The sequence below is a fragment of the Scyliorhinus canicula genome, chromosome 16 (genome assembly GCF_902713615.1).
Source record: "Scyliorhinus canicula chromosome 16, sScyCan1.1, whole genome shotgun sequence".
In the NCBI taxonomy this organism is placed as follows: Eukaryota; Metazoa; Chordata; class Chondrichthyes; order Carcharhiniformes; family Scyliorhinidae; genus Scyliorhinus; species Scyliorhinus canicula.
This window is the reverse complement of record NC_052161.1, coordinates 37,430,618-37,650,390: the sequence shown is the minus strand read 5'-3', so window position 1 is coordinate 37,650,390 and position 219,773 is coordinate 37,430,618. Positions and strand designations below refer to the sequence as shown.

General features: G+C 45.8%; 2 protein-coding genes across 6 annotated transcripts; one reads left to right on the top strand and one right to left on the bottom strand.

Annotated features, from left to right (window-relative positions):
* Positions 1 to 62,553: 62,553 nt before the first annotated feature.
* On the bottom strand, positions 62,554 to 63,961 carry LOC119979721 (serine/arginine-rich splicing factor 10-like). Its single transcript, XM_038822292.1, has 2 exons — positions 63,798 to 63,961; positions 62,554 to 63,480 (listed from the first exon to the last, which is right to left on the bottom strand). The coding sequence occupies exons 1-2, from the start codon at positions 63,924 to 63,926 to the stop codon at positions 62,989 to 62,991; spliced, it is 621 nt and encodes a 206-aa protein (XP_038678220.1). The 5' UTR covers positions 63,927 to 63,961; the 3' UTR covers positions 62,554 to 62,988.
* A 4,620-nt stretch (positions 63,962 to 68,581) lies between these two features.
* On the top strand, positions 68,582 to 218,377 carry fam53b (family with sequence similarity 53 member B). Of its 5 annotated transcripts, none has more exons than XM_038821487.1 (5): positions 68,582 to 68,654; positions 118,362 to 118,574; positions 125,480 to 125,534; positions 146,342 to 147,108; positions 215,750 to 218,377. In XM_038821487.1, exons 2-5 carry the CDS (start codon positions 118,497 to 118,499, stop codon positions 216,107 to 216,109), a joined length of 1,260 nt encoding a protein of 419 aa, XP_038677415.1. In that variant the 5' UTR covers positions 68,582 to 68,654; positions 118,362 to 118,496; the 3' UTR covers positions 216,110 to 218,377. The 5 variants fall into 5 exon arrangements, with proteins under 5 accessions (XP_038677415.1, XP_038677414.1, XP_038677416.1 ...); XM_038821486.1 differs by lacking the exon at positions 68,582 to 68,654 and adding an exon at positions 68,741 to 69,042; XM_038821488.1 differs by lacking the exon at positions 68,582 to 68,654 and adding an exon at positions 116,697 to 116,714.
* Positions 218,378 to 219,773: the final 1,396 nt, after the last annotated feature.

Below are 219,773 nucleotides of genomic sequence, written 5' to 3'. Positions count from 1 at the left end.
TGTCACAAGTGGGAAATCCCACAAGGCTCCTGGGCGATTCGCAGTACCCAACATGTGCCACATAGGCTCAGTTCCCAACGCGTACCGCACATGCGCAGTTCCCAATGTTCCACTCATAGAATGTGCAGATCCCAACACGCACATGCGTAGTTCCCAACGTTCCGCTCATAGAATGTGCAGCTCCCAACACGCACCGCACATGCGTAGTTCCCAACGTTCCGCTCATAGAATGCGCAGTTCCCAACGCGCAGATGCGCAGTAGATTCCGAAATCCGATACACACTCGGTCCCAAGCATTCCAGAAAAGGGATTTTAAACCGCACGTATTAGTGATCTGCAACAAGAGCAATGTGAATTATTGCCCCTCCACCCTCCCTCATGTTCAGAGCCAGCTTTGTGGTGAAATTAGCCTTGAGCTGAAGCAAGAAACAGTTGATTGTGAATTGCACCTATTTTACACCCTTCTGGTTTTTTATATTGCCTTCAACGGAAGAGAGGTGCAAAACGGACTGTCAATTTGCTATTGACTATTTTGTGTGACTGCCAAAGCTTACACATTGTCTTGGAGAAAAGAATCAAATCTAATTGCAGCTGGTAATTGGGATTCTGGTTCCATTTTCTCCTTGTAGCCCTTGTGTATGAGGCTAATATTGGCCCATCTGCTACCGCCTCATCTGAGATCAAATCATACCGACTGGTTGGCATGGCTCATTGCCATGAGAATGGACAAATTTACACCCTGAACCATCAGAAGAATTCAGTTCACCCTTTTTCGTGGAACCATACGCAATCAATGAGCACACAATGAGTCTGAAAGCAATAATTCAAATGAGTGATTCTGATACTTACCTGATAGATATTTGTCCTGTTATACTGTTTTCAGAAGATCACAAATTTTATTTAGTGTGTTTTCACCATTTGACCTCAGGAAGCATTATGTAAAAGAGCAAGTGGGATAACTTCAAACAGATCTAGCAACTCGAGACTGGGCATCCATGAGGCGCCACAATCCTGCCACATCCAGTTGTGAATGGACAATTAAACAACTCACTGGAGGAGGAGGCTCCACAAATTTTCCCAATCCTCAAAGATAGAGGAGCCCAGCACAATCTTCGGCCAGAGGTGCCTAGTGGATGATCTATCTCGGCTTCCTCTGGAAGTCCCCAGCATCACAGATGTCAGTGTTCAGCCTAAAGGAGGTTCAGGTGGTGGAGTTCCCAGGTATCTGCTACTCTTGTCCTTGATGGTAGTGGTCATGGGTTTGGAAGGTGCTGCCTAAGGTACCTTGGTGAGTTCCTGCAGTGCAACTTGTAGATGGCACACACGGCTGCCACTGTTCGTCGGTGATGGAGGGATCGAATGTTTGTGGAAGGGGTAGCAATTAACGGGGCTGCTTTGTCCTGGATGGTGTCGAGCCTCTTGAGCGTTGTTGGAGGTTCTCACGATCCTGACTTGGAAATATATCACAGTTCCTTTACTGTCGCTGGGTCAAAATCCTGGAACTCCCTCTAACAGCACTGAGGGTGCACGTACACCTTAGGGATTGCAGCGGTTGAAGAAGGTAGCTCACCACCACCTTCTCCAGGGCAACTAGAAATGCTCTCCGAACCGGTGACACCCATATCCTGCAAATTAATTTTAAAAGTAACATTTGAAAAATGGTCTCATCCCGTCTTTCCTCTTTAACTCCATCAGCATAACCCTGTAATCCTTTCTTCCTCATATATTTATCCAGTTTTCCTTAATGCATCTTTAATATTCATCTCAGCTACTCAATGTGATAACAATTTCCACATCCTTACCACTCACTGGATAAAGTAGTTTCTTCTGATTTCCTATTTGATTTCCTGGTGACTATTTTTGTTCGTTTCTAGTTTTTCTCTGTTGAAATAGTTTGAGTAAGAGTGCTAGCCTGCTTGAATAGCACCATCCACAACCTTAAACATTCACTCCTTCCGCCACTGACACGCAGTGGTACCAGTATGTACCATCTACAAGAAGCACTGCCGCAACTCACCAAGCACCTCCCAAACCCATGACCTCTACCACCTAGAAGGTCAAGGTCAGCAGGTACCTGGAAACACCACCACCTGAAATTTCCCCTCAAAGCCACTCACCATCCTGACTTGGAAATATATTGTCGTTCCTTCACTGTCGCTTGGCCAAAATCCTGGAACTCCCTAACAGCATTGCAGGTGTACTTACACCACATGGACTGCAGCAGTTCAAGAAGTTAGCTCACCACCAAGGGCAATTAGGGATGGATAACAAATGCTTGCCTAACCAATGACACTCATATCCCATGAAAGAAAAACAATGTACTCTCCTTTGAAGATAGTCTGAGAAAATAGTTAAATGAGTATTAATCCAGAAATCTGTTGAAGTCCAAAGCATTTTTATTAAAACAACTTGCTCCCTGGCTAACTACTCACCCGTTCTTGAGGAAAATCCTTGACAGTATGACGAAGCATATTTGTGCATTGAAGTTTAAAGTCTTCGGAATCTTTTCCTTAAGCACATAACAACAGGAATGTCATTCGGATTTTGAGTCTTGGAAAATGTCTTCTGGAAATCTCCACCGTAAGTGAACTCAAAAAATTCAATTACTTTCACTCTGTGTCTTTGATCAACTGATAATTGCTCAAATGTTCAGCCCCTTAAATGTACACACCAAGGAATGTCCCTTAAAAGCAAATTACTGCGGATGCTGGAATCTGAAACCAAAGGGAAAATGCTGGAAAATCTCAGCAGGTCTGGCAGCATCTGTAGGGAGAGAAAAGAGCTAACGTTTCGAGTCATCTGGACTTGAAACTTTAGCCCTTTTCTCTCCCCTACAATTATTGCCCCTTGTTGCAGTGAAAAGATTATTTGTTGCTTTTCAGTTCTTTTCTAATGGAGGTTTCTACAAGTGGTGTCACTTTACATTGCATATATTTCTGCACCTTGGAGACCAGTTTTGCTCTTAGATTGTGTCAATGTTACCTCCCAGTTAGAGACCTTAATCAAAGTTGGAAAGTTGCTCACTGCATATTATTCTCCAACCGATTGAACATTTAGAAGTCCTGTATAAAACTTAGCCAAAATTCTTAGGACTCAAATTCACAGGCATTCACAATCATTGAATGTTCAAACACTTTGTTCTGCCAATTGAGGATATTTTTGAAAAACACTGCTTTCACCTTTTTAAAGAATTTTTAAGTTTTGAGGCTTTTTTAGAATGATTAATGAGATCTGTTGTATTCTCGTGTCTGCAAAACTATCAAGTGAACAGTAGGTGGTGGTGTATGCCATACAGATCAGTCACCCAGAACATCCATCAAAAATATATGTTCAGCCAACTTCTCTGGATTGGTTTTTCTTTGTCTCAAGTAACTATGTAACACTTCCTTTTAAGTTCTGCCTTTTTCCACTTGCAAATATTTGAATTTTGCTCATTAAAACACAGAAATAAAGTACCAGATTTTGAGAGTTAAATGAACCAGATTTGACTCAGTCACCAGTTTGGCAATTTTCTATTGATGAAATGGCAAATATTCAATAAATTTCCAACTTACTGAATATCTAGTAGGAACTTGAAGGAAGAAACCATGATTACCAACGGAGATCTGATGTGAAAGCCAACAACTTGCATTTTTATCATGCTTCTTTGATACAGAGACCTCAAAATATTTCACAGCGTGCAGGGCAACATGCAAAAGAGGGAGCAAAGGGTTATGAGTGAGGAGAAAGTACAGTTTTAAGGATCATTTTGAAGGTGAGAAGGGAGCAATAAGGCAATGTGCTGAATCAGGGTGTCTTGTGAATGCAGCCCAATGCACCACACAAGCTTGTCACCCTCCCATTGATTCTGTCTACATCTCCCGCTGCCTCAGGAAGGCAGGCAGCATTGTCAGAGACCCCTCACCCCCAGACTTTGACCTCTTCCAAACCTTTCCATCAGGCAGAAGATACAGAAGTCTGAAGACCCGCACATCCAGACATAGGTAATGTGTTGGGCAGGCTGGGTCGATGTGGACTGCACTTGATGCAGTGTAGACAGAGACAGACATCCAACACTTGATAAGATAAAACACGATTTTATTTAATGTCTTAATTACTATACATGTTCAACTGTGGGTTGACACTATGTTGACTTGACTGGAGACCTAGTACTAGCCTGACCAGACTTACTAGCTACCGCATGGTGTTTGCACTAGCTAGCTCACAAACTCTGACTGTCTCAGTGGCTGGGTCCAGAGAGAGTGGGAAATCTAGTGCCCTCTGGCTTTATAGTGGTAGTGTCCTGTCTGGTGATTGGCTGCTCTGTTCTGTGTGCTTACTGGTCATCCTGTGTGTCAATTACTGCCTGTCTGCACTCCATTATATACATAGATGTATATTATGACATCTCCCCTTTTTTTTAGATAATAAATATTAAGGTGCGTGTTTATGTGTATATGCGCATGACTATAGACAGAATGTGCTAAAATGAACTTGTATACATAGGAAGGTGTCGGTAGTGCAGATATAGGGCAGATGAAACGGTAAAACGATAATTACAGAGGTCAAAACGATGAGGTAACAAGATGTACAAACGTTCAGTCAGTAAATTTAGTCTTTGTGGCGGGCGATGAATTCTGGTTGATCGCCACAAGGGTGGATTAGGGGCCGCCTGCACTTGGATAGGCGGGACCACCACCAATGCGGTGGTCGCAGGGGTCGGCAGGATTGCTGGTAGATCGGTGGCCTCTTGGTAGGGCACTTCCGGAGGAAGCATCATGTGTGGCGGGGCATCTCAGTCAGGTGGCGGGCGTGGAACTCTACGCAGTGCCCTTCTGTTGCATCGTAGGAAGAAACCATCAGCCATGTGGATGAGGGCAGCACGGTGGCGCAGTGGGTTAGCACTGCTGCCTCATGGCGCCGAGGTCCCAGGATCGATCCCAGCTCTGGGTCACTGTCTGTGTGGAGTTTGCACATTCTTCCCGTGTTTGCGTGGGTTTCGCCCCCACAACCCAAAGATGTGCAGGGTAGGTGGATTGGCCACACTAAATTGCCCCTTAATTGGAAAAAATGAATTGGGTACTCTAAATTTATTTAAAAAAAAATTTTTTTTAAAAGCCATGCGGATGAGAAACGATCACGGGGCCACTTGCTTGACCATCACAGCTGTAGCTGACCAGCTGCCGTCATGCAACTGTACACGAACACGATCAGTTGGGACCAACTCGGGGAGATCCATGGCATGAGCGTCGTATGCTGATTTCTGTTGGGCCCGAAACTGCTGCATCTTTTGGTCAAGGTCTGGAGCATGGATGGCTGGAACCGTAGTTCGCAGAGTGCGATTCATGAGATCTGCGCTGGAGACAACCCAGTGGACAGCGGGGTTGCTCTGTATGCCAGCAGGGCCAGGTTGAAGTCGGAGCCTGAGTCTGCAGCCTTGCATAGCAATCTCTTAACAATATGGATCTCTTTTTCGGCCTTCCCGTTTGGGGGCTGGAGGTCACGTGACGGACGTTGTATAAGCGTGCAAAATCAGACCATTCCTGGCTGTAAAAACAGGGACCGTTGTCACTCATCACCGTGAGCGGTATCCCATGCCTGGCGAACATTTCTTTGCAGGCTTTAATCACTGCCTTCGACGTGAGGTCGGACAGTTTCACCACTTCGGGGTAACTGGAGAAGTAATCGACCAGGAGGACATAGTCACACCCCTTGGCGTGGAAAAGGTCGACACCGACTTTGGACCATGGGGAGGTCACTATCTCATGTTGCTGCAAAGTTTCTTTGGGTTGAGCTGGCTGAAATTTCTGACATGTAGGGCAGTTGAGGACCGTGTTGGCAACGTCCTGGCTGATGCCCGGCCAATAGACTGCCTCCCGAGCTCTGCAAGGCATTTCTCGACCCCCAGGTGACCCCCATGGAGTTGGTCGAGCACCATAGCTCGCATGCTCTGAGGAATCATGATCCTGTCGAGCTTCATGAGGATGCCGTCCACCACCGTCAGGTCGTCCTTGACGTTGTAAAACTGGGGACATTGTCCCTTCTGCCAGCCATTTGTAGGGTGCTGCCTCACTTGCTGTAGCAGAGGGTCCTTGGCCGTTTCCTCACGAATTTGGATGACCCTCTCATCAGAGGCCGGAAGGTTGGAGGCACACAATTGCACCTGTGCGTCGATTTGGCACACAAAGTCCGTTTGTTCACACGGTGTGGCAATAGACCTGGAAAGGGCATCTGCAACAATGAGTTCTTTGCCTGGCGTGTAGGCAAGTTCAAAATCATAGCGGCGTAGCTTGAGAAGGATTCGCCGTAATCGAGGCATCATGTCATTTAAATCCTTCTGGATTATGTGGACTAGTGGCCTGTGGTCCGCCTCTACAGTGAATTTTGGGAGGCCATAAACATAGTCGTGAAACTTGTCGATTCCCGTTAGGAGGCCCCGGCATTCCTTCTCGATCTGAGCGTACCGTTGCTCAGTGGGCGTCATGGCTCTGGAGGCATACGCAACTGGAGCCCAGGATGAGGAGTCATCCCGTTGGAGGAGCACCGTCCCAATACCGTCCTGGCTCGCGTCAGTGGAAATCATGGTCTCCTTGGTTGGGTCGAAGAACGCCAGAACCGGGGCTATGGTGAGCTTTGCCCTCAGCTCACGCCATTCTTTTTCATGAGCGGGCAGCCACTGGAATTCTGTCAACTTTTTGACGAGTTGGCGGAGGGCTATGGTGTGGGACGCCATGTTGGGAATGAACTGCCCGAGGAAGTTGACCATCCCTAGAAAGCGGAGGAGCGCCTTCTTGTCCTCTGGGGTCTTCACGGCGTTGATCGCCGAAACCTTGTCAGCATCTGGCCGCATGCCTTGCTGTGAGATGTGGTCACCAAGGAATTTGATGTCTGATTGATTGAACGAGCATGGCTCTGTTGAGCTGGAGACCATGCTCATGGATTCTGTGGAATACCTGCTTGAGGCGAGCAATGTGTTCTTGGGGAGTTGTGGACCAGATTATGACATCGTCAACATACTCTCGCACCCCCTCGATACTTTCTATCACCTGTTCCATGATGCGGTGGAATACCTCTGAGGCAGAGATGATGCCAAAAGGCATCCGGTTGTAGCAGTAGCGACCGAACGGGGTGTTGTATGTGCACAGCTTGTGACTGGATGCGTCCAGCTGTATTTGCCAGAACCCCTTGGAGGCGCCCAGCTTCATAAAGAATTTGGCATGAGCCATCTCGCTGGTCAACTCTCTCGTTTTGGTATCGGGTAATGCTCCCGCATGATGTTGCGGTTTAGATCCTTGGGGTCGATGCAGATCCGAAGCTCCCCTGACGGCTTCTTGACGCAGACCATGGAGCTGACCCAGTCCGTGGATTCTGTGACCTTTGATATGATGCCCTGGTCCTGGAGGTCCTGTAATTGCTGCTTGAGGCGATCCTTGAGGGGTGTCGGCACCCGACGTGGTGCGTGAATTACAGGGGTGGCGAACGGTTTGAGCAGGATTTTGTATCGGTATGGGAGCGTGCCCATTCCGTCGAACACGCTGTGGTACTGCGTGATGATGTCATCAATTTCAACCTGGAAGTTTTCATCAGGTGAGGCCGTCGCCTGTGAGGATGACATGGTGTGGACTCGCTGAACCAGGTTCAGGAGTTTGCAGGCCCGAGCACCGAGCAGGGATGCTCTGTCAGGTCCTACAGTCTCAAACCGCAGCGTCGCTTTAATTGACTTATTGGACACTCCGAGTTGGCACGAGCCACTGGCAGCTATGGCATTGCCATTGTAGTCAAGGAGCTGGCATGCTGGTGGAAGAATGCTTGGTCTGACGCAGATGGTGTCGAGATCAGATTTCGAGATGAGGTTCGCCGATGAGCCGGTGTACAGTTTGAACCGGATGCGGGCCTTGCTAACTGTGAGGACAGCACACCACTCATCGTCGGGATCCACGCTGAGGATCAGGAGGTGCTTCACTATCTTGGAGAAAGGCAGCGCATGCATCGTAATGATGCCCACCCGGTATGGGGATTTGAGGCACTCAGCATCAGGATGTGTTGGGCTATCAGGGTCGGAATTTGGCATGCCCTGCTGTATTGAACGGACGCTTCTGCGCCGTGGCTGGGTTCGCTGGCTGCTGGGCAGTGGAGCAGATCTGCAAAGGGCTGCGTAGTGGCCAAGCTTGCCACACTGTAGACACCGTCGTGATTTTGCCGGACATTACCGCTTTAAATGGGCGGAGCCATAATTCAGACACGTCATGACACTGTCAGTGCGTTCCGTGCGCCATCGCCCATGCGCAGTGCGGTCGAACGACCTATGCATCTGTGCAGTATGGTCGTCTGTCTCGCCGTCCCCTCGGTCGTGGCGCGCATGCGCAGGGGCCCGGGGAAAGCGCCCGAAATGGCCACTCTCATCGATACTTAGGCCCTGCATTTGTGCGATGGCCTGTACCCGTTCCGCCTCGTGGGAGGTTAGCTTTGCAGTTTCTGCTGCCCTGATGTGGGAGTACCGATTGTTAGCATGTTCGTGGAGAACGCATGTTTCGATGGTGATGGTGAGGGTGAGCTGCTTGACTTTCAGGAGCTGCTGGCGAAGGGAATCGGAATGGACCCCGAAAACGATCTGATCCCGGATCATGGAATCAGTTGTCGAGTCATAGTTACATGACTGCGCGAGGATGCGGAGATGGGTCAAAAAGGATTAAAAAGGTTCATCCTTACCCTGAAGCCTCTGCTGGAAAATGTATCGTTCAAAGCTCTCATTCACCTCAATTTCGCAGTGGCTGTCGAACTTCAGCATGACTGTTTTAAATTACGTCTTGTCTTCGCCTTCAGCGAATGTAAGAGAGTTGTAGATGTGGATGGCGTGGACCCCGGCTGTGGTGAGGAATAGTGCGATCTTCCTGGCGTCCGATGCGGCCTCGAGGTCGGTGGCTTCGAGATAGAGTTGGAACTTTTGTTTGAAGATCTTCAAATTTGCACTGAGGTTGCCGGCGATGCGGAGCTGCGGAGGAGGGCGGATGTTTTCCATGTCACTGGATGGCTGTTTGCTGGTCAACGCTGATTCACTCAAGGTACGTCTGCCAAATTTCAGCATCACTCACTGGTACCATGATGTGTTCGGCAGGCTGGGTCGATGTGGACTGCACTTGATGCAGTGTAGCGAGAGACAAACCTCCAATACTTGATAAGATGCAACACGATTTTATTTAACGTCGTAATTACTATACATGTTCAACTGTGGGTTGACACTATGCTGACTTGACTGGAGATCTAGTACTAGCCTGACCAGACTACTAATGGTGTTTGCACTGGCTAGCTCACAAACTCTGATTGTCCCAGTGGCTGGGTCCCGAGATAGAGCGGGAAACCTAGTGCCCTCTGGCTTTATAGCGGTAGTGTCCTGTCTGGTGATTGGCTGCTCTGTTCTGTGTGCTTACTGGTCATCCTGTGTGTCAATCACTGCCTGTCTGCATTCCATGATATACATAGATGTATATTATGACAATAGGAACAGCTTCTTCCCCACAACTACTCCTCAATGACCCTTCTCGGACTGATCTGTTCCCTGTAAGAACACTATTCACGACGTTCTATGCTGCTCTCCAATTACTATTTGTTGATGTACCATATGTCAATGTACTCTGTCGATTATTCTTTTGTCTACTGTTCCCTTGACTGCAGAAAAATACTTTTCACCGTACTTCGGTACATGTGACAATAAATATCAATCAATCAATCATTGATGTTAATAAGTGGCAAATGAGAAGTCCGACAGTGGAAGAAATGCAGAGGATGCTCATAAAGAGACAGGTGGGAGACAACATGAGTTAAGGAGAACATGATTTGAAGGGGAGGGTAATAAATCATAGAATCTCATAATGGCGAAGGAGGGGCCATTCAGGCCAATCATGCCTGTGCCAGCTCTTGGCTGGGATAGAATTCAAACAGATTAGCAACTCAAGACTGGGCATCCATGAGACACAGTGGGCTATCAGCAGCAGCAGAATTGTATTCAACCATAATCTGCAGCCTCATGGCCCATATTCCCCACTCTACCATTACCATCAAGCCAGGGATTCAATGAAGAGTATAGGGGAGCATGCCAGGAGCACCATCAGGCATACCGAACAATGAGGTGTCGACCTGGTGAAGCTACAACTCAGGACTACTTGTGTGCCAAACAGTATAAGCTGCAAGTAATAGACAGAGCTAAGCGATTCCACAACGAACGCATCAGAACTAAGCTCTGTAGTTCTGCCACATCCAGCCGAGAATGATGGTGGACAATTAAACAATTCACTGAAAGAGGAGGCTCCATAAATATTCCCATCCTCAATGATGGAGGAGCCCAGCACATACGTGTAAAAGACATGGCTGAGGCATTTGCAACAACCTTAAGCCCGAAGTGCCGAATGGATGATCCATCTCGGTCTCCTCCAGAGGTCCCCAGCATCATAGACGTCAGTCTTCAGCCAATATGATTCACTCCGCGTGCTATCAAGAAACAACTGAAGGCACTGGATACTGCAAAGCCTATGGGCCCTGACAATATCCCGGCAATAGTACTGAAGACTTGTGCTCCAGAACTTTCTGCATCCCTAGCCAAGCTGTTCCAGTACAGCTACAACACTGGCATCTACCCGGCAATGTAGAAAATTGCCCAGGTGTGGAAACAGGACAAATCCAACCCAGCCAATTATCACCCTATCAGTCTACTCTCCATCATCAGCAAAGTGATGGTAGGATTCATCAACAGTGCTATTAAGCAGCACTTGCTCAGCAATAACCTGCTCACAGATGCTCAGTTTGGGTTCGCCAGGGTCACTCAGCTCCTGACATCATTACAGCCTTGGTTCAAACATGGACAAAAGAGCTGAATGCCACAGGTGAAGTGAGAGTGGCTGCTATTGATATGAAGGCAGCATTTGATTGAGTATGGCATCAAGGGGCCCTAGTTAAACTGGAATCAATGGAAATCAGGGGGAAAACTCTCTGCTGGTTGGAGTCATACCTGGTAAAAAGGAAGATGGTTGTGATGGTTGGAAGTTAATCATCTCAACTCCAAGACATCACTGCAGGAGTTCCTCAGCTGCTTCATCAATGACCTCCCGTCCATCATAAGGTCAGAAGTGGGGATGTTTGCAGATGACTGCACAATGTTCAGCACCATTCGTGACTCCTTAGATTAGATTAGCCAATTATTTTTTCCAATTAAGGGGCAATTTAGCGTGGCCAATCCACCTACTCTGCACATTTTTGGGTTGTGGGGGCGAAACCCACGCAGACACGGGGAGAACGTGCAAACTCCACACGGACAGTGACCCAGAGCCGGGATCGAACCTGGGACCTCAGCGCCGTGAGGCGGTTGTGCTAACCACTAGGCCACCGTGCTGCCCTGTGACTCCTTAGATAATGAAGCAGTCCATGTCCAAATGCAGCAAGACCTGGACTATATCCAGGTTTGGGATGATAAGTGGCAAGTTACATTCGTGCCAAACAAGTGTCAGGCAATGACCATCTCCTACAAGAGAGAATCTAACCACCGCCCCTTGACAACCATCGCTGAATCCTCCACAATCAACATCCTGGAGGTTACCATTGATCGGTAACTGAACTGGACTAGCCACGTTAATGTGGTTATCAGGGCAGGTCAAAGACTAGGACTCCTACGGTGAGTAACTCACCTCCTGACAACCCCCCCCCCCCAACCCCCCCAAAGCCTGTCCATCATCTACTTTATTTTAAAATAAATTTAGAGTACCCAATTTTTTTTTTCCAATTAAGGGGCAATTTAGCGTGGCCAACCCACCTACCCTGCACATTTTTGGGTTGTGGGGGCGAAACCCATGCAAAGATGGGGAGAATGTGCAAACTCCACATGGACAGTAACCTAGAGCTGGGATCGAACCTGGGACCTCGGCGCTGTGAGGCAGCAGGGCTAACCAACTACGCCACCGTGCTACACCTAGTTCCATCATCTACAAGGCAAAAGTCCAGAGTGTAATGTAACACTCTCTACTTGCTTGGATGAGTGCGGCTCCAACAACACTCATGAAGCTCAACACCATCACACCAGGACAAAGCTTAATTGCTCCCCCTTCCACAACCATTCAAACTCTCCACCACCGACGATCAGTGGCAGCCATGTGTACCATCTATAAGATGCACTGCAGTAACTCAGCAAAGTTCCTTAGACAGCACCTTCCAATCCTGCGACCATTACCATCTGGAAGGACAAGAGCAGCAGATACCTGGGAACCCCACCACCTGGAGGTTCCCCTCCAAGTCACTCACCGCCCTGACTTGGAAATATATTGCCGCTCCTTCACAATCACTGGAGCAACATCCTGGAACTTCCTCCCTAACAGCACAGTGGGTGTTCCTACACCTCAAGGACTGCAGCGGTTCAAGAAGGCAACTCACCACCACCTTCTGAAGGGCAACTGGGGATGGGCAATAAATGCTGGCCTAACCAGCGACGCCCACATCCCGTAAATTATTTTTAAAAAAAATTAGTCCCTCTATTCTTTCCCTGCAGTACTACAAATTATTCCTTTTCAAGTATATGACCAAATCCCCTTTGTATGTTATTATTAAATTTGCTTCCATCATCTTTTCAGGAAGTTCAATGGAATATTAAAATAGAGTGGTCTTTCTGCCCCCAGGAAGATGCTCAAGGCTTTGAAAAGGGAGCGACACCCAGGATGGAGAGGAAGTTAAAGAGATTAACTCCAGTGGAACTGTTTAACAAAAAGAAATCAGAGTTAATTAGGGTGATTACTAGGGAAAATCTGGCATCGGTTTTGCACAAAGGAGGTTTAGGTTTGAGAGGGTCTGTAAGTTTTTCCAGGGACAATGTATTGTGCACACACGTATAGGAGCTCATCTGGGAATTGGGCAAGACAGTAAAGTGAGCTTGCAATCATTTGTTGGGGAGGATCAAAAGCATGAGAGCATAATGATTGGGAGTGAAGTTTGGCAATGCAGAAGAGCTTACTGCTGGGTTTGGGTCACTTTGCAATCACATTGGAAATGGAAGCCATGGAATTCAAGACATTAAACAGAGGTTGCAACACTAACATCAAACAGCAATGTTTAAGGGCAGGAGTTGGTCAAAGAAGCAGTGCCTGGAGCAGGAAATAGTTCAGACAGGCAGGAGTCATGATCAGACAGGAAGTCAGAGACCAGTTTGTGGCCTGCATGAAGATCACAGAATAAAATACAAAGGTCAGTAAAATAATCCAGCATAATAATGTGAAGTAGAGAGTATGGGATATGTTACTCTTGATTACTTAATTTAATTTTGTTATCCTTGCTACAAGTCTCAGTGTCACACAGAACAGTGCCATCAACCTGTATGTAATTAGAGTTTCCTGACTAAGTTTACCATCCACACCTAATATGGCCAGATGTACTGGAATTGATTTCCTTGCATGGTATGTTTCTTGTCCTTCTCAGATTATAGTCTGTCTGCAATATATCTATAAATTTGTAATTTTAATTTTGTTTGAAATCCATTTCCACTATGTGCAAGACACTGCAATTGGCAATAGTGAAGTTAACAGCATTAGAAAATCAGAAAAAGCAAGGCTATCTTGAAGAATGCATTGTGGATGTGAAATTTCCTGGTGGTACAATGAGGGTTCTTGAAATGTGCAGTTTACTGAATAACCTTTCACCCATATTAATCATGTCACTATTGATGTTCAATAGCCTTTTACATATGAATCACCACACCTCCAATTGCAATTTCCTGGTTTTATTATTTTCAAAAATGTTTGACCTTTCTGTTTTCTAAACATACCATTTATGTTATACCAAAATGACTCGGTAACTTGTTCACAATACTATGTTATTTTTGGCGCCTGCTCGTTATCCTCATTTTCTACTGTGGTAAAAATGACAATTTAGAAGCTGTGATTTGTGAAGTAGTATGTTTTCAATTATTTCTGTATAGGGCTGTAAACAGGCTAATATATGGAAATGGGTAGCCCTGGGGTGAAGATTGAGGTACAAGGAAATTCTTTCACTTGCTACTGCTGCTTTGTAGTGAAGAGTTCTGTAGCAATGTACAAGCTAAGTGTACCTTATTTTAGATGGTGCCAAGCCACCTAAATTCCATCCCATTTTTCTGGTTAACTGCTGCTATCTCTACATATTATCCAATCGTGTAATTTTTCTTTGTCCTCTCATCTCAAAAAACTCATAAACCCATAATATCTACCATCTGCACTCAACTTTGCTGCCCATGGCCCAGAGACTTGGACTGAAAGTCTTTTCAAACCCTTCAAAGGCCCCATTGTTCTCTTTTTTCATTATTAAAAAAAAATCTTTATTGTCACAAGTAGGCTTGCATTAACACTGAAATGAAGTTACTATGAAAAGCCCTCGTCACCACATTCCGGCGCCTGTTTGGGTACACTGAAGGAGAATTCAGAATGTCCAAATTACCTAACAGCACGTCTTTCGAGACTTGTGGGAGGAAGCCGGAGCACCTGGAGGAAACCCGCACAGACACGGGGAGAACGTGCAGACTTCGCACAGACAGTGACCCAAGCCGGGAATCGAACCTGGGACTCTGGCGCTGTGAAGCAACAGTGCTAACCACTGTGCTGCTGTTATATTCCGCAGCGATGCATTCTAACTTCTATTCTGTTTCCTCTGGACTAGTCCTTGTCTCGTGCATGCTCTGCTTGATTACTGCCTGATCTTTAGTCATTGTGGAAGTGATTCAGCGGACTCAAGTTAAAGTCTGCTGCACCCCGCTATTCAACGGCACTTTGCTGTTTATTTTGGGCCTCAGTGAGGAACTCCCTGTCAAGGCCACAATTTAAGTTATTTCACTACTCGCGGATTGGGGCTCCATTTTTAAAGGCAGACCTGATCTTTCGACCCCTCCCCCCCCACTTCACCCAACTTATCTCTTCCGGGATCCTCGAACCCCTCCCCTCACCCCAACTCTTATGGTCAAGACACCCCCCCCCCCCCCCCCGGTCTGACCCCTAAGGGGCAACCTGTCACCTAGGCACCTTGGCACTGGCATCTTAGCAATGCGCTTGCCAGCCTAGCAGTGCCACCCAGACACCCTGGCAGTGCCAGGGTGACACTGGTTAGGATGGCAATGCCAAGGTGCCAGGATGGCAGTGCCAAGATGCCCAGGTGCCAGGAGAAGTGTCAGGGTGCCACCCTGCCCAGTGCCTGGCTACCTGGGCCTTAACTTGCCCTTGAGACCCCCGAGAGCCACCATGACTGGTTCTCAACTTTATGAACCATTACCAAATAGCGCCCGTTTGAGGCCTCACTGGTGAGACCGGCACATCCCGGGCCCTGAGTGAATTGGTCAAGCACAGGTTTAAGGGAGCCTAATAGCTCATTTAAATATGCGCACCTGGATCTCACCCAGTGAGAGATCCAGATTGCGACATGTTGGAAGATTCCGTTGAATGTCTTGTGACGTTTCAGGTGTTGCGAATCTTGATGCAGGCCTCTCGTGAGATTCAACGTTCTCGTCCTGGCACCAAGTTGGCCGCGATGAGGCTGCTGAACCTCTACCCTCTGAACCTTTCTTTCAAAATCTCTTTACTTTGCTACATGTCTTTTGAATCTCAAAACTTTCCTTCGTGCCTTTAATCTGCAACTCCTCAAATTCTTTTAATTCCCTTCTCATCCATTTAAAAAAAATAATTCATGAGCTGTGGGTGTCACTGGCAACACCATATTTATTGGGTGAGATTTACTGAGCAACCCACCGCATGTTTCATCATTGGCCGGTGATGGGATTTTCTGGTCCCCGCCATTGTCAATAGGGTTTCCCGTTGAATGAGCCCCTCGCCACTGGGAAACCAGCGACGGGAATGCAATGTCAGCGGGTCCGGAAGATCCAGCTGAATAGCTGGAAAACCATTGGCAATTCCCAATTACCTTTGAGAAGGTGGCAGTGAGCTGTCTTCTTGAACCACAGCAGGTCATGTGGTATAGACACAGTGCTGTTTGGGATAGAGTTCCAGCATTTTGACCCAGCAACAGTGAAGGAATGGTGATGTAGTTCCAAGTCAGGATAGCGTGTGGCTTGGAAATTTGGCGTTGTTTCTGCTCCCTTGTACCTGCTGACCTTGCCCTTCGCAGTGGTAGAGTTTATGGGTTTGGAAGATTATATCGAAGGAGCCTTGGCGAGTTTCCACAGTGCATCTTGTAGATGGTGTACACTACAAACATAGTGTGGTTGTGATGGAGAGCGTGAATATTTAGGGTGGTGGGTGCGGTGCCAATCAAGTTGTCTCATTTGTGCTGGAAGGTCTTGAGTTTCTTCAGTGTTGTTGGAGTATGCCATCAATTTCCTGATTTGTGCTTTGTGGATGGTGGACAGGCTTTCCAGAATTAGGAAGTGAGTTACTCGCTGCAGAATTCCCGGACTTTAACTTGCGCTTGCAGCCACAGTATTTACGTGGCTGTCCCATTTCTGATCAATGGTGATGCCCAGGATGTTGATGTGATGGCGAATTCGGTGATGGAAATGCCATTGAATGTCAAGGGAAGATTTATATTCTCTCTTGTTGGAGATGGTCATTTTATAGATTCATAGAATCCCTACGGTGCAGAAGGAGGCCATTCTGCCCATCAAGTCTGCACTGATCCTCTGAAAGAGCACCCTACCTAGGCCCATGCCCCCACCGTATCCCGATAACCCAGTAACCCCACCTAAACTTTTTAGACATTCAGTCATGCTCCACCAGAAAATTAGGTTTTAACATAACCCAATCCATCTTTGGATTTTGGGAGGAACTGGAACACCTAGAGAAAATCTACGCTGACATGGGAAGAACGTACAAGCTCCACACAATCACCCAAGACTACCAAGATTATAATTGAACCTGGATCCCTGGTGTTGTGAGGCAGTAGTGCCAACCACTGTGCCACCATGCCACCCTGGCATTTTTGTGGAGCAATTGTTACTTGCCACTTATCAACCCAAGCCTGAATGTTGTCCAGGTCCTGTGAATGGTGCTGAACATTGTGCAGTTATCAGCCAAAACCCCCACTTCTGATCTTATGGTGGAATGAAGGTCATTGATGATGGAGTTGAAGATGGCTGGGCCCAGAACATTGCCCTGAGGCATTCCTGCAGTAACGTCCTGGGGTTGAGATGATTGGACTCCAATAACCACAACAATCTTCCTTTGGAACAGGTATGACTCCAACCAGTGGAGAGATTTCCCCCCTATTCCCATTAACTTCAATTTTATTAGGGTTCCTTGATGTCACATTTGATTAAATGTTGCCTTGATGTCAAAGCGGTCGCTCGCACCTCTTGAGTTTAGGTCTTTTGTCCATGTTTGGATCAATGCTGTAATGAGGTTAGGAGCTGAGTGGCCCTGGTGAAACCCAAATTGAGCATCAGTGAGTAGGTTGCTGGTAAATGCTACTTGATAGCACTTTTGATAAAACCTTCCATTACTTTTCTGATTGGTAAGAGTAGGGCCAGTCAAGGACAGTAGTGGGAAGTTGTGCGTAGAGTCCGAGGAGATAGGAGAGGTGCTAAATGAGTATTTTTCATCAGTATTCACACAGGAAAAAGACAAAGTTGTCGAGGAGAAAACTGAGATACAGGCTACTGGACTAGAAGGGCTTGAGGTTCATAAGGAGGAGGTGTTAGCGATTCTGGAAAGTGTGAAAATAGATAAGTCCCCTGGGCCGGATGGGATTTATCCTAGGATTCTCTGGGAAGCTAGGGAGGAGATTGCTGAGCCTTTGGCTTTGATCTTTAAGTCATCTTTGTCTACAGGAATAGTGCCAGAGGACTGGAGGATAGCAAATGTTGTCCCCTTGTACAAGAAGGGGAGTAGAGATAACCCCGGTAACTATAGACCAGTGAGCCTTACTTCTGTTGTGGGAAAAGTCTTGGAAAGGTTTATAAGAGATAGGATGTATAATCATCTGGAAAGGAATAATTTGATTAGAGATAGTCAACGTGGTTTTGTGAAGGGTAGGTCGTGCCTCACAAACCTCATTGAGTTCTTCGAGAAGGTGACCAAACAGGTGGATGAGGGTAAAGCAGTTGATGTGATGTATATGGATTTTAGTAAAGCGTTTGATAAGGTTCCCCACGGTAGGCTATTGCAGAAAATACAGAGGCATGGGATTCAGGGTGATTTAGCAGTTTGGATCAGAAATTGGCTAGCTGATAGAAGACACAGAGTGGTGGTTGATGGGAAATGCTCTGACTGGTGTCCAGTTACTAGTGGTGTGCCACAAGGATCTGTTTTGGGGCCGTTGCTGTTTGTCATTTTTATAAATGACCTGGAGGAGGGCGTAGAAGGATGGGTGAGTAAATTTGCAGATGACATTAAAGTCGGTGGAGTTGTGGACAGTGCAGAAGGATGTTACAAGTTACAGAGGGACATAGATAAGCTGCAGAGCTGGGCTGACAGGTGGCAAATAGAGTTTAATGCAGAAAAGTGTGAGGTGATTCATTTTGGAAGGAATAACAGGAAGGCAGAGTACTGGGCTAATGGTAAGATTCTTGGCAGTGTGGACGAGCAGAGAGATCTCGGTGTCCATGTCCATAGATCCCTGAAAGTTGCCACCCAGGTTGAGAGGGTTGTTAAGAAGGCGTGCGGTGTGTTAGCTTTTATTGGTAGAGGAATTGAGTTTCGGAGCCATGAGGTCATGTTGCAGTTGTACAAAACTCTGGTGCGGCCGCATTTGGAGTATTGTGTGCAGTTCTGGTCGCCACATTATAGGAAGGATGTGGAAGCATTGGAAAGGGTACAGAGGAGATTTACAAGAATGTTGCCTGGTATGGAGGGAAGATCATATGAGGAAAAGCTGAAAGACTTGAGGCTGTTTTCATTAGAGAGAAGAAGGTTAAGAGTGGACTTAATTGAGGCATACAAGATGATCAGAGGATTAGATAGGGTGGACATCGAGAGCCTTTTTCCTCGGATGGTGATGTCCAGCACGAGGGGACATAGCTTTAAATTGAGGGGAGATAGATATAGGACAGATGTCAGAGGTAGGTTCTTTACTCAGAGAGTAGTAAGGGCGTGGAATGCCCTGCCTGCAACAGTAGTGGACTCGCCAACACTAAACGCATTCAAATGGTCATTGGATAGGCATATGGATGATAAGGGAATTGTGTAGAGGGACTTTAGAAGGGTATCACAGGACGGTGCAATATCGTGGGCTGAAGGGCCTGTACTGCGCTGTAATGTTCTATGTTCTATGAGAGTAGATTGATGGGGTGTGGTGGTCATTGGCGGGTTGGATTTATACTAGTTTTATGGACAGGATAAACCCGGGCAATTTTACACATTGCCAGATAGACATCAGTGTTGGAGTTGCACTGGAACAGCTTGGCTAGCTCTGGAACACAAGCCTTCAGCCAACTGCTCAATCACAGCCTAAATATAGGTTTATGTTACTGGAACTGCAATGAGACTCAGGTTTGTAACTTAAGATGTAGATATCCCTCATATTTCTTCCTTTGTACTGGATGAAGAATGTATAAATACTTGGATATAAATAAGACATACTGTGCCATTAAAAATGGTACATACATTGAAATTAATCTGTCCTAACTTTTTAGGGTGGATTTATTCCATGTCTATGAGGCAATAGAACACTGCTATTCAATGTATTTGAATGGGGAATCAATATGCGAGATGTCATTTGTATAAGGCTTCTGGAGGAGGAAAGCATCCCCAGTAGCAGCTTCTGGATTTCCTTGGCTCGGATACTGGACCGAAACCCCAACGTTTTAGTTTATTTGTAAGACTGTGCAAAAAAAATGATTCGCTCCAGCTGTGATTGCATGAAGAAATCGGGCTTTGGTATTTTTAAAACAAAACTTTATTATGAGTACAAAATTAAACTCTTTAACTTCACACACAAAAGTAACAGCTACTACTACTCAATTTCCCATTAAACAACAAGAAAATAAACATAGAGCTCTCAATCTATCTCACTGTGGGAGAATTGTAGACTCAGTGTCAAGCAGATCAGAATTCAACTCCTCTTTCCAAAGTTTCTCCACAAATCTCTGCTTCTCTAAAGCTTTTCAAAGTGTCTGTCTGCTTCCCCAGCAATAATCTCATGTCCCCAAGCTAAAAAACAAATGATCACTACAGGCTGCAAAGCACATTAGCTCACCAGGGACCTTCCCAATCAAATCACAGTTCTTTAGACCAGACTGTAAAACATATTCCTTTGTCAATTTCACTGTCTGACTGCTAAAAGCACCCAAGCCCTGCAAAAGCAGAATTATTTTTAAACAAACATGACCTCTGCAGTCAAACGCACTCTACCCCCAAGCTTTAACCCTTAAATTGCCCAATGTTTAGCATCCAATATTCCTAAAGTCTTCCAGTCATCACACTATGCATGTTGAATCTCTGTCTCACCGCCACATAAATAATGTTCTTGCTGTTAATCTCACTGTTATTTCTACCGCAAAGACCGATCTAATGCATTTGGCTGATTACATAATTTCTCTGGACTTTCCAATAATTGTCGCCGCAGATATATGATCTCCTGTGCAAATTCTATCATTAAATCAAGCACTTTGACAAAAAAATCTGACCATGACTATGACAGGCCAAGAAGAAATTCAGCTTGTGGATTTGATCAACATGTTCAAACTAAATTTGGATAAAGAGCAGTAGTTTTGCAGTGAGAACATTGCAATTCTTAAAAAGGTTGATGCTTGTTTAACAGCACAAGAAGTGTTTGCAAAGCTTGTAATGTCCAGTATTGGTTTGGCGGAGAAAAAATCCTCATGCCCTAGATTTTTAGAAACTGAAGGCCATTCATGCTGGGATTGGATCATTATTAAACATGTAATATAATTAGATCCGATGTAGTAATCCAGGAGACATAAAGGGGAAGATTGAAACTGATTTATTCGGAACTCAAAAGTAAAGGCACACCCGTGGCAAAGAACACAAGTGTCCCAGCCTGGGACCAATGGGACTCCCGGCCTAGGACGGCCTCCGCCTGTTATCATGGGAACTTGTACACCACGAACCCCATGAGGAGATCGATGGAGATCTGGCCTGTGATTTGGAGGACTTGGACCCATGGGGAACCGTCTCCAAAATTGTGGTTTGATTCACTGGGCACTATTGTTGGTGGCAGATGAGTACTCCTTCGGGTCCTGCTGGGGAACACACACAGTCAATCCTCTATGCCCGCATTATGCGGCTCGAGTTTCCCAAATTGTGGCATTCCTAGTATCCCTTTTGTATGATTGCTTATCAGGGTTGTTGTATTTTATTTAAGCAGGGCTGTCCAGAATCCCTTTCTTGCTCCTCATCCCCAGTGTCGTAATCCAGGCGACACGAACATGAAGGTTTAAACAGATTTACTCTGAATGCCGCACCCACGGCATTGTGTCCCAGTGTCCCAGCCAGAACTAACAGGACTCCCGGTCCGGGTTGGCGTCGGCATTTATAGGGTTCGGTAATGAGTCCCACTGGGTAGTCCTCTGCCCGTTACCATGGAAACTCAGACTGCATGAACCCCATGGGGAGATCAATAAGTGACTTCTCCATGGTGCTCGTGAAGGTTATCACACCCACAGAAAAAAAAATTGCTTTTATGTTTGCGCCAGCTTATTATCAAGAAACTTTATGGCCATTCCATACCAGGACCATCTAAATCACACTTATGAGTGAAACAAACATTCAAAACTTAGAAAAGTCGCTTCTCTGTTATTTTGTTGTTTTGGTTTAGTGAGGAACGTTGACCAGGAAGCTAGGAGGATTCCTTGTTCCTCAAATAGCATGTGGAATCCTTAATGTTCACCTGAACAACTGGGACCTTAATGTTTCATCTAAAATGCAGTAGCGTCAACAATGCAGCATTGCACCAGTACTGCACTAAATGACAGCATGGATGATGTGCTCAAACCCTACATGGAGATGAAGCCACAATCTTCTGAACCAGAGGCAAGAGTAGAACCAACTGAATCAAACTGATGATCGTACTCCCTTCAAAGGCAATGTTATAATAGTTCAGAAATCTGGCTGTCTCATCATTTCTCCACAAGTTCTTGATTAAGTAGTACCACCAAAATAATCAACCCTTAAGTCAGATATTCACGTTTGTTTTTTTATTTTATTAAAAAATTTTTTTTAGAGTACCTAATTCATTTCTTCCAATTAAGGGGCAATTTAGCGTGTTCAATCCACCTACCCTGCATATCTTTGGGTTGTGGGGGCAAAACCCAGGCAAACACGGGGAGAATGTGTGAACTCCACACAGACAGTGACACAGAGCCGGGATCGAACCTAGGGCCACGGCGCCGTGAGGCTGCAGTGCTACCACTGCGCCACCGTGCTGCCCTAGATGTTCATGTTTATACCAGAAGCACAAGGCTTCATCTCAGTATCAAATAGCAACCTGGCTCAGTTGACACTCTTCGCATATCTGAGTCAGAAGGCTTTGGATTTAAGCCCCAGTTTATGAAATAAGCATGTAATCTAGATTGGTGATTGAGTGTAGTGCTGATGGAGTTATTGTATTGTTGGAGGTGGTGTTCTTTTAATAAAAGGCTAAACTGGGGCCGTCCCTTCCCACTCTTCAGCCGAATGAATGCAAAAGATCCAGTGACACATTTTGAAGGACACTTTCTTCCATCCTTTGAATGAACATTCATCCATGAACAAAAATAAATACCAAAATGAAATGGATTGAGCACCCATTTTATTTGCTGTTTGCAGGATTCTGCACTTCCGAAATAATTCATTGGCTGTGAAACACTTTCAGAAAGTCCTGATGAAATGCTTTGCAACTGTAAGATCTTTACGTCAGTCTGTGGGGAATGTGGACAGTAAAGAGTCACTCACCTTTCTTCACTTTCCCTTAAAATGCTGTCTCTCAGACTGTTATTGCTTGAAGCTCCATTGTTTGTATGCTGTTTACAATCGATTGAACTAGGAAATGTGTGACCTGGGTCTGACAAGAAAGGTTCTAGAGAATCTAACCGCAGCTTCTATGTTGGAAAAATCTGATTCGCTTATCGTTGATTCACTTAAAGTTGCACTTTTCAAGAACGTAACTACAATGTTAAGTGAACAATTATAAATTAAGCAATTATGCTCTATTCCTAAAAGTAGTTTGTATTCCCAGCAAACTCTAAGGTCAAATTTGTAGCAAATTTGTCGACAGTACAGCTGACTCTAGTGCACCCCTATGCTTGTAGGAGTTTCCGAGGAATACTATAATTCGAGAAGCATTTTAAACATCTTAAAATACAAACCAGCCTTCTAATTCAGCACAAACAAAATGGTAGAGTTTTATAAGCAAATCTTTCTAATAAAGACTATTTTGTTGAACCTCATAAGTTTCTAATAATGAAATTGAATGACAGATATTGCTATTTTCCTGCTACTGATTACATCCTATAGTCATTAAATGCCTGAAACATTTAAACAGAAAAAAAGAGGCAATTAGTGTCTTGTGCATGCGGAAATTAAAAGTGTAATTGCTAAATTGAAATTATCTGAAATTGTATTTCATGCTTAGTTATTCCGGAAGTTTCCAAATAAAAGCAGAACTGGAGAACCATTTTGAGTTGCATTTTTTTGTTAAAGTAAATGTGACTCAATTGTGATAACTTGAGAAATCATTCACAATCATAGTTCCAATGCTTTCAGGAACCATTGTGCACTTTGGAAATGAGGAATATGTATTTGTCATAATTGTATTAATACAGAGTTGAGTAATGTTGTTTGGAGAGGGTTCAAAGACACATACAGATGTGACTGACTGATAAGATTTCATACATAAATGTCCCAGCGAATGCTTTGGCAAAAGCAGGCCACTATGAAATCTCATTAAGTTAATACTCCTTCTGGCACCCACACTCTGTTTACTGCAAAAGTACATCATGCATTGCAGGGTGTCGTGAGAGGATGTACCAAATTAGCGATATGAGTAATGCAGCGCTTTTTTCAGTGCTTTACTGTGCTCTGATTGTTTTCTAGAGAGCAGTTGACTCAGTCTAACCAGTTCAGTTTGATGTATTGTGTGCTTCTTTCAATCAATACATTTAACTCTATTGCCCACAGATGCTTTTACTTTCTCCCTCCTTTTGATCAGTCTTTCCAGGTATTCCAGAGGCTGGGCAAATAGTTGGCTCCTGGACATCTTTTAGTTCTGCTCTAAACTAGTAACTGTGATCATTGTTTTTCTAATATTTCCGCACCTTGTGGAGAAATTCCTCGCTCCTCTTGACTACTCCCACAGTCCCAGTACCAAAACTAGATCCTCAGCAGTGTGGGTGTTACAAAAAAACAATCCCTTGTTACTTATAGAGCTGTACTTTGCTGCTTCAATACAAGGAACCAGAATCTGGCTGATTGATTAGTTCAGCTTCCTGAATTAAGTGCAGGAATGGAATGCAATTGTATGCATAGTTACATTATAGACAACCTATTTTTCAGATTGTAATCATTAAGTATGAGCCTAAGGCCTAAACAAGGCACACCGGTTTCCTTGTATTCATTTAAAGGACTTCTGTTCCAGTGATTTGTAACAATCCGGTTAGTTGGGCCATTTGAGATATCAGTCTGTGGCCCTGTTGTGAATCACGGAGACACAGGTGAGGGCCCCAGGCCCGGGGCTTACAAGCATGGCCAATAGCAGAACCAACCAGTTTTTGACGGTAATGACAAAAGAGCTCAAATCTCGAAGGACAGGCTGAGAATCCTTCAGGAAGAGGATTTACGGATACATAAGGAAGGAAACGTCTGGTGGCGCATGTAAGGAGCAATCGTGTACAAGATAGCTTGAGCCAGTGCACTTTTTTTTTGGCCTTTTATGCTCAATTTCGGGAAGAAGTTCAGTGAATAAAATCTACTTTCTTTCAGACATAAGTTTCCTGACCAGTAAAATGTCTAAAAGGCTGGGGTAAGAAACCAGCAGACGGAAATTTGTCGACTGCTCCAGTATTGGCGGACGCTCCGATAACGGGGGACATGCTTGCCAACGTGCTAGCGGCAGAGTTCAATAAGCAATTTGAAAAGCAGTGGACACCAGTGTTGGAGGGTCTCCAAAGGTCGATCAAGGGGGCTCTGGGTCCTATCAGATCAAAATTGAAGAAGACCTCCGAGACAGTGAAGGAGCATGGCGAGGTGTTAGAGGGTGGGAAAGGCGTTGACGAGACACAGTGAGCAAATTGTCTCATTGGAGGCTGAGATCGTCATGGTGGCTGGTGAGAATAAGGCGCTGAGAGCAAAAGTCGATGACCTTGAGAATCGATTGAGGAGGCAGATCCTCATAGTCGTGGGGTTTCCAGAGGTGTGGAAGGCCTGACTCCCACCGCGTACTTTTCCCAGATGTTTGGCAAGATGGTTGGGGAGGGTGGACTCGAGTCCCCTCCGGAGCTGGACATGGCTCATAGTACACTCCAGCAGAAGCCCCAACCGAACAAACCACCATGGGCAGTCATCATTCAGTTTCATAGCTTTTCCACGACATAGCCGAGGATGGCAAGTCGGGTTGTGCGGAAAACGCATTTCTCCTTGTTAGAACTAAGGTTGAGGGCTTGGGCGGTTTGGAGAAACTTCTGAAGGTTGGCGTTGTGGTCCTGCTGGCCGTGGCCGCAGATGGTGACGTTGTCTAAGTACTAGTCCACCATTCGGTCCATCGTTCTTTGGAAGACCAAGACCCCGTTGGTGATGCCAAAGGGGACCTGGAGGAAGTGAAGAGGTGGCCGTCTGCCTCAAAAGCCGTGTAGTGGCGGTCCTCCGGGCGGATTGGGAGCTGGTGGTACGCGGACTTCAGATCCACCGTGGAGGACACCCGTTGTGTGCAATCTGATTAACCATGTCCGCTATCCGGCGGAGAGGGTACGCATCGAGGTGCATGTACCGGTTTATGGTTTGGCTGTAGTCTACAACCATCCGATTCTTTCCCCCGGTCCTGATGACCACCACCTGAGGTCTGCAGGGACTATTACTGGCCTCGATGATCCCTTCCCGCAAGAGTCGCCGGACCTCGGACTTGATAAAAGTCCTGTCCTGGTTACTGTACCTCCTGCTCCTGGTGGTGACAGGTTTACAGTCAGCGTTGAGATTTGCGAAGAGTGGGGGGAGGGTCGACCTTCAGTATCACGAGGCTACAAACGATGAGAGGGGGTAGGGGCCCGCCAAACTTTAGGGTCAGACTCCTGAGGTTGCGCTGGAAGTCCAGTTCCAACAAAAGAGGAGCACAGAGATCGGGGAGTACATATAGTTTAAAGTTTGCATATTCGACGTCCTGTATCACGAGGTTCGCGACAGTGTACCTCTGGCTCTGCACTGAGTGCGATTTGGAAGCAAGGGAGATTGTTTGAAATGCGGGGGAGATTTAGAGAGAGCAGCGCCTTACCGTGTCTGGGTGTATGAAGCTATCCGTGTTCCCGGAGTCAAACAGGCAAAGTGTTTCGTGTCCATTGACCCGGATGGTCATCATGGAGTTCCGGAGGTGCTTTGGGCGTGACTGGTCGAGGGTGACCACGCCAAATTGCGGGTAGCTGGCGTGGTCAGAGGTGGTGGGGTGGTCCCAAGATGGCGGCCCCTGTCGGTCCCACGTGTCGAGCAGCGATCACGATGGCGGCCAAGATGGCGGCCCCCATGAGTCACACATGTTGTGTAGAGTCGGAGATGGCCGCCCCCACGGACAACACAAGGCTGGTGACGCGTCCAAATGGGGCGGAGCCGGCAGGCACGCCGCCACGCTGCGGGGTCTGCGGGCCTGTGAGTCTGAGAGTCTGGCCTGTGATTTGGAGGACTTGGACCTGGCCAGGCAAACTTTGGCAAAGTGTCCTTTCTTGCCGCAGTCACTATAGTTCGCGTTCCGAACCGGGCAATGCTGCCTGAGGTGCTGGTGCTGGCCGTAGAAATAGCAGGGTAGCCCCCTCCGGGTTGGGCGGGCAGCCACGCGGCACAGGCCTGGGGCACTCTCTGGTCGGGTATCCACGAGGGGGTCACCTGGTCGGAGGGGAAAGCGTTGAGGCTCTGAAACGCTACTTCTAGGGAGGTGACTAGTTTTACAGTTTCTTCTAGGTCGAGGGCGCCCTTCTCGAGCAGGCGCTATCTGACATAGTTGGACAGGACTCCAGCCACATAGGCATCCCAGATGGCGAGTTCCATGTGTTGTGAGGCCGTGACGGCCTTGTAGTTGCAGCTTCGCGCGAGTACTTTCAGGTCGCGTAGGTACTCCTCCAGCGATTCCCCGGGGCGTTGGCGGCGAGTGGTGAGGAGATGCCGCGCGAACACTTTGTTGACCGGCCTCACGTATTGCTGCTGCAGGATCGCGACCGTGTCTGCATATGTGGTCGCTTCCTCGATTTGCACGGAGATTCGATGGCTCACCCGGGCATGGAGGAGGCTCAGCTTCTGTTTGTCGGTGACGGAGGGCGAGGAGGAGGAGGTGGCGAGGTCTGCCTCGAAACATCAAAGCCAGTGCGAAAAAATCCCTTTGGCTTCAGCGGCCTGTGGGTCGAGTTCCAGTCGGTCAGGTTTGAGGGCTGCTTCCATCGCGATGTTGTAGTTGTCGATTAAATTGGTGCGACTATCAATTCACACGAGACGGAGAGGTGAAGTGAACTGTCGTTTAATCAGCTGGAACTGTGCCTGCCTGCGACTGCTCTACACTGACAGCCGCCTGCAGGGCAGCAGCTCTATATACCTCCACGCAAGGGGCCGGAGCCCACAAGGGCACCAAAATGATACAAAGCAGTGTAATACAATACAATGGTACATAAGTGGAGCCCACAATGCAATACAGTGGTGAACAGCTGTCATAATACATTCACCACAATGGTCTTTGCCCCAGTTAAAGTTAATGCCGTTTTGAGGCATTTTATAAGAATTCTTACAGGTCAAAGCCCCAGTCTCCACCATGGATGAAATAATATAGCTACTGGCTTCTTGTCAGGGTACATGTTGAATCTGGAGAAGAGCGATCACTTTCCAGTTTAACCCCTGGGAAAGGCAGCCAATCTGGATCTGTTACCTTTTCACCTGGCCAGATTGAGCTTCCGTTATTTGGGTATATGGGTGGCCAATGACTGGGCCCTGCTCCATAAATTGAACTACGCTAGTCTGGTGAGCAAGGTTAAATCCAATTTGCAAAAGTGTGATAACCTTCCACTATCCTTAGTGGGCAGGGTCTTGACTATCAAAATGAATATCCTCCCGAGAGTTTTATTTATTTTTCAGTGTCTCCCCACTTTTCTCCCCAAATCCTTTTTTGTTAGGGTCAATAAGTTGGTCGCTTTCTTTATATGGGTGGGTAAGACCCCAAGAATTCGGGGGACAGATAGGGGTCTAGCATAGCCCAATTTGCTTTTTTAATATTGGGCAGCCAATATTGAGAAATATTGGGGTAGTTCAGTGAGTGCCATATGGGGGCGGATGGAGGAGAGTTTTTGCAGGGGCTCTAGTATTGGTAACAGCCTCGCTGCCGTTTTGTCGGCGAGGTATTCTTCGAATCTGGTGGTTGTGCACTCTCTAAGGACATGGAAGCAATTTAGGCAGCATTTCGGGCTTAGATCCATGTCATTGTTGGCTCCTATCTGTGATAACCATCTATTTGTGCCGTCAAAACTAACGCGACATTTAGGCCGTTGGGGAGACAGGTCTTGAGAGATTTGGGGATTTAGTCATGGAGTGACGGTTTGAGAGCCTGGAGGAACTGTTGCTTAAGTTTCGACTCACTGGAATGGATTTATTCAGATATTTCCTGATTCATATTTTTTTGCGAAACCTTTCCGTCATTTCCCATGGAACCACCATCCTCCCTGATGAGGAGGATTATTTCTCCAGCAGGGTCTGGTAGGGGAAGTATTTCAGGTATATATGGACAGACCGGGTCAGTGAAGTTGGCCTCGATGGATGGGGTGAAGGTGAAATGAGAGGGGGAGCTGGGTCCTATTTTGGTTGAGAAAGTGTGGAGTGAAGCCCTTCATGGGGATGTCTCCTTCTGTGCACGGTGCGGCGCTAACAATTGCACACAAAGACTCGAGACATGTATAATTGAGGCTTTATTGCTGTGTGATGCTATTCCTCCGGCGGCAGCTGTAGAATAGGATCTCAGTGACTCACACGCATATTTATACACAGGCTCCCTGTGGGCGGAGCTAGCCGGCAGGGGCTTACCGGATGAACCTGTATTTCAGGTTCAGCCATACATCCCCCTACTGCAAGTACACATATCTACAGTGGTTATATCACCACACACGGCTCAACCTGATGCAGCTTAAGGTGATACATGGGGCTCACCTAATAAGGCTGGGATGAGTGGTTTCTTTCTGGGGGAAGAAAATAAGTCTGAAATGTGTTCTCGCGAGGCTGGCTAATCACATTCCTACGTTCTGGCCCTATACCCCCCCTCACTGTCTGCAGCCTTGCGTCCCTCAAAGTGGATCCCCCCTCCTTGTTTGCTAATCTCACCCCCGATTGCAAACCCGTCATGACCCGGAGCAGACGGTACAGCGCCCAGGACCGGACCTTCATCAGGTCCGAGGTCCATAGGTTGCTGAAGGAAGGGGTCATCGAGGGCAGCAACAGTCCCTGGTGAGCCCAAGTGCTGGTGGTCCGGACTGGGGAGAAAAACCGGATGGTCATCGACTACAGCCAGACCATCAACCGGTTTACGCAACTGGACGCGTATCCTCTCCCCCATATTTCCGCCATGGTAAACGAGATTGCGAAATACAAAGTCTTCTCCACGGTGGACCTCAAGTCCGCCTATCACCAGCTCCCCATCCGCGCGAGTGACCGCAAGTACACTGCGTTCGAGGCAGATGGGCGCCTCTACCACTTCCTCAGGGTTCCATTCGGTGTCACAAATGGGGTCTCGTCTTCCAACGGGAGATGGACCGAATGGTCGACAAGTACGGATTACGGGCTACCTTCCCGTATCTCGATAATGTCACCATCTGCGGCCGCGACCAGCAGGACCATGACACCAACCTCCGAAAATTCCTCCAAACCGCAAAACTCCTTAACCTAACTTACAATAAGGATAAGTGCGTGTTTAGCACCGACCGTCTAGCCATCCTCGGCTACGTAGTGCGTAACGGAGTGATAGGCCCCGACCTCGAACACATGTGCCCCCTGATGGAACTCCCTCTCACCAATACCCTCAAATCCCTTAAACGCTGCCTGGGTTTCTTCGCTTACTACGCCCAATGGGTTCCCAATTACGCCGACAAGGCCCGTCCCCTCATTCAGTCCACGACTTTCCCGCCGTCGACAGAGGCCTGCCAGGCCTTTAGCTGCATCAAAGCGGACATCGCAAAGGCCACGATGCGCGCCATCGACGAGTCCCTCCCCTTCCAGGTCGAGAGCGACGCATCAGAAGTAGCTCTGGCGGCCACCCTGAACCAAGCAGGCAGACCCGTGGCCTTCTTCTCCAGAACCCTCCAGGCTTCCGAACTCCGCCACTCCTCTGTGGAAAAGGAAGCCCAGGCCATAGTCGAAGCTATTTGGCCGGCAGGAAGTTTACCCTCCTCACAGACCAACGGTCAGTAGCCTTCATGTTCGATAATGCACAGAGGGGCAAGATTAAGAACGAACAAGATCTTGCGGTGGTGGATCGATTTGTCCACGTACAACTACGATATCTTGTATCGTCCTGGGAAGCTCAATGAGCCTCCTGATGCCCTGTCCCGCGGTACCTGCGCCAGTGCGCAGATAGGCCGCCTCCGCTCCCTCCACGTGAACCTCTGCCATCCAGGGGTGACCCTTTTCTATAATTTCATAAAGACCCGCAACCTGCCCTACTCCATCGAGGAAGTCAGGACAGTAACCTGTGACTGCCACATCTGCGCAGAGTGCAAACCGCACTTCTACCGCCCCGAGCGCACGCATCTGATCAAAGCATCCCGCCCCTTCAAACTTCTCAGCATAGACTTCAAGGGGCCCCTTCCCTCTAACAACCTCAACTTTTACTTCCTGACGGTGATCGACGAATACTCCCGCTTCCACTTCGCCATATCCTGCCCTGACATGACCACACCGACCATCATTAAGGCCCTCCTCTCCATCTTCTCCCTGTTTGGCTACCCCGCGTACATACACAGCAATCGGGGGTCCTCCTTTATGAGCGACGAGCTGCGTCAATTCCTGCTCAACAGGGGCATTGCCTCTAGCAGGACGACCAGCTATAACCCCCGGGGTAACGGACAGGTTGAGCGGGAGAATGGTACCATCTGGAAGACCACACTACTGGCCCTCCGGTCCAGAGATCTCCCTATTTCCCGATGGCAAGAGGTTATCCCCGATGCCCTACATTCTATCCGCTCCCTCCTCTGTACTACAACTAATCAAACACCTCATGAACGTCTTCTTGTTTTCCCCAGGAAGTCCTCCTCCGGATCCCCTCTCCCGACGTGGCTGGCCGCCCCCGGACCCATCTTGCTCCGGAAGCATGTGCGGGTGCACAAGTCCGACCCGTTGGTGGAACAAGTCCAGTTACTCCACGCTAACCCGCAGTATGCGTACGTGGAGTACCCCGACGGTCGGCAGGACACGGTCTCCCTCCGGGACCTGGCACCCGCCGGCGTGCGGCCTTCCCCCCTTCACCACAGACCCCCCCCTGCCACTTATCCCCCAGCGCCCCACCCATGCCACCCCTTCCCCATCCATGGCGTCTCCACCACCAGCTCGGGGTACGGAGACAGTTCAAGGACCATCGCTCCCGGAGTCCAGGACATAGCTGAACCACCACCATCGGCTGAACCAACGTCACCAACTCCCCTGCGGCGGTCTGCCAGGACGTCACGGGCAACGAAAAGGCTGATCGAGTCCATTTAACTTCGACACCACCATGGACCTTGTATGGACACTATGTAATGTTGCTAAGTGTCTGGGCCAGTGGGAAGCCAAGGATGCATTTTTCTTTTCTCTCCTCACTACTCATACCACCAGTTCTCCCCCTGCCCAGCTCTCGTTGACACCCCCCCCCCCCCCCCCCCCCCCCCCGGCTTCTTTCTCCGCAAGGGGTGAATGTGGTGGTATGATTAGCATAGCTGCCTGCCATTGGTGCAGAACACTGGCTTACCATTGGCCCTGGTCGGTCATGTGCCTCTCGACCGGTTGGTTGAGACCAGTCATGTGACGGCTCCCCGATTGGTCGAGAGGCTGAGTTAAATATATAAATTATAAATATAAGTTATAAATACCCAGTGCTCCCGGCGGTTGTCCTTCTACTGTAATCGACCGCAGGGCTAACACCTAGTAGATTAAAGCCATACTTTTGTTCAGCACCTCGTCTCGCGTTCAATTGATGGTACATCAATCATGATGCAATTTCAGTGACAAAATAATGATTCACGTGACCAATCGTGAGACTCTGTATTAATACTTTATGAAGAGCCTACAGTCCATCAAATTTAAAAGACTGTTTTAGGGGCAGTTTTCTGTTAATTTAATTTCAGTAAAAACGGGAATGCATATCCCTAAATTGTATATAGACTACTAGTTCAAAGGCGGAGGAGCCTCCTCTGCCTGGGTGAACTGCTTAACTAGCATTAGCGACAAAGGGGGTGAAATTGGGCTTCAGCAGCAGCAGCACAATGCTGGAGACAGCAAATTGGCAGCCATTTTACACCCTGTCAAAGGTCAGCCTCATCCCCAAAGGTCAGCCTGATTTTAAAAACAGTTCATTTTAAACATCTGACCATGAGAAAGTGAATCATTTTTTGGAACTGCTGACAAACTGGGGTACAAGTTAGTACTATTTGTACGAGAGCCCATTGTTTCAAAGGGTATGAATATTAGTTACATCAGGAAGACCGGCTGTCAGGCAGTTGAGATGTTGTTGAAATCTATTTGCCACTGACAAATTTGATCTTCCTTTGTCTCAGTCGAACTTCAAAGGGCAGATAAAATACCAGCTTCTATGGGGTTACAGCACTCCCTCAGGCAGTTAGAAAAGCTGCAGAAACATTCCCCGAAAATCTGCTTTCACATAAAAGGCTTTTCTTCATATGTGAGCTGCAGGTTTTGAGAATTGTTTAAAGCTCCTGACTTTATTATATTGAAATGGATTTCAAGAGCAGTCAAGAAATCAAATCTAATTTTATCTGCTATTCTTTGCACCTGCTTTCATTAATTTTACTTAATACATCTGATTCATTGTTTGTACCTGAGATGTTACAGTCAGGGTGTTATTTGATTACCAATCAGAAAGACGAGGGGAGCATATGGAATTATTTCCAGTGAATATATTGACAGTACCGAATAACAATCCATACACATTCCTGGCACACGTTACAGTATGCTTCATGTATAAAACAACATTTCAGTTGATGGGAAGTATGGGCTTACCTGTTGAAATGGTCCTTTGTAATGGCCTTGAAAAAAAGTATCTGGAAAAAAAGGTATCATAAAAACATAGAAAATGGAAGCAGGAGGAAGCCATTCGGCCCTTTGAGCCTGCTCCGCCATTCATTATGATCATGGCTGATCATCAAGCTCGATACCCTGATCCCGCCTTCCTTCCTTTGAGCCCTTTAACCCCAAGAGCTATAGCTAATTCCTTCTTGAAATTACACAATGTTTTGGCCTCAACTACTTTCTGTGGTAGCGAATTCCACAGATTCCTCACTCTCTGGGTGAAAAAATTCCTTCTCACCTCAGTCCTAAAAGATTTAACCCTTATTCTCAAACTATGACCCCTAGTTCTGGGCTCCCCCACCATCGGGAACATTCTTTCTGAGTCTGAACATAGCAGTCATGTCGGACGCCTGAATCACACACTGGATTTGAACTGTATATGTATAGTTGTATCATATTTCTTTATTCCAAACAACTCATAATCAGAATGTAATCAGATCCTTTTATCCGTGGTTAAATGCCTCTTATATTGTCCCATGTTTATGACCTTGTCTGAAGGTAGAGGATGTAACTCTTCCATGTACATGGCATAAGTTATTAGATACAGGCCAATCACTAACTGGTTAAAATACAGAGTTTATAAATTATATCCTCTTCATGTACAATTATGCATAGTTATATGTGACGCAACATTAATCACAAATAGGGATATGAACACCTGGCCACACATAATTAAAACGTGTTAATTGGTTTTAATGGGCTGAGCATTGTGAGCTTGTGCCTGATTTTGTAATAAGTCCTTTTGCTTTACCAAGCTCTTAGAATGAGATATTGAAAAGGGAAATCTGTCCAGCAGCAAGGTAGCATTGTTTTTTTTTTTAAAATAATTTTTATTGAATTTTTCAAAATACAAACATTTTAACCCCCCCTACATTTACATTTCAATTATAACAAAACAAAGTCAAACCCCCCTACTTAACAAGAAAAAGAAAAAAAAAAAAAAAAAAAATCCCCCCCCCCCTACCCGCGCGTCCCCCCCCCCCCCCCCCCCCCCCCCCGCCGGCGAACCGACAGTCAGACCAACTTATCATTTCTAGCAGCGTCCTCGGGCAGGCCTTGCCCGTGCCACCGCCGCTACCGTACTTCCTTCGTCGTTGTCCCCCCTCCCCCCCCCCCTCCCCCCCCTCCCGCCCTCCCCTCCCCTCCCGGGTTGCTGCTGTCATGGCCTCAGTTTCTATCTCTGATCCAAGAGGTCTAGGAAGGGTTGCCATCGCCTGGAAAACCCCTGCACCGACCCTCTCAGGGCGAATTTGATCCTTTCCAGTTGGATGAAGTTTGCCATGTCGTTTAACCAGGTGTTAACACTCGGAGGCCTTTCGTCCCTCCACTGAATCAGGATCCTCCTCCGAGCCACCAAGGACGCAAAGGCTAATATTCCAGCCTCCCTCGCCTCCTGTACCCCCGGTTCCACCCCAACCCCGAAGATCGCAAGTCCCCATCCTGGCTTGACCCTGGACCCCACCACTCTCGACACCGTCCCTGCCACCCCCTTCCAGAACTCCTCCAGTGCCGGACATGCCCAAAACATATGTGCATGATTCGCAGGGCTTCCCGAACATCTAATACACCTGTCTTCACCCCCGAAAAACCGACTCATCCTTGTCCCCGTCATGTGGGCTCTATGCAGTACCTTAAATTGAATGAGACTTAGTCTCGCACATGACGACGACGAGTTGACCCTCTCCAGGGCGTCTGCCCATGTCCCGTCCTCTATCTGTTCCCCCAGCTCTAACTCCCACTTATCTTTCAGCTCCTCTACTGGTACCTCCTCCACCTCCTGCATAATCTTATAGATGTCCGAGATCTTCCCCTCCCCGACCCAGACCCCTGATAGCACCCTATCACTCACCCCCCTGTCGGGGAGCGCGGGGAACCCCGCTACCTGTCGTCTGGCAAATGCCTTCACTTGGAGGTACCTGAACGTGTTCCCCGGGGGGAGCCCAAATTTCTCCTCCAGCTCTCCCAGGCTCGCAAACCTCCCCTCTATAAACAAGTCCCTCAGTTGTCTAATACCCGCCCTCTGCCAGCTCTGGAATCCCCCTCCTGTGTTTCCCGGCGCAAATCTGTGGTTCCCTCTAGTGGTGCCCCTATCAGACCTCCCACTTCCCCCCTGTGTCGCCTCCACTGCCCCCAGATCTTGAGGGTGGCCGCCACCACCGGGCTCGTGGTATACCTCGTGGGAGGGAGCGGCCATGGTGCCGTTACCAGTGCCCCTAAGCTTATGTTGCCGCAGGACGCCCTCTCCATGCGCTTCCAGGCTGCCCCCTCCCCTTCCATCATCCACTTTCGTACCATCGATGTATTTGCCGCCCAGTAATATCCTGAAAGGTTGGGTAACGCCAGCCCTCCACTATCCCTACTCCGCTCCAAAAAGACCCTTCTAACTCTCGGGGTGCCATGTGCCCACACATACCCCATGATACTACTCGTTACCTTCTTGAAAAAGGCCCTGGGGAGGAAGATGGGCAGACACTGGAACAAAAACAAGAACCTCGGGAGGACCGTCATTTTAACTGACTGCACCCTCCCTGCCAGCGACAGCGGCACCATGTCCCACCTCTTAAACTCCTCCTCCATCTGCTCCACCAGTCTGGAAAAGTTCAACTTGTGTAGGGTCCCCCAGTTCTTTGCCACCTGCACCCCCAAATACCTAAAACTTTTAACTGCTCTTTTGAAGGGGAGCCTCCCAATTCCCTCCCCTTGGTCTCCCGGGTGTATTACAAAGACCTCACTTTTCCCCAGATTTAATTTATATCCCGAAAAGTCCCCGAACTCCGCTAGTATCCCCATTACCTCCGGCATTCCCCCCTCCGGGTCTGCCACATACAACAACAAATCATCCGCATAGAGCGAGACCCGATGTTCCTCCCCTCCCCTTGTCAGTCCTCTCCACCCCCCTGAACCCCTCAGTGCCATCGCCAACGGCTCAATCGCTAATGCAAAGAGTAAGGGAGATAGGGGACATCCCTGCCTAGTACCTCGATGGAGCCCAAAATATTCTGACCTCCTCCCGTTTGTTACCACACTTGCCATCGGAGCTGAATAGAGCAGTTTTACCCACTTGATAAATCCCTCCCCAAACCCAAACCTTTCCAACGTCTCCCACAAGTATTCCCACTCCACCCTGTCAAATGCCTTCTCCGCGTCCAGCGCTACCACTATCTCCGCCTCCCCTTCCACTGCTGGCATCATAATCACATTTAACAATCTCCGGACATTTGTGTTAAGTTGGCGTCCCTTCACGAACCCCGTCTGGTCTTCATGGACTACCCCTGGCACACAGTCCTCTATCCTGGTTGCCAGGACCTTTGCTAACAGCTTGGCATCTACATTTAAGAGGGAGATAGGCCTGTAGGACCCGCACTGGACCGGGTCCTTGTCCCGCTTCAAAATCAAGGAGATCAGGGCCTGCGACATTGTTGGAGGCAGAACCCCCCCCTCGCGCGCCTCATTGAAGGCTCGCACCAGCACTGGACCCACCAAGTCCACAAATTTCCTGTAAAACTCCACCGGGAACCCATCCGGCCCCGGCGCCTTCCCCGCCTGCATCTGGCCTATCCCTTTAATTAGCTCCTGCAGCTCTATCGGCGCCCCCAACCCTTCCACCAGCTCCTCCTGTACCTTTGGGAACCCCAATTTGTCGAGAAAGTTCTTCATTCCCCCTCTCCTCTTCGGCGGTTCAGACCTATACAATTCCCTATAGAAGTCCCTAAAGACCCTATTCACCTCTTGCCCCTTCTGCACTACATCCCCACCCCTCTCTCTCACTCCCCCAATCTCTCTGGCTGCATCTCGCTTACGAAGCTGGTGCGCCAGCATCCTGCTCGCCTTTTCCCCGTACTCATACGCCGCACCCTGCGCCCTTCTCCACTGCATTTCCGCCTTCCTAGTGGTCAGTAGGTCGAACCTGGCCTGCAAGCTACGCCGCTCCCTTAATAGCCCCTCCTCTGGCGCCGCCGCATATTTCCTATCTACTTCTAGGAGCTCCCCCACCAGCCTCTCCCTTTCCTGCCTCTCCTTCCTCTCTCTGTGTGCCCTTATGGAGATCAGCTCTCCTCTAATCACTGCTTTCAAGGCCTCCCAGACCGTCCCCACCTGCACCTCACCTGTGTCATTCGTACCCAGATAGTTCTCAATGCCCGTTCTCACCCTTCTGCACACCTCTTCGTCCGCCAACAGCCCTACATCCAGGCGCCACAACGGGCGTTGGTCCCGCGCCTCCCCCATGTCCACGTCCACCCAATGTGGTGCATGGTCCGATATCGCAATGGCCGAGTACTCCGTGTCCTGCACTCTCGGTATCAGCCCCCTGTTCAATACGAAAAAAATCGATCCTAGAGTACACTCTGTGGACGTGGGAGAAAAAAGAATACTCCCTCGCCCTAGGCCTACCAAATCTCCATGGGTCTACCCCTCCCATCTGCTCCATGAACCCCCTTAACACCTCTGCCGCTGCCGGCCTCCTATTCGTCCTGGAACTCGATCTATCCAGCCCAGGGTCTAACACCGTATTAAAGTCCCCTCCCATGATCAGGCCCCCTGCCTCCAGTCCCGGGATGAGGCCCAGCAGGCGCCTCATAAAACCCGCGTCGTCCCAGTTCGGGGCATACACATTTACCAGTACCACACTCTCTCCCTGCAGCCTACCCCTCACCATCACGTACCTGCCCTCCTTGTCTGCCACCACCTCTGCCGCCACAAACGACACTCTCTTTCCCACCAAAATCGCCACCCCCCCCGGTTCTTGATATCCAAGCCTGAGTGGAACACCTGTCCCACCCACCCCCTTCTCAGGCGGACCTGATCTGCTACCCTCAAATGAGTCTCCTGCAGCATTGCTACAATCAGCCTTCAGTCCCTTCAGGTGTGAGAAGACCCTTGATCTTTTGACCGGCCCATTCAGCCCCCTTACGTTCCACGTGATCAATCGGGTCGCAGAGCGACCCTCCCTACTCCCTGTCGATTAGCCATGTCTTGTCCCTTGCTCGCCCCGGGTCATCCCTTCTTTTCTGACCCGCTTCCCATAGCGATGGCCCCCCCCCCCACCCCCCCCGGCTCTCCCCTTCTCGTCCCTGGTCTTTCTAGCAGAAACCCGGTGTCCCCCCCCAGTCCCCCCCCCCTTCCCCCCCCCCCCCCCCCCCCCCCCCTGGCTAGGACCCCTCCTAGCCGCGATGTACCCCACATCGTACTCCCGAGAGTCAGCTGGTCTCCGCTGACCCGGCTGCTCCTGCCACATTCCGACTCCTCCCGGTTCACCCCATCTGCGCCCGTGAAAGATCCCCTTAAAACCCCCGAGAAAGACCCGCATAGTCAACCCGCTCCCCCCCGTCCCGTCTCCCCAACTTAACGATATAAATACAAATACCCAATGGCAACTAAATACATAAATACTTAACTACATACTTAAATAACAAAATAATTAACTAACTATCAACTAACAGTGTGCCCAACCATCACCCTCCATCAAACAGTATAAATAACCGCAGATAACCATAACCCGAAAAGAAAAAAAAGAACAAAAAACCCCCCCAAGCACCCAAAGAAAAAGGGTAAGAGGGGTAAATAACTAAGGGAAATTGGAAACGGGAAAAAACACCCCATAAGAAGCCAACGACCCACAATAGAGATTTCAACAGTACAAATATACAGAAACACCCAACAACTCGAAACCTTCAAAATATTCAGAAAAGTCAACCGTTCGAGAAAAAACACCCCAAACACTCCACGAAACTGTTACCCAGTTCCGACCTGGCCTGAAAAAGAAAAGGGCCACTTGCACAATCCAGAGTCCCCCGGCGGCTACGACCGCCGGTGCTCCCAGGTTTTAGTTCGTGTCCAACTTTTCCTCTTGTACAAAGGTCCAGGCCTCCTCTGGGGACTCGAAATAATGATGTTGGTCCTTGTAGGTGACCCACAAGCGCGCCGGTTGCAACATTCCAAATTTGATCTTTTTCGCATGTAGCACCGCCTTTGTCCGGTTGTACCGGGCCCGCCGCTTTGCCACCTCCGCACTCCAGTCCTGGTACACCCTTACCGTCGAGTTCTGCCACTTGCTGCTTTTCTCCCTTTTAGCCCACCTCAGGACTTTCTCTCGATCACTTAGCCGCTGGAACCGCACCAGCACCGCCCTCGGGGGCTCGTTTGCCCTAGGCCTCCTGGCCATGACCCGGTATGCCTCTTCCAATTCCAGGGGCGCCGGACCGGCCCCTTCCCCCATCAGGGAGCTCAACATCTCCGCCACATATCCCGGGAGATCCGACCCCTCCAGGCCTTCTTCCAGGCCCAGGATCCTCAAATTTTTCCTCCTCATCCGAGTGTCCAGCTCCTCGAAGCGGCTCTGCCACTTCATGTGGAGTGCCTCGTGCACCTCCACCTTTGCCCCGATGACTGTGGCCTCCTCCTCCCTCGCGGCCATCTCCTGCTGCAGATCTTTAATCGACGCCTCTTGGATCGCCTGGGCTCCCACCAACCTGGTGGCCGTCGCGTTCATGGACTCTAAGAGTTCCACTTTCATCTCCGTGAAAAAACGGAGGAGAGCGGCCTGCTGCTCCTCCGCCCATTTCTTCCACTCCTCCGGTGCACCGCCGGCCGCCATTTTGATTTTCTTCCCCCGCTTTTTTTGGGGAGCTGCTGCCGTTTTTCTTGCCGCTCCACTCCGGGTACCGACCATAAAATCGGTCTAGTTCTCCTCAGGGGACCTTCCCCCACCGGGATTCGTTTTTTCAGCGCCGTTGGGGCCCTCCAATTGGCCCAAAAACACCTTTGTTGCAGGAGCTTCCAAATGTGCGGCTTAGCTAGTCATAGCCGCAACCGGAAGTCCAAGGTAGCATTGTTAATGAAACAAGACAAGGTTTACGTATTCTGGGTGTCACTTGAACACCAGACTTGTTTGCATGTAAGAGTTATGTGTTAGACAAATGCTGTAATCATACTTTCCCCGGGAGCTCAGCAAGCGTTTACAATAATGAGTTCAACTAAACAGACCAGGAAGGTCACAGGTTCGATTTCTGTCATGTTCCATTAGCTACTTGTAGCGGCACTGGTAGTTGGGCAGCTACATGGATCAAGTCCCAGGGTTAGGGGAAGAACAGTCAACCGAGGTTTCTGACTGCTGATTATTATCTGCTGCTCTATCCTACATGGTCACAAGTAGATTTTGGGTGAGGCAGAATCGGGCTCAGCAGTGATGTCTGCCCCCCCCCCCCCCCCCCCCCCTCCCATTCCCCTGCTTAAATAGGCTCAAAATACTTTGTCATCAAATTATAGAATGCTAGAGGCCACCTGGCCCATTGTACCTATACTGGCTCTTTGAGGCTGCTATCTAATTATTTACCCCCACACGTCTGCAGAATCCCTAGAGTGCATAGAATGCGCAAAGGGGAACTTAAAAAGGAAATTAGGAGAGCAAAAGGGGGAATGAAAGAATATTGGCAGGTAAAATAAAAGAAAATCCTATGTTATTTTACAGGTATATTAAGGGTAAAAAGATAACTAGGGAAAGAGTAGGGCCCATTAAGGACCACAGTGGAGGGGGAGGGGGGTAGGCATGGCAGTGAAAAATAGGGGCGGGGAATCTAAGGTAATGGTAGCTAGGGGTTAGGGAGGGGGGAGGACGCTGGGTGTGTTACTATGGGGTTTTTGAATGTGTTGGGCCGCTCTGTTATTTAGAATGTTAATATGTTGAAATGTTAAAATTATAAAATGCCTCAATAAAATGATTACTAAAAAAAAAAGGACCACAGTGGGAATTTTTGTGTGGAGCCAGAGGACGTAGGTAGGGTCCTAAAAGAAGACTTTTTTGTCTCGGTGCTCACTAGTGAGAGGGACGATGTGGGTGTAGAAATCTGGGAAAAAGACTGCGATAAAATTAAATAAATTAACATAGACAGAGAGGAGGGTCTGAGTGGTCTCGCAGGCTTATAAGTAGCTAAATCTTCAGGGCCGGAGGAAATGTATCCCAGGCTGTTGAGTGAGGCAAGGGAGGAAATAGCAGGGGTGTTGGGAATAATTTTCAATTCCACTCTGGCCACAAGGGAGGTGCTGGAGAATAGCCAATGTGGTACCATTATTCAAGAAACTACAGTCAGTCTAACCTCAGTGGTGGGGAACCTATTGGAAGCAATTCTGAGAGACAGAATTCATTTGCATTTGCATTTGGAGAGGTAGGGATTAATCAAAAACAGTCAACGTGGTTCTGTTAAGGGGAGTTCATGTCTGACCAACTTGATTGAATTTTTTCGAAGAGGTGACAGGTGTGTATTTGAAGGCAATGCATTTGACGTAGTCTAATTGGACTTCAGCAAACCTTTTGATAAGGTCCCATGATAGCGAAGATAAGAGCCCATTAGATCCAAAGAAATTTGCCAAATAGGACCTTGAATTGGCTGAGTGGCAGGAAGCGGAGGGTGAGAGTCGAGGGGTGTTTTTCTGACTGGAAGCTTGTGTCCATTGGTGTCCCACATGGATCAGTGCTGGGGCCCTTGCTGTTTGTGGTTTTAAAACATTATTTAAACTTGAATGTAGGTGGGTTGATCAGTAAATTCACGGATGATATGAAAATTGGTGGGGTGTTAGATAGTGAAGAAGGTAGCCTTAGATTACAGGAGGATATAGACAGGTGGGTCAGATGGACTGATCAATGACAAATAGAATTCAATCTGGTTTAGTGTGAAGTGATGAACTTGGGCAGGACAAACAAGGCAAGGCAATAACATGATGAATGACAGGACCCTGGGAAGCACTAAGCATCAGAAGGACCTTGCTGCACATGCACACTGGTCCCTTATCAAAAGCCTTGCTGAAGCCCAAGTACACTACGTCAAATGCATTGGCCTCATCTACACAACTGGTCACCTCTTCGAAAATTCGATCAAGTTGGTGAGACATGGCAGGAGTAACTATGACTCTCCTAAGAGTCTGGTTTCTGCGGCTGTGGGAATCTGTCCACAATCTATACCTCCCCGCTGGTCTCGCTAGGAAGGTCACCAGTTTGGACATTGAGTGGTGGCAGCTAAGGTGACTAGCCAATAAACGAATAGTGGGGGTGGGTAACCATGTTTCATTAGCTTGCTACTATCCGATGATACGTCCAGCCATTAGGGTGTACTCCGCAAGCTGGAGGTTGTGTAATAGCCTCCTCCTTCGACTGCCTCAGTGCTGTTGGAACATTTTTACTGATTTGTGATCATCTTGGGGCGCTAGACTTTAGAGAGTCATACATAGCCTTGTCCCGCAGGGATGATATTCACCACGTGCTGGCATGGGTATGCTTATTCAGAACACGGCTGGTCGAGAATTGCCAAACATTAACCCCATTTGCCTACATTCATTCAAAGCAACTACGTACAGGATAGCATTAAAGCAAGAAACATTTGACTCCCGAATGTCTGTTTTGGGATGCTACCACCTGACTGCGGGCTAAGAGACCTTGACCCTCATGAATGATCCAAGCGGAAGTTGAGAATATCAAACTATCGCCAGCAGTAAGCACAGTACCGGTGACGGATGTCAACACCACTTCCAATTTTTTGTGGTTCACGGTAGCATGGTGGTTAGCATCAATGCTTCACAGCTCCAGGGTCCCAGGTTCGATTCCCGGCTGGGTCACTGTCTGTGTGGAGTCTGCACGTCCTCCCCGTGTGTGCGTGGGTTTCCTCCGGGTGCTCCGGTTTCCTCCCACAGTCCAAAGATGTGCGGGTTAGGTGGATTGGCCATGCTAAATTGCCCGTAGTGTAAGGTTAATGGGGGGATTGTTGGGTTACGGGTATACGGGTTACGTGGGTTTAGGTAGGGTGATCATTGCTCGGCACAACATCGAGGGCCGAAGGGCCTGTTCTGTGCTGTACTGTTCTATGTTCTATGTTCTATGTTGGTGACATGGACATTGAGAAGGTTCAGGGGAACCTGGAGACTTTACTAAAGCTGACAATCGATTGTCTGAGCCCAATAGGGATGGGTAAAGACAAATCACAAGTAACCTACTCCCGGGTCGCGTGAGTAGGGTATTGCTTACTGATTTATGTGGCTGTTCTGTGGTTGTTTATCATTGCTGTTGTATACTTCTGGTTAGCACTGCTGCCTCACAGCTCCAGGGTCCCAGGTTCGATTCTGACCTTGGATGATTGCTGTGTGGAGTTTGAACGTTCTCCCCATGTCTGCGTGGGTTTCCATCGTGTGCTCCGGTTTCCTCCCACAGTCCAAAGATGTGCAGGTTAGGTGAATTGGTCGTGCTAAATTGCCCCTGCGTGTCCAAAGGTTAGGTGGGGTTACAGGGATGGGGAACGAGAGTGGGTCTGGGTGGGTGCTCTTTGGGAGGGTTGGTGCCGACCCGATGGACCATATGACCTCCTTCTGCACTGTAGGTATTCTATGATTCTATCAAATGATTATAATAACAATGGGTAAACGCCTCGTGGCTATCAAACACAACTAACCTAACTGGCTCTGTTCTTGGTGTGTGACATCCTGTTGGGTGACCCTGTGGAACTTTAGGCCTTGCTGTAAGATTTCAAGATTATCCCCAGGTCTGCCTGTACAGTCCACCCAGTTAAGACTTATCACAGAAGGTAGGGATTCATGTTGATGTGCGATGTAAAAACTTGAAATAGGCAATCCAGCATGAATGTAATAGCAGTGCAATTGGATAAAGTGGTTAAGAAGGCATATGGTGTACTTGCCTTTATTAACTGAGGCATAGAATTTAAGAGCAGGGAGGTTTTCTGGAACTGTATAAAACGTTGGTCAGGCCACAGCTAGAGTATATAATAATAACGTTTATTGTCACAAGTAGGCTTGAATGAAGTTACTGTGAAAAGCCCCTAGTCGCCACGTTCCGGTGCCTGTTCGGGGAGGCTGGTACGGGAATTGAACCGTGCTGCTGGCCTGCCTTGGTCTGCTTTCAAAGCTAGTGATTTAGCCCAGTGTGCTAAACCAGTATCAGGTGCAATTCTGAGTTTCCACATTATAGGAGGGGTGTGACAGCACTGGAAAGGGTGCAGAGGAGATTTACCAGGATGTTGCCTGAACTGGAGAGTTTTAGTAATGAAGAGAGATTGGATAGACTGGGGTTTGTCTTCCTTAGAGCAGACTGAGGGGGGGATATGATTGAGATGTATAAAATTATGAGAGGCATAGATAGAGTAGACAGGAAGGAACTTTCCCTCTTGGTGGAGGGATCAATGCCCAGGGACATAGATTTAAGGTAAAGGTATCAAAACAATGGTGGTTTTTGACCGGCGCAGATGCGATGGTCTGAAGGGTCTTTTCTGTGCTGTAGATCCCTATGACTCTTTGACTCTATTTATCAAATTCTCTTTAGAACTTTTCTTATTGAATCTGCTTCTATCACGTTGTCAATGCATTCTAGATCAAAACAACTTACTGTTAAAACATTCTCCTCCTCATCCTGCCTCTGACTCTTTTGCCAATTACCTTATATCTGTACGTCTGCATAATTACTCCATCAAAACCTTTCTTTATTGTTAACACCTTTATTTAAATCTTGCTTTAACCTTCTTTCACCAAGAACACCCTGGCATTTCTAAAACTTACAACAGGACTGAAGTCCTGCATCCCTGGTACCATTCTTGTAAACCATTGCTGCAGCACACTCTCCAAGGCATTGAAGACCTTTCTAAGGTGCCCAGAATTTTATTTTTAATTATTATTTAATGGGATGTGGGTGTCACTGTTGTTGCCCATCCCTAATTGTCCTTGACCTGATAACGAAATGGATGGTGGGTGCGGGATCAGTTTGGGAGCGGATGGAGGCTGCTTCGTGCAGGGGCACTAGCTTAGCAGCCCTGGTCACGGCGCCTCTGCCGCTTCCGCCGGCACGGTACTCTACCAGCCCAATAGTGGTGGCGACTCTTCAGATCTGGCGCCAGTGGAGGAGGCATGTAGGGGAGGTAAGACCAATCTGCGGCAACCACCACTTTGCCCCGGGGAACATGGACGGGGGGTATCGACTGTGGAGGAGGGCGGGGATTGTGAGGATGGGGGATCTGTTCCTGGAGGGGAGCATTCCGAGCATGAGGACGCTAGATGAGAAGTTTGGGCTGGCGAGAGGGAACGACTTTAGATACTTGCAGGTGAGGGATTTTGTACGCAGACTGGTGCCGTCCTTCCCACGTCTCCAGCCGAAGGGGAGGCAGGACAGGGTAGTTTCTAGGAGAGAGGTGGGAGAGGGTAGAGTTTCAGACGTCGACAAGGAGCTAATGAGAGCTGAGGATATGCAGACCAAGGACCTGAAGCTTAAGTGGGAGGAGGAGCTCGGGGAGGGGAGCTGGAGGATGGTATTTGGGCAGAAGCCCTGAGCAGAGTAAACACGACCAAAACATGCGCCAGGCTCAGCCTGATCCAGTTTAAGGTCGTGCACCGGGCCCACATGACGGTGGCCCAGATGAGCAGATTCTTCAGGCTGTTGGACAAGTGTGCTCGATGCGCCGGAGGGCCGGCTAACCATGTACACATGTTCTGGTCGTGCCCTAAACTCAGGGGATATTGGCAGGGATTTGCAGATATCATGTCCCGGGTATTGAAAACTGGGGTGGTAATGAGCCCGGAGGTGGCAATCTTTGGGGTTTCGGAGGACCTGGGAGTCCAGGAAGAGAGCGAGGCCGACGTTCTGGCCTTTGCTTTCCTGGTAGCCCGGTGACGTATACTGTTAGCATGGAGGGACTCAAAGCCCCCGAGGGCTGACGTATGGCTATCGGACATGGCGAGCTTTCTTGGCCTAGAGAAAGTCAAATTCGCCTTGAGAGGTTCGCTACTCGGGTTACCCGAAGGTGGCAGCCATTTATTGACTTCTTCGCAAAGGAGTAAGCGTCAGCAGGGTCCGGGGGGGGGGGGGGGGGGGGGGGGGGCGCAAGGGTAGAGTAGAGTAGAGTAGGGGGATATTGAGGCAGATCTGTGTGTGAACGGAGCCGTGGTTTGCACTATGTTTATTTTGTAATTTGTGTCTTGACTTATTTTCTTTCGTACTGTATATTGAAGGATAGGGTGGCAGGGTTTCATTGCTGGTTAAAGAGGAAATTAACACAATACTGAGGAAGGATATTACCTCTGATTATATGGAATCTGTAAGGTTGAGAAACAACAAGAGGAAAAAATATTAGTGGCTGTTGTACATAGACCCCCAAACTATAATGATGATGTTGGGAATGGCATTAAACAGGATAAGGAACTCTCATAATTATGGGTGACTTTAATCTGCATATAGATTCGGAAAATCAAATTAGTAATAATATCACAGAGGAGGAATTCCAGGAGTGTAAAAGGGATGGTTTTCTAGACCAATATATTGAGGAACCAGCTAGAGAATAGTCCATGCTAGACTGGGTATTGTGTAATGAGAAGCAAATAATTGGAAATCTAATTGTGCAAGCTCCCTTGGGGATGAGCGACCATAAGGTGTAGAATTTTTAATCAAGATGGAGTGTGACGTAGTTGATTCTGAAACTAGGGTCAAGAATCTTAATAAAGGTGTGAGGCACGAGTTGGCTATGATAGATCGTGGAACGTTGCTGAAAGGAATGTCAGTGGATAGGCACATGGGTGAACTGCAATAATTGTTTATTCCTGTCCGGCTCAAAAAAAAAAGGAAAATGTGGCCAAACCCATGGCTTGCAAGGGAAATTAGACACAGTGTTAGATCGAAGGAAAATAAATACTTTTTCGCCAGGAAAAACCACAGGCCCGAGGATTGGGAGTACTTTAGAATTCAGCAAAGTAGGACAAAGGGATGTATTAAGAAGGGGAAAATAGACTATGAGGGTAAGCTTGCAGGGAACATAAAACTGACCATAAAAGTTTCTGTAGGTATATGAAGAGAAAAAGATTGGTGAAGACAAATGTAGGTCCCTTACATTCCCCTTACAGGAGAATTTATAATAGGGAACAAAGAAATAGATTTGTTTTTTGTCACGTGTACCGAGGTACAGTGAAAAGTATTTTTCTGCAAGCAGCTCAAACAAATCATTTAGTACATAAAGAGAAAATAAAATAAGAATAAAATACACAATAGGGCAACACAGGTACACAATGTAAATACATAGACACCGGCATCACGTGAAGTATACAGGAGTGTAGCACTAGTCAGGCCAGTCCACAAGAAGTTTGTTTAGGAGTCTGGTAACAGCGGGGACGAAGCTGCTTTTGAATCTGTTTGTGCATGTTCTCAGATTTTTCTATCTCCTGCCTGATGGAAGAAGTTGGAAGAGTGAGTAAACCGGGTGGGAGGGATCTTTGATTATGCTGCCTGCTTTCCCCAGGCAGCGGGAAGTGTAGATAAAGTCAGTGGATGGGAGGCAGGTTCGGGTGATGGATTGGGCTGTGTTCACGACTCTCTGTAGTTTCTTGCAGTATTGGGCTGAGCAGTTGCCGTATCAGGCTGTGATGCAGCCAGATAGAATGCTTTCTATGGTGCATCTGTAAAAGTTGGTAAGAGCTAATGTGGACATATCAAATTTTCTTAGTTTCCTGAGGAAGTATAGGCGCTGTTGTGCTTTCTTGGTGGTAGCGTCGACGTGGGTGGACCAGGACAGGTTTTTGGTGATGTGCTCCCCTAGGAATTTGAAGCTGTCAACCATCTCCACCTTGGTCCCGTTGATGCTGATAATACTTTAAACAATACTTTGCTTCTTGAAGTCAATGACCAGCTGTTTAGTTTTGCTGAGGGATAGATTGTTGTCGTTACACCATTCCATTAGGTTCTCTCTCTCCGTCCTGTATTCTGACTCATCGTTATTCGAAAACCGGCCCACTACGGTCGTGTCATCAGCAAACTTGTAGATGGAGTTGGGACCAAATTTTACCACACAGCCGTGTGTGTACAGGGGGGGGGGGCTTGTTTAGCAGTGGGGGGCAGGGGGGGGGGTTGTTTAGCAGAAATGTTGAAGAATGCAGGGTTTGGTGAGAGGGAGGAAGTGAAGGAAATCAGTAATAGTAGGAAAATGGTGTTGGGGAAATTGATGGGATTGAAAGTCAATAAATTCCTGGGTCTGATAATCTACATCCCAGAGTACATAAAGAATTAGCCTTAATAATAGTGGATGCACTGATGGTCATCTTCCAAGATTTTGTAGGCCCTGGAATAGTTCCTACAGATTGGAGGGTAGCTAATTTAAAAAGGGAGTTAGAGAGAAAACAAGGAACCACTAAGCCCGATGTTGTAGTGGGGAAATGCTAGAGTCCATTATAAAAGATTTAATCGCAGAGGACTTGGAAAACAGTGGCAGGATCGGTCAGATTCAGCAAGGATTTACAAAAGGGAATTCATGCTTGAGAAATCTACTGGGATTCTTTGAGGATGTAACTAGTAGAGTTGACGAGGGGGAGCCAGTGGATATGGTTTATTTGGACCTTCAGAAGGCTTTCAACAAAGTCCCACATCAGAGATTAGCGTGTGAAATTAAAGCACATGGGATTGGAGTAGTGTATTGAGATGGATAGTAAGCTGGTTGGCAGACAGGAAACATGGAGTAGGAATAAACAGTTCTTTTTTCCCCAAATGGCAGGCAATGACTAGTGGGGCACCACAGGGATCAGTGCTAAGACCTCAGCTATTCACAATATATGTTAATGATTTAGATGAGGGAACTAAATGTAATATCTCCAAATTTGCAGATAACGCAAGGTTGGGTGGGAGGATAAGCTTTGAGAGTGATGCAGAGATGCTTCAGTGTGATTTGGACAAGTTGAGTCAGTGGGCAATAGGATGGCAGATGCAGTATATCGTGGATAAATTTGAGGTTATCCACTTTGGTAGCAAAACAGGAAGGTAGATTATTATGTGGATGGCTAGAGATTGAGAGAGGGGAATGTGCAATGAGATCTGGGTGCCCTTTACACCAGAAAGTAAGCAGCAGGTGCAGCAGGCGATAAAGAAGGCAAATAGTATGCTGGCCTTCACAGCAAGAGGATTCGAGTACAGGAACAAAGATGTCTTGCTGCAGTAGTACAGGACCTTGATGAGACCACACCTGGAATATTGTGTGCCATTTTGGTCTCCTTATCTGAGGAACAATGTTCTTGCTATAGAGGGAGTACAGCAAAGGTTCCTGAGATGGTGGGACTGAGGTACGAGGAGAGATTGAGGCGGTTAGGATTATATTTGCTGGAATTCAGAAGAATGAGAGAGGGATGCACAGGAACCTCTAAAATTCTAAAAAACCTATTCATTGACTACAGCTCCACCTTCAACACCATAATCCCAGCCAAACTCAAAGCTCGAAAACCTAGGACTTGGCTCCTTGCTCTGCAACTGGATCCTCGACTTTCTGACCCATAGACTACAATCAGTAAGGATAAACAATGATGGTCCTCAATATCGGGGTCCCGTAAGGCTGTGCACTTAGCCCCCTGCTGTACTCCATATGAATGTGTGGCAAAATTTAGCTCCAACTCCATCTACATGTTTGCTGATGACACAACTGATAGTCGGATCATGAACAATGATGAGTCAGAGGTCAGGAGGGAGATAGAAAACCTAGTGGAGTGGTGTAATGATAACAATCTCTCCCTCAATGTCAGCAAAACTAAAGAGCTGGTCATTGACTTCAGGAAGCAAAGTATTGTACACACCCCTGTCTGCATCAATGGCTCCGAGGTGGAGATGGTTGACAGCTTCAAATTCCTAGGTGTGCATTCACTAATAATCTGCCCTGGTCCACCCACGTCGATTTGTTTATTTGTTTAAACTACGACCAAGAAAGCACAACAGCGCCTATACTTCCTCAAGAAACTAAGGAAATTCGGCGTGCCCACATTGACTCTTACCAACCTTTAAAGATGCACCATAGAAAGCACCCTATCTTTCTGCATCACAGTCTGGTATGGCAACTATCTGGCCAAAGATCATAAGAAGCTACAGAGAGTCATGAACACAGCCCAGTCCATTACGCCAACCCGCCTCCCATCCACTGACTCTGACTACACCTCCTGCTGCCTTGAGAAAGCGGGCAGCATAAGCAAAGACCCCTCCCACCCGGCTTATTCACTCTTCCAACTTCTTCCATCGGGTAGGAGATACAAAAGTCTGAGAACACGCACTAACAGATTCAAAAACAGCTTCTTCTCCGCTGTTACCAGACTCCTAAATGACCCTCACGTGGACTGATCTGATCTCTTCACACATCTTCTCTGCCGAGTAGTACTACACTCCAGATGCTTCACCCAATGCCTGTGTCTATACATGTACATTATGTATTATTGATGTATGCCCTATGTTTTTTTTCATGTATGGAATGATCTGCCTGAACTCTACGTAGAACAATAGTTTTCACTGTACCTCGGTACACGTGACACTAAACAAATCCAAAATTCCAACAGGACTAGGCCGGGTAGATGCAGGAAGGGTGTTCCCGATGGTGGGGACGTCTGCAACCAAACCAGAGGTCATGAGCTGGACAATTTAGGATTCAGGAAGGAGTTAGATATAGCAATTGGTGTGAAAGGGATAAAAGGGTATGGGGGAAGAGATCAAAGGATATGGGGGGAAAGCGGGGAAAAGTTACTGAGTTGGATGACCATTCATGATGATATTGAATGGCGGAGTAGGGGCGAAAGGCAGAATGGCTCCTATTTTCGATATTTTGATGTTCTCAAATCCTCATGATCACTCTCTTCGAGGTGTTCCTGCACTGGTCAGGTTGCACCTCTTAAAAGGAAAAAGACAGATGCAAGATTGTTTTGGCGGGGGTGGGGTGGGGAGGGGGGGTGGGGGGGGGGGGGGGCGGTGGTCAGGGGTCGTTGTGTGGAAGTGAGAGGTGGTTGCTTACACCATTTGCTCAATGAGGACTTCAAGTCAAATAATCACTGACTTCAAACAACCCTGGCATCGGTTATAGTTGATCTTTTGCAGAGATCCAGAACCTCTGAACCAAATGACATTTGTCCAACTTGGCCACGAATGTTGAAATGGAGATTTTGCACACCAAAAACTATCAGTGAAAAACCTAACATCAGACCACTAGGGAACAAAGACCACGAGTGCACACTAACACTAAGGCAGACATTTAATTGATCGCTGATTCAGAGAGGAGGAAATTGGCATTGACGCCATTAAATTGCTAATTATTTGCAGAAAAGAATGTGGAAAAGAAACTTCAGATTTTTAAACCAATTTATTTTCAGAAAGATTTATGATGAAACAGCAGCTGAAACAACTTTAAAGTAAACTTCAGACCATAGTATTGGAAGGTTGATTCCAAAATGGATTGCAAACAGGAAATGAAGTACCTTTGAAATGTTTTATTTACTACTAATGGCAAAAGATTAGTGAAACTAAGGAAGAGACTACAAAAGGAAAACATGAACTTCTGGGAGACCTTAAAGAACTTGAAAAGAGTTTTTTGATTAAAAGCTATTAGCTTGTTAGAGATACTTTCATAGATAGCCGCAGCAAGGATTAGACTTGCCCAGATACCTCGCCAGCTATCAATACCCTGCATTTTGTATTTTTATTGCACTACATTATAATAATCATAAGTGAAAACACATTTGTGCTATTGATGTTATCAAATAAACCATCCATATTTGGCTGAGAGGGGCAACAAGTCATGAGCAGAGAGTTTTCTACCTCATGGTCATCCAGAAGTCATTTGAATTGTCACAATTTCTTCCATACTCTTCTGGTGTGCCTTTAGCTGCCTATGAAGTGTTGAGTCGTTTCTCCTGGGAACAGCATTGAAAGGAAGTTATCTGAGCTTGATGATCATTCAACTCCTCTTGGTTTTTCAGTTTTTTGCCACCAAACAGCAGAACAAATTGAGCTTTATCTTGCAATGAGGAATTCAAATCACTCCGGAATATTCATCCACATTCAAATTGGGAACATGAATTCTCTTTGAGCCGATGGCATCAAATGACTTTGTGTAGTGCGGGAATATATTGGATCGCTCCCACGGTGCTCTTCAATATCTTTGGAATATATGTGAATCACATGATCTGTTTTCTCATTAAGTTATTACAAGCAAAGTGAGTCAGACTGATGTTGGCTTGGAAAGGCTAGATTGAGCATCACCAGTTTAAAATGTTATTTCCTTCTGTTCACAAATATGTATAATCACACTCGTATATTTTGCTCCATGACATGCTTGATAAAAATCAATGAGTGTTAAATAAGTCGAGATGAAAACAAGAAAGGATGACATTGATGTATGTGAAGAAAAAGGACACAAATGCAAAATTTTGAAAGGGTAAGAAATAGAATTGTAGAACTACGTGTGTCAAATCTCACTTCAGGATTTGATGGTCATAGTTGGTGTGTTTTTAACGCGGCCAAACAGGTTGATTATCAGCCTGTAACTCCTTCCAATACACATGGCAGACAGTAAGAGTGGGAGAGTTTCCTTGGCAGCCACACTGCAGAGGGCAATGGAAAACTACTGCAGTATTTTGCCAAGTATAATCATAGACCAATCCAATGGAAATCCATGGTTGTCAACACCTTCTTAAGGCATGGTACCTGAAGGTAAACAAAAGTTAAATTGGAAGAAAGGGCTGAAACTCAGGGCAGCACGTAGTTAGCACTGCTGCCTCACAGCGCTGCGGACCTGGGTTCGGTCACGGCTCTGGGTCACTGTCCATATGGAGTTTGCACATTCTCCCTGTGTCTGCATCCCCACAACCCTAGAAGATGTGCAGAGTAGGTGAAGTTGCTCCTGAATTGGAAAAAAAAGAATTGGATACTCTAAATGTATTTTTAAAAAAGGGGCTGAAACTAAATACATTTCTGGTAGAGGATGACACCCACAAAAAACTATAGTGGAGCTACTTATATCTGCACTTCTCAACATTAGCCACATAAGCTTGTAAAAATAATTCTTTAACATTTTTGAAGCTAGAATACATCATTTCCTGTATGAACCCCCCCCCCCCCCCCCCCCCAATATTTAATTGTACTATCTAACAGAACAGAAATATGAGTTGCATTCACATTATAATATATTCAGGAGTCCCGAGAATGTTAAACAACTAAGGTTTATTCGGCAAACTAAAGTCAAGGCCACAGTCAATTTCATTTCATTTACAGTGGATAAGTCCCAAATGAGATTACCGATCATGCTGGTCGCAATCCAGGCCAGCTTTTAAGTACCTGATTCACAAGCCCCAGCTTCTAGGCTTTCCGCCCATCAACGGGTGAGCTCATATTCCACAAACCCCACGGGGAGATCAATTGGGCCATCCCCGTGGGTCTCATGAGGGTTATTCCACACATGTTGTAGTAGTCAGTTAGAAATTGGTTGAACTGCTGCCCGGGCTGCAGGTGTTGTCTACTCTTTCTTTTCATTTTCAGAATGTGAGCATTACTGTCAATATCAGCATTTATTTACCATCTCTAATTATCCTTGAGAAAAAGTCACTGGTCTTTCTTTAGTGGTCAATGTTGAAGGTATTCCCACAATTCCAAGGGAGGGAGTTCCAGGATTGTACCCAGCAACAATAAAGTCAGGATAGTATGTGGCTTGGGAGGCAAAATTGGAGGTCGTGATGTTCCTGTGTGCCTTGTCCTTCCAGCTGGTAGATTTGAAAGTTGCTTCTGAAAAACTCTTGGCGAGCTACTACAGCACGTCAATAGATCATACACAAAATAGCCATGGTGCATAAACGGTGAATGTTTCAGCTAATGTATTAGGTACCGAGCAAACAGACTCCTTTTATCCTGGTAAGTGTTATCTTTTGGAGCATTATAGCAGTTGGACCCATGCAAGCAAGTGGAGAGTCACACTCCTGACTTGTTTCTTGTAGATGGTGGAGATTTGAGCAGCTTGGATATAAGCCACTTGTTGCAGATGCTGCAATAGCCATGACATTTATGTAGCCAGTCCAGTCAAGTTTCTTGTCAATGGTGGCACCCCGGATATTAATGGTGATGGATTTGATGATGTTAATGCCATTGAATGCCAAGAGGATGCGGCGGGATTCTCCTTTGTTGGAAGTGAGCATTCTTTAGTGCTTGTGTGGTGCAAAAGTCACTTGCCACCTATCATTCAGGTACTGGATGTTGACCATATCTAGCTGTATGCAGACATGGACTCCTTCCTTACCTGAGGAATTGTGAATGGGGCTGAAGATTGTGCAGTCATCAGCAAAAAAAGCCCACTTCCAAACTTATAACAGAATTAAGGTCACTGATAAATTAGCTGAAGACAGGGTGTGGGTCACTTGGGACTCTCTTTCTAACTAACTCCTGCAACAATGTCCTGGGACCGGTGGGGAAGGGAGATGATTGGCCACCAACAGCCACAATCATAGGGAGATTCTTAGTTCAGTTAGCTAGATCCTGGTGTGTGGTTCAGAATAATGTCAACAGCTCTGGTTCAGTTCTTTTACCGGGACCTGCATTCTCATCTGTCCTTTGGTTGATGTGGAGTAGTGCCTCTCAAGCTATATAACCAATGGCCTCTCTCTAATAGAGCAGCCTTCAGTCCTTTGTAGGCTATAGCTAATTAACTAACCAAGACCATCTCCCTTTGTATCAGGAATAATTTCAGCATCTAGAGAACTTTCCCGATCCTTGTTGACTTCAATAGTCATAGGGCTCCGTGGTCGAATGATTGGTGTTTTGATGTCAAACTCTAACCTGACCCTCGAAATTTAAATCTTGTGTCTTTGGTTGGTGGGGTGGGGTGGGGGGACAGAAATCTTGTGGTGCAGCGGGAGAGTTGCAGACAGTAAGAGTGGGAGAGTTTCCCGATCAACTAGACTTCGGAGGTCAATGGCAAACCACTGCAGTACTTTGCCAAGTATAGTGATGGCCTAATTCAATGGAAGCCTACGGTCACCGATGTCCTTTTAGGGCATGGTACAATAAGGAGGAGAAGGCCTATGTTTGGTAAGGTGCATTAAGATTTAGAACTCAGTGGTATGGCAGAACCAAAACAGAGCATTGATAAGAGGTTACCAGTGAATAAGTGCCCATTTGATAGCGCAGTTGATGACATCTTCCAATATTTGGCCAAGTTCAATGTGCCTTGCCTTTTGTTTACAGGACGTAACTTGTGAAATTAACCACATTGTTGGGTAGATGCCAGTATTATAGCTGTACTGAAACAGCTTGGCTAGGTACCAACTAGTACTGGCGCACATATCTTCAGCACTGCACCCAGGATTTCCCCGGGCGCATAAGCCTTGCTGTGTCGGCTGTTCCTTGATGACGCATGGAGTGAACTAAATTGGCTGGAGACAGGCAGCAGTAGGGACCTTGAGAAAAAGCTGAGGAGGTTTATTTAGTCTAACTTCTAACCTTAAGTCGAAGCTTGTGCAATCTGATTGAAAAAATGCTTTTTACTAATAATAATGTTTGCTAAAATCAATGTGGGAAACGATTTTTGGACACTGATAGCAGTCTTAAGATATTAGTTTCCGAAGCGATCTTGTATTTCTAAGTTGCGTTTAAAACCAAATCGGAATTGTAAATGGAGTTTCTCGACATGAGTAGCTGTTGTACACACAAAAAACACCCCAATTGAATTGGGAAAATAACATTGGATACCGTGCATTGATTTTGTCAATTGATTTTGGCAAACAATTATTCCATTTGGGAGCAGCCTTTGAAATGCAGGTTGGGAATTAGGAATGGACATTGCATTGCAGCATCAATACTATTTGATGGTACTTTTGACAGATTGTACAATTGCTACAGTGCAGACCTTTATGTATGTACCTAGTGTCAAAGAATTGTAGATAATCTACAAACATTGAAATATTTGACTGACATAGGTATGTGTAAAATAGGAAGTAAATGATTGTACTGAAATTTATCATATACATTAATGGCTGAACTGATGATGTGTCATATTTTTAATAATAGCTACTAGTGCCACAGATGAGAACCAGCAGAAACTCAAGAGAACAAGCAAGAATAGAGTAAGAACCCACTGATGCTTCATACATACCAACATGCAAATGAGGATCAGAAGTAGGCCATTCAGTCCCTTGACACTGAACTATTTGATCCAAATGTGGCTTCTACTCTCCTTAACTATACTTTTGATTCTCTTGTCAATCAGGAATCTATCGAACTCAGCCTTAAAAATATTCAATTACTCTACCTCCACCGCTCTCTGGGGAAGAGAATTCCTCAGATTAATGACTCTCTGAGAGGAAATAAATTCCCACCATCTCTATCTTAAATGGGAGATTCCTTAATTTCGAACCGTGTCCTGTAGTTCTTATCTCTCCCATAAGAGGAAACATTCTCTCAGCATCCAACCTGTAAGCTCCCCTCAGGATCTTAACTTTCAGTAAGATCTTCTCTCATTCTTCTAAGCTCCAACGGATACAAGCCAAAGTCCAATCTTTCCTCATAAGGTAAGTCCTTCATCCCAGGGGTCAGTTGAGTGAACCTCCTCTGAACTGCTTCTAATGCAATTATCGCCTCATTTAAGTAAGGACACCAAAAATGTACACAGTATTCCAAATGTGGTCTCACCAATTCTCTGTACAACTGTAGCAACACTGCCGCACTTTTGCATTCCATTCTCCATGCAATAAACAAATTTAGCAACTACATATTGGCCCCTTCATCCAAGTTATTTATACAGATTGTAAATAGTTGAGGTCCCAGCAAAGATCCCTGTGGCATTCCACTAGTTTCAGCTTGCCAACCTGAAAATAACCTATTTATCTCTACTTCATGAGCTCTTGGCACCAATTACTAAAGCTTCCAGCTATGTTGTATAGTACTAATGGAAACTTTAAAAAATGATATTTGCAATGTTTAAAGAAGGTAAAAGGCTTGAAACATATAACTTTCCATGAAGCTGTTGCAGATAAGAACATCATCACCATTTGAAACATTAATCATTTTTACTCTCAGTTACAACAGAGGTACACTGTGAAATTCTAATCAGAGAAGGAGACCATTTGGCCCATTGAGTCTGCACTGACCCTCTGAAAGAGCACCCTACCTAGGTGCACTCTCTGCCCTATCTCCTTAACCTCATTATCCCACCTAACCTGTACATCTTTGGACTCTAAGGGGCAATTTACCATGGCCAATCCACCTAATCTGCACATCTTTGGACAGTGAGAGGAAACCGAAGCACCCGGAGGAAACCCATGTAGACACAGGGAGAATGTGCAAACTCCACACACACAGTCACCAAAGGCCAGAATTGAACCGGGTCCCTGGAGCTGTGAGGCAGCAGTACTAACCATTGTGCCACCAAGCCGCCCCTTCCAGATTTAATAGTTGCATCTAAAATGATTCAATTGATCATCGCCTCCATAATACTGCTCCAAGAGCATTTCCTTTGACATTATACCAATGGGCTGAAGACCTATCGACACAATCCAGGACAAAGTAGCCCACTTGATTGGCATCCGATGAACCACTCCAACATCCACTCCTGATGCTCAATGGCAGCAGTGTGTACATTTCTACAAGATGCATTGCAGCAACTCACCAAGACTCCTTCAGCAGAACCTTCCAAACCCTCTACCACGTAGAAAGATGGGCAGCAGATACATGAAAACACCAGCAAGTTCCCTCAAAGCCACACGCCATCCTGACTTGGAAATATATCGCCGTTCCTTCACTGTCGCTGGATCAAAATCCTGGAACTCCCTCCCTAACATCACTGTTGGTGTACCTCCAACACATTCTTTCATGAAATAATTATAAAATAAGTAAATTATTATTATTTTTTTAATAAACAATTTTATTGAGGTAGTTTTTGGCTTTGTAAACAGTTACAGACATCAACAGAAAGAAAGCAAAAAGGCAGAAATGTGCAAACATCCACGTACATTCAATACTTCAGTCGTAACATACTGCACAAGCCCGCTCCTCTCCCACCGGTACTACCCGCCATTTTATCCCTCCTACTCTACTTTACTCTACCCCCCCTCCCCCCGCTGACGCTCACTCTCCCACAAATAAGTCAATAAATGGTTGCCACCTCCGGGCGAACCCCCGTACAGATCCCCTCAAGGCGAACTTAATTTTTTCCATACCCAGGAAACTCGACATGTTCGCAAGCCACAACTCAGTCTTCGGGGGCTTTGAGTCCCTCCACGCCAATAGTATTCGGCGCCAGGCTATCAGGGAAGCAAAGGCCAAAACATCGGCCTCTTTCTCCCTCTGGACTCCCGGGTCTTCCGAAACCCCAAAAATTGCCACCCCCCCGACCAGGCTGATCACCTGGAACGTCAAGGGACTGAATGGGCTGGTTAAGAGGGCGCGGGTGTTCGCGCACTTGCGGGCTCTGAGGGCGGACGTAATTATGTTGCAGGAGACACATCTGAAAGTGTCTGACCAGACCAGGCTAAGGAAGGGCTGGATTAGCCAGGTCTTCCACTCAGACTTGGACTCGAAGTCCAGGGAGGTGGCAATCATGATGAACAAGCGGGTGCAATTTGAGGCGGAGGGCATAGCCGCAGACAGGGGGGGCAGATACCCACAACCCACCCCCCCCCCCTCCCCCCCACCACGCCGGTCAGCCATAGCCTTTCTCGGGCCGGCCCCCGACCCGTGCGTCGCGCCATTCCTGGCCTGCCCGTTGGCTGCCTCCACCCTCGACCTCTTTCCAGTTCCCATTTCAAGTCCCTCCCACGTCAGCAGAATAACCCCCCCCCCCGTAACCACATCCCCCGATACCCCCACCCCTGCCATCCACGGGCTGTGATCTCTCTCCCCCCCCCCCCCACCTGACTCCCTTGACTAGCCAATCTGCTAGCCCGGTGACTCAACACTCCGGCGTCTCATTCCCATTGTTTCCCCGTCCTCCTCCCCACTCCCCGGCACCCCATCCCCCTCTCCAACCCACTGGAGCAAGCCGGCTCCAGTGTCCTCCGCGAGCTGCACAAAAAGTATAAATCCGCCCAAAAAGGAAAAAACAGAAAAAAGAGGAAAAAACAAAAAAATGAGAAAAAAACACCCCAAACCAATGTCCATGAACAAAGGAAAGAGTCCCAAATGTTCCGCTTGGCACCTTTGACCCAGCAAACCGTTGAACAGTAGTCCAGGCCCATTCGGCGTACCTTCCCACGGTAATCCTCGGGCCCTAATTCGCGTCCGTGGGGCCTCTCTTCGGGACCAGCCCCTGATCCCTCGCAAAATCCATCGCTTCTTCAGGCAGGCTCGGAGAGGTAGTGGTGTTGACCCTGGTGCGTGACCCATAGGCGAGCCGGGAACAGCAGACCAAACTTCACGTGCTTCTTGAACAGCACCTCCTTGACATTCTTAAAGGCTGCTCGCCGCCGAGCCACCTCCTGGCTTAGGTCCTGATAAATGCGGAGAACACTGTTGTTCCACGTGCTGCTCCTGGCGCTCTTTGCCCACCGCAGCACCCGCTCCTTGTCCATGAACCTGTGGAACCTAATCACCATCGGGCGGGGGGGGGGGGGGGGGGGGGGGTCTGCCCGGCCGCCCCTGCCTCGCCTGCACTCTGTGTGCCCCCTCCAGCTCCGGAGGTCGCGGAAAGGCTTCGGCCCCCACCAGCTGCATCAATAGGTCTGCTACAAACGCTGTGGCATCAGCTCCCTCAGCCCCCTCCGGGAGGCCGACCATCCTCAGGTTGTTCCTGCGGGCTCTATTCTCCAGCTCCTCCACTCTGTCCAGCAGTCTTCTCTGCCGCTCCTTCGGCCCGTCAACGTCTAGCGCCACAACCTTCTGCGCATCCGCCTGCTCCTCCACCGCCTCTCCCAGCTCCTTAACTTTAACATCTTGTGCATCCAGCTTCTGGTTCAGCTGATCCACCGCTTTCTGGATTGGGTCCAAGCTGTCCCGCTTCAGTGTTTCAAAACTGGACTTCATTACCTGGAGCATGTTATCCAGCGCCTGCTGGATTGCTGAGTCCAGGGTCCATGTGTCCGCCATCTTAGGTCCCAGGTAAGTTTCTTCAGGTCCTTGCCTCTGTCCCTTTTTCTCTTTTTTCTTCTGCCTTCTGGACTCCCGCTGTTCCTTGTGCCGCAGCCTGCTCCTCGGCACTTTCGCTGCCGCCTTCCTACAGGTCCGTGGTCCGGCTATCGCGGGGAATCAGCCCCTAAACGACCGCCCGAGTGAGAGCCCGCCGAATGTGCGGCTCACTCAGGCATCGCCGCCACCGGAAGTCCCCAGCCCGTCAACTTCTAACGCCGCAATCGTCTACGCATCCGCCTGCTCCTCCATTGCCTCTCCCAGCTCCTTAACTTTTACCTCTTGAGCATCCAGCCTCTGATTCAGCTGATCTACTGCCTTCTGAAGTGGGTCCAAGTTGTCCCGCTTCAGCAACTCAAAACTGTTTTTCATCTCCTGGAGCATGAAAGGTCCGTGTGTCCGCCATCTTAAGTTCCAGGTCAGCTTCCTCTGCTCCTTGCCTCTGTCCCTTTCTCTCTCTCTTCCTCTGCTTCCTGGACTCCCACGGTTCCATAGATTGCAGCCCGCTCTCCAGCACTTTCGCGGCCGCTTTTTTGCCGCTCCGTGGTCCCGCTATCGCGGGGAATCAGCCCTAAAGCCCCGCCGGAGTGAGAGCCCGCTGAATGTGCGGCTCACTAAAACATCGCCGCCACCGGAAGTCCAGTAAATTATTTTTTAATCAGCATTTTTTAATAGATTTTTAATTTCGAGAAATAATATTGTAAAAATCCCAGTTGGTGTTACTAGATTTTCATTCTGGAATCTTGCTCAAAAGGTCGTAACTTTAACGTTTTTTGAAAACGTGGAAGAACAGAGTCACAGGGCTACTGTTTTAACAACAAGAAAAACATATTTATTAAAGATGAAAAGCTTAATTATGATACAATACTCTTTACTCCTCCTTAACGTCACAAATGTGTACAGTTTTCAAAGATAACACTCCACTCAGAAACCAAATGGCCGATGCCACTCAACTGATCTTCCCCGGATTTCTCTCACAATTGCTCCAGGCAGTTTCCAAACTCTGCTCCCAAAAAGAATGCTTTAAAATCTTCTTTCAAACAATGTTTCCTAGTATCTGCTTCAGGTTTTCCACTTATCCTTTCTAACAAAGCCTCTGCTTCACTTTTTTTTTTTTTTTTTTTTTTTTTTCATTATACAGCACAGATTTATTTACAAGTATGAAGTTACAGTCAGCTGTCATGAACAAAAAGGATGAACACAACATCCACATTGGACTCAAAAACCTAGATGAAATATAGTAATTGATAACCTGTGCTCAGTTTGCAAGAGGGTTTATTTGCACAGCACATCATAAACTGAATTCTAGGAAGTTATGAAAAGCATACCCTGTATTTGTCGTCTTCTCAAGCTTTCAGAGCAAGTATAGAATCTTTTCACTTCTTTTGAGTCACGGCAAGAAACAAACTGGACTTTAAAACCAAGACACACTGAACCTGTCCTGGCTCAAGCAGTGGGCCAGACATAAAACTGGCAAGAATTAAAAAATTATAACCATTTCTTTAAGCATATAACCCTCATGAGATCCAAACGCAGTCGATTAAGTCATTCACATCAGATTACATAAAACCTTTCCCAGTTCTGCTTGTCCAAATTCACAAGATGAATGGCTAAATATGACCTCACTAGGGCCCCCATGTTCTTAATCTTCTGAATATACTATTACTTGATACCATAGAGCAACAAAGATTAGAATGATCAATACTTGATTTAAAATGTCACATTTTACTAATCATGCGAAGACCTAGACAACTTAGCATTTTAAAGCTTAAATTGATAACATTTCTACTGTAGATGAACTTTTACAAACAGCTTTTATTAAAAAGACTTGGTATAAAAATCCCTTTTTCTTTTTACAAGCTTCTACATGAAAGAAAAAAGTTTGATCACAATACCTCTCTGCTGTTTTGGAAAAAAATCCAATTCCTCCATCAGATACCAGTTCCTGCATTTGTCTTACAATAAAAATTGCAGATAGTTATCTAATGGCATTGGCAAATTATACCTTTACAGCCAAGAACGAAAAGAAATATTCATGCAAAATACACAAATCAATACTACAGGAAGCATGCCAGACTACTGCATTGCATAAACACACACATGAACAAAACTAAGATTGTGGGCAACATATTGCCAATACTTTTGATTGTGCTTAAGGTGACCAGTTGGGTAAAATAACGAGAATTTCTGTAAATTGATTCCCCAAGCAACGTGTTTCAGGCAATTATTTGAATTATGTAAAACCCCACACTGAAGTTATGTTAATACAGCACTGCATTGATGACATATTCTTTGTTAACAGTAACTTTTACAAATTTTGAATTCACACAGTTTTGATTTGTACCAGCAGCTTTATTAATCCATCAGAATATCAAACTGGGAAAACAATTTAGTATATTTTTGGACAATCAGTATAGAGGGCACTGTTTTATAAAAAAATTACTAACAGTAACATAGCCGTGGATCAAATATACTTTTCTGAATTTGCCTAAAAACAATAGTGAACAAGTTGTCTTTCAATGAACCCAATGAGTAACATTAATGTTAATGGCACTTTGAACCTTATTAACTGGTCAGTTGTAGTTACTGCATCATTCTGTTTAAAATCATGGTTGAAATCTTTCAAGCACCATCAACAAATTAGTCTTGCACACTAAGTTTTCCTGTAGTCATAACACAGTACCCACCTCTTAACAACTACAAGACCCCAAAAAACAAAAAGAAAAAGCACAAATGGAAGCTGCAAGTTGATGACCATCCATTGCTTCAGTCCTCATGGTGACTATCAGATTTGTGGCCACTTAGTGATCTGGATTTCGATCTAGACCTGGATCTTGAATGGCTGCATGACCTTGATTGCGACCGTGTCTTAGAATCCTTTCTGGATGCAGATTTTGATCTGGATCTAGACCTGGATCTAGATCTTGACCTGGATCTAGATCTGGAATAAGAACGATGGCGACGCCTGTGCTTTTTAGGGCTGTCAGACCGCCTGTGACTTCGATCATAAGAACGACTCCGTGATCTCCTCCTGTCATAACTTCGACTCCTGGACCTCCTCCGCCTATCATAGTCATCATAACGGTCATATCGTGGTGAACTTCGTGACGATCTTCGTTCCTTTGATTTCATCTGCCCAGGTGTTTTTCGATCACCTTGAGCAAACTGGATCTCAATTTGACGACCACACACCCATTTCCGGTCGAGGTTGTGGAGTGCATCTTCTGCATCACGAACATCTTCAAACATGCTAAGCTGTTAAGGGGGCTTTTCACTTTCACAGGTTTCGAACAAATCCTACAATCTTAAATTTGGCTGTAAACTTGACCTTGCACCGTCAGCTTGACCTTTAACTCTTTAAGTGCTTGCCAGAAGGACTTGACATGAGGCGCTGGCCCAAATAAGACACTTGGCTTTGACTTTGACAAAACAACCTTTTTTCCAATTGCAGACAAATCGAAGCCTTGACTTTTTCCCTCTTCAAGCTTTAATCTTTTTCACCCTCCCTCTCTTTTCTTCAAGCCTGATCCTTAAGAGGTCTTTGGCTTGTCTGCTTGTCTTATGCTTGGATTCTATCTAAAAGGCTCTTTCATACTTTCTTTGTGGGTTCGCCAGTTACAGCGGATTGCTTTAAATTTTCTGGTGCAATCCCCGACATTCCTGACGAAGAGGGAGCTGTTCGGCGGACGAGCATACCGAGACATGGCGGCGACTGCACCGAGAGAAAGAGGCGGGCAACGGCGCCCCTGCTTCACTTTTTAACAATGAATCCAGCAAGGGTTTCATCTCTCCTTTCTGGCTTTCTTTATCTTGAATGGCAACATGCATATAAAATTCTACATAAACTCAGGTACTCAGTCCTCAAAAGAATATTATTGCTTCACACATGGAAATAAGGACACCAAACCTTACAATTGCTTCAGATAATGTCTGTGTCGAGTTTGCACATTCTCCCCATGTTTACATGAGTTTCCTCTGGGAGCTCTGATTTCCTCCCACAGTCCAATGATGTTCAGGTTAGGTGGGTTGGCCATTCTAAATTGTCCTTTATTGCCCAAAGGTTAGGTGGGGTTATTGGGTTACAGGGATAGGGTGGGGGAATGGGCCTTTGTAGGGTGCTCTTTTGAAGGGTTAGTGTCGATTTGATGGCCTCCTTCTGCGCTGGAGTTTCTATGATTTCTATATGTGGCTTGTCTGTAGCCAATCTCATCATCTCTTCTCTTACCAGGTCTGACTTTGATTTTCATGAACCGTTTTCTGTTATCATGGCAGTTCCTCTGTGTTCTTTTTAACTCAATATGCCTGGAGCTTCTTTTATATTCCGTTTTCTAGAACTAACTATCGTTTAGTTCCCCTGGGGCTTGCTTTCGTGCACCTTACTCCATTGTATGGCATTTCTGCTTCTAACAGAGCTGTGAGAGCTGCTTCCACTCTCACTACCTAGCTCCAATTGCAGTAAATCCTGCTAAAACTAAGCTCAAGAAACATTCCCACCCTAAAGGTGCCCCTGGTTGCTAAGCAACAGCTCATAATTTCTCCAACATCAGGTTTACTTTTCATGCCACAAATTCTCTCAGCACAATAGGAACACAGATTGAACTGAAACCTATTCCTCCACACATGTTAAACACCTTTGTCTAATATGAATCTAACTATAGGTTTACCCTTCCTTACAAACACTAAATTAAACTCACTGAAAACTATGATATTTAATAATGCAGATCTGGATCACTTAAAACTGTGCCCACTTTCCTGAGAATATGACAGTGAGGCTAGGAATATATTTCATGAAGGCTATGAGCTCAAAAAGCCAACACTGATCCTGGTGAATGATATGTATTCTATTGACTTGTCACATAAACATAAAAGTTCTAAAGGGAGGTGGATGTATAGTTATTAATGTTTCTTAACTTCCCTTGTTACAACATCACAAAGTGTTGTAGCACCATGAAGTTCCACTCTGATTATATAAATAGGGAGTGCTGTCCCACAGTTTATATGAGTGAACATTCATAGTGTCACATCAGGTGTATCATGCAGAATAGCTTCTTGCTTTATATACCAGTTATCAAGAATGAATCATATAAAAGAGGTGACTAAAAGTAAACTATAAATTACATTTATCTCTCTTGATAGGGAAGGAATGACGATATGGTTCCAAGTCAGCATGGGTGTGTGGCTTGGAGGGGAACATGGTGATGTTCTCATACATCTGCTGCCCTTGTCCTTCTAGATGATAGGGGTCATGGGTTTGGAATGTGTTGTTCAAGGAGCCTTGGTGAGCTTCTGCAATACATCTTGTAGATGGTATACACTGCTGACACGATGCGACCGCAGTGGAGAGAATGAATGTTTGAGGTGATGGATGGTATGTCAATCAAGTGATCTGCTTTGTCTTGGATTATGTCAATAAGTCTCAGCCCACTAGTGCAATATCTGAGTAACAAAGGAAATGCTCGTGGAGCAGTATTATGGAGGCATTATGGAGGCAATGATCAATTGAAGCATTTTATATGCAACTAACTAAATCTGGAAGGAGTAATAATTTCACCCTGCACCTTTGTGATTACTTAGAGCAAAAATGATTAATACTTCAGCTGGTGGTAACGTCCTTGGCTGACACGATGAGCATGGACTAGTAAAAGGCAACAACCAAGGAATTACATATCTTTAGGTCACCAAATCTTTAAATTAAAAGTATAGATGAGAAAAAAATAAGAGTTTCATTCTCTTAAACTGAACATGAAATCAATAAAATCACAAAAACATCTGTAGCAGATGAAAATCTGTAATGGGGGAGTTGTATTAGAACCTGTTTAACAAGAACCTCGAACAACAAAGAAACAAAATACAAACACCACAAATTAGGACATTAAAAAGCTGCTAATGTACTTGTTGATGGAAAGGAATCTCAGAGTATTTTGAAAAGAGCCAAGAACAGGGCTGTACTTAACCATGTGAGTTAATATGCTCACTGGAGGGAAGGACACAGAATTACTAGTTTATATTATTAGACTGCATTCTTAATTTTTCTCTGTTTGAAGTAATTCATAAGAATATTATAAACTTTCAGTTAACTAAAGTACATAGATTTAGCTGGCCAATTATCACATCCTAAATGTGTATTATATTAGATCAATTATTCTATATATCTTGAATGAACAATGAAGCAAATCAACTGCATACATCAAATATTCACTCACATTAATCTGGACAAACGCAGGGTGCAATTGATCTTCTGATAAGCCTATGATCAATGGAAGTCATCAGTGGGATAAATGGGCATTGTTGCTCTGAAAATAACGAGGAAAGCCTTTATTCATTGTCTATGTGTGAATGATATTAATGGTTTCAGAAAGTGTCACTAGATTTTAAAAACATAAATCACCTGAAACCATTGAGCTGAAAACACTATTTGTGATACTTCTAAACCGTATCACTGCTCGAAACTATGATTTTTTTCTTTGCAAGTTGCTGTTTGAAGTAACAATACGATTGAGCTTTCCAACCCTATAGAAAAACAGGTTGAGTATTATTTATTTGAAATGCTTGGAGCCGAGAGAGTCTCGGATTCTGGAATTTTTCGAATTTTGGTATACCTGTCTGGGTAAAGTTGTGAAACGTCGCATAGCTAGATCTCGGGCGAACACCGTTATTTTTTAAACTAGAAACATGATTTCGGCGCTCGAAATAAAGTGCAATTTCAGAGCTTTCGAATTTCGAATAAGGGATGCTCAATCTGTAGAAACATGCATCAGTGGCTCACGTGGTAACTGCACTGTCCAAGCTATATGAATCTGGAAGTGCTGGTTGTGACCCCTTTATTTGCACTAAGTTACTGATATCAGCTTGTTGGGGGGCCATAGGAGAACTAATAATGACCCCAGTACACCAGGGGTAAAAGAAGGTAAAGTTATTGGGATGCCAATCCTTATTGCTATCAAATGACCCTCTTCCAAAGTCTGGGAGACAGGATCAAGTGCAGTTGTAATCCAACCCTCAGCCCGATAGCCAATTGTTTACCTTTATACAAGGCCATTAGTTAGTTGGGCAAAGTACAAACAAAGCTTCTGGTGCCTGTCGAACAGTCCCTGAGAAAGTCAATCCATGGATATGGGCAAGTGCGACATTTTCTTTATTTCATGGCACTCCACAAAGATAAGTTCTACTGATTGAATTAAGTAAGTCTGATCATGATTGCCGTTCTGAAGGATCTACAGAAGAGCTCCATTTGTAACAGCTATCATTCACACGCTCCGCGTTAACAATTGTGGTCCTTCCTTATGCTCCTGACTTTTCTTTGCAGTCAATATTTCCCATTCTGTCCTCTATTGCCGTTCCTCTCCGTGGTCCACGTCATGGTCCTCTTGGTTCGATGTCTCGCATTCTCAATGCATATGCTAGCTTCTCATCCCATCATTACAAATCTGGCCATTTCACCGCCTCCCTGTAAGTGGCAGTCTTCAGTTCCCCTGGTTATACAGCTTGATCTAGCCTGTCTGCCTTTAAAAGTTTCCTCAACATTTTGAACGCTTTTGGTCACCTCTTCCAGATAGTCTAAAAACAATGCACACAGAATAGTACAACATGAAGAACTCAAATGAAAGGGGGCATTTTTAGCATTCTCATTGTGGCAGTCGTGGTCACTTCTAAAGCCCAGTTGAGGACAGAAATCAAACCTGGGGCCAATTCCCTCTTCTGTATAGTTCAGCAACACATCTTTGTGGCGAATTACCCTCGCCTTCGGGTCAGCATTCAACAGAATTAAATTAAATTATCAAACGTGACGTTTTATTCTATTCCTTTCTAAGTGTGTTGTTTCTGAGCAGAAGAATACATGCTGGGGTTGGGCTTCATAACTGTCACGTCTATACTCTAATAGAAAAGAAATCCACACTGCAACGTAAACATGTAGCTGTTTCATTCGGCTGCCGAGTCCCCCATGCAGCTAAATGTCCCCCTTTTAAAAGCCAATTCTCCTGATTGTAGCACAAGGAAATTGTTCTCACTTGGGTCACTGCGCCACCTAGCATGATCATCGCGACAGCACCAAATATTCAGTCTGAGTCCAAGTCTGGGGGGGAGGGTTCTATCAGGAATGGAATCATTTTTATAAAGCTGACATTTCACGTACTTCTAAAAACAACGTTCGTACTTTGCACATGGTTGGTCAGGCCGACAACATCTTTTCCCTCCCCTTAAAAGAAAAACAACAGAATCCCAACAATACAGACTGTCCAGGAAGTGACAAGGCTACTTCCCTTTGCAATTTCAGCTGATTACTTGTAGTGAGTGGACGGTTCCACATCAGGAGGAAGAGAGGGGGGGGGGGGGGGGGGGGCGGAGTTCAGAGAGGAGCGGAGGAGAGGTCGGAGCCGGGGGAAGACTGCGGATTGCGTGGCGGCAGAGAGCAAGTGAGAGGTTTATCCCAGGTATTTGCCATCAGAGAGGGGAGGAGGGGGCAAGACAAGGGGGGCTGGGGTGGGTAGTTCCTCCCCCCCTCTGGCTCGTCGAGTGGAGCGTGCGGTTGCATATTGTTACAATGTGGAGCGTCCAGCTCCTGATCCTGAGTTAGTGACAGCGCCCAGGCAGCCCAGGGCAGCCAGGAGCAGTGTGAATTAGCAGCAGAAACCTCCCCGCTGGAGCCAACACGTCTTTAACATCGCATCACCACAACGAATTGTGAGAGAGAGAAAAAAATACACACTCAAAGGAGCTGAAATCCTAATCTGAAGAAATAACGTTGGAGTAATATATATATATAAATATAAACAGATCCAGCACGTCGCATCCTCTTCACCCTGAAGGATGGGTGATCTTGTGGGTATTATTTTCATGTGACTGTACAATAGTTTCATATCCAGCCCGTGTCAAAAGTAAAATTTAAATAAATATATCTGAGAACGAGCAAAGGGCTCACCTATATTTTATAATGCCGCGAACCTATTGTTCAATAGTTTAACTTCCGATTTATGTTTCTAAGCAATCCTGTCGCGGAGTTTGAGGGAGGGGGTGGGAAGTCTGTTTATCTGCTGGGATTTATTCTGAGTGGGAGTCTCGGATTTGCTTGGAGTGTCTGCTTTTGGGGGCTGCTCGATTCCTTTGTAGCCCGTTTAGTGGATTTTTTTTTGCCAGCGCGCTGCTGGTTGCACATGGCGAGGGCTCGATCGATCCACAGGTCTGCCCTTTAACTGGGTCGCCAAAGGAAAGGCGACCCTCCCCCCGCTGGACGCCAAGTGGTTTGGGAACCAACCTGTCAGTTATCCCGGGGACCTTTCCTCCCGCTATTAGTCTCTCGCTGTCACGTTTGCACTGTCACGATTGTGTTAAAGGGAAACTCCTTAAAGTTTGATTTTGTTTGCTGGGGTGAGGGGAAGGTGAAACCAGGTTTGCAGTCACGGTGATGGAAGCAAGAATAGCGTCTACCAAGCAGTTATATAGATCATTCTTGTGCCATATTCAATTCATTCCCTATCTGGGTGTACATAGATCAGCATTACTTTGCGCTATAAAAATACAGTTTAAAGTCATTATAACTATGCAGACAATTTTATACATCTATGCTTTGCATGGGTAGCTTTTACAAGCGTATAAAATGTAGACTTTGCCAGATTTACTGATGTTCTGAAATTTTTTTGAAGAGTTGATTGGGTTACTTGATGTCATGAGACAAAGTACAAATTATGCTCCTTTTAAACTGTGTTGACAAATGAAAGCATGACTTGGTGCCAAGATCAGATACTGTAATATATTCCTCCCTGTACAGGCTAGTATCACAATACGCAACTGTTTCTAGTTGGGAGGATGGAATGTGTAACGTATTTTGAGGTTTGAGATTGGTGTCACAGAGAGAGGCTCTGTACAGTAAGTACATTTGGACGCCTTTGTGAAGGCAGCTGGCAGCAGTGTGTTTGTGTGTGTGTGCAGAGGGGAGACTTTGTAACGCATTGTTTCTAATATGAGATGTACTCTCTTGTCACTCACCACTTACAGAACATTTGTTAAAGTTCCACTTTCTACTTTTCTAGATTCTCCATATTTTTCAATGTCTGACATATTCCAATGAAAAGCATTATGCCATGACCTGTTAGCTTAGCACTTGTTTCCTATTAGGATTTGCAAAAAAATGAAAAATATTAAAAATGTCTATAGAGCAAGCAGATATAATTGGGTATCGTTATTCCCAGAGATGATCCACGCTGAAAGTACTGTTTAAAAAGTCTAACTTTTTGTAAGTTTAAGGAGAGGGCTGGGGAATATATAATTCAACAATTAGATCTTGAAATTCATTATCCAAGGATGATGAAACTTTTACCTGTGAGTTCTTCACTCTATAACAATATTCCCATTTGGATAAATCTGACTTGTGTGTGTCGACAGCACATTTTGTGTCTTCTTCATGTCCCAAGCTCTATAGCCAATGGATTACTTTTAAAATAGATGGATCACTGTTGTTTTGTGGGCAAACATTTTTGGCAGTATTGGTTAAGGAATGTTGGCCAGGAGATGAGGTGAACCGCCTTCTTTGATTGGAAAAAAATGTTGCTTAACATCTCATAGCACCAGCAACATTCTGGCCAGCCTTCCTTCTGCACTATACTGACGCATAAACTAGATTATAGGCTCAAATATTTGAATGGGGCCTGTACCCAGAACATCTGAGTCAGGAGCTAGAGTGCTATCGACTGAGTAACCTGATACATTACTTTGTCGGATAGTACCAAACCTCAGTTAATTTCTAGCAGCAAGAACCTTCATTTATATCCATCCAAACTTGGCTCTCTCTGTGTTCACTGCAATTCTGTGCACCGCTGTCATTCCTCCGTCTGTCCAGTTTCTGATGTTGTCCAAGCTGATTTATTCCTTCCTGGTGTTTCATCTTAGATTGTTCCCAGTGCCAATCGCTCACACTGACATTTCTAGTGGTCGTACTTACTCAATTTCTGCTTCCATCCCTTCAGCTAAAAGCCCTTGAGATGCTGGAACTCCGATTTTTGTTTTCTGCAGTCAACTTCATTTATATAGCACCTTTTTCATTTAGTAAAACACTCCAAGATTCTTCAAGAAATAGTTTTTTAAAAATAACTTGCATTTGTGTAGTACCTTTCATGACCTCTGATTGTGCCAACCTGCTTCACAGATGGTGAAACATTTTTGAAGTTTAACCAATTGCATAACAATGTAACCAGTTGCACATAGGGAAGTGCCCTGACCATCAATGGGATAAATGACCAGATAATCTGTTTTTTTAGTGATGTTGTTTAAGGGATGGATATTGGTCAGGACACAGGGAAAACTAACCTATTTGTCTTTGAGCAGTAAGAAGTCTTACAATACCAGGTTAAAGTCCAACAGGTTTGTTTCGAATCACTAGCTTTCAGAGAATTGCTCCGTCCTCAGGTGAATGAAAAGGTGGGTTCCAGAAACATGTATATAGACAAAGTCAAAAATGCAATACGATACTTTGAATGCGAGTCTTTGCAGGTATTAAGTCTACAGGTCCAGACGGAGCTACTGGAGAGAGCGATAATCACAGGTTAAAGAGGTGTGAATTGTCTCAAGCCAGGACAGTATGTAGGATTTCGCAAGCCCAGGTCAGATGATGGGGGGTGAATGTAATGCAAATGAATCCAAGGTCCCGGTTGAGGCCATACTCATGTGTGCAGAACTTGGCTATAAGTTTCTGCTCTGCGATTCTGCGTTGTCGCGCGTCCTGAAGGCCACCTTGGAGAACACTTACCCGAGGATCAGAGGCTGAATGCCCTTGACTGCAGAAGTGTTCCCCGACTGGAAGGGAACATTCCTGCCTGGCGATTGTCGTGCGATGTCCATTCATCCATTGTCGCAGCATCTGCATGGTCTCGCCAATGTCCCACCAATTAACCTGGTGATGTAAGACTTCTTACTGTACTCGCCCCAGTCCAATGCTGGCATGTCCACATCTTTGAATAGTGGCAAGGAATCTTTTCTGCCTACCTGAGAAAGCAGAGAGCACCTCGGTTTAGCTTCTCATCTAAAGAAGGTGGCATGGTGTCACAGTGGTTAGCACTGCTACCTCACAGCACCAGAGATCTGGGCACAATTCCAGACTTGGGTCACTGTCTGTGTGAAGTTTGCACATTCTCCCCATGTCTGCGTGGGTTTCCTCTGGGTGCTCCGGTTTCCTCCCACAGTCCAAAGATGCGCGGGTTAAGGGGATTGGCCATGCTAAACTGTCCCTTAATTTCCAGGGATGTGTAGGTTACGATATGGGATTACGGGGATAGGGCGGGGCGGGCACTCGTAAATGGGCAGAGTACTCATTCGAAGACTCGATTGGCCTCCTTCTGCCCTGTAGGGATTCTATGGATTCTAAGGCACCTCCATCAGTGCAGAAGAATAGAATAGAATCCCTACAGTGCAGAAAGAGGCCATTCAGCCTCTCGGGTCTGCACCAACTCTTTGAAAGAGCACCCTGATCAGGCTCCCGCACTATACCTGCAACCCCATAACCCCACTTAACCCGCACATCCCTGGATACTTAGGGCAATTTAGCATGGCCCGTCCACCTAACTTGCACACCGTTGCCCTGTGAGAGGAATCCGGAGTACCCGAGGAAACCCAAGTTGACACGGGGAGAATGTGCAAGCTCCACCCAGACATTCACCCAAGGCTGGAATTGAACCTGGTGCTGTGAGGCAGCAGTGCTAACCACTGTGCCATTATGCCGCCCCTGTGCAGGTTGTTGTCCTCACAGTTCAGCCTGCATATTTTTTTTTGGAACAATAAGAAGTATTAACTCAAAGTGAAGTACAACTATTGTGTAATGGAACCAGTAGCTGAGTCTACTTTAGCTAGTAGTGTGATTGTGCTAGTTCAGTTTACACATAGGAGAATGGGGTTGGCTTGGATGATGAACAAAATTTAAATGAGAGAGAGCATTGTCAGAATTGCTTTTATTTCATAATGCATCAGTTGACAATGTTCACATGTCACTTTTTTGCTACAAATCATAGAACATGACAGCGCTGTAATGCATATTTGCATAACTTTTACATATCTCAAGGGAATTCCCGAAATATTGAGTTGTAGCTCCCCCACTTGCTGGAGAATTATGGAAATCTGTTGAAAGTTGCCTTGAAAGATGCAAATATTTTTGAATTACTAACTTTAAAAGCTGTTGGCATTGGGACTGTGTGTGTTCTTTTGGTTGCTGAAAGGAATTTAGTCATGCTTTTCACACCTTATTTAGTATGTCATTGACAATGACTATGTCAAGTCATCGATAAATTGGTAATGTAAGCAAACCGGCACCTGTTTTGTCAGAGGTGATATTTGCCACTCTCAAGTGGGCAGTAGACCATGGCACGATCGAATGGCCTTGCTGCACTCAAAGCAGCTCGCCACAGCGCAGTGTGGCCGATAGAAGCTGGGAGACCCTGCTCCCGGGAACTACCCGACTCGCGACACCATGCGGAATCTAATGCGATCTCGCAAGATGTTGCAATGTAAATCCCGCCCATTGTGGGATCACTTTTGGGCAGATCTGCACATTAAAGCGAGACATCAAGATCTATCGCCTTCACCTCGGTGAGCGTTATTCAATACTGGTCTCCACAAATGGCGACCAGATGGAACTGCACATGTGGGGGGTCTCCCAGGGGATCAGAGGCCCCAGGTGCATGCCCTGGTATCCTGGCATTCCAGTTGGGCACCCTGGCATTGCCAGCCTGGCACTACCAAGGTGCCCAGGTGATGCTGGTAGGGGCATTACCAGGGTGCTATGTTGCACTGCCAAGGTGCATTGGGGCTTGGGGGAGGTTGGGGATCACATCGGGACACCATTTAAAAGTGATATCTGGATCTCTCGCTACACTGAGCGGAGCTCCTTAGTGCACAAAACAGGGTTATGTGCGGCCTCAGCCACGCATTCCCCACTGAGGCCCCCTATCTAACCCAGGTACCATATTGTAGCATTGTTTTCTCCGGCGCTGCGAGTGTTAGGAAGCACGCGGTTAAAGGTGCTCACTAAGGGACTTTGTTCCCATTTAGTTAAATCCCGCCCCAGGGCTGTCACAAAAGGAAAAGATCAGCATCTGCTATACAGGCACCTATCTTTGATCAAGATGGCCAAAGAGTTGGCAAGTGCCATTTGCTTATGAATTGCTCCTTTGTAGGACCGGCACAGACACGATGGGCTGAATGGCTGCTTGCTTTGCTGTTACCATTCTGTGATGTAGGCCATTTCTTTTGTTGGTTTATTAATTACTATCTCAGTCATTGCTAAAGATTTTAGTCTTGGTTTTTTTTGTTTAAAAAGCGGCAAATCCAAAAAACAAATCCTGAATTGTGATCTTTAGAATACATAGGTAGTAATATCTTTAAACACTGCATACGTATTACACTGGTTGCCAGGGGCTGGTTTAGCTCACAAGAGCTCACTACAGCCAGGGGCTGGTTTAGCTCACAAGGCTAAATTGCTGGCTTATAAAGCAGACCAACCAGGCCAGCAGCACGGTTCGATTCCCGTACCAGCCTCCCCGGACAGGCGCCGGAAGTGGCGACTAGGGGCTTTTCACAGTAACTTCATTGAAGCCTACTCGTGACAATAAGCGATTTTCATTTTTTTTTCATGCAATGGCTACCTGGTACTGGTAAAACTGCTTTGCAATATAAATAATAACATTTCCTATAAACCAGAAAGGTACCAGATGCATTTCCTAGTTTGTGCCGAGGCCTTTGATTCCAGTTGAGAGGCATTGGGGCTCATTATTTGTTTACAGTTTCCCTGAGATGAAAGAAAAAATGGTTGGAATGTCCGCCCCTGAATGTTGGAGTGTAACCCCTACCTGTGGTTCTGTATCAGAAAGCAGGAGGAGAGGGAAAACAAAAGGAGTCATTTCTACTGCGGTGGTTCTGGCTTTCCAGATAAGCTTGCTAATTTTTAAAGTGGTGCTCAGGTCTAAATTCAGAAGCGTCGAACAAAGGCTACTATTCCCAATTGTTTGTTTGCTTTTTTTGGACATGTTTGCAGTTCTATGCAAATAGGCAGTAAGGTTTCATTTAAATAGGCACTGTTGCCATATAAAATTGTTGGCTAACCTTTCTTTGGGATGAAGGATGTTGGGGAGAGGAGCTCTGCACATTGTACTCTCATTAACATTACACATCTGTGAAGTAATGCGTTTTGGCTTCGATTTACATTGTTCGGCTGTAAACACTTTTTAATCATAATAGTTTCCATTTGTGAGTTTTCATGAACATTACAGTAGCAGTTGCTTTGAAAGTGATTTATTTGAAAACTGCATGTCTTGATTCTTTGCAAAATCTGGACTTTCTCTGTGAAAACAACCAAATCATGCAGGGTGGGAACATGCTTTGCCCACGTCACATGTACTGCTCCTTTAGCATTTCTTATCTGTCTGTGATTAAAGGGTGAGCTCGTGGCAGTTCCTGTGAACATTGTTTTATAATTTGGAATTTATTTCTGAATATTAATAGCAAATTTAAAGCATTAGTTGAACCACTAATCAGACTGGGTGAGACAAATGTACATAGATTGGGTAGTCCCATACACACCTCGTGCCCTACACTGAGAACTGCTATTTTTCTAGCTGATTGAACGACATGCTGAGATTTCACATTTTAAGGCTTGTGCTGTAACAAGAAAACTAGAGAAACATTGACTAAACATTATTTGTGTAGATAACTTGAAGCTACCAAACAGAACGTTCCCTTTTTACTTTTAACACAGCCAAACTCCCACTTACACAATATACTTTATACTACTCCTCCTTAGGTAGACATTCAATCGTCCTGGAACCAGTTCAAAGTGGTTGTTGACTCCCAATGATTTACTTCCATTCATTTCCTCCCCCAGCCTGGTAAACTTGAAACCCTGAGGGTTTTCCTTTTAAGCCCAGTGAAGCTTCCAGCCTCATTTTAAATCTTCATGAATGTGTTATTTTCAATCTGAGCAAGACCTCTCACTTGCATGATGAGTTATTGAGATGTCTTTATTCCAGCTCCTCACTCTAGGATCCTGGCAGACTAACCTGACTGTAAGATTGTGATATTTTATGAAAGCCTGCAACCTGATCAGTCAATGACTTCCTAAGGACCCCCCCCCCCCCCCCCCCCGCCTAAAAGTCTATCTCCACTGGCAATGTGAATCATCTGGGGCTTGTATCCAGGTAGAAATACTGGTAACTATTAGTAACTATTATTTAGAATAGGGTTGAGGTCTAAATTGTAAATTACAGTTTACAGTATCATCATTTACAACACAACATTGTGAGCACCTTCCTGGGACTTTGGAGACCAGCAGTCACTATAAGCACAGATGCAGCTGCAATTTTCTCCATGTATGAATATTTTCTACCTTTGTTCCAGTAAAACAATGTAGACATCCCTTTGACACTCTGCATGTTCCCCCTGTCTCTGCCTGATTTCCTCCGGGTGCTCCGGTTTCCAACCACAAGTCCCGAAAGACGTGCTGTTAGGTGAATTGGACATTCTGAATTCTCCCTCTGTGTACCTGAACAGGCGCCGGAATGTGGCGACTCGGGGCTTTTCACAGGAACTTCATTGCAGTGTTAATGTAAGCTTACTTGTGACAATAAAGATTATTATTAAACAGCCACACTGCATAGGTTTAATGCCAGGGAGACTTTGGAATAGGTCATTATGGCTCTCAATGTTAAAAGCCCAAAACATAACAATCTTAATGCTCACAGAGAAGGATTATCAATTGGAGATGCAATCAGTATTGAGAAATATTCTAATGTATAGATGTAAAATATGTTTACAGGTTTTCCTGCAGTGAAGTTGTGCGGTAAAGTTTTCATTTACTGTGCAATGAGATGGAGTAGCGGTGACAACTGTGTTTATTATGAGGATCCGTGGTTGATTACAGTTGCAACTTGAGGTTTGCTATTTCATAGGATCTGGGTCTTTATGCTATTATAATATGACTTATCCATCATCAGATCTGAGCAATCTGCAGTTAGAAGCATCCTTCAGACCCATGTGGCCTCTTTGTGAAAACATTTAGCATATGTACAATGGACATTTTGTATTGTCACTTTTAGTTTACTAAGAATTTATGGGGCACAATATTAATAGCCTTTTCTCCTAATATAAAGCTGATTTCCTCTTGAAAATTATTCAGGATAAACTGTTTTAATACAAAACCACTACAAATTAAAGAGGCCTTTTTTATCGGGACTGATTATCTTTTGTATCACAAGATTCATTGTCTTCTTTATACATGGCAGAGAGTGCATTGACATCACTAGTGTGATACCAAGAGTTTAGAATCTCATTACTGTTAATTTCAGTTTTCAAGAAAATCTAATTATTAAAACCATCCTGTAAAATTTCCTGGTGTATAGATGTAGCGGCTGTAAAATCCAACCAGCTGCTAGCATGGTGGGACTAAAATGCAGTTTTAAAAGCTTTCCTGCGAGGGAGTCTGTCCGATCCAAGTTTCTTCAAGCACGTTGACTGAAACAGTTAAGCTGGGGAGCAGGTGTGCGCCGTGCTGAGCATGAACCCATTACTTGAAAACCTCTGAAAAGCAGCCATGATATCTTATTCCATTTATAAACTGCTCTCTTTCATTTGCAGATTATGCAAGGCTTTTTGTGGAATCAGTATTAGGTGCTTAACAAATACTGACTAAACTAACAACAAAGAAATAAACTGCAAACACGAAATAAGAACAAAGTATTGGAATTACACATCAGGCCAGACTGCAACTGTAAAGAGAAAAGATCAGTTAATATTTCAGGCATCAGACCTCTCCTCACAACATTAGACATCTGGAAGTGATTTAATCTGTAGAGGTTATGTTGTATCTTAATGCATTTTACTAAAATAGCTTGCAGTGTCACATTATCGATGCCCCCGGACGTATGTCCTTTTCATGAGTTTCTATATATTATGGTTACAAAGCTTTGGTGCAGATATCATGTTGCTGGCATGTAAAATATTTTGGATATTAACCAAAATATGTGCTGGTTCCATAACGTTATGTGTGTTGGTATGAACCTAAGATTTCTCATGCAGTGAAATATCAACTTGTATGTGCCATTGGGGTAAGTATAGTGGAGAAGCTCAAAGGGATGGATAGAAAAATTGAGCGTTATCTTTTTGGACAAACACATCTTAAATACTTTGATGTGGCTGGAACACAAACAATCTTTTGGCAAGAAGCAGGTTGCTTGCTTGAACTTTAATTTTGAGAGTGGGTGGGGATAGCATTGACAAAAGCAGCTAAGGAAATTTTGAAAGATCAGCCATTTTACAGGGGAGGACGTTCCAGTGTAATGGATGATACAACAATACAGGGGAAGAGGGGACGGTTACAATTTGAGATGGACCCCACATCGGCCGGGCTTCTACTGCCTCAGTACTGTTTCCAGGATAAGAGCAGTTCTTCTGCTTGGCCTTCTGAAAAGGAGGACTTTGGGAGCATGTGTGAGGACCATGCCTAGACTTTCCTGAATATTCCACCTAAATCACCACTGCTGGACCCAGTGAGATGTACACATACTGAGAGTGGGCATCGGTCCCTTTCTAGACCTTGGAGATGCACCAAGAATAATTAAATAGCTAATTGATCTCACAGGCTGCTTGAGGAAATGTAAATTTTGCAATGCTATCTTTTATTTCGTCTTTCCAGGCCTCACATTTAATCTCCGAGTGACAGGGTGATACTGCAATCTTTGAATCTTCAGTGAGGCAGGAGTCTCTGTTGCACTGATACAGTGACAACCCTGCTCTGAATGTTCTGATAACCCAATCCCCTGGATTTGGCATGGGGGTTAGGGTTGCCAACCCTCCCTGGTTGGCCTGGAGTTACCAGGAATTGAAGATCAATCTCAAGGACATGGCTGTTTTATTTGCAATTATCTCAGAAAGATAGTTTTGAAATTTGCGTTGAATGTTTCTCTTTGCGAGACAGAAAATATTGCCAATGGAGGGAAAAGGATTTTTAGTTGACAGTCGAGCATTATTCAGTCGCATAATGAGTCCTTTTGCTTTCCAATTGGCGCAGGAAGGCACTGTGTCACAAGGGTGGGCGTGTTGAAAAATGAATGGCTGGAACATGGCGGCAAGTCATGTGATGAAATCTCCAGGAATACGTTCAGTCACAGTTGGCAACCCTATGCGGGGTCGACAACAGAGCTAAGAAGCGAGGAGAATTAATAGCCTGGAACGTCCGACTAGTGGCGGGAAGCCACGGGCCATCAATTCTGAAATGGAAAAATGTGAACTTTCCTGCACTCAGATATCATGATGAACCTTCGTCTTCGGGCGGCAGCCTCTGGCCTGCAGCATGACAGTCTGCGCAGGTACCAATGTGGCGCAGGAGGAGGAAAGCTCCGCCCCTTTATGACGTGGGAGGTTGGGAATGCACATTGAGGGCAGGCATTTAAACTGCAGATTTATATTGAAGTCAACAGGCAACATATTTAACAAATTGTTTAAAGGTATGTAGAACTTTTTGCTCTTTAATTCAGGCACTGCTGTTATTGGTTCTTAAGTAATTGTTTTTGTTATGATTAAAAGTGATTATTTATACGTGAATCTAGGTTTGGTTATTTGTTTTAAATCTGTGAAACTATTTAAATCTGAGCTACATCATATAACTTTAAATGTGGCAAGCTTAAAAGTGTATGTTTGTTATGGGATTTTTTGCTGTCATTGTCCTTGTAAAATCTGATATATTTTTGATTTGTGTTTACAGAATCATAGAATCACTGCAGTGCAGAAGAAAGCCATTTGACCCATCGAGGCTACACCAGTGCTCCGAAAGAGCACTCTACCCAGGCCCACACCCCTGTCCTATCCCCGTAACCCCACCTAACCTTTGGACACCAAGGCACAATTTAGCATGGCCAATCCACCTAACCTGCACACCTTTGGACTGTGGGAGGAAACTGAAGCACCTGGAGGAAACGATGGCGCCCTGGTGGCACAGTGGTTAGCACTGCTGCCTCACAGTGCAAGGGATACGTGTTCAATTCTGGCTTGGGTAACTGTCTGCTGAGTTGGTACGTTCTGCCCATGTCTGCGTGGGTCTCCTTCGGATGCTCTGGTTCCCTCCCACACTCCAAAGATATGCAAGTTAGGTGGATTGTCTATGCTAAATTTCCCCTTCGTGTCCAGGGATGTATAGGTTTGGTTCTGGGGATAGGGTGTGGAATGGGCCTATGTAGGGTGTTCTTTCAGCGAGTCGATGTAGACTCAATTGGCTGAATGGCCTCCTAGGAATTCTATGGTTCTTTTCTGTTGTTCCTGGACACCCATGCAGGCACAGGAAGAATTTGCAAACACCACAGTCACCCTAGGTCCAAATTGAACACCGGGCCCTGGTGTTGTGAGGTGGTAGTGCTACCCAGTGAGCCATCTTGTTACCTGTGTTACTATGTTTCGGCCTTTTTTACTTCAATTATCGTATTAATTTATAATTATCTCATAATTTAATGTAGTATTTTGATTTTTCAGTAAGACATTTGTAGAACCTAGCAGAGTTGAATGGAAAAAATTTAGTAACAAAAATAATTTATAAAAATACAAAACTTTGAAACCAGTTAACATTTAACTTTATCAACTGAGCAGTTACATAAAACTACCTCCGCGTTTACACATTTCTTGTAATAAAATACATTTTCTCACTTAAACATAACGGTCAATAAAATATATGTTTCCACATATAAACACAACGGTTCTGTCTCTTTGTGAAGAGGGGGAAAGGGGGGGGGGGTGGATTTTGACATATCAATTGTTAATTTTACAATTTCAATGTCCGAAAGCAGTAGCTGCCAGGTGATCTCAAATGGCCCTTACGTCACCTGGAGCCTGGGTTTCCACACCTGCACCAGATAGGCCTGCATCAGGCTCCATATTACCTTCCTCCAACTCATCCATTTCTGTTGGCAAGACTTCCTCTGGGTGAATGCTAAGTTCATGCTGAATGGCAAAGTTATGCAATGCACAACACACTATAACAATCTTTGAGACTATCTCTGGTGCATACTGTGACGTGCCCCCTGACCTGTCCAGACATCGCAAATGTGATTTCAAAACACCAATTGTCCTCTCCACTCCCTGTGTTGCTACACATGCACGGTTCGTGTGCTTCATTGTTGGGTTTCCTGGAATGGTGTCATAAGCCCTATTCTCAATGGGTATCCCTTCTCTCCCATTTGGCCAGTAGCCATCCTTTAATTCCTGGTGGTATTGTCATAGATCGGTGTAACATTGAGCTTTGAAGAGTAAATGAGCCATGGGCACTTTCCTGGTTGTTTGCACTTACGTTGGCAATCCTCATTTGTGCACCACACACTATCACCACATTTCAAGAACCCCTTCCTATTGATGAATAAAGCAGTGTCATTTCTTGTTGCCTTCAATGCAATATGTGTTCCATCGACATCCCAGATTACTTTTGGGGAAACCAGTAATCCTATAGAATGCGATGGGCCTCTCCTTCATCTTCATAGAGGATAGGTCAAAGATAATAAGCTCTGAAGCCTTACGGTAAATTGCATTCATTACCTGCTGAATGCAGGTCCTAGCTGCATTCTGTGAAATGTTATGTAGGTCACTAATGCCATGTTGAAAGGACCCGGATGTAGGTCACTAATGCCATGTTGAAAGGACCCGACGCACAAATATCCAGCATTGTTGTGAGTTTCCTCTTCACTGTTAAGGCAGTGTGGCAGCTACAGTCTGGCTTCAGGTCTTCCTTCAACATTTCACAAAGGCTTCCTTGCTGAAGCACAGTGCCTGGCACACAACTCCTCCTCTGACATCATTTCATATGATGTCCTTTGTCTTTGAGGTGGGTAATGGATTCGCTTCCTCACCAGGCAGAGATGAAATCTGACTCTTCTCTCATGATCCTGCACACACGTCAATGCCTCAAAAGAAGGTCAAGAGCTTTAAGAATCAAAGTTATTGTGTGAAGGCCCAGCAGGGGTGAATCGCGACTACAGATTTTGAATCTGCACTAGATTCTGCAATACCTGTCAGAGAGATAGTTCACATTAGCTTACAGGAGGCTTGAATACACCAACAAAGGCATTAAACTGTTAAAGCATCTGAAGTAATCACTTGAGGCTTGGAAGGATTAACAGTACATCAGGGAGACTCTTAAACAATACAGCTTAAAATACATTGTAAAATCCAAATATACTTTAGCTCTGAATCAGCTGTGAGGACAGGCGGGCTAATATTAGTGTCCGTGAAGGAGTCCATAGCAGCAGGATCGAGGCCAAGATCGTCCAAAACCAACTCTGCTGGGCCGCCCATATGCTTAGGATGCCAGAGCCCCGACTGCCAAAGCAAATTATCTTCATCCAGCTCAAGGAAAGATCCCAATCACGAGGAGGACAAAGGAAGCCCTTCAAAGACACCTTGAAGGCTTACTTCAAGAAATGGAGCATAAACATTAATTCCTGAGAGACTTTTGCTCAGAAGAGACCTACTTGGAGGAACCTCCTGATAGAAGGGACACAATTCTTCGAGAACACCCGACGGCAAGGGGAGGCCTGAGAAACTAAACCCACAACCTCTCATCCAAGGACTAATTCCACCTTTTGGAATCGCTAGGAAGTGATCACTGCTTTCTATCCAGTATAGAACATACATAGAACATAGAACATAGAACAGTACAGCACAGAACAGGCCCTTCGGCCCTCAATGTTGTGCCGAGCCACGATCACCCTACTCAAACCCACGTATCCACCCTATACCCGTAACCCAACAACCCCCCCCCTTAACCTTACTTTTATTAGGACACTACGGGCAATTTAGCATGGCCAATCCACCTAACAGTGCAAAAGGAGGCCATTCGGCCCACCGAGTCTGCACCGACCCACTTCAGCCCTCACTTCCACCCTATCCCCCAACCCAATAACCCCTCCTAACCTTTTTTGGACACTTAAGGACAATTTATCATGGCCAACCCTCCTAACCTGCACATCTTTGGACTGTGGGAGGAAACCGGAGCACCCGGAGGAAACCCACGCAGACACGGGGAGAACGTGCAGACTCCGCACAGACAGTGACCCAGCAGGGAATCGAACCTGGGACCCTGGAGCTGTGAAGCAACAGTGCTAACCGCTATGCTACCGTGCTCTTTAATGGAATTAAGATCCTCATGACAAACCAAAGTTTAAAAAAAAGATATATCTTCCATTCACTTTATTTGCATTTTAAACATATATTAATAAACACTAACAATATAAAACATTAACCTGCCAAACAAATGGCTCACAATGTCTCCTGCCTCTGCTCGGTGACCATGGACCCAGAAACAAAAGTGCAAATAAAAAGGTGTAAAAACCTACCTATCATCAGGGCAAGTCAAGTAATGCTGTCCCTGCATTTTTCATTCAGCGTGTCTAGCACAGCGCATAAATTCAATCTTGCAAAAAAGAAGCTGGGAATTTGAACACCGCGTGCTTCCAGCACTAAGCCTGTGCATCCGCATTTCCGGTCATCGTGCTGCGCATGTGCGATGGTCCAACCACTTAGGTTGGGGTCTGAAAGGAAGTTACGGGCCAATTTGTACTCTTTAAACATGTCTGCAGTCCAAGGCTTGTATCCTAAATGCACGTGATGTGGAGATGCCGGCATTGGACTGGGGTGAGCACAGTAAGAAGTCTTACAACACCAGGTTAAAGTCCAACATGTTTGTTTCAAACACTAGCTTTCGGTGCACTGCTCCTTTCACCTGAGGAAGGAGCAGTGCTCCGAAAGCTAGTGTTTGAAACAAACATGTTGGACTTTAACCTGGTGTTGCAAGACTTCTTACTATCCTAAATGCAGGATGCCCTTTTACTTTAGGAGTGGAACTATTTAGTTGAAGGTCACAGTGGAATCAACGGGCGCGATTCTCTGCAAATGCGGAGAGTCGTGAAGGCTGCCGTGAAACTGGCCGTGTTTCACGGCAGCCTCCGCGCCCCCTGCCGGGACCCGATTCTGCTCCCCAGTCGGGGCTAGCAGCGGGGCCCCGTGAACCTCGGCATCGCAGGATTAGCGAACTTCGCTAAGCCCGCGCGCCAAGGTTAACGGCGGCTGACGCAAACGATGACGTCAGCCGCGCATGCGCGGATTGGACGGCTCCAATCTGCGCATGCGCGGATGACGTCATCACGCATATGCGTGAAACCCGCGCATGCGCGGGCCGTTATGCCCCTCAGCCGCCCCGCAGACTGATCCAGTGGGGCGGCGGAGTAACAAAGAGTGCGCGGGGTTCGGACCCGCAGCCCGCGATCGGTGCCCACCGATCGTGAAAACGGCCGTAAAGGCCTGGGAAATCGGCCCATCGGCTAGGGCAGAATCGCTGCTCGCTGTAAAAAACGGCGAGCAGCGATTCGTGTCGTGGGGCGGCCGTGGGGGAGGGAGAATAGCGGGAGGTCGGGAAGGCCCTCCCGCTATTCTCCGACCCATCGTGGGGGGCGGAGAATCGCGCCCAACATCTTTATTTCCCATTTTTTGATTTGATTCAAGCTTCGTTATCTACCTTTAGATCCTCCCAGGAGCAGAGGGCAATGCTTTGGGGGGATGGATCCAGAATTAGTTCCGTGTGCTGTATAATTTGTTCCTCTGCATGTTGAGTAACATATCACAGGGTAACACATTGCATTGCTGACTGAATGATAAGTGAGTTTGACCTGTGATTTTCTAACAGAAATTTATGCTGTCAGTCATTGCATGTAGCAAGTAGTTGAGCTGTCACAGGCAAGATAATTATGTAGTGAGTGGGAAAATTGCTGCTCAATCACACTGTGCTGTTCATGTTACTCTTCATACTTGTTACCGAGTGATCACTGCTTTTTATCCAGTATAGTTCCTCTAACGGAATTAACATCCTCGTGACAAATCAAAGTTTAAAAGAATCTTTCTTTCACTTTCTGCGACTCCCAATTCAATTAAAAAGGGTTCATGCAAATATTAAAATAACTCCAAGTGGAAGATCTAGGCTCAACATGGCTGCTTGAGTGAGTTGTTGAAGGGCTGTTAGCATTGAGTGAGTTGTTGGAGGGCTGTTAGCGCTAACTGCCTTAGCGCAGATGAGTCACCATCTTCAGAAGATGAGGGGCCAAAAATAAAGGAATTTAAAATAATAGATTATAACCTATGGAGATGTTTTTGAATATAATTTGGTGCTTGTGATGACAAAAATGCGCATTTTTACTTGAAGGTGGTATTTTTCTCTCTTTATCATAGAATCATGGAATTTACAGTGCAGAAGGGGGCCATTCAGCCCATCGAGTCTGCACTGGCCTTTGGAAAGAGCACCCCACTTAAGCCCACAACTCCATTCTATCCCTGTAACCCAGTAACTCCACCTAACCTTTTTGGACACTAAGGGAAATTTGGTATGGCCAATCCACCTAACCTGCACATATTTGGACTTTGGGAGGAAACCCACGCACCCGGAGGAAACCCACGCAGACACTGGGAGAACGTGCAGACTCCGCACGGACAGTGACCCAGGCAGGGGAGCGAACCTGGGACCCTGGAGCTGTGAAGCAGCAGTGCCAACCACTGTGCTACCGTGCCGCTATAATAGTGAGCATTTTGTGTGTGTCAGACTTCCTGCAAGTTTAGTTCTGTTACACCTTGTTGATAACATCCTTGTGGTTGTAAAACAGCACATCCTGTTTATTAGCAATGCTATGGAAGGCCTGATCTATATGTTCTTAGTCTTGTGTCGACCACGTCGGTTACACTTAGGACAAAAAGTGAAAAAGGAAACCAGTCATGTCCTGCTGGCTCACTTTGATAAATTGGTGTCTCCCTAAAGCCAGGTTTTGATTAATTTGATTTGATTTATTTTCACATGCACCGAAGTACAGAGAAAAGTATTTTTCTGTGGCTGAGGGAACGTACACAGTACGTACATAGTAGACAATAGAATAATCAACAGAGAACATTAACAAATGGTACATCGACAAACAGTGATTGGTTACAGTGCGGAACAAGGGCCAAACAAAGTAAATACATGAGCAAGAGCAGCATAGGGCGTCGTGAATAGTGTTCTTACAGGGAACAGATCAGTCCGAGGGGAAGTCATTGAGGAATCGAGGGGAAGAAGCTGTTCCTATGTATGGATGTGCGAGTCTTCAGACTTCTGTACCTTCTGCCTGATGGAAGGGTCTGGAAGAAGGCAATGCCTGGGTGGGAGGGGTCTCTGATAATGCTGTCTGCCATCCTGAGGCAGCGGGAGGTGTACACAGAATCAGTGTGGGAGTGGCAAGCTTGTGTGATGCGTTGGGCTGAATTCACCACACTCTACAGTTTCTTGCGATCTTGGGCCGAGCAGTTGCCTTACCAGGCTGTGATGTAGCCAGCTAGGATGCTCTCATCGCACATCTGTAGAAGTTTGTGAGAGCCGATGCAGACATGCCAAATTTCTTTAGCTTCTGTAGGAAGTAGAGACGTTGTTGGGCTTTCTTAACTGTTGCATCAATGTGAGTGGACCAGGACGGACTGTTGGTGATGGTGATCCCCAAGAACTTAAAGCTATCGACCATCATCACTTCGGAGGCATTGATGCAGACGGCAGAGTGTTGTGCTATGCTTCCTGAATTCAATGATCAGTTCCTTGGTCAGGTGCTGGGATTGTAGAAGCAGCTCCTAATCTTGGAGAATTCTCTGAGCAATTAATTTCATTCTAAATGTGTCTATTTTGATTTTTCCCCACAGGGAATACCTGATCAGGCTAGGTTAAGCACATCCATTTTGACTGCTAAACCTCACAACTGTGCTCCAGGAAACAAACTATCCATAAGCAAGGCTATGGAAGATCAATTAGAATTTCAAATATCCAATAGAAATTGAGTGTTGCATGATAATTGGGGAACTGTGATAAATGTCTTTACTTATGAGCAGCTGAAATTATTGTCCCATTTTCTTGGAAGTTCCTGAGCTGACATCCCTCTGTTTAGTTTTCGTTAGGATAACTCCACAGAGGCTAATGTTGAAAATATAATTTTGTTTCGACAATTTAAGACAAAAACCCACTGCAAGTAATCCAGGAATTAATTATTTTAACGAATGTGCCACTATCAATTAGATTTAAAATAAACATTAATGGCCTTCCCATTGCGCTAATCAAGGACAAATGTAAAGAACAAATATTCTCTCTGTAATTGCCGACATATCTTGCACTAATTTTTTGTGTTGTTACTTTTTGTTCCTCTGTCACTTCTCATTGTCTCGCATGCTGAATCCATCTTTTTCCATTCTCTTGCTGTAATACTCCTGAAATTTTGTCTGATAGATTCACTCTCTTCTCACTTTTTTTCACTTTGGTTAATTCCGTACCTCTGTCCTAGCTCATGACTCCACAAGTGAGGAAGGAGTGAAGGCATAGAGCTAATTGGATTATTTGCAGAGGAAGAGGCAACTGGAAAAGGGTAAATCCAAAGTCAGAAACACTGTAGGGGCCAACTGCAAAGACAATTTGAAGTTAAGATGCGATGTTACGGGTGCATTTTCATTAGTGCATCTTTGGATGCCAGTCCAGCTTTTGCTGAAGCCCGATCTCAAACAACAGAAATGGGTGGATAGATTTCTGCTGCTTAGTAGGATATAAGCAGGGTTGAGACTATTGATGAGGACAGCCTGGGAATGGAGAGTAGCTGTTGAACTGATTGGCAATGGGATGAAGAGATTTTTGTTTTTTTCCTGAACTGAATACTGTGCTTTATTTTTCTGGATATGTTGTGAGGAGGAGGATGGCATCAGAGTGGATATTTCCTCTGTTTTGCTTAGTGCCATTTAAGGACAAAATTTGGAAAGAGGCAGTGGGTGGGGGTGGGGGGGGGGGGGGGGGGGGGGGGGAGGGGGGGGGGCAGGAGGAGAGAAGAAAGGATTGTGCACCCAGCTAAGATTATAATTGGAAAATGATAATTTGAAAGTAGATCAACAAAGGAGGAGAAAATTAATTATCTACAATGCTAAGGAGAATCGTTACCGATACAAGATTTTCCTTGGGTATTCGAGGAATCCTTTTGCTGTTTTAGTTCCATGTGTAGATCTAACTTGTTAAGAAATATTGTTTCTGGAAGCCTTGTACTATATATTCACAATGTATTTTGACAAAGATTTCTTAAGACTGGGCTGTTTTGTAAGTGACAATAGAAGGATTCATGGATATTGAGATTACTGTAATTGCTTTATTTTTGATAAAAGTTATTAGACTGTAGTTTTTTTTAGAATTTTCAAGTACACATCAATGAGAATTAAGCCAGTTATAGTGTCATGTGAGAGTACCTTTTTAAGAAATGGGTGTTTATAAATGGGTATGTATATAAATACCTGTGTTGTGAGAGTACCTTTAAGAAATGAGTGTTTATTACTGCAGTGATGTCAGAGTGGGTGGAGCTGGGCTGTCTGTCAGCTTTTACTTTTGTTTTAGGCTGTTCGCTGCAGGGTTTGTTTCAGTTTCGTTTTCAGAGCTGGATAGCTGCAGTCACAGCCAGAAGGGTTATTAGTCTCTCTCTCTGTAATCTAAAGAATGTAAATCGATCCCTTTGGTAGTTTAAAACTAATAACTTCTCTCAGTAGTGACATTAACCTGATGTGCTTCTGTTAAAATATTTTTTTGCGTCTTATGGATGTTAAAAGGAAAGTAAGGATGACTTAGTGTTGTATTCTTTGGGGGCTGTATTTGCACTGATGGTTGCTAAGATGTTCACTGTATGTTTTTAAAAAGGTTAACTTGAGTTCATAGAATAAACATTGTTTTGCATTTAAAAAATACTTTTCCGTTTCTGCTGTACCACATCTGTAGAGTGGGCTGTGTGCTCCCCATACCACAATCTATTAAAAGTTGTGGGTCAGGTGAACTCCATGATACACTTTGGGGTTCTCTAAACCCTGGCCCATAACAAATTGGGGGCCCAAGGGGGATAAAAATCTATCTATTGGATTGGCTTAGTGAACTTAAAGACAGTGAGAGGTGAGCATACTGTGGTTGCTTTTCAGGTGTGGTATTTCAGTTTAAGTAGGGAGTGTGTTGTGGACAATGGCTCTTTCAGAGGCTCTGAAGTTTTTGGGGGTGGAGACAGTCACACACAGTATCTTACGGACAGAGACTAAAAGCAGACTGTTAGATTTGGCAAAAACATTGCAGTTAACATTACCTGACAAAATGCGAAAAGATGAGATAATTATGGCGGTAGCTAAGCATTTACATTTGCCTGAGATACAGTTTGACTCATTGGAAATGGCAAAAATTAAACAAATGGAACATGAGAAAGAATTAAAGCAGCTTGAATACGAAACTGAAAGAGAGTAAAAAGAGAGAGAAGAAAGGAAAACAGAAAGAATAGCTCGAGCAGAACAAAAAGAAAGAGAAAGGGAGATAGAGATCAGGGAAAAAGATAAAGAGAGAGAGTCTGAACTTCAGAAAATGGCCATGAAACATGACAGTCAATTAAAATTGGCAGACGTAAAGGTAAAGGATGATAATGATGAGGATAGTGAGAAAGAGCGTCAAAGTCGAAGGCTTGGTGGGGATCTATTTAAATATGCGCAAGCATTGCCAAGGTTTGACGAGAAGGAGGTAGAAACCTTTTTCATTTCATTTGAGAAGGTGGCTAAACAATGAAATGGCCGCAGGATATGTGGGTATTACTGATTCAGACAAAGCTGATAGGTAGGGCTAGTGAAGTGTTTGCATCACTACCGGAGGAGGTATCTGAGACATATGAGGAGGTGAAAAATTCCATCTGATGTGCATATGAACTAGTGCCTGAAGCCTACAGACAAAGGTTTAGAAATTTAAGGAAAGAATTTGCTCAAACATACATGGCGTTTGAAAGGCTCAAACAGAGTAATTTTGATGGGTGGATGGACTTTGAAAATAGACCAAACATATGAAGCTCTCAGAGAGCTTCTTTTGGAGGAGTTTGAAAATTCAATTCCTGATGTAGTGAGAACTCATGTGGAAGAGCAGAGGGTTAAAACTGCGAGATTAGCAGCAGAAATGGCAGATGATTATGAATTAGTTCATAAATCAAAGCTTGGTTTTCAACATCAGTTTCAGCCTGTGAGGGATAGAAACTGGGGACATGAGAAATATTCAAGTGGTAACGGTAAAGGTGATCTGATGGGAGATAATAAGGAGAGTGTACCTCAAATTGAAAAAGAAATCCAGGAGGGTGGAAAAAAAATGAACATTTTCAAATGCTTTCACTGTAATAAACTAGGCCATATAAAGTCGCAGTGTTGGTGGTTGAAGAAAAGCACTGGGAAGGCTGATGTGGTAAAACAGGATAAGTGCGTGGGGTTTGTTAAAGTGGTAAAGAGAAACCCAAGTGAAGCGAAGGGGTGCAAAAAATTGTACAGCCTGATCAAGAGGTGATTGATAAGAAGGTACCAGATCTCTTTGAAGAATTTACTTGTGTGGGTAAAGTTTACTCATGTGTATCAGGAGGAGCAGGTAAATAAGTCACAATTTAAAGAGTTACGGGAGCTAGTCAATCTTTAATGGTAAGAGATGTAGTTTTGGGAAGAATGTTGCCAGAAAAGGTGGTAATATGTGGAATTCAGGGTGAGAGGAGTAGTGTTCCATTATAGAAGGTAAGGTTGGAAAGTCCAGTGAAGAGTGGTGAAGTGGTAGTAGGAGTAATAGAGAAACTCCCTTGTCCAGGAATACAGTTTATCTTGGTAATGATATAGCTGGATTGCAGGTGGGAGTGATGCCTACTGTGGTTGATAAGCCAGTGGAAAATCAGACAACTGAAGTGTTGAAGGAGGAGTATCATGGGATTTTTCCAGATTGTGTAGTAACAAGGTTGCAAAGTCACAGGTTAAGACAAGAGGAGAAATCAAAGAGTGACGATGAAGGTGAAGTGCCATTATCAGAAATGATTTTTGATCAGATGGTTGAAAAAGATCAAGAACAGGTGGAGGATGAGGCAAATATTTTTAGTTCAGGAAAATTGGCGGAGTTACACCAAAAAGATATAGAAATAAAACAGATGTACCAGAAAGCATATACGGAAGAGGAGTCTGAGTGTATACCAGAGTGTTATTACCATAAAAGTGATGTCTTGATGAGAAAATGGAGACCTTTACATATGCAGGCGGATTAAAAGTGGGCAGAAGTTCATCAAGTAGTATTGCCAGTAGGGTATAGAAAGGAGGCGTTGTGAGTTGTACATGAGGTACCAGTCATTTGGGAATAAGGAAAACTCAAGCTAAAATCCAGAAACATTTTTATTGGCCTGGACTACAGAACGATGTAGTTAAATTTTGTAAATCATGTCATACATGTCAAGTGATAGGGAAACCTCAAGCAGTGATAATACCGGCGCCCTTAGTACCCATTCCAGAATTTGAGGAACCTTTTACAAGGATCCTGATTGATTGTGTAGGAGCGCTTCCTAAAACAAAAAGTGGGAATCAATATCTTTTGACTATAATGGATGTTTCCAGAGACCATTCCAGTATGTAATATTGCAGCTAAAAAAGATTGTGGAGGAGTTACTTAAATTCTTTACTAGATATGGATTACCCACAGAAATACAATCGGATCAAGGATCAAATTTTATCTCGAGGTCATTCAAATAAGTTATGGATAGTTTAGGAATAAAACAGTTTAAATCAACTGCGTACCATCCAGAATCGCAGGGAGCATTAGAAAGGTGGCACCAGACATTAAAGACAATGTTGAGGGCTTATTGTCAAGATTATCCAGAGGATTGGGATAAAGGAATTCCATTCGTACTGTTTGCAATTAGTGATGCATCTAATGAGTCAACCAAATTTCATCCTTTTGAACTAATTTTTGGTCATGAGGTAAGAGGACCACTTAAATTGATTAAGGGAAAATTGGTGAGTGAGAAATCGGAAATTACATTATTGGATTTTGTGTCAAATTTTAGGGAATGATTAAATAGTGCAGGTGAATTGGCTCGACAACATTTAAAAGTTGTGCAAAATGTGATGAAACCGGTAGCGGACAAGAAATTCAAAGTTTGCAGTTTTGCCAGTGGAGATAAAGTTTTAGTATTGTTACCAGTGGTAGGTGAACCTTTAAAAGCTAGGTTTTATGGACCATATCAGATTGAAAGGAAATTAAGTGAGGTGAATTATGTGGTAAAAACACCAGATAGAAGGAAGACTCACCAAGTGTGTCATGTGATTATGCTTAAAAGGGAAGGAATGAAAAAGGAGGTTTTAATGATTCTAACTCAAAGCAACAAACCAAATCCAGATGACTGTTAATTTGACATACCTCTAATTAAATTGGAAATGAGGATGTTCTTCAAAATTGGGATAAATTGTTGAGTTACCTTCCAGTTGAAAAATGGACTGACCTCAAAGAGTTATTGATATCACGTGGGAAAGTTTGTAGCGATAAATTGGGAAGTACTAAAATGGCTATACATGATGTAGATGTGGGAAATGCTGTTCCAATCAAACAAATCCATACACAGTAAACCCTTTAAAATTGGCACAGGTTAACAAAGAGATTGTTAAGAGATTAAAAATGGCATAATTGAAGTGGGTTGCAGCCAATGGAGCTCACCCATTGTAATGGTACCTAAACCAGACAGTACCCAATGGTTGTGTGTGGACTATAGAAAGGCTAATGCAGTTACAAGAACGGACTTTTATCCTATCCCACGTTTGTCGGATTGCATTGAGAAAGTGGGATAATCAGCTTTTATTTCCAAACTGGATTTACTTAAAGGTTAATGGCAGGTACCCTTATCCGAAAGGGCAAAGGAGATTTCAGCTTTTGTGACTCCAGATGGTATATACCAATTCAAAGTTATGCTATTTGGCATGAAAAAATCCCCATCCACACTTCAACGGTTAACTAACAAAATCATTTTGGGGATTACCCAATTGTGCGGTATACATCGATGATCTGGTAATTTTCAGCCAGACTTGGAAAGAACATTTAAAACACCTGAAGGAGTTATTCGATCAACTTCAGGGTTTGGCGGTAAACCTAGCCAAAAGTGAATTTGGAAAAATCCAGGTCACTTTCCTTGGCCATACAATTGGACAGGGTCAAATGGTCCCATGGGATGTGAAAACAAAAGTTATTGGGGAGTTTCCAATACCCTCGACACAACGGGAAATAATGCGATTTCTTGGCATGAGTGGATTTGTTCGAACATTTATGCAAAGGTTTTGTAGCGTGGTTGCTCCACTGATGGTCCTGCTGAAAAAACTTCCAAAATATCAGTGAACAGCAGACTTTCAACAGGCATTTGACGGCCTGAAAGCTGCGATAACCAATGCTCTTGCGTTGAAGAATTGCAAGGGACTCTGTGATCAGATTGAACTAGAAGTATTTGACTTTAAAGAGAAATGCCGAGCCGTAGAGAAATGGATGGATCATGCAGAGACCTTGTTCAAAGAGACTGTCAATCAAGAAGGATTTCAGTTGGAGGAAGAAAGAAAAATGGACTATATTATTATACCTGTTTGAATACGTTGTTTTTTGAAACAATAAAGTATATTTACTGTGTGCATTTCTTAAATGGTTGGGGCTGGTTTAGCACAGGGTTAAAGAGCTGGCTTTTAAAGCAGACCAAGGCAGGCCAGCAGCCTGTTTTAATTCCCGTTCCAGCCTCCCTGAACAGGCGGAAGAATGTGGCGACTAGGGGCTTTTCACAGTAACTTAATTTGAAGCTTACTTGTGACAATAAGCGGTTTTCATTTTTTTTCATAAAGGATGGTGAAAAGGTGAAAAATGAAACCATCGTGAAGTTGATCTTTTTTTTTTTTCTTGGGGGGAGGTGTCATGTGAGAGTACCTTTAAGAAATAGGTGTTTATAAATGGGTATGTATATAAATATCTGTAGTGAGAATACCTTTAAGAAATTGGTGTTGATTACTGCAGTGATGTCAGAGAGTGGGTGGAGCTGGGCTGTCTGTCAGCTTTTTACTTTCGTTTTAGGCTGTTTGCTACGGGGTTTGTTTCAGTTTCGTTTTCAGAGCTGGATAGCTGCAGTCACAGCCAGAAGGGGTATTAGTCTCTCTCTCTGTAATCTAAAGAATGTAAATCGATCCCTTCGGTGATTTAAAACTAATAACTCCTCTCAGTAGTGACTTTAACCTGATGTGCTTCTGTTAAAAGTTTTTAAAAAATTCTTATGGATATTAAAAGGAAAGTAAGAATTACTTAGTGTTGTATTCTTTGGAGGTTATATTTGCACTGATGGTTGCTAAGATGTTCACTGTATGTTTTTAAAAAGGTTAACTTGAGTTCATAGAATAAACATTGTTTTGCATTTAAAAAATACTTTTCCATTTCTGCTGTACCACGCCTGTAGAGTGGGCCCTGTGCTCCCCATACCACAATCTATTAAAAGTTGTGGGTCAGGTGAACTCCATGATACACTTTGGGGTTCTCTAAACCCTGGCCCATAACAATAGACTTTGGGTAGAATTGACCCAGAAGTTTGCAATGCCCGATGTTGGGAGGGGAAAACAGTGGTGGACCCGCCAACGCCAATTGTCGGTTTTCTCACGATTTGAGTGTGCAAAAAATGAATCGGTAAGAGTTTCTCTTGTATCACAAAGAGGGCAACATCTAATTCACCCACCCCGCCATGGCCTCCAAGATTCATTCATTTGTATGTCATATTTAAAGGCTGTTCCTGCACACTTTCCGAAGACTCGGAAGCTGCTGTTGGCTGACAAAGCCAAGAAACTTCCAGTCCCTAAATTTAGTGAGGCCTTGAGCGCCTACTAGTCACAGTGGATGCCCTCTGCGATGCCCTCTACCTCTGCTCTGGGCAAAGACCAATAAACAAGGACACTAATCCAACATGGGTGGCAATGGTGGTCAGTCCCAACACCCTCCAAAGGAGGACAGCCATCCAGTGCCGAAAGAAGATGAATGAACTCCTCCGTTCCGCCAAGTAAGTCACTCTTCTCATCATCTCAACTCGCACACTTCCAAACCCATCACACATCCACAGGGATCTCACTCAATGCCAATGCAATGGACACCACTACTCACTCTTCTGCATACATCTTCATCTTCCCTGAAGGCCCTGTTCTCGTCCTGTCATGTCCCCACTCACCACCCACACATGACAAGTGTCCTTATCATCTAACCTCACACTCGCATATCTTGCTTTTGCTCGCTCCATCTATCTTCATGTGGGACAGGCTGACCACAACAAAAGGGAGAGGTCTCATACTGGTGTAGGGATGCCCGAATTCAAGGTCCTCGGACTTTGAAGGTAGAGTGATTCAGCTGGTTGGTGAGGGTATGGATTGCTCATGCGCTGATTGTGAGGTCAGCAGCACTCAGTGAGGATCCTGCTTTGCAACATACATCAGCCAACCATACTGTGAGTGATGTTTCCTGTTTCACAGGCTCCTGCAATGCACTAGTGATCTCACTTATTTTGCAGACACACCAGGGAAGCAACCAAGAGGCCCACGAGCCAGACTCTCGACTCCAGCCCTAAGAACAGCACAGAGGAATAATTCACCGACATTGTTGACCCATCACAACGCTCACTCACCCCCTCCACCAGTGCAGAGACGAACCTTGGTGGGACTCACTTCTAGAGTAGGCTCAGGGTCACATTCTGGTGAGCACATTGCATTCTTTGATCCACAGCAAGTGGAGACAGAGACATCCCAGAATGCCGGCACTCAAGAGGATTGCTGGAGTCCAGGAATCTGCTGAGTCCAAATCAGATGAGGAGCCTCTGAACCCGGTCATGCCTCAGTTACTGGAGCTCTGCAAAGTCCAGCTTGGGAATTTTGGGAAAGGATATCTGCTGCACTCCTCATACTGCAAAACCCGATGGTGGAGCCCCTCTGTCTTCAGACCAAGGTGATAGCCTTGATCGCACCCTGCACTTGTGGATCTGTGCAAATCCCAGTGCTCTTGCTTCCTGGATTGCTTGATCCCGTCGAAATGTACAAAGTTATGTGCGCTCACGAAGATGACGTCCGTGACTTCCTGGATGCATTGGTGTGTGGAGGCTTGCGAGATCCTGGAGAGGTCACCTATGGAGCTCTGGAAAGAGTCACTGGCATAAAAAGTGCTGTTGCCACTTTCCCCGACAGGCAGTGGATGCCTTTCAAATCCATCTGGTGCCTAATCCTTTGATGGGAGGTGTAACCAACCTGGATCTGTGCAATCGCTACAACATTAGTTCTCTTATCATCTGACAGATAAATAAGGGTCACCTGTAGACCCTGGGTCTACTGAAGCACCTATGAGTGACAACTCTCTGGGGCTCTGCTCTGTGCAGGTCTTGCTCTTGAGCGTTCTGCTCCTGCCTTTGGTGAGCCAAATGTCGCTGTTGCATTTTTCTCCATCTTCTATAAGCAATGAGGCAGACAGTGAGATCACCAGTCTCCATCTTGTTGATGGTCTCTTCACTGCAGTATCAAAGAGAGATGCAATGGTCACCATTTGTGTGCTGAGGCCAAGTCTTTGTCAAGTCATTGGCTGTGGCTTCCTCTCAAGGCCACAGAGTTTTGCCCAGAGTCATGTGAGAGTATCTTTAAGAAATTAGTGTTTATAAATGGGTGTGTATATAAATACCTGGAGTGAGAGTACCTTTAAGAAATGGGTGTTTACTACTGTAGTGATGTCAGAGAGTGGGTGGAGCTGGGCTGTCTGTCAGCTTTTTGCTTTCGTTTTAGGCTGTTTGCTGCAGGGTATGTTTTAGTTTTGTTTTCAGTGTTGGAGCTGAAGCCTGACATAGCAGGTGTACTGTTGATCTCTCTGCCATGAAAAGACTATCTCTTGATCATTTGGTGAATTCAGAATTATAAATGTTCTCAGTAGTGAATGTAAACCTAATGTGCTTCTGGGATGTTAAAAGGAAAGCTTTAAGAATTACTTAGTGTTGTATTCTTTGGGGGTTGTATTTAAATTAATGGTTGCTAAGATGTTCACTGTATGTTTTAAAAAGGTTAACTTGAGTTCATAGAATAAACATTATTTTGCTTGAAAAAATACTTTTCCATTCCTGCTGTACCACACCTGTAGAGTGGGCCCTGTGCACCCCGTACCACAATCTATTAAACGTTGTGGGTCAGGTGAACTCCATGATACACTTTGGGGTTCTCTAAACCCTGGCCCATTACACCAGTATTTGGTGTGCATTATCATTGACCAAAACACCGTCCCACGCCACATGAACGAGTGATGACAGCTTCGGCCACACAACTACATCCTGAACTCTCATCTCCGGTGCGTGCATTGTCCTGACCGGTACACCAAGACCTTGCATTTTGTTTGGACCATGAGGAGCACTTGTCAATGTGATCTTGAACATAGAGCAAAGGATTAGTAGAGCACTCTTCAGTCAGTGCTCCATGGCCACCTTTCTAAGGGGATTTTCAAGCTTGCCCAATCACCCAATGGTTCTGCCACTCATTAGATGTGGAGGTCTCTGCACGAGTGGTAAAATGTAGAACACCAACCATTGGTACACTCAGACATTTAGTGCTGCTTGTGTGGGCACAATTACTTGACTAGCCTGACTTCAAGCATGTCAATTCAGCTCAAACTAACTATGTTGGCTGCGATAAAGCGCTCACCTATGACTTCCATCTGTCTGGCCATTTTCTTCAACCCCCCCCCCCCCCCCCCCCCCCCACACGGAACCCTCCCGACCCACATGTGCCTGCTTACAACCTCAACCTGTGCTGCTTGACCCTAGCCCCACTGTTTCCCCTAGCCCCAAATTCCGTTGTCTCCCTTCTCCCTGGCACTGGTCCCTGGGATTTAAATTTGATGGGGGGTCTGATTCCTGTATGGCCTCTATAATGAGATGCAAATTTAGTATAAACCCCTGAAGTTTGGTGTGAACCATGACCCGCCATTGATGGGGGAAGGGGATGATCACCTCCTTCATTAATGCTGCCGGGAAGCACATTGAGGGCCTTTGGTGATATTTACCAGTCACGCCATCAAACGTGCCGGCACCAATCGGGTACGGAAAATCCAGACCCTTGTGACAATTTCCAACCAAGTGCAACCAAAATGCAGGAAAGTGTGGTGATTGTCCTTTTAGGAGCAACACTGCAAGATAAGGGTCACCTGGTCTGGGTGAACATTCTGGAATGGGGAATCATTGCATGGGAAGGAGTTCTCTTAGGCTGAGGCATTCCAGAACTGTAGACACGCTGCTGCTCTTCTAGTTCTTGTAAATAATGCTTTGTTGTTCACTAATTAAGTCTCTGAAAGTGCACCATTACATCTGGGGACGAGAGTGAATTATCCCGATGCTGCTTCTGACCTGGCACGTGAATATCCTGTTTTAATCGAAGTTTGAGAAGAAGAAAAAAAAAATGTACTTGCCAGAATGCCTCTTGTCGGGTGAATAGAGCCATTTGAGATATTGCCAGACTCTTGAATGATGTAGAATGAGAAAACAAGGACAGTTTCAGGAAAGGCTCAATATTACATTTATGTTGGGGTGTTGCTGGCCAAGTCATCATTTATTGCCCATCCCAAATAGTCTATGAGAAAATGCTGGTGAGTTGCCTTCTCAAACTGTTGCAACTTGTGTTGTGTTGGTATGCCCACTCTTGGGAAGACTGTTTCAGGATTTTGATCCATTGACAATGAAGGAATGATATATTTTTAAGTCAGGCTGGTCAACTTAGTGGGGAATTGTCACATGGTGGTATCTCCATGTTCCTGTTGCCCCTGCCCATCTAGAAGATAGAGGTCATGGGTGTGAGAGTGTCATGAACCACACTGAAAGCATTTGCGAGGTATCCCAACTTGAAACATAGGTTTGTGGGATGTATAATGTTTAATACATTGTGGTAATGTGGAGCACACGGGCCTACTCTGCAGATGTGATACAACAGAGATCTAGAGTACTTTTAAATTAAAACAATGTTTATTTATGAAACCAGTTAACACTTTATAAACCCACAGCTGACATCTTAACAACTATTAACACCAATAAATCCCCCAACGAATACAGTACTCTATAAGTAACTCTTAATCTTTCCTTGCAACATCCATAAGACAAAAAAAACTTTTTTCAGAAAGACATCCGGTTTAACTTCTCTTCAGAAACAGGCATTATTTTTAAATCACCAAAGGAACTGGAGACAGTCTTTTGATTGCAGAGAGAGAGAGAGACTAATACACCTTCTTGTTGTGACTGCAACTATCCAGCTCTCAAAACAAAACTAAAATGTATTTTATAAACACCCATTTCTTAAAGGTACTCTCCCATGACAATAGTTTTATTTTTGGAATGGTGGTGTGAGGAGTCAAGTGAAATCCCAGTGAGAATAACCAGCCCAGTTGTCATATAACAATTATTAAAGACTATTTATTAAATTAAAGAAAAGACAAATACACGCTAACAGGACTGCAATACAGTACTCTAGACAATTAAGTATATGAATCACTAAACACATACATAGTTTATGTAGAATGCACCCCTTGTTGCAAACTATATCTATGATCCCTGAACTCCTTAAGACTTTCCCTTTCCCAAGCAACATCCAAATTAAATAAATCTACAAGTCACATCCAGGTTATAGTTACCACACAATATAGGGCTGATAGTCAAGTCTGGGAAAAGTATTTTCCTAGCACAGTGAAGATACCTAAACTGCCGTTACAAAGATTTCTACATGACCTTGACTCTAAGACATAAATATTAGTTTAACCTCCTGGCTGTTAGATTGGGGACTGGCCTCACATGCTGTTAGATGTAAACTTGCCTCCATAGCTGTTAGTTGTAAACTGCCTCTCTGCTTCTGAGGGTGCTGACAACTATATTCATTTATCTAGACACCTCCATCTTGTTACTTTTAAAATCGAGTCCTATCATGTCTTTTCTTTGCTGGCTACTGCTGTCTCAGGCAAATTTCTACCTGTTGCTGGGCAGACCTATGACACCTGTTGCTCAGGCAGATCGCATCCAATCATGACTTGTTATTGCTGTTACTAGGCAGATTTCTACATGTTGCTGGGCAGATCCACCACTGGAGATGCTGTGGAATAAGCCTAGGTCAGTTGCTGCAGTGCATCTTCTAGATGGCACATAACTGCTGCCACACTGCGCCAATGGTGGCATGAGTGAATGTTGAAAGTGGTGAATGGGGAGCTGATCAAGCAGCTGCTTTGTTCTGGATCGTGTTGGGTTTTTTGACTGTTGTTGGAACTGACAGGCAAGTGAATACATCTCCATCATACTTCTCCCCACCACCTGCAAGGTACATGCCAGACTTTGAGAGTCTGGAAGTGAGTTGCATGCCACAATATCCAGCCTTTGACCTGCTCTTTTTGGTACAGTATTTATATGGATAGTTCCAGTTAAATTTCTGGTCAATGATAACCCTCAGGATGCTGGTGGTGGGGGAATTTGATGATGGTATTGCCAATGAATTTCAAAAGGAAGTGGTTCAACTCTCTCCTCTCAGGAGAAGCAGCGATTTACTTGTACTCCTTTCAATTTGGTCCACTGAGCTCGCGTAGACTGGATGATTGCTGGGACATGTTTGCTCCGTCCATGAGCATCGTCCTGATCTTCCAGTCACCATTTAAATTCACCACCTTGCTCTCATGCTCACATTTTTGCCCTTGGCCTGTTACAATAGTCAGTGAAACCCAACGCAAGCTGTGGAGGAACAGCACTTCTTCCGATTAGGCACTTAATATTGAGTTCAACCACTTTAGTCCATAAGTTCTCTTCTCCATGTTAAATTATTTTCTTCATGAGTGGCAATCTGTATCTTCTCATGTTTGTGATTTCAGACATCATCTATTTTATTCTATTAACGTCTATTCTGGATCAATTTGTTTCTGTCTTTAATACTATCATTATCACTCCCTTTGCCTTCTGTTTCATGACACCTTTGTTGTTTAATCTCTCCCACCCTCTAACCTACTTACGACCTTTGCTTTTGCTCCACAGGACCCCCCCCCCCCCCCCCCCCCCCCCCCTTTTCAGTAGCATAACTCCCATCACATTTCCACCTCTCTTCAATTCCGAAGCGGAATTATGTCTCAAATCAATGACCAAATGTTTCCAGAACCCACTCCCCACCCCGAGGTGGATTTACCCATGGTGGAGGCAGCTCGCCATTGGCCGCTGGCGGGATCTTCCTGTCCCGCTGAAGTCAATGGCTCGCCTGTCCTGTCACCGGGGAACCCATGGTGGGTGTCGACTTTGGTGTGACCGGAAGATCCTGCCTGTGTGAAGGGCTGGAAAATCCCACCCGTTAAACTTGGTTTCCCCTCTGCAAGATACCACCAGACCTGCTGCGTTTTTCAACATTATTCATTTCAGACTCTTCCCCTTGTCATTCTGTGACACAAATAACTATAATTTTATTTTACCTGTGCATTTAAACTAACTTCCTTCCTACTATCAGTCTTGGTAATGCAAACCAACATGTACTGCCCCAAATACATTTATTTTAAATTTAAAGCAAGGTAGACTGAAACCCCTCATTTGCGCTATCTTAAGTATTCACGTCAAGCATGGGATTTTTCTGAAACGGAAACTCATGCAATTATTTTTGTTGATTTCTTTTTTTTAAAACTCCTACAAACTACTTATCGCCACATCCCCAAAACGTAAGTCAAGATGAAGATAAAAGAGTTTTTGGAATCTTGAAGATAGCGTTTGATCGCCATATTTAAAAATAATTATTATGGAGAGGCTTGAAGGGGAACTTAAATGAAAGCAGACTGAGAAGACGACTGGAGTCCTGAGATGTAAATGCTGTTCTTCATAACATACAAGCAGTGGAAAGTTCTGAGGTCAAAATACCCAACATGTGGGCTGACTACAGGACTACAGCATGAACCTCGACCACAAATAGAACTTGCCAGCAATTGTACCATTAATCTCTGGCTTATGTCAGAAGCTGGATATTGATACTCTCTGTGAACATGTTTAAAGAGCAATACATTCATAAACAGAAACAAAATAGATACACTGATATAATTAATCCAAACAAGTAAATCTCCCAGTGGTTTCCAGATTTTCTTTGAAATCAAAGTCAGGAAAATACTTTGTGTTCTAAATCAAAAGCAACCCTTTTCATGTACATGGCTTGCATAACATTTTAGCAGCAGTTATTTTTTTTCCCTTCTCCCACTGTGGCCTCCTCCAGCTGAGATTACTGGATAGTCTAAGCTGTGATCCAAAAAAATGTTTAATTTTTATAGTCATCCAGATGAGGGTTGCTTGCACTTGGAATGCAGCCAGTGCCAGAATTGAGCACTACCAGGCCAGTTCTCTATGGCTGATTTCTATGCTCACATTGTGCCTGAGCCCCCTGCTTCTGAGGGGCAGTGTGATATTTTCCGTACACCACACCAGACGTTTTATGGGCTTGCTTGATTTGAGATTGCTGGTTGAGGTCAGTTTGGGGCTGTTGACTATGTCAGCTTCCTGGGAATTTTAGTTGAAAATGTCCAAACCAATTTTACATCGTGCTTCTCTAGACGGAGGAGACTTGCATTCATTCACTCCAGGCTGTACTTCAACCCAGATCGCCGTGCTCAAACAATACTGTGCTAGCTCTTGTGTCTCAGGTGCTTTAGGTGCAGTTGGATGGCAAGTTTTTCCACATGTGCTAGTCCAGACTGCTGCTGTCAGTGGTAAAATATGATCAGATCTCAAACCTTGAAAGCCCTGCAAATCAGTATCTGGAGAGTAGTTTATGATTGAAGGGCCTTCATTGGGACTCATGGCAATACTTTTTGCCAAGAAACCACAGCACATATATCTTTGTAGAAGAGAAGATAACTCCTTGAAATTGAGTTTAAACCCATCATATGCTTACGGCTTCTGTAATGCTTACAGGTATCACCAGCATGTCGTACAAACCTTATCCTGATGGAAAGACCATTTTAGATCTGCCCGAAGAAGCTACTTCTAATCAGTGTATGAGAGAAAATATACAAAAAGTATGAATTAGGAATAGGCCACTCAGCCCTTCGAGCCTGCTCCGCCATTCAATAAAATCATGGCTGATCTGATTTTAACCTCAACTCCACATTTTTACCTGCCCCTGATAGCCTTTCACCCCCTTGTTAATCAAGAAGCTGCCGAACTCGGCCTTAAAATATTCAAAGACTCTGCTTCCACTACCTTCTGAGGTTGCAACACTCCGGACACTCTGAAAGAAAGATTTGTCTGAGTCTCTGCCCTAAACGGATGGCTCCACATTTTTAAACAGTGACCCCCAAGTTCTTGATTCTCCCACAAGAGGAAACATCAACTCGGATTTTCTCCTCCCGTTTTTGTCACATAGGTTCGTGAGAACGCCTAAATCGCTTTTCACACCACTGTAAACGCGTATCATGATTGTCCCCTCTCCCTGCCAGTGATGTAATGTAGTTCCAGAGGGACTATCATTTGAATTCATTAACATCCTAAGTATTAGGCCTCCACACCTGAATCATTTCTCTCTCTCTCTCTCTCTCTCTTTCCCCCCCCCCCCTCACCCCAATCAAAAATCGGAATGAGGGCAGAATGGTGTGGATCATGACTTGTCTCCCAATGCAGCCAGGGGAGCTCAGATGAGAACATTACACGGGGTGGGGGGAAGATGGTATGGGAAAGCGGGTCATGATTGGGCACCGCTCCCTGGCATACCACCTCCCCTTCCCATAACTTATTTGCACTGGGACAATCTTTGAAAATCGCACCCCAATCTACGAAGGACTAAGCTGCTGGTGGAGTGGGTGAGTCTGAGGCCACCCCACCAGCGTTACATAGTGCGACCTGCCCCTTGAGGTTTTTCCAGCACTATGCTGTTGGGAGTTTCAACATTGGTTTTCCCGCCCACCATTGGTCTTTGCTGAAATCCAGGAAAATTTCACCAATCTTACCATACCCACCCTGTCAAGACCCTGCAGGAACTTTTTTATGCTTCAATCAAGTTGCCTTGGGAGCTGTTGTCAAGATTAATGCCCAAGGTATTAAATGTTTCTTGGTAGCATGGATACAGGGATTGGTGAAAGATAGAAAGCAGAGAGTAGGGGTAAATGGATGTTTCTTCAATTGACAGGACCTAGCAACGGCCTTTCCTGGAATCTATATTGCAATTTTCCAGTTTATACATCATTTTGATACACATTATTCCAAGTTTACAAACTAAATTTGGGGGGTGTGAAATATTGAGGATGATTATTTGGGGGCATAGACAAGTTAGAGGAGTGGGCAAACATGTGGCAAACGTAGTTCAACTTAAATGAATGTGAAGAGCAATATTTTTTTGGAAAAGGAACAACAGATAACAGAATTAATCCAAACAGTAGCATTTTCAATATTTTTTTTTTTTAAATAATTTTTATTGAGAAATTTTGATTTTATACAACAATAACGCACCTTAGTAAAATACCGAAAATAACAATAATATTAACAATCATATACATTCGCCCCGCCCCCCCCCCCCCCCCCCCCCCCCCCCCCGGGTTGCTGCTGCTATTGACCCAGTTACCTATCTCTGAGCCAGGAAGTCCAGAAAAGGCTGCCATCGTTTATAGAACCCTTGTATTGATCCTCTCAGGGCAAATTTGACCTTTTCCAATTTTATAAATCCCGTCATGTCACTGATCCAGGTCTCCACGCTTGGGGGCCTTGCATCCTTCCATTGTAACAGAATCCTTCGACGGGCTACTAGGGACGCAAAGGCCAGGACACCGGCCTCTTTCGCCTCCTGCACTCCCGGCTCCACCCCAACCCCAAAAATCGCGAGTCCCCACCCTGGTTTGACCCTGGATCCAACCACCCTCGACACCGTCCCCGCCACCCCCTTCCAGAATTCTTCCAGTGCTGGGCATGCCCAGAACATATGGGCGTGGTTCGCAGGACTCCCCGAACATCTGGTCACCCCCGAAGAACCTACTCATCCTAGTCCCGGACATATGGGCCCGGTGCAGCACTTTAAATTGGATGAGACTAAGCCTCGCACATGAGGAGGAGGAGTTGACTCTCTCCAAGGCCTCCGCCCAAGTCCCATCCTCTATCTGCTCCCCGAGTTCCTCCTCCCATTTAGCCTTCAGCTCCTCCACTGACGACTCCTCCACCTCCTGCATTACCTTATAGATGTCAGACACCTTCCCCTCTCCTACCCACACCCCCGAAAGCACTCTGTCCATCGTCCCCTGCGAGGGCAGCAAAGGGAATCCCTCTACCTGTCGCCTAGCAAACGCCTTTACCTGCAGGTATCTGAACATGTTCCCCTGGGGAAGGCCAAATTTATCTTCCAGTTCCCCCAGGCCCGCAAACCTCCCGCCAATAAACAGGTCCCTCAATTTGCTGATGCCCGCCCTTTGCCATCCCCTGAATCCCCCATCCGTATTCCCCGGGATGAACCGATGGTTGCCACCCAGTGGAGCCTCCATCGAGCCCCCTGTTTCCCCCCCGATGCCGTCTCCACTGTCCCCAGATTCTTAGGGTCGCCGCCACCACCGGGCTCGTGGTAACCCTCTTGGGGGAGAGCGGCAGCGGTGCCGTTACCATGGCACCCAGGCTTGTACCTCTACATGACGCCATCTCCATTCTTTTCCACGCCGCCCCTGCCCCCTCCATCACCCATTTACGCACCATTGATGGGTAAGGCTGCTATATGAGGCCCCGATGCCCAATAGTACCCCAGAAGGTTGGGCAGCGCCAGCCCGCCTCTATCCCTTCCTCGCTCCAGGAATACCCTCCTCACTCTCGGAGTCCCATGTGCCCACACAAAGCTCAGAATACTGCCGGTCACTCTCCTAAAGAAGGCCCTGGGGATAAATATGGGCAGGCACTGAAAAAGGAACAAGAACCTCGGAAGCACTGTCATTTTGACGGACTGCACCCTCCCCGCCAACGACAATGGTAGCATGTCCCACCTCCTGAACTCCTCCTCCATCTGATCTACCAGTCTGGTAAAGTTATGCTTGTGGAGAGTCCCCCAGTCCCTGGCCACTTGCACACCCAGGTACCTAAAGCTCTCCCCTGCCCGCCTAAGCGGGAGCCTACCAATTCCTTCCTCCTGGTCTCCAGGGTGCACCACAAACACCTCGCTCTTGCCTAAGTTTAATTTATAACCTGAGAAGGTCCCAAACTCGGCTAGTAACTCCATCACTCCCGGCATCCCTCCCACCGGGTCCGCCACATACAGTAACAGGTCGTCGGCATACAACGACACCCTATGTTCCTCTCCACCTCCCACCAAGCCTCTCCACCTCTCTGAATCTCTCAATGCCATCGCCAGCGGCTCGATTGCCAGTGCAAACAACAAAGGGGACAAGGGGCAACCCTGCCTGGTCCCTCGGTAAAGCCGGAAGTACTCCGACCTCCTCCTATTCGTGGCCACGCACGCCATCGGGGCCTCATATAGCAGCCTTACCCATCTAATGAACCCTTCACCAAATCTAAACCTCCCCAACACCTCCCATAGGTACCCCCACTCCACTCTATCGAAGGCCTTCTCCGCATCCAGCGCCACCACTATCTCTGCCTCCCCCTCAATCGCCGGCATCATGATGACATTCAGCAATCTCCGCACATTCGTGTTCAGCTGCCTTCCTTTCACAAAACCTGTCTGGTCCTCATGCACAACCCCTGGCACACAGTCCTCTATCCTGGTGGCCAGGATTTTTGCCAGCACCTTAGCATCCACGTTGAGGAGAGATATGGGCCTGTATGAACCACACTGCTGGGGGTCCTTGTCCTTCTTTAAAATTAACAAGATCAGCGCCCGTGACATCGTCGGGGGCAAAGTCCCCCCTTCCCACGCTTCGTTGAGTGTCCGCACCAGCAAGGGGCCCACTAGGTCCACAAACTTTTTATAAAATTCCACCGGGAACCCATCCGGCCCCGGTGCCTTCCCTGACTGCATCTGCCCGATCCCCTTAACTATCTCCTCCAGCTCAATCGGCGCACCCAGCCCCTCCACCTTCTCCTCCTGCACCTTCGGGAAAGAAAGCCTGTCAAGGAACCTCTCCATTCCCCTCCTCTCCCCCGTTGGCTCCGACTGGTACAGTTCCCCGTAAAAGTCGTTGAAGACCTCATTCACCTCTACCCCCTTCCGCACCACATTCCCACTCTTGTCTCTCACTCCAGCAATCTCCTTAGCCGCATCCCGCTTACGGAGCTGATGAGCCAGCATCCTACTCGCCTTTTCACCATGTTCGTACACTGCCCCTTGTGCCTTCCTCCACTGTGCCTCAGCCTTTCTAGTGGTCAGCAAATCAAATTTAGCCTGCAGGCTGCGCCTCTCCCCCAACAGTCCCTCCTCTGGTGCCTCTGCATACCTCCTGTCCACCTCCAGTTTCTTTCCCACCAGTCTATCCCTCTCACTCCTCTCGCTCCTCTCCCTGTGTGCCCGAATGGATATCAGCTCTCCACGAATTACTGCCTTCAGGGCTTCCCAGACCATCCCCACCTGAACCTCCCCCGTATCATTCACCTCAAGGTACCCCTCAATACTTGCCCGGACCCTCCTACACACCTCCTCCTCCGCCAACAACCCCACATCCAACCGCCACAACGGACGTTGGTCTCGCACCTCCCCCATTTCCAACTCTATCCAATGCGGAGCGTGGTCAGAGATTGCAATGGCCGAATACTCGGCCTCCTCCACTCTCGGAATCAGTCCCCTACTCACCACGAAGAAATCTATCCGAGAGTAGACCCTATGTACGTGGGAGAAGAAAGAGTACTCACGTGCCCTCGGCCTCACAAACCTCCATGGATCCACTCCACCCATCTGATCCATAAACCCTCTCAGTACCTTGGCCGCCGCCGGCCTCCTACCCGTCCTAGAGCTGGACCGATCCAGTGAAGGATCCAACACCGTATTAAAGTCCCCCCCTATGATCAGACCTCCCGCCTCCAGATCCGGGATCCGTCCCAACATACGCCTCATAAAGCCCGCATCGTCCCAATTTGGGGCATACACACTAGCCAGTACCACCTTCTCTCCTTGTAGCCTGCCCCTAACCATCACATACCTACCCCCCTTATCCGCCACCACCTCCGATGCCTCAAACAACACATTTTTCCCCACCAGAATCGCCACTCCCCGGTTCCTCACATCCAACCCCGAGTGGAAAACCTGCCCCACCCATCCCTTCCTCAGGCGGACCTGGTCCGCCACCCTCAGGTGGGTCTCCTGAAGCATTGCCACATCCGCCTTTAGCCCCTTCAGGTAAGCCAGTACCCTTGACCGCTTCACCGGCCCATTCAACCCTCTCACATTCCAGGTGACCAACCGGATCAGAGGGCGTCCCGCCCCCCTCCCCCGTCGGCTAGCCATAGCCCGTCGACTGCCCGCCCCAGGCCAGCGTCCCCTGCTCGACCCCGTCCCCATAGCGACAACCCCTCACCTCTGTCCCCCCAGCCCCCACCAGCTCCTTCTTGGCCCTACCAGCAGCAACCCGGTATTCCCCTTTCCCCCCCTCCCTTCCCCCCAGGCTAGGAACCCTCCCAGCCGCGAACCGTCCTCCATTGTACTTCCGTGGGTCAGCTAACTTCTGCTGACCCCGGAAACTCCCGCCAATAGCCCGACCCCTCCCGAAGTGGGATCATCCCCCAATCTATCCCTCCTCCTGGCACCGCTCCAGCGCGGGGAAGAACCAGTTAAGGCCCCACCTCCCCCGTCACCATCTCCGCCCCCCCAGCCCCGCAACGCGGGAAACCAGAGGAAAGCCCGCGCTTTCGCCCTGCCCCACCACACCCTTCTGACGCAGCTCCCAAATATCAGCCCCCCTCCATACCCCCACTCCGACATAGAATACAACATACCCCCCCGACCCTCCCCGCAAGATACACAGCCCAAACAATGCCCCAAGCACAAAAACAAAAACATAGCAGAACAACCCCCCCGTAAATAACCATATCAAAATTGCAAAAGTACTAAAACAAGAAGAAAAAAACAGAAGAAAAAGAGAACACAGCAACAGCCGAATCCAGCACTAATATCTTACAGCCGACCTCGCAACCCCCAACCCCTAGTTCAAGTCCAGTTTCTCCGTCCGCACGAAGGCCCACGCCTCCTCCGGGGAATCGAAATAATGGTCCCGGTCCGAATAAGTTACCCACAGGCGCGCGGGCGGCAACATTCCGAACTTTATCTTTTTTCTATAAAGCACCTCTTTCGTCCGATTAAATCCGGACCGCCGCTTAGCCACCTCCGCACTCCAGTCCTGGTAGATCCGCACTACCCCATTCTCCCAATTGCTGCTCTTCACCTTCTTGGCCCAGCGCAGCACGCAGTCCCGATCACTGAACCGGTGGAACCTCACCAGCACCGCACGCGGGGGTTCATTCTCCTTAGGCCTCCTCTGTGTGCTCCCTCCAGCTCCAGGGGCAGATGGAGAGACCCGGCCCCCACTAGCGAACTCAGCCACATAGGCTGTCAGGTCCGATCCCTCCAGCCCCTCCGCAAGGCCCAAGATCCGCAGGTTTTTCCGCCTCATGCGGTGATCCAGCTCCTCGAAGCGTTCCTGCCACTTCTTGTGGAGTGCTTCGTGCCCCTCCACCTTACTCACGAGGACCACGGCCTCCTCCTCTCGTTCAATGGCCTGCGTCTGCAACTTCTTGATGGCAGCACCCTGGGTGGACTGAATCTCTGACAGCCTTCTGTTTGTTTCCTGCAGAGAGCTCAGTACTTCATCCTTGAATTCTTTAAAGCAGCGCAGGAGATCAGTTTGTTGTTTCTGGGCCCAGAGTCTCCACTCCTCTGGAGCTCTGTCGGTGGCCATCTTGGATCCCTTCCCCCGTTTTTTCTGAGGAGCTGCTGCTGTTTTTTCCACCTTTCCACTCCGAGTTTGAGGCATGGACTGCAGGGAAAGTAGTTCGGCACACCTTCCCCCACCGGGAGACGTCGAAAAATTTCCGTTTTGGGCTCTCAAAAGAGCCGAAAAATCTCTTTAAAACGAGAGCTCCCACCTGTGTGGCTTATTGCTGCATAACTGCCACCGGAACAGCATTTTCAATATTGTGGAGGGAGAGAGAAGAGAACGATTTAGAGCGTCAAATTTCTCTGATCTATAAGCACAATTATAGGTGAAATTAGACATAGAAAGGGCAAATTGGATTCTGGATTTTGTATCAGGGCACTGAATACATAAAGAAGATGGTGATTGTGAACATGTGCAAGCCGGAGTAATGCATGAAATTTTAAATACCTCATTGCACTTGAGAAAACTGAAGCTCTAGAAGAGAGAGAATGCAGATTTATTTGGATGATATGAGGGCTGAAGTGGTTAAATTATCTTGACAAGATTTTAAAAAACTAGGACTATTTATTAGAGCAGAAAATATGAAGGGAATCTTGCAGATAGTCAAAGATTTGAGCCTGTTAAATAGTGAAAATGGTTTCTACTCATTAAATTCATAATAAAATTAATGGGGAGGTGGGGAAAGCGGAGGGATGGCCAAAAATGCCAAGGATCCTCCAAACCTGGGGATGTGGGTGCCATTCCAATGTTAATGGCAGAAGTGATTAACATATTGTAGCTTTACCTCTTTCTCAACAGATGAACAGATGACCAAGTGGAAAGACTGGCTGGCTGGTGTGAGAGACCACTAACGGCAGGAGGCTGCAGGGGGCCGGTTTAGCTCACTTGTCATGTGATGCAGAGCAAGGCCAGCAGTGCGGGTTCAATTCCCGTACCGGCTGAGGTTATTCATGAAGGCCCTGCCTTCTCAACCTTGCCTCTCGCCTGATGTGTGGTGACCCTCAGGTTAAATCCCCACCAGTCAACTCTCCCCCTCAAAGAGGAAAGTAGCCTATTGTCATCTGAGACGATGTTGACTTTACCTCTACCTTTATGCTACATTTTACTTTTAGAAAATAAATGTAAAATACCCAGTTCATTTTTCCAATTAAGGGACAATTTAGCATAGCTAATCCACCTAACTTGCACATTTTTGGGTTGTGGGGGCGAAATCCACGCAAACACGGAGAGAATGTGCAAACTCCACACTGGACAGTGACACAGGGCTGGGATCGAACCTGGGACCTCAGCGCCGTGAGGCAGCAGCACTAACCATTGCGCCACTGTGCTGTCCCTACATTTTACTTTTGACTCCTGCAGATATCAAGGTAGGGATTCTCCACAATCCCGGCTAAGGGTTGGCACCGGCGTAAACACCAGAGTGTTTCACGCCAGCGTCACCGGGCCTCTTGGCCCAGTGATTCAGTGGTCCACAGAGGGCCAGCACGGTGCCGGAGTGCTCCACACAGTTCCGGCACCGATACGCGGCCCTACACTGCAGGCGCGGGTCCGCGCATGCACGTGATGGTGGCCGTTTTCGTGCCGGTGCATGCGCGTGGTGGCCCTTTCCACACCAGCACTGCGCAACATGGTTTAGCGACACAGCGAGCCCACATGGAAGAAGGTAGTCTTCCCCCAGATCGCGCTCGCCCGCTGATCGCTAACCCCGATCACGGGCCTGGCCGTCATGGAGGCCCCCCCCCCGGAGTCTGATTTCCCCCCCACCAGGATGGCCACCGCGGCCGTGGGTCCAAGCTCCCGCTGGGTGTCTGAACAACGCTGGTGGAACTCGGCCGGCCGACTGCGGGGAATCGCCACGGGGGCCTCTTTCAATGGCCCCCGACTGGCGCTGCGTTGATCGATCGCACGCACATGACTGGCACAGATGCTCCGGTCGCCAGAGAATCTCATCGGAGCGGCGTGACGGGAATTTATGGCGTCAACGGCGATTCTCCAACCCGCCGCGGGCTCGGAGAATCCCAGCCCATAGTTGAACAACCCCTCTGGGCTAATGTAAACCTATATCTAGATACAGTAAGAAGTCTTCTTACTGTGCTCATCCCAGTCCAACGCCGGCATCTCCACATTATATCTGGATACACGGTGAGCAACATCTAAGAGATAATTTCCTGAACAGTACATGCTATTAATATTAATTTAGCCAGTCATGGCCATATGCTTGAATTCATTATTTCCCCCAGTAAAGCTGCCTGAGTCGATAAAGAGTAATTGTTTCACATTTTTGCTCTTTATCAAAGTCGGCCTTGCCAGGATTGAATTGAGTAAATTCTGAACTCCAACTTGCAGACCTGAATGATTGGTTTAATCACTGAATTTTAGTGGCTATACTAACTTTGATTGCAATCTCTGGACCATTGAGGATAACATTCTGAGTATTGTAATAACTGCCAAACCCTGAAATGCTGATAAGTGTTTATCACGGGCATTATGACAGCACTGCCTCCTTTTCATAAAAATAGCAAACATTTAGAATGAGATCAAATTGTGTTTTTCTTTTGATTGAATGAGAGAAGACATAAGAAGAAACAGCGAACATGTGATTCCTTCTCATGTTCTAAACCTGACAAGTTCTTCATTGTTGCTTGGGGGCTTACGCCATGTAGGCAACTGTGAGAGTGATCCCTGTATGAGTGTGGATCTGAAGCTTATTTCAGAAACTTAGTGAACCATAGCTGGGAAGGCACAAAGAGAAAAAGGCATGTATATGCTTCAATCGGATTATTTTCATCTATATTTATTTTTGGAAAAGGAAATCCATGTCCATCGGGGATTGTTGGTTGGATTGTATAGTCACGATTACCTAGAAACACTTGCCAGAATACCCAAATTCCATAAAATTGGCCCCTCGAGCCTGCTCCATCATTCAATAGGTCATGGCTGATCCAACATTGCTCACGTTCACTTCCTGCCCTTTCCCCGTAACCCTTGATTCCCTTACTGATCAAGATTCTATTTATCTCAGCCTTAAATATACACGAGGATTCCACCCCCACAGGGTAGGAGGAGGTAGTTCCAAAGACTCCAACCCTCATCTCAGTCTTAAATGGGCACCCCTTTAGCCTGAGAATATGCCCTCTGGTCCGAGACTCTCCCATGAGGGGAACTATCCTCTCAGCATTTACCCTGTCAAGCGCCATAAAATTCCTATATGTTTCAATGAGATCACCTCTCGTTCTTTTAAATTCCAATGAGTAGCGACACAACCTGTTTGACCATTGCTCATAAGACAATCCCTCCATTGCTCATAAGACAATCTTAGTGAACTTTTTCTGAACCGCCTCCAATTAAATTCTACCTTTCCTTAAATAGGGGACCAAAACTGCTCACAGTAGTCCAGATGTTCTCTCATCAGTACTTTGTACAGATGCAGCAAGACTTCCCTACTCTTATACTCCAACCCCCTTGAAATAAGGTCCAATGTTCCATTAGCCTTCCTGATTGCTTGCTGCACCTGTGTGCTAGCTTTCTGTGTTTCGTGCACAAGAGCGCTCGAGTCCCTTTGTGTTGCAGCTTTCTGCAAATTTTCTCCATTTAAATAATAATCTGTTCTTCTGTTCTCCCTTCCAAAATTAACAACTTCACATTTTCCCACATTATACTCCATTTGCCAACATTTTGTTCATTTACTTAACCTATCATTATCTCTTTGCAAACTGCTTGAATATCTCTCGCAACTTGCCTTTCCACATAGGTAATTTGGGCATTCTGAATTCTACCCCTGTGTACCCAAATGTGGCGACCAGGGGCTTTTCGCAGTAACTTCATTGCAGTGTTAATGTAAGCCTACTTGTGACAATAAAGATTATTATTGTGTCATCTGCAATTCTGGCTACAGAACATCCACTTCCTTCCTCCAAATCATTACTACATATTATAAATAGTTGCAGTCCCAGCGCTGAAAACCGCACTAGTTACAGATCACCAACCTATAGTGTGAAGTGATCCGCAATGCCTCCATGTGAGCAGAAACTGAATGACATTCTGTAGAAATGAGACCTTCACCCTGCCACCAGTGCAGGTCTCTTGACCGCTTTGTGAATGTAGTCCTCCCACTGCACCTGTTGCTTCCCATTTAAACTTTTTCTGAGGTTCTTTGTCAGCACTAACTGCAGAATGCTTCATTCATTTGGCTGTCATCATTCATGAGCTCTTCACACTGTCTTTGCCTGCACTTCTTGTAGCATTTTGCCTCCTGTTAATCTTTGTTGTTTGTCCATTTGGTATACTGCAATAGCTTCATCCATCAGTGCATGAGTATTATCCCTTGCTGCTACTGTCTTAGCCCTCTCCTAACTCATTGGAGGCTTCCAACATGAATACAGTTGCAAAAGGAATTTTAAAAAAAAAATTCATTTTTGACAGGATGAGCGATTCGCTGGCTAGGCCAGCATCTGTTGCCATCCCTAGTTGCCCTCGGCAAGGTGGTGTTGAGCTGCCTTCTTGAACCGTTGCAGTCCATGTGGTGTAGGTACATCCATAGTGCTGTTAGGGGGGGGAGCTCCAGGATTTTGACCCAGCGACTTGGATGGGAACTTCCAAGTGGTGGTGTTTCGAGGTATCTGCTTCCCCTGTACTTCTCGATGGTAGTGGCCATGAGTTTGGAAGGTGCTGCCAAAGGAGTCTCGGTGAGTTTTTAAAATAATCTTTATTAGTGTCACAAGTAGGCTTAGATTAACACTGCAATGAAGTTACTGCAAAACTCTCCTAGTTGCCACACCACGGCACCTGTTCAGGTACACTGAGGGAGAATTCAGAATGTCTAATTCACCTAACAAGCATGTCTTTCGGGACTTGTGGGAGGAAACCGGGGCTCCGGAGGAAACCCACGCAGACAAGGGGAGAACGTGCGGAATCTAGCTGGGAATTGAACCCGGGTCCCTGGTGCTGTGAAGCAACAGTGCTAACCACTGTGCTAATGTGCTGGCCTCCTGCAGTTCATCTTGAAGATGGGACACACTGCTGCTACTGTGCGTTGGTGGTAGAGGGAGTGAATGCTTGTGGAAGGGGTGCCAATCAATGGACTTCTTTGTCCTGGATAGTTTTGAACTTCTGGAGGGTTGTTGGAGCTGCACTCCTCCAGGGGTGTGCATCAACAGCCTTGCTCTTCAGTCAAAATTTATTTCTGCTCCACTTTGATCCGTGTGTACAGATCCTTCAGTTGGGCGGCACTGCAGCACAGTGGTTAGCACTGTTGCTTCACAGTGCCAGGGTCCCAGGTTTGATTCCCAGCTTGGGCCACTGTCTGTGTAGAGTCTGCACGTTCTCCCTGTACCTGCGTGGATTTCCTCCGAGTGCTCCGGTTTCCCCCCACAAGTCCCGAAAGACGTGCTGTTAGGTAATTTGGACATTCTGAACTCTCCCTCTGTGTACCCGAACAGGCGCCGGAATGTGGCGACTAGGGGATTTTCACAATAAATTTATTGCAGTGTTAATGTAAGCCTACAAAGAAGATTATTCTTATTATCTGCTGAGCCTATCGTGAATCCACCTAATGTGGATATTGCAGAGAAGAATCTTGCTGTTTAATGAGTGAAAATTCAAATCTTATTCAAGCAAAGCCTAGAAAATCCCAGTGGAGGTTAAAGACTCATGCTTTCCTTGGAAACTCTTCAAATATGCGTGAATATACAAACAGGCTGATTCAACATCCATTCGAAAGCTGGGTCCTTTCCGATGATGCCAAAGAGTTTTTAAACTTTGAGATTTTATTCTGTTAACACTTGGCAAACAAGTATGTGTACCTCCACTTTTAAACAAAACTGACCAATCCAATGATAATGGATGGAGTTCCAAGTTTCCCAGTTGAGCCATGGTTTATGGGGAAGGTAATCCTGTTATGTGAATTGATTTAAACTTGACGCAGTCAACATATCCGGCCAGAAAATCACCTCGTCGACAAATTTCCAACTGAATTCTGTCCGAATGTCGCATATTTATTTTGTATAAACAATGATTTGCTACCTACACGTGGTGTAAGCAATAAGTAACACCCTCAGTTTGAGGAATTTAAAAAGCTATTTTGATAAAATCCGGGAGTGAAGTATCTTTATTCGGCAGTTCTGAGTTTTGATGTATAATAACTTGTAAGCTTAGCCAGACAGAGGTTCACCATTGGAACTCCGACAACTCTCTACTCTGTGGGCTGTTCTAAATGTGGCATCCCACCACAATAACTTATATTTATTCTGTGCCTTTAATAGAATAAAATGTTCCCGGATGCCATTTTAAAACAAAGTATGATATCAAGCCACATAAGGTGACCTAAAGTTTAAAAGAGAGAGACAATATTCAAAGAGAAGTTAACATGTGGACCAGTGAGGGAAGGTGGATGATCAGTTAGGGGACAGGATTGGGGAAACAAACAGGAGGTGAGTCTTGCAGACAGGGAGAGCTCACAGAAGGCACTGAGGAGATAGGAAAGGAACTGGAGAAAGATGTTCATTCATGGCTCGGGCAAGGGGGAAGTTGAGAGGAAATTTGGCCAGGTGAGCTAGTGGAAGGGAGAATGTTGCAGAGACCGCTGATCGTAACATCTCAATCTTAGTGACAAAAATCTTCACACTTTTATTGTTAGAGGTGAAGTTGGAAGAGACAAAGGGCGCGATCTACTAGCGACGTTGCGCCCCAGTGATCCCGGGTGAAGCCTCCTGCGGTCTTCCCAACAGCCGCAACAACTCGCGGGACCCATTCAAGTCTCACGAGGCGCCAGGATTAGGAACCCGCCCACAATGGGCAGAACCAAGCCGCTCGCGTAAGTAGGCCATAAATCTACTTAAGGCCTATTTACCCTGTATCTCCTGGGATCTACCGGCTTTCCCAGGGTTTTGGCAGCCAGGCACTATTCAATTCTGGTCCATACAAATGTGGACCAGGCAGAAAGGCATCTACGGAGTCTTCCAGGCCATTGGAGCCCCTGGGCAGCCAGGATAACGCAGGGTGGCCCCCTGGCCCGCCCCCTGGAAAGTGGGCGGCACTGCCAGACTAACACCATTTCTGGCAGCGAGAGCCTCTGGGAGATTGAGGGAGCGGGTAGTTTGAAGCAGGTGTGGGGGCCTGGAGTGGGGGGTGGCCCAGAACTCCATACTGAGGTATGTGTGAGGGATGAAATTGCCCATGGGTGGGGGGTGAGGGGGATCCACAAGCTCACTTGCAGATCGGGGCACCCTTTCAAAATGCTGGCCTGATCTCAGAGCTCAGCTCCCGAATGATGAAAAAATTTGAAGTGTGAGCGAAATTGGTGAGAAATTCCGAAAGGCCCAAATGTAGCGCTGGGGAACTCCAAGAAAAACTCGCCACAAATGATATTTAGAAACTTTTCCGTTAAATCGTGCCCAAAATAAAATGGTTTAAGAAGATAGTTCACTGTACTTGCCAATTTCATCACTTCATCATCTGAATTTATTGACTGTGGGTTGGATTCTTCGCCCCACCCGCCACAAGATCGCCACGGGTGGGACGCGGACCATGTAATGGTCCATTGATCTCGGGCGGGAATGTCTGGTCGCTGGATGGGAGCGGTGGACAATCCCGCCCTTCTTTAAAAATGGAGGAAAGCACATTAGCTCAGAACAGAGTTCAAATTAAATTGAAAAAATATAGAAATCTCATTGTAGGAACAATATCTGCACACAGATCACCAAACATCTTGGATAAGTAAAGTATTAACATCTGCTGTCCCCAGATATTAAATCAGTATTACCTGTGTTACATGAATTAAACAAGATGGGTACAAGTAAAGTCCTAGTTTATTTGGAGAGAATTTGGATGTAACATATGATTTGATTTCCAATTAAATACCTTGGGACCCTTACCCGTCCACTCAGATACAAAGAAACTTTGCAATGAAATCAAATATAGAAATCTGTTGCAGTATTTTGATGAAAATATTTACCATCAATTGTGTTTAGCAACTGGCCTCCGCCTTTATTCCCTGCAAGCATTGAAAGACGCAACATAGAAATAATGTATAATGCTGTGGGACTTGAGTGTAGGATCTGGCTTATACTTGTGATTCCCCACATGTTGATTCGCTGACCTCTGTCACGGCACGAAGGGGACACAGTAGAAGCCAGTCACCTCCCCAGGCAGGAATGAAATTTCATGGGAGTGTCACTCGGAGCTCTTTATTTATTAATGAGTTGCAGACGTCTAGCGAGCAGAGTTTTCAGAGATCTGGAGACAAGTCACTAAACAAATCTTGCCTGGAACAATAATGTATGATGGACTGAGGGAGGTGGCGGGGGTAAGTGGGGAGGGGGGGGGGGGTGGAGTGCAGAGGGGAGTCGCGGTGGAGGAAATAAATATTCAGTAGATATTTAATTTTAGTTTTTGATTTGCACTACACAAAACTCACCGGCACCCTTTTTTTCCTCTCTCCCTCGTTTGTTTTATTGGACAGTTATGAAGAACATTGCAGTTGTATACTCACAACTAGCTCTCGTGCTGACCTGAAATGGAAGATGTGGTTTAAAATGATACCTACTGACTACTGCCCACAGTGTAATGGATCCAGAGAGGTGACTATGTTATTACCATGGTGACCCTTTTAACCAAAGGTCTGGAAAACAAGGGCTTGGATTATGCTATACGCAACACCTTCAACTCTGAATTGGTAAGCTTATTAATTAAGTCTAATCTGTGGATTATGTTCTGAAAAGATAACATTGACTTTGAGCATCCAATATAAATAGTTTCAGAAGATGCATAGATTATATTGTGCAATATTACTTGTGTTCTTTAGCAATCCTCGTGTTGTATTTCTGGGCCTTTTTCTTATGTGGTGCAACTACTAATGTGTACATTTCAAGCTGGTTTTCTCCGCACAGTTTAGTTTGATCTAATTGGGACTGCTTCAGTTTTTACCTAATTCAGCATTGATATTTAAAGCATCCTGGTATTTCCAAAATCAGAACTGCAGCCATGGATTAATCACAGCTGCTACTCTGATACTTGGAACAGCTTCTGAAATAATTGCCGGGATTCTCCCACAACCGGAGAACGGGCTGTACCAGCGCCAAAGAGTGGCGTGAACGACTCCGGCATCAGGCTGCCTGGATGGTGCGGAATCCTCCGCACTTCCGGGGGCTAGGCTGGCACTGGAGTGGTTGGCGTTGCGCCAACTGGTGTGGAAGGGCCTCCGCCGGCCGACCGCGAGTTGGCACATGCACGGGAGCACCAGCGTGTTCTGGCGCATGCGCAAAGCCGCTGGCGTGATACCTGCGCATGCGCAGGGGGTTTCTTCTGTGTGCAGGCCATCGCGGAGCTTTACAGTGGCCGGCGTGGAGGGAAAGGGCGCCCCCACAGCACAGGCCCGCACGCAGATCGTGCCTCCACCCCCGGGACCGATCACCCCGCGCCCCCCCCCCCCCCCCCCCCCCGAGGACTCTGCAGGCCGCCATCGGAGCCAGGTCCTGCCGGTATGGACCTTGTCTAATCCACGCCAGCGGAACCGGCCAAATATGGGCGGCCGCTCAGCCCACCGGGGCCTGGAGAATCGCCGGGGGGCCACTGCCAACGGCCCCAACCGGCGCGACGTAATCCCCGCCGCCGCCAAAAAAACGGCGCTGGAGAATTTGGCAGCCGCCGTTGGAATGGCGGGGTTGGATTCACGCTGCCCCCCCCCGGGCGATTCTCCAACCCGGCCGGGGGATGGGGGGTCAGAGTATCCCGCCCAATAAGTTCAAAAAGTTTGTTTAAATTAAATCTCTCACATTTGTAACTGGCAGTGCATTACGGAACACTACCAATGTTTAAGGAAAGCCTCACAAATGAAATTTGATGTTGGGTTTCTTGGGGAATCTATTTCAGCTTCAGCTTGTATCCATGGTAAAAATGTTGTTCAGTGCTGAAATTCCATCTGCAGCAAATATTTAATGTTGATAGGATTGTTGCTAATATTTATGTGAGTTGGCCAACAAATCCTCACAAAATGGGAATATTTATCCATTCTCCAAATGGTGAATCTGTGCCATTGCCCTACTTAGACCTGTGTGCGTTCTACTTTGCATTCTAAGCTGTGTTGCTCTTGTGTTATTGCCGTATAGATAAACCAAGTTAATCTTTATCCTATAAGGGTTATGAAAAGATAATGCTGAATGTTAATGCTTTCACTTTATTTATGGCCTCTCGAAGAATTAAGTCTCGAAGACAAACGAAGATGAGCCAGGTTGTTTTCATTCATTTCCAATATTTACTCCGGTTCAATGTTAATCGAGGGGCAGGAGGATGTACTTCTTTAAATGGCTTACAAAATGTCATTTTCCAGCAGTCATGGGACATAGATGAAGAAGATAGATGAGAAAGAAAATGATACTAAGTTTGTTGGAAACACGAGTTTGCATTGGAATGTGTGTAGTTTAACTAATTCATTTTCTGCAACAGGTGATGTTCTTGGTGCAATCTGTTAGGGCACTTTGACCAATTTTACAATGTCATTCTCAATCTCCCTTTCAGTGGATTAATGCAGATAAATCTGTTGCAGGTGCTAATGAGGTCAATATTTACTATAATTTGAACATCACTAAATTATATCTGTGCCGTGAGTTGCTAAGGTTTAGTCTAGCAGGGGAGCAGTGCTAAAAATGTATCTGGAATACAATGTATGACAGCACTGAAGATGTTATGGGAGTTTACAGTGCCAGGCTTATTCATACTTCCAGTCTACAAATTGTGAAACATTCATTATTTTCCGTTTGAACATTAAAATTTAGCCGGGCTTCATGTGAGTTACTTTTTCGATGGTGGTATCATCTTAGCAGTGGAAATGTTGATTACATTTTCTTTTTCATCTGCCAAACTGAATGGAAGAGAAGTTGATAATCCAGAGCACAAAGTAAAGATAGATGCTGAACTATCATAGTGTGAATCTCGCTAAACATAAAAGGTGGTTGCGGTGTTGCATGTTGAAGAGCAATTTTATTATTGTCTGGTCTACTAATGTGAGCCCTTCGACTAGTCATTTTGTTTTAGTAGTTCCTTGCTTCTGATTCCCTTTCGTGGTGTTCAGCATTAAACGTTCATGAAGGGACATTGTTGATATGATGAGCTGGATTCTCCCATCCCGCCTGCTGCAACAGCGCCACGGGCGGGCCACGTAGAATGGAGAATTCCATTGACCTCGGGTGGGGTTCTCCAGTTGCCGGGCGGACGCAGCCGGAGAATCCCGTCCGGTATTTGGTGATAAAGTGTGGCTTTGTGCTCGTCAAACCAAGTTTACTGGTTATGCAGCCAATTATGAGCTCTGTAGGGTAGAGTATGAAGTAAGATATACCTTATAGCTTAACGTTTAACCAGCCATTCCGTTGGGCTTTGCCTTTCAGGATTTGGTCTTCCATTCTTGCTTTTGAATTCTGCCAGAACGTTGTATCTTCTTTGTCTGATGTTGACTGTGTTTGCTGTGTTGTCCTATTCTGATTGTGTTGAAAACTATCCAACTGTATCTTTTTGCTGTGTGCCAATAATGCAGAGGATTGGTTTGCTGCACAATAGGCATGTGACCAGTTGATGCAAAAGGAAAATTCACCACATGAAATTAAATGAAAATGAAATGAAATGAAAATCGCTTATTGTCACAAGTAGGCTTCAATGAAGTTACTGTGAAACGCCCCTAGTCGCCACATTCCGGCGCCTGTTCGGGGGGGGGGGGGGCTGGTACGGGAATTGAACCACGCTGCTGCTGGCCTACCTACATTGTTTTTGGCTCCCAATTTTACCAACTCCCTTTGGTTAAAGCATTTATGTGCTCTAGTCATTTTCCTGCCAGCCATTCTGCACCACTCGCTTGTGCATAGTGAAAGATCCACAGGGAAATAGTTATCATAATATTATTGAGCAAGTCTTTGACGAAGTGGGTAGCGTTCCTGCCACTGAGCCAGAATCTCCAATTTCAAGTTCCACTTGAGGACTTGATGGCCAAGGAAGTAGTGTTCATAACATGGCCAAACAAGTTGAGTGCCAATTTGTGAATCCTTCTAACATTTCCCAATGCCAGTTAGTGGGAGAGATTCCTTGTCAGTCATGTTATGGAAATAAATTGGAACTTATAAGTTCCATAGCTCCAGACCAGAAGGTGTGTGTTATCATAGCAACGCAGACTCCTCGGGGGACTAGTTTGTCCAGTTGGCTGGACGGCCAGTGTAGATCAGATTGGTACTAACAGTTTGGGATTCGATCCATTTTCTTGCTGGGATGGATTTGGGACCTGCCTCCTTACCATATCTGTGGTGGAGATTGCAGTACTGTGGGTTGGACCTGTCTTCAGGCAGGGAGTTCAAGAAGGAGCAGAATACCATTGAATTCCATGTTAACTTTGAAGTAACATACACAAGGATACTGTGGAGTGTCAAAAAGGTCAAGTCTCCTTTTCTCTCTCTTCCTCTGTGAACATTTAAACTGCTGTATTTGTCAATCTGAACATCCTTTTGATGCAAAAAATTATTGATGCTGGAAATGTGGGGGAAAAAAAGTACAAAATACTGGGAAAACCCGGCAGGTCAGATGGCATCTGTAGAGGCAATAGTTTGATAAGTTCACGTTTTGATTGTGGACCATATAAAGGCTGGTGAAATGAACTGATTTGTTTTCTGCTCAGATGCTCCAAACACTCTGAAATTCTTTTTTGCCATACAGAAGTACCTTCCCTTTAAATGTGGTACTTTAAATAGCTGCAGCATAGCCAGATCTCCTACCTCTAGGTTTGTGAGCTCACAGAGACTGAGTGGATTGAATTATTGGAACTCAAAATCAATGAATAACTCTGCTTAGCAGTTCCAGAAGATTTGACTAGATTGGCCATGCCGTAGTCAGACAAGTGCAACATTTCTGCTGCATTCATGCACATCACGGAAAATCTATTCAACGGTCACAACAAGGGCAGGTTTTCCTCTTCAGTGCCTTGGCACAGAAACGTGGCAAGGTGGAAACATTTATCACAAATTTAGGCACAAGTTGCTCATGATTTTCCATTCATTAAATTGTTAGCCGCTTGCGTCCTAGTTTCCAATTAACACTTTGGCTTTGCAAGTTTGTTATGCCTGGATATTGAAGAGCAAAGCTTTCTCCAGTCTCTGAAACAGAATCTGGGCTTTGTTGACAAAGCAAGCTGATTGGATTAAATGGCTTTTCTCATGACTAATTTTACTTTGGGTTAAAATACCTAAAAATTACACTTGGTGATATTAACAGAGAAATGCTTAATACAGGTCTTTGACATCCCTTTGCCCAGTATTCAACCTAAGCATTTATCTATTTGATTTATCACTGCAACACAGCACTTGCTGGAAGGAATGGAACTGGTGGCCTTGTTGCTTTACAGCATGACTTGATTAAATTTAAACAATTACTTGAGTGTTTTGTACTCCAATGACAGAGTTAAAATCGGGATTTGGCTGTTAAATAAAATACAATGGTCAGTTAATGGGGAGCGGGGGAGCTTATACTGAAAAATACAGGATTAAACGGAAGACATAGGGCTGGATATTCATGGAGGGAGCTGGAAAGCTGAGTCAGGGAACTTCCCAAACCGGCACATCCATCTCCTTTTTTTTAACAAAAAAGCCCCTGCCTGACATATTTTCATGTTAGGAAGACTGGGACGAGATGAAGCCAGGCCTGTCACTGGGTGGCAATGGAGTAGGATGGATGGCCATACCATGAGGCAAACACACCCGTCTCCATTACTGGGACATCGGCCCCTGTACTTCCATTCCCCGTCATACCTCCATGATCACTCCATAGCCACTCACCCAATATTAACTCTGGGAGATATCAGGATGTCTTTGAAATGGGCATCACAAGAAAATAAACATAATAATCTAGTTCCATTCAAATACATCATAAAGAAAAAAAACTTTAAAAAAAGCCATAACAAAAAAATGTAATCCCCTCAAATAGTCAATCTTCTGTAAAATTAAATATCTATTTTGTTAACATCATCAAAGACAGCTAGTCCTTTAATCCTCTCTTAGAACTTTAATTCAAAATGCCTATATAGCCCCCTGCTGAGATAGGTGGTTCTGGACCTTTTGAAACTCAACCAAGCATTCATAATTGTCACAGCTGCCATAACAAACAATTCCTCCCTGACAATGGAGTTTATAAAAATTTTAATAATGGCTAAATGTCTTAAGCTACCATAAAATCCCTACACTGCAGAAGGAGGCCATTCAGCACCAACCCTCCGAAAGACCAACTCCCCAGGCCCACTCCCCTGCCTTCTCGCCGTAACTCCACCTAACGTGCACATCTTTGGACACTAAGGAGCATGGCCAATCCACCTAACCTGCACATCTTTGGACTGTGGGAGGAAACCGGAACACTTGGAGAAAACCTACGCAGACACGGGGTGAATGTACAAACTCCACACAGACAGTCAGCCAAGGACTGAATTGAACCCGGGTGCCTGGCACTATGAGGCAGCAATTTTTAAAGGACTCTCAAATTGCCCTGGCTTGGTGAAAAACGAGGCTATAGAGTCTGGTCTGATTTGGATCAGTTGTTCCAGTTCCTTGTCTTCTGATCTTTGGACAGAGAAACCTGGTTTCAATTCCTAAGGCATATCAATCAGAGTGCTTCAAACCATACATGAATTCCTGCAACAACCAAACAAGATAAATCAGAAATACAAGCACTGCATCAGGGTCAGTGTAGGTTCTAGCAGCGCACACAGAAAAGTTAAATTCCCTCTTTCATAACAAGAAATCGCATATTATGTAACAGATTTCTGAACTCGATTATGTGGACATGTGAAGGATAATTGACCTGTTGCTTTTTGAATGCAGGTATACTATTGTATGCATATATAACATAAGCTGATTACTATGCTTCACAATGCAATCTTCATTTACAATTTCTTCAGTTGTTTTAAGCTGTAAATAGTTTTGATCATGTCCCTTGCAATATTTGCCATTTTAAAGATAATTTGGTAATGTAGCAAAAATATATGTTAATTCTAATAGCTCGGTGATTAAGTAGAGTAACTTCTTGGGCAAGCACCACTTTGGATGAAGAACACAGGAAAAGATTCAGCTTATGGGACCTAAGCAACAAAACTGTACTAAAAAGTGACAAAACATTTATTATTGAAAACAAAACACATGTTCTAAACAGAATATTACAGATGTACCAAATAAAGAAATACTTATCTTTTGAAAGATTTAATTTTTGTGGCTTCATACTCCATGTAAAAATAAAAGTTGCTTATTTAAAAGTTCTTACATCGGTGATATTCAAAATCAAGTCAGTTAGTGGTGTCATAATGTCATGTGGTCACATGATGCAATTCTTTTATTGTGATTGGGTAATTTTACTAGCTGTAAAATGTCAAGTTACATCAGTAATTTTGTCAATTACCTGTCATTTCCCCTCCGTTGTGATTGGTTGAGTTCATGACATAATTGTAACTTTTTAAAATGCATTTTTTTAGTCAGCTATCAGTAAGTGCGTTTTCTACATTTAAAATTTTTTGACTGATCGTTATTAGAAATTCTGGCTTAATTGCATTTTTAAAATTGTTTTCAGCACCATCCAAAGAAGATGAATAAAGGGCCTACTCTCCTCTCGTGTGGAATCATGGGTAAGTGTAGAAATGACATGTTAGTAAGAACACTTGATCAAAAGGTTGGTCAGTGTTTGTGCCAATGCTAACACATTGCTCATGTGGGTGAGCTCCCTAAAAGGGAGGCTTATTCCAGAGACCTAAATGCTGTGCACATGATGTTTCTATGGAGTTTTTAGTCTGTTTTCACAGCTGTTGGTAAGAGAGGTTTTCTGGACACGGAGCTCTGGTTCTGAAAGGAAATGATTGGAGCCCTCTTTTTGTATAGCAATTGAATCCTAACACCGTCAATAATGATTTCAGGGAATATGCACAATGTTATGCAAGCATTATGAGGACCACAAAGCTTTAGATGGAACGCAGTTATTGAATCCCCTGTGACGATGCGGAAAAAGCATCATGAGGTGTTTTGAAACTGTGTAGTAAAGTTACCAATTTTATAATCCTTTAATTTAATTACGCTTGAAGGAACTGTGGATCAGAATTAGTCCTAAGGTATTGCAGCCCTGACTCTGACCCATGTTCCTTCAAATGTTGTTCCCCATCGGGAGCACACAATCACTGAATTTGCCTTCCTATGAGGTGAGGTCACAGTTGGGGGATGCAATCAATGGCATTAGCAAACCCTCCTCCCATATCCCAATAATATCATAGAACAACTAAAATACGGGCTTATAATTTTGCTCGGCAAGAAAGGGAGCTGATTTTAGTGATGTAAATGCAGGGATTTGCTTTTGTAGGTTTGTTTTCTGCAGAGTCCCATAGAAAATCGGCAGCCGATTATCTCCACAGAGACTAGCTCCATACGACAGTCTAAAAAATGAAACAGAAACATGGAACAATTGCTCTCCCAAAACTGGATGTACAATCGCTAAATATAAAACCACCATATCAAAAGGAACAAAGGGTGTAACTATCTCATCCTTTTAAATTGAATGGGAAGAGGAACTTCCACCTGAAATAGTTTGAGTCATGGGATGGATGATGATTTATCTGCTAGTTATCTGCATCCAGCATTACCTCAGCCAATCAACTGTAAATGTCTAATTGCCTGATCATATCTTAACTATCAAGTGCACTGCAGAGCAATCATGTCAACAAACGTCCAGCATATCTGAAAACAGGACAAGTTTTTAATTGCGAATGTTTTAGTCCTCCATGGATTTTGAGCAATGTTTTGAGTCTTTGATTTGGGATCTGAATCTGAAAAGTAATGATTTGGCTGATTGGAAATACCGAGTTAGTTATTGAAAAAAGTAAATAATTGGTTAAGTATACATCAGTGAAAGCTGAACCTTGTATTTTCTTGACAAATTTTAAGTGAGACTGAAGTAGTTAATTTAACAATCAATGTAAAACAAATTCTTTTTTTTTGGTTGGAGTGGTGGAGAAATAACTTGAGTCAGATATAACAATGCACCATGCTATATCCCAACTCACCATGGAGTGAATTGATGCTATATAGACAGATAATAGATTCCTCAATGCCAGACATGTCCTTGATGACGAGATAATTGGGAGAGGTCATGTACCTGGCCTCTTGAATTCAGTACGATGTATGATATTGAGAAAAAGCCGTTTGAAAAAAGTCTGGCTTGGGTTAGCAGTGCGAGAAATTTGCTGATTTTTCTCCATTTGGGCATTATGTGCTATTGTGCTATTTGTTATCACCAAAGGTTGTCAAGAATTTTGTACACCACCTTGCTTGGCAAGTTTTTTTCCCCCATCAACCCAAATAGTAACTGGTTCCGATTCCCCTCCATTTGTATGTTATTCCTCCACCCCCACTTTCATTATTCCTAATTGGGAAAAGAAAATGCCAGTGAGCCCCTTGAACGGGAAAGCAGCGCAAAGATAGTAACAACTTGGACTGTTTCCTCTGTTATTCATGGTTAGCATAAAATATTTATGAATCAATTTGCCTTAACAACAGTCCCCTTGAGTTGAGTTTCTTTTCAATTTGTTAGATTATTAGTGGTGCCATATTGAATGAAGTGGGGTGGGGGGGGGGGGGGTTGCACTTGTAATCCTTATTAATTGATAAGCACCAATGTAACTGGCTGAATATTAAAGAGGTAGGCCTGTTTCCATAGTGATGGAACTGGGTGGGTTGGAGGGGTATCATCAAAAAGGCAAACTTAATGGCAAATTTATTTTTGGTTTAAAATTTTTCAGCTCACCTAATCTGTTTCAACAGATTAAACTTCATTTTATTTTGTAAGAAATTCCTTCACATGAAATTTCAAACTTCATTTTTTGGATTGGATTGGATTGGATTTGTTTATTGTCACGTGTACCGAGGTACAGTGAAAAGTATTTTTCTGCAAGCAGCTCAACAGATCATTCAGTACATGGAAGAAAAGGGAATTAAACAAAATTCAAGAAAATACATGAGAATACATAATAGGGCAACACAAGATATACAATGTAACTACATAAGCATTGGCATCGGTTGAAGCATACAGGGTGTAGTGTTAATGAGGTCAGTCAATAAGAGGGTCATTTAGGAGTCTGGTGACAGTGGGGAAGAAGCTGTTTTTGAGTCTGTTCGTGCGTGTTCTCAGACTTCTGTATCTCCTGCCCGACGGAAGAAGTTGGAAAAGTGAGTAAGCTGGGTGGGAGGGATCCTTGATTATGCTTTTTTGTGGCCGGGCTTCATTTTCTCCAGCATTTGGGGATGTAGCCACTGCCTACACAAAGACAATTCTGGTAACATTCAAATTTAACATGGGCTACGTGTTTCCATACAACAGAGGCCATTGTACTGTCGTAATGTTATAGCATGGATTCCCATGGTTTTTGTTAGGTCCTTGTGGTAATGTCTGCTGCAATCCCAGTCTTTTCTATTTACTATTGAATAAATAAGGATGGAGAAGGTGGAGTAATTTTACCTTGCGTAATATAAACATAGGTATGAACCTAATGTGAAATTGGTGAGTCGGAGAGCCTGCCGACAGCTATGGTTCCTTTGGTAACAGATCTAAAAGTTGGAATTGTAGAGGAATAACTAACTAATGCAAAGTCACAACAGCTGTGATTCTTCAAAATTACATTGGGCAGTGGAGGAAGAAGGAAACTAGTTTGTCTCTGGCCAGAAGGAGCCTTTCATCAGGTTTCACCAACACTGGCTGTCAGAGAGAACTATCCCTGCATTGCATTGCCCAGTCTTGTTTCACATTCCTCTGTATTAAAGGGGAGTGACATTCACAGGAGGTACGTCATGACAAACACAGGTTGTATATTGTCACATTCACCACCCAATTACTGTTGCTGCTCATCGAGGTTACAGAATTTCCTTTAAATTCCATGTGACCTCCATCTACCTGCCCAATGTATTACCTGCCACCTTCAGTTTTCTACGTAGCTAGATAGGCCATGTGTATTCTGTGAATTTTGATACCATGCTGAATATATGTAAAATAAACTGATAGTCTTAACACTGATGCCTGTCAAACGCCTCTGCCCATTTTGCCCAAGCCTGAAAAAAAACAATTAACAACTGCGTTTTGTTTCTGTACCCTTGCCAAACTTCTGTCTGTTCTTCCATGTTTCCTTTTTAAAAAAGTGCACCTTCCTTTTGCTGACATAGCTCCTACATAATATACGAAGCATCAATGGAAATCAGTATGGAAAACATCTACTGCACTTCCATTATCAAAACACTTCACGTTGGCCCAAACCTTCGGACATGTGACTGAGATCTGAGATACACATCGGGAACCTGTGGAAATCCGAACATGCTGATCTAAGTGGGAATTGCTTGGGAAGCTTTCCATTTCCAATGGGCAATTCCACTGCTTCCTAGGCCCCTTTGAATGTCTCCTTGGAGAGAGGAGCAGGCTCGAAGGGTTGAATTGCCTAATTCCGATGTACTTTACCTGATTAGTTACCCAGGACATGTTAGACAGATTAAAACTTAGTCTTTATGATATTTGAGACTGTGAACGTCCAGACAGAAAACCATGCTGTTTTTGCGCTGTGCATAGGTGTGTCATGATGATGTATTTCGATTCTCCCCAAGTGCTCTGTCAGAATCTGAATGTATGTTTTCATACTAAAAGCTACTCCAGGCAAAAGAAGAGAATCTTAATGATCATGGATAGTGGCAGCAACCGTTATTTTCCCTTGGCGATATCTGTATGCTTGAGATGCACAGTGTTGCAATTTTCAACCCCCCTCCAATGCACATTTAAGTTTGTTATGTACAAGGCCCTTGTCCAAATAGCACTTTTTATGAGTTCCAACTCATCGGCATATCTTTGGATAATACTGAAAGTTTGGGAGCAAGTTATGAGGTGGAATCATGGCAATAAGTGGATAAAGCTGCAAGGAGAAGGGACATTTTGTTTCTCAGCAACCAGTTGCCTAGTGCCATGGAATGCAGGTATCTGTTGTCTAGCTGCCAAGCATACTTGAAGGTTTAGCCTGACAGAAATGGAAAATATGACTTTGACTGCATTGGGTTGTAGAAAGACAAGCAGCTGCTACTCAAATCCTGCTCCTCACCATTCAATATCTAGGGCAGGGGTGGGCAAACTATGGCCCGTGGGCCGCATGCGCCCCGCCAAAGGTCTTTATGCGGCCCACCAAGATCAAGTCATTTAAAAAAAAAATTTCTTTTTTTTAAAATTCTTTTTTTTTAATTTTAAGGTTAATGGGGGGGGGGGGGGGGCTGTTGGGTTACTGGTATAGGGTGGATACGTTGACTTGAGTAGGGTGATCATTGCTCGGCACAACATGTGTTTCATGTGAAGTTTCTACTTTAAAATATTAATTAATAAAAATTAATTGCTTTGTTTTCTTTAAAAACCTTTTATTTTGGCTATTTTAAATATTAATTATTTTACTTAATATACTATGCGGCCCTTTAAAATTGTGAATTTCTGAATGTGGCCCTTGCACGGAAAAGTTTGCCCACCCCTGATCTAGGGTATGTAGCCACGCTGTGATTTTTGAGGAATGTAGCAATCCAGCTGCACGTTTTTTTAAGGTGAGTTTAATTGGTTATTATACCATTTGTTCGAAGCTTCTACCACTTTCTATTCTCCCAGCATGCATTGATGTTTCAGGACACAAGACTGCAAGCAAAAGTAGGTCAACCAACCCCTCCAACCTACTCTGCCATTTCATGACTTATTGGCTGAACTTTTCTGTCAACTCCACTTTGCCGCCCTGTTCGCATCGTGTCTCAATGTCTGAATACTCTCATTGACTAAGTGTCCATAGTGAGACAGAGAATTGCTAAGATTCAAAACCCTCTGAGTGTACGAACTTTTCGTCATCTCAGTTCCAAATGGCTGACTCCTCGTACTGAGACTAATACCCCAGTTCTAGATTTTCCAGCTGGAGAAATAGCCTCTCAGCATCCGCCCTGTCAAGTCCCTTGAGAGATTTATTCATTTCAATAAAACTATCTTTTTCTTCTAATTTCCATCGAATATAGACTCTGTATATTCAGTCTCTTCTAATGGGATAGCTGGGAATCAATTGAGTGAAGCTTACTTGAGACAAATATATTGTCAGTTGTTTACTGACTAACACGTGGTTTTCAGTCAGTAGAGAGGGAAGTGTACTTTGCATGATGAGATATCTGCTGATGAAAGTCGACTCTGATATTTGACGTAATACAATGCACTATTGATAACTGACAAGCCGACATAAAGGGGTGGACCTGCCATGGAAATTCATCCCACCTGAACTCAGCTACTTCTGAAAGCCAATGCCTTAATAGACAGGCCAATCCTAACAGTATAATAAGTCAATGCTCAGTGCTAGTAAACTGGAAGTCACACTTAACAGCCATATGATGAGTGGGGTATGCACTCTCAACTGGGAAAACCGAAACTCCACTTTGTGGAGTGCTTTGACTTGGAGACTTTTTATACTTGGTAACATGTTTCTTTAACTGCAAGATATATAGCTGGACCTTTTGTGCATCAACTCTTCATTGGAAGTGTTCAGCCTTCTTTGCTTAGGTAACCCTATTCAGTTGGGTTACAAAAATTGCTCAACTCCTGTTGCTCGTTCTGGGTGAGTGTGCTTTACACTCAATTGGCTCTGTTTTATTCCTAAGCTCTAGAGTCGCCAGGTATCTTGATGATACCGCCACGAGGTTCAAGTTCAAGTTCAGATCAATGACTCAATACACCAGTTAGTAAGTTCAAACAAGACACGTTTATTATTACACAGTTATTTGCTACTCATGCATATAAAACTAAGACTAAACTGTTCCTACCACTACTAGGCCAATACTTATCTGAAATAAGGGAACTGCCGGATCAGTGAACAATGGCCTCTTGCTTTGTCCTGGATCCGCAGGCTCCCAGTTGGTGTGGACTAAAGGGGTCAGGAGTATCTACTCTCGTAGCGTGCGTTGTATGACACTTACTTGTCGGTGTAGCAATTGGCCAGGCCTCTCCTTCTCACGTTCAAGTTCCTGGAGAGCTGCTGCAAAGGTGTTCTGCTGGGAGGGCCGGCTCAGAGAGTGGAGGGCTGGCTAAGAGAGCGAGCTGGGGTCCGGGTCTTTGTCTTATACTGTTTTGGGTTTCGTGCCCATCTGGGCAGACCCACTATAAACTTGCAATCGATTGGGTCTCTTCCCAATCGATTGATTTGAATTTCCCCAATAACGGGGCTGTTCCTTGATCACTGGGCGGTTCTTGGGGCTGTTTGTATCTTATTGTCCAGGACTCCTGCTGGCGCCGAAGAGTCTAGCTTGGCCTTTGTTATTCTTAATTGTGTGCTTTGTGCCCGGGAATTACCGGGAATCGCTCAATTAATATTGAGCTTGTTAGTTTCTATGCTGTCTGGTTTCTTCACAGACAGAATCCACAGAGAGGTCCTGCAACCTGCTTGCCTCTCTGTCATTGTCCAATTTTCCCTGCATGCAACTCGATGTTCCATTTTATGTCGGGAAGTGGCCAGCTTCGGTGGCTACACTCCCGAGTCTTCAACATTGTTCATTCCTCAGAATAGTCTTTTTTGATTTCTTTATTAAATATTGTGAAGAGACTGTACAAATTTGAAAACTTAAAATGCTTCATTAAGATGGACATTTTGCAATATAGAGTAACATTTGATGACATTATTATGAATACTTTCAGATAATTTTGCCTGAAATTATACCACTCTTATCACACTCTGAACGATTAAGTTAGAGTAGAATTTTAAAAGGATGTCTTGGGCTTTTCTCTCGCCTTTTAAACTTATGAAGTAGAATTTTTTTTTTTGTTCACATTTAATTTGAGCTTTTCCACTCTTTATTTTCCTAATCCTCATTCCATAGTCTACTGGAGTGGCAAACCTGCGTTTTGTTAATTTTGTTGAGAAATTCAGGGCGACATTATCATCACAAGAACTCTCCAGTGGTTAGATGTGAAATGCTCCAACTCGAAACCAGAAATGTGCATATTGAAGAGCTTTGGAATTGACATTTTCTAATTAGCAGAGACTATTTTGACTCTTAAGCAAAGTAACATTTATGATGCAAAACTCAAAGTAAAGCAAACACTGTAGCTCGCATCCTGTGCTGTACCAAGCCAACAAGTCTTTCACTGCGACGCAAGTTTGTCAGTTCTACAAACCAGCCAATTATTTTCTGTCGAGTGCCGCTGAAGACATTTCACAAAATGTGAAATGAAATGGTGGTCCGTTATTTTCAGTTTTCAGTCTTTGTTTGTATTTAATTCCTCTTTGTCATTGTTTTCCCTCCAAATTCACCAGCAGCTCTGAAGCTATTTTCCCAGTTCTTGAACTGCAGAGTGAAACAAGAACCACCGAACTGCATTTTCGGAGGATTGCCTCTGTCCCCAGAGTATAGTCCCCTCAGAATCTTTTGCTGTGCTCCTGCTGTTTTGTAACCCATTCCTGGAATGTTTCAACCTGTGTGTTGTTTTTCAGCTTGCATCACTTTTCCCGCCTAAGCTGTTCACAAATGTGTTCTCATTCTTCTGTAACAGATCTCTATGTCCTGTTGGAAGTCTCTGACTGTGGATTTTTGCTTGTGCCATTTCTGTGCCACTCGTGAAATATCATAATATATCCTTTTTCTCATGTTTGAACCATGGTTTCTGGTTGAATTTCGATCAGTGCTTGCCTTGATTCTTTTTTTAAAATTTCTTCCGCCAATGTTTTTTTTGTCAGTTGTCCTTATTATGAAGGCACATTCCTGCCGGGGTCTAGAATTTGATTTGATTTGATTTATTATTGTCACACGTATTAGTATACAGTGAAAAGTATTGTTTCTTGCATGCTGTACAAACAATGCATACCGTACATAGGGAAGGAAGGAGAGATTGCAGATTGGCAGCACGGTAGCATTGTGGATAGCACAATTGCTTCACAGCTCCAGGGTCCCAGGTTCGATTCCGTCTTGAGTCACTGTCTGTGCGGAGTCTGCACATCCTCCCCGTGTGTGCGTGGGTTTCCTCCAGGTGCTCCGGTTTCCTCCCACAGTCCAAAGATGGGCAGGTTAGGTGGATTGGCCATGCTAAATTGCCCTTAGTGTCCAAAATTGCCCTTAATGTTGGGTGGGGTTACTGGGTTATGGAGTTAGGGTGGAGGTGTTGACCTTGGGAAGGGTGCTCTTTCCAAGAGCCGGTGCAGGCTCGATGGGCCGAATGACCTCCTTCTGCACTGTAAATTCTATGTATAATATAATGTTACAGTTATAGTAAGATATAGAGAAAAGATCAACTTAATACGAGGTAGTTTCATTCAAAAGTCTGATGGCAGTAGGGAAGAAGCTGTTCTTAAGTTGGTTGGTAAGTGACCTCAAACATTGGTATCTTTTTCCTGACGGAAGAAGGTGGAAGAGAGTATGTCCGGGGTGCGTGGGGTCCTTAATTATACTGGCTGCCTTTCTGAGGCAGCGGGAATTATAGATAGAGTCAATGGATGGGAGGCTGGTTTGCGTGATGGACTGGGTTACATTCACGACCTTTTGTAGTTTCCTGTGGTATTGGGCAGAGCAGGCTCCATACCAAGCTGTGATACAACCAGAAAGAATGCTTTCTATGGTGCATCTGTAGAAGTTGGTGAGGGTCGTAGCTGACATGCTAAATTTCCTTAGTCTTCTGAGAAAGTAGAGTCGTTGGTCGGCTTGGGGGGACCAGGACAGGCTGTTGGTGATCTGTACACCCAAAAACTTGAAGCTCTCGACCCTTTCTACTTCATTCCCATTGATGTAGACAGGGGCTTCCTGAAGTCAATGATAATCTCCTTCGATTTGTTAACATTGAGGGAGAGATTATTGTTGTTGCACCAGTTCACCAGATTCTCTATCTCATTACTGTACTTTGACACATCATTGTTTGAAATCCGACCCACTACGGTGGTGTCATCAGCAAATTTGAAAATCCAGTTGGAAGGGAATTTGGCCACCCAGTCAAAGATATATAAGGGGCGGAATTCTCCGCAGGGGGCCGAATTCGTGAAGGCCGTCGTGAACTCGGCCGAAGTTCACGACGGCCTTGGAGCCCGCTCCCTGCATCTAATTCACCCCCAGGGGGCCGAATTCGTGAAGGTCGTCGTGAACTCGGCCGAGGTTCACGACGGCCTCGGAGCCCGCTCCCCGCACCTAATTCACCCCCACCCGGGGGGCTAGGAGCGGGCCTCAGTCTTTCTCGGCAGCGACCTCGTTGCGCCGAGAATGACGCGCGTCCGCCGCATTTGTGAAGTCATCTGCACATGCACGGGTTTCCGGTTCCAACCCGCGCATGCGTGGATGACTTCATCGCGCAGACGGCACGAACCCGCGCATGCACGGTCGCCGTCTTTCTCCTCAGCCGCCCGGCAAGACGTGGCAGCTTGATCTTGTTGGGCGGCGGAGGGGAAAGAGTGCGTCCGTTTTGGACACTGGCCCGACAATCGGTGGGCACTGACCGCGGGCCTGTCCCCTCCCGAGCACAGTCGTGGTGCTCCCTTCCCAATCGGGCCCCTAGATGCCCCAAACGGGCATCTGGCGCCCGTTTCACGAATACAGCGACCAGGTGTGGTTGCTGCCGTGTTGAAACGGGCGTGAAGGGCCGGCCGCTCGGCCCATTGGGCTCGGCCCATTGGGCTCGGAGAATCGCCGTTCTCCATGACAAACGGCGAGCGGTGATTTTTCCAAGCCGGGGGGGGGGGGGGGGGGGGGGGGGGCGGTGGAGTATCACAGGAGGCGCCAGGGGGGCGTAAAATATGTCAGGGGGGCCCTCCCGCGATTCTCACAGGCCGCGTGGGGAGCGGAGAATTCCGCCCAAGGAGTATAGTAGGGGGCTGAGGACACAGCCTTGTGGGGCACCGGTGTTGAGGATGATTGTGGAGGAGGTGGTGTTGCCTATCTTTAGTGATTGTGGCCTGTGGGTTAGAAAGTTCAGGATCCAGTCGCAGAGGGAGGAGCCGCGGCCAAGGAGTTTGGAGATGAGTTTCGTAGGCATTATGGTGTTGAAGGCTGAGCTGTAGTCGATAAATAGGCGTCTGACATGGGTGCCTTTGTTATCTAGGTGTTCCAGGGTAGAGTGCAGGGCCATGGAAATGGTGTCTGCTGTGGACCTGTTGGAGTGGTAGGCGAACTGTAGTAGATCAAGACAATCTGGGAGGCTGGAGTTGATTTGTGCCATGACTAAGATGGTGCTGGCAATACCGAAAAATGGCAGGGCATCCTTCACTTCCCTCCCCCAACCACATGAATAACTGGTCACCACCACCCCTACAGCATTCAAGCAAGAGGGTGACCTGATGCACCACCCAACCCCCCTCTCCTCCCACACACACCCAGTTCCCCCCAAACAGAGGAAATGGAAGCACTTGGCTGTTTTTGTTGTGAGGAACTGTCAATCATAAGACAAGTGTTTCTAAAGATTGTGGTTAGCGTCAAAGCAGGATACTTGAGATGCATTCAAGATTGAAGGGAAAGATAGATCAACAATCCATCAAACAGCTGTCTCTGGAGTAATAAAACTATCAATCACTGGCTAATGCAATGTATTACTGTGTGAAATTGAATGCACAATGTGCATTTCAAAGACTGTCAAGTGATTTGAAGCCCTTTGAAGTGTCCTTGGCTTTTGAGGAAGCCTCTGGCACTAGAAACTACTGCAGCTTTAAACATATTCATCTGTGGCAGCAGATGTTAGGGAAGGGTAAGTGAAAATGCAGTGATTCTTCACTCTACTGCCGGGACAATTCTTCAGCTTTCAGGCAGGGGGGGGTGGTCTCTCTATCAGGGGCTGGGGTCCCTCTGTCAGAGGTGGATTTTCTCTGTCCAATGGGGGTGGGCGAGGGTGGGGAGGCAAATTTACATTATAGGGGAGAGAGGCATTCTGATGGACTTTGGGGGCACCTCACTTATGCACTGACCCCATTGACAAACCACAGGGGTCCACCACATCACTTGGGAAACTTGCACTAAATCCTACTGGGAAGATTTCCCGCTGAGGGGGATCGGTGCATATTAGGATGGGGCTGGCGACTTGGGCTTCCAGCCCGTTAATCAATTGCAAGTGGGTTCAAATCACCAATTTGCATTCTCCCGCCGGTGCGAGGCCCAGGTCCAGTTTCACATGCACCACTTTAGAACTTACCCTAAAAACCTCCTTCCAGTAATCCTCTAGCTTTGGACAGGACCAAAACATATGAACGTGATTAGCGGGGCTCCCCCCGTTCACACACATCTTCTACTCCTTCAAAGAATCGGCTCATCCTCACCCTCGTGAGGTGTGCTCTGTATACCACCTTCAGCTGTATCAGCCCCAACCTCGTGCACGAGGTGGAGGCATTCACTCTCCAGCGCAGAACCCCTCCTCCATATCCTCTCCCAACTCTTCCTCCCACTTCGCTTTGATCCCTTCCAGTGGTGCCTTCTCCTCTTCCAAAATAGCTCTGTAAACCGCTGACACTACCCCCTTCTCCAGTCCCCCTGTCGTCAGCATTTCCTCCAGCAATGTTGAGGCCGGCTCCACCGAGAAGTGCTGTATCTCCTTTCTGGCAAAATCTCAAACCTGCATGTATCTAAACATTTCCCTCTGCTCCAGCCCATACTTCGCTTCCAGCTCCTTCAATCCTGCAAACCGACCCCTAAGAAACAAATCTTTTTGTACCTTAATCCCCTTCTCCTCCCATTTCCAAATATTTCCATTGCACCTCCCTGGCTCAAATCTGTGGTTCCCTCGAATCGCCATTTCCCTTGACCCTGCCCCCAACCCAAAGTGTTGGTGAAACTGCCTCCAAATTCTCAATGAAGCTATTATTACCGGACCCTCTTAGTATTTCCCCGGGGCTATCGGGAGCGGCGCTTTTGCTAGTGCTTTCAATCTCGACCCCCTGCACAAACTCTCCTCCATTCTGACCCACTGGGAATTATCCCCTGTGACCCAGCTCCGCACCTTCTCCACATTCGCCGCCCAGTAGTAATACATCAGGTTCGGAAGACCCAAACCCCCTGCCTGCCTTCCCCTCTGTAGCAGCACCTTTCTAACTCTGGCTACCTTCCCTCCCCATATGAACAAAGTAATCCTTCCCTCGATCTCTCTGAAAAAAGCCTTTGGCAGGAAAATCGGCAGGCATTGAAAAATAACAGAAATCGCGGCAACATGTTAATTTTAACGGCCTGTACCCATCGCCAGTGACAGAAGGAGACCATCCCATCTTGCCAGATTGGCTTTCCCTCTCCCCACCAAACTAGAGATGTTGTACCTGCAGAGCCCCCATTCCCCCATCCCCCCCCCCCCCCCCCCCCCCCACCCCCACTCCCGGGCAACCTGCACCCCCAGGTACCTAAAGTGAGTCCCTGCCCTACGGAATATCAAGCCTCCCACCCCTGTCCCCACCCCCGGCCGAGACAGCAAAAAATACTCACTCTTGTCTAGATTTAGTTTGTACTCAGAGAAAGACCTAAACACTCGAAGCAGCTCCAGTATTCCCCCCATCGACACACTCGGTTCCGACACATATAACAGAAAGTCATCGGCATATAAGGACACCTTATGCTCTATCCCCCCCCACCCTGCACTATTCCTTTCCATACCCCTGAACTTGGTAATGCGATGGGCAACAGCTCAATCGTGAGTGCAAACAGCAGGGGGGACATAGGAAATCCCTGCCTAGTCCCACGGTGGAGAGAAAGGTATCTCGAGCTGATGTTGTTTGTGCGGACACACCCTCGGCTCCTTATACAGTAGCTTTACCCAGTTCACAAATCTTGGTCCAATCCCAAACCTCTTCAGAACTGTCATCAAGTACCCCCATTCTACCCGGTCAAACACCTTCTCAGCATCCAATGCCACAACCACCTCTGTTTCCTTCCTCTCTGCTGGTGCCATAACAACATTTAATACCCTTCTAACTTTTGAAAAGAGCTGCCTCCCTCTTGAACCGCGTCTGATCTTCACCTATCACCTTCGGGAGGCACTCCTCCAGCCTACCCGCCAGTACCTTCGCCAATACTTTTGCGTCCACATTCAGAAGTGACCTACTGTAACCATTTTAATAAAATAAAATCCTTCCGGGAGAATGAAAATATGAGGTGTGCAGCCAGGAAAAAAATTTTTTAATCAAGAAAAGGCAAATCTATTCAGTACCAATGCTATTTTAGTGACCTGTTTTTTTAAAGAAAAAAATATTGTTTTAATAATTCTGATGGCGTTCGCCGACTGATCCTGCTGCTTTAATAAAATACTGAATGGAAGAAAACAATGGGAACAGCACAAAACCTTCTTTCAGTCAGGATTCGGGAGCAATTGCTTGGCACCGCTGAATAGCATGGGCGAATCTCAGCATCAATCCACTAAAATTCAGCACCCTGCCTCTTGCTTATTAAAACCAAATTTATGCTTCTCCTTTGTTTAAAATTCAATCAATCAACGCCCTTCATTTTGGGGATTGCTTCTGTGTCTGTGGACTTCTCTCCTTTCTGAATGATTTCTTCAGTTTCTCCGTCGTGCGTGTTGGGGGGTTCGGATTGTCTCCTCCTTTTTGCCCCCAACCCGTGCATGATTCCCATATCTCCTCGTCACTTCAGCAACTTCTCATGAATTATTCCCCAATTTAATTGGCATGTAAGTAATCTCTTCCCAGATCCCTTCCAGTCCATCTGCAGTCAGTCAACAGGAGTAGCCCAGAGTCGTGTTGCAACTCCATTTTCTCGGAAGAATTTCTCTTGGCCTTTACATAGTACCCTCGCCCGTGACTTATCCAGAACTGTCAGTTTGCCACGTGATGATGGAGTTACAGGGGTGGGCATGTTGTGGCTTGAGTGCACTGTGTATTGTGTTGAAACGTTAATCACTCTTTTAATTCTCTTCTGGATCAAATTACACGTGCCGAATAAAACTATTTTGCGGTATCATTGTCACTGTCGTTCTTGACATAATGTCAAGCTGCACCTCTTGATTCCGGTTTATTTTATATTGCAATCAAATTTAGAATCAATCTGTTTCGGAGGCGGTTTTGAATGATGTAGATGTACTGAAATTTCAAAATATCTCCATGTTTGACTCTTAAATTAAATTATAGTAGGCTATGAGAGTGAGCTTTCCGAATTGAATATTTAATCACTGTTTAGACGACTTTTGAATTTGTACCTGATGGAGAAGCAGATAAAAGGCATGATTAAAAACCCCTTGGATCTGTATAACAGTTCATATTTAAATTAAATTTTTATTAGTCCTTATGTTTAAAACCCATAAATAGCCTTAAAATAGTAAATCAATGTATTCACATTATGAACTGATAACTTGCCTTTAGAATAGCTTACGATGAACTGCACAATCGCTGAAGGTTACAATTATTGTGTCGTATATCAGTCAGTCATCACACTGTTTAAACAATTTGATTCCTATTCAAATGAATGAGAAGCAGATGCTTATAGTGGTGTTGTCTACAGTGCTGGCCTACGTTACCGTGGTAATGAGAGTTGTTCACAAAATTATCGGCTAATCATGGATAAGGAAGACCATTCAGCCCATCTTAGTTCATCCATCCGGAAAGATTTTGAAATCCGTCAAGTGTCCTTGATTCTGGAGTTTTTCTGTCTCCAGTATTTTTTCATGGAATAGTCGCTCTGCAGTCCAGATTTTAACATCACCCGCTCAGTAAGGATACAATTGGTTTAGGTTGGACGCTCGATTTATACCTCCCCTGATTTCAATGCAACATAAGACTGGGCACTGTGTAAATTGGGTGTCAGATCCGAACAAACTCCATTCTCACTGGCTGGGTTGGCTTAAAAAAAGATCCAATGCCTGAAGAACAACTTTCTGATATTAGTCCGAAAGTTACCTTTTTATTAGTCTGAACTCATGGCAATATAAATGCAAGTTGTTATTCATAGCATTATAGAATTTACAGTGCAGAAGGAGGCCATTCGGCCCATCGAGCCTGCACCGGCTCTTGGAAAGAGCACCCTTCCCAACTGCACACCTCCACCCTATCCCCATAACCCAGTTACCCCACCTAACACTAAGGCCAATTTTGGACATTAAGGGCAATTTAGCATGGCCAATCCACCTAACCTGCACATCTTTGGACTGTGGGAGGAAACCCACGCAGACACGGGAAGAAAGTGCAAACTCCACACAGATAGTGGTGCAAGCCGGAAATTGAACCTGGGACCCTGGAGCTGTGAGGCAGCAGTGCTAACCATTGCCACCATGCTGCCATCTGTGCCACCATGCCACTCTGAAAATATAGTCAATGTAATGTGGGCAAATGCTTACAGCAGGACTAAAGCTTTTAAATTATTTTGATTGTGGGCTGTATTTGAATTTTTGACTTGTGGTGTGTCGGTCTGAATGAGGCATTAGTTTAATGTTGCCTCTGAGAAGCAGGAGCTTCAACAATGCAGGACTCCTGCAGTACGTCACTAATGATATGCTGGAATCCATTGTGCAGGTTGAAGCCACTTTGAACGGAGACCTTTCTTTAATCCAAATGGAGTGTTCTTCAGGATACTTTGGGACTATTAAAGTCTCATTACTCGGAGTCAAACAGTAAAGTGTGCTGCATGTGTAGAAATTTGCAGTGTTTATTATGGAATGTTTTACTTCACAGAATCGCTTGTCGTAAACGTTGGGAAGCAACCTTTTTGGCAGGGCAGAGCTGTTTAGGTTTGTGGTAAATTCAGATTGCCAAAAGAAGAACTACATTTTGCTGAATTAACCCATAATCCTAAAGCGTAATGAGAAGGGGACATCTGCACACTAATCAGCACCTCTCAGTTGCTTCTTATTCCTCTGATGCTTTACAACTGCTGGTTAAAGTCATGTGACGGTGAATGGAAACATCCAGCCATCCTGTAATGTCACACAGGAGAAGCACAGCCCCAAAAATCTGGTCCCAGATCCTGTTTAACCAGTAGCTTAAAAAAATTATAACAGCAATTAGAGGTGACGGAGAGGTGGTGCTAAGTATATATATCCTTTAACACAGTTCGCATCGTGGAGCATGTCTGTGGAATGCAGTCACTTTAAATAAAGAAATCTCTGATGACGCACTGTCCCAAATCTTTGATGTAATCTCCCATTTAGAAGAACAATACACTTGCTGACGTAGTCCGTGTGATTGATAGTGGACCAGCTAACACTGAGATTCTGTTGCTAGGTGGGAAAGATTATGGGCGTGATCTTCCAACTGCACCAGAAAAGCAGTTTACCGCGCCACAGCTTGGCCGGTGAAAGCCGGGAGACCCCACTCCCAGGATCTGCCCGGCTCGTAATGCCTCGTGAGATTCAATGCAACCTCGCGAGACATTGCAAGGGGAATCCTCCCTACAATGGGCGGGATCACTTTTTAGTAAATCTGCATATTAGAGCGAGGCAATAGCCTTACTTTAATGTGCAGAATCCCTTTGCTTCGGGGGTCGGACGAGCGCCATTTAGTACTGGTCCCCACAAATGGTTACCAGACGGAATGGCACTCGAGGTCTCCAAGGGGACCGAGGCCCCCAGTTGCATGCCCTTTGGAGAGGGTGGTGCCCTGATACTGGTGCCACCTGGACACTCTGGCAGTGCCAGATAGGCACTGCCAGGGACCCTCCCATGTTACATTCTGATCTCTCGCTACAACAGGTTGTTCTGGCAGGCGGAGCTCCCCATTGTGAAAACACGGGGCTATACATTCCCGTTTAGGCCCCTTATTCAAGGCAAGTCATGTTGAATAGCCGCGTGTTTCTCGGCACTGCGTGTGCACGTGCTCACTCGAGAACTTTGCTCAATTTCGGGAAGATCTATCCATGAAGGTTTAGCAATTATTTTCAGCCAAGGAATAATCTTGGTAGCTTGCTTTAATGTGGCGAGGCACAGCTTATTTACTTTTTGACTTGGAAAATGTTGGAGTAGTATTACCTCACCGCAACTGCTCTCATTTATCACATGTTGCTGATGATCTCCTTAGTAAACGAATAATGTGGGCGTGTCCCATACTTGATCCTCGATTTAATAGGGGAATGTAGTTTGGAAAGTGCCAGCCCAACATTTAATCATTCAAATGGATTTGAAAAGGGTAGGTCATGCCTGATGAATCTGATTGATTTTTTTTCAAAGTGGCGACTAAAGTGGTGGACGTATTTTTCATATGATCTTTCATAAGGAGTTTGATAAAGTCCCTCATAAGAAACTGTCAACTTGAGTTGAAGCTCATGGCATTGGAGTCAAATTATTGACCTTGTTAGGAAATTGACTGAGTATCAAGAGATAATGAGCGAATGGACAATTATGCAAATCGGCAGCATGTGACTAGTAATCCTTTTAGGGGCCTCATATGTGGTGCATATCCGTTAACAACAGATTATGGGATAGAAAGCCACAAATCCAAATTGTCGATGATACAGGAAGGTTGAATTATAAAACAGTGCAAGTGAAAATATAAGATCCTAATATTACAGACATATTGATAGATTAAGTGAATGGTGAAAACTGAGACAAATGGATTTCCATGCAGTCAAAGGTCAGGCCATCTGCTTTGAACCTCAAAAGGACAGAACCTTTTTCCCGAAGGGCAAAAAGGTAGAAATGGTGGGGGGCGGTCCAAAGAGACCCGCGTGTCCAGGTACATAGGGCTTTAAAATGCTGTGAACAAATAATCAAGAAGGTTAGTGGAATGCTGGCCTTTATATCTAGAACTAAAATACAATGCGTGGAAGTCATATGTTGCAGCTTTACAAGCTCTGGTTAAAACACACCTGGAGTAAATACTTTGTGTAGCTCTGGGCAGCACATAGAAACCATAGAAAAGTTACAGCACAGAAGGAGGCCAATCGGCCCATCTTGTCCATGCCAGCCCGAGGACACCCAGGTGCAATTTCTAATCCCACCTTCATGCACCTGGTCCATTGTCCTGTAGCTCACAGCACTTAAGGTGCAGATCCAGGTACTTTTTAGAGTTTAAGGTCTGCCTCCACCACCAACTCAGGCAGCGAATTCCAGACTCCCATTACTCTCTGCATAAAAAAGGTTCTTCCTCATGCCCCCTGTACACCTTCCGTTACTATCTCGAATATGTATCCGCTGTCTCTCACATTCTCCACTGAGGGAAACAATTCTATCCTGTATCTCATCCCCTCATAACTCTGTACACCTCAAATAAATCACCCCTCCGCCGCCTTTGTTCCAAGGAAAATAATCCCAATAATCTCTCCTTCCAGCCCTAGCAACATTATTAGAAGAATAAATTGGCCTTTCAGGGAGTGTTGCATGGATTTACCAGAATGATAGCCGCAAGTCCAAGGACTAAATTACGAGGAAGGATTCGGCTAACTAAGATTGCAATCTGTGGAATTTAGAAGGTTAAGGGATGATTTAGTGGATTTTTTCATGCTGTTCAGGCGTAAACAGAAATAAACACTTTAGCTTGTTGGTAATCTAAGGCCCAAATTTTCATTTGGCTATGAATGCAGGACCGGAGGTGGGGTGGCTGGCAATTTTTAATTTTCCCATCACCGGCTGGCATGCCAACTTGTTGGCATGTTCTCACCTCCAGGCAATTTTGGAACAGGCTGGATTGGGGTGGTGGAGGAGTGAAGGGGAGGGAGAATGGAGGATGGTGGTGGGTTCTATTAGGTCACCTAAAGGGTGTATTAAGGCGACTCTGCCAATGTCAGTTGGAATTTTCCAATTGGGATGCAATCTCCTGCTGAAGCCAAAACATTGCCATGGGATAGTGGCAGAGTGGGCAGCCAGCATTCCATCCAGCATCTGCCATAGCCGTAGGACCACAACTTTGGACATCCACGGGCAGCACGGTGGCGCAGTGGTTAGCATTGCTGCCTTACGGCGCCGAGGTCCCAGGTTCGATCCCGGCTCTGGGTCACTGTCCATGTGGAGTTTGACCATTCTCCCCGTGTTGCATGGGTTTCGCCCCCACAACCCAAAGATGTGCAGGTTAGCTGGATTGGCCATGCTAAAATTGCCCGTCAATTTGAAAAAAATGAATTGGGTACTCTAAATTTATAAAAGAAACGTTGGACATCCAGTGGTTGACTCTCCATGATGATGGCCTAGCAGCTTTGGTCTCATTTAATTTACAGTAGGTCCTCAGGGGGTGTCTTAACCATGAGACACTGAGTGGGATACGCCATTGCCCGATGGCGATATTGTAATCGGCGATCGGGCAGAGAATCGACTCCGACGCCCAATTCGGGTCCAGCGCCGGTTTGATGCCAAGTCAGCCTACTCTGCCCCCTCCGAAACGGCATCATCGGCAGGCCGTCCTGCGATACTCCGCCCCCAATGGGCTGTGTTCGCGACCGAACGGACCACGTGTGGTCTCAGCGGTCGGGAACCCGGTGTGGCGGTTACGGACTGTGTCAAGCTGGGGCTGGGGACACGGTAGGGGGGTGGCCAGGAGGTGGCCTGTGAGGTCGCGAATGGCGGGTCGGGTCAGCGCACATCTGGCGCCATATTGTATGGCGCGACTGCTGCAGGTCGTCGCCGTGCACATGCGCGGCTAGAGACCCTGCCATTCTCCGGCTGTTTTTGGCAAGGGAGCCGGGAGCTTTACACGGCGTCGCTGCTAGCCCCTCACCGGTCCCAGAATTGGTGAGGGGTCGGTGCTGTCTTTACGGTCGTAAAAAGCCTGCAAATTCCCCGTTCGCGCCAGCACTTAGCTGCTGAAATGAAAAAGCCAGCCCACTATCTTTCTCCTACATACATCGGCAGCTTCCTACTCTTACGATGGGGCTGCTGGTCTTTCAGTGCTGGCAGGCCTCCTGTTGATCCTCCAGCCTTGAATGCCCAGCCACCATCCTTAGTTGGATGAGTCTCCAGGGGGCAGCCACCTAATTGGCTATCTCCTTGAAAATCTCTTCCAGGGTTCCGCCACCACATCTCCAGGTTCCAGACCCAGAATTCATTCTGGCATCAAGATCAGGAATGGAGATCTCCTCTGGTTTCCTGGCGTAGTCTAAATGTTGGAGCCAGCTCTTCCAGGAGTGAAATTAAGAAACGGTACTCCACGGAAAGGAAGGTGGAAGTTTAGAATTCTCTTTCAGGACTCATCTTTTAGTGCTCGATCAATTATTATGTTTAAAACTGATCAGATTATTGTTAAGGCCAGGTATTGTGGAATTTGAGGCAAAGATGGGTATGTGGAGCTAGATTTCAGATCAGCCAAGATCTTTCTGAATGGCGGGACAGACTCCAGGGCTGAACAGTTGTCTCATGTTTCTAGTTTCCTATTTAATTTTTTTTTTAAACTCTTCATGGACTGGAGTAAATATTAATGCTTGAAAGACCGATTTTAAGTTAAGATAATTTATGCTAAAATGTTTCCTTAAGAATTAATCCATGCTGTGGCATCAGTGTTCAGACTAATAAAATCTTTTTTGTTTTTTTTTAATTGGAACTAAAAAGAGGGGGATGGATGGAGAGACATCAGAAAGTGTCAAATTGACCTTGAGCAAACCACCAATAATCTGGATCCACCTTGGACTTGTTTGACCAGTTCAGAGGAGTGTCAAGAGAATACGGTTTGGCCAAGTGATTCAAATCCAACATCTGCTGTAACCAGCTTAATCAAAGAGCTCAGCCTCACTGATCGAAATGGCCATCCAACAGCACCTCCCAGCAAACGGCAGTGTAGATCGTTTTCAGATGAACTATCAAGCTGTCGGTCTCCGTGGAAACCTAGCGGGTCAAAGGTGTGGACTCCAGTGGATAAAAGACGCTGTCACAGTGGGAGCAGTGTGCAACATTGTTCAAATGGGGTATCTACAATGCAGAGGAGCTCAAGTTTTAGTCTGCCTTCAAGATCCAATGTCTTTTCTTTCTCGTATGAACCCTTGGCCACCAGTAGCAGGTCCGTGTGCCCCCGGAAGCAGGGATTGTGGACTTCACCCACTTTTGGAAGGTTTCAAGATGACCTGTCCAGTTCAGTTGCGTCCGGGGTCGACCTCCTGCGACCTCTTTCTGTATCTCACGAGCAGATATCTGAGCTGGAGCTCAACCTGCCGTCCAACATGGGTAAGTCTGCTGCAAACCCAGAGCCTGCACAGCCGAAAAGCCGACTCCTCCGATGCCGGTCACAGCCGTGCGTCCACAATGATCAGAAAGTTGGGATGAAACGTCGCAGACCAGAAGAAGAACAAAGACCATCGCTTGACCTTGCCAAGATGACTCAGGTATGAGGTGTCACTGTGGTAAACTCTAGGCTTAGGCCGACTTTCATTTTCAACTTGCTTTCCCACTAAAATCACACACAAATTAGTAATAATGGATCATAAATCACATCGATATATATACTATTACCCTATCCCCACATGAGGATATAAACATACTGGTATGTATTATGCTGCAGTATTGATGGCAAAACTGTTGGCATCTTCTATCACTATTCTTATGAAACTGACAGCAACCTCTGGTGCAACATGGAACTCCAGAAATTACTGTCAGTGATTCAATGCTTCTCTATCAGATATACTGTTGAAAGGTCCCCAGACTACAATCAATTAGAAATTACATACATAGAATTTACAGTGCAGAAGGAGGCCATTTGGCCCATCGAGTCTGCACTGGCTCTTGGAAAGAGCACCCCACCCAAGGTCAACACCTCCACCCCATCCCCATAACTCAGTAACCCCACCCAACACTAAGGGCAATTTATCATGGCCAATGCACCTAACCTGCACATCTTTGGACTGTGGGAGGAAACCGGAGCACCCGGAGGAAACCCACGCACACACGGGGAGGATGTGCAGACTCCGCACAGACAGTGACCCAAGCCGGAATCGAACCTGGGACCCTGGAGCTGTGAAGCAATTATGCTATCCACAATGCTACCATGCTGCCCTTGTGACTTGCTGTAAAAACTCTTCAAACATTTTGCCCCATGTTGAGTGGGCTGCAACTAGGTTCTTAGTGGTCGACTAAGTTCATAATTACTGTGAAACAATCTTACTGGCCCTGAATTACTAATTTTTATTTGCGGAATGATAAATTTCTCCCTTGTGATTTAAGAAAAATAAATAAGTTCCACTTAATTTCAAAATTGGTTTGCGAAAGTTTATTGACATCATAAACTTCCAACCATGTGCATGCCTCAATCATAAGTGAAGGACTTTGATGATTTTTGTTTACGATTTGCTGTCTGTGAAAATGCTTCAATGTGATTCGCTGCTTATTTTGCTTGATAACATTTTTGGATGCTTTGACTCGGAACTAAATTCAAACAGATGTCAGGAAAGGGGAAATCCACACTTCCGATATTGCTAGATCTTTGTACAAGGTTCGGATCTGACTGCGAAATCCAGCCCATTGGCTGTGACTTGTGTCAAGTCTGACTCTATGTAAAACAAATATATTGTGGTGGGAGATCACTTGACATTTTTTACAAGATTACGAAGAATGATGCTCTCTTTGAAATTCAATCTTATATACAATTGCATTTTAATAGGGGAAAAAAAAATGACTGAAGAGTGAAAGTATGGGGATCAGTATTTTTGTAAGAACACTTGCAGAGGACATGGTAGATCGGACAACATGTTAAAGAAGCGGCAACATTTCCCTTGCTCCATTTGTGAGCTTAGTTTCCATGCTGCGAAGGAACTATCTTCAGCACAAAACAAATTTTTACCTCACTCAACCACTTGTGCCTCTTAAATGAGGTCTGACTCCTTGTATGCAGTCACAATTGTTTCATTTGATTCAACTTTGTGACTTCACGTGAAATTATGCTGGGTTGATTGTTCCTGGATTGGCCTAAGTTTCTGAAGCCAACCTGAGACCATTAAAAGTCAAGCATAAAAACACAATGCCAAAGATCTCAAAGCACGTTTTAATCTGGTAATGATTACTGTGAAACTATCTTAGCAGGAAGTGGAGGGATTGAGCCAACGATCAAATCATCAATGACCCAGAAAGTCTATACCTGATCCCAGCGACAGTGGTTCACAAAACCATATTCACTTTTTTCTGAAAACATCTGCCTTATTTTAATATATTCTATCGAGATATCACAAAAGAAATGGGTTAGTGATGGAGGGGGTTGTGTAAAGTGATTCCCAGAAGGGATTCTTCATATTTCCAGCTGTTTTTTTTTCATTTGGAGATTCTTCTGGGCATAATGTGAATAGGCTTTCAACTAAGAGAGGAAGAGGAGGGTATAGGTGATTGGTGTAAAAGAGCGGGATTTTATGGCCATTCACACTGGCGGGATCTTCAGTCCTGGCGGGACTAGAAGATCCTGCCACCAGTCAGTAGCGAGCTACCTTCCGCCACTGCAGAATATGCCGTGGAGGGGAAGGAAAATCCAAAGGGAAACGCAGAGACAATAGAACACCATAGCAATGTGGGTGAAGACAAGTGGAATGGATCATGCGTGACTGAGAGTTAACAGTAAAAGTGCATTAGGAAACAATGCCAAGAATAGCATCAAGAAAATAAAATTGAAGTCTCTAACTGAATGTGTGACGCATCCGCAGTAAGATTGCTCAACTAATGGCACAAATAGACATAGGTTGTATCAATCTAATCATCATTATAGAGACATAAGGTGACCAAAATTGGGAAATTATTATTCCAGTTCCTTGGAGTAGTGTCCTAGGCCCAACCACCTTCAGCTCTTTCATCAGTGACATTCCCTCCATCACAAGAGTGGGGATGATTCATTGATGCACAATATTCAGCACCATTCATGATTCCTTAGATACTGATGCAGTCCTTGCCCATATGCAGCATGGCCTGGATAACCTTCAAACTTGGGCTGAGAAGGGGCAAGTATAATTCATACCACTCTAGTGCCAGGCAATGACCCTCTCAAACAAGAAAAAAATTAACCATCTCTCCATGAGATTCAATGGCATTACCATCGCTGAATTCCCCCCATTATCAACATCTTGGAGGTTACCATTGACCAGAAATTGAACTGAATCAGCCATATAAATATAGTGGCTACAAGAATAGGTCAGTGGCTGGGAACTCTAAGGTAAGTATCTCACCTCCTGACTCTCCAAAGCCTGTCCACTACCTATAAAGTACAAGTCAGGAGTGTAATGGAAGTGTGCAGCTTCAACAATACCCAAGAAGCTTGGCAACATCCAGGACAAAGCAGCCCACTTGATCGGCACCCCACAAGCAACCTTAAACATTCTCTCCCTCCACCAACAATGCACAGTGGCAGCAGTGTGTACCATCAACAGGATGTACTGCGACAACTCACCAAAGGTCTGCCCAAAACTGTGACCTCTACCACCTAGAAGGATTACTAAATTATCTCCCAAGCCACACACCATCCTCATTTGGCAATATATTGCTGTTGCTTTACTGTCGCTGGGTCAAAATCCTGGAACTGCCTTCCTAATGGCATGGTGGGTGTACCTACACAACAGACATTGCAGGTGTTCAAGGATGCAGTTCTCCATCACCTTCTTGAGAGCAATTAAGTATGGGAAATAGATGCTGGCCGAGCCAGCAGCACCCACATCTGCGAAGGAATAATAAAAATTCCAAGACGTACAACATTTCAAAAAGTCACAGAATGGAAAAGCAGGCCAGGTAACCCTGAAAAGAAAGTATGACATAAGATTAGTAATGAGAGAGGATCTTTGCTCAGAGGATCAGGAAGTAGAGTCAGTCTGGGTGGAGATTATGAATAGCAAGAGTCAGAAAACACTGGTGTGACCTCTTTATAGGCTCCTTAATAGTAGCTATACTGTTGGACAGAGCATGAAACAAGAAAGTATTGAAGTTTGTAATAAAGGTAATGTAACAATTATAACTTTATTCTTCATATGTACTGGACCAATCGAATTGGAAAAGGTAGTCTTAAAGATGTGTTTGTGGAATTCTTTGATGACAGGTTCCTGGAACAATACATTGTAGAACTAATTAGGGATAATATTATTTTACATCTAGTATTGTGCAATGAGTCACGGTTAATTGGTATTTTTGCACAGTAACCTATCTGTTGGGAAATAGTGATCATAATAAATTTCATATTAAATTAGAAAGTGACATTCTCCAATCACAAATAAGAATCTTAAACTTAAAGCTAGCTACATAGGTTTGAGTAGAGCACTGGCCAAGATTGATTTGGCAAATAAACAAAGAGATATATATACTCAGTGGGAAACATTTTAAACAAACAATTCAAAATGTTCAATAAAATTATATTCAGTAACAAAACAAAGCTCACCAAGAAAGATTCGTCCATGGCTTACGGAATAAGTTAAGGATAATATTACATTAAAAGAAGAAGTTTAAAATGTAGCAAAGAATTTGAGGATTGGAAGTGTTTTAGAAACCAGAAAAGGGCTACTAAAAAGTAGATAAGGGATGAAAATAGAATGAGAGTAAACTCGCTAGGAATATTAAAATAGATTGGAAGAGCTCTTACAAGTATACAAAAAGGATAATGTTTAAAATACTGAGATCCAAAACCCCACTAATTGTGGACATGACCAGAACATGTGGACATGTTTAGCTGGTCCTCCTTTACACCTCTCACATTTATCTTCGACATCTGTAAAGAATCTGCTCATTCTTTCCTGTGACATATGGACCCTATGTACTATCCTGAATTGTATTAAGCTCATCCTAGCACATGAAGATGAGGTATTGACCCTGCGCATAATTTCACCTCATCGTCCCCGTTCCAATTCCATATCCAACTCTTCCTCCCACATTTGTTTTATTTCTTCAATCGGTGTTTTCTTTGAGTCCATCAGCCATCTATCAATGTTAGTAATTTTCCCATCTCCCAACTCATCTGGCAAGAGCAATTTATCAAGGAGGGTTGTTATCTGGTAGTCGAGGGAAAGAGGACTCCTTATTCACCAAATTTCATAATTGAATATATTTAAACTTTTCCTCCTTCTGCATTTTGTGTTTCTCCCTCAATTCTTTAAAGTTCGCAAATCTACCTTCTAAGAATAAGTCTTTACCTGTCTTAATCCCCTTTTAAATGTTGTAGCCAATCTTGCCATGGTGATTCGGGGGCCTCTTGAGGCAGTTTTTGGAGTGTTGCAAATACCAGGATGAATAGAAGGGAAAAGAGCCGATGTGTCACATTGTCACATTGATTGCCCGGAGGTGAATTTTATGGGATGGAAGTCAGAAGATCCGCCAGAAATATTGACATGGTTAGGGAATCCTGTGGCATTCCTTAAAGTTTGCTCTTCGTGGCTCAGATGGGGAATTCTGGCTGAGATGGAAGCTGTTCTTGTCTATTTACAGATCTATTTGTTGCCAGCCGGTTAAGGGAGGTGGGGTGGGGAAGATGGGATGGGGAGGGAAAAAGGAACCGGATCAATGGAAATAAGAGAAAAAAATCAAAAATTAGGAGGAATGTATTTTGTTATTGATTGATTGTTTGTATGTATGTTGTTATGGTATCTTATTTGAATAGGAGCACATTTAAAAAAGTCTATGAGAGAGTAGCTAAAGTAAGCATTAGCCCTTGGGAAGGAAGAGGCAGGAGAAATTATCATGGGAAATGAGAAGATGGAAGAGTCATTGAACAAATGTTGTTTGTCTATCTTAGTGGGAGAAGACCCAAGTTATGCACCAGAAATAGTGGTTCACAAGTGAGAAAATTAAGATGATTAATATCGGCAGAGAAAAAGTATTGGAAAACTTAAAATCTGCCAACTCCCCAGAAACGATTGGCCTATCCCCTGTCTGAAGGAGAGAGCTGCAGAGATGCTGAATGCACCGGTTATAATTTTCCAGAACTCCCTAAATTCTGGAATAGTCCCAGTGAATAGAAAGTTTAGTATATGTAATACTGCTATTCAAGAAAGAAAAGAGAGAGAAATCTGGGAACTATAAGCCAGTTAGCCTGACAACAGCCATCAGGAATGTGCCAGAATCTTATTAAACGACTAGATTGTGATAGCTGTGGATAATCTTTTAACAAGATTTATGATGGTGTGGTTAAGATAGACAAAGGAAAGCAGTTCCCTTTAGCTGATGGTATAAGCACTAGGGGACACAGATTTAAGGCAATGGGCAAGCGATCCAGGAGGGACACGAGGAAGGAAAATCAGAGTATGATCAGACAAAGTTAACAAGCTTTTACAAAAGTGACATTGTGATGAATTTATTATAATTTTTTGAGGGGTAGATAAAGCAGAGCCAGTAGATGTAGTTTATTTTGATTTCTAAAATACATTTGATTAAGTTATTATGCACAATGAGGTCTCATGGAATTGGGGTATATGGATAGATGATTGGTTAATGGACAGGAAGCAAAGAGTAGGGATAAATGGGATATTTCGAAGGCTGCAAGGAGAGCACTGGACCCTCTATCAGTTCTCACCTCAACCTCCCTTGCTCCAAGGAGAACCGAGAACAATGCCATCCCCTCTAACCTTGTAGCTAAAATCACTCATCCCAGGAACCATTCTGGCAAATCTGCATATGTTCAGAGAGGGCCTTGGTGTACTCATACAAGCAACACAGGAAGTTAGCATGAGGTACAGCAAGCAATCAGGAAGGCATGTTAACCTTTTAGCGCAAGGCGATTGGAGTACAGGAATATGGTTGTTGTGTAACAATTGGACAGGGGCTTTAGTGAGACCACACCTGGAATACAGTGTGCAGTTTTGGTCTCCATGTTTAAGGAAGGATATACCTGCACGGATGCGGTCCAATGACGGTTTGTATATTGGTTCATGGGATGTTAGGGTTGTGGATGCTCCATCGCTGAATGTATTTTAGGCTGGGGTAGACAGAGTTTTGGTATCTCAGGGAATCAAGTGATATGGGGAGCAGGTGAGAAAAGAGAATTGAGCTCAAGATCAGCCATGATTGTATTGAAGGCGGAGCGGGCTCATCGGCCATATTGTTTATTCCTGCACCTATTTCTTATGTTTTTATGACATTTTGCACCTTTAACAAATTCCCCACATATTTTGTATTTAAGGAGCATTTTGAAAATGATGATATGAGATATTGCGTTTGCAGGTTTTCCACTTCTGTTATTTTTGAATAACAGGGTAGGGTGCTTTTTCAGAGGGTCAGTGCAGACTCAATGGGCCGAATGACCTACACCTGCACTGTCGGAACATCTTCTATTTAGTAACTCATTGCTGCTAGCTGCAGCTCTAAGGGGCTTCTAAAAAAATTACTTTATCAGAGTTACAAAGCCAGAGATCAGAGTGTGGACCAGGGCAATCCACTAATCCAGCTCCTTGCCTGCTCCAGAATCCAATTCTTGGTCCCACAAGAGAGACATACCAGATCCAGGCATTACACCTGGCCTCACGCTCCTTTTCGCATAAGGGAAGGGCTGCTCGGTTATGAGACAATTAACTGCTGTTCAGAAAGCATAGCAAAATCCATCACTTTCTATTGGTTGATGATTTTAATATTAACCTGTTTATTTGCCAACACACTTTGCATTGACCAATTTTTTCCCTTTTTCCTTCTTGTTATTTGCTACAATATGAGCCTGTAGCTGCCCATTCGTGCCTTACCCATTTAATTAGTTAGCCCAGGCGGTGAGGAGGTTACTTCACAATGGCTGGTGTTGGTGAGGTGAGCGGGGGGGGGGGGGGGGGTTGGTGGTTAAGCGGGGGTGGGGGGCGGGGCCGTGGTGGTTGGTGGTGGTGGGGGGGGCGCATGATTTGGGGAAGGTTGGAGGAGTCAAAGGATGCTGTACACATGTTCTGCTTTTCCCCCTAACTCGAGGTCACTAAGACTGATTGTCATACTTTAACTGCATTGAAAGTGATACATTTATTTACCGAGCCATTGGAGAAACTGCCCAGAACATTTTCCCCACAGTTTACATGTCATCACTCCATCACAAATATATTTTAATTAAGAAATACACCTAGAAGTAGGAAAGAGATTTCTCGAAGTGTCAAAAGTCTTGTTGGGCAGAAATATTTCTCAATTCATAGCCAATAAATTTAATTTAATTAAGATGGCATTAACGGAATAACACGATTGAAAGTTCTGCAATAGTGGTGTGTTTTACATATACTTGCGCTGTTTCCGTATCTATATATAAAGTAATTATGATTGCGAGCAGATCTTGCAGTGAATTAGTTTGCTCTTTGTGTATGACACACCAGATGCGTATTATTGAGTCAAGGTTACTTACACAGTGGGATTTTTAGGCACACACTAAATAGGTTTTAATCAATATCGATGGTGTAAGGCAATTGAAGATTCCTGTGCAACCCCTTAGGAAACAAATTGCTCTCTTATCACAGCAAACAGAAATGGGCAGCATTGTCATGTAATCAATTGTGAGCTGACCTTTCTGCAGTTACTGAATACTTATCAACTTGTTACAGTGATCATTGAAACATAGACACTGGAAGGCTTTGACTGAGCAATATGTTTCAGCCTCTTCAACTCCAATAGTTGTGTAAAAGGATTAATAATATAGGTGACAATGCTATTTGCAAAGGCCATCAAATGCACAGTGACAATACTAAATGTTCTACACATGGTTAACATACAATGATTTCAATCCAGTAACCTAATGCAAACTGGAACCTGTTGGAATTTTAGCATAACTGAAGCACTGCTACATGCCTCACACCATGGGAACTGGAATTTTTAGTGCAGCACAGAATGGAATTTAATAAAAAACATTTTTTAACATTTAACATTTGTGACAGATGTTTGAAGCTGTCAGCAACAAACGCTTAAAAGCTTCACCTATTGTGACATTAAATATTGCCGCTCGCAGATAGGAGTGAATCTCATTCCACAAACATCATGTACAGTAATATAGATCGGCAGCATGATTGCTAGCAACGCTATGTTTAAAACCCTGCTGGAGGCATCATCTATCCTCATCTCTCCTTCTACTTGTGTTGTTTTATTGTGCAAAGCAGCAGCTCCATAAACTACAAGCTGGGCCGAGGTTGTTGGTCAAGTTAGCGCTGTGTAATGATCCTCACCTATGACAATAAAAAATGAGAGCTAATAAACCATATACCGTATGACTGTCTCTCACTGTGTCCTTTCTGTGTTGTGGCAGTTACTTAGAGTGTTTTACAGCTCCTTTTTTGGATTCCTTGTTATAATGCATACTTACTTTCTGTTTTTATTTATTTGGATTGTGTACAGCATGCAAGAGAGACATATTTCAATCGAATGTGAGTTGTTGAGGCACATTTTGTCCCAACATTTTTCTTGTTCGTGTGTCTCCATGAATCCTTTACAGTTGTGAAGTGTATGTTCCCGCTGTGTTTCTGCAGTATAAAGTGGACTTCCTGAATTTTGCATGGAGCTGGACTTTACGCTCCCTTGCCAGTGGCTCTGAAGGCAGGGGACTCGAAGTCCAGCGAGTAGCCTGCCACTGCCTACTCAAGTAGCCTGCCACTGCCTACTCGCCGTCTCTGTTCTGTCTGAAATTGTACAGGGGGTGGTGTCCCACTCTTGGAGCTACTGAGGCTCTATGAAGTGTTCAATTAATACTGCTTTAGAGGCTCCTCCAGTCCCCTGCCGCTATTTTGCCCTAAGCAGAGGTAGGCCCACACCAGGTGGGTAGCCGAGCATCTTTTGCTGCACAAACCGCTGTCAGACAAAGAGGATCCTTTGTGGATCCACTGGCCCCATTGGAGGCATCCTTTTACCTCCACCCTACCCACCCCACCAAAGTCATCCTTCCCTCCCCGCCTGGCACCACAAACATGGCCACCCACCCTCCTCAGATCTGCCAGCCTGGCCCAAGTGCTACCCTAGACTTAGATTAAGTCTGGGCTCCTCTTCATTGGGATTGTCTGTAGTTCCAGCAGTGGCTACCACTGCGGCCTGGTGTGGTTGTCAGCTCTATTAGGCAGGAGTTCAACCCTAGATAGGGGCAAAAGCTTTGCCCTAAAGCAGCTAACGCGATCCCAGCATTAAATTGCCGAGGGCAGCCATAAGTATGTGCCCTGGGGCTTGCCACCGACATTGTATCACAGTGATTGGAGACCATGGTGGCCTGTAAAGTCCAGTCCATGAATTAGTTTTTCTCTGCCACAGGATACTTTGCATTCGTATGGCATCTCAATGTGGGTACATTACTGAGCCCTGAAATGACTCAGCATGTGGACGTTTGGGCCTGCGGACAAGGATCTGAAGAGAATATCTTTGATCCTGAGTCAGCTCTTAATTGGTCAGTTTATCCAGGTGGCACATGCTGAGGTTAACTCTCAAAGTATTTTCTAAATTGATACAGTTGGGGGGGGGGGGGGGGGGGGGCCTTGTAAATATTTTCACGTTTATAGACCAGCCACTCTCAATCTAAACGTGTCTATTTTCTTTTTCTCCCTCTCTCGTCACACATCTTTCACTGTTCAGAGGAGTGAGCAGACAGCCTGCTATTAGTCTTTGCTATTGCTGCTGTACAATTAACAGTAATGAGATGTATGAGAGAAGCTGCTGTTTCATTTTAGTCTCCCTGTGGAGAACTGCCTTTCTTTTGATCAATAGCGCCGGCAACAACCCAGATGCTATCAGGAACTTTTAGAATGGGAAACATGGTGGCCCATCCTCTGACCTGTCCTAGAAAGCTAATATGCCACACGAACGTAAGTGCACGGAATACAGGATGGGGATTAATTTGTGTATCTCATTTAAGGTGGTGAATCAATTTACTCTGCTGATTTGCACTCTGCCGGAACAGCATTAATATAGTCACATCTTTCCGGCAGTGGAACTAGAATAGGATTCTGGAGATCAGAGGTAATGTCTGTGAAGCTAATGTTAATTTCTTCAATGTCACACAAAACTTGCTAAAGATGCTGGTCTTTGGTTTGCCTTTTACAATTCTTCCATTGTTATAGTTATATACAGGTATGGTGTCAATATTGTGCGAAAGAGGATGTTCAGCCCATCGAGAACATGCTGGCTCTCTGCAGATCAATCCAGGCAGTCCCATTATGCCATCCTACCAGTCAGTCCCATTCTGCCATCCTATCCCTGTATCCTATGCAATTTCTTTCAGAAATCATTGATCATCTCTGCCACCATCACCTTCGTAGTCGGCGAGTTCCAATCCCGTTACCACTCGCTGTGTAGAGAAAAAAAAAGAGGTTTCCCTCTCATCCCCACTGCATTTTGTCCAAAACTTTAAATCTGTATCCTTTAGTTCATGGACCATCAGCTAATGGGAACAACTTTTCTGTGTCCACGTTATCTAAGCTCGTCCAGCTCTATCGAATCTCCCCTCCGTCTCCTTTGTCCCATGTTCCGAGACTTGAGGAGAAGAATTTTATTTGGTCCCGAACTGGCTGTCTGGGAAGAATACAAATCCATTTGCCTGGATTTGCTGTTGTAATGCTGGTGAAGCTGTCAGCATTCACTGTAATTACTCTGTGAAAATGAGAGCAGGTTCTGACATTCATACATGCGCAATTAAACACACTAATCCAGAAATTGTTGTCACTGATTCCCGGTTCCTCTACACGGCACACTGCTGTAGTTCTCGCAGATGGAAGTCAATTAGAAATCACTGAATTGCCGTCAACTTCCTCTTTTTGTGCATGAAAATGTGAAGCCTTCTTAAATGAAGTGTAATTAAGCCTTCAACAGCATAACCAAGTCATATTTACAGCTGGACAACCCTTTTGGCTAATTTTATATTTGTGGAATGTTACATTTCTTCATTCTCTGATAATAATTCCAAAGATTTTTTAAAAACTGAAGTTTACAAGATTTTGCCCATATACATTTGAAAAGTATTATGTTCTGAGGGTCAGGATGAGGAAATCTGTAATTAGGATGGCATTGGAAGACTTGATTTCCAATCCTACAGAACTCTGGGTGCAAAGGTTTTTGGCATTTTATGATTCATAGTTGAAGTGAGCAGGGTTTAAATGCAAAATTCTTATTTTTGCCAAAATTCTTCTGCGTGGAACATCTCTCATCCAAATGCTTTCAGGGGTTCTGGTTGCCAGATGGATGTGTGCTTGTAACCATCCAAATTTTAATTCTTAAGGTTTCCTGACGGTCACTGTAATTCATAACTTCAAACGGATAGCTGCAGCAAGATGTCATTATAATGATCGACAAGAACTCACCACGGTTCCTTAGGGAACATCTTCCAAACCCACGACTGTTAACATCCACAAGAGACTCCAGAGATTCCTGGAAAAAAGATCAGCTGATTCAATGCCCTGCAGGGGCCTAACAGGGACCCGGAGTAAATCTCTCGGCTTGAGCTGCGGATACGGGAACCCGCACCTCCGGTTTGGAATCCGTGCATGGGCACGACGGTGGCATGCAGTGACCGCGTTGAGCTCCATGATGACTCTGACCGCGGAGGCAGACAGAAACATTAGATCCCCCCCCCCCCCCCCAAAAGCAGCTGTGTGCCCGAGCATCTAACCGTGCGTATCTAACCCATGGCCGCCTATAGGGTTCTCCCCCCACCCTCCCCCCCCCCCCCCCCAGGTGGCCGATCCTCCTCACCCCGTGGACTGAGTGCGCAGCCGCAACGCTAGCATCCCGACCGGCAATACAGGTCAGGAGCGGAGGATCGCTGGGCTTGCATCTGTCAATGGGTCCCCAGCCCCGCCGTACTCCGTGATCACGCCAATTCTCATGCCCTGGAGAATCGCCGGACCAGAGCCGGGCCCGATTTCGGGTGAAAGTGGAGTCTCCTGCCCCCGCACCGAACGCGATTTCGGCGCGCGGTTGTGGAGAATCCAGCTCCTGTTTTCCCAAAATGACACTCGGTCAACTTTTGGGAGAATTCTGCCCCGAGTCTTTGTAAAATAATTGCATCATTATGGTCATGAGTATGATGAGCTGTGTTTTGCATAGATTGTTTTCTTTGTTTTTTAGGAGTCCTGGAGATGCCATTTGGCAAAATATAAACAGAATAATGACTTGACCTCGTACAACCCCAGTGGTTTCTGTCAAATGTATGCTATGTCGGCTGAATGAACCAGACTGTTTAAACATTGTACTTTTCTTGAGAATTTTGTTATTCACACGATGGCCACATGTTTGATTTGTTGCATAACCTATTTTATTGTTAAAATAAATAGATAAAACCTGTTGATGTCATTCTATCACTAAGCATATATTCTCTGAAGTCATCTTCAAAATGAATCCAAAGAGCCAAAAGGCAGTTTGCAATATTTAGATTTGTGGGAGACAGTAAGTCTGCCAACTTGGGAATTTTTCCTTTTGAATCAGTTCAAGCTGCTCTGAGCCAAATGCAGAGACTCACCAACTAGGTTCCAACTTCTCTTCAAAAGAGCACCTTGCAACAACCCCCCCCCCCCCCCCAAACCAAACCATAATGCTGCAGTATCTGAAAGAAAACAACATGAAACAATTTTCACAAGACTATTCGCATTCAGTTTCCTCTTTGCCAAGGAAATATTGCCCCTTTTAAGTTGTGTCATGCATTGCTGCAGGATCTACTGCCTGAATTTCCGTAAATACGGAGATCACCTTCAGCACAACCAAAATGGTGTCAGAGACCCAATTCTGCAAAGTCCCGGCCCGATCATGGCATCAATCAATTTTGTTTGGGGAAGAGGGGTGGTGTTATAATTTGCACATCTGTAGTTCACAGAGGAAGCTGCATGTAGAAGTGTAGCTGACTTCAAACAGATCCAATTTCTGCTAATGGGATGGCCAAAGCACGTCTTGAGGCTTTACACTTTTCAGGGGAAGTTTTGAAGCTGCCAGAATTCTATGGAGAGGCGGGGTACACTTTTGGAGAGGCTAGATTCTCTTTGGGATTGTTAAAATTAGGCATGAATGTACGTAAAATGTGGATAAGCTGATTGGAACTGTCAAGGCATTTAAATCTAATTGGAACTGACAAACTCACTGGAATGGCCAAGCTGTAAAGGCATTTCAAATACCTGCCCTATGGATTATTCAAACAAAATATGTTGTAGTTTTTAAAAAAATAATCACTGCTTGCTATTTTATTCTGTGGGTTGTCATTCTAGGATATGAGTGGCATGACTGATTTCACAACCTGTCATTATCACAGCAGGGTGCCTGCAAGTTTGATTGGTTATAAAGACGTTTGGGAGCTATGAATAAAAATATTTGAATGATATTTTTTTTGTTTTTAAAAGGTATTTTGTAGCTGAATAAGAGTAAATGTGGCGAGTGGGTTTTTATGAATGAGAGTATTTAAAAAAATCAACTTTACTTCATTTAATCTCATCTTGGATCTTGAATCTGCTGGTGAATAATGGGGGAGGGTGTAAGGGCAAAGGGAGGTGGATGAGGGGAGCATGGCATGGCATGAGATGGCACTAGGTTGGCATGGGGCTATAATGGGCGTGTTGAGGGACATAGGTTGTCATGTTGGGTGGGTGAGGAGCGTGAAATAATAATAATCGCTTATTGTCACAAGTAGGCTTCACTAAAGTTACTGTGAAAGCCCCTAGGGCATGTATATGAGGATGAAGGGGTGCGAGGGTGTAATGTGTGGGGGTGTAATGTTGGACCAGCATTTATTGCACATCCTTTATTGCTCTTGAGGGGGCAGGTTAGAGTCAACCACATCGCTGTGGATCTGGAGCCACATTGAGGACGAAAGATTTCCTTCCCTAAAGGGCCTGAGTAAACCAGATGGGTTTTTATAACGATCAACAATGCTTTGTGGTCATCATTAGACTTTTAATTTCATTTTTTTTATTGCATTACAATTTCACCATCTTCCGGTGGTTACCCGGCCACTGCCTCCCCCATAGGATCATAGAACATTTTCAGCACAGAAGGAGGCCTCTTGGCTCATTGTGGCTGCCCCAACCAGAAAAATGAACCATTAGCTCAATCCCACTTTCCAGCATTTAGCCTATAGCCCAGCAGGTTACTGAACTTCAGGTGCACATCTAGGCACCTTTTTAAAATAAGTTGAGGTTTCCTACCTCCACGACCTACTCCACGCCCAGGTGAGCCAGAGAATCTCCGCCATGATCAAGGCGACCACTTACGACGAGGCGATCGAGATCCTGCAAAAGCGTTTCGTCAAACCCATAAATGAGGTACATGAACGGCACCTGCTCCCCACCTGCCGGCAGCATTCAGGGGAAACGCTGGACGAGTACGTGGAAAATGTCACCGCGCTCGTCAGGAACTGCAACCATCAGGATGTGACGGTGGAAGCCCACATTAACCTGCACATCCAAGACGCCTTCCTGTCCGGCATCCATTCGACCTATGTCAGACAGCGCATCCTCGAAAATGGAGCTAAAGACCTTCAGGACACGGTAACGCTTGCCACCTGACTGGAAGTGGCCCGCCACAACCTAGGCACATACCCTGCGGGCCCTGCGAGCCCCCCGTCGGACTTCCCCAGACTCGGCCACGCTACGGGCCTGCGCCACACGGCATCCCGCCCAGACAGGGGGCACACCATGCTATTTCTGTGGGCAGAGCCAGCATCCTCGCCAACGCTGCCCAGCCCGCTCTGCCATCTGCAGCGACTGCGGAAAGAAGGGGCGTTTCGCTAGGGTCTGCCTGGCCAGGCCCAAGGCCCAGAAACAAAAAGATCACCAGGCCCGAAAACCGTGCTCGCAGGCCCCGCAACACGGCTGCGCACCGGCTGGACACACCCCTTTCTGACGCCTCATCGGCCTCGTGCAAGTCATGGGGCGGCCATCTTGGCGGTGGCCATCTTCTAAATCCGACACGTGTGACTGGCGGCGGCCATTTTTGTGAATCCGACTCGGCTGAGGACTCAGACTACCCGCAACTGGGAGCGATCACCCTCGACCAATCACGCCAAAGCACCTACGGAACTCCATGATGCAGGTCCAGATCAACGGGCGTGATACTCCCTGCCTCTTCGACACCGAGAGCACGAAGAGCTTTGCCAATCCAGAAATGGTAAGGCGCTGCTCCTTGCGCACCTATCCCGCTTCCCAAACCATAGCCCTCGCCTCCGGGATCCCACTCGGTCCAAATCGAAGGGTATTGTATTGCAAATCTCACGATCCAGGGAGCCGAATACGCTCGTTTCAAGCTCTGTATCCTCCCTCACCTCTGCGCTGCCCTGGTGCTCGGTCTGGATTTCCAATGCAGCCACCGAAGCCTGACTCTGAAGTTTGGCGGACCCTTGCCCCCCTTCACGGTATGCAGCCTTGCAACACTGAAAGTTGCACCCCCCTCACTATTCGCGATCCTCACCCCCAACTGTAAGCCCGTCGCCACCAGGAGCCGGCGGTACAGTGCCCAAAATATGACTTTTATCAAGTCAGAGGTTCAGTGTTTACTGAAGGAGGACATCATCGAGGCTAGCAACAGCTCCTGGAGAGCACAAGTGGTGGTAGTACGGTCCGGGGAAAAGAAACGGATGGTCGTGGACTACAGCCAGACCATAAACCGCTTCATGCAACTTGATGCGAACCCCTTCCCCGCATAGCAGAGATGGTCAATCGGATCGCTCAATACCGCACATTCTCCACTGTCAACCTAAATCCTCCTACCACCAGCTCCCTATCCGCCCGGAAGACCGCCTCTATACTGCTTTCGAAACAGCCGGCTGGCTTTTCCACTTCCTCAGGGTCCCCTTCGGCGTCGCAAATGGGGTCTCCGTCTTCCAGAGGGCGATGGACCAAATGGTGGACCAGTACGGCCTGCGGGCTACTTACCCGTACTTGGACAATGTCACCATCTGTGGCCATGATCAGCAGGACCATGACGCAAACCTTGAAAAGTTCCTCTAGACCGCCCAGGACCTCAACCTGACCTACAACAAGGAAAAATGCATTTTCCCCACAACCTGACTAACCATTCTCGGCTATGTCGTGGAAAACGGGGACCTAGGGCCCGACCCCGACCCCATGCGCCCCCTTAAGGAACTTCCCCTCCCCCGTAGCCTCAAGGCACTCAAACGGTGCTTGGGGCTTTTCTCCTATTACGCCCAGTGGGTCCCCAAATACGCGGACAAAGCCCGCCCACTCATTAAGAAACAGACATTTCCCCTGACGGCTGAGGCCCGGTCGACCTTTAATCGCATCAAGGCCAACATCATCAAGGCCGCTATGCACGCGGTGGACAAAATTATCCCTTTCCAGGTAGAGAGCGATGCATCAGACATCGTCCTGGCTGCTACCCTCAACCAGGCAGGCAGGCCTGTAGCATTCTTCTCCCAGACCCTCACCGCCTCCGAGATTTGGCCCTCTGCAGTCGAAAAGAAGGCCCAAGCCATTGTGGAGGCTGTGCGGCACTGGAGGCACTACCTAGCCGGTAGGAGGTTCACCCTCGTTACTGACCAACGGTTGGTAGCCTTCATGTTTGATAACGCACAACGGGGCAAAATTAAAAATGATAAAATCTTGAGGTGGAGGATCGAACTCTCCACCTATGTGTACTATATTAAGTATCGTCCCGGGGAGCTCAACGAGCCCCCAGATGCCCTGTCCCGCGGCACGTGCGCCAAAGTGCAGGAGGACCGCCTGCGGGCTATCCACAATGACCTCTGTCACCCAGGGGTTACCCTGCTCGTCCACTTGATAAAATCCCGCAACCTACCTTACTCCACCAAGGAGGTCAAGACCATGACCACGGCTTGCCAGAGTGCAAACCGCACTTCTACCGGCCAGACAAGGCCCGCCTTGTAAAGGCCTCGGGGCCCTTTGAGCGACTAAGCGTGGACTTCAAAGGCCCCCTCCCATCCACCAACCGCAATATCTACTTCCTAACCGTCATCGACAAGTTCTCCCGCTTCCCATTTGCCGTTCCCTGTCCTGGCATGACCTCGGCCACCGTTACAAAGGCTTGCTTCCACCGTGGCTGATGATTCCGGGACCTGTTCTTCTCCAGAGGAGCCATAAGACGGACCCTCTGGTAGAGAGGGTCCAACTACGTGCGAAACCCCGATACGCCTACGTCGCGCACTCTGACGGAAGGCAAGACACGGCTTCCCTCCGGGATCTGGCACCCGCTGGTTCCCCCACTGATGCCTCCCCTGGGCCCCCACACTGCCGGTAGACACCGACCGCACCCCCCCCCCCCCCAGCGCCTCTCCTCCACACTCCCCACCAGCACCGCTACCCCCAGCCCCAGCTACTCCCCCAGCTATTCCCCCTGCCCCCCGACCCCCTATCCCGACCCGGATGAAGGCTCTGACCACCGTGCTTCCGGATGTACCCTCTCCAAAGACGTCCGTGTCTGCCGCACCACCGCCCAACCTGAGAAGGTCGACGAGGACGATCAGGCCGCCGAAAAGAATAGACATGTAATTCCACTTCACCCCCGACAGACTTCGCGTTTTTTATTTTAAACAGGGGGTGAATGTGATGAATAGTTACTGTACCCTTAACACCATGTAGGTGATGCCCCTTTAAGACCGGGTTTGGAACCCTGGGGGACTCCGCCTCTAGCTCTGCCCACCAGGAAGCCATATATAAGGTGATGCCCTGTAGGCGGCACTCAGTAAGCACACATCTCTGTAGCTGGCTAGTTCTCTGCTTATTAAAGCCTTCATTTACCATTCCACACTCTCGTGTCATTATTGAGGGTAATGCACTAGAATGTCTGCTTCATCCCCCTCTTTTGTGAAGACAGCTGCAAAGTATTGATTAAGAACGATGCCTATATCTTCTGTGTCCAGCACAGTTTAGCTTGTTGGTGGTTGATGGGCCTTACTCTTTCCTTAGTTATCCTTTAACCCTTAATTTAGTGGAAAAAAGTTTTTAATTACGAACAATTTAGCATGGCCAATCCAGCTACCTGTACGTCTTTTGGGTTGTGGGGGTGAGACCCACGAGGACACGGGGAGAATGTGCAAACTCCACACAGACAATGACCTGGGCTGGGATCGAACCCGGGACCTCGGCGCCGTGAGGCAGCAGTATTAACCACTGTGCCGCCTTGTCATCCATCCTCTAACTCTTAATACTTGATAAAACATCTTTAGCTTCACCTTCATGCTTTTTTAAAAACACCCTCTTTGCTTTCCTGTTTTTGTTTTTGATTTCTGGACTTTCTATATTTCTCTTGGCTTTTGGTAGTAGTGAATCCTTTATGTCAGACGTCATTTTTCCTTCCGTTGCTCTGTGAGCTCCTTAACATCCAAGGGGCTCTATAATTAGGTGCTCTATATTTGTCCGTCCCATTCTTTTTTATTTCTGGGAATATATTTACTCACCCCTTGAATCTCCCCCTTGCCTCCCACTGATTTACCTTCAAATAGTAGTTCCAGTCCACATTTGCCAAATCGCTTCTCAGATTAGTAAAATTGGCCTCACCACAATTTAGAACTTTAACTTGCTCTTTTTTTGTTCTTTAGCATAATTACATTAAAAGTAACTGAATTATGATCACGATCACCAAAATGCTCCCCAGTTCCACTCCTGCTGCACTCCAGCTTCATTACCTAAAACCATATCCAGAACCATGCTCTCTCTTATTGGACTTGTATACATACTGACTAAAACGGTTCTCCTGAACGCATCTTAAGAATTCTGTTCCCTCTGTGGTGGAAGGGAGGCATTACCCTGTTTAATAAAGGCACGGGGAGTCCACCCTGAGTAAAATAAAGAAATGTAGTTTTATTTCCACACAATATTTACACTGCCTGGTAGATCCCTACCGCCGGTCACTACCGGGTTCCTGTTCTGGTCGGTACCTTACTGGCCGACCTTTTATACACAGGTTAATAAAGATCCCCTGCCCCTAATGGGGGAGCTCGTATTCCACAAGACCATGGGGAAGATAATTATTCTCACCCCGTAGGCCCCATGCAGGATATTACACACTCGTACTTTCCTCCAGTTTCGGAACAGAGTTTCCCATACCAAGATGGCCGCAGGAAGCCACATGACAGACTGATGTTGAATCAGTGCAATGAGGAACAGCCTGCTCAACCTATCTAAGCAGAGGACTGAATCACTGCTAGAAACAGAAGCCCACTGGTGAAGGAGTGGAGACTGTCTGGGGGAGGGGGAGGGACTTGCTGTGTGAAAAGTTTGGCTCAAAGAAGAGCGAGGTATTAGTTCCTTTTTCTGTTTTGGTGAATGTCTGAAGACCTGTAAATAAACATTAACCTTTATATTGTATCTGGACAGCTGTGAGTTGTTGTACAGAGAGAACTCCATCCGACCCGATCTATCACAATCCCCAACCCATGGTGGCATCACACCTCCATTCCTTTCACACTGTAGGGGATTTTTACCAGGGATAGTTTTTGCGACTGCCGTATTTTATTTCTCAGCGTGTTGCTGACATATTTGCTCTTTTATCTCATTAGTACACATCCTGGAGTGTGATTGTCATATTTTAGTTCCTAGGCTCAACCCATATGGCTTCAATTGATGACCCTTTTAATATATCGCCTCTCCTTGCACCTGTAATTGCTTCTCTAATCAAATTTGCTATCCTCCCTTTGCTTTCTAACGCTGGAATATATCTCCTTTGAAAAGCCTGTAACCATGAACGATGAGCGGCCATTCCTGTCACTCTTCAAGCCATATTTCTGTGATAGTTTTGATATCATACCACCATGCCATCTGTGCTCTCAGCTCACCTGCTTTATTTATTCCTTGTATTGAAGCATATAGCCCCTGAGCACTGCCAAATGTTTGTTTTTTTACATATTCTATCCTTTGTTTCCTCTGCCTTGCAGGCTCACTCATTAATTTTCTGCCTTCTATTTCCCGTTCTGATCTTGTTCCATCTGAATCAACCCTTATGTTCCCAGCCACCTGCCAAACTAGTTCAAACCCTGCCCAACAGCACAAACAAACCTCTCCGGCTTACTCAGGTCCCACCTCCCCCAGAACCAATACCAACGTTTTATTGTTTACTATTTACAACTGGGGCAAAGTTTCCGATCACTGTGGCGGAACTTGCGCACAGCTCCCCTCTGCGCCCGGCAGCCCCTGTGGCTGCCTCCAAGGTGCGCCCCCCCCCCCCCCCCCCCCCCCCACCTCCCAGAATTAAAATTAAACAATCCGGGGCATTTTCTCCCGATTTGCGAATGTTCCCTGGCTCTGTACGCCTGACACAGGAAGGAAAATTCAGGCCTCTTGTCTCACCTGAAAACTTGCATTCAAAATGGTTGTCTGAGGATTGGTCCTTTTCCAACTAATTGCAATATGTTAACTTTTAAGGCATTGCCATTGAAGTTTAAAAAAAAATATTTTGAGTGCAATATTTAACAACATTGAGATTTTACCTCTTCAAAACTCTGTGCATGTTAACTAGGAAACCGGTTCCACTATGAATTGTCAACACATTCAACACATTCCTGAAGCGATCAGGCCAAAGGGACGATTGATATTGTTTTTTTTTAAAAAAGAGTATGCTTATTAAAGTTTTACATATTAACAAATAACCAAAAACAACACCTGCCAAACTAGTTCAAACCCTGCCCAACAGCACAAACAAACCTCTCCGGCTTACTCAGGTCCCACCTCCCCCAGAACCAATACCAACGTTTTATTGTTTACTATTTACAACTGGGGCAAAGTTTCCGATCACTGTGGCGGAACTTGCGCACAGCTCCCTGTCAGTGAAGGAAATACGCATTCAAAACCCTCAGACATTTATTTGCATGTTAATTTTACTCTTGTGCCCTCATCAAACCTAAAAACACGCAGGAAGTTTGGATGCAGCCAAATTCAGGGGCAATATTGAAGCAAAGAATGAGCATCTATTTGCCGTTGTGCGTACCCATTTTGCAGCACCATTTGTAAGTTTTAAAAGGTAAAATCTCAATGTTATTAAATCTGTATTAATCAAATATTGCACTCAAAATATTTTTTTAACTTTAATGGCAAACAGAATGAACTGCCGGTAAGTCCGAAGCCCCAAATATGGTCACCAGCGGACGTGGGAGTAATTCCAGACAGAGTATCTCCGACATGATGCTGAAAAAGGAGGCAGGGCCAAAGCAAAGAAGTATGATCAGCGAGGGCAAGTGAACAATGATCATCTCTGTTCTCAAAAGTCGGAAAAAACCCACTCATCCTCGCCTTGGTCAAGTGTGTCCTTTGTAGCACCTTGAACTGAATTAGGCTCAATTGAGCACATGAGAACGTTGAGTTGACCCTGTAAAGGGCATTCCTCTAAGTCTCACTAGTGAGTATAGGGCCCGATTCACTCTCCCATTTCACCTGCACCCCGTTTAGTAGGGAGGGATCAGACGAGAGAATATGACCATATAGGTCTGAGATAGAAACCCTGCCTGGCTGTGCCGAGGACAGAATCCTTTTCAACAAGGAGGAAGGTGGAGCCTGAGGTGAAAGTGTGTGACACTGTGTGGAGTTTGCACTTTCTCTGTGTTGGTTTCCTCCGGGTGCTCCGGTTCCCTCCCACAGTCCGACGGTGTGCTGGTTAGGTGGATTGGCCATGCTAAATTGCCCGTTAGTGTCCAAAAGAAGGGGAAGCTGTACAAGAGAAATCACAAACATGAAAGTAGCGAAAAAGACTAGAGTTGGTAGCTGCAATTTGCCCATAAATTCTCTAAATCTCCCCTCCATGAACAGGTCACCAATGTGACAATTGATATTGTTAAGAGAGGTCTTTATTTTTCATTCAGGGGCAGTGATTTGCTGCTCTTGCTGCTCCAGAACATATTTCAAGCTGCCAATAGTATTTTATACTGATGGAAGCCATGTTAAATACTGTGGAACCCACTGCCCCCTCCCCCTTTTCTCTGCAATAGGCCTCACATGAGGACAGGTAAGGTGAAAGATCCACAAACTACATTTGAGAGCCACTGAAGTTAATAATTGGACCTCTCTTAAGCTAACAATAATTTTCCGCTACAAAGTAGGAATTTCATGCTTTCTGACTGTACACCTAATATAATCTTTATTATTGTCACAAGTAGTCTTACATTAACACTGCAATGAAGTTACTGTTAAAAACTCCTAGTCTTCACACTCCGGCGTCTGTTCGGGTACACTGAGGGAGAATTTAGAATGTCCAATTCACCTAACTGCAATAAAGGGCGCAATTCTCCTAAATGGAGACTAAGTGTTTGCGCCGTTGTGAATGCCGTCGTGTTTCACAATGGTGCGAAACAGGCGCGGAGACAATCGATTCTGGCGCTGGAGTGGTTCACGCCACTCCAGCCTCACTAGGCACCGGGCCAACTGGCGCATTTGGGTCGCACTAACCCGCGCATGCGTGGGGGACTTCTTCAGCGCGCCGGCCCCTAGGCAACATGGCGCGGGGGTTCAGGGGCTGGCCGTGCAACAAAGTAGGCCGTGGGGGGGGGGGGGGGGGGGGGGGGGGGGGAGAGAGAGGCCGGCCCGCCAATCGGCGGGCCTCGTTCACGGGCTGCCCCCGACCCTTCGTGCAGAGTTCCCACCGGCAGCGACCAGGGGTGAACGGCGCCGGCGGGACTGCCGTTTCTGTGCAGCCATTTGGCCCATCCGGGCCGGAAAATCGGCGGCCCCACTGCGTACAGCGGCCCACGACCATCGCTGCGCCAAACGTGCTGCCGCAAACGGCGCCGATTCTCCGCACCTCGGAGAATCGCACGCCGGTGTCGGGGCGGCATGGCGAAGGGCTCGGAGAATCGCGCCCAAAGTGTCTGTCACAATCAAACCAGCACCCTGATCCTCTTCCTGCACTATAATTTCTGATAGTGACTCTTGCTTTTCCTGTTCTCCAACTTATTGTTTGGCATCAGAGTCCTGCCTTTGCCAGCTGATTCTGCGATGCACTGGAATCTATTCCCACAACGGTATTGCGAGCGACTTCATGGGAATGGTGTCTTTCAAATAAACATGAATACATGCAAACCACAGCTTCTGGCGTGGGGCCTGCTCCATCATTTGTTTAGGCATCTGACCCCTGTATCCTATTCATCACAAAGACCACTATTGCCCACCTCTGGGATTACCTGCCTGCATCCCTACTTAAGCCAATCTGCTGCTTAAAAACCTCACCCATGCTTTTGAAATTATGCCAATATTGCCCTGGTGGCACTTCATCCTCCACCTCCAGAATCCTTGCCTCATCCAACTCTGCTGCCTCGCATTCTTTTCTTTGTTAAAGAAAAGTTGACAAGTCCGTTTCAAAAATGATCACCCTCCTGTTCAAATATTTTCCTTTCTGTAAACACCTCTTGCCCTACACGCCCCCCCCCCCCCTCCAAATTCTCCATTCCCCTATCTTGCGCATTACTCATCTCTCTTGTCCATCATTGGCTCCATGCTCTGGAGTTTTGCTCCTCCTCTCTGCTCTTCCCCAAATTCTACCGGTTTGACCAAGATTTTGGCCTCTGTTCTTGATATTTCCTTTCTGGTTTGGCATCCATCCTTGTCTGATTACACCTCTGAAACATCTTGGGACGTTCTCTCAGTTAGGGTACTATATAAATGCAACATATTAGAATCTGCAAAAAAAAACTATTCATCCGGCTCTGCCACGAGGCTTTTCCAATGCCTGTCCCTTTAAAGGAGCTTTGTGTCTTTGAGGCCCAAGAAGTGGGCAGACTTCCTCCTAGCTTGATGGCTGCAGTAAATATTAAATCCCAAGTACACCCATGCAATGTTTTCTTTAATGGACTAACTGCACCTGGACATTACTAGGTGAGGACAATTATCCCTATTGTGTATGTGTGCGTATGTTTTTTTTAAAGTAATAGATTTACATGTTTCTTTGGTACGATGAGAGACTTGTTAACTTTTTCAAATCTACAACTCTGATTCCCCCAGTAATCCTGCAGATGTCAATAATAATCTGTGTGACTGCTGAGACTAATGTGGGATTCTGGTATCAATGCACTTGCCCTGGTCAGGCTCCAAGATTCATAATGGAATTATGATATTGGCTGGGAACACGAGAATAAAATGATGCTGGCATTCCTGGGCAAACTGAATGGCATTCATCTAGCAGCAGGCACTGTTTTAAGCTATTTATATGTTGCGATGTTGGAATTGCCTCCAGGTCAGTATGAATAGCAATTTCTAGCTCGTGAATGCCAGATTGGAACTGTAATTATGTACCGTACATTGGCAGCATCGATTTTACTTTATAGGCTATAAGGTACACAAACAATGCTTGCTTTGTGCAGTATTTACATTTGGGAATTTGGAGCCGCAGTATTTGTTTTGGAAATAAGAAAATCAGTTAAGTGGTTAGAAGAATAGGGCGATTGAAGGGATTTGTCTAATATCAACTAATATATACAGAGACCATCTTGTACAGTACATAAAATTTGATAATCCTTTTGCCGATTATAGTATCCCTCTTCGACTGATGTTCTTGGGCAGATTTGTAAATTCCATTTCAACAGCAGCAGCTTGTTGCATGTTCTGGCCTGAGTGTAGATCTGCCAGGAAACGAAACACTGCAATAAAACATCAAATAACTACCCAAATTCAAACACTTGATTCAGCAAAGTCACAGGGCTGACTGTTTATTTGTTGACAGGACTAGTTTCGAATTATATTAATTCACTGTGGCACTTGATGATTCACTGTGGCACAAGGGAAATAGTGGTATTGTCACTGGACTAGTAATCCAGAGAGCCGAAGTAATGTTCTGGGGACCCCGGGGTTCAAATCCCACCACGAGATTCAGTAAGAAAATCTGGAGTTAAAAGTACGATGATGACCATCTTCGATTGCTGTAAAAACCCATCTGGTTCACTAATGTCCCTTCAGGGAAGGAAATCTGCCATCCATACCTGGTCTGGCCAGATCCACAGCAATGTGGTTGATTCTCAAACGCAGAGGGCAGTTTTTAGGGATGGACAATCAATACTCGCCCAGCCAATGACAGCCACATCCCATAACAATGACTTAAAGAAACATCAAATGCATATAGACCTCATCAACCATAGTATTTCCCTTAACAAATCCATGCAGGTCTCCTTAATTAATCCACATTTATCCTAGTGATTGGCCTGTCGTTGCTGTGTTTATCCTTACACCCTTGTACATAATGAGGGTGTAACATTTGTAATTCTCTAGACCTCTGGCGCTAGCACTATACCTAAGGAGCATTGGATCGTTATGGCCAATGCCACCTCCAATTTGTACCCTTACCTTCCTCCGTATCCTTGGATACATGTCATCTAGTCCTGGTGATTTATCAACTTCCAGCCTATCTCAGAATTCCTCTTTATAAGTGTTTAGACCATCCGTGCTCTCATCTACCTCATATTTTAAAATGACTTGGGCAGCCTCTTCTTCCCTGATAAAAACAGATTCAAGGGGGTTGGGGGGGGGGGGGGGGGGGGGGGGGGGGCGATTCTCCAATATGGAGCCCAAATGACGGCGCGTTTCACGATGGCGCGAACCGGGCCCGGGTACGACTGATTCATGGGCCAGCACGGCGCTGGAGTGGTTCATGTCGCTCCAGCCTCCTTTCGCGGCGCCCATTTGGCACCGCGCCAACCCCGCATGCGCAGTTGGGCTGCGCCATTGTGTGCATGCGCGGGGGACTTCTTTAGCACGCCAGTCATGACTCAAGATGGAGTCGGTGTTCAGGGGCCGGCCGCGCCACAAAGTAGGCCCAAGGGGGAGAGGCAGGCCCGGCGATTGGTGGGCCCCGATCGCGGGCCAGACCCCATCGGTTCCAGCGGCCCGTGGCCAGTGCCGCGCCAAACGCGCTGGTGCAAATGGCACCGATTCTCCGCACCTCGGAGAATTGCCTGCTAGCGTTGGGGCGTCGTGGCTTGGTTGTGGTGATTCTATGGCCTGGTGCGGGGCTCGGAGAATCGCCCCCACGATGCCCATTTAATACCTTGGCCATTCCCACTGACTCCATGTATAAATCCTCTTTTTTAGGTCCCCAATTGTTGCTCCAATTCCTCCTTTTACTATTTACGTGGATAATGGCACACCTGGGCTCTATCACAGCTTGGGCAAAATGCCACCCGGGCACCTTGGCACTGCCAGCTTGACACACTGGCAATGTCAGGGTGGCATCAGGTGTCAGGGTACCATCCTGCCCAGAGCCCCAATACCCAGGAGTCCTTGGTCACCTGGGTGACCCCCAAGTACTGTTATATCTGGTTTATAAGCAAATTACTGCGAATGCTGGAATCTGAAGCGAAAGGGAAAATGCTGGAAAATCTCAGCAAGTCTGGCAGCATCTGTGGGCAGAGAAAAGAGCTAACGTTTCGAGTCCGATGATTCTTTGTCAAAGCTAACAGACAGAGAGAGTGGGAAATATTTATACTGTGGAGTGAGAATGAAAGATGAGTCATAGCCACAGAAACCCAGACAAACGCAGACTGGTGATCGCTTTGCTGAGCATCTTCAGTCTGTGCGCATTCAGGATCCTGACCTTCCTGTTGCTTGCCATTTTAACAAAAGACCCCGCTCCCATGCCCACATGTCTGTTCTTGGCCTGCTGCAATGTTCCAGTGAAGTGCAACGCAAACTGGAGGAACAACATCTCATCTTCCGGTTAGGCACGCTACAGCCTTCCGGCCTGAACATCGAATTCAACAACTTCAGATGATCAGCCCCACCTCGACCCATTTGTTTTCATTTCATTTTAACTGTCTTTTACCATTTCTTTTTTTCCTGCACCTTTCTCCTCTTTGCTTCCCCTTCCCCTCCCCCCACACCTACAGTTCATCCTCTGATGTTAGTTTCCCTGCCGTTTGACCTTTCACATCTTTTGTCCTCTTTGGGGACTGCCATTCGCACTCTTTCCCCTTGGTTTCTGTGGCCATTAGCACCAAGTTTCCCTGGGTGTCTGTGGCTATGACTCATCTTTCATTCTCACTCCACAGTATAAATATTTCCCACTCTCTCTGTTTGTTAGATTTGACAAAGAGTCATCGGACTCGAAACGTTAGCTCTTTTCTCTCCCTACAGATGCTGCCAGACTTGCTGAGATTTTCCAGCATTTTCCCCTTCGTTATACCTGGTTTGGTTTGGTGTCAGGGGTTGGTTTAGCATGCTGGGCTAAATCGCTGGCTTTGAAAGCAGATCAAGGCAGGCCAGCAGCATGGTTCAATTCACGTACCAGCCTCCCCAAACAGGTGCCGGAATGTGGCGACTAGCGGCTTTTCACAGTAACTTGATTTGAAGCCTACTTGTGACAATAAGCGAATTTCATTCATTTCATACCTGTTCCATGTTGGCACTTGCCCGGGGTCTCCAACGTGCAGGTATTAGACCCCACGCTGTGGGTAACTCAAAGTGCCTTACTGCAGATTTGTGGGCAGCATCCAGATCGCGATGTGACACAAGATCCCATTAAATCTCACAAGGCATAGCGAGTGGGTAAATCCCGCAAGCCAGCCATGGCATGTCCCAAGTCGGGCATGGCCATTAGATTTTGCCCTAGTCATGTGTCCCTTTCCAGTTTCGTTATACTCCCATAAACAGCTGAAAATTGTTAAATGAGTAGAAATTAAAAATTCTAAACTTGCTTCGATCTATAAGGGGTTTACTTTCAAAGGTAAATGAAACTTTTACTGGGCTGTTCTTATTAGAAATGGCATCCCGATCTATCTCTGCAGGGAGGGGTTCTAACGAACGGACCTCCTCAGTGCAGCGAACTGGGCTAAGTGTGTCCTTGGCCGTGCATTTCCTGCTGAAGTCCCCGATCTACCCGGGTGGGCCTTGGCTAGCAGGCTGTTTCTCAGCGCCAGGAAGCACGCGGCTAATCACGCTATGGAACTCTCTCCCCATTTGGGTAGATCGCACCCTTCGGAACGTTTCAATTAAATCTTGCCTAATATCTTTAAAATGGAAAAGCGCTCCAGGCGCTTAATCAGAAACAAATGGACACCGATACAAAGAAAGTAATAGAAGAAGGTGTGACCAAATTCTAGGCTAAAGAGATGGGTTATAAGGAGGTGAGAGGGAGCTGAAGAAAAATGGGCAAAGAATTCCAGAACATGGAGCCAAGCTAGATGGACTATTCGGGTGGTCACAAACGATGGACAAAGAAAGACTTGAGGCAGAAGAATGGAGAGTTCAGAATTTTGGAGTAAGCAGGAGGTAGGAAGCCAAAATATCACATTCAAGCTCCTTGATAGCTTGGCTCGTTCTAAACTATTACCAATCACTTGCTGACTAACAAGATGAAACTTGTCTTTAATTCAGAATATCATCAAGCTATTGCTTTTGGATCTCAGCATTACAGAATCATAAATCTTCAAGCCCTTTATTCAGAGCCTGATTGCTTTATTGCAATTTATATTGCTAAAATAAATGAGAAAACAAATTAAAATGCAGAGTAATAAAATACTAATTACAAATGAGGCCTCCAAAGCTGAAAGGAAAGATCATTGCGGTCTTGAGATTTATGGGCAGATTTTCCTCGCAATGACGATAAATTGCAAAAAGACTCTGTACATCAAAATTCTAAATTAACTTCCTGACACTGTTGATCATAAAACAGTCATTAAAATGAGATCATTAGGAAAATAACATAAATAGAACTACAAGATTCAATGCCCTAGCCTGACCATCTGTCGCCCTATGTTGAACATTTGAGTCTGGTAAAATAGTCCAGTGCAGAGGTGGCCCAAGAGAGCTTGATGGATATTACCAGCATTTTGCCCAAGTTATAATGTTCTTGATGATGACTGTGTATGGTAATGTCTTGTGTTTTGGACTGGACAGTGCTCAGAATATCGTAAATAGGAGAAAGAATAGAACGACACAGCCCTTCAAGCTTGCTCCATAATTCAACATAATCATGGCGGATCTTTTGCCTGAACTCTACTTCCTCCCCCACCTCCTTCCAAATCCCTTGATTTCCTGGGAGACTAAGTCTGGAATTTTCAATTGCCCATGGATGGCTGAAAACACTGGTGTGGGCGACCTTTGAAAATCGAGCTCTGATGGTGTATCTGTGTCTCGGCATCGTTGGGAAGCATTTTTAAAGTGAGGGTGGTGGGGGATACGAGAGTCAAGAGCATGCTTGCCTCCAATAGGCTTCTTGAAGAGCTTGTGAACAGGCCTGGGAGGGCACAAAGACCCTTGTTAATCGCCAAGCCCGATGAGTATGGTGTGTTTATTATGCTGATAACCTTTGGGAACCGGGCAAATTTTCATTTAGCCACTTGGCCACTCAGGACCTGAGCATTTAGGTGGCTGGCCCACTTGAGGACCTTACTGCTCACTTCTGCGAGGCAGCAGCAGACATTTTTATAGTCACGCTCCCACCACCGGTTGATGCTCAGCGCCTCTAACTGGGTGCCGAGCTCACCTTTGGCCCAATTAGGGCATCTGCATTTCAGACTTGTGGATGTGTCGCAGGGAGGGGCCCTGGAAATGATCAGGCACTGGGTTCCTGACCCCGCATTGAAAATCACGCCGCAAAACATCTGTCTATCGCAGCCTTGAATACTGTCAATGGTGGAGCAACCACAACCCTCTGGGTAGCTCAGAATTCCACAGGTTCACAATCCGCAAAAGAAAGGGGAGTGATTCACCAAAAACAACACCCAACAGCACAACACATTACAAAAATATCTGAACAAAAACAAGCCAGTTACTGGAATACATAGAGATTCATCAGCATCTGTAAACAGGATGGGGCTGGGGGGGGGGGGGGGGGGGGGGGGGGGGGGGGGGGTTGGCAAGTGAATTGGGGAATAGGGAAGAGACAAAATATTTTAGGTGAAGGACCTTTTAAGGCATTTCTGATTAACCTTAAAGGGAAATGTCAGGTTAATGTTTAAGTGCTGTGTATTCTGCAACATTTTCTGCTTTTAGGCTCCAGACGTTGACAAAGGCCTGGGACTATATCCCCTGAGGCACATTCATGCAGCGGCCAGTGACTGCTGAGGAAAAATAAACATCATAAATCTTTAGTGGAGGGGCTGGGTTGGAAGGAAGATGAAAGGTTGACCCTTTCTTGGAAGTGAGATGGTTGGTTAGAACATCTGCTGCAGCAAAGACTGATGCCTGGTGTGGGGGCAGGATTTTTTTGAAGGAAGCAGGAAAATAATATCTATTTTTAACTTGAGGGAAGCAAACACTCACATTGCCGTCTCCTAGGTTTGACCATTCATGGGCAACCCAGTTAAGATTGCAAACTCACAATTTGGAAATTTGTCAGGGTGGTGGAGTTATACTTAAATTAGAATAGAAAATGCTTTGACCGGGCGGAATGGGGATACTTGATGGCAGTTCTGGAGTGGTTTGGGATTGGACCAAGATTTGTGAACTGGGTAAAGCTACTGTATAAGGAGCCGAGGGCGCGTGTCCGCACAAATAACTTCAGCTCGCGATACTTTTATCTCCACTGTGGGACTAGGTAGGGGTGTCCTATGATCTCCTGCTGCTTGCACTCGTGATTGAGCCGTTGGCCATAACGTTAAGAAGTTCGGGGGTATGGAAAGGGATCGTGCGGGAGGGAGGGGGGACTGGAGCATAGGGGGTGGGATTTTACGAACCCCGCGCCGGGCAGGAGAATCGGCGCAACCGCGCTACGCCACCCCGACACCGGCACGCGATTCTCCGAGAAGCGGAGAATCGGCGCCATTTGCGCCACCGCATTTGGCGTGGCGCCGGTCGCGGGCCGTTGTACGCGGCCGGGCCATGGATTCTCCGGCCTTGATGGGCCGAGTGGCTGTGCGGAAACGGCAGAGTCCCGCCACCATCATCCACACCGGCTCGCAGCCAGCGGGAACACTGCGCGCAGGGTCGGGGGGCAGCCTGTGGGGGGGGAAGGAGGGCTCCTTTACCGGAGGGTCTCCGATGGGCTGTGGCCCGCAATCAGGGCCCACCGATCGGCGGGCCGGCCTCTCCAGCCCCGGCACTATTTCGTTATGCGCCCAGCCCCTGAACCCCCACGCCATGTTGCATCGGGACTGGCGCGTTGAGGAAGTCCCCCGTGCATGCGCGGGTTGACGCGCGCCCAGTTGGCGCTGGGAAGGGAGGCTGGAGCGGTGTGAACCGCTTCAGCGCGGTGCTGGCCCCCTGTAGGGGCCAGAATCGGTAGTGCTCACGCCCGTTTCATGTCGTCGTGAAACACGACGCCGTTCACGATGGCGCGGACACTGCCTCCATTTTGGAGAATGCCAGTAGGGTGTCCTTATAGGCCGATGACCTGTTGTTATAGGTGTTGGAAGTGGGTGTGTCAATAGGGGGAATATTGGAGTTGCTTCGGGTGTTTGGGTCTGTCTCGGGGTACAAATTAAATCTAGACAAGAGTGAGAATTTTGTGGTGTCTCGGCCAGGGGTGGGGTAGGGGTCGGGGGGGCTGCCATTCCGTACGGCAAGGACTCACTTTAGATTCCTGGGGGTGTAGGTTGCTCAGGATGGGGGGGGGGGGGGGTGCGCCGTAGGTACAATATTTGTAGTTTGGTGGGGAGAGTGAAAGCTAATCTGGCGAGGTGGGATGGTCTCCCTCTGTCACTGCCAGGTCGGGAACAGGCGGTTAAATTGGAACGTGTTGTCGCGATTTCTGTTTATTTCCAATGCCTGCCGATTTTCCTGCCACGGCATTTTATAGAGATATTGAAGGAATGATTACCTCGTTCATATGGGGAGAGAAGGTGGCCAGAGATAGAAAAGTGCTGCTACAGAGGGGAAGGCAGGCAGGGGGTTTGGGTCTTCTGAACCGGATATATAACTACTGGGCGGTGAATGTGGAGAAGGTGCGGAGCTGGGTCAGAGGGGTTGAGTCCCAGTTGGTCAGAAAAGAGGAGAGTTTGTGGAGGGGGCGGGAGTAAAGGCGCTAGACACCCTCTGTGTTCAAGTGAAGGCAAGCATCCAGCAGAGGGCAGTAGAGCGGAGCTGCTGATTGGCTGTTGCGGGGGAAATTTGCATCAGTGCATTGCGGTTACCGTATCTTGAAGGTGGTTTGTGGAGGTGCTGTTGTCAAGTGACAGTTAAACCCCAAACACTTCTTCAGTGTTTCCCTCCCTACCTTCTCCACTAACCAAAATAAAACAATCACTGTTAGGATCCCAGCTGAGTAAAGATAAAGAAGGAGACTCAAGGGCAGGTAGAAGTAGAAAGAAGTTGAAACGTGATGTCACAGCCCGCAGGTAAGTGATTGGCTGGTGACTTGCAAGTAGTTTTTCTTTTCCCTGAGATGTTATCGTGCGGGGCGCAGTGGTTGCTGAGTAAGTGCTTGCTGACAAGGGGAGTAAATTTTTAAAAAACTTACTGTTGGGAATTTCCAGCTGAATCCGGTCGGAGTGAGGACAGAGTGACTGCTGGGTAAGTAGTAAAGATTTAAATTGTTTGTGCAGGCCCATAACAGCTAATTGCTGTTCTTGTGTGGGGCGCAGTGGTGCTGGTTAAGTGTTTTATTTTTACCTGTATTTAAGTTGGGCAGTTCCTAAACGCTAGACACTACACTTGTAGTGTCCCCCATCCTTCCACCTACTTTAACCTAAGGGGTAGAGTGAATAACAGGTAAGCTCTTTCTTTCTTTTTCTTTTTTTAATCTAGAGGTGATGTCAGGGAAGGCAGTGCAATGTTCCTCTTGCAGAATGTTTGAGGTAAGGGACGCCGTCAGTGTCCCTGCTGATTTCACCTGTGGGAAGTGCACCCATCTCCAGCTCCTCAGAAACCGCATTAGGGAACTGGAGCTGGAGCTGGATGAACTTTGGATCATTTGGGAGGCAGAGGTGGTCATAGATAGTAGATTCAGGGATGTAGTTACTCCGAAGAATCAAGATAGATGGTTGACGGTGAGAGGGGCTGGGAGGAAGCAGCCAGTGCAGGGATCCTCTGTGGTCATTCCCCTCAGTAACAAGTATACCATTTTGGATACTGTTGAGGGGGACGACCTACCAGGGGTAAGCCACAGTGAACGGATCTCCAGCACTGAGTCCGTTCCTGTGGCTCAAGGGAAGGAGGGAGAGCGGGAGAGCAATAGGTTTGGGGACTCGATAGTTAGAGGGACAGATAGACGGTTCTGTGGCAGCGAAAGAGACTCACGGATGGTATGTTGCCTCCTGGGTGCCAGGGTCCGTGACGTCTCGGACAGTGTTTTCAGAATCCTTAAGGGGGAGGGGGAACAGTCACGTCATGGTACACATCAGTACCAACGACATAGGTAAGAGAAGGGATGGGGATTTAAAACAGGAATTTAGGGAGCTAGGGTGGAAGCTGAGAGCAAGGACAAACCATGTTGTCATCTCTGGCTTGTTGCCGGTGCCACGTGCTAGTGAGGTGAGGAACAGGGAGAGAGTGCAGATAAACACGTAGCTGCAGAGATGGTGTACGAGGGAGGGTTTCAGGTACGTGGATAATTGGAGCACATTCTGGGGAAGGTGGGACCTGTACAGACAGGACTGTTTGCACCTGAACCAGAGGGGCACCAATATCCTGGGAGGGAAATTTGCTACGGCTCTTTGGGGGGGTTTAAACTAATTTGTTAGGGGGCTGGGAAAACGAGCTGTAGTCCAGAAGCCAGTGTTGAGAGTAGTGAGGTACTGAGGAGGGTATCAAGGTCGCAGGAGTGCACCGTCAGACAGAAAGGTGGGTTGAAGTGTGTCTACTTCTGTGCAGGAAGTATCCGGAATAAGGTAGGTGAACTTTGAGCATGGATTGGTACTTGGGACTACGATGTTGTGGCTATTACGGAGACATGGTTAGAACAGGGACAGGAATGGTTGTTGGAAGTTCCGGGGTATTGATGTTTCAGAAGAGTAGGGAAGGTGGTAAAAGAGGTGGAGGAGTAGCATTGTTAATCAAGGATAGTTTAACGGCTGCAGAAAGGCAGTTCGAAGGGGATCTGCCTACTGAGGGAATATGGGCCGAAGTTAGAAATAGGAAAGGAGCGGTCACATTGTTAGGAGTTTTCTATAGGCCCCCAAATAGTAATAGAGATGTGGAGGAAGAAATTGCAAAACAGATTATGGCTGGGTGTGGAGGTCTCAGGGTAGTTGTCATGGGTGACTTTAACTTTCCAAATATTGATTGGAACCTCTATGGGACGAACAGTTCGGATGGGGCAGTTTTTGTACAGTGTGTGCCGGAGGATTTCCTGACACAATATGTGGATAAGCCGACAAGAGGGGGGGCCACATTGGATTTGGTACTGGGTAATGAATCGGGCCAAGTGTTAGATTTGTTTGTGGGAGAGCACTTTGGAGATAGTGACCACAATTCGGTGTTTTCACTATTGTAATGGAGATATAGGGTCATACGGCAGGGCAAGGTTTATAATTGGGGGAGGGGTAATTATGATGCGATTAGGCAAGAATTAGGGAGCATAAGATGGGGACAGAAACTGTCGGGGAAAGGCACAAATGAAAAGTGGAGCTTGTTCAAGGAACAAATACTGCGTGTCCTTGATAGGTATGTCCCTGTCAGGCAGGGAGGAAATGGCCGTGTGAGGGAACCATGGTTCACAAAAGAGGTTGAATGTCTTGTCAAGATGAAAAAGGAAGAGTATGTAAGGATGAGAAAACAAGATTCAGTTGGGTCACTTGAGGGTTACAAGGTAGCAAAGAACAAACTAAAAAAAGGGCTTAGGAGAGCTAGGAGGGGGCATGAGAAGTCCTTGGCAGGTCGGAAACCCCAAGGCTTTTTACTCTTATGTGAGAAATAAAAGAATGACCAGGGTGAGGGTAGGGCCGGTCAAGGACAGTAGTGGGAACTTGTGCATGGAGTCAGAAGAAATAGTGTTCACCAAGGAGAGGGGCCATGTTTTTGAGGATCAGTGTGTGATACAGGTGGGTGGGCTGGAGGAGGTAGATGTTCTGAGGAAGTATGTATTAGCAATTTTGAAAAACCTGAGGGTCGACAAGTCCCCTGGGCCAGATGGGATATATCCAAGGATTCTTTGGGAGGCAAGGGTTGAGATTGCAGAGCCTTTGGCTTTGATCTTTGGGTCCTCACTGTCCACGGGGATAGTGCCAGAGGACTGGAGAGTGGCGAATGTTGTTCCTCTGTTCAAGAAAGGGAATAGGAATGACCCTGGTAATTATAGGCCAGTTTGTCTTACTTCGGTGGTCGGTAAGTTAATGGAAAAGGTCCTGAAGGATAGGATTTATCACCATTTAGAAAGATGCAGCTTAATCCGGGATAGTCAACACTGATTCGTGAAGGGTAAGTCTTGCCTCTCAAATTTGATTGAATTCTTTAAGGAGGTAACTAAGTGTGTAGATGAAGGTCGAGCAGTTGATGTCGTATACATGGATTTTAGTACGGCGTTTGATAAGGTTCCCCATGGTCGGCTCATGGAGAAAGTAAGGAGGTGTGGGATAGAGGGAAATTTGGCCAATTGGATAAGTAACTGGCTATCACATAGAAGACAGAGGGTGGTGGTGGATGGAAAATTTTCAGACTGGAGACCAGTTACCAGCGGTGTACCACAGGGATCAGTGCTGGGTCCTCTGCTATTTGTGATTTTTATCAATGACTTGGAGGAGGGGGCTGAAGGGTGGGTCAGTAAATTTGCTGATGACACCAAGATTGGTGGAGTAGTGGATAAGGTGGAGGGCTGTTGTAGGCTGAAAAGAGACATTGATAGGATGCAGAGCTGGGCCGAAAAATGGCAGATGGAGTTTAACCCTGATAAGTGCGAGGTGATTCATTTTGGTAGAAAAAATTTGAATACAGATTACAGGGTCAACAGCAGGGTTCTGAGGAATGTGGAGGAACAGAGAGATCTTGGGGTTCATGTCCACAGATCGCTGAAGGTTGCCACTCAAGTGGATAGAGTCGTGAAGAAGGCTTATAGTGTATTAGCGTTTATTAACGGGGGCTTGAGTTTAAGAGCAGCAGGGTTATGCTGCAACTATACATGACCCTGGTGAGACCACATTTGGAGTATTGTGTGCAGTTCTGGCCACCTCACTATAGGAAGGATGTGGAAGAATTGGAAAGGGTACAAAGGAGATTTACCAGGATGCTGTCTGGTTTGCAGGATAGGTCTTATGAGGAAAGGTTGAGGGAGGTAGGGTTTTTCTCTTTGGAGCGGAGGAGGATGAGAGGCAACTTAATAAGATGATGAGGGGGATAGATAGAGTGGACGTTCAGAGACTATTTCCTCAGGTGGATGTAGCTGTTACAAGGGGGCATAACTATGAGAGTCAAGGTGGGAGATATAGGAGGGATATCTGAGATAGGTTCTTTACTCAGGGAGTGGTTAGAGTGTGGAATGGACTGCCTGCTGTGATAGTTGAGTCGGACACTTTAGGAACTTTCAAGCGGTTATTGGATAGGCACATGGAGCACACCAGAATGATGGGGAGTGGGACAGTTTGATCTTGGTTTCGGACAATGCTTGGTACAACATCGAGGGCCGAAGGGCCTGTTCTGTGCTGTACTGTTCTATGTTCTATGTTCTAACAGCGCCGCTCCCGATGGCCCCAGGGAAATACTCGGGGAGTATGGTAATAATAGCTTCATTGAGAACTTGAAGGCAGTTTCGCCAACACTTTGGGTTGGAGGCAAGGTCAAGGGAAATGCCAATTCAGGGGAACCACAGATTTGAGTCAGGGAAGTGGGACGGAAATTTTCGGAAATGGGAGAAGGGGATTAAGACGCTAAAAGATTTGTTTCTTGGGGGTCGGTTTGCAGGATTGAAGGAGCTGGGAGCGAAGTATGGGCTAGAGCAGGGGGAAATGTTTAGATACATGCAGGTTTGAGATTTTGCCAGGAAGGAAATACAGAGCTTCCCGGTGGAGCCGGCCTCCACATTGCTGGAGGAGGTGCTGACGACAGGGGCACTGGAAAAGGGGGTATTTTGGAAGAGGGGAAGGCACCATTGAAAGGGATCAAAGCAAAGTAGAAGGAAGAGTTGGGAGAGAGTATGGAGGAGGGGTTCTGGTGTGAAGTGCGGGGGGGGGGGGGGGGGGGGGGGGGTGCCCGCAAATCACGTTCATATGTTTTGGTCCTGTCCACAGCTGGTGGATGAATGGAAGGAGGTTTTTAGGGTAATATCTAAAGTGGCAAACGTTAAACTGGACCCGGGCCCTCGAAGGTATATTCGGGGTGTTGGACCAGCCGAGGTTGGAAACTGGTGTAGAGGCAGATGTTGTAGCCTTTGCCTCATTGATTGCCCTGTTGGGATGGAGAGCAACCTCCCTCTCTGTGTTCTGGCGTGGCGGGGGGACCTCTTGGAATTCTTGAATCTTGAGAAGGTTAAATTTGAACTGAGAGGAAGGATGGAGGTGTTCTACAATTCATGTGCATTATTCATTATGGGAGGGTTGGGGGGGTTGGGGGGAGGGGGATGGTATGTGTTAATTGTGACTATGGGTGATTCCTAATTCCTTTTTGTCATTTGTTTATTTTAATATGCGGGCAGTTTGGGGGTTGGTGAGATGGTGGGATCATTGTTATTGATATGGGGATTGACATTTTATTCGTTACTGCTTATTGTTTATTGTTGGTGGGTGTAAATTTGGGAGAAAATGTGAAAAAGGAGGAGAATAAAAAATTTTTTTCAAAAAAGAATAGAAAATGTTGCAAAAACTCAACAGTTCTGGCAGCAATCAAGTGGCGAGAGAGAAACAAGAGTTAATGTTTTGAGCCCCTATGAGTCTTCTTCAAAAGCTAAAGCTCTTTTGGCGCTGAAGTACTGAAGAAGAGTCATACCGACTTGAATCGTTAACTCCCTTCCTCTCTCCACAGAAGCTGCCCGACCTGCTGAGGTTTTCCAGCATTTTCTGTTTTTATTTCGGATTTGCAGCATCTGCAGTATTTTCCTTATATTTAGGTAAATTGAAGAATCCCCCCATGGTGGGAGGGGGAGGGGGTGATGGGTGTGTGCGAGAAACACACACTGCAGAGAAGTCAGAAAATTTCGCCCAAGGTTCCACCTATATTCAACTGGTTGGAATTCTGTTTTGCAGCACAATCAACAACAACATCCATTTATCTATTCTTTAACATTGGGGAAAAAGGGGCGAGATTTTCCGGTGCACTCCCACAAAAATCAATAATTTTTGTAAATAAGTAGTCAACATGACTTATAATAATAACCTTTATTAGTGTCATAAGTAGGCTTAGGTTAACACTGCAATGAAGTTACTGTTAAAATCTTCTAGTCGCCACATTCCGGCGCCTGTTTGGGAGCACTGAGGGAGTATTCAGAATGTCCAATTCACCTAAAAGCACGTCTTTCGGGACTTCAGGAAGAAACCAGAGCACCCAGAGGAAACCCACGCAGACCCGGGGAGAACTGCACAGACAGTGACCCAAACCGTGAATCAAACCCGGGTCCCTGTCGCTGTGAAGCATCAATTGGTGGAGTTCACGTGACTCTCTTTAACCTAATGGTTCCCACCTTTGGTTTGGGGGGGGGGGGGGGGGGGTAGACTTTCTGGCATCTCCTTCCTTGCATGTGCCCCTGTTGCTGTGCAAACTCCCTTTTAGGTTGTGATCTGTTTTAACAGGATCGTGTTACTTGTTATAAACTGGGAGGACAAAGCAGCCAATTGTAAGCTGGCTGACATGAGCAGAGTCCCCACTGGCTCCTGTCCTCCCCTTCCTCCGCCGTTGGACAAATTGATGAGCAAACTGGGATTCGGGAAAGATTTCCTTTTACAGGACACTGTCTTGTCTTGGAGTTAAAACTGAGCAAACCGTGACTGGAACGCCGATTGTCTGATAGATTCATTTTTTAAAAACCTGTCTACTTATTTAATCATTTGGCAGAGTCAGTTTTCTGAAATTAATCTTGAAACTGAGAAGAGTTACTGAAAAACACAGTTCTTATATTTCTTTTAATGTGTTTATATTTTGCTGAGGGTCAAAAAACCCCAAGTGCTATTTTTATTGCTGTTCATGGTAGATTACAGTAAAGAAAATACTATTCTTAAATTCAGCTGGCTTGGATAAGAAGCACATTTTTCCCCTCTTTTATACTAATTTGTTTTCTGCCCTTTGCGCAGTTTGTTATGATTCATCTTGCTTCTTTGAGAGCTTTGTTTTTGAATTGGCATATGTTCCAACGTCTTTTTTTTGCCTGTCTGACAGTTGCGATGGTGGCTGATGGTAAACGAATCCTTTAATCTAATCGGCAACAAGCTCAGTCTGACACTCTTTTAGCCTCTAGTTAGTTAACCTGTTTTCTTGAAAATAGCAAAAGCAAACTATTTCTAAAGAGCTTTTAGTTGCCAGGGTTGTCGAGCTGAGGTTATTGTTGTAACAACAGCGGTGTCTCCTCACTGGGGAGTGGTTCAAAATAAATCATTCACTTTGTGTACAGTACAAAGGCAGCTTCAAGCTGGCCCTCACTGCATCATGCAAGAGATGAAAGAAGCTTTTTGTCATACCAGCACTCAATCCGTGTAAGAACATCCTGGATCATAAAGTCCCTGAAGCCTAAGGTTCTAAGCCTTGCCCCTTTCCCACCTCACAGCAGATCTGGGATAGGGATTAGTTTACCTATGACATATACATTTTGTTTAGCTCCCTCTGATGGTTGAGTGACTTTATGCAGTGAGTAGCACACAAGCTAGGCTAGGAAGTCCATAGGTACCATTTTTGATCTGTGCTAAATTAGCTAATCTTCCTTGGCATGCAGTTGGGGACACCTTTTCTGATGTTGGTTAAGGAGCACAAAAATGAACTGGTGGTCTTGCTCCTTATGGCTATCGAATTACCCAGGAAACATGTGTAACTGGTCGCCAAAGATGGCAAGGAGGGCATACCCCTTTGCCTCAATAATCTGCTGGCTCTCGGCGTCATTTGCTCACGTGCAAAATGGTATGCGAGCAACATTCCAGGGTGAATGGTGCCTGAGAATAGGACAGAAAATTGACACAACGTACAAACCTACAGATGGCGTTTTCAAATAATGTAGAGACTGAGAGAGAAAGCGGGGAGGGGTTGAAAGAAGGAAGTATTCCAATGCTTATGCCTCGCTGACTTGCCTTGCCTTGATCTGGAGTCTAAATGCTAGCAGGGTGGGTATGCTGATGGTATCTATCCTTGCCTCACCTATTCTCTTATGTTATTCAGTAAGTTAAATCAAGAGAATCCAATGCCTTTGCCAGAATGCGAAAAAATATGTGCTTTATTTCTGCGCAGATCACAGAACAAAAGTGCTGAAAGAGTTACAGGTTCCTGTATGGTTAGTCTGGATGGGTATTGCTGAAAAGGACGAAAGGTTTTGGCCAAAAGAAACAAATGGGACGGGAACATAACTAAACTTCAGAAATGTTAGAACAGGGCTTCTCCTCTGAGGCTCAAATCCCAGGATAAAAATCAACACCAGTTTCCAATTTGCTTTTCGAAGCAAATTTGAAAGCAGCATTACCGAGCCATGTTTGTGTTCGGCCTCAATAGTGTTATCCTGCTGGTGGGAAAAGGTGCTGAAGGCTATTCCCAGAATTACTTGGGGATCATTTATCTGATACATTCCTAATCTCTTGCTTATAAAAACAACGGCAATTAATTATGTCACCTGAGATGAGATTAAATTGTTGTTCGAACATTGATTCAAATAAATAAGCCTGCTTTTTCAAGTCACTTGCTTATGTGGGTAAAGTGATGTTATCAATTACATAGACAGATTACCTGACGTATTCCTAAAGATTCTTGCAGTGTCGGGTATAAGAAGGTCCAGCAGGGGACCAAGCTGCATCTGGCTATAGTCAAATAGGATCTGTACTTTAGACATATTTTCACATTTAATAGCGAGTCAAATATGGGTTAAAACTAATGAGGTGCTCTCACCGCAGTGCATTTTGTTGGGAGTTCTGTTGATTTCTGTCTGGCTTTCAGTCGGGTCGAGTGTGTTTAAATTTTACTTGCTGTAATCTTTAGCTCTGATCTCTTTACACTTTCATTTACTCTTTGTATAATTTATGCTCATCCAGATGAAGGATCTCATTGCTGAGGAAGGGAACATTTTCCCACTTTGAATGCACATGAATCATTCCCCGGTCAGGTACAGCACAGCCCAGATGTAAAATCCCCAACTCTCATTGTTGTTATTTGGTGAATGTTTAAGAAAGCAAGGCTCCATGTGCTTGACTGGTGCTGTGCTCCCACTATAGAGAAATACATTTTATCGGTTTTTATCACAGACTACCAGGAAAGATGCTGAAAATATTATGAAAAATAAAAATTCCAATTAAAGGGCAATTTAGCGTGGTTAATCCATCTACCCTGCCCGTCTTTGGAACGGACCTAAAGATGCTGAAAATATAGGGCAGCATGGTGGCACAGTATTGCTGCCTCATGGCGCCGAGGAACCAGGTTCGATCCCAGCTCTGGGTCACTGTCCGTGTGGAGTTTGCACATTCTCCCCTGTTTGCGTGGGTTTTGCCCCCACAACCCAAAGATGTGCAGGCTAGGCGGATTGGCCATATTTTTTTTATTAAAACAGCAAAAAATATATACAAGGCCAAATGGTACAAACCTTAATTTTGTGTTGGAGAAACAGGGGCCGGGATTCTCCCTTCCGGGGACTAAGTCCCCACGCCGGCGGGAAAACTGGCACAAACTATTCCGGCGTCAGCGGGCCCCCAAGGTGAGATATTTTCACCTGTCTCGGGGGCTAGGTGGTCGTCGGAGTCGTTGGTGCCGCTCCAGCCAGCGCCGAAGGGTCTGCGCATCGTGATCTCGCGCATGTGCGCAACCGCCGTCGTGATTCCGCGCATGCGCAGACCGGCCGTCATATTTTGGCACATGCGCAGCGGGTTCTCTTATCTGCGTCGGGCATGGCGGAGCCCTTCAGGGGCTGGCGCGGAAGGAAGAAGTGCTCCCATGGAACAGGCCCGCCCGCAAATGATTGACCCCCATCGCGGGCCAGGCCTCCGTCTTGTCCATCTGCCTTGGCTGTTGCTCACTTGATGAACTTTCCCAGATAGTGTCTGGTAGAACACAGTGCAGGTAGTATACTCTATGCAGTGAAATCAAGTTCAGGAACTGAGCTTTGCAGCTCTCCTGATGGAAATTCTTCCCTCCTAACTTCCTGCAGTCAGATTCACACTGTGGAGTAGTACAAGAGAGAAAAAGTGCAAAGTAAGTTTTCAATAAGGTTAAACTTTTCTTTAAATAATTGCTTTGTCTGAGGTTTCAATAAATTTCTTTAAAAAATGTTTTGATCCTGTTTTTCCTTGGGATCATTTACAAGGAATAGCAACAATTGGCACCCAAAACTGCCGTTGTGAGAGAAGCTTGCCAGCTGTCTATGAATTGTTTAAACCCAGCCTAGATTTGCCCAATTAGTGTTCAGAGCCTAAGTAAGTTGCATGAATTGAGATAGTATTGAGATGTAGTTTGTGAAATGTGAGAATAGTGAAGCGAAGTTGTAGCACATGTTGGTTTGACTTGCATTTTTTTAGTTACATGATATAAATTAGCCTTGAGAGAGTTTCCAGGACTCCTGCCCCTCTATTCTTCGTCTCCTGAGGGTACAAAGAGCTGGGTATTGGAGTCTTTGCACCTCACACATTAGTTACTCAAATCATTTACTTGAATAACAGATGATGAATTAGTTCCTGGTTTTTTTTTGTTGTGTTAAGCTTCGTTAGTTGGACAGAGGCATAACATTTAGAGTTTGGAATGTGGATGTGTGACGGTACTTTATGGCTTTATTTGGCACGCTAATTCAATTAACCTTTGTTTTACTGGATGTTAAAAAGCAACTGCAGAGGTATTAAAAAATTACAGATGCTGGAACTCTGAAACGGGAATAGTAAAGATTTCAAATAGATCTGCTGGTCGGTCAGATCTGTAAAAAGAAGAGGCTAAAATTTTATTTTCCAGTATTTCTAGTTTTATTTTTCTACTTGTATAAAGCTGCAATAGTCCATTGGTAGACAATAATGCCTTTCTCCGCTATTCCCGAATGAATGTCATAATCTTCTTCGCTAGCTGGGCCAAAATTTGTTGCCCATTCCTAATTTGTTGCCCATGAGAAGGTGGTGGTGAGCTGCCTTCTTGAACCACCGCAGCCCATGTGGTGTAAGTACATCCACTGTGCTGTTAGTGAAGGAGTTCCAGGATTTTGACCCAGTGACAGTGAAGGAATAGCAATATATTTCCAAGTCCGGATGGTGTGTGACTCGGAGGTGGTGTTCTCAGGTTGCTGCTGCCCTTGAGCTTCTATGTGGTAGAGGTAGCGTGTTTGGAAGGTGCTGCTGAAGGAGCCTTGGTGAGTTGCTACAGTGCATCTTGTATATGGTACACACTGCTGCCACTGTGCATTGGTGGTGGAGTGAGTGAAGGTGGTGGATGGGGTGCCAAACAAGTGGATACTTTGTCCTGGATGGTGTTGAGCTTCTTGAGTTTTGCTGAAGCTGCACTTGTCCAGCTAAGTGGAGAGTATTCCATCACAACCTTGATCTGTGCCATGTGGACAGACTCTATGGATTCGGGAATGAGTTACCCAGTGCAGGATTCCCAGCCGCTCTCCTGCTCCTGTAGCCCCACAGCATTTATATTGTTAAGATCTTTGACCAAACCTCCAGGCTGTTGGTAAGATTTGGTTAGGGACCAATCATGTTTCGTTGAAAGTAAGAAAGTTTGAGATTCCAGACACTTGCTAAGAGAACAAAGCCACAAGATTCCACTGGCTTTGAACAAACAAAAATAAACTTTACTGTACAAGGTCAGAAAGATAAAACCATTTTTAATATCTATTTTATACTCTAACATTCAGGGTTAATATGAGATGCATGTGAATTAATGGGGTATTGTCATTGGACTAGTAATCCAGAGAGCCAGGGTAGTGCTCTGGGAACCTGGGTTCAAATCCACCTTGGCAGATGGTGAAATATGAATTCAATTAAAAAACAATCTGGAATTAAACGACTAATGAACAATGTCAATATTCGTTAAAAAAACATCCGGTTCACTCGTATTCCTTTAGGCCTACATGTGATTCCAAACCCACAGAAATGTGGTTAAATGCCCTCTGAAATGGCCGAGCAAATTACTCCGTTCAAGGAAAATTAGGGATGGGCAATAAATGCTGGCACAGCCAGCGACACCACATCCCCTGAACAAAAGAAAAAGCAAATCTGCACAATAAGCAAATGTGACAAAGGCAGTGTTCAGAGATTTCTCAACAACCCACGCAGACATCAGTAAACAGTGTGGGTCAACCAATCTCATTAAAATTCTTGTCTCTCGCATGAAGGATTCCAGTCTTCATCTTCAAAGATTTGGAAATCTGCAAACATTTCTCCAACTCAGACTGGAGACCAGTTACCAGCGGTTAACCACAGGGATCAGTGCTGGGTCCTCTGCTATTTGTGATTTTTATCAATGACTTGCAGGAGGGGGCTGAAGGGTGGGTCAGTAAATTTGCTGATGACACCAAGATTGGTGGAGTAGTGGATGAGGTGGAGGGCTGTTGTAGGCTTCAAAGAGACACTGATAGGATGAAGAGCTGGGCCGAAAAATGGCAGATGGAGTTTAACCCTGATAAGTGGGAGGTGATTCATTTTGGTAGAAAAAATTTGAATGCGGATTATAGGGTGAACAGCAGGGCTCTGAGGAATGTGGAGGAACAGAGAGATCTTGGGGTTCATGTCCACAGATCTCTGAAGGTTGCCACTCAAGTGGATAGAGTCGTGAAGAAGGCTTATAGTGTGTTAGCGTTTATTAACAGGGGGCTTGAGTTTAAGAGCCGCGGGGTTATGCTGCAACTATACATGACCCTGGTGAGACCACATTTGGAGTATTGTGTGCAGTTCTGGTCACCTCATTATCGGAAGGATGTGGAAGCATTGGAAAGGGTGCAAAGGAGATTTACTTTACCATGTGCGTTAACTCTGAGGTCTATCAGGATGCTGCCTGGTTTGCAGGATAGGTCTTATGGAGAAAGGTTGAGGGAGGTATGGCTTTTGTCTTTGGAGCGGAGGAGGATGAGAGACGACTTAATAGAGGTTTATAAGATGATGAGGGGGGTAGATAGAGTGGACATTCGGAGACTATTTGCTTGGGTGGATGTAGCTGTTACAAGGGGGCATAACTATAAGATTCAGGGTGGGAGATACAGGAGGGATATCCGAGGTAGGTTCTTTACTCAGAGAGTGGTTAGGGTGTGGAATGGACTGCCTGCTGTGATAGTGGAGTCGGACACTTTAGGAACTTTCAAGCAGTTATTAGATAGGCACATGGAGCACACCAGAATGACAGGGAGTGGGATAGCTTGATCTTGGTTTTGGACAATGCTCAGCACAACATCGAGGGCCGAAGGGCCTGTTCTGTGCTGTACTGTTCTATGTTCTAACTTAGAAGACCCAACTCGCAGGGTTTCAAACTCCTCTCCCAAGATTCTGTTTCTCAGAATGTCAGAGTATGCAGTAGAGCACTGATTCACAAGCACAAACTGCAGCTCTTTGGCCATGCCAAGCAGAAAGGGTAACATTTCACCCCAATAGCCTGTAGTATAGAAACACCACCTTCTGCTTTCTAGTATCTTCAGGGCTTCTCCAGAGCCCCCTTCAATAACCATGGCCTCTCCCAAGCTCCCCTCCTTCACTTTACAGCTCTTCCTCTAATTGTACCTTCTTTTTCTGCTTCTCTTTTGAGCTTAACTGCAATTTCTCCCTATCCTTGCCCATTGTCTGGGTCTCTTCCTTTGAGACCGCTACCTCTTTCCTGCCTGGGACACTTGTTTCTTTATGGTGCTCCACCGTCAGTGACATGATCTGAGTTTTTGCACTGTTTTTCATTTCTGTGCATTTGTGCTGGACCTGGCTTCAGCTCAAAGAACTTACACTGCTGAATTGTGGCAGTGTAGCCGACTCCCGGTCTGACCATGTGCGTTAACTCTGAGGTCTATCGGGATTTGGAGTTCCCAACCTTCATTCTGAACACCAAGGTAAGTCATAACAACCTGGCTAGTCTGCTTCAGTTTCTGGTCAATGGTAAACTTCAGGATGTTGATAGTGGGAGATTCAACAATGGCAGTGCCATTGTCAAGATGCGATGGCTAGATTCTCTTTTGTTGGAGTTGGTCATTACCTGGCATTTGTGTGGCATGCATGTTACTTGTCACTTCAAGCCTGAATGTTGTCCAGAATGTGTTGCATGTGGACATTTACTGCTTCAGTATCTGAAGAATCATGAATGGCGCTGAAAATTGTGCCGTTATCATTGGGCATCCCTACGTCTGACATTTTGATGGAGGGAAGGTAATTGCTGAATCAGCTGAAGTTCCCGGGTCGAGAGAAAAATTCTGAGGATCTCCTGCAGCAATATCCTGGGAGTGAGATGACTGACCTTCAACCATCTTCCTTTGTGTCAGGTATGACTGGAGACTTTTTCCCCTGATTCCCATTGACTCCAGTTTTGTTCGGGCTCCTTGATACCACACTTGGTCAAAGGTTGCCTTGATGTCAAGGGCAGTCACTTCATATCACTTCTTGAGTTCAACTCTCTTGTCCATGTCCGGACCAAGGGTGTAATAATAAGGGAGCTGAGTGCCCTGGCACAACCCAAACTGTCAGTGAGCAGGTTATTGCTGTGCAAGTGCTGTTGATGACCCCTTCCATCCTTTTGCTATTGATCAAGGGTAGACTGATGAAAAGATAATTGGTCAGGTTAGATTTTTTCTGCTTTTTGTGGATGGGAAGTATGTCAAAAAGATGCATAATCATGCGAGTCGAACCAATACATGCTGCCAAAGGCAATACCTTCACAGGTCTTGCACTCAAGCACCATAGGCTTAACCAATAATTTCTTCAGAACATCATTAGCACATCTTGGATGATTAAAATCCTATCTAAAATGAGTGGAAATCAGCATAAACAATTGAGGCATGAAGAAAGTGTACCGAATTGAGAGTAGGCCTCCTTAACCTGTCTTTTTCTGAATGAAAATTAAAGGTTATCATTATCATTTAGCATGTAATTCTGGAAGTTGTTCAATTGAATATGTTTTTAATGCAAATAAAAAATTAATGAAATATGTTTTGGGTCTTCATGAAGAGAAATTTAAAAAATCCCATATCTTCATCAAACACCAGGGACGGAAGTATCCTGGGATCGGCGGGGCGGCCTGTACTGGCTCCAAAGAGCGGCGTGAACCACTCCGGCGTCAGGCCGTCCGGAAGTTGCGGAATCCTCAGCACTTCCGGGGGCTAGGCTGGTGCTAGAGGGGTTGACGCTGCGCCAACCAGCGGCGAAGGGCCTCCATCGGCCGGTGCGGAGGGAAAGAGTGCCCCTACGGCACATGCCTGCCCGCAGATCGGTGGGCCCCGATCGCGGGCCAGGCCCTTGTGGGGGCCCTTCTGGGGCCGGATCCCCCCCCCCCCCCCCCGAGGACCCCGCTAACCGTCCTCCAAGCCAGGTCCCGCCGGTATGGACCTTGTCTATTTCACGCCGGTGGGACTGGCTGAAAACGGGCGGCCGGTCGACCCATCAGGGCCCAGAGAATCGGCGGGTGGGCCGCTGCCAACGGCTCCCAAGCGGCGCGCGTGATCCCCACCCCTGTCCGAAAACTGGCGCCGGAGAATTCGGCAGCCGGGCGGGATTCACGCCACCCCCCCCCCCCCCGTGAGTCTCCGACCCGGAGGGGGGGGGTCAGAGAATCCTGCCCCAGAAATGTGACTGAGTCCTGTTGTGTGTTTACAGAACTGGGATAAATTTAAGAAATGCATCTGAGCTGCACTTGCATGGGGGGCGGAGCTATGTTAATAAGACTGTGGAGTGATTTGGCAAAGCTTTTGCTGAATCATCAGTGAACATTATGGAAATTTGGCTCGAGTCTAAAACTCAGCCTAAATCACTTGTGTACAAATTCCCTCTTTTTAGTTTTTTGCAGCAAAAATCTTTTTTTTAAGCATACCTTCACACACATATACATACACACACACACACACACACACAGTAATGGAGGAATGGTGGAAGGATTGCTGAGCTGATTATCAGCCCCTCGAGCCGCTTTATGAATCCTCCACTCAGTGGCCAACAAGTCCTGGCATTGGACTTGGACCAGCTGATTCTGGTCCAGAGGGTATGGACACCACCACTGTGCCGCAAGAACATCATCAAAAATCCAATATTAAGCCACGATTATGCCCTCTTTATTGGGGCATACTTACAGAAAATTCCACATCAGGTCTGTGCAGGTTCATAATTTATACCTAGCTTGAATTGTTATTTTGTGACCAATCTTGACTGTTATGTTCTGACATCTGCTGATGGATTAGATGCCTCATCAAAGGCCCTGTTACATTTTTGACACGATCTCAGGAGTAAAAGGGTAGGCGTCCAGCTTCAAATTCTCCCCCGTCCTTTTCACGAGGAGATACATGAGGGTAGCATGACATTGGTGAACACGAGCATTCCCTTATTTCTCTTTCCGTTTTTTTATATGTATCGATGAGGGGAAACTAAGTTTAAATTCAAAATTCAGTAGGATTAGAAATACACACGTCTGTAAAATATCTCCTTTATCCGAGATCTGAACTGTTTGGGTTATGTTCATCACAAGACTGTTGCAGAAGAACCTGGTCTAATTTTTCCAGGGTACCAATTGCATCATAAGATCCTGAAGGGACTTGACAGGGTGGATGCAGCTAAGCTCTGCCTTGAATGGGTCCAGTGTGTTGACCTTAAATGCCCTCCATGGGACAAAAACAGAGAATGCTGGAAAAACCGAGCAGCTCTGGCAGCAACTATAGGGTGAGAAAATCGAGTTAACGTTTCCAGACTGTATGAGTCTTCTTCAGAGCTGAAGAGCGGGAGAAACTGGGGAATGCTAAGCAGTCTCATAATGTAGATGCCCCTTCCTTTTTGCCACACAATAGTTGCAAACACAGAAATCAAGTATAAACAAGTTTTTCTCACCAAAGCTTATGCATGTAACAATCTGGTAATTAAAAACGTTTCTGATTTAAAAATAAATAAGTTTTGCCACTTGTAATTTTTAATGGGGGAATGATGCTCGAAATCTCAGTCTAACATCAGACACACTCCCCTCCTCTCGCTCTATATATATATATATATATATATATATATATATATACACACTCACATCTCTGTCTCACATTCACACTCACCCTCATGTCCCTCTCTCACATTCAGACACACCTCTCTCACTCAACCCTCCCTCACATTCACACACACTCACCCTCAAACCTTGGCGCACACTCGCCCTCACACCCTGACACACACAAACATATTCATCCTCTTAACCTCCCACACAAAAACACACACTCACCCCTCTCTGAGGCCCGAACCCCATCACAGGGCGGCACGATGGTTAGCACTGTTGTTTCACAGCGCAAGGGTCCCTGGTTCGATTTTCGGCTTGGGTCACTGTCTGTGCGGAGTCTGCACATTCTCCCCGTGCCTGCGTGGGTTTCCTCCGGGTGCTCCATTTTCCTCCCACAAGTCCTGAAAGACGTGCTTGTTAGGTGAATTGGACATTCTGAATTTTCCCTGTGCGTACCCGAACAGGTGCCGGAGTGTAGCGACTAGGGGCTTTTCACAGTAACTTCATTGCAGTATTAATGTAAGCCTACTTGTGACACTAATAAAGATTATTATCTGCTCCTTTTCTAAGGCCCTGCCACTGCCTGGTGGCCACATGGAGCCTCTCCTAGTCGCTGCTGCATCACTTCTGGCAGATTAGTCTCCTGCTGGCTCTTGCCTCGCTGTTAGCGGTGGGCTATTCTTCTGGCCCAGCAACAGTGAGATGGAATAAATCAAATGGGCCAATCAGAGCAAGGCCTCACTTAGTACTGGATGCTGATAAGTGGACTAGCCAGCCTATCAGCATCAAGTACTCCAAGAGATCTTGCTCTGATTGGCCCATTCGACCCGGCGTACGCTGGTCACATGGCTGCTGCAAGCTTCGTGGGCCCCTGGAGACACCTCATGGACACATGGGGGTCTGTGGACCACCGCTTAGAAACCTCAGCTGTATCCTAAACTTCTCTCACGGAGCAGACATTTTTGAATATTAAGTAGTCGGTCAAAAAGCTTTGCCTTGCTTTCCTATATAGTTGTGCCACTTTAAGGTCTGTCAGAAACGAAAGCATTTAAAAATTAAAAATATAAAAATAAAACTGAGGATTAAGAAAATCAGATTTTAAATTGCAACCTAAAAGAAACATGAGAGAAGCAGATTTGTTGTTGACGTACAGGGCAGCACGGTAGGATTGTGGATAGCATAATTGCTTCACAGCTCCAGGGTCCCAGGTTCGATTCCGGCTTGGGTCACTGTCTGTGTATAGTCTGCACATCCTCCCCGTGTGTGCGTGGGTTTCCTCCGGGTGCTCCGATTTCCTCCCACAGTCCAAAGATGTGCAGGTTAGGTAGATTGGCCATGATAAATTGCCCTTAGTGTCCAAAATTGCCCTTAGTTTTGGGTGGGGTTACTGGGTTATGGGGATAGGGTGGAGGTGTTGACCTTGAGTAGGGTGCTCTTTCCAAGAGCCAGTGCAGACTCGATGGGCCGAATGGCCTCCTTCTGCACTGTAAATTCTATGATAATTCTATGAAACAGGTTGTATTTTACTACATTGATTCGTCCTTTTGTGAACCTGAACTTTGTTTCAGCTGTTAAATTAACGCACTATATCAATTTTATTAACAACAGTTTGGGTTCAAACTTCACTGTAGTAATCTGGTGAGTGCGGTGTCCTCTTTCTGTAGAATTCACCCAATTTATATTTGGTTGATTCCCCTGCAATAGAGGTTAGACAATATTGGTTCTCTGCCTATCTGCTTGTTTTAGCTTTTTAGCTGCTTAATATAGTTAAGTTACGACCATATCGAGGAATCTGCGTGGGTGAAGATGCTCAGCTTGCTGTGCGTGACTATTTCTTTATTAAGTGAATTGACAGAGAGCAAAATGCTGAGTAAACTTTCATTGTTAAGCTGTGAGCTCCCGGCACCCCTAATTATATTCATCAAAATTACAACAGCTTATATTTCTGTGGCGTCTTTAATCTAATAAAACAAATGAAGATGCTGGGTGAGCAAAGGCTTGGTCAAAGAGAGAGTTTTTGAGGTTTGTTGTGAAGGAGGAATGTCAGGTGGAGAGATGTAGGCTGGCAATTCTAGAGCTTAGGGTCATGCCAGCTCTCCTTGGTGGAGAAATCAAAATCAGGGTAGGCCGCAATGCCAGAAATTGATGGAAGTTTGAGGGGCTTGAGGAGGTTTGAGATGGGGAGGAGTGAATGGGTTGGTGGGTAAGGTAAGTGAGTGGAGTGGGTCGGGGGATAGTCACGGTGGGGAGGTGGGGGGGGGGGGTGGTGTAGTTGGTGTCGGTGTGCGTGATTGGGTGGGCAATTCTGTAATTACCCAGGAGTTATAGGATGTTTCTGTTTAACAATTCATGGGTGTATATAAAAGTGGGTTCCACAGAACTATCTGAAGTCTCTGACTTTAACTCACAGCTGGAGACATTCATGTAGGGCTCCTGTGAATTGCCCATTGTAAGTTCAAACATCCTGGGCAACTCTCATGGAGATTAGCATGTTGGGATTACTGCAGCTTGGATCATCCGGTCTCCAACCTGAGGGCTGGATGATCGGGGCCAATGTTTGCAGCAATAGGGTAACCATCTTTTTTAAATACTGCAGTAGCATTGGAATTGCCGGGCTTTTAAGCAAAGCTGATTATTTCAATTGCATTTATCTATTTTTCTCTTGTGATCAGTACGCTTTTGCCATCCATGTTCCCAGGCCAAGTGAACTGCAGGGTGCCTTTCTCTTAAGGTGTCTCGTTTGAGGTGTTTTTGCTTAGGATTTTGGAATGAATTGATAGAGAAAATCTTTCCACTGATAGGGAAAGTCTAAAATTTTAGTATATGTGCTGCCGAAGCGAGCACAAGGGGAAAGTCTAAAATAAGAGGTCATAACCTTCAAATCTGAACCAGGAAGTTGGGGAATGCACGCCTGCCAATGCGGGTAAATGTACTTGTGTTACAGGTCATCCAAGGTCACGTTGAAGGTTGAAACAGGCTCGAGGAGCTAAATGGCCTACTCCTGTTCCAGAGTTCTATCCATGCCATTCATGAGCCGATGGATATGGAAAAACAAACCACTTCTTGTTGGTTCTGTCTCCTGGAAGCATTGTTGAGTTGGTCAATCACTTAAGAGGGAGCTCTGAAAACAAGGGTCCATCATAGAACTTTGGGCTTTGCAGTAGCTAACTCTGCATGACCGTTTCTAAATTTCTAATCGATGTCAAGGAAAGAGAAGACATCCTAGTGCCCCTCTTCCCCTCACAAAGAAAACAATAATAAAAACCAAGTTTGGAGAATAACCTTTTCATCCCCAGTTTCTATGGTTGCTTCCTCGAGTGTGTTGCCAAAGAAAGAGATTATTAGAAGAGATAACTAAAATATAGGCCTAAACAATTGGATTTTACCACGGGGTTTAAAGTAAGTGATATAGGCCAGAGGTTTTATGGAGGAAGTTCCTGATTATGTAGCTACCATTGGTAGGGCAAAATGAGGTGTGGGGGGAAGAGATTTCCCCATCTACAAGGCACAAGTCAGGAGTGTGATGGGATATTCCCCACTTGCCTGGATGGATAAGTGCAGCTCTAACAGCATTCCAGAAGCTCGACACCATCCAGGACAAATTAGCCTGCTTGATGGCATCCCATCCACAAATGTTCACTCTCCCCACCACCGACGAACGATAGCAGCACCATGTACCATCTACAAGATGCCCTGCAGGAACTCACCGAGAATCCTTAGGCAGCTCCTTCCAAACCCACTACCACTACCATCTAGAAGGATAGGGGCAACAGATGCATGGGAACACCACCAACACCAGGGTGTTCCCCTCCAAGCCACTCACCATCTTGATTTGGAAATATATCACTGTTCCTTCACTGTCGCTGAGTCAAAGTCCTGGGATTCTCTGCCTAGCACATTGGGTGTATCTATACCATAGGGACAGCAGCAGTTCAAGAAGGCAGCTCACCTTGAGGACAATTAGGGATGGGCAATAAATACTGGCTTAGCCAACGAAGCCTATATTCTATAAATGAAATTTTAAAAACGCAAGAGGCTGGAGTCAGGGAAACAAACTTGAAAATTGTAATTCTAAAAGTTGTAGAGATGTGGAGGGTGTAACACCATGACTAGATACAGGCACAAAGCTGAGAATTTTCCATCTTGAACTCAAGGGGCAATGGGCAAACCAAACTTGGTGAGTGATATGATCTGGACAGCAAAGTTTTGGATGAACTGAAACTTGAGGATGAGAGGCTGTCGTGAGAGAATTGAAGAAATCAAATCTGGTGGTGACGAATACGTAGAGAAAGGTTTTAAGGGCAGATTGGCTGAGGTGGAGATAATGCCAGTGATAATGGTGCAAGTAGCCAGTTTTTGTGATGGAGAGGATGTGGATTAGAAGTTCAGATCGGGGTCAAATTGGATGGTGATGTTGCGAACAGTCGAGTTCAGTCTGACCGTGGCTATAGAGCTTTATGGAGTTGGTAGCAAGGATAAACATGATCTCTTCAGTTTTTGAAATGCTTAGCGAGAGAAAATTGCAGTTCATCCAAAACTGGCTGTCAGACAAGCAATCTGATAGCACAGTGATAGTGGAGGGATTAAGAAAGGTACTGGCAAGATAGAGCTGGCTGTTCATCTTATTACATATAGATGGTGATTGCATGTCTGTGGATGATGCCACTAAGGGGCAGAAGTATAGTTGAGGAAGTGAAGAGTGCTGAGGATGGAACCTTAGGGACTCGGGAGGTGACGGTGTAGGGATGACATTTTCTGAAGATGGTCTAGCTACAACTAGGTAGGTCAGAACCAGTGAAGGGCAGTCCCACCATGCTGGACAACAAAAGAGAGCGTTTGGAGAAAGATGGCGTGGTCAGCTATACCAAAGGCTGTTTAGATTTACACGAGTCTCAATGGAGGCTCGATGGAAGTGATTGATCTGCATGCTGCCACCTCATTGAGACAGCATCCCTTCTGTCAGTTGTATACATTAAGGTATCTACAGGTGGGGTGGGGATTATCAATAGAGTGTAAAGGAGCACTCATTGACACTGGTGGTGGGTTGTTGTTGAGTTAGTAGCTATACGTTAGTAATGTCGCAGTTTGTGAATAAAATTAAAACTGAGTAGAGATTGACCTCTCTCTGATCTTTTTCGCCAACTGACTGTAAGATGTTTTAACACCTTCAACTTAAAACCATAATGTCTGCTATCATAACCCAAAAAAATGCACAGTGCCTATGCTTCAAACTTCTTGCCCTTTCTAAATTGGTTACACTGTTTTCATGGTCAGGCCTCCCTCTCAGGCCAAAAAGTATCACAACTTGGCAGGTACCAAAGATATATGAAAAGATATCATCACTCCCCCAGAATCCTGCAGCTTTGAAAAGAGCAAAGTAATAAATGGCTTTTTTCTGTCCGTCAGTGTGGGGTGCACAACCAACCTGTTTATTTTCAGCATGGTGAAAGGAAAAATGGAGCAGACTAAACACTGAGTGAATTAATGATGACAATTATATTGACAGTTTACTTACATTGGGAAATAAACACTGAAGAATAGAAGTCACTTTGCACCAGTGGGCATTGACTGCCCAATTTCCCAATATTTGTCCTGCGCTTTGCAGAACCAGTCAGGTTTTCACAAGTTGATCAGCCTCATGGTAGCCTGGAGATTGTTACTGGCTACGACCGGAGTAAGATTAATACGTTAATACATTCATCCTGTTCTTACATATTTGTGGCACATTGCAATGCCAGGGTTTGAAATCAGTCTGAATTGTCATGTGATTACAAATGGTCAAACCAAGCCAATCAGAACCCAGCTCGCTAAGAATCAGTTCCATGACACAGTTTAAAGTTGTGCTCTATCCTTTTGTGGGGTGCGGTGAGGTTTCAGTGGGAGGTCTAATCGTATATACCGAGTATTAGAATTAACTTGGGGTAAATCTTTGTTTAAGTTCCCTGTACTGGAGAAATGAAGAGCTGGATGTTTTTTTTTAGTCTGTTTTCCAGCTCTGGTGAGAGCAGCACATACAGTGTTTGAAAGTGTGGCTGAAGTGAAAGTAGCAGCTATTTCTGAGATTCATTCCCGGTCTATGTCTTCGACTGTGGTGTTGTCAACGGTGAGGTATTGGGCGGAATTTTACAGAGGATTATTCATTTGTGGCGGGTTTTGAAGGGAGTTTCCCGCCGGCTCTGCCGGTGAGTTCCCCACCGCTATCAAATTATAACTTTTGGCCTCTGAAGAGTTTCTCTCCATTTTAGTCGACGCTTCAAATTTATTTCAGCACTGGAGAGCTGAACTCAGAGATTGGGCCACCATTTTGAAAGGGTACTCCGATCTCTAAGCGAGCTTGTGAGTCCCCCACAACCCGCCACCCATGGGCAATGTTGCTCCCCACACATGGACATTACCCCACAATCCCCCAAGTGAAGACACCTAGGGGACCCCCTCTTCAGGACCCCCCATGCACCCCCCCCCCCCTCCCCCCCAATCCTTCAATCCACCCCTAACCTCCCAGAGGCCCCTACTTCCCAGGTAAGCTTGCCTAAGTGGGTTTGAATCCTACTTAAGTGTGCGGCGTCTGGTCACGCCCCCTCTGGGCAGGATTATGATATTGACGCCTCGTGGGAGGCCTCTCTCGGGATCCAGCAGACGCGTTGCGCTCTCGCCCAAGTACAATGCGCTTGAATATTTAAAATGTATTTTTATAATTAAGGCGACGGATTGGTGAGTCTATTAGACTGTGAAATCTGAGATTGAATTTACAGAAAAGAACATCCCAGAACTGAGTCCAGGCTGAATTTGGTGGGGTTGTTGTCAACATAAGGAGTTTTTGACCCTGGCTTCTCTGTACCCCTTAACACCGTCACTATTTTGTGGTTCCAGCCCTTCATGTGTCTTTATTAGGTTTGGTGTATACCAGAAAGGCTAGAGGTTTGTGGACCCATCTACTGTGTGTGGTTCACTGTCGTGCCCTCCATGTAGAATAGCTCATTGATATTGTTCAGAGCTGCAAATAAAGAATGTCTTCCTTTGAAATGTACCATTACTGATGTGTCGATGGTAAAACCTTGCACTACCTCTAAGAGAAAGGTAGGGGCGTGGTTTCTTATAAAAAAACTATTTGTGCTGATTCTTATTAAAAAAACTATTCATATTCAGCATTAATTTCAAAATTAATTTGAATCCCGTGTGTGTTTTATATTTTAATTTTTAACCTACAAACAGATTGTCCCTGCTTTCCAACAGTTAGCATTGTTCTATGCTCATGTTTAGAATATTATTGATGCTCACAAGTGTTGTGGGAGAGCTTAGTGACAAGTCAAGGCATCATTTCACTATCAAAAGTTGAAATAAAATTTTATTGCAGAAATATTCTGTTGTCCTGGTAGGCAGTCTCTTATACTTTATGTCTTCAGCCAATGTTTTTCAAACTGTTTTTCCCGGGACCCACTTTTACCAACTGGCCGACCTTTGTGACCCACGCGGGCTGACCTCCGTGACCCACGCTGGCCGACCTCGGTGACCCACGCGGGCTGACTTCCATGACCCATGCTGGCCGACCTCCGTGACCCACGCTGGCCGACCTCCGTGACCCACGCTGGCCGACCTTTGTGACCCACGCTGTCCAACCTTCGCGTGACGCCATTATTTCTTACCTTTAAAGCGACAGGTGAGCCTGCTTGGTCCTCACGATCTCCGTTGCTTTGTCATTCAATATTACATTCCTGCGAAGGACTTCAGTTACTGATTTGAGTTCTCGTTGCATCCTTTGGAAAAAAAGCAAGAGGTTTGACCTCAAACTCACCATGCTTGGTCTTTAAATGCCTTTGAGGTTTTGTTAGTTGTAATCTTTCATTTACCAGTACTTTCCTGCGTATAGCACACATGGGCTTTCCATCCTGATTGCATTGACACAATTAACAAAGCCACACCTCCAGAAATCATGGCTGGGATTCTCCGAACCCGCGGCAGGTCGGAGAATCGCCGTGACATGGGAAATTCCCGCCACGCTGCTCTGACGCCGGAACGCGATTCTCCAGCGACCAGAGAATCAGCAGCAATCGTGCCCGCATGGTTGACGCGGTGCCGGTTGGGGGCCACAGCGAATGGGGGGGCAGGGGGAATCAGACTCCGGGGGGCGGGGGGGGGCCTCGGCGTCCAGGCCCATGATCGGGGGCAACCGATCGGTGGGCGCCCGTGATCTGGAGGGGGCCTACCTCCTTCCGCGAGGGCCCGCTGTAGGGCTCTGCCACTCTGTCATGCCGGGGTGGAAATGGCCACCATGTGCATGTGGCGATATGGAGACGGCCACCACGCGCATGCGCCGGCGCGGGTCCGCGCATTCACGCAACGGCCATCTCCGTGCCGGTGCATGCGCGTGGTGGCCGTCTCCGCTCAGGTGCATGCGTGTGGTGCCATTTCCGCGCCGGCACCATGCAACATGACGGACCCCTACAGCAGTGCAGGACCGCATATCGGCGTCGGAGCAGTACACGGATCTCCAGCGCCGTGATGTCCCCCTGAGGGCCGCTGAATCGCTGGGCCAGGAGGCCGGTTGATGCCTGCGTCAAAACTTGGCCGGGACTTCGGAGAATCCTGGCCCATTTTTATAAGGCTTTGTTCCAGATTTCAGTGCTTTCTTAATTGTTTGTTCACCAGAGGCCCTGGAGCTCTGCATACCATTCACATTAGCACTGCTTTGTTCTGCTGTGGACTCTCCTTAGAAGCTCTCCTCAGCAGATTCAGTTGTGAGATCCTGGCCTGTTTGTGTCTCTGGCCTTCTCTTCCTTATAACAAATAATCCATCTTCGGTTCCTCACACAGTCCTCTTGCTTGCTTGCTGGCAGCTACAAAACGGAGGATTTTCTCCCCCATGATTTCACACTCAGAGCATGGACGTACATGTCGCGTGATGTCAGTGTATCTGCCGGGCGTGTGACTTGCCGCCGGTTCGGGCGGGAAGACTCCATTGTTTATATTTTAAGGCCTATCGCGGCTGGCATTCTTAAAAGATGGTTGCAGCCATTGTGCTCTTCTCCCACAATCGGGAACGGCGTGACCAATCGCTCACGACCCTTCCGACCCCTGCCTGCAGGTCGTGACCCTGAATTTGCCTAGGACAACTTTGAGGTGGATTTGCAATCTGGATTGAAATCCTCTTCCTGATTCCCACCTCCAATGGAGAAATCCGGCCCATAAACTGTCTCATTTTGGAGCTTGGTGTCATAGATTCCCTACAGTGCAGAAGGAGGCAATTCGGCCTGTTGAATCTCCCTTGGCCCTTGGAAAGAGCTTTGGAAAGCTCACACCTCCACCTTGTCCTACCTAACCTTTTGGACACTAAGGGGAAATTTAGTATGGCCAATCCACCTAACCTGCACATTTTGGAGTTTGGGAGGAAACCGGAGCACCCGGAGGAAATCCCCGCAGACACGGAGAGAAAGTGCAAACTCCACGCAGATCAAAACATTTTGCTTTTAAATGCTGCTGACCTGCTGCACATTCTCGATGTTTCCTGTTTTTCAGTCTGTATATTTAGAGTTTCTGTGATGTTTAAAATTCAGATTTGAACTACTCCTCCACAGATCCCTGGAGGCTTTCCATCTGCTGCAGTAATATTTTAACTTCATTCCCACTTGGTGTATTTAATAAAACCTGACAGCGGCCAAGTTAAAAAGGGGAGTTACTCAATTGCTCCAGAGCAAACATTTTCACATGTGATCCTGACTGTTGTTGCCTTTCTCTCATCCGTTGACTTGCACGCATGTACGTTCCTTTGCTGCCCATGAACTTTGTCATGACAGAACTTGGCAATGATGCTCAAAGATGAGATGAGTGAGGGTATCAATATTTTTAGGGAGCCAAAAAGTCTAAAACTTTGACAAAGGGTCATGTGGACTTGAAACGTTAGCTCTTTACTCTCCCTACAGATGCTGCCAAACCTGCTGAGATTTTCCAGCATTTTCTCTTTGGTTTCAGATTCCAGCATCTGCAGAAATTTTCTTTAGTCTAAAACCTCCGTTGTGGAGGATGTGCATAAACAAATTGGCACCACCCAGTTACTGATAATTATTTCCTAAATTGAGTATGGGCCCATTTGAAGATTTGAGGGTTAGAAATTAGTTACTGGGTGGCAAGGTGGTGCAGTGGTTAGCACTGCTTCCTCACGGTGCCGAGAACCTGGGTTCGATTGCGGACCCGGGTCACTGTTCGTGTGCAGTTTGCACATTCTCCCGTATCTGCGTAGGTCTTACCCCATCAATCCAAAAAGATGTGCAGGGTAGGTGAATTGGCCACGCTAAATTGCCCTTAATTGGGAAAAAAAAGAATTGGGTTCTGTAAATTTATTTTAAAAAAGAAAATTAGTTGCTGACTTGCTTCCGATGGCAATGGAGTGAGCGGTCGCACATTTGGTGGCTCCTGCTCAAGGTGGTATTTTTGGGGCTTTTCCCCATCTGAAGGGTGAAGCTTTTGATGGCAAGAGGTGCAGGAGTACCTGGGGAAAAGGGGCAGGAGTTAAGTGGGGAAGATGACGGACGGTAGAGGGGATTAGAGGCGCAAGCATCCAGTAAGGTTGGTAACGTGGAACTGAATGGGCCGGTTAAAAGGGTGTTCGCGCACCTCAGGAGCTTGAAAGCGGGGGTTGCCTTTTTCAGAAGACACACCTCCGTGTGAAGGACCAAGTTAGGTTAAGGAAGGGGTGGGTCAGGCAGGTTTTTCACTTGGGGTTTGATTTGAAATCAAGGGGTGCGGCGATTTTAATGAACAAAAAATGGGATTCGTGAGTGCGAAGGAGGTGAGGGATCCAGGTGGGACATATGTGATTGTGAGTGGGGTATTGAAAGGGGCACCGGTAGTGTTGGCAAATGTGTATGCCCCAAATAGGGATGATGTGGGTATTACGAGGGGGTTGCTAGCAGCAATCCTGGATTTGGCCATGTACCAGTTGATCAAGGCAGGAGATTTTAACCGTGTCCTAGAGCCAAGGGTGGATAGATCGAGCCCCAGGTCGATGGGTAGGGTACGAATGGCAAGGGGGCTGGGGGGGTTTATGGAGAGGATGGGTATGGTGGATCCATGGCGCTTTCAGAACCCAGGGAGAAGGGAGTATTCCTTCTTTTCACACGTCTATAAGGTGTGTTTGAGGATTGATTACTTTGTAGTGAGTCGGGAGGTTTTGGTTGGGGTGGAGGGGGCAGAGTATGCGGGGATAGTTATCTCGGACCATGCACCCCACTGGCTGGATATTCGGTTCAGTACGGGATGAGAGCAGAGGCCGGGGTGGAGGTTTGACTCGGGGTTGTTGGCGGATGGAAGTTTTTGTGATAAGGTGCGGTTGGCGATTAGGGATTATGTGGAGTTCAATCAGAATGGGGAGGTGTCAGCGGGCATTTTTCTGGGAAGCACTGAAGGCAGTGATCCGGGGACAAAATGATCTCATTTACGGTTCGTGCAAATAAGGACAGGAGGGCGGAACATGACCGTCTAGTGAGCGAGATAGTGGAGGTGGACAAGGAATATTCTAGGGTAACCACCGTAGAGGGATTGGCGAGGAGGAAAAAGTTGCAGGGGCAATTTGACAGGCTGACAACAGGGAGAGCGGTGGGGCAGCTGCGTAGGGCAAAAGGGGTGCAATACGAGTATGGGGAGAAGGCAAGCCGCATGCTGGCACACCAGCTGCGGAGGCAGGCTGCATCCAGGGAAATATTGAAGATCCGGACTGCGGCTGGGGATATGGTGTCAGAGCCAGGGAAGATCATTGAGGCATTTAGAGAGTATTACCAGGGACTTTATGAGGCAGACCCAGGAGGAGAGGAGAGGGACATGGGATGGTTTCTGAATGAGCTGGAATTTCCCCAGGTGGAGGAAGCAAAGAACAGGCATTGGAGGAGCCCCTGGGGCTGAGGGAGGTCTGGATAGTATCAGGAGTATGAAGTCGGGGAAGGTCCCTGAGCCGGATGGGTACCCAGCAGAATTTTATAAGGAATCTGCGGCGGACCTGGCACCACATCTGTTGGGGTGTTTAATGAAGCACTGCAGAAGGGGGAGTTGCCGGAGACGATGAAGTAGGCAGTTATCACACTAATCCCAAAAAAAGGGAAGGATCTGGTGGAATGTGGGCCGTATAGACCCATATCACTATTGAACATGGATGTCAAAGTATTGGCTCAGTTGTTGGCGGGGAGGATGGCGGATTCTGTCAAACAGAAGATCAAACAGGCTTTGTGAAGGGCAGGCAGCTCGTGAGTAATATAAGACGGCTGTTGAGTGTGGTGATTAATCCGTTGAGAGCTCTGGTACTGGAGGTGGTGGTATCCATGGGCGCGGAGAAAGCATTTGATCGGGTGGAGTGGCGGTACTTGTTCGAAGTTTTGGGTTTGGGCCGAGATTTATGGCATGGGTACGGTTGCTGCATGTGTTGCCAAGAGCGAGGGTGAGGACAAATGATATGAGCTCACAAATCTTTGACTTACACAGGGGTACGAGGCAGGGGTGCTTGCTGTCGCCGCTGCTGTTTGCACTGGCCATAGAACCATTGGCGATGGCTCTCAGGAGGTTGGCAGAGTGGCAGGGGATAATGAGGGGACAGAGGGAGCATCGGGTGTCGCTTTATGCCGATGACCTCTTGCTGTACGTTTCGGATCCGTTGGGAGAGTATGGGCAGGATTATGGGCCTGTTGGGGAGGTTTGGAGGGTTCTCGGGATACAAGCTGAATGTAGGGAAAAGCGAGGTATTCCCGGTGAATGAGCTGACATAGCGGACTAATTTAGGTGGGGTGCCATTTACAGTAGCGAGAGATAGGTTTAGGTACTTGGGGATTCAGGTAGCGAGGAAATGGATGGGGCTCCATCAGTGGAACATAACAAAGCTGGTGGAGGAGTCCAGGGAGGAACTTAAGAGGTGGGATACACTGCACTTAACGTTGGCCGGGAGGGTCCAAGTGGTGAAAATGAATATTCTGCCGAGGTTCTTGTTTATCTTTCAGGTTCTCCCGATCTTTATACCAAAGACCTTTTTTCGGAAAGTGGACACAATCATCTCTGACTTTGTATGGGCGGGGAAGGTGCCGAGGGTGGGGAGGATCCTGTTACAGAGGCAGCGGGGGGGGGGGGGGGGGGGGGGGGGAACTTGCTTCATTATTATTGGGCGGCGAATGTGGACAAGATGCTGCAGTGGTGTGAAGGAGAAGGGGTAGGGTGGGTTAGGTTAGAGGAGGAATCTTGTAAGGGGTCTAGTTTAATGGCTATGGTGACGGCAACATTGCCAATTGCTCCGAGTAGGTATTCAGGGAGCCCAGTGGTGCAGTCCACAGTGAAGATATGGAATCAGCTGAGGAGGCATTTTGGGGTGGCAGAGATGTTAGTGCTAACGTCACTGTGCAAGAATCATGGGTTTGAGCGGGGGGGGGGGGGGGCTGCTGCAGCAGGAGAGTTTTCAAGGTGCGCCACAGGATAAGATGGCGGGGGGCAAGGGGGCTGCTCTGTCCGTCTAGTGGTCAACAGAGCAGCTGGTGGAGTTTCTGAACATAAAAGTTTAGTCAACAGAGGAAGCAGGCCCTGGAGGACCTGGCCAAAGTGATGCAACCGATTAAACAGGGGATTGAGAGAGTGGAGCAGAGGCTGGAGTCCCAGGGCTGGGCGATCCAGAAAGTGGAGGCGGCAGTGGGGAAGCATGAGGAGCAGTTGGCCTTGTTGGTGGCTGAGGTGGGGGTGATGCGGGAGACACAGAAGAGGCTGAAGGAGAAGGTGGAGGATCTGGAAAATCGGTCCAGAAGATAAAACTTAAGCATCGTGGGGATAAGCATCAAGTATGGAAGCCGACGTGTACGTGGCCAAAATGTTGGAGGAGCTGATGGGGGAGGGGGCCTTGGAGGTCGACCCAGGGCACTAATGAGGAAGCCGCAAGTTGGCGAGCTGCCAAGGTCGATGGTGGTGAGGTTGCACAGCTTTCTGGATAAAGAGAAGATTTTTCGGTGGGCAAGGCAGCAAAGGAAGTGCACCTGGGAGGGGAGCGAGCTGCCGGTATCAAGACTTGGGTGCCATACTGGCGAAGAGGAGGGCCGTGTTTAATCTGGTCAAGGCTGCCATCTTCAAGAAGGGGGTGAAGTTTGGGGTGCTGTACTAGGCCCACCTCTGGGTGACTTTACAGAGGCGTGTGTACTATTGTGGTATGCCAGAAGAGGCGAGGAGTTCATGAGGGACAATGGACTGGGAGGAGAGTGAGGACATTGAACTTTGGAGGAGTTTGTGCATGTTTGTTTGTTTTCTGAAAAATGTTTCCCTTTGAAGTGTTTCCTTTGTTTTGCTGGGGTTTTTGGAGGGCAGGCTGTTTGTAGGGGAATATCGAGGGGGGTATGCCTTTTGCTGCTCTTTAGGAGAGTGTGGATAGGAGGGAGTGGAATTGGGGGTGGTGGGGAGGTTAGAGGCCTTGGCAATGGCCACCATCCTACCTGGGAGGGCTAGTTAACTGGAGTGAAGTAGGGGATTGTCAGGAGGTAGGCATGGAGGGGGGGAGGTGGGATGAGATTGATAATTTTAAAAATTCTATAAGCTACAGTCTTACTTTATGCACAGTAGGCTGTTTGTACCTATGTTCTACAGACAATACTGCTGGGGTCCCTTGCAGAGCACAGAGACAACAGGCACAGAACAATCAGGTCTGTAGCCTCTAGAGCTGAAGTTAGAATGGTAAAATCGTCTTATTGAGCCTAGACATTAATTATGTGTGGCCCTCTTACGACTTATTCAAATACTGAACTGAGGGCCACTCCATTTTAGAAGCAATTTAGTGGGAATAAGAAGCACGGATGTGCCGTGAGAGTGAAGTGTTCTGCACGTTCCCGCTCCATTGTTCTGCTTGCTGCACAAAGTCTTCAGCTGGGAGGGGGAAGGTCAACCAAACTACTCCTAATTGCTCAGCAATATTAATGTTTCACCTGTTTTCATTTTAAAATGTCACTCGGCTTATCTTTGCCAAGGACGACCTGTACCAGTCCTTGGAACGACGTACTTTTTTTGCAAGGAACATGCATCAAACGATGTGGCTATGTAACTATGTAAACATAAACTAACAATGCATGTGGGGAACTCTACCTTTCTGCATATCACATTATTGTTGTGAATAAGCAATCAAAGTGTGGCGTTCATTTGCAAAGCTGCAAGAGAAAGCTATTGAATGCACATACTATACACAAAATACATTAAAACATTAATTTGTTTTCTCTTTAGGTCCTTTTTTTTTTTGTATTTTGGTTTCTCTTTGCTTTCCCATCTCTTTATCTTTCTCTCCTGGTTTCAAGACTCAGTTGTCTGTGTGACATCCTGCCCCAGTATTTAACTTTCATTTATTTTCCTTTTATTTTGGTGGCAATTCATAGGTAGCAGGAAAATACTATTGAAGTGCGAACACCAGATTAAAAACTGGAGGCTGAAACTTGCTCCACTACACTTTTCCTTTTGCCTTTCATCGTTCGATGGTGAGTGAGAGGAAAGAATTGAGGGAGAGGAAAGAATAATGTGCGAGTACCATTTCTCTGTAATCTTATTGAAAGCAATTCAGCCCAGCTACAGACTAATATTTTATTTTTGTTGTCATTTGGTCAGTCTGTGGCATTAATCATTTAGAGTGTGCAATAATGAGAATCTTTATTAGTGTCACAAGTAAGCTTACATTAACACCGCAATGAAGTTACTGTGAAAATCCCCTAGTCTTTCAGGGAGAAAGACCTCTCTGCAGGGAGGCCCCCTCATGTACCCTCAGCTGTCGAAGCACAGCTTGCTAGAGAGATTGATATCGCAGGATGAGTTGGGAAAGAGAAAACGCTCAGACTGATCTGATCTCTTCACACATTTCCACCCGATGCCTGTGTCTATGTATTTCCCTTGTGTATTTTATGTTTGCCCTATTATGTATTTTCTTTTCATGTACGGAATGATCTGTTTGAGCTGCACGGAGAATACTTTTCACTGTACCTCGGTACATGTGACAATAAAACCAATTCAATCCAAAACATATATGGGTGACTACTGGAGGAAGTAAGGATCCCACCGGACTGAACAAGGGAGAGATGTGAGGAAGAATTGGGCATTGAACTAGAGGGAGGACTCTGGAATGAGATTCAGTACAGAGTGAACTCCACCTCCTTGTGCGCCAGTCTTGGCCTGATGCAACTGAAGGTGGTACACAGGGCCACAGGTGGTACACAGGGCCACAGGTGGTACACAGGGCCACAGGTGGTACACACCTAACTAAGGTGTGCATGAGTGGCCTCTTCCCTGGGGTGGAAGATAAATGTGAGAGATGCTAGAGGGGGCTGGCAAAGTACTCCCACATGTTCTGGTCCTGCCCAAAATTGGTCAAATTCTGGACCATCTTCTTCGAAACAATGTCCCAGGTCGTGGGAGTTAGGATAGAGCCATGTCCGCTGGTGGTGATCTTCAAGGTGTTGGACTATGCAGAGCTTTTTGAGGGGAAGGGGGCCGACGTCTTGGCCTTCAGCTCACTGATATCCCGATGGTGAATCCTACTTGGGTGGAGATCGGCAGGGTTAGCTAGGGCCTCAGACTGGCTGACGGTCCTGGCAGAAATAATAAATCTTAAAAGACAATCAAATTTGCTATCAGGAGGTTGAAGGAAGGGTTCCGCTCCAGGAGGAGACAGTTCATTGCCATCTTCAAGGACCTGTTCGTGATCAGCAACTTCATTAACGCTGCTAAACCAAAAACTACGAACTGTTTGCACTGCATGTACCCACTGGCTGCCTTGTGGCTGACTCCCCAGGATCCTCGGGGGAACAGGACATCCCTCCTGGCCTCTACTGCATCTAGCAGCCTCCCCAGGTCAGCAGCCCTGAATTTTGGGGCTGGTCTCCTCGGCACCATTGTTGAGAGCAAGCTGGGGTTGGCTGATCAAGTGCAGCTTAAATGCTGCTCAACCTTGTTAGCACTAGCGAGCACGGTGCCAGCGAATCGGTTGGTGAGTCTTCATTTGAAGCGAGAAGCCTTTGAGGCCTTATTAAGTGGACCAATTAACCTTGAATTGCATTGCCGGCCTCACTGGGCCAAGAGCCAGGAAGCTCAGGGCAATTCCTGCTCGCTGCAATACTTATACATTTTTCCAGAGAATTGTGCACACAGGGGTTTCAGAGAGATGGGGGGGGGGGGGGGGGGGGGGGGGGGGGGGAGCCAATCCAGCACTCCAGATCCCATGACCTCATGGCAGGTTCTTCCACACATACCCGATATGTGGGTCAAGAATCACCCTTTTCAGTCACATGAAGACCCATTGCAGATACTTTCAACTCGAGTAGACAGCAACTTTGAGTCGAGGGACAGCCGATGATGTCCAACTAGGGTTCTTATTTATATTTTTTAAATAGACCGTCCTGCTCCAAAAGAGCAATTTCCACCCTTTCCATGTAACCCTGCAAATTGTCTCTTTTCAGATGTTACTTCTTTGAAAGCCACAATTGAATCCATCACCCCCCACTCTCAGCCGTACATTCCAGACAACACTCGGTGTAAAAAACCTTTTCCTCATGTTGCCACTCCCCTTAATTATCCAAACTTCATATTTACTTAGATTAGTATCATTTATTAATCAATTACCCACTTTCAAAATGATTAATGGCATTTTCCAATATATAGTCAGTCAGCTCTGGCATTGTAACTGGAGATAACGGGTGGGATTCTCCGACCCCCCAGCCAAGTCGGAGAATCGCCGGGGGCTCCGACGCCAGCTGCTGAATTCTCCGGCGCCGGTTTTCGGGCGGGGGCGGGGATCACGCCGCTCCGGTCACCCCTGCAATTCTCCGGGCCCTGATGAATCGAGCGGCCACCCAATTTCGGCCAGTCACGCCGGCGTGAAATGGACGTGGTCCATCCCGGCGGGAGCTGGCTTGGAGGGCGGCTTGTGGAGTGCTCGGGGGTGCGGGTGATTCCAGCCCCTCGGGGGGGGCCACAGTGGCCTGGCCCGCGATGGCCTGGCTCACGATTAGGGCCCACCAATCTGCGGGCAGCCTGTGCCGTGGGGGCACTCTTTCCCTCTGCGCCGGCCTCTGTAAGACTCTGCCATGGCTTGCGCGGAGAAGAAACCCCCTCTGCATGTGCAGGAAACATGCCGGCGGTTCTGCGCATGCGCCAAATCACGCCAGCCTAGCTCTCGGAAGTGCGGAGGATTCCACAACTTCCGGGCGGTCCGACTCCGGAGTGGTTTGCGCCACTCTTGGCACCGGGCTGTCCCGCCAATTGCGGGAGAATCCCGGCCATCAGCTGGGTGGTGTGATGATGATGGTATGAATGAAGTAGGCGCAAGTCCTACATGGCAGCATGGTAGCACAGTGGTTAGCACAGTTGCTTCACAGCTCCAGGGTCCCAGGTTCGATTCCCGGCTTGGGTCACTGCCTGTGGGGAGTCTGCACGTTCTTCCCGTCTCTGCGTGGGTTTCCTCCGGGTGCTCCAGTTTCCTCCCACAGTCCAAAGATGTGCAGGTTAGGTGGATTGGCCATGATAAATTGCCTTTAGTGTCCAAAAAGGTTAGGTTGGGTTACGGGGATAGGGTGGAGGCATGGGCTGAAGTAGGGTGCTCCTTCCAAGAGCTGGTGCAGACTTGATGGGCCGAATGGCCTCCTTCTGCACTGTAAATTCTATGATTCTATGAAATCACATTTTTAATGTCAAGGTTTCATAAATAAAATAGATAATTTAAATTGAAGCAATTCCTGACTGATCATGTACATTTTAGCCTGTAGTGTAATACTTCTATCCTGTGGGACAATGTGGGAAACTGATTCAATTTACAGATCATGGTACTTGAGAATGTTGAATTCAGTCCCCCACAAAACCCATTACGTTTTGCGCTGGGCCCAGAATGTGGTATGAAGTTTTTGTTTATGCAAATCCAATTTTATCTTTTACCAACACCAAGGTCTTTGCTCCAGAAACTTTGGAGATCCCTGGCAATTCTGTTTTTTATATTTTGCTGAGGGATTTTTTTTTTGTGCTATTTTACTTTTGTTTGGAGCTCATTTTTGTTTGCTGGAAATAGAGGATAATATCATGGTAAAGCTGGGAGTTCACTGAACTCCTCTCTGAATTCTGAAAGAGTTGCCTTTTCATCTGCATGTTTTGTGATTTCTCTCTCTAGAATCTCAGGAATTTTCACAGCCCCACATCTGTGGGAGCCACTGGGAACGGGTGCTGCCAACGGAAACAGACCAGCTCACTGAACCCGAACAAGGCAAAGACATGGGCGTCACACCTTTATGTTCCGAGCCCCCTGCCAGGAACAACACCCGCCTGTAAACCACAGCACCATGGCGACTCGGAAAAGCCCTCCACCAGCAAGGGGGAAAGCAGCGGGGAGGAAACAAAAGTGTTTGGAATTGTGAAGAAAAGCTGGCCAGGTGACGAGAATGATAAGGACTCGTGGAGGAGGGGGAAAGCTGGACAAGACATATTTCAGCTAGATGGTGAACTGGACATTGAGCAAATAGAAAACAACTAGACAGGCTATCAGGTTCTAGGATGCATGAGCAGAAGAGATCTATAAAATTCTGCACAATTTGCTGCAAAATGTTTTGTGTTTTTAAACCGTGCTCCAAAGACATGTTTAAGTCAAACACCTTCACATCTTAACATGTCTATACCTGGATATTCAATTTGCCAAATGACAGTCAGGCAGCCATAGTTAGATTGGAGGTAATTAGTTTTTAACCTACTCATTGTACTACAGATATAATTGGCCACGGCATTAAGTTTAAAGCTATGCTTCAGAAAACGTGGCCCCTCTTTACATGTTACATAAGCTTGATCATAGTAGTTTTGTGTATATAATATATGCTGTCTCAATGCCGTATGAATGATATTTGTCATTCTGATCTAGTAATTGACACTTCTCCACACCTTCACCGCCCCCCCCCCCCCAAAAAAAAAACTCTATCAAATCTATCAACAGAAATGCTAACTTTCCAACCTCAAACTGTGATCTCATGGATTGGAGCCACAAAGGCAATCTGTCACATGCTGCGTGCTTGCATTTTTTTTTTGTTTGATTTTTTTGTTTTCTTATACCTACCATTCATTTTTTTAAAAACTGCCTTAATGTTTAATTTGCTTCTTTTCTTCTCGCAATGAAACCTTTGGTATTGTCTCACCAGGGCTACTGAAACAGAGCCCCTCTGCATTTGACTGCTGTCGCTGTTTGCCAGCATCTTTGTGCTGCTGGTTTCTGAACTGCAGATATACTCCTCCCGTTTTTCAGTAAGTGAAGAGTGAGACAGGAACAAAACATGTGTATTCCTGTGCTTGCAATAGAACTCGGTGGTTGACCCTTTCAGAGAATTAACACACATGCAAATGAGGCGAGTGACTACCTACCATGCTCTACAATCCTATGAGAACTGTTTGCCCACTGGTGTCTTTACAATGCCAATTGCTGGGCTCTTGGCCAACTGATATTAACAGCCTGACATGGGAAATGTTCACAGATATGAAAGTTAGGGAGAGACAAATTGCGTATTAATATAATCAGTGTGAGTCAAAAATATAAGAATTCTGTTTTGGAACCAGAAATGGAGCGGAAGTTCATGAACTTCAGGTAAAACATGCAGAGACATATATAGGTTGAAAATCTAATTGTAAATGAAACTACCCAGGAATCCTGCCAAAATCAGGAGAATTGGCATCTCTGGCTTTGGACACCACCAGATTTCCAATTATCTGTGTGTGTGTGTGTGTGTGTGTGTATGTCTACTGTAGACTCAGGGTGTCCATGAATGGACTTGTAATATGAACATTAAAAATAAACATGACATTTTTAAATTTATATTAAAATTGTTCAATGCAGGACAAACATGTTTTCTACGGCAAGGATTATTTTCTTCTACTTGTGTAACCAATTATCTACAACCTCAATCTTTGAAATAAGCTTCAACAGGGATTACTAACATGGGGTGTGTAACCATTAAAACCAGTGCTGCTGGTTTCTGGTGGAACTGAGGACGGTTATTATATGTGATCTGGGAATGAGACAGTGTACATGGAAAGGTTGCATTTTAAAGTGTGATTTTGTTTAGGTATTACAACTTCTGGAGTATCGGGAATTCCATGAAAACAAGCAAGGAAGTCTATGAAAGTATTGAATATTTTAAACCTTTTTTTCCAAATATAGACCAAGCAATATTTATGCATATACAGTACTACCTGCATGTGCTAGGGAAACTGATGGTAGCACAATGCGTTTTAAATGGCGAAGGCCTCACAACTTATGGAATGCTGTCAAGTACAGGATGACTCCAGAGTTAAGCCACACAAGTTAGTGGCTAAATGTGGTTTTTCCATCCATTAGTTGCAGCAATAACACAGCACTGTATAACCTGTTTGCCTTACTGTACTTCAAAGCTTACGCAGTAAATGCCACAGTTATATGTGGCTAGTGTGGACATTTCAACTTGATACTTAAGGAAAGTTATGCTAACAAATCTGGATGTATACTCTGTATGAAAGACTGCTTATATGCGGTAAAAACATGGGCGACAGTTGCTGAAATGAATTGGAGAGCACTATGTACTTCAGAATATTTGTAACGCGGTTCCTAGCTAGAAGCAAGGAAGTCTTTGAAGATCGAATGCCTGTTCTGAATCAGAAAACCTGATTCCTATGAAGAAATTGTCTTCAGCAAAACTGTATCACTTCCTGGTGTCTTACATGGGCTGTTCTCAATTTTCAATAAAAACTGAAGCAAAAAGTTTATTTTTGCATTATTGTACTGCTATTGTAGTCTGATCTCTTTGTGGCATTACGCATTCATCCCCCCACCCCCACAACTAGGAGGAAGGAGGTAGAATACAGGCCCCCTCCGTTGTGATCTTTAACAAGATCACGATCAATTAGGCTACTTGGGTCTTCCAGTCTGTGACTGGCCACACCAGTTAGTCATTAATCATTTTCCATTGCATTGCATCTGTAATAAGTGCTCTATTGATGCTCAATACTTGAACAAACTCAATCTCACAACCAATATCGCACCGTGAGAAAACTCAAAGGATATACAGTGAAAATATTTACTTTTGATTGTTTTCAAGGAAACTGAATAACTCTGGTTTTAATTTCAAAAATTGAGGATCAAATTATGGCTTAGTGGCTAATTTAACAAAAATAGACATTCTGATTATTTGCCCAGAAGTGAAATCAGACTGTACTCTGCTCACATCTAATATCTTTGTCCTATAATTCATTTGATTACATTTTTCAGTAACAATAACATTCTGATAGCACAAGTGAATTCCTGTAGCCTTCTTCCGAGCTACTTCCTCCAATAATTCTGTCTCTCCAACACTGAGCTCATACCCATCCCTCCCACTACTTTAATTCCATAATTGGAGTCCATGCCTTCAGCCATTGAGGCACTAAGTTAAGGGAATTCTAATCCTTAAACCTCGCTGCCTCTTCTTGCTATCCTTTTCTGATTTTCTATTGATCTCCTCTTGCTTGCCTTTCTCTGCCCATTTGGTTCATGGGGAAAGGAGCAGGCTTGGCTAGGGCTATAACTTGGACATGTGGGCCCATAAGATCTATCAGAAATATAGAAATTAGGACAGGGATACACACCAGTGACACTAGAGCATTATGGAAGTGCAAATGAGGATCTGGCAGGTTTAAATCACACATAAGCCGAGTTTAAACTTGGCAGGCAGGCATTAAGATGCAACAAGCAGGACAGAAATAGCACGTTTGATTGTAATAGATGCGACAGGAAGGTGCTATGGGGTGCAAGTTGTCATATACAGGAAGTAAGCATATACAAAAGACTTTGTACATGTAGATTAATAGGCAGCACGGTAGCATTGTGGATGGCATAATCGCTTCACAGCTCCAGGGTCCCAGGTTCGATTCCGGCTTGGGTCACTGTCTGTGCGGAGTCTGCACATCCTCCCCGTGTGCGCATGGGTTTCCTCCGGGTGCTCCGGTTTCCTCCCACAGTCCAAAGATGTGCAGGTTAGGTGGATTGACCATGCTAAATCGCCCTTAGTGTCCAAAATTGCCCTTAATGTTGGGTGGTGTTACTGGGTTATGGGGACAGGGTGGAGGTGTTGACCTTGGGTAGGGTGCTCTTTCCAGGAGTCGGTGCAGACTCGATGGGCCGAATGGCCTCCTTCTTTACTGTAAAT

What these genes read in the sequence shown, in the direction of transcription:
- LOC119979721 (XM_038822292.1), bottom strand. Translation starts at nt 63,926, where the DNA reads ATGTCTCGGTATGCTCGTCCGCCGAACAGCTCCCTCTTCGTCAGGAAT. An exon ending in GTATGAAAGAGCCTTTTAGA is followed by an intron (nt 63,481 to 63,797) that starts TAGAATCCAAGC and finishes AAGCCCCCTTAA; the next exon opens with CAGCTTAGCATGTTTGAAGA.
- fam53b (XM_038821487.1), top strand. Translation starts at nt 118,497, where the DNA reads ATGGTGACCCTTTTAACCAAAGGTCTGGAAAACAAGGGCTTGGATTAT. An exon ending in CCTCTCGTGTGGAATCATGG is followed by an intron (nt 125,535 to 146,341) that starts GTAAGTGTAGAA and finishes GGAACTAAAAAG; the next exon opens with AGGGGGATGGATGGAGAGAC. An exon ending in ACCTTGCCAAGATGACTCAG is followed by an intron (nt 147,109 to 215,749) that starts GTATGAGGTGTC and finishes TTCTCTCTCTAG; the next exon opens with AATCTCAGGAATTTTCACAG.